Source organism: Canis lupus, chromosome 2 (assembly GCF_048164855.1).
Source record: "Canis lupus baileyi chromosome 2, mCanLup2.hap1, whole genome shotgun sequence".
In the NCBI taxonomy this organism is placed as follows: domain Eukaryota; kingdom Metazoa; phylum Chordata; class Mammalia; order Carnivora; family Canidae; genus Canis; species Canis lupus.
The window spans coordinates 85,032,054-85,316,454 of record NC_132839.1 but is presented as its reverse complement, the minus strand read 5'-3'; the positions used below and the strand labels follow the sequence as shown (position 1 = coordinate 85,316,454).

Genomic DNA, 284,401 nt, shown 5'->3' with positions numbered 1-284,401 from the left:
CGCCTCTTGCTTAAGAAGACTTGACACTGCCGAGGCCTGTTGCGAGTCTGTTACTTTGGAAGCATGCAAAGAGGACACCCAAGGATTCAATGAAGGGAATGAAAAATCAAAAGCTTATCCGCTTTTGCCGAATCTTGGTTTAACAAGATTTACTTCCAGGGCAGAGCAGCTGAGAAACCAGAAGTAGGTACCATATACATTCATTTTAGAACTGAAGACATTATGTGATGCCTCAGTCTCATTTGGGTCTTTATTGTAAGTGAAGGGTTTTATTTTATATCTCTTCCTAAAGACCTACCATTTCTGTAATTCGGAATAATATAATGTGAAAAAAAGTCCAAATTCAAGATACTGATCATTTCAACACAACTTTGAATCAAGAGATTGATACTCTTACTGAATGCCTGGAATTGTATTAAGTTTTGTCCAAATGTGTTTCCTGAATTTTTTATTTAAAGACTATATATAAATTAGGAAATGTCTGAGGTTTAACACAAGACTGCAAGTGTGATGAAATTTGACAGAATTAGTTCTTAATTTGCTAATCTTTATTATATGCTTTATTCATCAGGTACTTATTGAACACAAAATAATCATTTATTATTCAGTAATTGATTCTTAAGAAACCCCATTTCATTGCTTTTGAAAGTGATTCAGTTATGACCACATGCTTTGCCATTGGGTGTGTGCAAATGCACATTCATCACAAAGATAAGCACTACTATCTCCCGTTCTTCCCTGTTAGAGTTTTAAATGATTAAAGTCAACTGTGTACAGATACGCCCATTGTTGGCTTCCTTAAGAGAATACTCATCAGCCTTTTTAAAAGGCGATGTAGTGATCTAGTAGGAAAACTCTAGACTGAGAGTTCTTGTCCTAGCTGTGACTCCCTAGATGATTTAATCTCTCTTATCTGTAATTGAGGGGGTGGAGGGTGTGAGGACAGGCAATGGGAAATTATTGTATTTGTTTTTGTTTACCTTACCAGGTTGAATAAGACTAAATGAGAAAATATATTTGAAAGTGATTTAACTGCAAAGCACCAAGCAAATGTAAGATGTTGTTGGTAATTAATTTTAAATACGACATTTTAAGGCCAAGCGCTAGAAGATATATATGAAGAATGCCTAACTTCATTAGCATCTGTCCGACTTATTTGATAATTTGAGACAGTGACTATAAAAAAATGAAACATGGAACATGGCATAGCGGATCCTTTCATGAAACAGGTGGCTTCAGCCAGCAGTGCTGAATCTGAACCCCAAAGCCACTCCACAATGCTGCTGTCACAAACCCCTCCGGGCCATGTGCTGCTCTTAGCTGCTTGTTAAAATACTGCATCAAGGGCAGTCAGGCTGTCTTCCCTACATTGCCTCTTACTGCACTCCTCACACTGCCCCTCCCTGGCTTCCTCCCTCCTGTGGCCTCCTGTGCCGCCTCCTACCAACGCCTGAACCACATCCCCCATATGCCCTGCTAGTGGTCACAAGGACCTGAGTGTTACCTATAATCTTTCTGTCTGCAACTTATGGCGAAATAAGCTACAGGCAAATTGTATTCGGCTTTTCTGGATTTCAGTTCACCCACTAATGTAACATGTGTGACTTTATATGATGGAAGAGTTTATTGAACAGTCTTTCTGACAGCGTTTTGGTAATGCAGCTTTCTGGCTAATTGAAATTCCCAGCACCCCGGCTAACTGCATAGCACCCCCTTACACTCAGAAGGTACTCCCTTTTCCTATTCCATAGACAAGATAAAGAACATTAAGATTGAACCCCCTCAGCCTTCTGCTTTAAAACTTAGCTTTATCCCCCCCTCCCCCATACTTATCTCCTTCCTTATCTCCTTCCTCCTTCTCAGAAACTGTCTAACCTATTCCCGTAGCTCTCTAAATACAGGCTCGGTTTTGTCACTTCCATGCTTAAAAATTAAACAATACCTAATTGCTTGAAGGATAAAAGTCCGGGCTCTATAGCATAGCATGGTGGGAAAAATTCTCCACAGCTTGGTCTTTCCATTTCTAGGCCCCACTCTGACCCATTATCCTGTACCTCAGTTTCACCAGGTTACTTGCTCATCTTCAACCAGCTATGGCCATGCACTTGGTCTCTGCCAGAAGCACCTCCATATTTCAAGGCCCAACTAAAAAAAATCTCTACTGTGAAGACACCCTGGCATCTGTAAATTGGAATTAATTACGCCCTTCCTTTGTTCTCATAAAACTGCTGATCCACTAATATATGGGTGCTTAGAGTTTTGAGTGACCGTGTTTTGTATATATGTTGATTTTTAAATCTTTATTCCAAAGTCAGTTTTCATTGACTGGTCCTAAGTATGGAGGATGAAAGAATTTGTCCATTTGTGTTTTTGTCGTCTGACTTGTTCTAAAAATTGTTGGGATCTGTTTTCTTAAAACGTAATTCCTCCTAAGTATCTACTAGTATCCCTTCTTCCACAAAGGCTCTCATTTTTATTTGGAGATGCCCCCACCTCCACCCCAGCCCGCTATGTTCCAGATGAGGCTGACTCCACCCCAGGACCTCTGGATCCTGGTCAAGCCAGTCATTATGCACCATCTCTCTTGGCCACAGGGATTGCTTCAGAGATCTAAGACCAATGAGGACGAATGAAAATTCATTACAAGACTTTAGTTTAATCTTTCAGGAAACCGGAAAAAGAGGATATAGGCTCAGGAGCTGTAGTCTAGAAATGAAAAGTGTGAAAAGCTGCTCTGTCGATCTTGTTGATCCCCCGAGTCACATTCTACCAATCTGTCCCTGGACAGCATTGTTACATGAGCCAAAACATTCTCTCAGAAAGGATCCTCAGTGAAGATATAGTTATCTTACCTTGTAGGTCATCTACTACTACATGGGTATCCTTGGTACAGGACTCCTGTCTACACACAGCTTAAACTGGAGGAATCTTTTTGTCTTCAACTTTTTTTAAGATGCACCATGACCTTACAAGGACAAATTCTTTGTTCCAGACCTACTAAGCACCTGAAGTACCTTAAACACATAGTATGTCTCTCAACTTTGGCCCCTTGCCCATACAGCACCCTCTGCTTAGAATGCCTTCTCTTCCATCTTTATCAAACTCTTTCTTGTACCTCAAAACCCAACTCAGGTGTTGCATCATCAGGGAAGACTGCTTTCTTATGAATTCTCATACTCTAAGTATACATAAGCTATATCATAATCACATATTAGCTTGTCTTTCTTGCACTGTAACTCCTTAAGCGCCAAAATGGTTTCTTTTTCAGCTTTATATCTCTAGAACCTGGCAATGTGCTTGCCCCATAGCAGGCCTTAATAAATGTTTATTGAATGAACAGAAGAAATCATCTAACCTAATTCACTCATTTTACTGATAAGGAAACTTGCTCAGTACACAGTAATAACTTAACTTGTTCAGTGTCACATGACTATTTTACCCACTAAATTGCTTTGTGGAGTTGCCTCCGTAATTGAGACTATCTTCCCTTCCAAAACGGAAGAATATTCTTGAGTTAAAAAAAAAAAATACACTTCATAAACAACTTTATAAACACTTCACCTCACTCAGCTTTTTTCATTTAAATCTACTTTATTAAGGTATAATATATGTACAGTAAAATGTATGCATTTCATAGGGTTTCACAAGTGTATATCCCCACATCACCATCACCACACAGTCATTTGTAGTATGCAACATTTCTACATCTGTAACAATTCTCTTTAAGCCTCTCTCCATATGATCTCCCATATACACCTTCACTTCAAACAACCCCTCATCTGCTCTGTCCCTAAAGTTTACATTGATCTTTCTAGAGTTTCATGTAAATGGAATCTTATATATGTACTCTTTGGGTCTGGTTTCTTTTGCTCAGCATAATGTTTGAGATTCATCCATGTTGTGTGATTAGTTGTCCATTCCTTTTTATTACTGAGCAGTATTTCATTGTATGACTGTTTCATGCAGTTTGTTTATCCATCATTGTTAATGGTCATCCATGTTCTTATACTTCGATGAATTATGGATACAGCCACTATAAACATTTGTATGCAAGCCTTTATGTGGATCTTCCCATAGATCTTCCTTTCTTTTGAGTAAATACTTAGGAGTACAATTGCTGAATCATACATGAGCATAAATTTAACTTTCCAAGGAACCTCTCAACTCTTCTGAAGTGGTTCTACCATTTTACATTCCTACTAGCAGTGTGTAAGAGTTCTAATTGCTCCAAATCCTCACCAACACTTGGTATTATCATGTTGATCATTCTAATAAGTGGTTTTAACTTGCATTTCCCTAATTACTAATGATGTTGAGCATCTTTTCATGCTTTTTCGCCATTTATACATATTCTTTTGGAAAGTGTTCAAATATTTTGCCCATTTTTAATTATCTTAAGTTGTAAGAATTTCTTATTCTGAATACAATTATGGCTTGTAAAGTTTTTTCCCATGCTGTGGCTTACCTCTTAATTTTCTTGGCTATCTTTTAAAAAGCAGAAGTTTTAATTTTATTGAATCAATTTATCATTTTTCTTTTATAGCTCCTGTTTTTTGTGTCCTATCTAAGAAATCTTTCCATAACTTAAGATCACAAAGACTTTTTTTTCTATGTTTCTTTCTAGAAACTTTATAGATTTAGCTCTTACATTGAGGCCTGTAATACTTTTTTTAAAGTTAATTTGTGTATGATACAAGAGTTAAGGATTGAGGGTCATGTTTTTGCATATGGATATGCAATTGTCCCAGCACTGTTGGCTCAAAAAAAACTATCGCTTTTATGTCAACACCTCTGTATAAAGTCTATGGATCATATATATCTTTAGGCTTATTTCTGGATTCTCTTCTGTTCCTTGGGTTTATGTCTGTCCTTCTCCAATACCACACTGTGTTGATTTTGAAGCTCTAGAGAAAATCTTGAAATCAGGTAGTTTAAGTTGTCCGGTTTCTTTTCCTGTGTTAAAATTGTTTTGGCTACTCTAAGTTCTTTGCATTTCTAAATAACATTTAGAATTAGCTTTTCCACTTGTACCAAAATTGTTTTAAAAGGTGCTGGGATTTTTATTGAGAGACTATTGATACCTTAACAATATTGAGCCTACCAATCCATGAAAATGAGATACCTCTCCATTTAGTTATGTCTTCTTTAATTCCATTCCGTAATATTTTGTAGTCCTCGGTGTGGAGTTCTTGTACATATTTTGTTAAAATATCCCTAATTCTTTTGCATTTTTATGCTATTGTAAATGGTATTTTTAATTTCACTTTCCAGTGGTTTGTTAATACAGAGAAACAAAATTGATTTTTTAATAATGCCCTTGTATCCTGAGACCTTGCTAAACTTGCCATTCCTAATATCCCTTTTTGTAGCCTCCCTAAGATTTTCTACATATACAATATGTCATCTATAAATAAAGACAGTTTTACTTTTTTTTCCAATCTATACACTTTTTTTTATTCACTGACTAGAACGTGCAATAGAATACACAAGTGTTGTAGCTCACCTAATTTTAAATTAAATGTACTTCTTTCTTGAATAAGTCCCAATAAATATTTTCAGTATATACCAGTGTAATAGTTTGGTCAATTTAGGAATAAAACAGTGGGAGGAAATGAAACAGATTCTGAGGTGGGGAGACATATTGATACACAGTGAAGATAAATCTGGTCGGTTTTATGTTGCTGATCAACCAAATGGCTTCTTCAGATTATTCTTTCTACTTAAGGAATTGACCTCAGGTATTATCAGTGTCTTTCTTATGTTAATTAGGCGATTGTTTTTGTATTACTTCTTCAATTATTATTTATTCTTAAAACTTTGTTCTTAGATAATATATATATATTTATACATATATATATATATTTATTCAACAATCATTAAATGCTACTCAGATCAAGGTATTCTGCTGAGCATTCGGTGTTTATTTGTATGTTTGCTTTTTCAGTAACAAATGTGGTAAGAGACAGAACTTCTTATTTAAATAGAATACTAGCACCTCTTTTTGTAAGCACTGGTGCCATCCCCCCTGTGATAGGAAGAATAATGATCCAAAAAAAAAGGTCAGAATCCCAGTGGTGAATATGTGACATGACAAAAGGCACTTGCACTTTGCTTCTGTGATTAAGTTAGATTTTCAGATGGGGAGATTATTTTGGATTGTCAAGTGGGTCTAGAGTAATGACAAGGGTCCTTACAGGGGAAAGAGGGAGGCAGGCAGGAGTGTCAGAGTCTGGGAAGGACTGGAAGATGTGCTATTGGCTTTGAAAATGGAGGAAGGAATGCAGGTTGTTCTAGTAGCTGGAGAAGGCAAGGTAACAACAGATTCTCACCTATGGCCTTTAGGAGGAACCCAGCCCTGCTGATCCTTGATTTTAGGACTTCTGACCTCCAGAACTGTAAGATAATGATTTTGTGTTGTTTGAAGCAACTACGTGTGTGGTGATTTGTTGCAGCAACAGGAAATCAATACACCTCCTCTCAGATAAATTAGATTTCCTGCATCAACTGTGACATATGACAGTAAGTTCACATTGCTTCAGTTCTCTTATCTATAAAATAGATGATTCTATTTGCCCGTTGTCTCTCATGTGTCTTTTATAATGATCAAATAAGATAAAACGTATAAATGCATTTTGAAGACTACCTTCTGCTCCAGTCCTAACAGGGAAAAGACCCCACAAAGGTGGGCTCTTATCAGACAAGCATAACAGAGGAAGAGAGGTGTTGAGTAAAGTGTATTGCCAAGTCCTAACATTTCTTTCCATGTGGACATTGTTCACTGATGTAGTGTTCCTCACTCCCTCCTCCCATGGAGGGGAGTAAATTCTATTATTGATGAGGTTGGGATCAGTGAGTAGGCATATAAAGCCAATCCTTTTCTCTCATATTCTCTTGGGATCCAACAACCCAAGGCAAGCGTATGTTCTGTACTGCTCCTCTACACCCTGGCTTTAGAAAGTCTGGATGCCAACAGTATGGAGGGGGAGAGTGGGTGGAGGGGGTGGCGACAGTTGTTCAGTGCATCACTGAGTGCTTAAGTTTTGAAAAACCTGTCCTTGCTGCAACACTAAGTCACACTCCCTGAGATTAACTTTATGAGCAAGAAAGATGATATATCATCGTAATAAGCTTTCTTTTGCTAGGTTTTAATTTTATCTCCCAGATACTCAGAACTCAGGCAGGAAGACAGGTGCTATTTATTGGACCTCCAAATCAATATTCACCTGGGTGAGAAAGTTAAGGGTTGCAAGGAAGAAATTATAATGATGGGTCATGGAATATAAGCTAGAAAAGAAGAGAATGAAGGATAAATAGGGGGTGATGATAGAAATAGATAAAGAGGAGTGGGAGAATTAAAGGTAAAAGCAAAGATAAGCATTTTTGAAGGAAAGGTACTTCACCAAGTAACTTGGAAGGATAGTGTTTGTAACCAGAATGAGACATTTGCATTTGAAATTTTGAACTTGGTGCCATTTTTGTTGATGCCAAGAACTAAGGCATGGTGGATAGTGGAGGTAGAGTAGAGGAAAACATCACTGAAAATATGAGGAATCAAGAAACCAAGAGTCCATGGTGTTGGATGAATCATCAGTATAAATATTGAAGTCACCAAGGATGACAGAAGTAGAGAAGAAGAAGAAGAAAACAGACTTGCAAGTTAGTTTTACTGAGAATCAGAAGGAAAGACTCTGAAGCTACTAGTTAGTAACTGTAGCTTGGAGGAGGAAGAGTGGTGTGACCAGATGGTGTGAGCCTCAAAGGAGCAGAAGGAGTTTGCAAGAGGGAAGGGGGAGTAAAACTCAAATTGGCATTGCCAAGTAAGGCTGGTGCTGAATCACTTTAAATGTAAGAGAAAAGAAGGAATCCATTTGAGAGCACTGCAAAGAAACCATGTCCCCAGGAAACAGCCTGCTTCTAGGTAAGCAAAGATATGACTAGAACTTTCAGAGAGAAGGTTGGAAAATAGTTTATTGATCTCAAATTGGGGTTTGGGAACTCCAAGAGACAAAAGGAAATGCTCTACTAGGGAGGAGAATAGAAAGTGGAATGGGAATTAGGTCCAATTAAAGAAAGGAAGTTTAGATAACTGATGACTGTGAAGCCTGAAATTCCGAAGGGCTGGTCCTCTCAGAAGTGACTGAGCGATCAGTTCTACTGCTGTGGTCCAGACCAATTCCCCATAGCGGGGCAGCTGCTCCCTCAGGCAGCCTGAGGTTGGCACCATCTAATTACAATTAGCTGCCTTTTCAGACAGCAATTGTGGTTGTCTCTCATAGAGCACTGCACTCGTTTGGTGACTTAGCCTTTTTTTCCCCACCCAGTGAATTTGGTTCTCCTCTCCCTCTTTTGGCTTTTGCTTATTCATTGTTTCAACTTACTCATGGCTTAAGGAGAGACTATTTTCACTGCTTAAACAAAAGGATCCCTCCTTTGTAAATGGAATCACTGCAAAGTGTTCATGAAATACAGAAAGCTACAAATTATCTCTCATACACAACTTAATTTGCTCCAATAACACATACAGTAATGGACTGACACAGAGACAGAATGAATGAATGAATGAATGAATGAATGAATGAATGAAAGGATTAGAATGTCAATGGTAAAACTATGGAGAAATAGGCAGGTTTTTCTCTTTTTCTCTGTCACCTTTCAAAGGACCATGGGCCTTGCCTTCAAAAAAGGGCATACAATTTTTTGTGTTGCATGACCTCCCCTAGTTTAGAAGGAAAGTGACTGAATAATTTCATGTATGAGAACCTAAAGCAAATAAAATGACTTGGAACATGTATGGAAACAAAGATTTGGATCACTGGACAGGCTGATAGAACCCCAACTCTGTCAGAGGGCTGATACTGCCAAGCTGGTGGCAAAGTACAGAAATATAAGGGAGCAGTGAGTGTATAAGGAACAGGAACTCCCCTGTCAGAAGGCCAACCCCAGACTTCAGCCCTGGGATAAGGTCAGTAGCCTCATCTGGTGAGTAGGAAGGACACCAGACACAAAGTCCACGTGAGGGAGGTGGTTGAAAGAGATGGGGAGCCTTCCTATACCTGTGCTTTATCAGAACCATGCATCTTACTAAGTCCTGTGCTAGAAACAGAGGGAATAGTCACCACTGTTGAACGCAAATATTTTCACAATATCCCATATTTTGTTTATATTCTATTAGGCATAGACTTAAAACCCAGTTCCAAAATTTGCTAGCTGTGCAACCTTGGTAAAATTACCTAACCTTTATAAGCCTTAGTTTATTCATCTATAAAATGCTAAGCAGTACCAAATAGGGCATATAGTATAAATTTCCCACTAAGCACTGTTTTAGCTGCATTTCAAGAATTTCCAGATACTGTGTTTTCATTTAGTTTGAATACCGTCTGATTTCCCTTTCTGATTTATTCTTTGATTCATGGGTTATTTCACAGTAGGTTAGTTTCCAAATAGTTCAAGGTTTTGCTAGATATCTTTGCTATTGATTTCTATTATAATTCCACTGTCATCAGAGAATGTACTTTATATAGCTGGAGTCCTTTTAAATCTGTGGAGACTTGTTAGTCAGCCCAAGATATATTCTGTATTCATATGAATTCTGTGTGCACTTGAAATGAATGTGTATTTTCTTGTCGTTGGAGAAAGTGAAAGACACATCATAAATTTGGTTAAAACCAATGATAAAGAGAACATCTTAAAAGTAGCCCAAGAACCCCCATTCTGTGCAGAACAGCAAGGTTAATTAAGGATGGCAGCATATTTCTGTCAGAAACATGCAAAATAGAAGACATTGAACCAACATCTTTAATGCACTGCAAAAAACATATTGTCAATCTAGAATTCTTTACCTAGTGAAAATATCTCTCAAAAAATGAATGGGAAATAGACTCTTTCTTCACACATTGGAAAGATGAAAGTGCTCATTACCAAGCAGACATCCCTTAAGAGAAGTGGTAAAAGAAGTCTTCAAGCAGAAGAAAAATGGCATCTGGAGGAAATCTGGATCTACACCAAGGAATGAAGAGCATTGGAAATAATAATTATGTGAATAAATATGAAAACTTTTTTTTCTTAATATTTAAATTCATTTTAAAAATAAACCACATAGGGACACTTGGCTGGCTGAGTCAGAAGAGCCTGTGCCTCTTGACCTCAGGGTCATGAGCTCAAGTCCTATGGTGGGTATCTCTATATTACTTCAATCAATCAATCAATCAATCAACTTAAAAAAATAAACCATGTAAAGCAAATATAATGGTCACAAGGCTTAGATAGAAGTAGTAGTAAAATATGTGACAGCAGTAGCACAACAAGTAGGGTAGAAAAGTAAATATATATATATATACATATATATATATATTCTAAGGTTTTGTACATGAGTGGTATGTTATCGATTGAAGGGACATTGAGATAAGTTATAGGTGTATATAGGAACTCCTAAAGCAACCACTAGAATAAAACCCCTAAGGTATAATTAATAAGCTAAAGGAGATGAAATGGAATTATAAAAACATGCCGTTCAAAAGAAGGCAGAAAAGGAGTGAAAAGGAAACAAAATACAGATGGAGAAAGTAGAAAATAACAAAATATCCAACCGTATCAATAACCACATTAAATGTAAGATTTAAATGTAAAGATTTCAGTTAAAAAGCAGAGATTGACATGTTGAATAAAAACAAAAAATCCAATACCTAACTACATGTTCCCTGTAATAAACCAATTTTAATATGAATATACAATTAGATCAGAAGTAAAAGACTGAAAAAAAATAGAGCATGCTATCACTAGTCAGAAGTAAGCTGGAGTGGCTGTATCATAATAGACAAATCAGATTTCAAAGCAAAGAACATTACCATAATAAAAGGTGAAGTCATCAAGAAGACACAACAGTCTTAAATATACACCCAACAGAGTTTCTAAATATATGAAGCAAAATTGATAATGCTCAGAAAAATAGACAAATCTAAAATTATAGTCAGAGATTTCAACACTGCCCCTCTATCAATTATAGGAAAAGTGGGCAGAAAAATCAGTAAGGATCTAAAAGAACAACGTTATTAACAGACTTTATTTAATCACAGTTATAGAACACTTTATCCAATGACAGCAAAATACACATTCATTTCAAGTGCACACAGAATTCGTATGAATACAGAATATATCTTGGACTGACTAACAAGTCTCCACAGATTTAAAAGGACTCCAGCTATATAAAGTACATTCTCTGATGACAGTGGAATTATAATAGAAATCAATAGCAAAGATATCTAGCAAAAACTTGAACTATTTGGAAACTAACCTACTGCGAAATAACCCATGAATCAAAGAATCAATCAGAAAGGGAAATTAGACAGTATTCAAATTAAATGAAATCACAGTATCCGGAAATTTTTGGAATGCAGCGAAAACCATGTTTAGTGGGAAATTCATACTACAGAGGCCTATATTAGAAAAGTAAAAAGAGGGATGCCCGGGGGGCTCAGCGGTTGGGCGTCTGTTTTCAGCTCAGAGTGATCCTGAAGTCCTGGTATCGAGAACCACATCAGGCTCCCTGCATGGAGCCTGCTTCTCCCTCTGCCTGTGTCTCTCTGCCTCTCTGTCTCTCATGAATAAATAAATAAAAATCTTAAAAAAAAAAAAAAAGAAGAAAGATTCCAAGTCAATGATCTTACCTTCGATTAAAAAAGTAGGAAAAAAAATAACAATATTCAACCAAAAATAGGTAGAAAAGGGGAAATAGTAAACATCACAGCAGGAATCAATGAAATAGAAAACAAAAACAGTAGAGAAAATCAATAAAACAGAAGAAGCTGTTTCTTTGGCAAGATCAATAAAATTGACTAACCTCTGTCCTGACTGATTAGGGAAAGAAAAAAGTTGAAAATTACCAATATCAGAAATGAGGGATATGCTATAACTATGGGAAATATTATGAACAACTTAACAACTTATGCCTATAAACGTGATGTCAAGTAGTTTTAAATCCTCCAACTATGTTCTTTCTCAAAGTTGTTTTGGCTCCTGTACCTCTGCTTCTTTTATGCAGGGCTCTGGCTTCTGGCCAAACACCCATGTGTAATTTTTTTTTCCGTAGGCAATTGCAAAGGCTTCACATGGGAGGCCCCACAGGGTAGGAGCGAGAGCTGCCCCCCACACCAGACTTGGTGCCCGGCCAACGCGGTGCAGCCTCTAAAAGAAGTCACAGCTCGATCCGGGCTCCCCTGGCCGGCCATGCTCTTCAATATATCAGCATTCCCAGCCCAGGTGCCCTCTTCTGGAAGCCCCTTTATGAGAGGCCTTCTGCAGGGGCTCCCGCAGGGGCTCTAGCAAGGTCGTCTTGTCAGGGTGCTGGGGCTGAGGAGGACCTGAAGATATTTTCTTCCCCTCTGACCCAATACTTGGTACTTTTCCACTTTTCTCTCCCCCCTCCTCCTGGTCTCCTGCAGGAGCCTCCTGTTTGGGGTTCCCTGATCATGGAGACAATTCCCCACATCTGTGCTGATACACCTTACCTCCACCGGAGTTGTTTCATGGGGGCAAAATGGAAGAGGAGACGCTTTTGCCAGCTTAGTCTCTTGCTTATACTATTGCAGAAAAGATTGAAGGTTCAACAGATACATTCATCGGGCTTGTTCCCTTAACCAGCTATTCTGACACCTGGGAGCTCGGTCCCTGACACGTTTGGATTATAGTTTGCCAGTTTCTACAAAAAAGACCTCTGGGATTTTGACAGATTTTGTGGAATCCAAAGATCAATTTGCGTAGAACTGATACTTGACACTACCACGTCTTCCAATTTCATGAATATGGTATATGTACATTTATTTAGGTCTTTTATTATTTTTTAAAGATTTTATTTATTTATGAGAGACATAGAGAGAGAGAGAGAGAGAGAGGCAGAGACACAGACAGAGGGAGAAGCAGACTCCATGCAGGGAGCCCGACGTGGGATTTGATCCCAGGTCTCCAGGATCAGGTCCTGGGCTGAAGGTGACACTAAACCGCTGAGCCACCCCCCACCCCCGGCTGCCCTATTTAGGTCTTTTAAAATTCCACGCAGCAATTTTATCACATGATTTCTCTATATTTGTTGTCAGTCATCCTTTGTCAGAGCTTTCCCCAAGTTTCACTTTTTTTTTTTTTTTAAGATTTTATTTATTCAGGAGAGACACACACAGAGAGGCAGAGACATAGGAAGAGGGAAGAGAAGCAGGCTCCCTGCAGGGAGACTGATGTGGGACTCAATCCCGGGACTCCGGGATCACACCCTGAGCCGGGATCACACCCTGAGCCGAAGGCAGATACTCAGCCACTGAGCCACCCAGGGATTCCCAAGTTTCACATTTTTGATGCTATTGTTTGTCAGGTTAGGAAGTTACCTTCTAGTTCAAGTCTACAGATAGTTTTTCTTAGGAATAAATGCTGAATTTTATAAAATGCCTTCCTTGCATCTACTGAGATAATCATCCAGTTTGCTCTCTTAGTGTGTTAATATGATCAATTGTATTTGAATAATTTGGCACAGTACATATAGGAAAGCCTGGATAATGCTGGATCCTTTCCTCTCTCTCTCTTTTTTAAAATTTTATTTATTTATTCATGAAAGACAGAGAGAGAGAGAGAGAGAAAGAGAGAGGCAGAGACACAGGCAGAGGGAGAAGCAGGCTCCATATAGAGAGTCTGATGCAGAACTCAATCCCAGGACTCCAGATCACACCCTGGGCCGATGGGAGATGCTCAACCACTGGGCAACCCAGGAGTCCCTTGATTCTTTCTTTTTATCAGTTATCAAGGCCATGGGTTGGCTCCTTATTATTCTTCAAAGATTGTTTTTTAAGTATCATCATGAACATAGTGGATTTAAATATGATATTTTATGGATTTCAATCCATTGCAATTTTTGTCATGATTGAAGCTCAAATTACCCCATCTTTGGTCAGTGACAGCCCCTTCAAGGGGGCTCCCACATCCTTTTGGCACAACTCTAGTCATCGCTGAGAGCTAGGTTGCTGTCTGGTATGACAAAATGTTCCAGGTTCCTCCTGTACCTCTTCCACCCCAAACCTGAAAACAGCCACCTCTCCAGGAAGTTCTGGTCTCTTTTAGTGGCGCACAATATTTCAAAGCCACAACCTGGTTGTTAGGGCCATTCATTGCTTCCAGGTTAGTCATTGTTACCAGGCTTTTTCAAGTATTCAGAGGAAATTTCCAATTCAAATGCAGACTACAGAGGCTCAGTTGATTAAGTGTCTGCCTTTGGCTCAGGCCTTGACAACAGAGTTCCCAGATCAAGCCGAGTCCAGCTCCCTGCTCCCTCTCCCTCTGCTCCTCCCCCTCTCCCCCCACCCCATGTGCTTTCTATCTCTCAAATAAAGTCTTTTTTAAAAATACAGACTACAGTATTTTTATTCTAGCTCTTGTATATGTCTCCTTTCTTCAACATTGTTAATCATGGTTCTCAAGGACTCAAGAGATGATGGAATAAAATATCTGTAGCCACTTATTTATTTTATCCAACAATTCACATACCATAGCCTCAAAACAACAAAACTATCACCCCAACACAAAAGGGCTTTTAAATATCTTTGCTGGGGATCTCCGGGTGGCTCAGCGGTTTGGCACCTGCCTTCAGCCCAGGGTGTGATGCTGGAGACCCAGGATAGAATCCCAGGCTCCCTGCATGGAGCCTGCTTCTCCCTCTGCCTGTGTCTCTGCCTCTCTCTCTCACTCTTTCTGTCTCTCATGAATAATTTTTTTTAAATCTTTAAAAAAATAAAAATAAAAAAATATCTTTGTCATATGTTGTCCTCATTCTAATACTATTATTTATACTCATACCGCATCTATGATGTCAGAACATATAGTCAGAACATACCACACCCCCTTCCATATAACCTTTGTTTAGTCTTGGTCGTACAAGTAACTATATTGAATACTCACTGTCAGTACTTATGCCAATGTCTTGCTGATCGTTTTAACTGTCTAAAGCTTCGATTTCTTGTAGATTTCTCGAGAAGGACTCATGAGAGGGACAATAATCCCCAAAGCCCACATGTGGGTCACAGCTCGCGTGTATCCTTTTTGACGTGAAAGTAAGTTTGGCTGGATATAAAATCCTTGGCTCTCATTTTATTTCCTTGAATATCTTAAATATTTTACTCTCCTTTCTTCTGCCCCAGATTGGGATGATAATCTAATTCTCTTTTCCTTAAAAGTCACTTGCTGGTTTTTGCCTGCATTTTCAAAGGATTTTTTTCTCTTTCTTTAAAGCCAAGTAATTAAAATGTCTTGATGTTGGCTGTTTTGTGTTGTTCTGAGGTTTGTGGTGTGCTCTTTCAACGTGTCATTTCAAATCTTTTTTTAATTTCAAGAAAACTTTCTTGAAATATGATTTTTAGTGTTGGTTGCATTTCCTTATTTAAGGGTTTGTTTTTGGTTTTTTTTTTTTCCCATAGGAAACCCTGGGATAGTAGGACCCCTGACATCTTTACATAGTTCTTTAGATAGTCCTTCCCATCCCCATTTTTCAACTAAGGAAACTGATAATCAGGAAAATTACATAAGTAATTCAAATTTCCACAGCTGGTAGGGGGAGAGCTAGAATTCCAGTCTGCTTACCTCTGAATCCTGAGGGCTTGCTCCCACACTATGCAGCTGACGTCACACAGTTGGATTTTCCCCATTTTTCTCTTTCACTGCCCTTCTTTCCAGCAGTCACTCTTCCGTGTCTTAAAACCTTACTTCTCAAAGAAAGGCCCCTGGACCGGCAGCACTCACTAGCAGAATATCCTTTTCTTCAGGCCTGTGGCAGGAGAATCTGAGTTTTTACAAGATCCCCTGGCAATTTCTGTGCACATTAAATTCTGAGATGCAGGGATCTAGAAGGAAAATCTGAAGGTACTTCAGGCAGTGTTTCTCAAACTTTACTGCACAGAATAAATACCGTTAGAATAACTACGGGATGGGGACTCTTGCGGGGGCTCAGTCGGTTAAATGTCTGCCTTCAGCTCAGGTCATGACCCCAGGGTCCTGGGACTGGGCCTACCCCCATTGGGCTCCCTACACAGCAGAGGGCCTGCTTCCCTCTGCCCCTCCTCTCCCTCGTGCTCTCTCACAACCCTACCAAGGAAGTCAGAATCTCTGCAGAGGGAGCCCAGGCATCAATCAATATATTTTAAGATTCCCCAGATGTACAGCCAGGTTTGGGAATCCCTGCTTACGGCAGTTCTCTCCAGGCTCTGTGCTCCTGGGAGTCACCCGGGAGCGTCTAAGCATCTAAGCAACAGATGCTGATGCCCTAGTTAGAGGATGGGGGGAGCCTGGGGGTCTGCATTTCCACACGCTCCCAGGTGACACATGCTGCCGGTGGAGTTGTTGGTGTGAAGTGAAACTACCTGGGGTTTCCTCCAAGCACCTCAGTAGGTGCTGATAGTCCAGGATCGAGGGCAGCTCCAGCTCTGCCCTGGCCTGCCAACCTCCGTGGGAGGTAAAACAAGGAACTGGTGGGGAGGCAGGTGCTGCAGGCCCTTCTAGGCCTCCCAGGTTGCTTCTCCTGGGCTGGGCTGAGCAGCTGCACCTGGCAGCAGGCTCCTGAGCCTGGGGCGCCACACGGGCACTGCAGCCCCAGGGCAAGAGCTCCTGCAAGCACACCCCTGTTCTGGCTGCTTCGCCTTCCCTCCCTCCCTCCCTCCGCCCTGGACCCGCGGCCTGCCATCAGCGAGTTGTGCGGCCCGGGGTCCTGGCTGCAGGCCGCTGGCCTGCAGCAGCGGGGTGCTTGCCCAGGAAGGCTGGGGAGCCCCTGGCTGCCCCCACTGGCTGCTTCGGAGGTGCTGGAGCACTGACCCAGGAGCCCCACCCCCACCCCCTGGGCCAGAGCTCGCCTCCCCGGAGCAAACTAACCTCACTCTCTGTAGTTGGACAGAAGGCGGAGGACTGGGGCTGGGGAGGGAAAGTGAGACCCTCGGGCCCTGGCAAAGGCAGCCTCGGAGAGTCTTTAAACCTCAGTTTCTACACTCAGATCACCCTGTGTTTTTTTTGTCCCCGGGGGGGGGGGGGGGCGGGGGGTGTTCCCGACATTTTCCTGAGCACACTTAACACTTGCCACGTGCCAGGTCCCGCTAGTCACCAGGATGCAGCGTGTTTACCTTCTGGAATAACGCTCTTTTATTCTCCAGATCTGTAGACCCTATTTAGTTCCTTGCCAGTTTTTTTTTTTTTTTTTAAAGATTTTTATTTATTTATTCGTGAGACACAGAGAAAGAGAGAAAGGCAGAGGGAGAGGCAGGCTCCATGCAGGGAGCCCGACATGAGACTCGATCCCGGGTCCCCAGGATCAGGCCCTGGGCTGCAGGCGGCGCTGAACTCCTGGGCCACCCGGGCTGCCCTCCTTGCCGGTTTCTATGGGTTCAGAGAAAGCCCCCCGGGATCTAAGAGGCTCAGGTAGCCCGAAGGCTGAGCAGCTCTTTCCTCTCTGCTGATAACGTGAATCCTTCCGTTCCGAAAGAGCCGAAAGAGCCGAGGAAGGCGGCCCCCCAGGCCCTGTCCCGCCGAGCCACCCCAGGCCCGGTCTCAGTAGACGGAAGGCAGCCCTGTCTCCGCTTCCCCAACCCTAATAATGCCCCTCGGGAGTGCTACTTAAATGGAGCGGTTTGGGGAGCTCCAACAAAAGAAATCTGCTCCCTGAGTGGGTGGCCTCATGAGACCTCACCCAGGGGTGGCTACCTAAGGGAGAGAGAGCAGAGGAGGAAGCAACTCTGGGGGATCCCCGACACAGGGGGAACCGCCCCAGGGCGTGGGGAGAGGGCTGTCTCGGGGGGGCCTGGAGGTTTCAGCGTGACCGTGACCGTGACCCCTAAGAACCCTGGCAGCCTTCAGCATCCACGAATGAGAGGAGCTCCCCCAGGACTCGAAGATCCAGGCGGGCACCGGCGGCCCGAAAAGGCCGAGTTAGGGTACTGCTTTCACCTGCTGGTTTTCAGTGCGGTTGCTGGGAAACAGATCCCGGATCCACGGAGCCTGCACCTGGGCTGGTGGCGGGGCCCCCCGGGTGTGAGCAGGCCCTCCAGGGACTCCGGGGCAGGCTCGGGGGCGAGGACCACCCTCGGTGAAAAACGTCCCTGCTTGCTCAGCCCCCTTTATCTCTGATCATCCAGAGGGAAGGGGTGGGGATTTCAGATGGGTCCTGGTTCTGAGGACTAGCCCTGCTCCCCCCTGGTCCTGTGACCTTGGAGGTCGTCCCGAGCTCTAAGACCGGGCGAGGAGGTCACGCGTGTCGCCTCTTCCCCGCAGCAGCCCATCCAATAGGAAACTTACAGACCAAGGCCCACGGCGCCTACAGTGAAAATCTGCAAGACGAGCGGTGGCCACACACGCACCAGATGCTACGGTTAATACATTTTTAATTAACATTTTTAAATGGCTCTAGGTTTACAAGAGTTCACAGTTCAGCCTTTGAGTCCTGAGGATAAAGAATTGTTTTTAGCAGAAATATGTTTCCCCAGGCTGACTTTCATCCAAATAGTTTGAAAGATTAGATTAAAACTTTCCTAAAGAGTGAAACTTAACTTCATGCACTTATGCTTCTTTTTTCTTTTCTTTCTTTCTCTTTCTCTCTTTCTTTCTTTCTTTCTTTCTTTCTTTCTCTTTCTTTCTTTCTTTTTCTTTCTTTCTTTGTTTCTTATTTTTTTATTTTTTTATTTTATTTATTTATTTTTTTTGTTTCTTATTTTTTTAAAGAGGAAGAACAGATCATGTGAGGCTTGATTTTGGCTTTTTGTATACGTAATTCAGAATTAGGTAAAGTTAAAAAAATAATTAGGTAAGGTTAAAACTGGTCAAAATGATGTGACCATTTTCCTTCTCTCTTAAGGAAAACACTTTTGACTCTATATTGCATGCTGCATTGCTTTTTGCATCCATATAAAAAAGCGTATCTTTAGAGCAGGAATTTTAGAAAATACAGATAAATATGAGGAAGGAAGAAAACACCCCTATCCTACTGCTCAGGGATGACCACTGTTAATGTTTCAGTAGATTTCTCTGTGGGTTCTTTTTTTTTTTCTGCTAACAGATATGGTTTTTAATATGTGTATGTACATTAAAACTTTTTAATGGGATCATATCATATTGTGATCACCCTGCAGTGGTGGGATGGACTCCTCCTGCCCAAAATTTGGTTCAGGTGTTAAAACTGATGATGCAACATGCACACACCAAGAAGATATGACAAGGTTTATTACTTGCATTATGGGGCTTTCAGGAGGGGGGCGAGGGCTGCAGGGCAGGCTTCTTTTTTTTTTTTTAAAGATTTATTTATTTATTTATTTATTTATTTATTTATTTATTTATTTATTTATGATAGAGAGAGAGAGAGAGAGAGGCAGAGACACAGGAGGAGGGAGAAGCAGGCTCCATGCCAGGAGCCCAACGCGGGACTCGATCCCAGGATCGCGCCCTGAGCCAAAGGCAGGCGCCAAACCGCTGAGCCACCCAGGGATCCCCTGCAGGGCAGGCTTTTAACGAGGTCCAAGAGTGGCTCAAGAGAGCAAGGAAAAGCAAATGGCATTGGTTTTTGTTGCAGTTAGAAGAAGAGGCTGGGGTGAGGGCTTCTTCACACAGACCAGGCCTTGCATGGTTTGCTCCTCCCACTGGTGCAGAAGGAAAGGTGCACCTGCACTTTCTCATCAGCTCGCCCAGATGTGGGGCAGAAAGGGAAAGGGGAACAGTGAGCTCAAAAGCTGTCACCAAACACCAAAACTGGAGTTCGACTCTTCATTCCTTACACAGTTGTGCAACTTTGTCCTAAATTTACTATCATACGGTCTATGTTTAGGGGCGAGCAAAAGCTTCATTGTAGAGCTAAATTTCTTTTGACGTTGTCATCTTGCAGCAGTGCCAGTTTTCCCTGTAACTGATCATTTCTTTGTTCAAATTCCAGAATGATTTATGGTTAAAAAACAATGTTGATTCTTTTCTTATAAAACAAAACAAAAGGATCATGGAAGAATAAAACGTAGCATATATCCTGAAAGCAATGGATCACTAAGTTTCCCTTGAACATAAATAGTTTGCTGGGGAAAGAACACAGATAGTTTTCTTATTTGTGAACATATTTGCATTTGTAATGATCACACATGCCTCTCGCTATTCTGCAAAATATGACTGCAGAGTGCGTGAGTCACGCACCTAATCTGCTTTTAAATATTGGTTCTAAAGAACGTAGGTACTTCTAATCCTACAGTTGGAGTCCACACCTTGTCACAACAAAAGACAACTCAAGTCAGCTTTGCAAACAGGAATCTTAACTAACCGCAAGGCTATTTTTTCCATCTGTAATAAAGAATGTTCCAACATCTTTAATGACCGAAGATAATCCTCTGTCGTCATCTTGTGCATCTAGGTTATAAAAATATATACACTGCTTTGAAGAAAGGTTCTGGTCCACTGATGTCAAGTGAAGGTCAGATTATGGAAAACTGGCATTGTTACAGCAAGAAATGAGGCCTGCTTATGTTTTCTCTTGGTATTTTGAATAAAGGATCTCACTGCATAGTTTCCAACTAGAAGATTCAATTAAGGGCATGAGGAGTGATTGATTCTAGACACTGATCACTGATGATGACTTGAGTGCATTAGAGAAACACCTTCTATTGAAATAGATGAAGGGAAAAGTCTGGTTTCGGTCTGAAGGCCTCCCGAAGAACATTTTGAATAGACCAGAGAACAAATTGGAACATCTTCTCCCAAGACTTAAAAAAAAAAAAAAAAAAAAAACACTTAAAAAAAAAAAAGCTATTTGGATTTGGAAGAGACCTAGCGACCTTAGCCAATCCTATTTTTCACCTCTAATGCAAAAGAAGTTGTCATCTCTGAATAAAGTGGGCATGCTCTTCGAACTGAAGTGTGAAGACTGGCGATACAATGTCAAAATAGCAGCTAGACGAGGGAGACAGAGGCAGAAGGATGGAGGCAGAGTGAATACACTGAGAAAGCATGCTCCCCCACAGTATCTAATGTGGAGAAATGGGTGCTCCTCACACTTCCCCTGACAGGTATGGCCCCGGCCAGCCTCCTGGAGCATGCCTTCTGGTGGCTGCCGTCTCCAGGAAGCTTCCCCGAGCTTCTGCACCTGCCATCTGGGAGCCCAGTCAGAGGTGAGCGCACACTCCTTCCTCCTGGGAGCCCTGGGTGTGAACCTGACTGAGAGGTTTAGCCCCTCCATGGCTTTGGCTCCAAGCTGCCTCTCCCGTTTTCCACTGGCGGTAAGAACTCCTTCATGAACCTCACCAAGGAGGGAAAACAACCTGCATGAACTTGTTCACACTGGGGGGGAGTGGGGGGTACTGACCCTCCTCCTCTGTTGCCAGGCTGCGACCAACAGAACGAGGAAGCTGAGAGCAACAGAGCGAGGATCCCAAGGGTCCTGTAGCCCCAAGTGGTTCTCCCCATAAAGAATCCTGGAGGCTGTGTCTCCGTGAGCAGTTCTGTGCTCCATAAATCCAGAAGGGAGAAGCCGGGGAGATTTAAGACTGTTGCCTAAGCCTCTTATCTCCCAGGCTTAAAGTTGTCTAGTGACTGCCCAGGGCACTTGGCAGGAGCCCAGGAGCCCAGGCTGGAGCTGGCCTCACCACCACCTCGCCTCTGCAGGCTACTGGCAAATGCCCAGGCCAGGGACTGACTGCGCAAACCGCCCCACTGCAACCTAACACACAACAGAGGCCTTTGTGATGGGCAATTCCCAACGTTGTCTTTTGACGTACCCAAGACACATTCCCAGGGCCTCTCTTTCTGCCTCTGCTTCCCCCCAACTGCAGAGCTTCTGAGGCCTCCAGCTGCTGCCAACCGAGAGCTCTGCATGGTCACGTCAACTCTTGACCCAGAACAGGAATTTTTGTGGTGACCCCATTCTAAAATGAGTCCCATGAATCTTCTGAAGACATAAAAGATCTTAACTCTAAAACATAAAAAATAAAAAAATAAAAAAGATCTTAACTCTAGATCAGAAATAACATGTTTGAGTATCTTTAAATCTCTTGCATGGAAAATTCATATCCTTTTTTCTTTCTCTCTCTCTTTTTAAATTAGGCTTCACACCCAGAATGGAGCCCAGTGTGGGGCTTGGGTTCACGACCCTGAGATCATGACCTGAGCTGAGATCAAGAGTTGGACGCTTAACTGACTGAGCCACCGGGCACCCCGGCAAGTTCATGTTCCAATACTGAGCACTTTTTTAATTTGTGAAAGAAGTAGTAGTTCTTTGCCTTTGGGAACATTGGCTAATTATTTGTAGAGAGTTAAAAACTACCTTGATAGAAATTCAGGCTAAACCTCAGATTTTATTCCTCTGTGATGTCAAAGGGTGAGTGTGGATCATGAAAACAATGATAACGGCCACAATTTACGAAACATCAACTTCGTGTCCCCACCATGCTAGACACGGTGCCTACACTCCCCGTAGCTTTCCCAAGAACACCATGAGACACATTTTGTCACCCCCACTTCACCTGTGGTAAAGCTGAGGCTCTGGGTGGTGAGGGGACTTGCCCAAGGTCACACAGCCCGAGCCCGTTAGAGGCAGTTTCACACCCGGGCTGTCTCTTTTATCTCCCCCCTCCCTCCAGCTATTATTTTCACTTTGTATTGGCGATCTTGCCAATTCAGTTCAAAAAGTCTCTATTTCAGGGATGACAACTTCTTTTGCACTAGAGGGGGAAAAATATTTCTCCTGAATCTCTCTCTCTCTCTCTTTTTTTTTTTTTCTCTATCTTTTTAAAAAACTTTCACAACAAGATAAACTTCACCAAACTATACAGGCTGGGAGTGAAAAAACCCAAACCGGTCCCTGAGAATGCCAGGGGCACCTACCTCATAGGGTCGCTTGGGTTGGATTCCAGTAATGCATGTGGAGCCGTTACGACGACGCCTATCACACACTCAGCTTTGAGAATGTCGCCTATCACCATGATGACGATGGTGACAGTGATCGTGACGATGATGACACGGTTACTGCCCTCCAAAAGCTCACAGTCTAGTGGAGGAAGCCCTCGGGTACACAGGTGATCATCATTCGGTGCAGAGTGAGTAATGCGTGAAGGGGGACCAGGGCCCGGGAGGAGAAGCCGGGGGCAGGGGTGTGGTGGGACCATACAGTCAACACAGCGACGCGTGGCACGTCTGTGCCCGCATGACCATACATGACTTAGGACGACTGCCTGTCGGTTCATCTGTCTATATAAACAGGAACACAGTTAGGGGCAGACAACTGCTACTTTATCATTTCCTTTTCCTTGTGCTACGAGGCCCAGGATCTCTGGGAGCTTGAGAAGCACGGCCTGGCCCTCCGCAGAGCAGCGCGCGTGTGTTCCGGTTACCGGAGACCCCGTCGTCATGGAAAGGGGCAGGCGAGACGGAAAGCAAAGAATTATGGTTGCCCAGGAAACTGAACACCACATTTCCTGTGATTGTCGTCTCAAGGCTGAAGCTCCAGGCTCACTGCAGACTTTTTTTTTTTTTGAAGGAAGTGTGTCTGTCAGAAGCTTTTGAAAGAGTATAGACTGGGGTTCTTTTGGGTTCTCAGGACTCCCGCCAGAGGCCCTTCTTGAATGGCTTTCCCCCACCCCGGTCACCCGAAGACCTGGCCTCTGGCTCCTGGTCCTCTGGGAACAGGGCTATTCTGAGCCGCCCATAAAAGCAGAGTAAACGTTCAGTCATTAGCCAGTTGTCAGCAAGCATCCAGTCTGGCCAAAGGGCTACGGCAGATTTTCTGAGGGACATCTGGTCCCCGGCCTTAGCATTTCCAACCTCTACACTACACTAGGGAATGTCTACACTAGGAGAGAAGAAGCACCACACTGGGCTGCCATGGGGGGGGGGGGCGGTCAGACACTGAGCGCCACAGGACTCTGGGAGAGGGAGAGGCCTGCCTTGCTTCATGTAGGTACTTGAGGGAGGAACAAAAGGATGGGTCGGATGGATGGATGGACAGATGGACAGATGGATGGATGGATGGATGGATGGGGGCGGGGGGAATGGATAGATGAACACATGCGTGGGAACAGCAGCGCGACACCGTAACAGCGGCTTTGAAGCCAGTTGGACCAGACCCGCTGTTCTGTCATTTAGTAGCTGAATGACCTCGGGAGACTTACTTCACCCCCATCAAATCCAATTCCGTCCCCTCCAGAGAGATGATCAATAGAGACGACTTGCCTTGCAAGTTGATTGAAGGAACCGAATGGGATGCGGCTTCTGAAGCAAGTGGCATGTGGAGGTGCTCGATGAAGAGCCACCATGGTTATTTCTGGGGGTCTGGGCCTAGAAAGGTTTCCAGGTGGGCGTGGAATCAGAAACGGGCCCAAGGAAGGACAGAAAGGAGGGAAAGGACCATCTACCGGGAGAACGTGCTCCTCGGAGAGCTGGAGGCACAGGCAGTGCGGCGCAGGTCCGAGGCCTCAGAAAGTCAAACTGGGGCCTGAGTTGGGAGGCCTTGGGACGGCCAGGGGTTCCGGCTTGTCCCCAGAGGCGGGTGAGGAACCCGGAGGGCTCAGGAGGAAGCAGACAGGCTCCCTCTGGGCCCCCTTTCTTCCTCTTCCTCAGCCCGACCTTGACCACATCCGGACTCCTTTGAAGTTGGAGGCTCCTCTTTTACAGTATTTAGGGCCGGCCTCACCTCTGACAGCAGCCCCTGCGCTGCCTGTGCCCGCCACAGCTGCGGGGCAGCGGCTCCCCCTCCATCTCCAGGGGAGCTCTGCCAGCTCAGAAGCAGATGATGTTTAAAGAGGAGCTGGCACAAAGGGCCACACGGCCCCTGAGCCTCCTCTGGCTGAGGAACAACACCTGTGACTCAGAGGGGCGGTGGGCCGCGACTCTGCACCAGGGCGGTCGGCCAGCAGACGGGCGGGAGGGGGTGTCAAGGGGGCCCGAGGAGACCTGGTGGTAGGAGACCTGGGGGCCCGAGGAGACCTGGGGGCTGGAGGAGACCTGGGGGCCCGAGGAGACCTGGGGGTTGGAAGAGACCTGGGGGCCCGAGGAGACCTGGGGCCTGAGGAGACCTGGAGCCTGAGGAGACCTGGGGGTCGAGCAGACCTGGGGGTTGGAGGAGACCTGGGGGCCCGAGGAGACCTGGGGCCCGAGGAGACCTGGGGCCTGAGGAGACCTGGAGCCTGAGGAGACCTGGGGGTCGAGCAGACCTGGGGGCCCACAGAGCAGACCTGGAGGCCCGAGGAGACCTGGGGACCCGCTGGCAGCGACCAGCCCCCCCCCAAGGGTTGTAGGGACCCCGCTCCCACGGAGGCAGACACAGGAGCTTAGAAGGTCCTGGAAGGCTTCCTGCCCCAGGGAAACAGCGGAGGCGGAGGAGTGGCCCTGGTTCGCGGCCACAGGGAGCACGAGCCTGGGTGCCGGGACGCCTGGGGTCTGGCCGGTGCTCCCGGTGCTCTCGGTGCTCCCGATGCTCCCGGGGCTCGCCAGGCCTCACCAGGCCTTCGGGAGCCGCTGCAGGGAGGCGGGCCAGTCTGCACCACGGGGTGGCTGTGTGCCTTTGGTGAGGAGAGGCCCCGCTCTTGTGAGTTGCTTTTTTTTTTTTTTTTTAAAGATTTTATGTACGTATCCATGAGAGACACCAGGAGGCAGGGACACAGGCCGAGGGAGACGCAGGCTCCCCACAGGGAGCCCGACAAGGACTCGATCCCAGGATGCTCAACCCCAGGATCCCTGAGCCACCCAGGTGTCCCTCTGCTCTAAGACAAGGAGGGTACCAGTGAAATGATCACCACCATAAGTTTAGCTAGCATTCATCATTTCATATAGATATCAAAAAAAGGGGGAAATATTTTTTTTTTTTTCTTTGTGATGAGAACTCTTGGGATCTACTCTTTTAACGACTTTCAAATAGACTATGGTCACCATGCTGTACAGGACATCTCTGGTACTTACTTATCTTAAAACCAAAAGTTTTTACCTCTTGACCACCTTCATCCAATCCCCCCCCCCCCCAATCCTACTCCTTCCTGGTAACCACAGATCTGATCTCTTTCTATGAGTTTGGTTTCTTGTTTGATTTTCTTGTTGTTGTTGTTGGGGTTCTTTTTAGATTCCACATGTAAGTGAGATCACACAGCATTTGTCTTTCTTTGTCTGATTTCTTCCACTTAGGCCAGAGTCTTATTTCTTAGACTGTTATCGAGATAATATTAAAAATACATTTTTACTATATGGCTGTGGAGTTTGCATTTGGGGGTAGGGGCCAAAAACAGCTCCACAGAAAAATAAATTGAGACATTTATTAGTACATTTGTATGCTTCTTGAAGAAAAATAAAAGAAACTGCTTTTCTCAAAGACATAGAGTCTGGATGAAATAGTGTTTTAAACCAAATATGGTATTTGCACAAAAATAATATCTCCTCCTTCCCAGTCATATAATTGTTAAGATAATTTGCTTCTGGGCTCCTAGTGGCTCAATGGTTGAGCATCTGCCTTTGGCTCAGGTCCCCCGCAGGGAGCCTGCTTCTCCCTCTGCCTGTGTCTCTGCCTCTGTGTGTTTCTCATGAATAAATAAACAAAATCCTTTTTTTAAAAAAAATAGATAATTTGCTTCTATTAGGAATGGAAGGAAGAGAGGGAGGGAGGGAGGAAGGAAAGTCACAACTGAGCCCACCTGGGCAGTAGCCACCTCTGAGATGTTGATACTTCTCTTGTGCTGCTGTCTTTCTGTCCCAGTCACAAAGGCTTTTTTCTTTTTTTTTTTTTAGCTTTAGTTCCTTTTCATTTTTACTCTTTTAAAGATCAGCTTTAGTTCCTTTTCATTTTTACTCTTACAACAACCTCCTACTATCCAACCTGTTCCTTGTTTGATCCCCATGCCTCCTTGCCCACTCCCAAATCCATCTAGCACAGGGTCCTCTGGACAATTGCCTCAAAATCCTTCTTTGTAACCCTCTCTCTCCTGCTCCAAAATCCTGTGGGGGGGAGGGGGATCCCTGGGTGGCTCAGTGGTTTAGCATCTGCCTTTGGCCCAGGGCGCGATCCTGGAGTCCCGGGATCGAGTCCCACATAGGGCTCCCAGCATGGGCCTGCTTCTCCCTCCTCCCGTGTCTCTGCCTCTCTCTTCCTTTATGTCTGTCATAAATAAATAAATCTTTAAAAACAAAACAAAACAAAACAAAAAAATCCTGTGGGGTCCTTGGTTGTTTCTCACAGAGAATCTCAAATATGTTAGAGAAGAGCTATAAAGGGTAGAGAACAAACTGGTGTCATCTAGTCTTTAATCATTGATTGAATTCATTCAAATAACATTTTTTAAGGGATTTATTTATTTATTTATTTATTTATTTATTTATTTAAGAGAGAGAAAGTGTACCTGGGTGGGGGTAGGAGCAGAGGGGGAGGAAGAGAGAGAATTTCTCCATGTCCAATGAGGGGCTCAATCTCACGACCCTGAGATCATGACCTGAGCCAAAATCCGGAGTCGGATGTTGAACCAACAGAGCCACCCAGATACCCCTCAAATAACATTTTTGATTACCAGCTATCACCTAGGGGATGCAACAGTTAACAAAACAGGCAAAATAAATCTCTGGCCTTATGGAGCTTGCTCTAGAGTGTAGAAAGAAAAGAGAATAAATGAGTAAATAAGTTAAATCATGGTGCACTAAATGGTGATGAACAAGGAAAAAAATTTATGAAGGAAAACTAGTACCTATCAGGAGTGGCGTAGATGGATGCCATTTTAAATAAGGTGATCAGGGAAGGACCCAGTGAAAAGGGACATTGAGGCCAACACCTAAGAAGCTGAGGGAGGAAGGTATGTTCAGAGCTGAGAAACAGCATTCCAGAAGGAAGAATTTTGGACCAAGAGTAGGTTTGGTACATTTGAGGGGTAGCATGGCATCCAGTTTGGCTGGCATGCAATGAGTAAGAAGAAGAGTCCAGATTGAGTGAAGGCTAGAGGACACTCAGATGGAGTTTGGCTTTTATTCCGAGTGAACAGGGAAGCCACTGGAGGATTCCAAGCAAAGATATGTATTGAAATGATTGCTCCGGTTGCTGGGTGGTAAATGTCCTAGAGTGGGCAAAGACAGAAGCCAGGAGATCAGTAAGGAGCCTAAGATAGTAATATGAGTAAGAGGTGATGGATGATGGAAACTTAGACCACGGTGGTTCCAGTGGAAACTCTGGATATAGTCTGAACATAGATCCAAGATGGTTTTCTGATTGACTGGATGTGGAGTATAAAAGAAGAATCTACAGTTTGAAGCCTAAAAATATAAAAAATAGAGTTGTCAGTTAATGAGACAGGAGACAAACTGGTCTGTGGTGGGAAGATTAGGAGTTTCCTTTCTGGGTGTGTTAAGTCAGATGCATATTAGACATCCAAGCGTGGATGGAATTCAGGGGAAAGGTCCAGGCCGGAGGCATAAATTTGGAAGTTGTCAGCATATAGATGGCATTTAAAGCTGTGAGACTGGCTGAGATCACCGCTCAGGACACATGGATAGTAGAGACATCAAAGGGCCAAGACCAAGAGGCCCCCATTCTAAGTGGTTGGGAGATGAGAAGGACCAGCAAAAGGGACTGAAAAGGAGTGGCCACTCCGAGAGACAAGACTAGCAGAAAGTAGGTCCTAGAAGCCAAATAAAGAATGTTTCCAGGACAGGCTAATAAACTACATCAGATTCCGTAGCAGTTGTATAAGCGGACGGCACGTCATTGGATTGAGCCATTGGATTGAGCCTCATGGAAACTACTGGAGACTTGAGCAAAACAGGAGCAGAATACTGATAATGCCACCCCATCAGGAGAGACTGGGAGGAAGAGATGTAGAGACAGTAAGTGTAGACACCCTTTGAGTTTAGCTCTAAAGGAAGTCAAAAGGGCCATAGCTAGAGGCGATCATGGGGTCAGGGGAGGGTTTTCCTTAAGGTGGGAGAAATTATGTCATAATTGTATGTCGCCAGAAAATCGAGAGTTCTTTGGCTGAAGTGGCCTGCCACTAGCATTAAATTTTCTTCGGAATCTTAAGGATTCACATAAATTCTCCCTTTTACTCTGACCAGTATCTGTTTTAATGTACAAGTACCCATCTTCTCCATGATATTATGATTTACTATAAGGAATGGATGTATTTGGTCTTCATCCCCATTCCCAGCACAGAACCCCTGAAACCCTTGGAATTTCCTAAGTGATGAGAGGAACAAAGGTGGCTTTTGGAAAGTTCATAGGTAATCAAAGGATGAGGGCTGGTTATCAGGGGGCCCAAGCATGTGATTAGAGGGGTGATAACTTTCAGTCCCAGCCCCTGGTGTGTCTATCAGGATTCCTCCTCTTGTGCGTGACAGGAGCCCAATTCACACTCACTAAACACATGTGGAGTTTACTTGCTCACATAACTAGAATGTTCAAAGGAGATGAATCAGCTCCAGTGTAACCATCAAGGGTTTGACTAACGCCATCAAGAATCCGTCCCGTTGTCTCTGTTCTCCGCTGCCTCCTTTCTCAGGCACTTTCTAGTGGCCACAGAGACAGCCTCCAGCAGCTCCAGACTCCCCTACTTCACACCACCCGAAATCTCAAGATAGAATCTCTTCCCCACCCCACCCCGAAGTTCTAGCAAACCCTGGGAAGAAACTTGATTGGGCCATCTTGGGTCATGTGTCCATTCCTGGACCAATCACTGTGGCCAGGTACATGCAGATTTTGGATTAGCGAAGGCCTGAGTCCCATGGTCCACCTTGAACCTGGAGCAGAGGCCTCCCCTTCCAGTCTGAGGGTAAGGGAGAGACTTGTTTCCCAAGGGAAGTTGATGTCCTGCTGCCTAAAAGAAGGGGGATGCATATTAAGGAACAAAGAGTAATAGTAATGCCCGTTCTGTACCACTAATTTCAATTTATTTTTGAAGGGAAATTGCCCATTTTACTCAAGAATTATTGTTGCTTGGCTTTTCATATTTTGGGGGCTTATTTTGTTAATTCTTTGAAACTTACTTGAAATTAAGTTCTTAAAATATAAGAAAATAAGCCAAATGAAACTAGGAAAATGAAATTAATCCAGAAAAAAAATCTAACATTAAAATAGAAATCAAGAAAAGAGTGAAAGGATGAATAAATCAAAAATGGAATCACTTAAAAAGACTAATAAATAGGGACACCTGGGTGGCTCAGTGGTTGAGCATCTACCTTTGGCTCAGGGTCGTGATTCGGGCTCCGGGGATGGAGTCCCGCATCCGGCCCTGCAGGGAGCCTGCTTCTCCCTCTGCCTGTGTCTCTGCCTCTCTTTCTGTGTCTCTCATGAATAAATAAATAAAATCTAAAAAAAAAAAAAAGACTAATAAATAGATTGTATGAGCTTTATTAAGGATAAAAGAAAGGATAACAATATGCACATTTATAAATAAAAAAGAGGGGAACCTGGGTGGTTCAGTCAGTTAAGTGTCAGACTCTTGATTTTGGGTCAGGTCATGATCTCAGGGTCCTGGGATTGAGCCCTGAATCTGGCTCTGACAGGAGTCTGCTTGAGATTCTCTCTCTCCTTCTCTCTCTGCCCTTCCTCCTGCTAGAGCAGGCTCTCTAAATAAATAAATAAAGCCAACTTTAAAAAAAAATAAAAAGAAGAAGATACAACCACATATACAGAAGAGTTTAAAAGTCATAAATGGATGTACAATTGCAAAATATGAGAAATGTTTGATTTTTTTAAACAAAATACACATTGAAACTATAAAAGAACTAAAATAGATTTTTAAGTTTTAAAAATAGACAATGTCAGCTAATACTAAGGTAGTAATATATCAAATCAACATGTTGCACACTATATTTTTTATTTTTTTTAAAAGATTTTATTTATTTATTCATGACAGACAGAGAGAGAGGGAGAGGCAGAGACACAGGCAGCGGGAGAAGCAGGCTCCATGCAGGGAGCCCGATGTGGGACTCGATCCCAGGTCTCCAGGATCAGGCCCTGGGCTGAAGGTGGCACTAAACCGCTGAGCCACTGGGGCTGCCCTATTGCACACTTTAAACTTATATAATGTTACTTATCAAATTATATCTCAATCAAAATAAAAAAAATTAAAGGGATAATTAGATGTGACTTAAGTAATTCTAGACGATAGAAAAATGCAGTAAGTTCTCTAATTTGGTGTTAAAAGAGATAATCAACCAATCAATTAAGTATGCAAATTTTTAAAAATTAGCCAATAGAATCTAGCAATGAATCAATATAATATCTTCATGATTGAGTGGCATTTATTCTAATAATTCAGTAGTTTGCCATAAGAAAATCTGTCAACTGGGGTAACTGGGTGATGGGCATGGAGGAGGGCATGTGCTGTAATGAGCACTGGGTGTTATAAAGACTGATGAATCACTGACCTCTACCTCTGGAACCAATAATACATTGGATGTTAATTAATTGAATTTAAATAATTTTTTTTAATCTGTCAACATGATTCATTACTACATTTTCCCAATTATCTATTAATGCTTAGCAAATAAAAAAAAATGCTTAGCAAATGACAAAAACCTAGTGTCTTAAATAAATAACGATGTACTATTTCTTGTGATTCTGTGTTTGGCTGGTTTCAGCTGGGAAGTTCTGCTCCACGCAGTGTAACTGATTCGTGATTCTCTTCAGCCAAGAGTTCAGCTAGGGCCAGAACACCCAAGATAGCTTCTCATCATTTAGTGATTCAGCCCACGCTTCATTACCGTATAGTGTCTGGCTTCCAGGGAAGGGGGTGTCCTAAGAGGACCAATTTCATTGTTCCAGGACTTTTCAAGTTCTGATTGCATCATACTTGCTAATAATGTTCAATTGGCTGAAATCACATGAAAAACTACACAGAAGTAGGAATACTGGGGAGTGTAGTTCATTAGTGTCACCCATGTAACAGTCCACCACAATATTAAAAGAGAAAAAAATCAAAGGACCCTACCAACAAGAGCCCAAAACACAGTTGATAAAGTTTAGCAGCCATTTCTAATAGAAACTTCAGGCAAAAGAGGTGTGGAAGCCAAGAGCAAATATTCATATTGAGTCATATGAAATCACCAATGTCCAGCTCTTTTAGATCTATAAAACAACAATTGCATGTGGCTTAACCTAGAATTAACCTAAATGGCAAATGCTAAAACTATTTTTTTTTTAAGATTCCATTTACTTATTCATGAGACACACAGAGAGAAAGGCAGAGACACAGGCAGAGAGAGGAGAAGCAGGCTCCATGCAGGGAGCCCGACGTGGGACTTGATCCTGGGATTCCAGGATCACACCCTGGGCCAAAGGCAGACGCTCGACCACTGAGCCACCCAGGCGTCCCTGCTAAAACTATTTCCACTAAAATCAGGAACTTGAACAGAAGGCTATAGTCATTACTATCACTTAACATTGTCTTGGGATTCTAACAAATGCATTGAGATAGGAATATGAAATAACTAATGTAAATGTTGAAAGTACCTCACTACTGATGATATGGTCATATACCTAGAAAATCCAAGATAATCTTATAAAATATTACTATAATTAATAAAAGAGTTGAATGTTCTGTCTTCTGGCAATAAGCACCTGAAAAATAAACGGGAAAAAATGTTTCATTCACATTAAACTAAAAACTTTTCTAGAAATTAATTTAATAAGGACACCTAAATGAAATTGTAACATCTTATCAAGTGTCTAGCCCCAAATCTTAACAAATGGAAACCGTAACAGTCTTGGTTGATAAGACAATTATAATGTAAAAGTCCATTCTCTTAAAATTAAGATATAAATTTAATGCAGTTACAATTGGAAGGCCAGCAATGTTGAGAAGGTGAGAATTGGATACATTTGTTTTTTTTTAATTGGATACATTTGTATACAAAAGGATAAACACTTGAAAATAGCTAAGAAAAAATTTTGAATAGGCAAAAATTTAATATAAGTTAAAATTAAGGGAAAAAAGTATACAGGAAACCCCTCCTGTCCTTGTCCCCTATCTGTCCTGTTTCATCCAACCTCCCACCATATGTAGATCCTTTCAGAATTTACACAGATAGAAAGAAATATAGAATCTTGTTTATTCCATATTTTCTACATAAAGGGTATCCTATTATACACTCTTAATCATGTTTTGTACTCATTAAATCTTCAAGATTTTTGTAGTACTAAGAGTTTTCTTTGTTTTTTATTACTTAGATGCTTCATGTTCTGTTGTATAGATACACAATAAATTTATTTAACTAATTCCCTATTATTGAACATTGAGGTTGTTTCTAATGTTTTGTTACTATAAGCACTGTTACAATGTGAGTGTGTGAGTGTGTGTGTGTGTGTGTGTGTGTGTGTGTACCCACGTCTTTTCTCCTAAATATATCTGTAGAATAATTTCCCAAAAGTACCATCGCCGGAAATATGCATTTGAAATATTGCCAAATTGTCTTACGTAGGGGTTATGCCAAGGGGTTACGCTCTTACCAGAAATGAATAAGAATATGTTTGCCCGTAGCCTCACCAACGTAGTGCGTTACAAACTTTAGGATTATTGCCAACTTCAGAGGTGAAAAATGTTATCTCAGCATAATTTTCATTTGTATTTCTTTTTTCTTTCTTATTAGGAATGAGATTGAGCATCTTGAAAGAGTCATCTGTATTTCCTTTTCAAAAACTCTTCATATTCTTTGTCCATATTTCTGATGGGTTGAAGGATAAACAAACGAATCAATGGAACAAAACAGAGAGTCCGAACATATATTTATAGTTTTAAGTAGGACAAAAGTGATTCCTCTTGTCTAGAAAAGGCAAATTTATAGACATAAAAAACAGATTTGTGGTTGCCTAGGCTAGAGGGTAAACAGATACAAGAAAACTTTTCGGGGTGATGGAAATATTCTAAAACTGGATTGTGATGGTTGCGAAACTCTATCGACTTGTTCAAACCATTTAATGATGGAGGAATTGCATAGTGTGTAAATTATACTTCAATAAAATTGGGGTTTTTTGTGTTTTTAAATTTTAATTCCAGTATAGTTAACATACAGTATCATATGAGTTTCAGGTGTACAATACAGGGATTCAACAGTTTTATACACTACTCAGTGCTCATCGTGACAATGTCCTCTTTAACCCCCAACACCTATTTTACCCAACCCCTTACCCACCTCCCCTTTGGTAACCATCAGTGTGTTCCCTAGAGTTAAGAGTCTGTTTCTTAGTTAGTTTCTCTTTTTTTCCTTTGTTCCTCTATTTTGTTTCTTAAATTCCACGTATGAGTGAAATCGTATAGTATGGCTTTCTCGGACTCATTTGGCTTAGCATTATACAGTCTAGCTCCATCCATGTTGTTGAAAATCAATAAAACTATCTTTAAAAAGTGATTTTTCAATCCAGTGGGGAAGGATTAGGTATTAAATTATGATGAGGGGCGTCTGGGTGGCTCCGTCGGTTAAGCGTCCTACTCTTAGTTTCAGCTCAGGTCATGAGCTCAGAGTCCTGGGATCAAGCCCTCCATTGTCTCTGTGCACAGCAGCTGGAGGTTATCTCCCTCTCCCTCTGCTCTCCGCCCCCCCCCCACCCCGCTCACACTCTCTCTCTCAAATAAATAAATAAATTTTTAAAAATAAGTAAATAAGCATGGGAGAATGAGTGACTATCCAACCAGAAGCAAATAAAATGAGCCCCTCTCTTACCCCATACACAAAATAAATTCTAGGTAGATTGAAGTTCTAAGTGTAAAAAATCAAAACAACAATAATACTGGAGCAACATCACATGTAAAATGTAGGTGGGTGAGAGCTTTTTAATCAAGACTGGAAATTCAGAAGCTATAAAGCACATATATACATATTTGAGATAAAAATGAGAAGCTTTGGCTTGGAAAAGACACCATAAACTAAGTGAATAGATAAACACTAGCCTGGGGAGCAACCCAGAGCTCGAAGGGTGAACAGCTCTAATCTACAAAGAATTCTCACAAAACAAGTCAGGGATAAGCACCACAGCAGAAGACTGAGCAGGGATATGAATTGGTCATTCACAAAAAAGGCAATTCCAAGGGACCAACACATGTATGAAAAGAGGCTGAAACTCAGATGCAAGCAGGGAGATAGGAAGTAAAGTCACAACAAGATACCAGCTTACACTGATCGGATGGAAAAATCAGAAACCGATCATCCCTATTGCTGGAGGGGATGTGGGGGCCGCAGCCCATTTCTGGTTGGAAATATGTATTAATGCAATCTTTTTGGAAGGCAATACGGCAACACCTTTTATGATTAAAAAATACACACGTGTTCGACTCAGAAATTGCACTCCCAGGAATCTCTCCCTTAGGAATGAAAGCTTTAAGACCTAAAGGACATATTTTCAGAGAAATGGACTCCATTGTCGACAGTGATTACACAAGCAACTGGAAACTATTACCTACAGGAGAAGGGTTAGAGAAATTGTAGGACTGCTAGGCCACAGAGCTCAATGTGGCCATTAACAAGAATCAATTGGAGCTCGACTGAGTGAATTAAAAGGGATTCCAGTAGGTGCTAGAAGAAGAAGAAAAAAAGCAAGATCGAGAAAATTAGAAAAATAATAGAATATTGATAAACTCATATGCATTTGTACTGGCGTGGTTTGAAGTTTAGGGAGGATTCACTGAACGCGGAGGGAAAACAGTGAAAGGATAATGCCTTAGTGTCCTCCAGCTGCTGGAACGGAAGAGCACAGACGGGGCTGCTTCGTCAACAGGCATTTCTTGCCCACAGATCTGGAAGCTGAAGTCCCTGCTCAAGGTGTGAACGGATCTCATTCTCGGTAAAGGCCCTTTGCCTGGACTGCACCGGCACCGTGCCCTGAGGGGACGCTCCAAGGTCACAGGGCCCTGAGGGGACGCTCCAAGGTCACAGGGCCCTGAGGGGACGCTCCAAGGTCCCGGGGCCCTGAGGGGACTCTCCAAGGTCACGGGGCCCTGAGGGGACGCTCCAAGGTCACGGGCCCTGAGGGGACGCTCCAAGGTCACGGGGCCCTGAGGGGACGCTCCAAGGTCACGGGGCCCTGAGGGGACCCTCCAAGGTCACGGGGCCCTGAGGGGACGCTCCAAGGTCCTAGGGCCCTGAGGGGACGCTCCAAGGTCACAGGGCCCTGAGGGGACGCTCCAAGGTCACAGGGCCCTGAGGGGACGCTCCAAGGTCACGGGCCCTGAGGGGACGCTCCAAGGTCTCAGCCACTAAGCCCACCAGGGGGCCCTGCCCTCGGCAGCTCCCAAGGCCCCGCCTCCCCGCCCCCAAGGCCCCGCCTCCTCGCCCCCAAGGCCCCGCCTCCTCGTCCCTAAGGCCCCGCCCCTCACCCAAGACCCCGCCCTCTCGCCCCGAGGCCCCGCCTCCTCGTCCGCACCGCGTTTGGAGGCAGGACTTCAACGTGCGAGTTGGGGGGTCCCCAAGGGGTGACTAGGGAGGGAGGCTCTCTCCAGGTTGTCTGGGGGCACCAGTGATGCGGCGCCGAGGCTGCCGGACCACGAGAGAGGAAGGGGGGCGGGAAGAACATAAACCCGATTCATCTATTAAAATATTTCCCTTTTCTTAGCCGATTTCGGAGAAACGCCGGCTCAGGGGGCTCGCGGCCTCCGCCGCACCCCCGACCCCCGCAGCAGGGCGGGCGCTGGGACCGGGACCCTCAGCACCGCCCGGGCCGCCCGCCCTGGTGACCCCGCGGGGACCCCCTGGGGCCTGCGCTTGCGGAGCCGCAGAACCGAAGAGCCGGGGCCGCGTCTGCAGCGGTTTGCGGCCACGGGGCCTGGGACGGACGCACGGACGGACGGACGGACGCGGAGCAGGAGAGCGGCTCTGCCCGGGGGGCGGGGGTTCCCGGGGGGGTTCCCTGCACGGCTCCGCGGGCCTCGGAACCGCAGTCCCTCCGGCCCGCGGGGTCCTCGGGGGAGTGCAGGCGGCCCAGGGCCGCAGCGGGCGGGGCGGGCGGAACTTTCTGGAAGTCGGTGGATTCGCATGAATCCCGGTGGCGTTTCAGGGACTGCTGCGTCTTCGGCCTGCCCCCAAGGCCCCCTTATTTTATTCTGTTGCTTTTTATTGTCATTTTAACAAATAAAAAGCAAGCAGCGGATTTTTTTTTTTTTTCATCCTTGCCGAGTTTGATCCCCGGGTGGTGAGCGACACGCCCGCCCCAGGCAGTCTCAGGGGCGCCCAGGGCCCGGGAGCAGCCGAGCTTCGCTGGGGGGGGCCTGGCTGCGCCCTCCTGGCCGGGGGAGGGGGGAGGGGGCGTCCCGGGGGGGCAGAGCCCCCCCCTCGCCCTCGTGCTCAGCACCTGAACGGAGCCCTTCAGGAAACGCGACGCGCGGACACAGTCCAGAGGCCGAGGTGTATTTTTTTTTTTTTAATTTTTATTTATTTATGACAGTCATACACAGAGAGAGAGAGAGGCAGAGACACAGGCGGAGGGAGAAGCAGGCTCCATGCACCAGGAGCCCGACGTGGGATTCGATCCCGGGTCTCCAGGATCGTGCCCTGGGCCAAAGGCAGGCGCTAAACCGCTGCGCCACCCAGGGATCCCGAGATGTATTTTTATGGAGAAAGGTTGGAGGGGACACAGTTCAGTGCGATCTAAATATTTACGCAAAGAGGAGATCCGCGGACGGCCGCGTGCTCCCCGGGCCTGGGGCAAGGGGCCGAGGCCGCTCTTCTGGAAGTGGGACGGACCCGAGAAGCCCCTTGGGGGACAGGAAGCAGATGCAGGGGGGCCCGGTGCACCTGCTGGGGGCTCGCAGCCTCCTCCTCCGGGAGGGGCAGGAGGGGGCAGGAGGGGACAGGAGGGGCAGGAGGGGCAGGGAGCGCACGGAATTCTCAAGAGACTAAAAAACCAGGGACTGTAAAGTGTTGGCCCAGAGGAAGTGCTTCCTGAAAGCAAGTTTTACCACCTACGGACGATCAGGAGGCCTGCTAAGGCCTGGGCCCTTCCGGCAAGACCCAGTGGGTGTCGGAGAAGGCCCAGGACTGTGTTTCTAACATGCCCCCCAGAGTTTCCTTTCCTTTTTAAAAATTTTATTTATTTAGGGACTCCTGGGGGGTTCGACGATGGAGAGCCTGCCTTCTGCCCAGAGCATGACCCCCAGGGTCCTGGGATCGAGTCCTGAATCCAGCTCCCAGCGTGGAACCTGCTTCTCCCTCGGCCTGTGTCGCTGCCTCTCTCTCTCTCTCTCTCTCTCTCTCTGTGTCTCTCATGAGTAAAATAAATAAAGAAATAAAATAAAATAAAATAATATAAAATAAAATAAAATAAGAGGTAATAGTTGTACTTACCTCCTAGGGTTACCAGGACGAGTATATGAGTGTAGATGCACTTTTAAAAAAAATTTTTTTTTAATTTAAATTTTTTCTTTTATTGAGCTATAACTGACACGCAGCACTGTATTCGTTCCCGATGTACGCCTGATGATTGTGCGTGTGCTGCAGGCTGATGCCCACGGTAGGTTTAGTTACCATCCATCCCCTCGCATAGCTACAGACTTGGGTTACGGTGAGAACCTTTAAGCTCTCCTCCTAGCAACTGTCCAGTACACAATACACTGCTCTCCACTGTGGTCACCATGCTGTACGTCACTTCTGTCTCTTATGATTGGGAGTGTGTGCCTTTTGATCCCCTTCACCGATTTCCCCCACCCCCCACCTCTGCAAACCACAAATTTGTCCCCTGTGTTTATCAATTCATTTTTTTTTTAAGATGTCACATCTAAGTGGGGTCATGCAGTGTCTGTCCTCCCCTGTCTGACTCCGTTCACTCAGCGTAAGGCCCCCTGGTTCCGCATGCTGGCTCCCACGGCGGGATTTCCTTCTGTGGTCAGTAATGTTTCGCATACAAACCCCACATTTTCCTTACCTGTTTGTTCACTGATAGGAAAGGGCCATAGTTTAAAATAGGTCCAGGCCCTTAGGAGGTGCTCAGTGAACCTAAAGCATCAGCTGGTGTTCAGGCCAAGGTGTTACACTAATTTGCTTGTGTGTCCACCGCCCCTGTGGATGTGACACTGGGGTGGGGGGGGCGGTGGGACTTACTCATCTTTATATCCAGGCCACTCCACTGGGTTAAACAGTGTCTCCCCAAGCTCGTGGGCACACACAACCTCAGAATGGGATCTTATCAGCTGGGGCGACATCACACTGGGTTAGGAAGGGCCCCATGTCTGATGCTGGTGTCCTTGGAAGAGGCCATGAGAAGACAACAGGCAGGACACGGAGGGGACGAGGCCGTGGGCCACCAGAGGCCGCACTGGCACAGAGGCTTCTGGAACCCGAGCAAGTGCCCCGAGCTGGGACAGGACAGGCAGCCTGGATTGTCCCCTGGAGCTTCCGGAGAGGCCACGGGCCTGCCCACACCTGGACTTGGTCCTCCCAGCGCCGGGAGAGAGTGAATCCGTGTTGTTGCAGCCACCGAGGCTGCACTGGGAGGGCGCGGGGAGGGGAACACAACCCCGGGGACCGCTGGGCGGGTGAGTGGACAAGCCAGACGCCTCCTTCCCCGAACCCCGACTGCCATGACAAGGAGGCAAACGCTTCCAGGCTCTTCCTTATGACATCGCAGGGGGTTGTCAGGGGCTCGGGCAAACCCTCGCGGCCGAGCAGGGATGGCCTTGCAGGTGGAGAGCCGCTGCCCCCCAGACTAGGGCCTGGGGCTGGGGTGGAGGGTGCTGGGGGTGCACCCTGTCGAGGTGCGGGGCCCCTGCACCCCCGCAGGCACTGCTCTGCCCTCTCTTGGGAAACCTCTCACTTCCTCTCTCACATCCTGGCTATTTTTAGCCGTGGAGCTGCCTCATTGTCCCCAGGGGGTCATTTGGTAAAGATAAAAATGACTCGGAGAAACCACAGACCAAAATAGGTTCCTGATGAGCCCGGCCCACCGCCCTGTGCCCCTTGCTGGCGAGTCCCAGCACTCCCACCCGGGAGCTCTAAGCACCGGCCCCCCTGGGGAGGGGGCTCTCCGTCCCCGATCGCCGGCCCCTTCAGGTCCAGCCCCGCAGTCTCTGGACGGGTGGTGGGTTGAGAAACATGCTGATCTTCGCCAGGAGCTTCGCTTAACCGTTTGCCTCACCCCTAGCGACAGGACTCTCAGTGACCCCACGGCGATGGTGGGGAAACTGAGGCAGTCGGCGCTGGGATAGCTCGTCTAATGTTACACGGTGGATAAGGGATCAGTGCGAAGCCGGGCAGCCCGGGTGGCTCAGCCGTTTAGCGCGGCCTTCAGTCCAGGGCCTGGTCCTGGGGTCCCGGGATCGAGTCCCACGTCGGGCTCCCTGCATGGAGCCTGCTTCTCCCTCTGCCTGTGTCTCTGCCTCTCTCTCTCTCTCTCTCTGTCTCTGTCTCTCTCTCTGTCTCTCATGAATAAATAAATTTTAAAAAAGGGATCAATGACAAGCTGGAGGGGGACGATGGCGATGTGGCTCCAGAGCCCAGGCTCCCAGCCGCTGCTGAGGGTGCAGCTCACGCGCACGTCGCTGCAGGAGCCAGGTCATGTAGCATCGAGGACCCCATAACTGGCTGCTTACCTCGTTTGTTGTGTTTCTGAAAGTAGCATCGATTTTCTTAGCAACAGTCCCCTGGACACCTTGACTAAGGCACAGAAGGAGGTGAAGGGCAGTGGGACATAGATGCCCGCCCGGCCCTACCAGCTGGGGGACCTTGAACAACATACCCGGCCCCTCTGGGCCCTGGCTTCTCCCCCCGTAAAGTGGGGGGTGTCCAAGCCGTGTTCACACTCGGGCACTCAGCTGCCCTCTGCCGAAGCAGATGTTCCATGAAATTCCAGGTTAGAGAGAGAACCGTGGCACCTCCTGCCTTAGCCCCCTGGGCCGCCCACACAGAGTCCCACAGGTTAGGTGGCTTGATAACAACAGAAATGTATTTCTTTTCTTTTCTTTTCTTTCTTTTCTTTTCTTTTCTTTTCTTTTTCTTTTCTTTTCTTTTTCTTTTCTTTTCTTTTCTTTTCTTTCTTTTCTTTTCTAAGATTTTATTTATTTTACTTATTTATCCATTCATGCGAGACACACAGAGGCGGGGACACAGGCAGAGGGAGAAACAGGCTCCCCATGAGGGGCCTCATGGGGGGCTCGACCCCAGGACCCCGGGGTCACGGCCTGAGCCGAAGGCAGATGCTCAACCACTGGGCTACCCAGGCACCCCTCTTTTTTTTAAGATTTTATTTATTAAAAAAAAAGATTTTATTTATTTATTCACGTAAAAAAATATATTTATTCATGTAAGACACACACAGAGAGACAGGTAGAGACCCGCGTCCTCACAGGGTGGAAGGAAAACCCCAGGCCTCGCCAGCCCCTCCTCGTAGCACTCATCCCAGGCCGGGGCTCACTCGGGACCTCGGCCACCTCCTCATACCATCGCCCCCGGAGCCTAGGATCTCAGCACTTGGACTTGGTGGCAGGGGGGCACCACCGGTCCCTCTGTAGTGCCACCTAGGTCACGTCGACCCTCCGTCCCATCATTCTCAAACCAAGACCTCTGATGCTAACAGGGACCTTCAGGAATTGAGAAGTTGGGTCACTGACTCAGCCCCGACTGAGCGACCACGAAGACGGACGGTGAACACCCCGAGTGACCTCTCTGCTGAGCCCCGACAACCCTGCCCCTGGGAGGACGGAGTGTAGGGAAGGCATGCGGGCCTTTGAGGTGGGGGCTCCTGGATCAACAGGGGATGGGTACTAACACCGCCCTGCTCCGCCGACCCAGTTATTTTGAGGCAAAAGAAAGCAGTTTAGGCAGCGGCTCCTGCTGAACGGCGCTCCACGGGCAAGGCCTGGCCGCGTAAGGCCCGCTCCCCGCCAAATGAGCTTTGTGGCCACGGAGACACCCATCTGGGCGGTGCAGGTTGAAGACTGCGCCCCAGCGTGACGTGGAGTGGGTGCTCCTGACTTGCCCCCCTCCGTGCCCCTCTCAGGGGGATCCCATCACGGGTGCTGGGGCCTGGGCCATGAGGGGTCGCGGTGCTTCTGCCCTCGGGGCCTTGTCTGCCAAGCTGTCCCTGGGCAGGGCGGCAAGTTCCCAGCCAAGACCACACTGGGGCTGGGGGACCCCCTTCCCCGCTCCCGCTCTCACCGACCCCCACCCCGAGAAGGTAAGCTGGGGCAGGGAGGCCGGGCACAGGAAGGCAGCGACACAGGGAGCATCTGTGCTCTCGAGCGCCGGGCTCAGGCCTCCGGAAAACAGGGCTCAGGCCTCAGGGCTGTCCCCCCCGCCCGAGGGAGGAGGAGGCCGGGGTTCCCCCTTTGGGCCTCGGGTGCCTGGCACCCCTGGCACCCACCCCCCCGTGGCTGCCTCGCCCACCCCATCTCAGCTGGGCCCTGGCCCCACAACCCTCTTCCCCGTGGGTGGGCCGCCTCTGGCCTGCCCTGACCCCCAGCCTGCCGTGTCTGCCCACGTCATCCCACCTGCACAGCGACGCTCAGCAGAGCCGGTGGCCTGTCTGCCCCAGTGGCCTCCTCCTGGAGCGCCTGCGGGTTCCCTCCGGCTGAAGGCTCCGGGGGCCCCGTGCAGGGCGGGCCACGGTGCGGGAGACCTGATGCCCTTTGAGCAAAGGGGGTGATCCCTCCCCCCTCAAATGGAACGACCCCAAAACCATCCTAGAGCTTTCCAGAGGTGTGAGCAGAGCCGCCTGTGGCGACCACCTGCTGGCCCGCGCTCCCTGCGGTGGCCGCCTTCCCTTTCCTGGGCCCCCCACCCCCGCCCCTAACAGCTCCGGGGATCCCCTCCCAGCGCACCTGCCTGTGCTCGAATCCCGGTCTCGGCACCTGCTTGTGCGGGAAGTGGCCCTGAGACACCAGGTAATCACACTTCGGGTGCCGCATCCGCCCAGGCCGCGTGGAAGCCCCCTGGGATCCACGGCAGGGTGGCCGGGACCCTGCGCCATCAGGCCGGTGCCGCCCGGGCCTCCCCTGGCCCCGCTGCCGTCTCCACCCCCCAGCCCCGGCCTGACTTCCCCGAACCGCTCAGCTCGGGCCCTGCACTTCCCGGAACATGTCTCGGTCCATGGGCTCGGGCCTGGCGCTGCCTCTGTGCCGGCCACTTCTTCCCCTCACCCCTCGGTCACCCACTCGCCTGGGCGGCCGGGCCCCCTCGACTGCCCCCCGCGATCACACACCCCCGGCTGGGTCCCCGGTCCCCCTGACGTGTTCCCACCCGCCCTGGGCCCTCTTTGCCCACTGGGAGCCGCGGTGCAGGAAGCCCGAGAGGCCTGGCCCCGGAGCTGCCCGGACACATGAGGCTTCCAATAAATGCTTGACGGGCTAAAGGGGGGAGGCAGTGGGGCCGACAAAGCTGCTCACTCGGGGGATGGGACGAGACGGCCCCCCAACACCAGGTGAAGGAGGGTGAGCCTCATGAGCAAAGCCGAAACCACTTGGCGGGGCCACCAGAGTGGAGACAAGGCTGCGATCCCTTCCCACCAAAGAGGTGAGCTTTGGCTTTGAAGCCCTGGGGGGCCGGGGGAGCTGGGCAGGGGGGGCAGCCCAGGGTGGGGCAGCTGCTGAGTCAGCCTGTGAACCTTCCGGGCCAGCAGAGTGCAGGGCACCTAGAAGAGGGTTGGGGGCAGCAAGGAAGGCGCACATGGGCTGCTTCCTCTGACCGCATAGACACGGTCCCAAGGCACGTGACGTTGGTCATTGTTTGCTCTACCGGCCCCCCCACCCCCAGCACTGCCATCTTTCCTTCCTTCCTCCGCTTCCTCTGCTCAGGGGTGAGGCTTCCTGCTAAGTCGTTCTGAGAACCGTGTCTTTCAGGGCCTCCGAGGCCAGGAGCGCCTGCCAACGAAATCAGCACCAAGGAGCCCCAGTGAATTCCATGAACCCCTCCCTGGCTCTGCTAACCTGGGCGTCCCTGGGCACAGAGGCTGGGAGATGTTCCCCTGGCCCTGACACAGGACCCAGTGCCACCCAGTGGCACCCAGTGGCACCCAGCACCCAGTGCTGCGGCCCTCCCCTCCTTGTCGACAGAGCCAAACTGCAAGGATCCGGGGTGCTTGCTGTTTAAACTTGGATCCTGCCGTGAATCATTTCCAGGACAGAGACTTTTTTTTTTTTTGCACAGCAGCTCTCCATGTCCTTTTCATTTTAAATGAATGCTTTTTTTAAAGCCCCCCAAAAAATAATAATAAAAAAAAAGCCTACAGGAAGTCAGTTTGCATTTTTTTTTCTAGAATCCAGACAACTATCTGTAAATAACTTGGTAGTGAGAGGAAGACGGTAGAAAGACAATAAGGACAATAAAAAGCCACAAAACCCCAGGGTGCCTTCCGGAAATTAAAACACTAGCAAAATTCCTTGTCCACAAATTCCAAAATTCACTTGGTGGCAAAAAAATGAGCTGGCTCGGAGGAGAGAAGTTATTTGTCTTCCTTGGTCCCACCTAGAGCAGATAGTCAGACCTTTCGCCACAGGCAGAGGAATGGGTTGTAGAGGGTACCCCCCCCCGATTCGTCTTGGGGGACATTATGTGATATATAGTTCATGAGCACTTATTTGTCTACAATACGCAATATTGTGAATTCCAGAATGCATCTGACCCCAAAGAGCTTCAGGTAAGGGATGACAGGCCTAAGCCTGTATAAATCCTGTTCAACTTTTAGTGTGAGCATTTTTTTAGGGTCTTGCTTTATGAAGCTGGAGAGCCGGCAGTTCCCTATTCATTGGCTGCCTCCTTCCTGTCTCCTGTGGGATCCGTACTCCGCCATCCTGCCCGCTGCCCGGGGAGGCCTCTCCAGTGGATGACCTCATTCTGGCTGACTCACTCGATGGCCAGCGCGGGGACTGGCCGGGAGCTAGCTGAAGGCCGGGAGAGGGAGGTTGCAGTGTTTCTTCCCCCTGCCTCTGGCCTGAGTGTCCGTCACTGGCCCTTCCTGCCCAGCAGCCCAACTCCCATCCGCCGCTCCAACACCGTCAACTGGGGAGGACTGTGTCCTGCCTGTCTCCTTCAGCTCTCAGGGGTGGTAACTACTCCCCGCAGCTGCAGACCTCTGGATGCACCCCCTTCATGCTTGCTCTCTGCACCCTGCCCACACCTGGTGAGAACCCCTTTATTAGAGTCTCCCCATTTCCACCGTCTGGAGTGAACACTGGCTTCCTGTTACACACCGACCAATACGCTGGCAAATCGGAGTCCTTGCAGTGCCCTGTAATATGCACTGATTTGAAATCAAGGGGCCCTAGTTTACGGCTTGGCTAATCTGGGGTACTTGCCTCCGGTCCTTGGTTTTTGCCATCTGCAAAAAGGGGCTGGTGATGCCTATTTCAGGGTGTAAAACCCGTCACTGCATGTGAAAATGTCTAGGAAACTATAAAGAAAAGCAAAGAGGGACACTGGGGGACTCAGTGGTTGAGCGTCTGCCTTCGGCTCAGGGTGCAATCCCAGGGCTCTGGGATCGAGTCCCACATCAGGCTCCCCGCAGGGAGCTGCTTCTCCCTCTGCCTGTGTCTCTGCCTCTCTCATGAATAAATAAATAAAATCTTTTAAAAAATAAACAAATAAACAAATATAAAGGATTGTAAGAAATCTTAAGAAACTAGAATATTCAGTTATTCTAAATATTGTATCCACCCCCCCCCACTCTTTTGGATGAAAGAGTGTTTGCTTTGTGTCTTAGTCAGCTCAAGAGGCTATAACAAAAAAGCCCCAGACTGAGTGGCTTAAATAACATCTATTTCTCCCAGCTCTGGAGACTGGGAAGTTCAAGAGCAAGGTGTCGGCAGATGGGGTGTCTTGGTGAGAGCCTGCTTCTTGGTTAGCGGATGACCCTCGTCTTCTGCCTGCATCCTCACAGGGCAGAGAGAGAGAGATCCTGTAGCTCTTCCTCTTTTTATGAAGGCTTTAGTCCCATCAAGAGGACCCCACCATCATGGCCTCATCTAGCCAAAGTGTCTCCCAAAGGCCTCCCCTTCCTACTACCATCCCATTGGGGGTTAGGGTTTCAACATATGAATTTGGGGGGCAGGGGGTAAACATGCAATCCATAATAATTTGTTTAGAGCAAAGTATACCTATGTTCTGTCCTGAGACCAGAGGTGACCACAGGTGACTTGAAAAAGGAAGCCCATGGCCTTCCCCTTCTCTCCTTCCTAGATGTCTCTTTCAGGACTCAGCCGTTCTTTGCTGCCTAAACTTAATTTCTTCCTTCCTTCCTTCCTTCCTTTCTTTCTTTCTTTCTTTCTTTCTTTCTTTCTTTCTTTCTTTCTTTCTTTCTTTTCTTTCTTTCTTCTTCCTCTTCTACTTTTTTTTAGATTTTACTTATTTATTTGAGAAAGAGAGAGAGAATGAGTTCAGGGAAGGCCAGAGAGAGAAAAGAACCCCCCCGAGGAGCATGGAGCCTGACGTAGAACTCGATCCCAGGACCCTGGATCCTGACCTGAACTGAAGGCAGACACTTAACCGACTGAGCCACCCAGGCACCCTGAGCTTAATTTCTATGATCCACTTCAGTGAGTTTCTTGGGCAGAAGCTCATGTACTTTAGTCTTACGCTAATCAATCATCTTTTCCTTTTCTATCTTCTGCCATTTTGTGATTATACAGGGTTTCATTTTTATGTTTTTACAAGTCTTCAGCATCCTGTCCAGTTTTAGGGCCGCTTTATCTGCTTTAAAGCCACATTAATAATCTTTCGTAAGAATTCTAACAGTCATGAGAATTCTTTCTTTTTAAAAGATTTTATCTCTATGCTCAGCATGGGATTCAAACTCACAACCCCGAGATCAGCAGTCACACGCTCTACCAACTGAGCCAGCCAGGCGCCCCTAAAATTCTCTTTGCCTCCTTATCCCAACACTATCTCAAGCAACCATCTATGGATGGTTTTTACTAATATGAAACTGTTGCTTTGGATTTAGAAAAATCTAGATCGATTTGTGTCTGTGCGTGTGTGTGTGTGTGTGTGTGTGTGTGTTTGGACAAAATTCACCAGAAAGATATGCAACTCTCTGATCATATAGGCTTGGCCTAAAAAACACATCTTTTCGTGGAGCTGGTCTTTCCAGCGCTACATGGGTGTTCCCCATAAAAGGGAACAATCAACAAGATTAAGTTACTTTGAGTTCTTAATTGATTTTCCAGAACTTCCTCTTCCTATCACAAAACAGAGCCTTCGGAGCAACACATTCAGTTTAGCCTGGTCTTGCCTGGAGCTTTCATAAACAAGATACATTCTGGAAACAAAAGTGATTTCACATGTACATGACTAGCTAATGCTTTCAACCTCCCAATGACCCTTATTATTTATCTTTACCAAATCTAGTGCCAACACAGACTCTCTCTGCATTTATACACTTCTTTTTTCGAAGATTTATTTATTTATTTGAAAGAGAGAGAGCATGCGCACTGGGGGGACAGAGGGGGAGAGAGAGAGAATCTCAGGTAGACCCCCCACTGAGCACAGGCCCTGACTCGGAGCTCCATCTCACGACCCCGAGATGATGACCTGAGCCGAAATCAAGACTCTGTCACTTAGTCGACTGAGCCACCCTGATGCTTACGTTACACGCTTTGAGAGTTGTTCAAATTGTTTTGATCCCCGGAGTTCTGTTGCACCAAAGATTTGCTAGAAGTAAAGAGGACATTCTTATACGATTTCATGATGCTTTGATAAGCAAAGATTTTGGTCAGGCTAATCACAGGAATTGTATTTAATCACTATGTCTTGGTATAATTTTCCTTCTCAATAATTTATAGTTATACTTAAAAGAAAAACAGAGTCGATCCGTTGTAAGTAACACGGCAGGACACGTCTGTAGTATATGCGGTAACCCATGTGCGGAAGCCCTACGCATCACTAGGTTCTAGGGCAGGAGCGCACACCTTGCTGTTACCAGCCCTCAGGGCCTACAGAGCGGATGGACGCTCCTTCTGTCGAGCTAAACTGAGCTGAATGTTAATTCAGAGGAGGTTCTCCCCGCCCCCTTTTATGAGGGATCAGCCAACATTTTCTGTAAGGCCCCGGTAGTAAATATGTGAGGCTTTTCAAGCCATACAGTCTCTGTTACAGCCTCTCGCTTACCCCAGTGTAGTGTGAAAGCAGTCAGAGGCAGTAGGGAAGCAGATGGGCATGGCTGCGTTCCAATAAAACTTTATTTACAAAATGGGCGTTGGGCTAGATTTTACCCAGGGGCTTAGAGCTTGCCATCCCCTGCTACATTGTACAGCAGGTATCTCTAACTTGGCTCCTCCGTAAACCCATGCGCTTCTTCTAATGAAGATTCTCCACTGCTAATTTTTTCAAAAATCCAGTTCAGCCATTGGGCAACCCATCACAGAAATCATGGATTCGGGCAAGAATCATCAGTGGGTATTACAACCTGTGGGAGAGTCTGATGAGAAACAAGATGCGTACATCTGGTCTTCAAACACCTCCCTACAACACACTTACTGATTACAAAGGGGGAAACTAGTGGCTTTACAGGGGCGAAATCTGGCAGAGAGCCCCTCCATCAGGTGACCAAAGTCAAGTCAACACACCTGCTCATGGGATAAATCAACACCAGAGGCCTCACTTCTGTGGGATTCTCGTCAAAGACAAATAACCTGAATCTAATTGTGTGAAGGCATCAAACAAACCCACGTTGAGGGACATTCTACGTGCTTGGCCTGTACTCCTCACGAATATCAACGTCACAAAGGACGAAGACTGAGGGACTGGCCCAGAGGAAGGAATAGAGAAGAGATACGACAAGTGAATGTGATGCATGATCTGGGTTGTTCTTCTGACAAAAGGCATTATTGGGAAGATTGGCAACATCTGAAAACTTCGTGGTCTACAGCTCGAAGAGGCTTTCGTATCAAAGCTTATTCCCAGATCTACAGTGGTTATGTCCTTGTTTTTTTTTTTTTTTAATTTTTATTTATTTATGATAGTCACAGAGAGAGAGAGAGAGAGAGAGAGGCAGAGACACAGGCAGAGGGAGAAGCAGGCTCCATGCACCGGGAGCCTGATGTGGGATTCGATCCCGGGTCTCCAGGATCGTGCCCTGGGCCAAAGGCAGGCGCCAAACCGCTGCGCCACCCAGGGATCCCCTATGTCCTTGTTTTTAATTCGTACCTGCTGAGGAAGTTGCAGCCAAGTGGGCGTCATGGCTGTAGCGAGGGTGACCAGTTGTCTGAAGTTGCCTGGGTCTGAGGGATGCAGAGCTTTTAAGGTTAAAATCAGGAAAGTCCCAGGCAAAATGGGAGGAGTTGGTCACTCTTGCTGCAACTGACTCTCAAAAAGTTCCGGTGGAAAAAAAAATGCCCGTGTGTGCACACGTGTGTGTATCAAACAAAGGTAGTAAACGTTAACATTTGGGGGATATGAGAGACAAGTCTTTGTTGCATGCTTACAACTTTTCTGTCCAAAATTATAGCAAAAAAAAGTTGAGAGGGAAGAAACCCCAACACGGTTTGAAGAAACATCACCTAAAGCAGATCCAGATGCGTTCCGTGGGTCCTGGCAGGGAGGCTGCACGGCCCAGTGTGGAAGCCGCACTCCCCGAGTTGTGCCTGGGTCATCTGGGTTGTGCTCCCCAGATAACGGCTCCCTGCCCTGCAGCCTCCCCGCTGGAACCCTGGAAGCCTGCCTTCGAGTCCCCTATTTTGAGACCCGGGGGTCAGAAAATGCCAGGCGGTCAGTTATGATCTAACCACCCGTCCTATGTCGGGCACAATGTTCCACACCGGCCTTCGGGTAAACTCTTTTCGAGCCTCACAACAACCTTGGGGGATGCCCTTGGGAACCTTGTTTTATAGGTAAAGGGAAAAAGGGAGCCACAAGAGAGTTGAATACTCAACCAAGGGCACAGGCTGCAATGGCCAAGGAGGGTCCCAAGCCCAGCCCCCAAGTAACCAAGGCAGCGCAAACGCCTGGCCGGGGGGTTCAGCTCACCCTGCTGTGGATTCGGAAGCGTGACCCGAAAATAGGAGGTATGACCTACCACACAGAGTGACAGGACAGGGTGTCAGTGACGTGGTGGGGAGTCAGGTGGGCCCGGCCCATTCAGCTTGTGTTGCATGAATCCCTGTGGCATGAGTCTAACCTGTGTGTAGGGGTGGGTGTGTGGGTGTGTGTGAGTGTAAAGTTGCACCCAGGCACACACATTTCACGTTCATAGGAAGGTCAATGGCAACAGACCTCACAAACTTCAGAGGCCACAGGCTCGCCAGGTGAACTCGTTAAAGTGCACGTTCAGGCAGCGCTCTGCTCCCCCAAAGAATCAGTTGCAGAGACCCGAGAACCTTCCACCACCCACCCAGCCCCGGCTGTAGATGGAGCTGCTTCCAAGGGGTTCCCCGAGACAGCAGGAGTTTTTGCTTTTCATGTTTTATTTATTTATTTATTTATTTATTTATTTGTTTGTTTGTTTATTTATTTATTTTTTGCTTTTCATGTTTTAAAAAGTGGTGCCGTGTGAATATCTTGAAGCAAGCAGGTAACCACCTTCACATTTTATTTATTTTTAAGATTTTTATTTATTCACGAGAGACACAGAGATAGAGGCAGAGACACAGGCAGAGGGAGAAGCAGGCTCCCTATAGGGAGGCCCAGGCGGACTCGATCCCAGGACCCTGGGTCACGCCCTGAGCCCAAAGCAGACACCCACCCGCCGAGCCCCCCAGGCGGCCCTGTGGAGGTTCTTTTGAAGTGAAATCAAATCTAACCTTGCGTGGTGTTCAGAGGCAACGACCTTTTGATGAGTGATCGATTGGGCAGTTGAGGAAATCGGGGTAACCCTATGCTCCCCGGGGCATTCACGTGAGCCCTGGTGACTTCAGAGTCTGAAATGTGCCCTGGGAACGCGAGAGCTGGGAACTGTCTCCTTGGGGACTCAGCCATGTACTTATGGCCCCCCTGAAGTCTCACAGGACCCAAGTCTGGGAGTTAGAGAATCCAACAGATGAAATGGTTTGAGCAAGAATCGGGGTAGGGGGTGCGCCCGGGTGGCTCAGTGAATTGGGCGCCTGCCTTCGGCTCAGCTGGTGGCCCCCAGGTCCCGGGATCGAGTCCCGCCTCTGGCTCCCTGCCCAGGAAGGGAGTCTGCTTCTCCTTCTCGCTCTCCCCCTGCTTGTGCTCTCTCGCTCTCTGTCAAATAAATACATAAAATATCAAAAAAAAAAAAAAAAAAAAAGAATCAGGGGTCAGAAAAAGGAAGTGTCCCCTCACTGCCTGAGACTGTGGGTGCTGGGGCTGAGTGGGCCCTGCTCTGGGGGCTCCCGAGCCAGGAGGCCAGGCCGGGGCTCCCGGGGTCACGTCCCCATCCCCGTCTCCGTCCGGGTCTCAGGCTGCGGCTGTGCACCTGCAGCGGAGGAGCCCCCTTGGCGAGGGGCCGACCCTTCCCTTGGTGACCCTCCGGTCCCCACTTCTCGTGTCTCCTGGGTCCTGGCAGCAAAAGTGTTTCCACTGACATTTTATGACACTTTTGCAGGATCCCGTTGACTCATGCGAGACAAGCCGGGGGGAGGGGGGGGTTCTGCAGCAGTTGCCACCTAGGAAAGCAGCTCAGTGAGTCACGTCGTCTGCCAGGGCCTGCTGTCGTCTGCGCCGAGCGGTTGTGCGTGGCCTTCAGCGCTGTCCCTCACTTGCAGCGACGTTAGCCCCGGTGACTGTGCTTCTCTCTCAAGCTGTCAGCTGCTGAGGCCTCCTCGTTGCTTTTGCTCCGGCAGAGGCACATTTCGGCATCACAGGACAGGTGGGCCCTGAAGGGAGTCGTGCAAACTCTCTCCCGGGGGTGAAAACGTGTCATCCCTGGCCGGTGGCATCTACCGAAAACCCTTCAAAACCCGAAGCTAGTGATGGTCCTGGTGGACAGATGTCATCCCAGGCAGGGATCCTTGTGTTTGTTTTTCTCGCTAACCCCGCACGCCTTGGAACCCCCCCTCTGTAAATAAGAGAGACGCGAGCACAAAACTCCTGACACGTCCTGCCTTCCTCCCAGTGTGCTGACATTTCAGAGGCCCATATGTTTCCCTCAACAAAATCTCATGAAAATACATATTAAAAATAAAAACAACTGTTAGGTTATTTCAACCCAAGAGAAGGAAGGCTGCCTGGGGCCGAGAAGGGCAGTGTACAGGGTGCTGTGATTGTCTCTGCCCCCCTTTTGACGGCAGCGGGCCCCCCTGAAAGTGGAGATGTGCTCGAAGGTCTGGGGCAAACGTCCGCTTCTTCACTTAGCGTGTTAGAAATATGTTGGAAATATTCTGTGCTAAGCCACAAACAGGGTATGTTTTTTTTTTTTAATTTTTTATTTATTTATGATAGTCACACACAGAGAGAGAGAGAGAGAGGCAGAGACACACGCAGAGGGAGAAGCAGGCTCCATGCACCGGGAGCCCGACGTGGGATTCGATCCCGGGTCTCCAGGATCGCGCCCTGGGCCAAAGGCAGGTGCTAAACCGCTGCGCCACCCAGGGATCCCCAGGTATGGTTTTAATAAATATTCCCCATTCCAAAGTGATCAACTGGGGGGCCATTGGGTGGCTCAATGGTTGAGTGTCTGCCTTTGGCCCAGGGCATGATCCCAGGGTCCTGGGATCGAGTCCCGTGTAGGGCACCCTGCATGGAGCCTGCTGCTCCCTCTGCCTGTGTCTCTGCCTCTCTGTGTGTGTCTCTCATGAATAAATAAATAAAAATCTTTAATTGAAATAAATGAACAACTGGATAGAGTTTAAAATCCATCAGACTCCTAAAGAGTGGGACTAGACATTTGCCAGTTATGTCCCCAGCATCGGTTCTTCCCTGCCCCACTTGGATGTTCCTTGGGGATATGCCCCTCTTACCTTCTCACTGGCGGGCGAGATGGGATTGATCTGGTCCCCAGTTCCCAGAATGGACGATAATTGGCTCAAGCTAATCACGTTTCCCATTCCCCAGGCCATACAGATTGGTCAGGAATGAGCTCGTGATCCAGTTTGGGCCAATACTTCATAGCGATGAACGCCTACATTAGGAAAAAAAAAAAAAAAAGAAAGCTCATACACAACCTAACTTTCCACCTCAAGAAACCAGAAGAACAAATGAAGCCCCAGGTCAACAGAAGGAAGGAAATCATGAAGATCAGAATGGAAATTATAAATGAAACAGAGTTTAAAAAGCCAATAGGAAAAAAAAAATCCATGAAACCAAGAGCTGCTTTTTGAAAGGATAAACAAAATAGACAAATGTTAAGCTGGACTAAGAAAAAAAAGAAAAAGAGGACCCAAATGAATAAAATCAGAAATACAACAGGAGACATTACTACCAGTATCACAGACGTACAAAGAATCACGAGAGAAAACTCCAAACGATCGTGTGCCAGCGAACTGGACAATCTTGAAGAAATGAACAGACACTTAAAAGCAAACAAGTGACCAACTGAACCGTGAAGAAGCAGAAGATCTGAACAGATCCATCACTCGCAAGGAGATGGAATTAGAAACCAAAAAGCTGCCAACAGAGAAAAGCCCAGGACACGGTGGCTTCACTGGTCAATCCTACCGAACATCCAAAGAATTAGCACCAAGCCTCCTCACGCCCTTCCAGTTTGGGCCCGTCCCCGAGGTGACAGTCACGGGGCTTGTATGGAAAATGCTACAGACTCTCTGTCGCCGGGTCACACCTGGCGGGGTGTGAGGCCGTGTAGGGTGGAACCGCCGGAGCAGTTTGCCACCCTGGGGGGAGAGCGCCCAGAGGTGGGGGGAGCCTTTGGGTGGAATCCGGAGATACAAATCACCCCTTCGATGATTTCGAAGTTGTTTGTAAGATGTTGGAGAGATTTGGTAGGATCCTTGGGTGGCTTCGACTTACCCGAAGCCAGCCCTACCCCTGGACTTGTCATTTCTGTAAGTCAACCAATTCTTTTGCTGGTTCAAGGCGGGTCTAATTGGATCTCGGCCATGCACCAACACAAGAGACCTGAGTGACTCAAGGCTGCTGCTGCTGTTCCTCCCACGCATGGCCAGCATCTCAAGAAACTGAAATCTCGTGGTGAGTGGGTTTTTGATTCTTGATTATTATGGCTTTAGTTCACCAGCATCTCCACTCTTCCTTCCCTACAGGGAGCTCCATTGTCTGTTAGGAAAACACACCGTCCCCCCACTCTCACTCCCTGCCACCCTGGCTGAGCCCACCTCCCCGACATGTGACCCCGGCATAACCAATCAGGGCATTCCCTCTGTAGGACTGTTTGATGGCATCAGGGACAAGGGAACTATCCCACCATGGCTGATGAACAGAAGATCCAGGACTTTTATTTTAACTCTTATTAAAAAGGCAGTTGAAGAATTTGCGGAGGGAAGAGGATACAAACATCTTGGTGGACATACTTGTACCACTGTAGTTGTGCCATGAATGTTTATGGAGAGAACATTCCTGAAAATGAAGCAATAAAGAGAAGAGAAAGAGATGAAGAGATGGTGAGAGAAGGATCAAGTCGTGACAGCTTTGTCTGAGGCCTGGATCAAGCCGTGCCTGAAACATACTCATCAAGAACTTGTTTGATCTGGGTTTTCTGTCACTTGTAGTTTAGAATCTTGTATAATATGGCCCTGAATTTTTTTTTGCATTGAAATAAATATGTATTTCCATTTATTATAATACACTTATTTTTCCCTAGTATGGAAATACTCAGCACCGAAAGTCTGGAGAAAACAAAATAAAGCAAAATTCACTTCTAGTACTATGACTCTGAAATTACAACTGCAAACCTGTATTGTATGTTCTTCGAGTCTTTTCATAATGCATGTTTACAGCCTTCTGTAACATCATTTCCAAATCACATAGGTGCTTTGTGATTAAATTAAATATAATTCCTTCTTTTTAACAGCTGAAGTCATTTTTTTCCTCTTCTTTTTTTAATTTACTATTTGCTATCATGAACATCTATGTCAATAAATCTTTGCACACATCCATGGCCATTTCCTTAGAATAGATTTACATGGCCATATGCATAATAAATTCCTCATTAGGTTGTTTCCAAATTTTTATTACAGTGTCTGAATGAGCACATTTATGCATTTCTTTATATGAAATAAACTTCTAGAAGCAACATGCTTGCTTAAGGCTTTTGATACCCATTGCCAAATTGCCCTGCAGAAGGCTATTTGAATCCATCCCTCTGCTGCTCCGCCACACAATCACACATGCTGGAAATTACTATTGTCTCAATTACAATCAAGAGGAACATTTTTTTCTCATACTTTAGTTGGATATTTGTATTGATATCTTCTTTTTAAAAAAATCTGATCTTAAAAAAAAAACTGATCTTATGTGTTTTTTTTTTTTTTTTTTAACTCCAGTATCATTGACACACGCTGTTACATTAGTTTCAGGTGCACAAATTAGTAATTTGACAAGTTTATACACTATGCTCCGGTCACCACCAGAGTAGCTCCCATCTGTCCCTTTACACCACTCAGAGTATCATGACTGATTCCTTATGCTCTGCTTTTCACCCATGACTTACTCATTCCATTACCGGAGGCCTGTATCTATCTCCTGCCTCCACCCATTTTGCCCAACCTCCCACTCCTGGCAAACATCAATTTATTCTCTGAATAGGGATCCCTGGGTGGTGCAGCCGTTTGGCGCCTGCCTTTGGCCCAGGGCGCGATCCTGGAGACCCAGGATCGAATCCCACGTCGGGCTCCCGGTGCATGGAGCCTGCCTCTCCCTCTGCCTGTGTCTCTGCCCCTCTCTCTCTCTCTGTGTGTGACTATCATAAAAAAAAAAAAATGATTCTCTGAATGTATAGTTCCGATTCTGTGTTTTGCTTATTTTTCATTTTTTAAAGATTCCTTTTATGAGTGGAGTCCTATGGTATTTGTCTTTCTCAGTCTGACTTTTTTCAGCTAGCATAATACCCTCTAGGTCCATCCACGTTGTCCCAAATGGCATGATCTCATCCTTTTTATGGCTGTATAGTACTCCAGTGTGTGTGTGTGTGTGTGTGTGTGTGTGTGTGTGTGTGTGTGTACACATTTTCCTAATCCATTAGTCTATTGATGGACACTCTGGTTGGCTATTGTATACAATGCTGCAGTAAACATGGGGGGGGCATCCATCTTTTCAAGTTAGTGTTTTCATTTCCCCTGGGTAAATGCCCAGTAGTGCAATTATTGGGTCATATGGTACTTCTATTTTTGATTTTTTGAGGAACCTCCATACTGTTTTCCCCAGTGGCTGCACCAATTTACCTTCCTACCAACGGTGCATGAGGTAAACGAGGGATCCTTTTCCCTACACTTGTTCTCCAGCACTTGTTTCTTGTCTTTTTTTATTTCAGCCATTCTAACAGATGTGAGTTGATATCTCATTGTGGTTTTCATTTGCATTTTCCCGATGATTAATGATATTACGCATCTTTTCATGTGTCTGTCGGCCATCTGGATGTCTTCTTTGGAGAAATGTCTGCTCAGTTTCCTCTTCCTATTTTTTAATTGGATTGGGGTTTTTTGGTTGCTTTTCTTTTTTTTTTTTAGTGTTGAGTTGTACAAGTTCTTTATATTTAACCCCTTAGTGGATATATTGCTTACAAGTATGTATTGACATTTTCTATATTTTCTTGATCTGCCTCATTATCAGACACTTTAGTCATTTTTCCAATGACATTTTCTATATATGCAAAACTCCTCCAGGCCACATGTTGGTTGAAAATACCCATTGCCCATTGCCCTGAATTTTTTTTCTGATTTTCTGTACCACTGACCTGCCATGGATTAAGTAGGATGACCTGAGAGACACCATTATGTAGTTATACTAGTTAATTAAAATGGGTTTGGAGCCAGGCTTTCTGGGGTCAAAACCCAGTCCTATCACTTAGCAGTCGTATGACATTGGATAAACTGCTGAAAATCTCTGTGCATTCTCCTCATCTGTAAAATGGAGATAATAGTACCTATTTAATAGGGTTTTTACAATACCATTAAGATAAGATGAGTAAAGTACTTGTAAAAGGACCTCCTCGTACGAGTTAAGCCCTCAATAAATATCAATGATTAGTAACAGAATATGATAATAGCTAAGCCATATAGACTGTTTACTGAGTTACAAAGGACCTAAACAGCCCATTCGCTCTCCATCTGCTCTCTGAACCAATTCCTTTTGTTACGTCCATTTTATAAATGAAGAAAGGCAGATGCAGAGGGATTAAATAAACTAGCCAAAGTCTCCTTGTTGGCTATGGAACTGGGACTCCCACCCATCTGTATTGTCTCTGGAGAGAGAATATAGAGGACAGATTCTTTGCTTTTTTTTTTTTTCCTAAGATTTTTCATTGAAAACCATTCCCACAGCAGGCAAAATTTCACATCCTGCCTGCTTAGCCCTAAATTCTTGTATTAGAGCAGTTTTGTCCAGCATCCTAAAACACAGTTAACGATGACAACAATAGTAAAAAGCAGGATATTTGCAATTTAAAGTTGACCTATATTAGTACCCTGACTGCTGATAGTACTTGCAGCTGACTTTGGAGGGAAAAGAAAACCCTGCATGGCATTACTTCTGTGTTTTTAATTCTAAATCAGAAGACCTTTAAGATACCAGGGCTGTTCCAATCATAAATACTTCTTGTTGCTCCTCAGTACGCCTTACAAAAGGCTCACTTGGGAAATCGTTGTTTATATGTTGTTATATATGTTATGTGTTAAATCGTTGTTTATATGTTGGTGTCTGCATGCGTTTTGTTAGATGGGGGCTCAGCTAGATGCTCCACCGCCCTGACAACCAAATCCAGTGAAGCTTGGCATACTGACGTCTCTGGGTTTACAACCCCGTCGGTAGGCAGAAAAGCCCGGGCTGCTTCTACTCACTGCAGATCAGTGCCCGGCGCTGGGTGTTTGTAGTGGCTCTAGGTGTGGGTGGTGACGTCGACTGGGAGGACAGAGCAGGGAAAGCCGCTCAGAGAGAAGGGTTGTTAGCAATCAAAGATAAGCCCTTCCGAGAAATAATAATAGTTATGAAATAGGAATGAATCCCCCCCCCCCCGCCCCGCCAGTCGGGCAGTTCAGCCCCCTGCTGAGATGGGGTGGTGAGGACGTTTCTGCCCCAAACTGGTTATATAATATTTTTTTCCCCTGGCAGGTTTCACAACCTCTTTTATAAACTGGTAATGTGCTTATTCAATCGTATCGTGGGGAAAGGTAACTAATTTTTAACTGCGACCAGGATAGCCTGACCTTCCCATCACAAGCCCGTGAACCTCGTGAGCATACGGTCCCCACCACGAGGTCTGTCACAGTAAATGACCAACACAAAGACTGGAAACACTATTTGCACTTCTGTTTGATTAAAATACTCAGCTTTAGGTGTAGTGCCATTCAGAAGATGTCTCAGGGGGCAGCCCGGATGGCCCAGAGGTTTAACGCCGCCTTCGGCCCAGGGCCTGATCCTGGGGACCTAGGATCGAGTCCCACATTGGGCTCCCTGCATGGAGCCTGCTTCTCCCTCTGCCTCTCTCTTTCTCTCTGTCTCTCATTAATAAATAAATAAAATCTTAAAAACAAAAACCAAAAAAACAAAAGATGTCTCATCGCTTCTCAGACTTTTGGCTAAGATCAAGTGCAAAAGATCTCTCCTCTTAGTCACCAAATCCATTGTTTGGGTCAAAGACATTAGGCTGGCACCCACCTACCCACCCCCACATCCAAGCACGTGCTTTTAAGGATGGGATCGTTCCCCTGGGTTGAGATGGACGGAGGCCACTTACCTAGGCTGCAGATTCCTCAAAAAAAGAACTTGGACAACTTCCTCCAAGATCTGCTTTGGCACATATGTTGATGTCTGTGGGTTTAAGGGGTGGGATGGAGACTACCCAGGCCTGGTCCTCACTGGATGCGTGGAGCCCACGAGAACCAGCTCGTACTCCTAGGCTCAGTTTTGTCCTCCATAGATGGGGTCAAGAGGATCAGCGGGCTGTGTGCGTGAATGCAAGGGATGCCCATTATGATCACTGCGCCCAAATGGATTTAATGTACATCAACCAGGGATATTAATTTTTAGCCGCTTAAGCCGTAGCCTCATCTGCCTTAAGTGGAAGTGGCCTGATTTGTGGACTCTGGCTTGGTCTAAAGCAGACTTTACTGGCAGTTTCTCCAGAAAGTCACTATGGGGTGAAAACATCGTGGATTTTGTGGCTGTTGCTTTTTGGCCTAAACCATTGGAATCAGGGGGAAATCATTTTGTCATTCCAGATCATCTCTAGATTAGCCTTTGCTTGGACAGTAAAATACTTGATGCAACAACATTTTAAAAACTCCTCGTATAGAACATTGCTTCTTGAATCCCAAGATGCCCGAGTATAAAGCACTACAGTAAAGAGTGTGGGCTCTGGAGCCTGACCACCTTCAGATCCTGCTTTTGCCACTTACTAGCTGTGTGACCCTAGACAAGTCACCTAACCTCCCCGTGCTTTAGTTTCCTCGTTGGTAAATTAGGGTAATAAAAGTACCTGCCTTATAGCATTATAGGGAGAAATTGCTTCATCAACAAATGGAAAGGACCTAGAATTATGATGAGTTTTGTGTTTGGAGTTGGCTCTTCGAACAGTGTTTGGCAATTAGGCACTGAGTGAGTAACCGTTAGCTTTTACATGACTGTTTTAAAGATTGTGTTTATTTATTTGAGAGAATGTACCAGGGAGCACAAGCAGGGGCTGGGGGGAGGGAGAAGCAGCCGAGCAGACTCCCTGCGGAGCCCTCCCTGGGCTCGATCCCAGGACCCGGAGACCATGACCTGAGCCGAAGGCAGACACGTAACTGAGCCACCCAGGCGTCTCTCCATCACTGTTTTAAGTGGTCGAGGCTGTGATGCGGGAAAGTGGGAAGAAAGCACAGAACAGGGAGGGAGGATAAGAACCAAATCCATTTCGTTTACATCCCTTAATCAGTGTACCTACAACTTTGATCAAACCAATGATCTTTCTGGAGAGCGTGCACTTGGTCTGGACCTCCGCAGGAGCCCAGAACTCAAGGTTGCAAGGAAACATGAAGCTCAAATAACAGGTAATTAGAAGGAGCTCACTTGGAAAAATATGTTTGCTTTTTAATGGAGGTTTAAATGAGCTCCTGGGAAGATTATTATAAAGTACTTGCCTGCACCAATTGCCTTAATGGGAAAAGTCTTATTGCAATTCAGTTGTTTAAATAATACACAGGCCTTGTCCCTCCTGGGACTCAAGGGCCCACTGTGGGAGTTAAAGATCCTTGGACCGTCCTAAGCTTCACACAGTCACATTTTAGAGCGAGAAGTTTCTTTAGAAACCATCTCCCCCTAATGATCTTTTTAGGGCCTAGGAAACAAGCCCAAGGGGGGTTAAAGGATTTGCTTGAGGCCACTCGGCAGCCAGCGAGGAGCTAAAATCAACACCCGCTTTCTGAACTCCTCCCCAGTTCCTTGGTTCCTTGGGGTAACACATTTGCAATCTCACAGAGACAGGAAGGTGGGGTGGGGGTGAGGGTGCTCCATGCAGCTGGGAAATTCTCCAGCTTTCCCCTCCCTCACACAGAAGAAAAAAAAAAAAAAAACAATAAACCGATGACTTGCCTGTAGAGACAATTCCTATTTAGCAGAGGCATTATCTAGGCTCAGCAGTGACTCACCAAACGCTCCAGGTAAAGGTTTTATTGGAGGCAGGTAAGATTTTCTGTTTGTTTTTACGTCATCAGGACCCAGACGTGTTGCTGTGTCGGGCCGGGGCCGCACTGGGTGATGCCTGTGGACACAGGACGGGGCTGACTCCCAGTAGGTACTGCTGTGCCCCCCGGGAATTATTGCAGCAGCCCAGGGGACCTGACGCAGGGCCAGCCCCAGGGGTTTGCGTTGTGACCTGCTCAGGACCTCAGCACGCCTATCTGTAGCTGACCTTTGGGCAGTTCCTTCTGCACCCCTTGCACACCCCTCCACCCTGCAGGAGGCATCCAGCAGCCGGACTCGGGGATGGGGGGGGGGCTTCGGTGACTGGGGCGATGTCATCCAGTGATGCATCGGCCCCACCGTGGCCCTCGCCCACGAAAGACATTTCGGTAAGAAGCTGACCCCACCAGCGGAGCCCTTCATCTCACATCTGAATTTGGAGGGAAGATTACAGAACTGTTTGTTCAACTTGACAAGTGCTTGCAAGTCAGCGGCTCTGCTCCGTCTGTGAATAAACACTACTTATATGCAAATGAGAAACAGCTGCGTTTGGCCCGTTGGCCTGCACTTTTTTTTTTACATTTTTAAAAATTTAAATTCAATTTGCCAACACGGAGTATAACACCCAGTGCTCATCCCATCAAGTGCCCTCTTTAGCCCGTCACCCAGTCACCCCCCCACCCACCTCCCCTTCTGCACCCCTTTGTTGGTTCCCCAGAGTCAGGAGTCCCTCGTGATCTGTCTCCCTCTCTGATTTTTCCCACTCCCCCTCCTTCCCTCAAAGTCCCTTTCACTATTTCTTATAGTCCCCACATGAGTGAGACCGGGTGATGATCCTCCTTCTCCGAGGGGCTTCTGTCACTCAGCATCATACCCTCCGGTTCCATCCACGGCCAAGCAGGTGACGGGGCTTCTTCGTCCCTCCTGATGGCTCAGCGATCTGCAAGCGCCGCAGGGTCTTCGTGCCAGTGGAGACTTTGCTAGAGAGGCCTGCACTCCCATCCTTCACTTGGCCGGGTTATCCTGTCGTCCCTTCAGTTACAGGAAGCGGGTGTGACATCTGCCTCCGCAGAGCAGATGTTCCTGTGGGACTGCCTTGCACTACACACCGACGTGTAGACAAAACTGAGAGATCAGCACGGTGGAGTGTGGGGCCCTCCCGGAGCTCTCTGAGCTGTGCGGTGTCTGCATATTCCTGGGACGTGTACCCCTCTGACCCCGGCGGCTGTCCTCTATTCCTGGAGATCCCCTAAGCGCCCCATGACAGCTCCTGCAAGTCACATATGGACCCAAGTTTTTGTTTGTATCTGCGGCCACACAGAACCAGGGCCTAGATCTGCGTCTGTAGCCTGAACACCCTTTCCGACTTCAGTTTTGGAAACCAGAGCGACTGCCTGTGAGGTGGGATCTTTCACGGCTGCTGGGATCGCCCCAATAGCCTCCTCGGGCCCCTCCTAAAGTGGCTGGTGCCCCCAAGTCCTGCCTGCAGGGACTCATCCTTCCAGAAAGAAGGAACTCACCTGGACTGTCCACGGAGGCTTCAGACCTCTGAACTCTTGGAATCACACCCAGGGTTTGAGTAGATGGGCATCTGCCCATTTTTAGCGGTGAACAGAGGATCTTTATTTAGATCTTTGCTGGTAACCCCAAAATGTCAATGTCTTACACTACCAAGAGCATAAGAGTGATTGCTTTTTCTGATGTTTGAAGTGATTTACCATCAAAGGTGCGTGAAAACACATGGACACAAGGGGATGAATTTTATGTATCACAAAGAAGGCCGACTGAAAACCTTGCCTAAGATGTTTTCTAGGGGGAAAAAAAACCCCAATAATTTAATTAACCTTTTTCCTAGTTTTCATTCAAAACAAAACATCTGTCCTAGTGAGAGAGATTATCACAACCCAGATGCTACCTTTCCATGCTTAACTTCGAAAATTAGGTCTGAGCACAGGACTGATGAGGCTTCTGAAACTGATTCTGGAAACTGTTGTCTCTCAGAGCAAGAGTGGTCAACCTTCTGTAAAGGGTCAGGTAGTAAATATTTGTGGCTTTTCAGGCCACGTGATCTCTGCCAAACTCCACAGCTCAGCTCTTGTGGGGAAAGCAGCCACAGACAATATGTAAACAAATGGGGCTGGTGGTGTTTCAATAAAACTTTATTCACAAAAACAAGTGGTGGGCCAGATTTGGCCCCTGGGGCAGCAGGTTGCTGATGCCTGTCTTTACATTTATTTATTTATTTTTTCTGTCTTTCAATTTAAAGGTGCTATTGAATGACAATGAGAAGGCTCACACATCACAGGTGAAGAACCTATACCCACTTCAAGCTACTTAGCAAAAACAAAATGCCTGTTCTTATTATTCTGTTGGGCTTTGTGTTAGAATGAAGGGAATTTCTACAAGTATTTCTACGTGCTGGGCAAACCACGGTGATGTTAAACACCTAACAGTTAAAATCGAGACTTCCGCATGTCAGATTTTTCCAGGGCATAAGACAAAAATAAAAGTGATTTCTCTCTCTGTGCGACTCAAGGAAATCAGGTTTTTGGCAAATGACTATGGTAAAATAATCCTTTTACCCTAGGGCCTCACTCTGGGTGGGAAATCCTTCCTTGATCCTCCAAAGGTAGCCTTCTGTTTTTTTTCTGGAAATTGGATATCTTTTAGAATCACAGGCTTCTGACCTCGCAAACACAAGCAGGCAGGGCCTGCCAGGCTGCAGGCTGCGGCTCGGCCAGTGTAGAGCCGGAAGGATCCAGAAATCTGCAGCGGCCTTCACTTCCCAGGCAAAATATGGGAAGACTGGTGCTCTTTTTACTTTCCAGGTTTGAAATTATTAGTCATTTTCTCTTCCTGCTTAATGCCTAGTTTTGCACGCCGCCTGGTTAGAACCTTTCGCATCTGTACAATAGCACATGGGGAGGCTCGAGCAAAGGAACTATGAGGAAAGGAAAGGGTGGGGACGGGCACCGGACAAGCCAGAGGGAAGTCAGTCCGAAGGCTATGGAAGAGTCCATCAAAGCTGAGGTCACTTCTCTGGCTTGACCGATACTCCCTCAAAATGAGTGAGGGCTGAGTTACCTGCAGGAAAAACAATCCAAGTGTAAGGATGTTCCGCCCATCGTCCTCCAGGAGCTGAATCGTGGTTGCACACACACAGAGACAAGCAAGGAGAGGTTTTACTTGCTGGGGGACAGATTTCTTAAATTTGTTTAAGATTTAATTTAATGTCATTTAAATCCAATTAATTGGCATATAATGTATTACCAGTTTCAGAGGCAGACTTAGTGACTCATCAGTTGCATACAACACCCAGTGCCCACTGTGTCACGTGGCCTCCCTAGTGCCCATCCCCCAGTTACCCCATCCCCCTCCCACCTCCTCACCAGTGACCCTCAGTTTGCTTCCTATTCGTATATGGCTTTTTTTTTTTTATTTTATTCATTCATTCATGAGAGACACACAGAGAGGCGGAGACACAGGCAGAGGGAGAAGCAGGCTCCATGCAGGAGTCCCACGTGGGACTCGATCCTGGGACTCCAGCATCATGCCCCGGGCAGAAGGGAGGTGCTAAACCGCCGAGCCATCTCCAGGGATTCCCCGTATATGGCTTTTATGATATTGAGGAACACCACTCCATATCATACAAACCACACATGAAAAGCCCACAGAGAATATGGGGCTCCCTGCAGGGAGCCTGCTTCTCCCTCTGCCTGTGTCTCTGCTTCTCTCTGTGTCTCTCACGAATAAATAAATAAAATCTTTAAAAAAATAAATGTAAAAGAGTTCAAGAACTCTTAAGAAGTTAGAGAGGGAATGACAGTGATGCCCACTGTCGCCACTGCAGTTCAACACAGTACTAGAAGTCCTAGCCTCAGCCATCGGACAAGAAAAAAGAAATAGAAGGCATCCAAATCGGCAGAGAAGTCACACCCTCACTCCTCGCACACGACATAATACTCTACGTGGAAAACCCAGAAGATTCCACCCTCCCCAGATTGCCAGGACTCGGTACAGGAATCCAGCAAAGTGGCAGGACGTCACATCCATGCACAGATATCAGTGGCATTCCTACACACTAGCAACGAGCCAGAAGAGAGAGACTGAGGAACAGATAGCTTTAAATCAACATCGGTAATCAGTAAGGGTGCCTGGGTGGCTCAGTTGGCTAAGCATCTTGACTCCTGGTTGCGGCTCAGACCGTGATCTCAGGGTTGTGGGATCGAGCCCCGAGTGCAGCTCCACGCTGGGTGTGAAGCCCGCTTAAGATTCTCTGTCTCCCTCTCAAAAAAAAAAAAAAAAAATTGACACCAGTAATGAGACTTCACAAACGCCAAGGTAGGAGGTGGCGCCACCAGAGAAATCAGGGACGCGGTGCCTGTGCAAGATTCAGTGGGAAGGAAAGATATTCTCCTTTAAAGTCAGGCTTTTGAAGCATAATTTACAAGCAGGAAAATCTCCCTTGTCAGTGTTCAGTTCTGTGAGTTTTGCCACATAGAGTCACAAAACACTATTTCTATCGCCCCCTGAAATCCCCTGGCACCCCTCTGTAGGCGACCTCTGTGGCCCCTCCCGGGCCCTGGCAACCACTGCCTTGGGTCCTGTCCCTGTAGTTTTTTGCCTTTTTCGGAATGGGGGAAGAATGAAATCATCCAGTGGGTGGCAGGGGAAAAAAAATGAGATTCTAATCTTGAGAGCGAGGGGCTTTTCGGAGATCTAATGTGTCTAAAGCACCTTGGGACAGACGGGGAGCAGGTGTGTAAGAGCTGTCACGGATCGTGGGACTTCTGTGGTAGGTGATCTCCACGCAGGCGTCCGAGGAGGCACCCTAGTGACCAGGTCACATCCTGCCCGGGGCCCTTCAGTGGCCTCCCACAGCTGCCAGGATAAAGCACAGACCCCCAGATGGGGCCATGCAGGCCCGGCCCAGTGTGCCACCCACTGCTTCCTCCAGCCCCGTTTCTCCCCCTCCTGGCCCTCCCCTCCTCCACTTCCAGATGTGGGGGCCCGCAGCTGTGCCCACGCTCTGGCTCCTCCGCGTGGAGCCCACTGCTCGCCGCAGGGCCTTTGCATGACATTTTCTACCAAGAGCACTTCCCCTGACCCCTACCTCTTGGGCTTCAGACCCCGGCTTCCTCTGCAAGCCCTTCGTGACTCTCCCAGCTGGGTTTACACACCTTTCCCGTGGGCTCCCACACTTGTACCCCCTTGTCTCAGTTCCTCTCCAACGACGTCGCAGCCGCACCTTTCACTGTGTCTCCAACAGGGCTTTGCACGCGGGGAGGCTCCAGGGGGACAGAAGCCCAGCCTGCACCACTCGTGCTTGTGTTGCAGCACCTCGCGGAGCGCCCACCCCAGAATGGGTAGCCCTGACCTGAGCGGAGACCAGTACAGTTCCAGCAGAATCCAGGAGAGTGGAGAGGTTTGTTTCAGCTGGGGGTGGTGGCCCGGGTGGGGGGGTGCAGGGAAGGGGGTGACGAGTCATGGGATACTTGGGGAAACCCTGGGCATCTGAGCTGGGCCCCGGCCCAGGGACCCACCTGCTGTCTCGGAGAGCCACCTGCCCTTGTGTGTCGCGCTTCCAAGAGGCAGGGCCAGGCTCTCCGGCCATCCAGGCTCAGGGGACACCCGCAGGCGGCAGGAGAGACCTGCTTTGGCTCTGGGAGTCAGCTGGTTGCTGGAGTAGGGGTGGGGGGGATCGCACCCAGCACATCCAGAACCTACAAGCAACGAGAGGCAGGGGTGGATTCGGGGGCTTCAGACCAAAGGTGCTTAGCTGTGGCTCCTTTCTTGCTGCCTCAGCCCTCCTCCTCCTTCCTCTTGCTCTTCCAACCCTTCCAGCATCTTCGAAACGGATTCTCCCATCCTCCGATCCTCCGTATGGGGTTCCCTGTGGTTAAAACAGAGAAAGAAAGAGATCACAAGGGAGGGGAGGGGCCAAGGGAGAGGGAGCAGCAGACTCCTCACCGAGCAGGGCTCGATCCCAGGATCACGACCTGAGCCCAAGTCAGATGCTTGACCTCCTGAGCCACCCAGGTTCCCCCCCACCTTAGGGTGGTTTCTACCCTCCCGTCCAAACACAGACCAACATCGCCTTGAGGTCAGGCTAAGGGATGAAGGCGGAGGGCCGCTCTGTGGGGGGCACAAAGGCCCGGGTGGGAGAGCTTGCAGGGCTATTTGGAGAAATGGTCCAGTTTGACTGGGGCGCAGGGGTCAAACGGGAGAGTGGGGGGAAGAAAAGCCGTGGAGGCCTCGCGGGTACCTGTCCCGGAGGAGCTCAGATACTGGGCAGCGGGGCCGCCCTGGTTTTGATTAGCAGAGGAGACTCACCGAGGCCTGCAGTCGGGCGCTGTGACTGCAGCTTGCGGGAGAAGCTTGATGAGTGTAAGGAGTTGGGGGGGGGCGGGGGGCCAAGCTCTCGCAGAAATACAGTATTTAAAGGCTGTGGGGCTCGGTGGGATGAGACGAAAGGGGAGAGGAGAAATCGGAGACTGCAGCACGATGCTCCCCATTGTTTCAGGCACTAGGAGAAGTCGGGGAGGCAGAATTAAAGTGACTTGGGAGCTGTGGAAGGCAGAGAAGAATCGGCATCTGTCGCATTATGAATTTTCACCTGTCATTCGTTTGATTTCACTTCCAATTTTCTAGCTCTCTCCACTACCCTGCTCACTGGCATTGGCCTACAACTTGGCAAAGAAGCTGGGTTTATATAACATGATTCAGTAGTCATCTGCATAGGAGAGAGAACCAAAAGCATAATATGGGATGAGATCACCAAGGGTGAGGGGAAGGGAAGGAGGCCCACCAGGAGGCCTGTGCGCAGGTGGGTGGGAGGACGGAGCGTCGGAGAGGAGAGAGAGGAGCTGGAGAAGTAGCAGGGAAACCAAGACAGTTCTGGGCCTTGGAGGTCCGGGGAGAAGAAGGCTTCATGAAAAATGGGACCTGCCACGATGCTTAGCTCCTGCAGGGTGTCAAGGAGAATAAATGTTGACGAAAATCCCATGGGGTTTGCAGACATGCATTTCAGTGATGTACTGGGCACAGAATCTAGGTCTCTAATGGCTAAAGAGCAGCTGAATAATGAAGAAAAAAGTGAGAATGGCTGATTTTCCCATCGCCCTGGCCCCAACGCATCCATTTCCTATGCCTACCACAGAGCCCTTCCCTCCCTACACCTTCGGCGATGATCCCATCAGCTCCCCATACCATCTGCATCCGAGCCTAGGATGGGCCAGTTGTTGGGGTTGTGCACAGAACCAGCCCACTGACTTGCAAGTTTGCACTTCACGCAGATGGTTTCAGCTTCCTTGCAGGCTGAAGTTATTTATCGGCGTCGGAGAGTGATGCTTAAAGTGGTAGATTAAGGGGGTTTACAGTTAGGCTCTGGGCTTTTCTTAATGACATCTAGCAATTTATTAAATAAAGCCTAGGCGCCTTCCAGAACTGCATTAAAAACAAACAAGAATAACACAATCTCCCCCCCACACACACTTTTTCTTTCTTTTTTTTTTTTAATAAGGGTTGCCTGTCTCATGGACTTGACATGCACTCAAAGTCACAAAATCACATCCATGCACACAATTAGGTGTTGAAGGCTGCATCTCTCACAAGACCTTGGTGAACTCTACGTCGTTGGCAAGAGTAGGCCACGGAGGGAGCCACCAGGCTTCCTGTGCTTTGACAGGCTAGCGGAAGCCACGGTGAAAATCCGATTACTTTGCAAGGGTTCCAAACCTTGACCTAAATTGCCTCGCCGAAATCTGTTAACAAATCAGAACCGAGCATCGCCAGTAGTACCAAGCAGGAGGCATTCGGCTTTCAAAATTCTGGCGAGTTCCACTTTGGGGACAGGGTATGCTTGACCAAGTCAGACCTTTCGTAAAATGCGGAGCCTGCTGAATCTAAACCTAACTATGTTCATGATAAAATATCAGCCTTCTCCATTACATTCTGTATGAACAGACAAGTCTGTAAAACATCCAAACAACGGTGCAGTAGGTGGAAACAGATGTCTTCATTTATTTTAAGATTAGTTTATTCAACAATTGAAAGGAGGAATGTTGCTTATGCTACACAACAGCTTAGGATCTGAATAGTTTGTTATTTAAAAAAAAAACAACAACAACAACAACATAGGTCTGTCTAAACAGTTTGCTCGATTTTTAAAGTCGCTCCTGAATGTGTAATTCTGTGTTGTTCTGCGATACCAACATAACGGGTTTTTCCTGCAACTTGCTGTAAAACATCACGTTGCCCTAAAACAAAATATTTTAAGGTGGCTTACAACAAAACAAAACAAAAAGCCCCTCTGAGTGAGTCTGAAATGGCCTCATTTAATTTTCCCTAAGACCAATGCTGGCAGCCGTAAGGACTCATGATTGGGATCCTTGGGTATGACATGCTGACAGAGAACAGTAAAATCCCAGTTAATTTCCACTGCTGGTCTTGAACTGATTTTTTTTCCCCCTTGCAATGTAAAATTTTAAACAGAGATCTTCCTTCAAGTCATGTTGCTTTACTTCTTTCTTTAGTTATAAAGCATGTGGGAAGGAGGATGCGGGAGGAACGCGGATGGCGAGGTGGGTTCGAACTGCTTTTCCATCACCCTCCTTTATGACAAAATAAATCTGAGAAAAATGAGCCTCTCCCCTTGCAGGCTGCACTTCATCACCTCCCATTCACGTCCCAGCCCACTGCCATCTGGCTTCCATTCCATCGCTCCATTCAGGCCGCTCCGATTCAGATGTTACCAATGTTTCCCTACTTGCCAAATCCAGTGCCCTATTTTTAGGCCCCTCTTACTTGACCTTTCTGCGACATTGGACGCAGCAGCGCAGACCCGAGTTTCTCAACCCCTGTGCCTACGTGTAACGGGCCAAACATGTGAGTGGAGCTGCACGTGCAGGCCCCCGGGGAGCCATAGGTGGCCTGGCACTTGGGGGGGGCAGGTGCCCTTTCCAGGGGACCAGCTGTTGCTCATCCCTGGCTCCATTATGGCCATGGAGACGTGTAGAGCCAGCCTTGCTAAACCCCTTGATTTTGTTCTGCTTGTTTTGTTTCAAAGCTTGGTTTTTGTGAGTGTTTCCAATTTTTAGATGTTGGCTCAGATTTTTTACATGCTTGTGGGACGAGTAAACATCTCTGCAGACCTGCTAGGAGAAGCCTCTGCTGCAGAAGATCCTCTAGTTCCGTCGGCTTCTGGGCCTACCTCTCTCTCCTGCTTGTTCATCTCTGCCTTGCTTTCGCTTCCCACTGCCATCCCCACCCCCCTACTTCTCTCATGTGGGGGTTCTCTAGTCTTCCTGCTTGGCTCTCTTCTATTTTCTCAGCCTCTTGGGTGATGTCGTGAGCCTAGGGCTGGCTCCATGGGTGTGCAACCAATGTGGTTTCACAGGAGCCCACACTCGGAAGGCCTCCGTGCTTGGGGCTTAATGCTGTGCAGCTGCTGTCTTGAAGTTCTTAAAATATCTCTGGATGTGTGTTTTGTGGGTGAAGTCTGATGGGACAACGGAGCATGTCCTGGAGGCTTGGCCTCTCACTTCTGTGTAATCTCTCCTCCCCCTGCCTCCCTGGGAAGCGTTCTCGGCCTCCGTCTTTTCGACCTTTGCACACATGGGTCTTGCCTGTTCCCCTCCATGCCTCCTCCACCCCTGCCCAAACCGCTGCTCCTCACCCCGGCAGGGATCTGAGCGCAGGTGTGAGGAAAGCAGGGGTCACAATCAGTGGCATCTCGGGGCGAGGCTCAGCAGTGGGGGCTGTCCGCCCCCTGCCCCAGGTTGCCAGCAGCACAGCTCATTCAGCGGGTGAGCTGGCCAGGGCCAGCCTCTCACCACCCTTGATCCAAATACCCAGCACATCCTGGCACAGGGGTTGCGATACTGTTGGGGTCGCCCATCTGTTGTGGGTTGGGACAGCTGGCCTGTGTAAAGGGGAGATGCCTGACTTGACTTCCTGTCTCCCTGCTGAGGTGTGGTACGTTGGCCTGGGTGCTGGTGGGAGGGGGAACGTGGCAGCTGTCCCTTCCAACTGCATGGGAATGTGCCAATCCCAGGGTGGAATCCCGGACACCTGCAAGGCACTGGATTCACCCTACAAGTATCCTCAAGTCCTCTGGGCCCACACCATGCCCTGCGGGAGCCTCTTCTTCCTCCTTCTAACTTCCCCAAGTCCAGCTTGTGTTCGTTTCTTCTGACCAGCTTGACTCATCTTCCAAGGTCAAGCCGAGAAATAGGTCGCTTAACTTTAGCGATTTCAAGTTAAATGTTCTGGTATTTACATTGAGTGCTTGCATTGCACCATATAAAGATTCATGGTAAAGTTCATGCCAATAATTTTACATTTTTATTTATTGAGAACAACATTAAACAGCCCATAAAAACCTCCATGATATGTTGAGAGGTTGTAGAAGAAAGGAAAACACTCTTGTATTTTAGTACCTTAAGTGTGTTCAATGACTTTAACGGCACTTTTTTCCTGCTTTTTTGAACGAGGGGGCCCACATTTTTATTTTTCATCGGGCTCCACAAATTGTGTGTCTGGTCATGTCCAGGACCCCCTTTGCTGATGGTCCTACCTCTCATCTGCAGCCTGAACCTGCTCCTCCTCTCAGCAGTCCTGTTTCCCAGGGCAGGACAGGCCAGTAGAGCTGGAGGCTTTGCAGGAGACTGTTGGTCAACGTGTTCACATCTGACCTCATCCCTCAAATCAGCTTCTCCCCTTACACTATCCCTTCCACTTAATGCAATTCATCTCCTTCCTCTCTTGTCGCAGAGTATGTGCTAAATTGAATGAATGAAAGAAAGAAAGAAAGAAAGAAAGAAAGAAAGAAAGAAAGAAAGAAATTTTGGAAATAGCTTCATTTCTCTCCCTTCCCTCAACTTCCCATATCCAATTGTTCACCAAGTTCCATCATTTCTACCCAACCTGCCGTGCCCTCCCCTATCTCCATGTCTGCATAGGGTACACCCTGCCTAAATTATGTGTTTCACACCTGTTCAAATCCCAGATCATATATAAGAAGCCTCCAAGAAGCCCCTCCAAGAAGCTCTTTTTGTATTTGGCCGGGCGGAATTAGCCACTCTTTCTACTGTGATCCAGCAGCCTGTTTTTTACAATATTTATTGTGCCGTGTTGTAATCATTCACTTATATGTCCGTTTTCTCCCACTAGGCTGTCAGCAAATCAAAGATAGGGCATATTTACTTATCTGCATATTCTTAGGTCTGACGTCGTACGTTGGAGACTCTCAGCAAATGACGAAATGGTGCAGGAAAAATAAGATAGGATTTACAGGTACCAGAAAAAGCAGATTCTTACAGAGAGTAAACCTATTTTCTGTTTTTTTTTTTTTTAAGATTTTATTTATTTATTCATGAGAGACACAGAGAGACAGAGAGAGAGAGAGGCAGAGACACAGGCAGAGGGAGAAGCAGGCTCCAGGCAGGGAGCCCGATGTGGGACTGGATCCAGGGACTCCAGGACCACGCCCTGGGCCAAAGGCAGGCGCTAAACCGCTGAGCCACCCAGGGATCCCCTAAACCTATTTTCTAGGGATACCTGAGACCCAGGAGGCCAGGAAATGAAGGTAGACCCCATGTCTGGGTGTGTAGATGTTCATTTCAATCACAGACTTGTTGTGAAGAAGAAAAGGGATGAGAAAAAGCAGGAGAAAAATTCTTTGCCACTGGCAGAAATACCGTGTGATTACCGAGTTATGAAGTAATTCCTGTATTAAAAAAGTTTTGTGGAAAGTGTTTTCACGACCCTTTTCATTTCTAAAAGCGTTTTGACATGCAAATAGCTGTGCGTGATTAATACATATATCTTGATGGGCGTGGAAGTAAGTATGTATCCGCGAAAGCATCACCATCATCTATGCTGTAAACTTTTCCATCGCCCCCAAAAGTTTTCTCTTGCCCTTTTATTATTATTATTATGCGATAAAAACACTTCACCTGAGGTCTGCCTCCATTGCAAATCTTTAAGTACACAATACAGGACTGCTAACCACAGGCGCTATGCTGTACGGGGGGGATCTCTAGGACTTACTCATCTTGTAGAACTGAAACTTCATATCCTTTGACTAACACGTCCCTGCTTCCCCCTCCCCCAGCCCCTGGCAACCACCCTTCTACTCTACTCTCTGCTTCTAAGAGTCTGACTAATTCATATTCATCGTGTGAGTGGTATCATGACACTTTTTAAAGCCTCATGCTTATTTAAGAAAAATATATCAATGCCTCGTCCAAATAAATTCATGTCTCTCCAAACTTTTCAGCCATACCATACATTTGGTTGAAACTCCCCTATATTCATTACATGTTTTCCCCAGTGTCTTACGAATAACCCACCCTCCATGCAGGTTTCAGGTATTAAATATCTTGAGGATATTTAAGGATCAGATATCTTGAGGAGTCAGAAAAAGGAGGTGTGGTGCCGAAGCATTCTGGTGAAAATACAATGAAAAAATGTTGTACTGACACCACCGATTATTAATAACGTAGATTATGTTGTTATCAACATTGAATATGAAATGTGGGATAAGGTCTGTTGTTAACCCAAACTTTAAATATTAGTAATAGCGGAGCAGGAGTTCTTTAAGATTAAAAACGGAATGAGAAAAACATTCGCTAAAGTTAGGGCATGTATGGTTCACAACTCCCTTGAAAATGCAGCAGGTTATTTTAGGTAGGTTAGTACTTTCTTTTAATTTAAGAGGTGAGGCCATCTACTTCTTTTCGGGCGGAGTAAGAAGCATGGATATGGTCTGAGCTGGAGGCTTGGTAAAACAGAGAACTCTCTAACAATTCCTAAATAAAGTCTTTATAGCTCGATTCCACTGTTTTGGAATGTCTGGTTCAAATCATCTGGGTGTCTGCTAAAATGCCACTACGTAAGCCCCATTCCAGACCCACTAAATTAGAATCTTTGGAGGAAGGGCTGAGGAAACTACATTTTTAACAAGCTCTCCATCCCATCCCAAGGGATCATTAGGTACTCCGGATTTTCAAAAAATTGCAATAATGTTAGATTGTCATACAAAATGACTTTTTGTTTCTCTTTAACAATATTGGGAAAATGAGGAGTTCTGGCTAAGTGAGTTTTCCAGAAGAATTGCATTTCAGTATACCCCCGTAAGTCCTGGAACTTTTAAATGTTTTAAACATTTTAATGAGAATCCTTCCAAACTGTATTATATAATGCACCATCTTCTCAAACAGAATATATTGCACAAATGGGGCATCATTATTGGTGACTCAGGATCATTATTACAAATATCCATTATTATAAGAATATCTTAAAAAATTATGAAGCCTGTAAAACTGTCTGATCCTCTGCTAAATGCTCCAGCCGGCTGTATTTTTATGGTACTGCAAAAGCTTTTTTGTGTTTTGTTTAAAGCATTTTCCTGTTTTCTTCCTTGCTGTCAGGTAGCTTTTATTAATTGTACCATTACTTTTTTACTTTCTGCTTTTGTCTTTAGTAAGCTCGGGGAAAGCATTAGGAACTCCTTATGAGTGAAGTTTTTGTGTGGGTGCAAGGATCAGTTGGGATGCTTTCAGGTATAATAAAAAGCCACAATTCAGACTGGCTTAAACAATAAGGGAATTCATCATCCCACATGAAAAGCATCCTTGTTTTACACAGTTGAAATCAAACTGTATATACAAGTTTTATCCTGCTTTTTAAACTTATTATATCAAGCCACGTCCTATGTCATTAAACCGTTTGTAAATACTCTTATATATAACATTTCACCATATTAATTAATTCAGCAACTGTTTGTGAGGTATTTTCTCTGTGCCAAGCACAGGAAGGTGATGGAGATGGAGTGGAAAGCAAGAATAGGCAGGTAGCTGGTGTCCGGGAGCTTCCAGTTTAGAACTGTGCCATCACTTTTTGAATCATGATTTTGTTTCCAAAGAGTTGTTTTGCAATGATAAATAACATTCTCATAAACATGTTGCTTGATTTTGGGTTTATTTCTGCAAGACTATGTGTGTATGTATGTATTTATGGATGGATGGATGGATTTAGAGAAAGCTTGAATGAGAGGAGGGGCCGAGGCAGAGGAGAGAGAGAATCTCAAGTAGACTCCTCCATGAGTGGGGAACCTGCTGTGGGGCTTGATCCCACAACCCTGAGGTCATGACCTGAGCCCAAGCCAAGAGTTGGATGCTCAACCGAACGAGCCACCCAGGCACCCCACCACAAGAATAATTTCTAGAAGTGAATTATTGGGGGCACCTGGATGGCTCAGTTGGTTGAGCATCTGTCTTTGGCTCGGGTCATGATCCCAGAGTCCTGGGACTGAGCCCCACGTCGGACTCCCTGCTCAGTGCTTCTCCCTCTCCCTCTCTACTACTCCCCCATGGTGTGCTTGCTTGCTGTCTCTGTCAAATAAATAAATAAAATCTAAAAAAAATCTCATGAATAAATAAAATCTTTAAAAAAAAGTAACAAATAAGAGTGAATTATTGGTCACTTCCAGACTCTTGTTATATACATTTTTTGAGATTTTTTTGTGGTAAAATACATACAAATTAAATTTACCATTTTAACTATTTTAAATTTTATAATTCAGTGGCATTAGATACATTCACAATGTTGTGCAACTATCATCATTAACTGTCTCTGGAGCTTTTTGTCATCCCAGATGGAATTTTTTTTAATATTTTATTTATTTATTCATGAGAGACACACAGAGGGAGAGGCAGAGACACAGGCAGAGGGAGAAGCAGGCTCCACACAGGGAGCCCGACGTGGGACTCGATCCCAGGTCTCCAGGATCAGGCCCTCGGCTGAAGGCAGCGCTAAACCACTGAGCCACCTGGGCTGCCCCTAGATGGAATTTTTACCCATGGAACAGTACCTTCCCACTTCCCCCTCCCCAGACCCTGGCAACTACCATTCTACTTTTTTTCTCTATAAATCTGATTTTATTAGATACTTTATATAAATGGAGTTACACAGTATGTGTTCTTTTGTGTCTGGATTATTTCACGTAGAAAAATCTTTTAAAATTTCACCATATTGTAGCATGTGTCAAATTTCATTCCTTTTTAAAGGTGAATAATATTCCTTTAACATACATACCACATTTTCTTTTGTCTCTTCATCTGTTAATGGACATTTGGATTGCTTCCACCTTTTGGCTAATTGTGACTATCTTATTCTAGCCTTATTAAAAAAAAAAAAAAGATTTCATGTATTTATTTGAGAGGGAGAGAGAGGGACACCTGGGTGGCTCAGTGGTTGAGTGTCTGCCTTCAGCTCAGGTCGTAATTCCAAGTCCTGGGATTGAATCCTGCATCAGGCTCCCCATGGAGCCTACTTCTCCCTCTGCCTATGTCTCTGCCTCTCTCTGTGTCTCTCGTGAGTAAACAAATGAAATCTTAGAGAGAGAGAGAGAGAGAGAGAGAGAGAGAGAATGGTGGAGGGGAGGAGCAGAAGGAAAGGGCCAAGCAGAGCCTGACTAGGGGCTCGATCTCTGAGATCATGACCTGAACTGAAATCAAGAATCAGATTCTTAAACAACTGGGCCACCCAGGCGCCCCTTATTGTGTTTTTAAATAGATTTTTAAAAAGATTTTATTTACTTATTTGAGAGAGAGAGAGAAAGAGAGAGAGCGTGCATAGCAAGAGTGAGAGAGAGTATGAGCAGGGGGAGGTGCAGAAGGAGAAGCAGACTCTCTGCTGAGTAGGAGCCCTATGTGGGGCTCTATCCCAGTAAGCTGGGATCATGACCTGAGTCGAAGGCAGACGTTTAACCTTCTGAGCCACCCAGGCACCCTATTTTTACATAAATTTCTAAAATGGCCTGCACCTGGTTGGGTCCACTGGCAGTATTTAAGTAATTCTTTTTCACAGTTTGCTTGCCATAATTATATTTTTAAACTGTGTTAACAGTAGAAAAAACCTCAGCATTGTTTTAACTGGTGTTTCTTTGTTTATTAGTCATGTAGATCATTTCCAACTGTTTACATTTCCACTTTTATGAAATGTCTGTTTGTACTTTCACCCTTTTATGTATTAGAATCTGAAGGTTTTTCTTTCCAGCTTTTTTTTTTTTAATAGAAGGTAATTTTTCCATTGTCAAATTTCCTGCACATATTTTTACCAGTTTATTTTAGCCTCTTCATTTTGGTTCAGCTTCTTTGGGGATCCAAAGAATATTAGTCATTTTAATGGAGTCAAATTCATCAGTATGTTTGTAAAGTATATAATTTATTTTAAGCTTAGGAAATTCTTTCCTCTTAAGAGCATATTTCTTCACTGATGTTTTGCATTCAACACTTTGTCTGGAGTTGGACATATGGTGCAAGATGACCAGCAATTTATTTCCTCCTAAATAGCTGAGCAATTTCTATGGACACTTTCTATTGCTAGTCTTACTCCTTCTTTCTGCTACAGTAGACATTGTTAACCACTCCTTTTGAAAGTTCATCTACCTTTTTGTTGCTCACTCTCTCCTGGTTCTCCTTGTATGTTTTTGTTATTGGTTTTCGTCTCCTTCATTGCACCACTTCTTTCTCTACCTGTTCATAAGATTGATTTCAACTCTTTATCCTTTTCACGTTGCACATTCTCTCTAGGTAATCCACTTCTTGGATCTATATGCAAATGATACCCTGCCATTTTTAAAAAATCTTTGGCAGAAACTCCTACCTGGGTTCCAGATCTATGTGTTCAGTCATTGAGTCATTCAATATTCACCAAATAGTAATTGAACATCTACTCTACCAGGCACTTTTTCTGGGCTCAGAAGAAGATAAAATGCCTACTCTCATGGAACTTACATACTTGTTGGTGAGACTGACAACATGGTAAGTTTATATAATATATAGTATTTTTTAAGGTAAGGTAAGAGCTATGGGGAAAACAAATACAGGCAAGGAAGTTAAAAACTGTCTGTGGGTGGATATGCGAGTTGCAGTCTTAAACTGAGTGGTCAGGAAAGTCCCAAGGAGGAGGAGACATTTATGCAAAGAGTTGGGAGACAATGAGAGAGCAAGCCTGTGGTTATCTGTTGGAAGAACATTTCAGAAGGAAAAGTAAATGCAAAAACCTTGAGCCAATGGTGTATGTGGTTTGTTCCAGGAGTGAGGAGACCCCGGGACTCCCCCAGATTAAAGGAGAAAGAGAGCAATAAGATATGAGGTCAGAGATGTAATTGGAGCTAGATAACATGGGACCATGTCACCACTTTATGGCTTTACGTCCAAGAAAGATGGGCTGTTTGAGGATATTTCGAAGAGAAATGACATGGTCTCTGGCAGACGTGTTGAGAATAGAATTTGGAGGGCATGGACCAAATACGGAAGCCAGACAAGAGGCAACTGCAATAACCCAGGCAACTCAAGTTGCTTGGACCAGAGCAGTAGCTGTAGTGGTGGTGAAAATGGTCAGATTATTTTTCTATTTCAAAGAAATAGGATTTGCTGAGTGACTAGATGTGGGGATGAGAGGAAAGGGTTCAGTCACTGGCTGAGATGGGGACTGTAAAGAGTAGCTGGTTTTGGAGAACATCAGGGGCATGGTTGCATGATTTTTGGACAGGTGAATTTGAGATGTTAATTAGATATTCAAGTGGAGATGTCAATATGAGCCCAGAGTTGACAAGGTAGTTCTGAGCTGGAGAACTGTATTTGGGAGTCAACAAAAGATGATGGCATTGAAAGCCATGAGAGCAGATAAAAGTACCAGAGAGTCAGCGCAGGTAGAGAAGAGGTCTATGTCTACACCCTGTGCTCTGGGAGCTCTGTCATATACTGAAATTATTACTGTATTTTTGCATTGGCATGTACCAGAGACATTTCAAACTAACTCTATCTCAGATTCAACAGTCTCTCCTCATTCATTCTCCAGTTCTATATAGAGAATCACCATTTTGATAGAACAGAAGAATTTTAAAAAGGGAAAGAGAGTAAGCTGTATTTATATGGGCTTAAGTTCCTATGTCATTATTAAAATCTCACAGCGAATTTCACTTTGAGCTTCCTAGTAGCCAAAGACTGAATACCATTTATCCAATTTTCAGAAGCCTTGTTGCCATTGTTCCTTCTTTCTCTTACTTGAAAATAATAAGCCACTTGCTTTTCTAAAGATCCCTTCCCACCCATTTTTGCTCCTGTGCATGTACACCACTATGGCTTTCTTCCATCCGTCCAATCGCATTGCTTATTAGGTAGAATGTGCTTTTAGGTTTAGGTCTTTCAAGTTATAGTAGGGTATACTAAGAGCTTTTGAAGTGGTTTGTTATTAAAACGTGCACACACACACACACACACACACACACACCAATGAGTTTGAGGCCTTACAATGCCAAGCTTTATTATTCAATTATTACATGCTATTGTTTGTTTTTTTTTTGAAAATATTTTATTTATTTATTCATGAGAGACATAGCGAGAGAGAGAGAGAGAGAGGCAGGAACACAGGCAAAGGTAGAAGCAAAGTAGGCTCCATGCAGGGAGCCTGTCGTGGGACTCGATCCCTGGTCTCCAGGATCAAACCCTGGGCTGAAGGCGGCGCTAAACCTCTGAGCCACCGGGGCTGCCCTACATGCTATTGTTGAGCAAAAAATATGGTTGTTCTTCAGAGAGTGCATATTTACTCTTCTTTAAGAAAGATTTTACTTTATCCATTTAATAAAAGTTCAGATGATATTATTTTGATTAGAATGTCTTTCTCTTCCTCTTTGTCTAGTCTTTTTTTTAAGTTTTTTTTTTTTTTTTAAGAGAGAGGACACATGCATGAGCTAGGATGAGGGGCAGAGGGAGAAGCATACTCCCTGCTGGGCAGGAAGCCTGCAGTGGGAGCGGGGAGGCTCCATCCCAGGACCTTGGGGATCATGGCCTGAGCTGAAGGCAACTCAGTTCTCTAGTCAGTCTTTGACTTGGTAAGAGCTTCTTGTCCTTCAAAGCCATCTCAATTATTATTCCTCCAAGGAGTCTTCCCTAGCACCTCAGCAGGCTGTAGTTAGGAAGCATCCTATTTTCACCTCTATCATCACATTTTTTCTGTAAATCTTTATTCATATGTCTCCATCATTAGATGGAAAGCTGCTTGGGATCAGGCATTCTCTCTTTTTTAATCTCTGATGCCCAGCAAGTAGCACAGTGACCAGCATCAGTAATTAGTAACTTGATTGATCAGTTGACTAATAAACACTTAGTAATTGTGTAATTAGTAACACAAAGTATGTAAAACTGAGCAACTGAATGTCCTTTGCAAACAAGAGCTTTGATTAGCACATGGAAAAATTAAGACTTTCTTTTGTTGGGTGGGCCTCTGAATCTGATCATGTCAACTCTAAAACCTAAATCATTTTCCGGATTTTAGGATTACCCAACACACTTATATTTGCAATTTTTGGATGGCTCTGAGGGTAAGTGACATTTTCATTATTTTTATAGCCAACTCTTGTCTAGTGTCATGTTAGTGGAAGGCTCTTTCAGGGATTGTACTTAGATCACTATTGTTTTTTAAGCCATATTTTCTGCCTCTTTACAGTTGATTGCCTATCAGGTGCTAGGACTGTCCCAGATACTTATTCATTTAAGCTGCAAGAGAATCTTGAAATTTAGCTTTGTTATTTTATTTATGTATTTTTATTTTTATTTTTTATTTAAATCCAACTGACCAACAAATAGACCTTTGTTAATTTAATAGGACTTGTTATGAGCTGAATTGTGCGCCCCCACCCCAATTCATATGTTGAAGTCCTAACCCCCAAGTACTCTAGAATGAGACCTTATTTGGAGAGAGGATCTTTACAGACATAATCAAGTCAAAGTAAGGTCGTTCAATACAATTGATGTCCTTAAAAAATGGGGAAATTTGGAGACAGACCTGCATAGAGTGAAGATAGTGTGAAGAGACATAGGGAGAAGATATCCCTCTCCAAGCCAGGTGGAGAGACAGGGAACAGAGTCTTTTTCCACAGTCCTCAGAACACACTAGCCCTACTTGACACCTTGATCTTAGACTTCTGGCTTTCAGAATTGTATGACAAATTTTTGTTGTTTCAGCCACCTGGTCTGTGGTACTTTGTTATGACAGCCCTAGGAAACTAATACTGGCATATTTGGTTTCTCAATAGCAAAAAATGTAGACTGATATCAGGGTTGACAAGTTCCAAATACTTTTATTTTGAAGTACACTCTTTGAAATCCCAAACTTGGGTGAGGCGTGGAAAGTGTGTTAACCCAAACTACTGAATTTCCCTTAATGGAGTCACTTTGGATCATTTGATCATCAGTTTAACTAAATTCCTTCTTTGCAGTTATTTAAATATTTATTTTGGGGAAGCCCGGGTGGCTCAGCAGTTTAGTGCCACCTTCAGCCCAGGGCGTGATCCTAGAGACCCAGGATTGAGTCCCACTTGGTTTCCCCGCATGGAGCCTGCTTCTCCCTCTGCCTGTGTCTCTGCCTCTCTCTCTCTGTGTCTCTCATGAATAAATAAATACAATCTTTTAAAAATATATTTATTTTGTACTACTTCTACGGGTAGTGAAGTCTATAAATTTGTTCCTTGCTGTGTTAAGTACTCTTCCTTTAATTTGCAACTGTTTAGTACATGAAGAACACAACAGGAAGGGTGCATTTGGAGAACATGTGAATAATCTCATGGTGTCAAATTCAATCTAGATGCTGATGGCATGTAAACTGAAGTCTCCAACCTGGGCTTTTCCTCTGGACTCCAGGATTATATATCAAACTGTTCACCAATATTTTCACCCAATGCCTAATAGCATCTTCAGTGGAACCTACCTCAAAATGAGCTTCTAAACTTCTACCACCACCACCACCTGCCTCCAACCCAGTCTCTTCATAGTCTCCCCCACGGGAGGCACTTCTATTCTTCCAGTTGCTTCTGTCCAAAACTTTGGTATTATCCTTCATTTTGCTCTCAACATTGTACAATGCAACATTGTATTTTGTTGGTCTATGAAGCCTGTTGATTCTTCCTTTAATATTTACCAAGAATTCAACCACCTTCCACCATCACTTCTGCCACTATTCTGACCTACACTTCTGTTGTCTCTGGTCTGGACTGTCGCATGAGGCTCCAACTCTTGTTCCGGCTCCTGCTATGAAGCAACTAGAGTGATGCTAGAACACAAAAACAATCCCCTTGGAGGTAGGTGGGGGATGGGCTAAATAGGTGATGGGGATTAAGGAGGGCACTTGGGATGAGCACCAGGTGTTTTAGGAAGTGTTGAATCACTCTATTGTACACCTGAAACTAGTATTACCCTGTATGTGAACTAACTGGAATTTAAATAAGAAACTTTAAAGAAGTATGTCCGATGGCATTAACGCTATTCAAAAGCTTCCACTGGTTTCTGAACTCATCCAAAAGAAAAAGCTACAAAGTTCTTACCATGATCTGTAACACCTTGCATTTTCTGGCCCCATGACTTCTCTTATAGCTTTTTACTATTCCCTCCCTTGGTCTACGCTGGCCATGCTTACCTTCTTGCTATTCCCGGAACAAGCCATAAGGCCATTTCCCCCAAACCTCTCTGCTTGCAGGGATCCTCTCTCCTCAGATAACTGTAGAACTATTTCACTTTGTTCTAGTCTTTACTGGAGTCACCTCCACCCTCCTGGCCTTAACCCCTTTAGCACTCGGCAGTATTTAACACATGACATATTTTGCTCATTTATCTTACATATCACCCATCAGCTTCCCCAATTAGGATGTAATGCCATGGGATGTGTCTCCTTTTCTTTTTTTAAATTGTGGCATAGTAAAGGGCCCAATTTTGGCTAAATAACATGAATTTGTCCCAGTTTGAGAGACGACTTTAAAATCTCATCATCTTCTTCCTTCTGGATTGGCAGTAATGCTCTGAGACTATGCTCCTCCATGATTTGAAACTCCACATCTCCGGGCTTTCTGCTTTCCTTCCCTTCCATGTCAGAAGGCTTGTCCCCAGACTCTCCTGCAATAATTGCACCTCCCCATTGCAAACACATTTTGGAGCACCTTTGTGTCAATATTAACACATTTACCAGATCCTGGCAGCTATGTTAGGTGAAGTATCAAATTATTCATAAACTCACTTGATATTAATTTTTTGAGGCAAGACCTTTTTTTCTTTTTTAAAGATTTAAAAATTTTTAAGTAATCTCTACACCCAGCGTGGGGCTCCAACTCACAACTCTGAGATCAAGAGTCGCATCCTCTACCAACTGAGCCAGCCAGGCGCCCGAGGCAATAACTTCTTGAAAGAAACCTGTTTTCTTATGATTTAACCGCACCAGAGGTTGTAGAGCTAGCACTGCTGGTGACAGAAATTATTAAATAACAGAGCATGAATAAATGACTACCTTTTATTGCTATTGTATGACTGTGAGCCTGTCCTCAGGTCTTGGACAGAGGGATTATCTTATTTATTTTTGATCCTAGCATCTAACATTGTACCTGACCCCGAAAATGCATTTAGTATTTGAAAGCATGAAGGGCTTCTCTTAGTTCACAGTGCCTTTTATGCCTTGGTCCTCCCATATTTCTCCCATGATCATTATATTGAACCCAGTTTGTGTGCCTCCCTGGATTTGCTTTGTATAGTTGTCTGTTTAAAGCTCAGTTACCATCTAGAACATTATCTCACTGCAAAGGCATCCTCCTAGGTTGCAGAAGGAATATTTCAATCTTCACTGAAGGGAGGCTATTGAACTCCACAGCAGCCTTGGTGGTAGGAGCCTTCATGTTGTGAGGCTGTTTGCTCCAGGTCACTCATGCTGCTTTGGGACATAATTTAATAAAATCTCACTCAATGCCTTGAATCCCCAGCTTTTTTGAGGGGGCTTCCCTGTAGCTCCGGAGGCGGTAGACACTGCTGAGCTGCAGGCTGCAGGTGGACAGTTGGGAAGTGCTACTGGCTCCCATTCACTTGCCAGCTCAGCTCATGCAAGGATAATGCTAGTGCTGTTGAGGGATCTGGCTTTCCTGGCAGCTGCCTGGAGTAGCAGGAGGCAGGATTCAAAAAGTATGGGGGTGGTGGGTTGGGGGTGGTTCATGTCTCCTGCAATAACCTTTGACTGATGGGAACTGGGAACCATTGTTCTTCCTTCTGTTCCAAAACACTGGTCTCCCAAGTCCTCTAGGGAGACACGTGAGACAGAACAGCTCTTCCTTGCATAGCTGTGGCCAGCTCAGTATTTCCTCTTCTGGATTTTTTGCTATCTCCTTCCCTACTTCGTTTTCCTTTTCCCCCTCACTCTTCCTTCCCTGGAGTTATACTCTCTAAAGAATTGCTGTTATATAAGCCTTTACCTTGGGTCCCATTTTCTTGGAAACCTGTATTAAAATATCATCGACTGCACCCCCCCCCCAGGCATATGGTGCTGTAAAAAATTTTATGTGCCTAGTTTTGTTGTATGTGCTTTTATATTTTTTTCATGTGTCCCACTTTCCTCTTTTGCACAATTTAATTGAAAACAAGCTCTGTCCTTAACACCCTCAAGAGTTTAGATAATATCTAACTGTGCACCAGATACCCTTAAAGCTGTTTTTACTTCACAACAACCCTAGGTGGGTACCATTATTATTGCCTTTTTACAGAGGGGGAAACTAAGGCTAAGATGTTCAGTAACTTGGCCACAGGCACACAATTAGTAAGTAAATGGCTGTGTGAACACGAGGATCTGCATGGGGGGAGGGGCAGAGGGAGAGAGAATCCCAAGCAGGCTCCAGGGTCAGCACAAGCCTCACTAGGCACTAGATCTCCAAACCTCAAGGTCATGACCTGAGCCCAAGCTGAAATCAGGAGTTGGATGCTTAGCCGACTGAGCCACCCAGCCAGCTGCCCCCTCTCCTGACCCTAAGCTGTATTCGTAAAGACATCATACCTCAAATAAGCCTCTAGTAAAGACATGGCTTTCCTGGAACCAAGATACAGGAGCTCCTCTTCTCCTCATGAAGGGTTTAAATTCCAAACGGGTATACTTAAGGCCATGTTTATATACACTCAAAGTTAACAAGAAGTGGCTTAACCCCTCATTATCTGGATGAACTTTCCATAGAAAAGCGAGGTGGGTAACCCTTTTCAACTTTAAAATAAGTCTATCTCCCTCTTCCTTGCTTGGTCTGTTCCATGGCATCTTTTCCAAAAATAGCCACGTTTTGTATACTTTGAAATCGAGGGTAGGTAAATCCCTCTTAGATGATCTCAAGTGTTGTTAAGAGCACTTTAGCAACTTTGTGCTTCATAATTCACAGATGTCATAAACATTGGGTTAGTGCTGTGGGCCCTTGCATACTTTCCCTGAAACACATTTTTGTTTTTTTTTTGTTTTTTTTTACCATCCTTAGCTTTGCTTCTAGAACAAACACTCTTGGTCCTATGTGATTTAAGATTAGGTAAGTAGGCATCTGACTTAGAAGCATGGTCTCTTGCATCATGCTCCAAAGTCTTTCCATTCCATCAATCACTGTTCCAGTCCGTTGCTGTCAAAAGTGCAGGCATATCGTGTTTTACCTGTTGCACAATTTGCGTTTCATCTTCAGAATTAATACTACCCAAGGGCTCGTTTGTGCGCACCGTGAAGCAGCGCTCATTTTCTCGTCATTTTCAGTCACAAACGTCGCTACTTTGGTCTTCGTCACAGCTCCGCTGACCACTCCTACTACCGCCTTAGCCCTTATCAGATGTTCCGCGATCAACAGTATTCACGAAACCCCTCAAATTAAGCAGTTAACAGAGCAGACATCCTCTTGGAGAATACAAATGACTCCACATTGAGCCCGCTTGGGTTAGCCTTGGTGGGGGGAGGGGGTGCAAAACGGATTTGCTTTTTTTGCTCTGTTTTGCTTTTAGAAAACTATGCTAATACAGTTAAAATTCTCAAAAGAGCTTCTGGTTTCGTACCCTGGATGCAGGATACCTTTTCAAAGCCTGCCTTCCTCCAGGCCAGAAGGATGCAGCTGCGGAAGTTTACGCCCTTCAGTCGACCTTCACTCAACCAGCCGAAGGACCATTCCGCGCCTTACTGGCTTTAGGGTCACAGAATCTTGCTAGGGAGCTATTTGCACTTTTCTTCTTCTTTTTTTCTTTTTTTGCATTTCTTCTTCGTACTTCCGCGCGTCGTGCAACGGTTTGCGGCCCACAGTACCGCGCAGGGGCTTCGCCGCCGGGGTCCGGGGCCGGCGTGCGTGGGATCGCCTGCATCACCTTCCAGAGGTTTCTCGAGTTACCAGGCCCTCCCTTCCCCCGCGAGCCCGGGTGGGCTCCCGGCGACGCACCTGGCCGTGCACCCAAGGGCGCTCCCTCCGGGTGGGGGCGGGGCGGGGCTTCACCCCGCTTGGCAGACGAGGCCGAGTCACGGACGACGCCCCGCCGCGCGCCGATGCCCCAGGGCGGCGGACTCAACGCCCAGACCCACCGGCACATCCCTCCGTGGGCGAGTGGGCGGCGGGGACGCGGGGGGAGCCCCTCTCAGGGACCCGCCGAGCGGAATCCCCCGCCGCCGCGCCTCCGCCGCAGCCCGCCCGCGCGGTGACGTCAGCGCGCCGCCCACGGAGCGCGAGCCGGAAGCCGAGCTAGGGCGGCTCGCCGCGTCCCGGAACCGCGGAGCCCGCCAGCTCGCGCACCTGGGGAAAGGCGGTGGCGGCAGCGAGCATGCGCGAGGCGGCCCGGCTGCGCAGGCGCGCTGCTGGCCTCGCGCCCGGGGCGAGCTGGGCGGTCCTGGCTGCCCCCCATCCCCTCCCCGCCGCCGCCGCCGCCGCCGCCGGGGGAAGCGGGGAGAAGACGGGGACGCGGACGGAGCCCGACGCCCGGGCAGGGCTGCTTTGCTTCTGGGATGGGAGGGGCCGCGCGGACGGATCTTGCGTCTGTGCTGGCCGCGCCCTACGGAGTTCAGGAATGTTTGGTGGGAAGATGAGCTCGAACCACCGCGCAGGCGAAGAGCGGGGAGCCCAGGACACGCGCCCGGGTCTGTGCGGGGCCAGCTCTCCCCGCGGCATGAAGACCCGTGTGCCAGGCGGCGCGCGAGGCACACCTGTTAGTTCACGCTCCTGCAGCCGCCCGCAACCCTATGCGGCGGGGCAATTACGAGGTCCCTAAGCACCCCCGCCCCCCCCCCCAAAGCCAGGACAGATGCATTTTTCTCCAGGTTACACAGCTGAGAAATGGTGGAGTTGCAGTTTCCACCAGGTTTGTCTCATTCCAACGCTCCGTGCTCCCCCCCCCCCCCATCAGATGCTTGAAGTCACGAATGGGTGAAAAGTAGACGGTAAAGACATCACTCTGCAAATTAATGGAAAGTCGTAAGGTCCGGACGTTAAGAACGAGGTGGTAGGAGTCAGGCGGCAAAGAAAGGGGCTCAGGGTGGATTTTAATGGGATTTGGCAAGAGGGGAAAGAGGAGATGACAAGTTCCTGGGAATCCAGGAAAGGGAAGGCAAAGGCTTTGAAGAAGTCGGAAGAAAGGGAAGCGATCGCTGTAACGGGAACTTGGGTGTTTTCTGTGAGGCTTGCAGATGGGAGCGTCTGTAATTCTACAGGTCTGCTGGTCTTCCAAAGCAGCAAGAACTTTCTGCAAAGAAAGTTGAGAAAAGAAAGAAATAACTTTCTTTTTTCTGCACTTAGGTTTGTGCTAGATGCACAGTGACGTTATGCCTCTGTTCAACCAGAGGATGCTTTGGGGCCACCCTGATAGAAACTTTGGCACCCTTGGCAAAGATGATAGGAGATGAAGGATTCAGTGCTGAACTCTGGCCTGCTTGGGGCAGGTCTCTCAGTGTTCGCAGGTACCTCCCTATCTCCTTTCTGGCTCCAGTAGTGAGCGGCATAGACAGTTAATCTTAACCTCGAGTCCAGTGCCCTCTCCGTGCCAACCAACATCCTTATCTTTCACAGAAAGACGGAGGGGTGGGGTGTCTGGCCGGCTCAGTCAGTGGAGTATGCAACTCTTGTTCTCCAGGTGGTGAGTTCAAGCCCCAGGTCGGGTGTGGAGCCTTTTTAAAATAAAAGGAGGACGGGCGGGGGGGGGGGGAGGGGGGAAGATAAACCCCCATATAATCTTTGTTTAAAGAAGTTTGGCCTCGGTGATTTGACAATTTGTGGTTTTATACTGCAGTTATTGCCGTAATAGAGCTTGCCCTCCTCAATTTAACAACTAATTAACTACTTCCTTGTATTAGTGGCTAATTATTTAATGGGTGTACATTTTATCTCCTAAGCAAGATCATAAATTTCCCCAGGCAGAGACTGTGTTCTTATATCCCTGAGTACTGACTTGACTTTTTTGCCTCTCTTGTTCCCCCTGAATTCCCACTACTCCATACCTGCCTGGTACATACTAGGCATTCAGCGAATACTGAATGAATGAAATGTTGGAGAGCAGGAAACAAGCCTGTTATCTATATTTTTCCCAGTCTTATAGCAGAATGCTCTCCTTTTTGTAGACACTCAGCAAATGTGTGACTTGATTGCTGTGCCTTTCAGCAGGGGACGTATAATCTCCCTTTTGTCCTCTGAGGAATTGCCACCTAAAAAACACTATGTCCTCAAGAAGCCTGTCAAGAAACAATTGTAGATAGATTGATTAGCTTCGAGGAAACTCTCGATTCTTTTCTGAGGTGTGCATCTGCTCTTCCACGGTGAATGATAGTCATGGTTATGTTGGCCGGATCGACTAAGAAATTCTTTGGGAGATTGTGTAATTTGGGTATCTTCTTGACTTGAGAAAAGCCGCCCAAATCAAACCCCTAACCCAACAAAGAACACCTAATACCAAACAGGACCTTTATGCTTAGGAACCCTGTCTGCAAATCTTTTTTTTTTTTTTCTCCCCTCTTTTTCTTTAAAGAGTGGCAGAGACACAGGCAGAGGGAGAAGCAGGCTCCATGCAGGGAGCCCGACGTGGGACTGATCCCAGGTCTCCAGGATCACACCCCGGGCCGAAGGCAGGCGCTAAACCACTGAGCCACCCGGGCTGCCCCTGTCTGCAAATCTTAAAGGAACTTTGTGCTCCTGGGAGAGGGTGCACCGTGCTTCATTCCCGGTGGGTAAAGCCAAATCTGCACCAGCATTGGGAAAACTTCATAAACTGACAGCGAGGAAGCCTTATGATGGGGCGGTGGCCTGATGAGGTCAGGTGACGTTTGGACGTAGGCAAGTCAGGGGCAAGAGCAAATCCATTTTTTCAATATTTCCGTTCAGCGGTGCTCAATCTAGCCCTATCCTTTATTCGCTGTGGGACCTGGGGGTGGGGTGGGGGGTGGGCAAGGTACTCCTCATCTCTGGGCCTCAGTTTCCTCATTTGTAAAATGGGGATGATAACCATGCCAGTCCCTTTTTCACAGTCCCAATGCGTAAACCTGTAAAGCCTACAGAGCAGTAGCAGGCGCTTTAAGTAAAGAAGGCACTATGCTGGGCTGCTTCCACTTCCCCATCGCCGGCTCCTTGTAAGCCCCACCTATGTTGAAATTCTAGAGACGCCGCTGTTTCTGATTACACGGTTCTCCCCGATCCGTGCAATTATCCTGGTTGGCGCCTACACTCCTGTACCTTGCCGGGACAACCCGGGCAGTCCGCACTGCTTCGTGCCCCCCCCCCGACCCCCGGCCGTGCGGGCCGCGCCGCCTCCCCACGCCGCCGCCGGCTCCGCGCAGCCGCCCCCCGCGGGGCTCCCGGGCTCGCGGCCACGCCCTCGGGGCGGGGCTTGGGCTCCGCGCAGGCGCACTGCGGCGGCGCCGCGCCTGCGCCGTGGCGGGGCTGAAGGAGGCGGGGGATTGGTATGCTGCGTGCGAGTGTGTGAGGGCGGAGGCGGCGGCGAGCGTGGTACTACGGGCGCGGGCCGGAGGGGGCGGGGGGATGCGCCGCGGCGGCGGCGGCGGCGGCGGCGGCGGCGGCGGCGGCGGCGCGGGCGCTGGGCTGCGGAGCGGAGGCGCCAGAGCCGCGGGGCCCGGTCTCGCCGCCGCAGGAGCGCGGGGGTCGCGCGCGGCCTGAGGACGCCGCACCTTTCTGCCCCTCGCCTTTTTTTTTTTTTAAACAACCGGAACCAATGAACGCAGCCGGGGCCGGAGCTCCGGAGGCCGCCGGTGCCGAGGGGACCAGGCTGGCGCCCGGCAGGAGCGGGCGTCCGCGGCGGCGGGGGCGGCCCGCGGCGGGCGGGGCGGGCGGGGCGGGCGGGGGGCCGGCGGCCGGGGCTCCTCCGCGCCCTCGCCCCGCCGCCGCCCGCCCGGCCTGGGCTGCGGGGCTGCTGCTCGGGCTGCTGCTGCTCGGCGCGGCCGACGGATGCGACCTGGCGTCCCGGCAGCTCCGCGGGCGGCGGGCCTCGGGCGCGGCCGCCGCCTCCTCTCCCGCCGCGGTGGCGGCCGACAGTCCGGCGCTCATGACAGGTGAGGGCCCGGGGGGCGGCGGGGGCGGGGGCGGGCGGCGGGCGCGACGCCGGCGGCCGCGGGACCCCCGACCCGGGAGGGGCCCCTGCTCCAGCCCTGCTTCAGCCGCTGCTGCTGCTGCCCCTGCTCTGCCCCTGCTCCACCCCTGCCCCAGGTCCTGCCCCTGCCCCAGGTCCTGCCCCTGCCCCAGCCCCTGCCCCTGCCCCAGCCCCTGCCCCAGCCCCTGCCCCTGCCCCAGCCCCTGCTCCACTCCTGCCCCAGCTCCTGCCCCAGCTCCAGCCCGAGCCCCAGCCCCAGATCTAGCCTCTGCCCTTGCTCCAGTCCCTGCTCCAGTCCCTGCTCCAGCCCCTGCCCCTGCCCCAGCCCCTGCTCCACTCCTGCCCCAGCTCCTGCCCCGGCTCCAGCCCGAGCCCCAGCCCCAGATCCAGCCTCTGCCCCTGTCTCTGCCCTTGCTCCAGCCCCTGCTCCAGCCCCTGCCCCAGCTCCTGCCCCTGCCCCAGTCCCTGCTCCAGCCCCTGCCCCAGCTCCTGCCCCTGCCCCAGCCCCTGCTCCAGCCCCTGCTCCAGCCCCTGCCCCAGCCCCTGCCCCAGCCCCTGCTCCACCCCTGCCCCAGCTCCTGCCCCGGCTCCAGCCCGAGCCCCAGCCCCAGATCCAGCCTCTGCCCCTGTCTCTGCCCTTGCTCCAGCCCCTGCCCCAGCTCCTGCCCCTGCCCCAGCCCCTGCTCCACCTCCTGCCCCGGCTCCAGCCCGAGCCCCAGCCCCAGATCCAGCCTCTGCCCCTGTCTCTGCCCGTGCTCCAGCCCCTGCTCCAGCCTCCGCCCCTGCCCTTGCCCCAGCTCCTGTCCCTGCTCCAGCCCTTGCTCCTGTCCCAGCCCCTGCTCATGCTCCAGCCCCTGCCTCTGCTCCAGCTCCTGCTCCTGCGCCTGCCCCAGCCTCTATCCCAGCCCCCGTCCCTGCCCGACTCCCGCTGTACGACCTGCCACGGCCGGGGCGCGATGCGGAGCGGGGCGCCCCGACGCCAGCGCCCCGGCCGCTGCCTGGTCTGGGTCCCCTACGGCCGGGACGGCTTTCTCCTCCGCCCCCACCCCCGACACCCCGCCCTCCACTGAGCCTCTCGGCGGCGGCACTAGCTTCTCCGCCCTACGGTCGGGCTCCCCGGTGTTCCTCGCTGAGCAATGCAGTGGTTTCCCTTCCGTGCTGCAGAAGAGCCGAGCCAGCAGGGTCTGCAGGGTACTGGGCTGATTTTTTTTTTTTTCTTTTTTTTAAAGCTGCTGGAAAAAGTCAGCAGCAGCAATGCGGTATTTAGTCGGCCTGTGGTGCTGCTTTTGCAGAGGCAGCTGCCAGCGAGTCGTACAGGTTCAAAGCCCCGCTGAGCACGGTGTCCCAGGGGAGGCTGCTAAAGCGGATTCTTTGAGAGCCATAATACCTAGTGGTATTAGTGGTTCCGTATTAGTAGGCGGAAATCTCTAAGTCTAATGTGTATTTTTTGAAGGGTGGGAGGAAGGTTTTAAAGGATGGGAAGTATTTGCTGCTGGGAGCATCGCTGGGTGACAAAGGGTGCAGGAAAGCTCTTCAGGTAGCCAGAAATATGCCTTAAAACTTAGCAGGTGCAGGATATTCAGGGCTAGTATTTGAGCGGCACAGTTCTGATAGAATGCACCAGCACTTTTGTAATACAGAACGTTCTCGAAATTATCGAAACCTTGCGAACACGTTTGGTAAGGTTAGATAGAAAACCGAATCGCCTTAAAGCCTTCCAGTGTCACGTACAACTGATACGTGTGGTTTGAGTAATGATTTGGGAATCGAGACGATTTCTTTTGGAAAAGTAGTGGAGCTAAAGTAATGTTCATTTTTTTTTCTTCTTACTGTATTTTTAAGAGTAATCGGTAGATCTTCTACATTGCAAGATGAAAAAGGAAAACGTGAAGGGGAACAAGATGACCTGTCATTAACCTAACCGAAGTGATGATAGTGCAGCAGTCCTCCGAAAGTTACTAACAGCTGCTTTGAGAAGTGCTCGGGGAGCTGTATTCTTTGAAGCAAAGCAAATGCTCTGGGATTTATGACAGAGTGTTTACTATTTTAGAGAGTCGGTGGATTTTGTCAAGCTCTTTGAAAGTTGTGTAGAATATAATGATCAGAATATTTAACTTATTTTACCCTGAAGCATACCTAGCTCTTTTAAAATGAAACCTGAAACATCAAACCAGTCACTGGGCAATTAGGATACAGTGACTACAGAATGAGGAGTATTAGGAGCACAGTATAGTTTGAGAGAATAGCTGGAATGACTTTATGCTTTAGTAGTCTTTATTCTCCACTTACAAATGTGGCAGAGAAAAGTGAAGAACAGGGATCATTACAAAAGTAGCAAGATGAAAAACTATAATTGTGAAGTTTCAGGAAAATAGCAAGATAAACCTGACTCTAAAGGTTTAATGCCTCACACAGGAAGGGAGGGAGCAGAGATATTTGGGCTTCTGGGAGGTACAGAAGCATGATTATTGGTTTCTTGAGCAGAAGAGTTTGATTAATAAATAATTGGCTAATGCTTTATCAATATGTCATTGGTAGGGCATGCGATTCAGAAAATGTAGTGTTCTTTAACCAATAACAATACGGTGTATACTATGTCGATTATAGCAAGGAAATTGCTTCAGGTGAAATTTTTAGTTGACTTTATAATCCTCTTTGAAGATCTAAATTTCTCTGAGTTATGTATGGCGTCGTGAAAAAAGAAAGGTGATTGTGATTGGATAAAAAGTCTGATCACAAAAAATGAGTTTGTGCTGTAGTGCTTTAAAATAAGTGTACAAAAATAATATTAACTCTGGAATTTATTTTTAATGTTCTTATTCTTTCCCTTTGTTGGAATATTAATTTTTAACAAGTTAAATATTTCCATTTAGAATTTAAGATTATCAGACTACACATGTGCAAGTTAAATTGTGGTCATTTTTAAGAAGTTTATGTAAATACAGTCAATAGCACTGGTACCTGGGAAGTGGTAAATTGACGTCTGTAATAAAGGTGGAGCATGTTGAAAATTTCTGAGCAATATATATGCTTTCTATAAGGGCTCCTTCCTATTCCTCTGATGGTGTGAATAGTGTTCTTTAGTGATTTCCACCTGGAAATGTTGCGATCACCCGTGAACATAATATATTATTGCTATCGTACACTTTAGGAAGTAGATTGTACTTAGAAAATACTGCGTTTTCATATTTTGGGCAGTGTTAATGGAGAGAAATGGGATAGAGAGTGTTAGTAACAAAACAGCTATATGTGAATTTTGAAAGTGGAAAATTCTTGAATATTCTGAGAGAGGAATTGATCTATGGCTCTGTATTAAAGTTGTCACTTATCTGTGAGTATTCTTTTTTTTTTTTTTTAAGATTTTATTTATTTATTCATGAGAAAGAGAGGGAGAGGGAGAGAGAGGCAGAGGCAGAGACACAGGCAGAGGGAGAAGCAGGCTCCATGCAGGGAGCCCGATGTGGGACTAGATCCTGGGTTTCCAGGATCAGGCCCTGGGCTGAAGGTGGTGCTAAACTGATGAGCCACCTGGGCTGCCCATCTGTGAGTATTCTTAAGCGCTCTGAAAGTGACAGCCAAAATCACGTCTTCTCTTTTCCTCTACAGATTGGTATTTTTAATATTTCAGGGAACATCATGAGTCTGCCTCTTACTAATAAAATGTAGAAAGCATTCTTTTCCACTGAGGTTTGCCTCTCAAGAGTTTTACTTTCAAGGTTTAGTGTGTTTTAAGAATTAATTGCCTTTAAGTCATCTGTCACATGCTTAGTTTTGAGCAAGCAAGTGTTCTAAAGGGAGAATGAGATATCCTCAAAATAAACGGACTCACTGTCATAATGAGTATTGGTTTATGTTTTCCTTTTTTATATTACGTTTTCAGAATTGAGTGTGCAAAAGGTTGATAAGCTGAAACCAATATTTATAATGCTGTGTAGTAAAGGCTTAAATAATATGTTCATATATATATTTAGGGCTCTGGCTTTGAAAGCGATCAGAATTTAAAGCAAGTTAGGGCTTGGTGACTGAAAGTTTGCTGATTACAATCTAAGGCAGTAGTTTAATAATTCAAAGCATTAATTTCTTTTTTTGCCTAACAAATTTAGATTCAGTGACTTGCTCCTAGTGGAGAGTGATTGATCTCATCCGGATATGGTTTCTGAGAAATAGTTTATGAAAGGGCAAGGAAAGAGCAAAGAATATACACACACAAATATGTCGTGTGTATATGTATCTATATATATCACAGTTCTTTATTCTGGCAAAATGTGCAGAATACAGTTGATCTTTGAACTACAGGGTTGGGGTGCCAATGTGTGCAGTTAAAAATCCAAGTATAACTTTTGACTCCTCCAAACTAGATGCCCAAGGTAAACAATTGACACATATTTCGTATTTGTATTATATATTGTATTCTTAAAGTAAGCTAGAGTAAGGGAAACATTATTAATAAAGTCATGAGGGAGGGGCGGCCGGGTGGCTCAGCGGTGGAGTATCTGCCTTCAGCTCAGGTGGTGATCCCGGAGTCCCGGATCAGGTTCCACGTCGGGCTCCCTGCGTGGAGCTTGTTTCTCTCTGTGTGACTCATGAATAAATAAATGAAATCTTAAAAAAAAAAAAATTCATGAGGGAAAATACATTTATAGTATTGTACTGTATTTATAGAAAAAATATGTGTATAAAGCAAACCTTTACAAAGGTACAAAGTTTAAACCTACAGAGTCCAAGGGTCAACTGTAACTGAAACATTTAAAACATGTTTTCTTATATGTAGTGGTTTTCAGAATTTTTTAAAACAAGTTTTAGCATCGGAAATGTTTGCTTTATCTTTTTTTTTTTAAATGAATGCAACCTTCTTTAGTGCCTCTATAAATGTTTACTAAAATACTTTTTACTAGTTTGGTGTGTTATTAGGAATATAAAATATTTTAGAACGTGTCTTTTGGAAGTATTAAAATTTCAATGAAAACTTAAAATACGGAAACCCTGGGTGGCGCAGCGGTTTAGCGCCTGCCTTTGGCCCAGGGTGCGATCCTGGAGACCCGGGATTGAATCCCACTTTGGGCTCCAGGTGCATGGAGCCTGCTTCTCCCTCTGCCTATGTCTCTGCCTCTCTCTCTCTCTCTCTCTCTCTCTCTCTCATAAATAAATAAAAATTAAAAAAAAAAAGAAAACTTAAAATATTAATTTGAAGGTACACCATTTAGAAAGAGCCATTCCATTCATTAGTGTTAAACACCTCTATGTGGTGGGCGTTTGCTAATTTAGATGAAAATACTTCACACGAGCATGATTATCATTGTAAAAAGTCTTAAGATTGATTTGAAATATCTCCCTTTGCTTACCTACATTTACTTAGCAAATATTGTCACTTTTTTTTTTTAATTCTAACTGGTTTGGGTGTAGTTATTTTACAATGAATTATAGTGTTAATGTTTATATTGTGGCAATAGTTAAGCTCACAGTGTAGTTCACATAGTACCAGAAACCATTATTCCTCTTTTTTTAAAAAAAAAAAAAAAAGATTTTATTTATTTATGAGAGACACAGAGAAAAAGGCAGAGACACAGGCAGAGGGAGAAGCAGGCCCCACGCAGGGAGCCCGACGTGGAACCCGATCGATCCCAGGACTCCAGGATCACGCCCTGGGCTGAAGGCAGGCGCTAAATCGCTGAGCCACCCGGGCATCCCATTATTCCTCTTTTTGTGAAATTGCTCTTTCTGAATTTAGCTTCTGATTTCCTTTTGATGGCTAGGTCTTCTGCTGTATTCTCTTTTGCCTTCTCAGGTAGTTATCATTACTAGTTCTTTCCTTCATCAGTATTTGGCCATTGCTGTAGGGGTTTCTTTTTCTTTTCTTTTTTTTTCTTTCTTTTCTTTTCTTTTCTTTTCTTTTCTTTTCTTTTCTTTTCTTTTCTTTTTCTTTTCTTTCTTTCTTTCTTTCTTTCTTTCTTTCTTTCTTTCTCTGACTACAGGATTAAGAATCAACTCATACATGTTTTTGATCTAGTCTATTTTGAACATTTAAGAATTAGTAATTTTACTGGTCTGGAAACATTGCTTTTCTTGGGAATACCATGGTAGAACTGATTGGTCTCTGTTGGGAATCCCTGCATAGGAATAATTTAGAGGGTCACTTGGAAAAATGAGTTTGGGATTTAGCATAACTTTAGCAATAGGAGGAGCCACACAGGAATTCTTTAATTTGCTAAAGGCTTGCTTTGTGATTGAATGCATACTAATGTTTTCAGATTAATTTAGACTTCTGAGTAACTATGTCAAGCATTGTGGATATTGGCCTACTCATTGATAATCGGTGTAGGATACTCTTAAGATGATGCTTGGGGATCTATATCTATGTAAATGGTAGCTAAAGTATAAACTGGTTAAGCTAATGTTAAGATAAACAGTCAATAATATGATTAGTAAGCCCCTTTTGGTATTCACTAAAATTTGGACTTTATCTTATTAAGAACTAACAGATTTTATCAGCCTAACCATTTCCCCCCCAAGATTTATTTATTGATTTATTTGAGAGAGAGGGAGAGAAATAGACTCCCTTCTCAGCATGGAGCCCAACATGGGGCTCAATCCCATGACCCTGAGATCGACCTGAGCTGGAATCAAGAGTTGGATGCTTAACTGGCACTCCCAGGTGCCTTTCAGCCAAACAATTATTAAGCACATGCACAGTACCATACATATAGTAGGAATTGGAAAGTATACACAAAAGAGAAAGACCATGAGTGTGCCTATTGGGAATAGTAGATATATTTATTAAACTATTACTAGCTGTCAGTATTGTGCTAAGTGGTTTATATATCACTGTTTTTGATTCTGACATTAATACTATTAGAGATAACCCTACTGTAATCTTCATATAAATGTTGGGGAAACCAATGGAGTAACTTAAGTAACTTACTGAAGGTCATACTTAGTAATTAGAGTCAGAGATTGACCTGAGTTTCTCTGCTTACAGAGCTTTGATTCTTTACTGGTATGTTGTATGCATCTTTGCACACAACTAGGCATAATAGATGGATTGTATTAGTACCAAAATGGACTGCAAGATGTTGGAGAGAGGAAAGCTATTAGGGAATATTACTTAGAGGAGGTTCTAGGGTTTGAGTGGGATCTTGATGTTAGATAGGGACTTCTTGTGGAGATGAGTGAAAGATCTTTCTCGGAGAAGGCATGTGCAGGCGTAAGAAGTTAATAGTTTTCTTTATAGTTAAGCATAGGGTATATGTAGAGTAGCGGGAAATGCAAGGAGAAAGAAGGCTCAGGTCAAATTATCGAGGACTTTAATATTCCTTAGTTTGTATGCTTGGTATTGAAATGTCAACACATTTAACACTGGGGTACTCAGTCTTGTGCAGGAGACTATGGGAAATGATGGTACATTTTCTTGGTATATCCATTTTACTAGATCGGGAAACAAATGATTTATTTGATAGTAACAAAACATTTAACAGTACTGAATGTGCATGTGTTATGGAGAATGCAAATTTAATTGTTAAGGTAAAATAAAAGGCTTGAGGTATTTTGGCCTTTCAGAGTGTTCTGTTCATAAACTTAAAAGTAGTAAATCTGTTTTCTTGTTGGGTTGGGAATCACTGTAGTTTTTGAATATGGAAGTGACATGACTCTGTGAGAAAGTGAAGTCTGAGTGGTTAGAAGTGAGGAGATGATAGAAATGAAGAGGACAGTTAGGAAACTGAAGAGAAGTAAAGGTCTTGAGAATTTCAGTCATGAAATTATGGCTATGAAAATGTTTAGAGGAAATTTTATTAAATTTGCTTTATTAGGAATCTAGAGGGAAATCTAAGAAACAAAAATTACCTTTTAATATTAAACACCTAGTGTTTGTAGAATGACTTATTTAAATTGATGAAAGTCCTTGAAAATATGCAAGAGGAATGTAGTTTTAGTATTCCTTATTTTATTTTTATTTTAAAGATTTATTTTTTTATTCATGAGAGAACACAGACTGAGAGAGAGAGAGGCAGAGACATAGGCAGAGGGAGAAGCAGGCTCCTCTCAGGGAGCCCGATATGTGGGACTCAATCCCAGGACCCTGGGATCACGACCTGAGCTGAAGGTAGGTGCCTAACCGCTGAGCCACCCAGGCATCCCTATTTTTATTTTTTAAAATACTTTATCCATTTATTTAGAGAGAGCCAGAGAAAGCGAACGTGCAAGTAGGAGGAAGGGCAGAGAGAGAGAGAGAGAGAATCTCAAGCAGACTCCACAGAGTGAAGGGCTGGACACAGGGCTCTGTCCCAGGACCTTTAGACCATGACCCGAGCCAAAGTCAAGAATTGGGCACTCGACCAACTGAGCCACCCAGGCGCCCCTAGTATTCCGTGTGTTAAAGTGGATGTTTGTTCCTTAACAGTGGATAACTGTTTCTGGATTGACTTAATACTATATTGCATCAAAGTTGAATTTTCCCCACCCCAGCTCTCCTTTGAATAAGCAATGCCTAAAAGTATTGGCATATTATTTGTTTCAAAATTAACTTTTGAGTTTCACATGTGAATTTCAAACTTGATCCTTAGGTGATGATTTCAAATTTGTTCATTTCCTTATCCTTCTAGATCTTTATATTAGTAGGTATTAGATATTTAGTCCTTCTTGACAGTTTCTAATCCTACCTTCAGTTTTCCTTGACTGGCTTTATTATTGCTAATTTTAAGAGTAGTTCTCTCTTGTCTGTCCTCAGTCTTGTGTTCCTCTAGTCTAGCTGAACATTTCCTCCTCAGAGAACTTCATTACTAGGAAAGTTCTAAATTGGGGGTGGGGAACCCCAAGCCAATGATTGACTTAACTTTTGGCTTTATTTCATTTGGCCCTTGAGGTGATACTGCACAACCATCATGGCTGCAGTCCTGAGAGTAATTTCCTTTCTGTTAGGCTGCCCTCAGTCGCACAGTGTAAAGTGAAACAACTTTAGGAGAAAGGCTAAGATCAGTTGTAGAATGCTAAATAGTGGCTGTTCAGTGTTTTCTTTAGGCGGTGGTAATTCCCCTCACCCCAGAACCCACAGTGTATTAGAACAGTTAGTTAGACTAACATTCATCTCAGAACTCAAGCATCTGTCTCAGTGTTTCTTGCAAAACGAATTTGTCTTTATGTGTACTTAGGGATTTTGGCCTCTGTTTAACTTACTTTTACCTCTACTTCCCTACCTCTCTTTTTGATCTTCCTAAACTTGCCAGTATGTGGAACTGAAATACTTCAAAAATGATTTTACTGAATTAAGTACTGGGTTTTTAATTTTAGAAATAATGGAAGTGAATCTGATTTAAAAAATGTTAAACAACCTATTTCAAACCCCTACAGTAACAAAACTGATTTGTAGTTGTTGATTAAGTGATTCTCAATAAGTAAAAAAAGTTTTTTTTAAAACCTTCACTTGAAATATTTATCTGTTATATAACATATGGACATTTCACAGATCCATGTTATTGTGTTCATGTTTTCTTTCCTTTTTAGAAATGTCTAATGTTGAGTAAACAGATAATCTTATTCCTCCTCCTCTATTCCTATTCTCTAGCAATAAATCTCTAACTTTTCCATTAATGGTACGTATATAATTTTTCCTGTGTCTTTACTTTCATCTTCAGCGATTCTTTCTATTTTGTTACACACATTCAAACTGTGTTAATCCTTGATACTTATTTCTTCTGGATACCAAATTAAAAAAAAAATCTACTTTAAAGTTGAATAAAACTGGGGGTATAGGTACTCTGATATTTTTTGAGTTTTTTAAAAAAAAGTATACCCTGTGATGTGCAGCCAGTATTTGGTTCTGGGTCTGTTGAAATAGATCCTAAAAAGAAGTGTAGAGGGTAAAAGTCAGAAAGTCAGACTATGGTGACCATGTGTGCATGCATATACGTGTGCACATAAAGCTTTAAACGTTAAAGTAATTGTTTTGTGGCAGATATGTTGCAAGGAACTGGGGATATAAAGATGCTGAAATTGCATCATTACAAGAACAATATAAACTTGAAAATTGCCTGAGAGTGTACTGCATAATCTAAAAAAAAGAATTAATATGGTATTTATTTTTAAAAAGGGAACCTCTGTGGCAGCTTATCTAGTAGCAATTTTGCATTTACTAAAAATACCTATTAGAATATCTATTAGAAATTTTTAAAAAAAATTTATTCATGAGAGACAGAGAGAGTGAGAGCGAGAGAGGCAGAGACACAGGCAGAGGGAGAAGCAGGCTCCATGTAGGGAGTCTGACATGGGACTGGATCCCGGGCTTCTAGGATCATGCCCCAGGCTGAAGGCGGTGCTAAACCGCTAAGCCACCTGGACTGCCCTTATTAGAAATTTCTTGTTACACATTTGCAATTTTGAAAATAAGCCCCCTTCCCCTTCTTTGGAACAAGGTGTGATATAAATATAGTACTTTTTTACTTTTTGATATTATTTTTATTCTTCATTCAACATGGGGCTCAGACTCACAACCCTGATGTCAAGAGTTGCATGTTCTACCAACAGAGCCAGCCAGGTGCCCTGAAGTGGGCTATTTTTTCCACAGTAGAAGTATTCACTGAGAATGCATAAGAGTTTATCACATGGGGGGGGGGGGTGGGTGGGTACCTGGATGGCTCAGTTGGTTAAGCATCCAACTCTTAGTTTTGGCTCAGGTCACTCTCACAGAGTCATGAGATCAAGTCACATGTTGGGCTGGGCACTTAGCCTGGAGTCTGCTTTTCCTTCTCTCTCTCTGCTACCACCGCCCCCCCCGCCCATGCTCTCTTTGTAAATAAATAAAATATTTAAAAAGTGTTATAAAGAGTTTGTCACATAGGGAAAAGTGTAATTGTGAGAGGAAGAAGCTGAGTGGGGAATGACATGATAGACATTGCCATTTGAGAATGCTTAGTGGAAATTGTGAATTGTGGCAGAGTTAGTGGTCAGCCTGGTTGTAGTGTGCCACATCTGTGTCTACAAGTGGGATTCAAATATATGCCAGGCATTTGTATATTTTACCTCATTTAATCCTTTAGAATCCTAGTGAGGTTATCATTCCTGTATATTACTATATATGATGGAGATTTAGATTTGGGTCTCAAACAGTTTATTCCTTAAAAATCCTCCAGGGGGCTCTTGCGTGGCTCACTTGGTTAATTGCCTTTGGCTCAGGTGGTGATCTCAGGGTCTGGGTATCTAGCCTCTCATTGCATTGCATTGCATTGCAGTCCCGATCAGCAGGGGTCTGCTTCTTCCTCTCCCTCTGTGCTTGTGTGTGCACGTGCTCACTCCGCCTCAAATAAATAAAATCTTTAAAAAATCCTCTACAGCCAAAGATCTTTATGATAAATAAAATTTAAAAAACTAAATTTAAATGATATCCTCAGTAAGTAGGTAATTCCTATTTGTGGTTTGTTTTAATGTATATTCCTTAAGGATGGAATGTTATTTTTATGAAGCATAGCATTTTATATCTTGAACTTTTATCTGGGCCATAAGTCTGCTTCCACTTTTTGTACAGTGTGGTTAGGAGCATAGCCTCTAGACTAGAGTGAGATTTCTTGAGTTTGAGTCCCAGTCTGACAGTGGTTTTGTAATTTGGGTAGGTGATTTAATCTATTCATGCCTGCAAAGTGTTCCTGGACTCAATTCCAGTGTGTGTAGGGAGACTTGCCCATACCAGCAGGCAGTTTTTGGACATCATCTGAGTGTCTGAAAATGCAACACAATCCTGACACAATCTACCTGGAGATGGAATTGGATTCCACAGGTAGCTGTCCCACAAGACTACCCTCCATTTCAGAAGCCAGGTATAAACCCTGGTTGTGCTTCTGATCTATTAATCAGAGGTTCACATTGACCCCACTCCTTGGGTTTAATTTGCTGGAGTAGCTCACAGAACTCAGAAAAACTTGCTGACTTACTAGATTACCAGTTTATGACAAAGAATATTAAAGAATTCATATCAACAGCCCCATGAAGAGATACATAGGGCAAAATCCCAAACAAAGTAGCTTCTGTCTTCCTGGAGTTTGGGGGTCTGCATAATGGCACATGGAAGCTTTCTGTCCCCAGTGTGGAAGTAGTCTGGATGCCCTGTTTTTTTTTTTTTTTTTTTTTTAAATGGAGGCATTGGGTTTTCATTATATAGGCATGATTGATGAACTCATTGGCCATTGGTAATTGATTCAGCCTCTAGCCTTCCCAGAAATCTGGTTGGGATTGAAAGTTCCAACCCTCCATTCAAGCTTGGTTCCTCTGGCAACCAGCCCCCATTCCTTAGGTGTGTTTTGCATAAATCACCTTCATTAATGTAAGCCCAGTTGTGGTAGAAAGGGTTTGTTAGGAATACTAAGACAGTCATTTCACCTTTATGGCTCTGAAGCTTTTTCAGGAACTGAGGATAAGAGCCCAAATACAACAAAAGATACTCCCTTTGCTCTTATCCCTCAGGAAATTCCATGGGTTTTGGGAGCTGTGAGCCAGAGACTGTGGATGAAGACGAAATATATATGAGGTTTTTATTTTGGTTATCTCAGTGACCAAATACATGCAGTTGTTATAAATTTCAATATTGTGCCTAAATTTCCTTAACTCTAAAATAGGTTTGAATACATAAATTAATCTACGTAGAAAGCTTAGAACAGAGTCTGGCAAATACAAGTATTCAATTGTTGACTTACTATTTTTAATCTATACATAAAGGTGTACAGTAGTTGTAGAAATGTGATGTATCGAGTATTAAGATGTTTCATGTTGCGTTTTTAAAAAGTGTGAAGACATTTTGAGTCACTCCACGATCTAAATAACCATTAATGATCTGAGGTAAGTAAAAAATTTGTAATAATATGAAGCTAAGGGGATTGAGATTGAGGAGTACTATGGTATTTTTAAGAAGTTGTGTCATTAGCTTAAGTGATTTTGTACCTTTATTATTTTATAAGATTAAAAGACTTAAAGAATTTTGCAGTTGAAATATTAGACTTAAAAATCTTTTAGGTTTTTAATGCATGGAGCTTTCATTTCAGTTGGGAGGATAGGGGGAAAAATTATTTTTAACTTGTGAGAAATGCTATCAAGGAACAAAAGAGAGTTACAAGATAGAAAACACTGTGGCTCATATAGGGACACCTACTGATTTAGATAGGCTTGTTAAGAAAGCTTTCTGAGAAGATGACATTTAACAGGACATCTGCAGGATCAGGAGCCAAGTCTGTGAAGAGTTGGGTAATAGCATTCCACACAGTGGTAATAACATGGACAAAAGACTTCGAGGCAAAGTATTTGAATATTTGAAGAAGTGAAAGTATCATTTTGACTGAGCATCTTGAAGAAGGGGAAGAGTAGTGTTTGATCTGGCTGTACAAGAGGGAAGGGTCAGATGGTACAGAGCCACATAGACCATATCTGGGATTTATTCAGTGGGTGGTAGGAAGCCATTGAAGCATTTTCAGGAGTGTAGTTTTTAAAAATTATTATTTTATTATTATTTTATTTTTTTTCAGGAAGGTAGTTACAAAATTCCTTTTTTGGGGGGTGGGTTTGGTCCAGTGTTTTGTTTTTTTCCCCTAAATTATTATGGAAAGAACACATAATGTAAAATTTCCCATCTTAATCATTTTTAAGCATACAATTCAGTAGTGTTTAGTATATTCACATTGTTGTGAAACAGATCTCCAGAACTTTTTTCATGTTGCTGCAAGACTCAAACTCTACTAAATTTCAATCAAGAAGAAAAGGCAAACTGAACAAGAAACAAAGGCCTTTTATTTGGGGTCGCAGAACTGGCAATTCAGGGAGTGCAGATTCTGGTAGCAACTAGGAGGGTGTCTTACTCATGTGAAGAAAGCAGGGGATTTTTATGAGAAAGAAGAGGATAATCACGTGACTTAGATAAAGAAGAGGGGGAAATGTTTATGGGTGATAAACAGTTGAGCCGCTTTTGATTATTCTCTAATCAACTACTTTATTGATGTTACCAAATGAAACTATTCTTGGTATGCATTAGTTAATTGTTCTGTCTTCATAAAGTTCATACCAACAGTATTATGGTCCAAATGTCAGTTCTGTTGAATTTTACTAGCAACTGCTTGTTAAACAGGCCTGGTCTGGCACAGTTTAAGAGTTCATGAGTTAGAAAGGAAAATGGAGCTTCAAAATGGGGTCTCTCATTTGACACCATCAAACAGCGGCTCCCCACGCCCTCTGGGGACCTTCCTTCTGGTGTTTCCATGCATTTGACTACTTTACATATCTCAGTATAAGTGGAATCATACAGTATTTGTTTTATTGTGATTGGCTTCTTTGACTTAGCATAATGTCCTTCATGTTCATCCATGTTGTAGCATGTCGCAGGACTTTTCTTCCTTCTTAAGGCTGAATAACATTCCATTGTATGTATATACCACATTTTTTATATCCATTCATATCCAGGTGCCAGTGGACACTTGGGGTTGCTTCTACATTTTGGCTATTGTGAATAGTCCTATGAACATGGGTATGCAGATATCTCTCTGAGACTCTGCTTTCAGTTCTTTTGTGTGTGTATACACACACACACACACACACACACACATACACTATTAGGATTGCTGGGTCATATGGTAGTTCTGTGTTTAATTTTTTGAGGCACCTCATACTGTTTTCCAGTGGTTGTCCCCTTTTCCAACGCACCATCAGAGTACGTGTGTTTCCATTACTCTGTGATTTACATTTAAAATATTTCTTTGGCTGCTATTTGGGGGATGAATTGTTGGGCTCAAGAGTCACCACAGGGAGATTGCATTGGGAAGTAGTTATTAGTAGTCTAGTTGAGAATTAATAATGGCTTGGACTAGGATGGTAGGAGGAGGAAGGGTTAACAAGATATTTGGAATTAGCATTGATTTGATTTGCTGATGGTTTGGGAAACAGCAGTGAAAGAAAGGGGAGAATCAAGGACAGCACTTAGATTGGTAATTTCAAGGTCCCCAATGACCTCCATAATACTGATGCAGGTAGGAAGGTCTTTCCCAGAAGCTCTAAGTGTCTTTCTTTTCATGTCTGGTAGGTCAGGCTTGGATTGTTGGACGATTTCCCTTTTTAGAGCAATCATGTTTCATTCTCCTGGGAGAATGACTGGGAGAGTGGCCACCTTCCTGAGCACATTGCTACCCTATATTTGAACAAAATGGAGGTTCTCTTAGGAATCTTCCATCTGTGTAGCGATTAATGGTTGACAGGCAGAACTTTGTGTCTAATATGTCCAGTACTTTAAAATATATGGGTCATCTGTAATATGATTTAATCAATGGTGTTATTCTTATCTAAGATGTTTTTGTTGCTATTTGAAAAATATTATGAGTTAAATGTTTTTGTGAAAAACTAGCATACCTTTATTTGTGACTGCTAATAACTTCTAGTGGAAAAATGTTACAGGATAGCTTTCAGTTTTTCACTTATGTAAACTGAGTAATTATGATTAATACTTTATTCAGTTGGCTTGAGTCATGAACTTCTTTAGTTGATAATTTCACATCTTTTGAAAACGCTTAGGAAAATTAAAATGGATTATTAGAAAGGCTGGAAACTTTATTCAATTTGTAATCTCACGGACATTAAAAAAACATTTAGAAAGTGCTAGCTGATGTGAAATTAAGAGTGGTAAAGTTAGTATTAGGCATAGTCTATGAGGTTTATTCTACAAATGTTTGAATGCCTACTTTTAGACACTTTTTAGGTGCCGGAGAAGTAGTAGGAACTAAACAAACAAAGTCTCTGCTCTTAACGATTTCACTTTCAATGCTCCAGTTGTTTGTCCTGCAGTAATAGTTTTGGTATATATAGAATGTGATATTTGAACAAATTAGTAACTTCCTCATTTTGTGTTGCCTCATTTTGTTGCGCTTTCACTGGTTTCCAGAGGCCTTTATAATTGAAGCTGAGAGCTACATTGTTTATCTATTAATCCTTTTACTTGTTTATAATACCCGATCTACAAGTCGTGATAAATCTCTTTAAGTCTTACACAAAACATACTTAAATATATGTATTGTATTGTATTTTTGTAAAAAAAATATTTATTTATTTATTCATGAGAGACAGAGCGAGAGAGGCAGAGACAGGCTGAGGGAGAAACAGGCTCCCTGCAAGGAGCCCGATGTGGGACTTGATCCTGGATCCCGGGATCACACCCTGAGCCAAAGGCAGATGCTCAACTACTGAGCCACCCAGGCATCCCAAATATGTGTATTTTAAAACCAACTTTCATGCAGTGTAATAGGCCTAGAACTAGAATTCAATTCTATTAGCTCCTAGTCCTGTGTTGTTTTTGCCACAGGCTATATAGTATTCTTTATGGGATCTATTTTAGAATATTATAGAAACATGCAAATATGTTGGTTCTCTGAATTTAATTAAGTCCATGACAATTTATGATGAATTGTTTAAACTTGTTTATAAAATTACCATTTAGCTTTTATAGTATACTAAAAATTTAGTTTTGCATTTTGAAGTCTTAAAATTTTTTTCATGTACCTTGCTGGTAGTCATGTACATTATTCATCATAAATCTTGAGTATTGAACTGCTAATAATTAGGACTTTTTCTTTCATATTGTAGATTAGTAAAAGAGTAAAATATTGGGACGCCTGTGTGGCTCAGTGGTTGAGTGTCTGTCTGCCTTTGGCTCAAGGCGTGATGCCGGATTCTGGGATCGAGTCTCACATCAGGCTCCTTGTGGGGAGCCTGCTTCTTCCTCTAAGTCTTTGCCTTTCTCTCTGTGTCTCTTATGAATAAATAAAATGTTTGTTTATTTATTTATTTAATTTTTTAAAGATTTTATTTATTTATTCATGAGAAACATACACAGAGAGGCAGAGACACAGGCAGAGGGAGAAGCAGGCTCCATGCAGGGAGCCCGACGTGGGACTCAATCCCAGGACTCTAGGATTGTGCCCCGGGCCGAAGGCAGGCACTAAACCGCTAAGCCACCCAGGAATCCCCTGTTTATTAACTTTTTATTTTTTTTTTAAGGTTTTATTTATTTATTCATGAGAGACACAGAGAGAAACACAGAGAGAGACACAGGCAGAGGCAGAGGGAGATGCAGAGAGCCTGATGTGGGACTCCATCCAGGGACTCCAGGGTCACACCCTGAGCCAAAGGCAGATGCTCAACTGCTGAGCCACCCAGGCATCCCTAAATAAAATGTTTAAAAAAAGAGTACAAAATTGTTATATTCTAGGGCCTCTAACTTATAATTAAATAACATGAGAATAGATTCTGCTTAGAAATTAAAAGATAATAAGGTAAGTCAGGTTTTTTTGTTTTGTTTTTTGTCTTTTGTTTTTGGTCAGTTTTTTAAGATTTTAGAAAAACAGCAGCTGTTTTTAGTTAAGTAGAAATTTCAAAGCAAGATATGTTTGTAGGTAATTTCTTTCTACTCATGATGAAGATGTTCCTGAAAAATCTTACCCAGAAGAATTTGAGGTTGAAGAAGATCTTATGGGAAAAATAGGCTTAAAGTAAGGCATTAGTGGGGTAACCTGGGTGGCTCTGTCAGTTAAGTGTCTGATTCTCAATTTTGGTTCAAGTCATGATATCAGGGTTGTGAGATAGAGCCCTGCATCAGACTCCACACTGAGCGGAGCCTGCCTAAGAGTCTTTTCCTTTCCATCCCCACCTCCTCTTTGCAGCACATACCTGTATGCTTGCATGTGCATTCTCTTGTACATGTGTGCTTGGGCCCACACGCGCTCTCTTTCTGCTGCAAAAAATACTGAGATCAATAGCCGTATGACAGTCTTTATTAATATTTGCTAAAAGAAGATGCTGTAGTAAAGCATCATTTGCATATTCTGAATTAGTAATTCAGAAAAGTTAATTTCTATTTATCATCTTTTTATTATAATGAAAGTTTCAGAATTTCCTTTTGTAGTTTGTGAGATGCTTGAAACCCATCTTATGTTGTAGTAGATAGTATGTACACTAGGGAGCATATTTATATGCTACTCAGTATTTAGTCCATTGAAAAGTTATCTGTCCTTTTGCTATTACTAGGAATTGTTGATTCATATCTCTTAGGGTCCACAGTGGCTCCAGACATGCTGATTAACTTGGAAAACTAAAATGGGAAAATCTTTGAGTAAATTTATTTAACAATTCTTTGAATATTCCTACTATTTATCAATTCTTTGAATATTCCTACTACTTGACTCAGACATCTTTAGTAATTCATAGGGTATTGGTAAAATTTGAATTTTTTCCTGTAGGAACCTTTTATTTGGAAACATGAGGATTTTGAACATTCTGACTTGCCTGTTTCCCACCACTTATGTGGGTTTTTGGATCTTAGCACTTTTTCAGCTATGAGACAATAGAAGGCTACTCTAAAGGTAAATTTTCCTTTAACTTAAGATTGCATTTAAAAAGTCTCAATTCTGGGATCCCTGGGTGGCGTAGTGGTTTAGCGCCTGCCTTTGGCCCAGGGCGCGATCCTGGAGACCTGGGATCGAATCCCACGTTGGGCTCCCAGTGCATGGAGCCTGCTTCTCCCTCTGCCTGTGTCTCTGCCTCTCTCTCTCTCTCTCTCTCCCTCCCCCCCCCCCGTGTGACTATCATAAATTAAAAAAAAAAAAAAAAGTCTCAACTCTGACTTTTCTCTACTTTATGCTTATCAATCTCTAGATCCTTCTTTTTTCCAGTCATCTATAACACAGATTTTTACTAGAATGGACATGATAAACCATAATTAAATTTGTACAAGAGGGCTGAGTTGGTGGAGTAATTAAATTTGTACAACCTGGCTGAGTTGGTGGAGTGTGCAACTCGATTTTGAGCCCCACTGGGGTTGAGGGTTGGTTACTTAAAAATCTTAGAAATAAAAAAATTTGTAAAAGAATTTTTACAAAATAGAATTATCATCCCAGAGGATTTACTGAATTCATACACAATAACTGTTCTTACAACTCATAATGGAGTGCTTTTATTTAATGTCCTTGATGAAAATTAACAGTTTTTTCTTGTTGTTGAAATGATAATAGTCTAAATATATTTGTTTGGTGGCTATTGAAAGGAAACTATAATATATGTTTATTTGATTATACTTTATAATTCAGTTCAGGTATTTTTCCTCTCTTACCACCTTTTCTTCTGTTTCACCTATTTCTGTAGTTTCTTTTTATGTGGAGATGGGAAGAGTATGTTATTGTGTTTTTATAAGTAATTGAGCATGTTTTACAGTATCTGCTAACTACAAACTTTTGTAGTTAATTGCTATATCTTTTGTCTGAACCCTTTGCTTTAACTCACTTGATTTAAAGTAATGATAACTTCACAGTTTTAAGAGTTTTCTGAGCTCTTTTGGATCTGTATCTTGTTGTCTTCCATTTTGAAAAATCTCAACCATTATCTTTTTAGATAATTCTTTTGTCCTATTTTTCTTCCTTCTCCTTTTGGCACTCCAATTAAGTATATGTTGGACCATTTGATATTATCCCACAGTTATTGATTTTTATCCTTTTTATTTCAGTTTGGATAATTTCTGTTGATTTGTCATCTTAAATGCACTGGTAATTCTGTCAAAGGAATTTTCCAACTTTGAATTTGTGGGTTCTTTTTTTTTAAGTGTTATCATTGGGTTCACTTTTAGAGTTTTCATATCTGTTGAGATTCTCCAGCTTTTCATACATATTGTCCAGATCCTTTAACATATTAATCCTTTTCGTTAGATCTTTTAATATTAATCAGCTATTTTAGGCACTCTACCTGATAGTTCTAATATCTGGGTTATCTCTGTGTTTGGTTCTATTGTTTTATGTCTTGACAATGAGGATTTTTTTTTCCTTTTCCTTTTTAAAATGTGACTCATTTTTTTTAAATGGTTCAGAATTTTTGACTGAATGATAGCACAGTTGAGACTGATGTAAATATGGCCTATGTCCAGAAATGGGTGTCATACTATTAGTGTGGTAGGTAGCATCAGTTTTCTTAACGGTTGAGCTGGGTATGGCTCTGTTTTAACTGTTGTCACTTTTAGTGCACCACAGAACTTAAATTTCCTTGGTGGTTTGTGTTTTGTATGGTCAGAGTAGTGTTCCCCTTGCATTGGCAGCTGTCAGCAGTATGTCTGCACTGTGGAAAGGCTCTGTCTGCTAGGTTTGTGGTGGGAGTAGAGAGATTCTTGGTTGTGATCTACCCTAAGTCTTAGGTAGGGCTTGTGAGTCTGGGCTTTGGGGATTGAGCTTTTTCAGTCTTTTTCCTCTTCCCCTGGTGGCAGCCAGACTCTGCCTTGTACCTGGGTGAGGACTTAGGCTGGAGAGTTTCCTGTCCTGTGCCCAGTGGTAGCCTACTTTATTTGGTGTGGAATCCTCAGCCAGGAGGGGTTCTTTCCCTCTGCTGAAGTGGTGGGCTTTTACTTCTACCTCTTCCCTAGGAGCAATGGACCTTTCCTGGGCCCTGGGGTTGTGAGAGTCGCCTAACGCTGTCCTTGGTTCTCCTGGCCCGAGCTTGTCCCTCAGACTGACTAATCATGGTTTATAGTTTATGTCTTTTTGCCAGTCCTTTCTTTCCAGGCTGTGGATTAGGTCCTCTTATCCTGTCACTTACTTGTATTTCTTGTCTAGCTCTTGAGTTCTTGATAATTCTTTGCTCTTAGACTTCCATGGTCTAGCTACATTCCTAGTCTTGAGCTCCCTTTGCATTGCTAGCTGATTGAGTCATCAACCTTATTTACTAAGACACTTCCTAAAAAGTCAATAAACTTTTTGATTATTTTTGTGATTCAGAAATTCCCAATTATTCTAGTTTATCTACGTGACTGTGTATAATACTAAACCCTCCAGACTGTGGTTGTTGTGTAATTTGTATCAAAAAGTCTAATGAGGATTTGAGGATTTACTAGTTCTTAATGGTTCTTAAGTTTTCAGTCTTCATTGCTCACTCATGGTGAAGGGTGTGTGGTTCTCTGGAGATTGAGTTAGATGACTTGGGTATAAATTCCTGCTTCATCATTTCTCTTCTCTGCGTATTTATCCATAAAACATTTGTTGATTGCCTTTCCTATTCTGGCATTGAAGTCATTACTATGACTTCTGGCAGCTTTCATATATTGAGCACAGTCAAGTGTTAAGTGTTTTTCATAGGTTCGCATTTAATCCTCCCTGCAGCTCTGTCAGAGCCGTAGGTATTATTTATAGTAATTATTTGAAGGATTATTGAGTAATTATTTTAGGAAACTGGAGGCCTGGATACTTAGTATCATGTCCATTACCCCATAGATAGTAAGAGATGCAAACCTTTAAGAAACATGAGTAATGTTCCATCTGATGGATACTTCATAATATATTTAACTATTCCTTATTATTGGAAACACACTTTTTAAGTTTTAGTTTTGTAAATAATGATTCATTGAGACTCCCAGGAGCTATACTTAATTGTTCTGGGTCCTTATCTCCCACATCCTGACCATCTGTCAGTAAATGCTGTGGGTTTTAACCACCCACATATATTTTGAATTTCTCTACTTTTCTGTTTCCATTGCCATCACTGTAGTCCAGGCCACTGTTACCTCCCATTGGGATTCCTGCAGTGGCTTCCTAACTTCTTGTTATTGCCCTTAACCTTCTACGGTCTGTTTTCTCAGAAGCCTGTAAAAATACACATAAGATCATTTCCTTCCCCCTTCAGTGGCTTCCCTTTTTAATTACAATAAAATAGACATTTCTTCTGGCCTGCAAATCCTTGCATGGTCTGGCCCCTGCCTATCTCTCCAGGTTTAATCTCTTTTTACCATTTTCCCTTACCCTGAATTCTTTTCTTATGCTAGAATATGACAAACTCTTTCCTTGCTTCCGAATCTTGACACTTAAGGTTTCCTATGTTTTGACTATTCCTCTGTTCCTTATCAGCTTTTTGCCTGGTTGACTTTAGTTTTTGGTTTTGTATCTTTCTCAGAAAGACTCATTTTGGTGATCACCTATAGGAGCAGTCTCCTTCCTGCCTCTCCCCAACAAACACATAAAACACTTTTAGCACTTATATATACTTATAACTAGAAGTTATATTTTTATAGATTTATTAACTTGCTACCTGTACTTACCTATAGAAATCTAAGATCCTGAAGAATTGGATCCTGTTTCTTGTTCAGTATGTTCTCTAGATAGTTTCTAGTATGTCATAAAACTAAGGTCATCCATAGAACTTTTCAGATAGTGAATGTCTTGATTTATACTTTATGTGGATAAAGCTTTTTCTATATTTTAATGTTTTTTCCTCTGAGAATAAAAAGAGAATTAAGGGAAATGTCTAGTGTAGTTTTTAAACCATATATTCTAATTTAAACATTTCAAAAATGATCCCCTTTCTCCATTTTTTAGATCTTGTGATACTTAAAATTGGTGTTGTGCTATCTTAATTTTCATTCTTCTTTTACGTAGTTTTTCTTACTATGAGCTTTGAAAATACAGATACATGTAGCAAAGAGAAAACAAATTTCAAAAAAAAAACAAAAAAACAAAAAAACAAATTTCACTCCTTAGAACTACTTTGGTATTGTTCTTTTTTTATGTCCAGTAACTATTATCTTATATAGTTGCAGTCCTGTTTGATGCAGTTTTGCATCTTGCTTTTTTGAATCTATATATTCCGAGCTTTTTCTAAGCTAGTAAATGAAATAGAAGATATAAATTATTTATACTTGTTTTTATTGTTGGATAGATTCCCATCCCATAGATGTTTTCAGTTTTTCTGTTAAAAATATTGTTACAAATGTTTATGCACATAAACCTTTCTTTCATTCTGGATTTTAAGGGTAAATTCCCAAGATCATCGTATTAGAGTAAAAGATAGGAATATTTTAAGATTAAAACAAATATATGTACATTACCGGCAATAATAATAATTGCATTCTGAAAGGATTATGTTTTTGAGTGCCCATTGGTGTTTTTTTTTTCCCCCCATTGGTGTTTTAATTGAAAAAGAATCTTTGCAATTTTGGGTGAAATAGCATGTTTCATTTCTTAATTATTAGAGTTTGAATGTTTCCCCTTTTGTGTATTGTTAAACACATTGTCCTTGTGATCAAAGGTTGGAATGGTTCTGATAACAGATCTCTTCTGTCAGGCTAATGAGAGGATGAGGACTGATTTTTTTTTTTCCCTGACATTTCATTATGGTGACTCTTATTAAAAAAAAAAATGACATCATTAAAAGGGTTGAGCTTTCCAATAGGTAGTCATTCCTTTTTCTTAATTTTCTTAATTCTGACTTGATTGAGAAGCCTAGTTTCTTGAATTTCTTAACTTGACAACTCCAGTTTCTGAGGAGTAAGTTTCCATGAATGTTAAAAATGTTGGTTGCCAAGACACCTGGGTAGCTCAGCGGTGGAGCTTTGGCTCAGGGCATGATCCTGGAGTCCCAGGATGGAGTCCCGCATCAGGCCACCTGCATGGAGCCTGCTTCTCCCTCTGCCTTTGTCTCTGCCTCTCTCTCTCTGTTAATCATGAATAAATAAATAAAAAAATCTTTAAAAACATAAAAATGTTGGTTGCCTTTATTCCAGAAAAACTCGCAATAGAAAATATTGCCCCTTTTCTCTAAAAGGTGAGGTCTGTGGTAAATCCCTGTTTGCATAGTCAGTCTGAAGTTTGTGTCATTCTTCTTTTTAAGGCTGGAACTATAGTATGTAAATCCAGGGACTATCCGTGTACCTCTTCCACCATGAGGAATGATGATCAAAGAAAACTGCAGAGTTAGAAAGAGGGAGGTTCAGAAGGAGAAGATAGTATGGAATAGAGGAAAAACAAGGCAAGTTAACATAAATCTGCATCTTAATAGTATACCACTTACTAATTCCCAAGTTTCTTTCTGTGCTTCGGTTTCTTCCTTGAGGGAAAAGGAGCTAATCTCTATTTGTCTAGGTCATTGTAAGGATTAAATTATGCACACACATAGCACATACGTACACCTCTGCTAGATAATATATTATTTGCTGCTCAACAAATTAGGAAATTGTGTTTTTCCCCAGGGAAGTAAAAGGATTGTTGCAGTGTCTGGGAATACCATATTGGTAAACACAGGTAGGAATTGTAATAGTAGAAGCTCAGACATTGCCTGAATTTCATTGTGGTGGGCAAAGCAGTTTAACAGACTCATTCCTTGTGACCAAGTTGTAGTGGGAGTAGAATTGTTTAATTAATATAAAGTATGTAAAGACTCTATGAAGGTTAATTTAAAATGAAAACTTCCTGTTTCTTCAAAGGAGACTTAATGATGTATCAAATAGTGCTTTTGTAATGGAAGAAAAAAGCAGTAAGTGAGATACTGGAGTGTTTTTGCAGTACTGCAGGAGGCATGCAGATCTGCAAGATTGTGTCTTGATAGGACATTGATAAGTTAATTTCCTGTTAGATGCCCATCAAAGGGATTCTTAGCTTTTATCTTGTTCTTAGAAAAGTTATTGTTAACAACAGGATTATCAAGTTGTCCCCCAGATTAACACCTGACAAATAGAGGAATCTCAGCAAACCAAGAAAGTTATCTCAAGTAGGACTGAAGTAATGGAATTAGATGCTTGAGTTCTTTATGTTCCTCTGGAAGAGAAGGTACTTGCTCTTCAATTCACTCAAATGCATTTGGGTTTAAGAGTAACTACTTCTCATCTTTATGATGAATTAGTTCCTGTTGACCATTCCAGAGCCCCTTCTGTGTGCCATACTCTGTGCCACCTTTGGAGATGGGGAATTGAGACATTTATAATCTTTTTTTTTTTTTTTTTTAAGATTTATGTATTTGACAGAGAATGTGTGTGCATAAGCAGGGGTTGGGGTGGAGGGAGAGGGAGAAGCAGAGTCCCCGCTGACAGGGAACCTGGCATGGGGCTGGATCCTAGGACTCCCAGGATCATGACCGAAGCCAAAGGCAGACACTTAACTAACTGAGCCATCCAGGCACCCGAAGCATTTATAAGCTAATGAAGAATAGCAGGTATAACTACAAAACATTGTAATAAGAACATATAAATAGTTGTGAGGGAATAAGGTAAAGGAGATAAATGAAATAAAATGGGCTCAGAAGTAAAATGGACGTAGGCCATTTTAGTCAGGGTGAACAATACACCTATTTAGTTAGGCTGTTGCAAACAGTAAGGATCAACATAGGAAAATGTTTAGTGCAATGTTTGCCACATAGTAACTCTTATAAAGGATTGGCTATTAGTATTTTACATTCCTATAGTTTGTTTCTATGGTGATGGCAATGCTCTAAATGGTTATTTACTCCTTAAGGTCATTCGGCATAAAGAATTGAGAAAGAACTAGAGTGTGACTGAAGTGTAATTTATTTATTTTATTTTTTAAAAAAGATTTTATTTATTTATTTAGAGAGAGCACGTGCTTGGGCAGAGGGAGAGGGAGAAAGAATCTGAAGCCGACTCCATGCTAAGCATGGAGCTCAGTGCAGGGCTTGATCTCACGACCTTGATATCATGGCCTGAGCCAAAATTAGGAGACTGCTTAACCGACTAAGGCACCCAAGTGTCCCTGGAGTGTGATTTGTTGCTACTTTAGCACTTGCTTTGGGAAATTAAAATTTGAAGAAAGCTAGTTACTAGTTCATGATCCTGCTTTGTAGAAAAAGTACCATACAAGTTATTTTAGGAAGGGGCTCTGTTGCCTTTCAGTGCCCATCTGTTGGTTGGTTATGGTAGAAACGCTGTTTGTTTAGCATCACTGAGAGATTAAATATCCCATGTGAATGAAGAACCAACAGGTGCTGTTCTAAGTGCTTTACCTGAAATGATTGATTTAGTCCTCACAACAAGCTTATGAAGTACATTTTCATTTTATAGACAAGGTAACAGAGGCCCTGAAAATTAAAGTGCAAGTTTCTAGAACTGGTAAGTGGTAGACACAGGATGCTAAGAGTCACATCCTTAACCAGTGTTCTTTTGACAATTGAAAAATTGCAGCTTAACTCCTTTGAATTGTAAACTTGTTTTATTTCAAATTTACTGGAATCAGATTTTTGTTACAATTTGTTACTTCCCTGCCTTGTACTGAGTGCAGTTTAACAGGCACAGTGTTACCATTAATGCACAGGGCTGTTGGTTTTTGTAGAGCTGTTCATCCTTATCATTCAACGCCTTGAACTGCTATAATATTTACTATTTTGTAAGTTTTTTACTTAAGTATGACTGTACAGAAAAGGGCACAGAGTTAATATATCTGTTCATCTGTTTTTTCACAAAGTGAATCCATACATATTACCAGCACCCACATTATGAAACATAGTATTGTTTACATCCCTGAAGTTCCTCTCACCCCTTTTAATCACTGCCTGTCTCTGCACCAGTATCATAGAATAGCTTTCCTGTTTTTGAATGTAATGTAAATGTGGGATCATCAACATTTATAATTATATCACAATTAATTCATTGGACATCTAATTAAAAAAAATTTGGAGGGGTGCTTAGGTGGCTCAGTTGATTAAGCATCTGCCTTTGGCTCAGGACATGATCCCAGGGTCCTAGGATCAACCTTGTGTTGGGTTGCCAGCTCAGTAGGCAGACTGCTTCTCCCTCTCCCCTTACTCCTCTGCCTCTGCTCACACACACTCTCTGGCTTTCTCTCTCTCAGATAAATAAACTTAAAAAATATTTTTTTTTTTTTTTTTTTTTTTTTTTTTTGATATTTGCTAGTGCTGGAAGGTGGTATCAAAGCTTGAGCTCTAACTCTTGGTAGTGTGAAGGATCCTCCTTTGAGTAAAGCATGTAGTTTTAGTGTTTGGTATTTGTGACATCTTTTTCATTTCTGAGGATTTATTTGATTTTTTTTTTTCCAGATTTATCTGTGTTTTGCTTAGGTCAAATCAGAAGGAGCATTCAGATAAATTGTTTCCTGTGCTTATCAGACTAAAGAGTTTAGGAGCAGAGAAACTTAAAAATATTAAGGTCCAATGTTATTTGAATTGTGAGAACGAAGCTAAATTTATCCCCTTAGGCTATAGATAGGGTATCCATGCATGTAATTTATATATACATATACAGTGTTGATTTATCCTAAGTACTGAGAGATTCCATGAAGGCTTATTGAAAAATATAAACTTTGCTTCAAATCTGATTTTTAAATACTAGATTTTTAGAAGCTGATTGCCATGAGCCAGTTCCTCTTATTTGACAAATAAAGGAAATTGGGATTCTGGAATCTCATAACGTGTGCTCAAGTGGAAAAGAAGAAAAGTAGGACAGATTGAATATTCACTTTTATGTTTATTATAAAACTAAATTAGGGAGAAGAATGGAAGAACTAGGAAAGTATATCAGTTTTCCTGCTTAAAGCTTTTATTGTTTAATCGCATATCCACATAATTTAGAAGATTGAAATTGTAACTTAAGCCTAATGTATTATTAGTTTAGCGTGTATTTACTGAGCACTTACAGACATTGTTCTAGGCACCCGGGCAGTGAATAAAGCAATGCAGAACAACGAGCCTACATTTAAGTGAGCAAGACGATAAACAGTAGACAAGGAGCACCTGGGTGGCTCAGTCGGTTAAGCGTCTCACTCTTGGTTTTAGCACAGGGGCTCAGGTCATGATCTCAGGGTTGTGAGGTTGAGCCCCTTGTGGGGCTCTCCACTGAGAGTGGAGCCTGCTTAAGATTCTCTCTCCCTCTCCCTCTGCCCCTTCCCACAAGCTTGTGTCCATGCTTTTTAGAGAGAGCTTTCTCTCTCTCTCTCTCTAAAAAAAAAAAAAAAAAAAAAAAAAACCAAGAAGACAGGTAAATATATGTCAGGAGGTAATAAGTACTATGGAAGAAAATTATATAGGTGAGGGCAATAGAGAATGTCAGAGCAGAGTGTGTATGTGTGTTGGCTATTTTGTAGACAGTGGTCAGAGAAAGGATAGGTGACATTTGAGAAGAGAGAAGGAGGGGACAGAATGACGTGGTACCCCTTAGATGGAGGGAACTTGGCCTTGGGCATCATGATAGGGAGCATGCTCGGATTTGGGAGAAACTTAAGGAGACCACTGACCACTGGGTTGATACAGAGTAAGCAGTAGATCGGGGAGTAGGAGATTAAGTCAGAGAGGTAGCCCAGGCCAGAAGTCCAGGGTATTACAGACTGATATAAGGACATTGGCATTACTCTGAGTGAGATGCAGAGCCACCGCAGGGTTTTGAGAAAGTTGGGGTATGGTCTGACTTGTGTTTTAAAAGGTCATGTTGGGATCCCTGGGTGGCTCAGTGATTTAGCGCCTGCCTTTGGCCCAGGGCGTGATCCTAGAGTCCCAGGATCGAGTCCCACGTCAGGCTCCCTGCATGGAGCCTGCTTCTCCCTCTGCCTGTCTCTCTGCCTCTCTCTCTCTCTCTCTCTCTCTCTCTCTCTCTGTGTGTGTGTGTGTCTCTCATGAATGAATAAATAAATAAATAAAATAAAAAAAAATAAAAGGTCATGTTATTTCATTGAGATTGGATTGTGGGAGGGCTGGTCTCGAGGAGGGGCTACCAGTTAGGAGGCTCATGTCCTTGAGACAGGGAGTGGTAGAAAGCTCTGATGTTCTCTTTGGAAATGGTGGGTTACCATAGGTGATTCTGTATGCAGATACCAAACACAGTGAAAGGCTTTCTGTTCTCTTGTCCTGAAAGTTAGGTTTATTGTAATACAAATTGCATTGTGATGTAAAAACATAAGAACTTATGCCATATTATGTAATTTAAGGAGTTAAGACGTTGGAACAAATTTATTGTTGTTTTCAAATGCTGGATATTATGGGATAACATTAACATCAAACCAAATAGTTAAACCTTATTTGCTTCCCTCCATGTTGCCAATCCCTTTAAAGCATAGGGTTTATTTTAGTTTTTTTTCTTTTTTCTTAACTTTGGTCGATATTGCTTTCATTTCTCTTAACTTTCTTTGTTTTTGATTTTTAGCCTTCCTCTTATATGCTGATGTGATCACAATTACCTGATCTGGTTTTTGTCCGTACTTTTAATTAATTTTCCTTTAGTGTTTTATTAGGTTTTTGACCTTTTTTCCTGATTTTGTATAATCTGTTATATAATTCTCAAACTTACATCATTGCCATTTAACTTCAAGGCATTTTACTTTATTACATAATTAGAGCTTATTTCATTTTGCAGAGTCAGTAGAGAGAATGAATTATCATCAGTGTCCGGCAGATAAATACTTAGTAAATGCTTTTTTTTTTCTTTATTCACTGTGTATTAATTTCTTGTTACTCTATTCACTTACCTGCTGCAAATTGTATTCATTATGCCGTGTATATATTAAAAAATTCATACATAGGCATATCTCAGTTATAGTCTGGTAAGTATCCTGGCTTTGCAGTCAGACCCATATGAGTTATAATCTTGGTTCTGCTGCTTATTAGATTGGCTGGGTATTCTAAGCTTCCATTAACTTTCTGTAAAGTAGAAAACAGAGTGCCTGGCTTTCCAGGTTGTGAAGTGCCTAGTGCAGTGTCTGGTGGTAGTAGTACTTGTACCTCAAATAGTTGTTTTCTCTTTTTTCCTCACAAGTGATTAGGTTAAAATTTTAAGAGTTAACAGATAAAATATATGAAGTATTCCATTGAATTTTCTTTTAGTTGGCACTCCCTTTGCATTCATCTTTTTTTTTCCCCCTCCTCCTTTGTTCTGGTCCTTTTGGAAAGAACTACAGAAATACATATGCAGTCTTATCTGGACCTGTGTTAAGTGTAATATATCAAATAATGAAGCCCATTAGGAACTACTTGTGAGACAAGCAGAAGCTGATAACTGGTTTTAATAAATGAGACTTAGGAAAGGCAGTAAAAGTAGTTTCTACTTGGGTTGAGAGGTTTTTTTTTTTTTTTTAAATTTTGCTAATGTAAAATCTGAGTATGCTGTTACATACAACTATAGACATTCAGTTGGAAGAGATGGACATAATGCTCAAATTTTCTACTAATTACAGGAACCCCTATGGTGCATTCCCCCATCATTAGCTCCTCCCATGCTTTCAGTGCCTGGGAGCCCACTGGTTCCTGAACACCCTTGCCATTAGGAGATACTGTGGTTTATGAAAAGTTTTATATCTCGTTGAGCTGAAGTTATTCAGTACTTTCTATGGGTCCTACATCTATCTATTCTTTGAAGCAAAGAATGGCTACTGTTTTTCTTAATATTTTGAAGGATGCTATATCAGGGTTCTCTAGAGAGAGAGAGAGAGAGAGAGAGAGCAGAAGAAGAAAAAATATATCTATAAATAAATTATATTTTAATTAATAATTATTAAAAATTAAATAATAAAAAAATTATATTTAAAATTGTAAGTGAATAATTTCAAGGAAATGGCCTAGATGATTGTAGGAACAGCTAAGTCTAAAATCTGTAGAGCAGAAGTTGCTTCAGTCTTGAGGCAGATTTTTTTTCTTTTTTCAGGGAAACCTCAGTTTTGGTTTTAAGGGTTTCCAAATGATTGGATTAGACCCACACACATTATGGGGAATAATCTCCTTTGCTTCAAGTCATCTGATTGTAGATGTTAATAGTCTCTACAAAATACTTCCACAGCAATACCTGGACTAGTGTTTAAGTAATTGGATAGTAGCCAACTTGAAGTGTGAAGCTAATCATCATAGTATGTCCTTTTTAACCTGGCACTGATACCAATTTCCTAAAAATCACATTTATTTTTTTCTTTACTGCCATAGTATGACAGTCCAGTCTCCTCTTGGTAATCAGGTTCAATCACGAGTTGGTAAAGTAGCTCCCTCTGTTGCCTATTGGTGCAGAGAGGAAGAACACAGAAAGGCTGGATGGCAGATTTAACTTGCAGTGGAAGCATTCCTTCCTTTGGAAGTAAGACCTCTAGGTCAGAGGTCAGCAGGGCATAAGGTCATGGGGACAGGAAGCGAACATTTTGCTATTGGGTTACACTAGGGGTAATAATGAGCTGTGTTGCTCTCATTTCCACCCTTTGATTTCAGAATCTGTGAATCCTAGCTGTGGGAGAAACAACACTGTTTATTGGATGCTGATTTAAAGTATATACAGTCTCCTGGAGCACATTGCCCTAGCTCTGCAAGGTCTTGCCACCTTAACTAGCACTGTAACTGAGTCTTCAAAAGGCCATTCCACTGATCTCTGAGCCTGTCATTCCAGGATGATGGGGAACATAGTAAGACCACTGAATTCCATGAGCATGAGTCCATGGCGGCACTTCATGTGCTGTGACCTGAGTTCCTTGATTAGAGGCAGTGCTGTGCAGAGAGTATCATGATGATGGATGAGCATTCTGTAGTCAACAGATGGTAGATTTGGCAGAAATACTGGATGCAGTGAAGGATTCTGGATACAAATCTGTATCCAGAAAGTCTGTCCATTAAGAACAAAACTTTTCTCCTTCTGTGGTGGAAGCATTCCAATATAATTAGCTTGCTGCCACGTAGCTGGCTGATCATCCTGAGTAATGATGCCATTTTGGGGACTCAATGTTGATCTCCACTGTTGGCATATTGAGCACAGAGCAGTGGCTGTAGCAAGGTCAGCCATCATGGTTAGAGGTCCAGGTTGCCAAGCTCATGCATAACCGTTCTCCCTCCTATGACCATTTTGTTCAGGAGCCCACTGGGCAATGATAGGAGTGGCTAGGGAAAGAGACTCATGTATAGAACTGGTCATCCTGTCCACTTGATTGCTCAAATTCTTCCCTGCTGAGGTGACCCTTTGGTGAGCATTGACATGGGACACAGATATTTTCATATTTCTTGTCCATTCAGATATTTTCATATTTTTAATCCATTTTTTGATCTGTCTGCATATCTCTTCAGACTACCTTGTTACCAGTTTCTCACTTATGTCCTTCCAAGTTCCTGACCATCTAGATAAATCGTGTCCTGGAGAGGGCTTGTAGTGCTGCAGCCATCCACTTTTGAGTAGTGCTGCCTGCATATTGTACAGAATCATCTGTAAATGAGGCCCAGCATTTCTCTTTTTCATTCAGCTGGTGGTAGAGAACTTCCCATGTTGTTATAAGTGTAGGATGGGGACAGTGAAGATAATGTAGCAGGAATGGAGGCCATGGGCATTTGGGTACTTCTTCATATAACTTACTTGTGCCTTCAGAGCCTGTACCATCTCCATCTTGTATGTACGTCTTCCCTTTCATGATGGAGTACTGGTGTGCGCGTCCAAATTTATGACTTAGTGGGTCAGACAGTTGAGTTTATAACAGGCATCTCAGTTCACATGGTAACTTGGTAGCCCATCATTAAGGATTATTCTCTACTAAGTCCCAGCGGCAAGCCAAAATCTATTACTCAAAAAGAGAGTATTAGCCATAGAGGATGACTGGCTTTGCTTCAAAATTCTAAGGGTCTGTACTGTGATTAATCTATATGGGCCTGCCACGGGCTCCAAAGCATCTGTCTTTTCTGACACTTCAAGTACCACTGGGTATGCTGGATCATATGGCCCAAGTGGTAGAGCAACTTGCAGGGCAGCCTGACTTGATGAAGAGACATCTTTTCTTCTGGGTCATACTTAAAACTAGTAGCTTTTTGGATCATGTGGTGTGATGGATAATATGTTTTGTCAGCCTGGCTAGGGTATAGTGGCCAGCTGTTTGGTCAGTCACTAGTGTAGATGTTGGTGTGAAGGTAATTTGTAGATTTGACTCTCTAAAGAAGGTTAATGTGGATAATGTGGGTTGGCCTCAGTCCAATCGGTTGAAGGCCTTAACAGCAAAAAACAGATTTCCCAGAAAAGGAGTTCTGCCTCAAGAATGTATCTTAGAAATCTTGCCAGAGTTTCTAGTGTGCTGTCCTGTGCTACAGATTTGGGAGTCAAGACTTCAACATTAAATTCTGAGTGACTTTCCTGCCTAGTGGCCTATACTGTAGATTTCAGACTTGCCAGCTTATACAGTTGTATGAGCCAGTTTCTTATAACAAATCTTTTATTGTGTATTTCTCTTTTTTCCTGCCCCATATGTATATTATCTGTGTGTGTGTGTGTGTGTGTGTATCCTACTGATTCTGTATTTTTTAAAAACCCTGATTGATATACTTGGTAGATGAGCTGTTATAGCATGCTCAAATGAGGAATATGTTGTCTGTAAAATCTAAAGAGGCCCACTAGGTATTTTGTTTGTAGAAGGGGTCAGATGCAACAGCTTATCCTTTACCTTAGAAGGGATATCTTGACACACCCCATACCGCTGGATCCCTAGAAATTCCAGTTAGGTGGAAGGCCCTTGAATATTTGTCCAGTTTATTTCTCAGTCTTTGGCATGCAAATGTTTTACCAGTAAGTCTAGAGTAGTTGCTACTTCTTGCTTACCAGATCCAATTAGTATAATATTATGAATGTAATGGACCAGTGTGATATCTTGTGCAAGGGAAAGGCTGTCAAGTGCCCTGCAAGTTTAATTATGACTGAGATCGTAGAGCTGGAGAGTTGATATACTTTTGAGGTGGGACAATGAACGTATATTGCTGGACTTGTCAGCTGAAAACAAACTGCTTCTGGTAGTTTTTTAAATAGGTATTGAGAAAAAAGCACTTGCAAGATCCTTTATCTGCATACGAGGTACTAGGGGATGTGTTAATTTATTTAAGTGGTAAAACGACGTCGGGCACAGCAGCCTCAAGTAGAGCCATCACCCAGTCAAGTTTGTGATAATCCACCATTATTGTCCAAGATCTATCTGTTTTCTGCACTCAGAAGCTAGTTGAGTAAAACAGTGATGTGGGAATCACCAACTCTGCTTTCCTTACGTCCTTGATGGTGGCACTAATCTGCATTCCTTCCATGAATGCAGTATTGCTTTGGTTTACTCTTTCCCTAGATGGAGACAGTTCTAATGGCCCCCGTGTAGCCTTTCTTGTCCTAATAGCCCTTGCTTCACAGGTCTGCGAACCAGTGTGGGGATGCTGTCAGTTGCTGAGTATGTCTGTTCCAGTTATGGATTCTGGAACTGGGAATATAAACCATAGGGTGGATTCAGGGGACCCACTGGACCCATTGTGATATGGACCTGAGCTAAAACTCCGCTGGTTACCTGGCATTCATAATCCCCTACTCTGATACATGGACCACAGGGACATATTGGGTCTCTTGAAATTAGTTCAGAACCAGTATCCACTAATCCTTGAAAAGTCTAATTATTTTCTTTTCTCAATTCAGTCATCCTGGTAAAAGTCTGTACATATATTTGGGGAAGGCTGGTAGAAAGAGTAATTGAGTTTTTTTTTTTTTTTTTTTTTTTTTGCTGTATCACAGGGCCCTCTTCAAGGGACCCATCCTCCCCTTTATTACAAGCGGTTTTGAGTGTCTCTCTCTCTCTCTCTTTTGTTTTTAAAGATTTTATTTATTTATTAATGAGAGGCACAGTGAGAGACAGAAGCAGAGACATAGGCAGAGGGAGAAGCAGGCTCCATGTAGGGAGCCCAATGAGGGGCTGGATCCCGGGACTCCAGGATCACGCCCTAGGCCGAAGGCAGACGCTCAACCACTGAGCCACCCAGGCACCCCACAGATTTTGAGTCTCTAAACTGGCTCAAGTTTGGAACTTTTTGAGGGGCCTTGATTCTGTTTTGTTCAGGTTTACTGGATTTAGGACTTTTTTTTTTTTTTTTTTTTTTAGCAGATCAAGTAAGAATTTAATAGACAACCTATCTTTTTCTCTTCTAGAGTCACCATAATCAACTGCTGAATGTTGTAGGTCTCTGAGTAAGACTATTCTTATTATCATTTTCATTCTGTTGTCCTTTGTGGTAATCATGTCTACCTTTTATTTGGAGACACTGTCACTTGGCCCCTGACTCCCCAGGGTCCAGTTACCTCCAGTGCATTTAAGGATCTCACTTCAGTGGTAGCAGTTCCCACTATCGTTTCTGACCTGCTCAGAGACGAGCAGCCAGAGAGTTCTTCAACAATGCTTAGGCTCACCACATATATTTATTTATCACAGTTATGGTGAAAGGTATGTTCTCTAGACCCTTCTGGGGTGGGTGAGCAGGTTTAAATGAGAAAACCATTTTAACATTCTAATTTCTCCAAACCTGGATACATTCTTCTACATTATACCAAGGCAGCTCTGGCATTTCAACTTCACGTAATGTAGGGCACCTTATGGTCCATGTTTCAGCCAGCCAACCAATAAAAAAATCCAGAGCTACAACCCCTTGAACTGCAATATTGAATTTAGGATCTCTGTTTAGTGGCCTCTTACTAAGAAGTTTTACCTCATTCACCTTTATTTTTTCTATATTTTCCCACATCCTTAATATCAAATCCCAGTCATATTCCCCAGGTTTCCTATCTGTATAATATAGAGTGGAAACATTTTCAATTATAGTGTATCTCCTAGAGGATAGCATTTTATACCTCACGTTTTGGGACTAGGTGGGTTTGAGTCTAACTATAGGTCTAGAAGTAAAGGGTGAGAGTGTAGGCCCTGAGGAGAATCAGTTGTGTAACTCCCTCAGGTGTGGCTGTTAGAGATTCTTCATGCAAAATAGAGTTCACCTTAGGTGTAGAAGGTCTGATTCTACTAGCAAAGAAGACCCTGCAGAATTTAGAGGTTCAGTGTCCGCCACTCCACTGAGGTCTGCCCACATGTTTTCAGCATCTCATTTCTTCCTAACCAGTACCCTTTCTTTAACGGACAATATTGTATGAAGTGGGGAATTCAGTTTGTGTTGTAATTCAGCCATATACAGGAGGATGACAGTCTGGGTTTGATTTTCAGAAATCTCAGCTCTGAGGCTTTAGTAGATAAAGATTTCTCTCAGAGTGGATAGAGAAACTTTCAAGTAATTTCTGTGGCATTTGAACTGGGCATGCGAAGCACTGAGCTTATCTTTTTATTTCCCACTTTATCCAACACAGTTAGGAGTCACCGCTAATGTCGTTATTAGACAATAGTTCTAAGATATCAATTGCATGTTCACCCAGAACCATGCTTTTTATAAATATTTGTTTAAGAATTATCCAATGGTTATATTATATATATCTCTATTGCTATGTCATCCCATGTACTACCAGTGTTTTCTTTACATTGTTACTGGAAATGCAGTCATTAATGCCTTTAAATCTAATCAGAGTAGAGAACTAATTGCAGAAACTGCAGAACCAGTTCAGAAAAGTGATCATTAAGATCTTGATCCTCCAACTATTCTAGGTTTCTACATCATTGTTAGGGTTTGTAGGAGACAGAATGAGTATATATGTGTACACACACACACTATTTCTTTTAAGAAATTGCCTTATGAGGGATCCCTGGGTGGCGCAGCGGTTTGGCGCCTGCCTTTGGCCCAGGGCGCGATCCTGGAGACCCGGGATCGAATCCCACATCAGGCTCCCGGTGCATGGAGCCTGCTTCTCCCTCTGCCTGTGTCTCTGCTTCTCTCTCTCTCTCTCTCTGTGACTATCATAAATAAATAAAAATTAAAAATATTAAAAAAAAAGAAATTGCCTTATGAAATAGTGGGGCTAGCAAGTCTTAAATTTGTAGGGCAGGCTGAAATGTCACCCTGACCCACCCTCAGGTCAGGAAATAGAGTTCCACCAGCACCCCTAGAGACTTCCTTCTCCCATGTCCCTTCTTAATTACAATCTCTCCTCCTGCCAAGGGTAACATTAAATCTTCTTTGGTAATGATTTCCTTTCATTTTGCTTTTACCATTTGTGTATGTATGCTTAAAAACTATTTTTGTTTTGAACTATATATTAGGGTCATTGCAGTTTTTGTCTCTTGCTTTCAATCAAAAAAAATGAGAGTTTTGTTCATTTTGTTGTATGTAGCTGCAGTCATTGATTTTACAATAATATTCCAGTTTTAAATACTCCACAGTTTAACCACTTTTTCTAATGAACATTTTGTTTGTTTCTAGTTTTGGCCTTTTATGCACAATGCTTCTGTGAATGTCCCAGCATTACACATCTGTGTGAGTTTCTCAAGGGTATGTAACCAAGGAGGTTGCTTGGTCAGATGGTATCAACTTTACTTAGTAATGCTTAATTATTTGCTAAAGGAGATGTATCAGTTTACTTTCCCAGCATCAGCAGCATTGGTATTTGTATACTTAAAAAAAATTCTGTGGTAGATATGTAATGGTGTCTTCTTGTGAGTTTAATTTGCTCCTTACTATTGAAATTGAGCATCATTTCACATTATTAGTCATTTGGATTTTTTCTTTCACAGATTGTCTAAGTCTTCTGTCCATTTTTGTATGGTGTTGTTTCTTTATTTTTATAGTGGTATGGAATTCCTTATATTTCTATCCTTTGTTTATAAAATATTTTTGGAATTCTTTATTTCCATCCTTTGGCTACAATTATAATATCGCATCTTAACTTGTGGCTTGAGTTTTTCTTTACTTTATGGTGTGTTAATGAACAGAAGTTCTTAACGCTAGTATTATCAAATTAATCAGGCTTTTCCTTAATAAATACATACTTTTTATACCTTAGTTAAGAAATTTTTCCCTGTCCTCATGATATTATTATCCTACATTATTTTTTCAAAGTTGTATAGGTTGTATTTCAAATCTGAGTTTTTCATTTGATAAGAACTGAAGAATTGTAAGAATTGAGTTTGATTTCCATTTTTTTCTTTAATGTAGATACTCAGCCAATTCCAGAACCATTTATTTTAACAAGTTCCAGTTTTTCCCACCATTTTGCATTGCTAATTATGTTGTATAGCAAGTGTGTGTATATGTTTGGATCTGTTTCTGAGCTCTTTATTTCTTCCATGGATTTGTCTGTTGCTTTGACAATAGTCACAAAGTTTTTAAATTACAGACGTCTTATAAGTCTTGATATTTGATATAGTTTTCTTTGTGTGTGTGTTTTGCTTTTGTTTTTGTTTTTTTTTAATGGTCTGGCTATTCTTTTCCCTTTGTGTATTCTTACATGTTTTGCAATCAACTTGTCCAGCTCTAGGTGAAAAAACTTTTTGGGAATTTGACTGGAATTGAATAGATTCTTTCATACCGAGTTGGAGACAGTTGACATCTTTATAGCACTGAATCTTCCAATCTAAAAATTTGGTATAGATCTCTATTGGTTTACATCTACTTCAGTTATAAAGTTATATAATTTTTCCCCTAGAGGTCTTACATATTGTTGTATTTATTTCTATGTACTTTATGTTTTGATCCCCTCTTCTTTAAAAAAATTCAATCATCTTGTTTTTAAAATGGGATTGTGTTCCCTTTAGGATAACAATTATTATCATAGATTCATAACTGAGTTTTTTTGTGCTTCAGGTAGCAAGATCTTGTAAAAATTCCCTTTATTTCCTGCAGATTTCTAGTATGGCTAGGAAAAGGCAAGAGTTTGACCTTAAGTTGGGTTTTGAAAACCCAACTAGTGATGAGAAATGTAAAAAACCAGGAATTTTTCTCTAACCAAATGTCATCAGTTTTAAGTCTTTACCTTGCTCTGTCATTTATGAGGGCCAATTAAATTTGCAGTCTCCAAACCATGGCACTCTTTGGATAGTTTGTTCTTATAAAACTTTAGCCAGAACATGAGGGCCTAAGGTTTAGACGAGTTTTGAATTAGTTTGAAAAAGTAGCTGAATCTATTTTTGGTTTTATTTATTACCCCAAAGTCATTCTCTTTGTAAACATATTTAAGAAATAATCATCAGACACAGTGTATCTGTGCTTACTGCATAGTAAGTTATTACAAACTCAGCTGCTTAAAACAACATACCTTTATTATCTTAGGGTTTCTGTTGGTCAGGTGTCTTGGCACAGCTTTAACGGGTTCTCGGTGCCAAGTTTCATAAGGCTGAAATCAAAGTGTTAGTTGGGCTGCATTCTCATTTGGAGCTTGGATTCTTCTTCCAAGCTCATTCAGATTATGTAACTTTCTGATTTTCAGGTAAGCATAATGGCCTTAACATCCACTCAGATTGTTGAGTGTATCAGTAGTTTATTCCTTTTTACTGTTGGGTAGTATTCCGTTGTATGGATGCATCACAGTTTGTTTAGACGTTTACCTGTGGAAGAACATTTGGGTTGTTTTCATTTGGGCCAATTATAGATAAAATTCTTAGAAACATTCATGTTCAGGATGTGTGAATGTGTTTCTATTTCTCTAGAATTAATGCCTGGGAACACAATTGATGAGCCATATACATATAGTATAGTCTCTGTTTCATTTTTTAAGAAACCTCCAGACTGGTTTCCAATCTGTGGCTGTACCATTTTATATTCTCACCAGCCAAGTGTAAAAGATATAATTTCTCTGCATCTTTGACAGTATTTGGCTGTAGTGATGTATTTGTATTTTGTCCATTTTAATAGATGTGTGGTGGTATCTCACTGTGATTTTAATTTGCATTTTTCTGAAGGCTAGCGATGTTGAGCATCTTTTCATACATTTGTCCTCTCTCTGTCTTTGCCCATTTTCAAATTGAATTTTGACTGTTTTTTATGGGGACATATGCAAATAAATATAAAAGTTGACAGTAGCCTAATGAACCCCTATTATGGAGCTTCAGTGGCATATTTAGCCCTTTTTTACTTTGGAATATTTCAAAGCAAATCAGATACCTAGATTTCATGACATTTCACTTGTAAATAGTTTACTATGCATTTCTCTTATAAGGATCTTTGAAAAATACAACCACTAGGACATTACCGTACTTAAATTTAACAATAATTCCTTAATATCTAATACTAATAACTGACAGTGTATATTTAATATACATTAGTAGTGGCATATATTAGTAACTAGGACACACTACATATATATTAGTAATGGATAATAGATATCTAATGTCTAATACTGCATATTTTTTGTTTCAAAAATGTATTTTTAAAAATATGTCAGAATTAGAATTCAAACAAGATAATTTAGTTATATTCTCCTTTTTTTTCCTCGGGCAGTTGATTTGTTGGAGAAATTGAGTCATCTAGATTAATTTGGGTTTGGTTGATTCCTTTCTATCATTTAACTTGTTCTATCCCCTTATTTTATCCCCTAAACTGTAGTGGCTTGGTTAGATTAGGGTTCAGATTTTTAGAAAAGAATCTTCACAGGGGTACTGTGTACTCCCTTTTGCATTGTGTAAGGCACATGATGTTTGATTGTTCCACTCTTCAGACTGGAAAGTGAGATCATTTGGTTCAGGTATTGTCCCACCTATTTCTACATTTAATAATTCTCCATTCATTTTTTTTACCTCATGGTTTTATGGCTTCCATGACGTTTGTTACTGAGATTCAAATTTTTTTTTTTCTTAGATTTTAAAATTTATTTGAGAGGGGGCGAGCCACGATCTCTTTCACTATTTCTTATATTCCACATATGAGTGAAACCATATGATGATTGTCTTTCTCTGATTGAATTATTTCACTCAGCATAATAACCTCCAGTTCCATCCACGTTGAAGCAAATGGTACGTATTCATCTTTTCTGATGACTGAGTAATATTGCATTGCATGTATATATACACCACATCTTTATCCATCCATCTGTCTAAGGACATTGTGGCTCCTTCCACAGTTTGGCTGTTGTGGACATTTCTGCTATGAACATTGGGGTGCAGATGTCCCTTCATTTCACTACATATGAACATTGGAGTGCAGGTGTCCCTTCATTTCACTACATATGAACATTGGGGTGCAGGTGTCCCTTCATTTCACTACATCTGTATCTTTGAGGTAAATCCCCAGTAGTGCAATTCTTGAGTTGTAGGGTAGCTCTATTTTTAACTTCTTGAACCCTCCACACTGTTTTCCAGAGTGGCTGCACCAGCTTGCATTCCCACCAATGGTACAAGAGGGCTCCCCTTTCTCTGCATCCTCTCTAACATGTGTTGTTTCCTGTCTTGTTCATTTTAGCCATTCTCACTGGTGTGAGGTGGTATCTCATTGTGGTTTTGACTTGTATTTCCCTGATGGCAAGTGATTTGGAACATTTTTTCATGTGCTTGCTGGCCATATGTAGGTCGTCTTTGGAGAAATGTCTGTTCATTTCTTCTGCCCATTTCATAATTAGATTGTTTCTAGGGTGTTGGGTTTGATAAGTCCTTTATAGATCTTGGACACTAGCCCTTTATCTGATATGTCATTTGTAAATATCTTCTTCCATTCTGTAGGTTGTCTTTTAGTTTTGTTGATTGTTTCCTTCCTTTTTTTTTTTTTTTCCAATTATTTCTAGAACTTATTCATAAAACCATCTGGGCTTGGAATTTTCTTTGTGGGGACTATTCTCGTTAGTTTAGTTTTTAGTCCTTTGAAGAATGTAAGGTAAAAGTAGTATATTCCTGTGGTAACAGGCCAGTAGTTAAAAGTGAAAAATTCAGTTGCTGATTAATATTTTTTTATTATTTTGAGTTCAGCTGTTTATCTTCAGTTTTTGAGTTATAGTCTACATACTTTTTGTTTGTAAATAATTACATTTATTTTGACTATTACTACATTTTGAAAGATAGGTTATCCACTGTATTTCTTTAATACAGTTTAGGTTTGCATTTTAAGCTTATTAAGTTTGTAAGATTTCTAAATAATGAATCATTGAGGACTCGTTAGAGGACTTACAGCCAGGTACCTAAGTTCAACTTCTGACTCTGCCAGTTACTATCTTGGGTATATCTCTTACTTTCTGGGCTTCACATCCCTCATTTGTTAAACAAATAGCTACTTCACAAAGTTTTCATGAGGATAAACTGAGAAGTACTTTATACACCATCAACTGGATAAATGAAAGGTTTTAAAGATAGTGAATATAGGTGAAGAGTTCAAAGGTTAGAAAGTTGGAGGAACCCATGAGATTTAAGTCCCCTCATTTTATAGGAGGTAGAAGCTACAAGTGTGTGTGCTGACCTGAATGCACAGCCCAGACTTCCTGTTTCCCAAATCACTGAGCTTTTTCAAAGTATTTTGTCTTCATGCAAATTGAATACTTCAAAGAAACTTTGACTTCTTTAGGTACATGTTGAGTGTATCATTCCTAAGAGGTTGGGTAGAAAAATACATGTGACATTAGGGAGAAAAAGGAATTTTAAGACTTTAGGTTCTTAAGTTACCGGTAATTAAAAGTGCTGTCAAAGTAGTTATTGATTTTTTCCCCCCCCAGAATTTAGACAAAGAGAGCCTTGTTATACTTTTGAGGGATTAAAATTCATCTAATACAGTAAGAAGTAAGGCCCTTTGTGGTTGCCACATAACTTTGTACTTGAAATTTGGTTGAAATTTTATTTTAAAAACCATTGCTTCTGTGTAATTTAAATAAAATCTTACCTTACATTTAACATGAGAACTTTCAAACTAAATGTGCTTGCAAAAGGTGGTTCCTTGAAATCTAACTTGTCTATTTGATTCCTTATTCTCTCCATAGGCTCAAAAAAATTGTTTCCTTCTCATTCTTAAGTTGATGCTAATAATGAAGAGGTTTGTTATTATTTGAGCTTTGAAGATTTAATATATTATGTAGTATTTGTAGTGTCTAATACCCAGGAGAAGTCTTCCTTCCTCCCTCTTTCTCACTGTGGCAGTATATTGGAGATGCCAGGCCCCCTGCCCAGCCCTCCTGAAGGTGCAGCACACCTTTCACTGGGTGACCCTTACCTCCATTTCTCCCATCTCCTGTCATTTAAGAATTTCCTCTTTTCTTACCTTCCTTCCCTTTCTTTTCCCAGAAAATCTGTTCCCTGGGAAATGGTGAGACACTAGGGACATATTGAAGGGAGGAGCCCAGGTTTGACGGGGCACTTTTAATATCCCAAATGTCTTTGTAGAAAATATGTGTCCTATATTTTCACTGAGTTTTTATTTATTTAAAAATATTTTATTTATTTATTTGAGATAGAGCATGAGCGGTGGGGGGGAGGTGGGGAGGTGATACGGCCAGAGGGAGAAGCAGGCTTCCTGCTGAGCAAGGAGCCTGACCGGGGGCTCCATCCCAGGACCCTGGGATCATGACCTGAGCCGAAGGCTGTTGCTTAGCTGAGCCATCCAGGTGCCCCTCACAGAGTTTTTAAATATTTTACTTAAGTCATTGTGATCACATTTGTATTTTTTTCAGAGGTAATACTGTCAAATACTAGATTTGTCAATAGTTATTTTGAATAAAAAGTTTCTGGAAATTGAGGCTGTGTTTTTGGTTTTTTGTTTGTTTTTATTTTAGATTTTATTTATTTATTCAGGAGAGACACAGGCAGAGATGTAGGCAGAGGCAGAGGCAGAGGGAGAGACAGGCTCCATACAGGGAGCCCGATGTGGGACTCAATCCCGGGACCACGGGATCACGCCCTGAACCGAAGGCAGACACACAACCACTGAGCCACCCAGGTGTCCCGAGGCTGTGTTCTTCTTCTTGAAATACTAATTTCTATGAGATTTAATATGCATTTATATAAAATTATAGTTATGTTATCTTAAAGCCAAAGGTCAGATACTTAATGTTAGTTTAGTTGTTATAGGCTTGTGACTTTTTTTCCTCTTGAAAAACAGAACATTTTGTTTAAATAAAACTCATAACCTATATCCTTATCACAGAAGTAGAACTTGTACTTGACATAGAGAAGGTTTAATTTCTTTGTATAATAAATGTTAATTTCTTTTTTAGGATGCACTATGATTCTACAGATTTTCTAGAACTGTGTGTTATTCTTTATATTTTTTCATTGCTAGTGAATGAGGGTGAATATTTAATGTTAATTTTGCAGCTGAGATGGCAAAGAACCAAAGATGTTAAGAGGTTTTCTAAAGATTACATAGTTAATAAATAGTAGAATTGCGATTTGAGCTCAGGTCTGACTAGAATTGGTGGTGGTGTGATTACTTAGGGAGAATTTGGGTTGATAGGTTGTAATAGTTAGGCATAAACTGGAGTGGAGAATTGAAAATACCTGTTAGGAAGGTCAGGAAGGCTTTTCAGAGAGGATGAATCCCTAGTGAAATTGTAGGGATCAGATTATGTCTTGTGTTGCATGCTGTGAAGTTTGGGCTTTATTCTTTGGGGGGTTGGGAGGTCCTGAGGATTTCAGCAGGATGGGTGATGTGACTAGTGGCATATTCTGAAAAGATACAGTGGCCATAAAACACGGCACACTTGTAGAATGGTGGTACTAGAGGTAGGGACACCATTAGAGGAAGGCTGTGGGGGGAATGATGAAGTTACCTCTGATGGCAGTGGTGGAGAGATGGATGGGGGTGGGAGGACCTGGACTTGAGCTTTTAATAATCAAACAGTGTACAGATATTGTTCTCACACATTTGTCTTCCCTGTCAAAAATAGTGAGAATGAAAAGTCTGTATTTAGAAGACTGACCTAGTGCTGATCTGCAAAGAGCTTTGCTCTTGTTAAAAGTATAGCCACATTTAGTATAGAAATTATATGTTTCAATGACACAATTGTTTCTCTAGGTGGAATCTAAATTTATGCCTGAATTATGGTAATAATGTAAATATGACTTTTCAGTATAGGATCTACATGGTGACGTCATTTCAGGAAGCAAGTATTAGTATTACTTAAAATGATCACCATTTTATGAATGACTTCTTTCATTGCATTCTAGATCATTCTAAATCATTTCTTAGAAATGTCTGATTGAGTTCTGTATACAGAAAGAATGCAGTGATTGTCAGTCTTTTTGACAACATGTCCTCATTGGCCAATTTCTACCTATTTGATGCCACCTTGCCTCGTGTCTTTTCCTCATATCCTGAGGTGGAAAGGAGCTGTTGCATGTTCCAGTCTGTCCTATGGTAGGTGGAGTTTTCTTGGATTATCTATAAGAACAGTCTTCCCGTTGTTAATAGGGCCCCCCTAAAAATAGCTTATAATAATAAGTTTAGTTTTCAGTATCTAATCATCTAGAAATTTATGTATCTCTAGAGTATCTTTCTCTAAAATTACAAAATATAAAGGAAAATCGTAGTTACCTTTTTGCTTGATAATGAATAAGATCTTTTCCTGTTGATGACATCTCTATTTAATGGAGGCTGCAGACTGTGGTGGAAAGAGTGGAGAGTTCTAGGAATTAGTAAAATTTACTTTGTAATATTTATACAATCTGCCTCATTCTATCTCACCTCATTAGTACAGCCTTGGTTTAGACCTCATTGCTTGAGATAAAAAAAATTTTTTTTAAAGATTTTATTTATTCATGGGAGACAGAGAGAGAGAGAGAGAGAGAGGCAGAGACACAGGCAGAGGGAGAAGCAGGCTCCATGCAGGGATCCCGACGTGGGACTCGATCTTGGGTCTCCAGGATCCTGCCCTGGGCTGAAGGTGGCGCTAAACCGCTGTGCCACCAGGGCTGCCCATGCTTGAGATAAAATTACTAGATTCCCTGCCTCCAATCTGCTGTCCTTAAAACCACATTCTGCAGCTACTGCATATATACTTTACAATACTGCATATTCTGTACAAAATACAAATCTGACACTGCCCCAGCCATGTCTCCCTGAGTCTCTTACTGTTAATTAGTTCTGCTACATGCTTGGAGTTGTGACATAAATATAGTGGCTCCTTGAACAGTTAATTGCCACAAACTCTTGCTAGCTCAATATTTTACACACATACACCCCTTCTTCTCAACACATAGGTGTTTGATTTTTGTAAAATATTTTAATGGGTTTATTTCTTTATATGCCTCAAATACCATTTTATTTACTTAATTACTTCTAATTAATATTTACTAAAATACCTGATATAGGTAGATGTTAATTGAGACAGGGATGTAAAATTTTGAAAAGATAGAAGATAGGACATATAACTGCTAGTAAATAAGAAAGTGGCATGTTCATAGTTTTGAAGGCTAAACTTCACTGAGACTTGTAGAGAGGGCTAAAAATAAAAAAACATTTTGGAATGTTATGTTTGGAGAAAAAAACAAGGCAGCGATTATTTCTGATCCTGCAATGATAATAGATGACCATAGAAAGTCAAACTCTTTACCACCCATTGGATTCTCTCTTTTGTTAGGACAATAATTAATTGAAAATGGTAGATATAGGTTATTGAGAGAGAATAGGCTGAGAAAGGAATTAACTGTTCTCAGTGGCCAGGATATTTTCATTCTAAGGTTTAAATACAACTATCTTATTTTCATGATCTGTGAGTGATCATTGAAACTAGGAATGATATGTGAAAGCTGACAGGATTTTTTTTAAAGATTTTTTTGAGGTATAATTGGCATATAATAAATGGTTCTTATTTAAAGTGTACAATTTGGTGTTAACATGTATACACCTGTACAGCCATCACCACAGTCAAGGTAATGAATATAACCAAAATCCCCCACAATTTCCTCATACCCTTTGTTTTGTTTTTTTTGTTTTTTTGTTTTTTTTTCCTCATACCCTTTGGAAGAGAAAACTGAGAAGCTGCAGTGAGTGAGGAGGAGAGCAAGAATATTATGTTGTCCTGGAAACTGAATAAGGAAGAGAATGATCAGCTGTGGCAGATGGTTACTGACAGGCCAAGAAATAGGAGTGATGTGAATTGACCATTGGATTTAGTAAGGTAGAGATTACTGGTAGTTTTGACTAGGAGACTTTTAGTGGAGTGGTGAGTGCTCAAGCCTGATGGGAGTGTATATTAAGACAGAAAGAGGGGAGAGAAATTGGAGATGGTAAATTAGCAATGTTTTCAAGGAGATTTTCTGCAAAGGGGAACAAAGAAATGGAGTACTGATGCAGTGGAGTTGAGAATGTTTTGCCCCCCCCCTTTTTTTTTTAAAGCATGGGAGAAAAAATAATATTTATATTCTGATGGTAGTGATTCATTGAGAGCAAAATGTTAGGTGAATTTCTGGAAGAGTGCTCTTGAAGGGCCAAATGAGCTGAGATTTGGTTCATGAATGTAGGGATAGACATGTAGAAACTTCGATAATTCATCTGTGGCTACAGGCAAGAGACTCTGTATGAGGTGTAGATATTGGGAGGTTGTTCAGTGCATGATATGAGTTTATGGTTCTCTTTTGAATGCTTCGTGTAAATTTTTTTTCTTTTGGTGAAGTACAGAAAGCAGAGTCTTTGCTGTGAATGAGGATAAGGAGAAGATAGTAAGAGTGAGGATTAAGAAGGTGTGAAATAGAGTAGGAGTATGAATTGACCAGGGAGTTAGAGTGTGATTGCCTGGTCAAGTTGAGGGTGCAGTTGAGGTCTGTGGTTAGGGACTTAAGGCATCATGCTCAGCCATGTTTAGATGCATAGGGTAGGTACAGAGTAGGTGGAGAACTAGATTTTTACCATGGTTATGGCTTTGCTAACCAAGTATAATGAAGTGAGAAATGGGTCACGGTCTTAAGTGTGTTTGCAGGGGGGTAATTATAAGTGACCATGGATTTAGCTATGAAAGGAGGGGCAAGAAGACATTAAAGGATGAGGGACTAGTCTCCACAAGAGATGATGGTGACTCTGAATGGGGCAGAGTCTGGATAATATTTTGAAGGTAGAATCAACAGATTTTCTGTGGTTGGATATTATATGTTTGAGGGTTGTCATCAAGAATGACCTTAGGGGGGCCTGGGTGGCTCAATTGATTTTGGCTCAGGTCGTGATCTCTGGGGTCCTGAGATTGAGCCCCACATCAGGCTTGGTGCTCAGCAGGGACTCTACTTGAAATTCATTCCCTTTGTCCCTCTCCCTGCTCATGTGCACTTGCTCGCACGTGCGCGTGCTCTCTTCCTTTCACTCTCTCAAATAAATAGATAAATCTTAGGAAAAAAAAAAAAAGTGACCTTAGAGTTTCTGGTCCTGAGTGATTGATTATAAGAATGGCATTATTGTCAGCTGAAGTGAATGGTACTTTGTCACATTCAATGGCTTGGTTATATTTTGTTGATTTGATATATATGCAAAGAGAAAATTTTTTGGTATAAATAAATCTAAATCAGCTTAATCAATGATCACTCATTCAGTTTCTATGCTGATTCACTCATTCAGTAAATACTAAAGTGCTTGCTGTGTTCCCAGGTGGTATTCTAGTTGATGGGAATATGAACAAGACACATAATTAAATCAGTTATTGATACTGGTTTTAGTTCAAATTGAGAAATGAAAATTTGGAAAATTTATGAAATAAAATGAATTACGATCTCAAAAGAAATGAAAATCTGTATTATCTTTGTATTGAATTGCTAAATATCTGGCTCAGTTGACTATATTCAGGCCAATTTTTTATCTCTTAATACTCTCCCTCCAGGAACTTACATTATCATGCATTTATTGTTTAGATCACAGTTATTTAAAAATAAGGTATTAATGACATATTTTAAAAAATATAAAAATAAGTTTGAGGGTTAATGAATTGAAGTTTGGCCACATGAGAAAATCTTTTTCTTTACTGGTACCTGATACATTGTTTGGAGCAGAAATGATATTCTTCCAGTTGATTCCCCGAGCAGTTTCCAAAGTTTAAATCTACCCTAACTGGAAGAAATTAAACCATTTTAATAGAATATGCAGAAGACACTGCACATTCTTTGGGGGTAATTCTTTTAGCTGAGTCATGAGTACCCTGAATTCTAGACAGTGGAAGAATGGTTGGGGATAGTATATATTCTTTCCTGAGGGAGAAATATCTGAATAGGAAAGTCAGTATTAATCTGTGTGCATGTATTTTGATGTATTGATTAAATCATTTCATTACTTTCAGTGTTACCTTTAGTAAAACTGAGGTTTAGTGAGAACCCCTGAAAGTTGATTTGTTAGATGACAGCACACCATTACAACTGAAGAGCTGAGGTAGACACTTAGGGTACAGAGGTTCCTCTGGGAAGGATTTACATTTGCCAGGCCGATTAGGAGCAGTGTCCACTACATGTGAGGAATCTCCAGTAACCTCTGCAATTCTGAACTCACTGCCTTCTGCTTACGTATGTCAAGCAGAAATAGTTGTTAGAACTACGTGGTGCGAACAAATCATGTGCAAGGATAGATAGAAAAGACTATATTGGAGACTGAAATTAATGATCTTTAGAATTAGCTGCCAGTTCTCTCATAAACTACTAAACAGATGCTTTGCCTGAATCTGTTTTTTTTTTTTTTTTTTTTTTGTGTGTGTGTGTGAGGACCTTTGTAGGCTCCTTAACAAATGCTGATATCTCCAGTTTCTCTCTGCGGCTTTTCCATGTCTTTTGGTTGGAGGGCAGGGGGTGTGGAGACTTCCTTTTGGATGTCTTAAAGAGGCTATTTTGTCTGTAAATATCTTAGCATTAGAAAATGATCAGTGGAATTTTTAGAGTATACAAAAGCAGTGAGTGAAATGAAAGGTATGGGGATTGGCCATCTGACATGAAGGACAAAAGAAACAAATGTTGGCAAACACAAAAACAATTTTCTGGATAAAATTGACAACCCCCGATGTTGGGCTTTTTAATTGAATTATTCATAAGTTAGATAGAGGTGTAGATTAGATGATATAAATGTATATCTACGTCTCCAGGGCTTCAGTGGTGAATCAGGAGAGCCATTACCTTTGCTCTTAGGACTTTTATGATACCAGGTTTACTTTCATTGTGAGTTCATACTTAAAATGTTATTATGTACTCAATTATTTCAGGATTTCTTTGCACTGACACACTTAATCTCCATAGTTCATCCATGTATAACTGCCAGTTCTCACGAATATTATCTGCAACTCTAAGTAGATACACAGTGCAAGAAAACAGTGAATCTGACCAGATGAATAAATTTAAAATGCAGACTGTCTTTTGGTGATTTAACTATTTCAGTCTCAGTTTGCTTACTTTAAAAATACAGATAGTAATAATTATGTTTTTTATTAATGTAAAAATTAGAATTAACATGTTAAAAATGACCACAGAATCTGTTATATGGTAGGTGCTCAGTGTTTATTAGCAAATAAAAATTCACAAAACCTCAGGGGAAAAAGAGGCTTTAAAAAATTCTGGGAAGATAATTTCTTCAAAATTTAGAGATACCTTAATTCTGTTTTAATTACCATAAGGATTTCAATAAGCTTTGTGACTACACATTATTATTTAGGAGCTCTGTGTGTTAGAAGCTGAATTTGCAAACCCGTAATATGTGGAGCGTTTTACGAGACTTCCCCTTCCCAAAACAGAACAAAACCAGTGGCTGTTGGAGGTGATTTCCATAAGAGAAATGGTTGGCTGGTTATTTCTTTCTACATTGTATAGGCATTTCCCAACTTAGAAATATTTGATTTATAGATATCCTAATTTTCAAGTCTTTGGTTGTGGCCACATTTCTCTCCTGTGGCTACTATCATAAGCGCACATATGTCTGGTGCTCACCTCTTTCACTGAATGAAGTATAGCTTTGTAAATCTTTCTTCCATTATTATGGAACAGTATATGGAAGGGGAATTACCCATTTTTGTTGCTGAAACCAAATTGGTAGGGCAGTGAGTTCTGCTTCCCTGTTGGAAGTGTGAATTTGTTGTCACCTAGAAACAGTAAGAACTTTCTAAAATAATTATTTGCAGAAACAAACTAATCCTATAAGTACAGAGTAAGACCTATACCTAAATGAAGTGTTTTTCTTTTTCAATATAGTAATCTTTGGAGATTATATACTTGTAATAAGTACTGCTTTTAATGAACCTGCTTTTAGAATTCTTGTTTTGGAATTTGTTTTCAGAATATTATTCTTTCAGGGTATTTTTAGAAATAGGAGGTCTTTTTCTTTTGATGTATTATGGGAGATGGGGAAACATAAAGTTCTTTTGAATTTCAACCAAATAGATAACCAGCTCTTTGACTTTGGGCATATTGCTCTGCATATGAGAATTTGATTTATTCATCATAGAAAGAAGAAGCATGATCCCAACATTGCAGCGTTGTTGAGAGAAGTTGAATTAGATAACCAAGTAAAGCACCTGGCATATATTACCCAATAAGTGCTCAATTCCCTTTTTATCTTCTCTCCATATCTTTTAGGGTGTATTTGGTTTTAGAATCAACTAAAAGATATTAGAGTTAAGTATAATTGAGAAAAATGGTTTTTTATTTTATTTATTTTTTTTTGAGAAAAATGTTTTTGATATCTGTTAAGGTAATAGTAATATTATAGAAAGACTAAGATTGCAGGAGACTTGGTGTTGTGCCATTGATTAGCTAATGCCTTCACCTTTCTGGATAATAGTAATAGGTATCTACTGAGTGTTTGTTGTTTGCTGAGTTCCAAATATGTGCCACATACTGTACTAGGTGTTTTATCTGTAGATGTCTCATTTAATTCTAACATTGACTTTGCAAAAGTTGCTATTAATCCCTTTCTGCAGATCAGGAGTTACGGCAAAGAAGTTAAATAACTTTCCTGAGATTGTACAGTAAGTGGCAGGATGAGAAGGAATGAAAAGTTCTTTTCCTGGGGCCTAGGTGGTGAAGTCAGGTAAAGCTTCTGACTCTTTGTTTCAGCTCACGTCTCATCTCAGAGTCATGAGAGTGAGCCCAGTGTTGGCCTCTGTGCCGAGCGCGGAGTTGGCTTGATTCTTCCCCCACCTTCTCCCCTCTCTGTCTCTCTCAAATCTTTAAACAAAAAGTTCTTTACCTTGAGCAGACTCCTCAACTTTTCTTTCTGTAAAATTGGGATACTAATTTTTTACTTGGTTATCAAGTTCTTGCACTGTGAGAGAAGTGAAACAGTGTCTTGCTCTTGGATCAATGTTAGACAATAACAACAATATTCTCTTTCAAAATATTGATACCGGTAAGATAGTGTTAATGATCTTTGGTCTCTATAGCTTGTATTTGGGTATAGCCTTTTTTTCTTTATTGTGTAAAATATACATACAATGTAAAATGTAACCATTTTAAGTATACAAGTCAGTGTCCTTAGGTGCATGCATTCACAGTATTCTGGTTGTCATTTTGAATTATAGTCTTCCCTCACTAAATAAAAGTAAGCAAAGTTATTGCACTTTTCTGTGCACATAATATCGATATTTGAAATTTTAGTGTTTATAATACCCTGGGAAACTAGTAGTCAATAAATCAGTGCATTTGTTTACCTTTTTTTTCTTTTTTGCACCTAGTCAACATTATTTTCCCACATATGATAGATGCCGCTAATGTTATAAAAAGGTCTATTACTGCTTTCTAGGAACTTCTAAAACACAATGGAAATAGGCAGTTGTCAGTGAATGCAGAGAGAAATATAGCTGCATGAATACTCCTCATTTATTTAAATGCTTTGATGGGATGTATTGGTTAACCATGAATATAAATATAGATATTTTTTGGATTAGGGGTGTGTTGGTAAGTGAATTTCATATTATTGATAGTTTCAAGGCAGAGGCATTCTTTCCTCTCTCCTGCCTTTAGAGAGGCTCTTTGAGATTAGCAGGAACTGTTTGTTTGAGGTGGCAATGACAAGATGCTTTTTGTGGGTTGGGGAATAAGTGGAAGTGAAATAATCAGAAGATGATAAATAGAAAAATGTTCCTGGAAAAGATGAAGGGACCTCGGTAACTGAGTTTATATCAGATGGTCTATTTAAAACATTTGGAAGGTATAGTGCGAGGCTTTTTTTTTTTTTGGGTGGGTGGGGGCACTTTTTAGCTAATAATCGGGAAACTTCTTTCTTTTTTTTAAGAGTCGAGGCTAATTAATAGGTACTTTTTATACAAAGTCAGTGATGAAAGAGATTGCAAGCTCCAAGAGGCAGTCATCAGTCAGGAGTGGTTTAAAGTAAAGGCCTTTTATTTTCAGTTCAGTGAACACTTAAGGGCATAATTAGGTACATCTGCAGTGGTTTCTCAGCCCTCTATTGGTAAAGGCTTGTTTTCTTTAACTGGTGAACTTTAATTGTACGACTAAATATTAGAGATTCTAGAGTTCTTCCACTTGCATTTTTATAGCATCGATAAATAGCATTGTATATACTAGTTACAACTTTTTCTTATTTGTTCTGGTATTTAATATGCTTTTTAATAAATGTTGGCATATTTTGAATACCTGTATACCAGACAATATAACAGATAATGAATGGGTTGAAGCTAACTTCTCTCTATAAAGGTATACAGTGGCCTTTATTATTTATTTATTAGATTTTTTTGAGAAACATCCACTAACCCTACTATATGCTAGGTGTTGGTGGTATGTTAGACACTGGAAATATAAGGGGAATAAAACAGACTCTGCCCTAAAGAGGATATCAGAAGACAGAAGACATTATTTACTTTTGAGTTTGAATCATATCATTAGTTTATTGAAAAACGACACCAAAGAATTATCTCTCAGGATTTCAGAGAACATTTATTCTTAAAGTACTTGGATTTTGGAGTATTTGATTTGCTAAATGCTTGAACTATTAATGGAAGTACTAAATACAAACAATATTTATTTAAAGAATTTCTTTCAGTGGTGGTAATTAAGAAAATCCTAATCATGAGACGCATAAATAGTTGCCCGTATGGTAAGCCAAGTTCTTGGCAGTTTGTGATGTTGCACATGGTTAATGGGCTACAGTCATTGGTTTGTGATTAAGAGTTGGCTGGCTCCCCTTCTTAGTTCTTTTCTGCATGAAATTTGCCGACCTTAAGGGCATTATAGGAGGAACTAGCTCTAAAGACTGGATTTACTTTTTCAGCTGCAGTTACTTCTGAAGCTCTTGTTTTCTTAGTTTCTAAACCATATTCTCTACATACATCAATTGAACGGGACGAGAAAATAAAGGATATGGCATAAATATTTAATATTTATTCCTCTTAAATATGGAAGGCTGAATGGAATGTAATCCCATTTAACACATTTTGTAACTATGTTGTCTGGTTGGGCCGAGCATTTTTTTTTTTTTTTTTGGCCTGGACTTGTAGGTCTGAAAGGTCAATCATATTTGTCCCCTTTCTTTGATTACATTCAGTTGTTACTTCCCTATGACCTTTTCTTTCTATCTTCACTGCCATGATTGTGGCTTCTATTCTTTTACTTCCTGCCTGGACTGTTGGAACAGATACTCATTGGTAACAAGTATGTAAACTAAAGCTGTGGTTTCTTCTCTAGATTAAAATAAAACTGACTATATGGGAAAACATATTTTGACCTTGAAAGCACTACACAAAATAGAAGTTGTAATTTCTATTACATTTGTCGTTATGTTACAGTTCTACTTAAAAAATCAATGGCTTCTTTTAGACACCTCTTTCAGAGATTCGTTGTCCTTCACTGATAACTCCAGGCTGTCTTTGCAGATTCATATCCTGCTGCTCCTCCATCCATCAGTTGCCAGCCAGTGTTTTCTTTCTCTCTTTGGGGCAACTGTTGGCATAGCTGAGGACTAGGCGTTGTCTGTTCTGTGGAATTGGCCCCATGCATTCTAGTTGCTTAACGTTCTTGGTCTCCATACCCCTCCAACTGGCTGTCCATAGCAGCAGTGTAGAGAGGTGAGTGGGAGGGGGAAGGCAAAGCACTGAGTGGCGCTTTCAGTTGAGAATCCGTCAGTTAGTCAAACTACTCTTTGTGGGTCCCAGAGCTCTTCTTACTGCCTGTTTGAGTTCTTGTTTTTTTCTTTTTTCTAATCCCATTTATTAAAATCCAATTTCTCTTTCTTAATGCCACCAAAAATGTAATTGCTTACATTTAAAGTCAGGCATCATTATTTATTAGGTGTAATAATGTATAATAATAATAATATACATATAATATATATTAGTAATAATATATAGTAATCAACAAAATTTGCTTAGTCTTTTCCCCTATAAAGTCTCATCTTTATTGTGAGTGTAAAAGCCTTGAGAAAGATCATCTTAAATATTTTATTAAAGTTTCCCTTGATTATTATTGGATAATATGTTCTATATTTTGTTCAATAGATATTTAAACATTAATATTTTATGATGAGTAAATAGACTTTAGGTTCTAGGGGGCCATTGAATGATTTTAATTGAAGCAGTCAGTAATGTTAATAGATTTCTACTAAGTAGATTTAATATAGTGTCATAAAGGTAAAAAGTTTTGTCATTCTCTACATTTTAGTTTTCTCATCAGCCATGTAATTTCTTGAAAGGTTTCTGTCTTTCATACATTTATATTGAAAACCAACTGGGTTAGTGATTAAGTAAACAAATGTTTTTTGAGCACTTGCTGTGGGCCAGACACTGTTCTAGGCACTTAGGAAAGAGCAGTGATCAGAACAAAAGCCTATAATCTCGTGATTGCGTTACAGTGGGGGAGTTGGACAGTAAGCAAATACATAAATATATAATATAATGCACTGTGATACAGTCTCTGAAGAACAATACAGGAAGTAGAGGGAATCAAAGCAAAGGCTGTTTTAGATAAGGAAATAAGATAGCCTTTGAGGAGAAACAAATTTGACTTTGAATGAAAGCAGTTACCCAACTGGGTGGATTTGGGAGATGAACTTTGCAGGCCAAGGAAACTATAAGCAGGAGCTTTCAGTGAGTAATATTTATTATTAAGTGTGTATTAATAATTTTTCTCCTTTATTTTCACTTTGAGAATAATTCCTTTATAATCTGGCCCTCACTGATCTTGTCAGTTTTTTTCTCTTAGTTATTCAATTAAGTGAGAATAATAGTGCTTACTTTCTAGGAAAGTCAAATGTATAATATGTAATTTATATGTAGTTGGATATAATAGACACACTGTAATTAGTAATTATTGTCACCATTATTTTGTTAGTATAATAACTATTAGCAGATTATGTTCCTGCCTCTGCATGTCTTCCTAGAGAACACTTGCTCACTTTTAAGAATAAATATAAATATCACTTCTCCTTGAATTTTTTCTTGCTAGTCCTAGATAGTACTATTCCCTTAGTTTTGCAACCATTATATATTTATTATACATCTGTCATTGCACTTGCCATATTTAACTTTACTTGTTTTACTTTTTGTATATCTGGCTTCTAACCTAGAGTCTGGCATCTATATATTTGCTAGATAAATAATTTATATTCAGAAATTCATTTATTTGGCTTCTAATATTTATGCATATTTAAATCATTCAATAAATATGTCAGTCACTGTGGTAATAAACTTGCTATCAAGGTTTGTTCAAGAGGAGTGTGACTTGAAGTGGAGATGTTATGAAAAAGGTAATGTAGGAAGTATAGATATATATTCTAGATTCTCAATATTGTTCATGGACTGTCTAGTGATCCCTTTCTGTGGGACACATTTATGTTTCCTGGTATTCTCAGCTCCTCAGGTCCTGACAGTATCTGTGGTAGCAATATTTTATTCTCCTCTGATGTTGGGACACCGAACCATTTACTTTCATTATATTGACATTGAAGCATGGATTGGAGTCCCAAAGACTTCATTTGAATCCTCGCTCTGCTGTTTCTGGGGATGTGATCTTGAGCAGGTTACTCATGAATCTCCTTTCCTCTCTGAAAAATGGAGAAAATATGTGTCTTACACTGGGTTGTAGGAATTAAGTTATGAACATAAAATAGCATTGGTTCTAGAATGTAATAGGTGTTTCTTATTAGGTAAAATCATTTAAATTTTTTAAGATTTTATTTTAGAGAGAAAGAGTGGGGAGGGGCAGAGGGAGAGGGAGAATCTCAAGCAGACTCCACGTGGAGTGCAGACCCCAATTAACGGGCCCAGTCTCATGACTGTGAGATCATGACCTGAGCCGAAATCAAGATTCGGACACGACTGAGCCACACAGTCGGCCCGAGGTGAAATAATTTTAGTTCATTAAACTTTATTTTTGCAGAATCAGACCGAGCATTTGTTTGGCCTCGAGGAGAGGAAGACCAGCTGGAATTTAAGAGTGGTGTTGGTTGCTGACTTTGGTTGTTTTATTCTATTTCGGCTGATTTCTTTTTCTTTAGTAGAAAGTGCTGTTCTTGATTCAGAGAAAAGAAAGGAATGCTCATTGTACAATGCTAAAAAGATTGTCACACTATATTGCATTTAACACGAAGTGAGGGCATGGAGCAGAGGAAATTTGTCATGTGGCTGTCCAGCATCAAGCACTGGGTCTGGCACATTATTAGGAACTCCATATCATGTTTAACTGAACAAATAAATTCAGTTTAGATATCTGAAACATGTTTCTGGTTATGGAGTACATGATATGCACTGGTGCATTTTGGGTAGGTAATGTAGGTATCAATGAGATGTTGGCAAAGGAGAACCATTTTGGTATTTTGGCAGTTGTCTTTGAAACCATTATACCAGATTCATTATATACACAGATCTTTTGTAATAGATTGTGTATTTGAAAATAAATTTAGGTCAGCTAATTTGAGTTAAAATGATGACTTGTGCTGAATTAACCTAGAAGGGAAACAATTGAGAAAGAAGTGAAAAAGACTTTAGAACAGGTAATGGGGTTCAGAATTCTCAACTATTCTAAGTTAGATTTGTAGTCTTTACATCACTGTACCAAAAGGAGATAAGATTTTATTTAAGGAAATGGATCCTCTTGCCATAACTTCAACTCCTATCTTTCCTTTCCTTCTGCTCCAGCATGGCAAAACACCAAATCCTAGAGCAATGTTCATCATTTCCCTCCTCCATTCCTTGGAGGCAGGGAGTATTGCATGCTGCTAGGATTACAGTAGCACTTCCTGACAGCTGTGCCTCCTAGCCTTGCCTCCATTCTATTTTCCACTGTCACCAGAATGATCTTTCTATAGCGAATCTGCTTGTGTTAGGCTTCTTGAAAATCTATGGGCTTCTCATAGTTTTCAGTATAAAAATTCAAATTCCTTAGTTTGGAAAATGACTCTTAGAGATCTGGCCCCTTCTTACCAATCTTTTACTTGATCTCTTTTCTTTTTTCCATATATTCTTTGTACTCCAGACATACTAACCAGTGGCATTTCCTCCCTTCATCTCCTCTAACACCATGCAAGTAGTGTGTTCAGTCGTTCCTAACCTAATATAGTAGTCCACATGCTTCCCTTCTCACTAGACTGTGAGCTTTTTTGAGTATAGGATACTCTTAATATCTCTTTTAATTCCTCATGCCTGTCATTAGTTTGCACAGTATAGAAGCCTAGAAGTTTATAATTGAGTTACTGTATGAAGTAACAATTTATCAGAGACATAAAATTGCCTAGCTAAGTCCTGAGTATTATGAGCATGAGAAATAGTACATGGTTCCTGCTTTTTTCATAAGTTCAGTTGTGTAGGCAAAATGACCCATGAAGCAGTTAGAAATTGATAAAGTACAACATCAAAAGAGGACTTAGGTTGAATGATTTGAGAATAAAATATAATCAGATTTCAAGTTCCTTGGCATTTCAGATCTGCTCTTTATTTTTCTTCTTAATATTTACCACTGCTAACATGCTCTACCTTTTACTTATTTATCTTATTATACTCACCTTCCCCACTATGCTGCTAGTGAGGAATTTTTATTTCTTTTTTCATTATGGTATTTCCAATGCCTGACACATGTAGATGATCAATAGATGTTTGTTGAGTGGATGGACTAGTGTTTAGAGAAGGAACTAATCCCTAGAAGATAGTACAGGTATTGTACAGAAACTCTTCTGGAGAAGTTACATCCTGAAACAGACCTCCAAAGGTAGTGTTTTATTAAATAAATTAATTTTAAGTACAAAAATACCAATTTTATTTTTATATGAATTTTTTCAGATCATATGTTCCTCCTAATTTTCTTTTAAAGCTTTATAAAGTTTTTAGAGCCTTCATCATTCACTTCTTTTAGAGTTTGACACAGTTAACAACAAAGCCTATTTAATCAAATGCTAACCCTTGTATAATCATTGCAATAACATTTTCACTTCGTATATTTATTAGCAAAATGAAATATGTAAAAAAATAGGTCTGCTGGAGGCAGTAACATATTGTATTCAGGTCCTCTTTATTCCATGTATTATGGTAACGTGGGAGCTTATCTTTTACTTCACATCCATTCAAAATAAGTACAAATGAATGTGAACTTGTAGGAATATCAGGGTTCTGGTTGTTTTGTGAAGTAGGGATCATAATTGACCATTGTGCCTGTAAGTTCTTAGGTTTTAGCAAACCTTGATTAGAGTTTTAAATACACACACACACACACCACACACACATAGACACGCACCATATAATTTAGGATTGCGTTTCCCCTTTTAAAGTTTCCTTTTCTCTTTGCTTTTCTTCTAAGACTAAAGAAATTAAAATTAGATTTTGAATTGAAACTATTAAAAATGTTAACTTCCCAAAATGAGTTACAACTGGAACATGCAGGTAATACAGATTTGCATTATTTAAAAAAAACAAACAAACAAACAAACACCAAAAAACCATTAATTGGTTTCCAGTAGTGGCTTCTTGCAATTTTTTTTCCTAAGCACAGAATTAGATTATTTCTTAGGCCATTCTAACTGTAGTAGATCTTAGTACACTTCTTGACTACTTTATTTTAGAGGTGTGGTAACTAAGACACAAGGACAAGTGATTTATACAAAATCAGGCAGTTAATTTATAACAGGGCCAGAATGATAAAGTAGATTTTTAACTACTGTTGAGAAGACCAGGCTATGTCTATTTCTGGAATACATGTGGATCTGATGATGTTAAAAAGGGTATTTTAGTGACCTGGTAAAATAGTTAGAAGTCCTTGAACTTCATCAGTCCTCCAGTCGGTCAGATAGGGTGTAAGTGAAATTTTGGCAGAATTTTTTCATTTTAGTGTATAGGCTATTTGAGTCAACAGGTAACTTTTATTAATTCAATTTTAAGCTTCGAAAAGCCTTAAATTGTCTCTAAGTTAGTTGTTAGGTTTTGAAAGCCTGAATGTAGAAATTTATATATTTACCGTACAAACAGGTTTAACCAATAAATATATATTAAAAAAAATGAAGAATATGATTTTAAAAAATTCAGTCTTTTTCTTCAGTTTTGCCTTGTTAAATTTATGTATTTTACAAGGTATTCATATGGGTAGGCTCTGATTTTTAAATAGAAAAGTGAAAAAAAGTTTCTAAGTATCATGTGACTCTTCTGTATATCCCTTTCTCTGTATTCTCTGAGGTATTTTCCTAGGATTCACATTTTAATTAAACTGAATTCTTCAAAAATAGGGCTTTGTATTCTGTGGTTTTTAGTTTTTGTTTTTGTTTTTGTTTTTTAGGAAGGGGTTCTATTTTTGGTGAGGGGGAATAAGTGGGAATCCCTGGGTGGCTCAGCGGTTTAGCGCCTGCCTTTGGCCCAGGGCGTGATCCTGGAGTCCCAGGATCAAGTCCCACATCGGGCTTCCTGCATGAAGCCTGCTTCTCCCTCTGCCTGTGTCTCTGCCTCTCTCTCTCTCTCTCTGTCTCTCTCTCTCTCTGTGTGTCTCTCATGAATAAATAAATAAAATCTTAAAAAAAAAAAAAAAGAAAGTGGTTCAAGATGTGAAGAATGCAGGCAGCTTGAAGTCAGTACTGGAGTTACTTGTTGTAATTGCCTAATAATTCATTGAATTAAGTTACGTATTTTTAGTGAGTTGTGTTCATGTATTATACTTTCGGTGACTCTGCTAGACTTTTAAAAACCTTTTGATTTGACTTAGTCTGAAATTTAATTTGTTATTTTTCTTTTAAATTATATTCTCTTAACTATAGTCTGTGTTTTGGTATAGTGAGTTAGTGATGGCCCCTTTTATTCTGTTTCAGATCCCTGCCTGTCACTGAGTCCACCATGCTTCACAGAAGAAGACAGATTCAGTCTGGAAGCTCTTCAGACAATACATAAACAGATGGATGACGACAAAGATGGTGGAATTGAAGTAGATGAAAGTGATGAAGTAGGTGGAAAGCTTTCCCTGTTAATTCTCTTAAATTTTCCCATTATTCATCATGTGACTCCACTTCATCTTTAGTATCTTTAGTTTTTCTCTTTGCATTCTAATTTTACCAATTGTATTTACATGGTTTTCCTTTTTCTTCATGCATATACAAGTCTTCCCACTTTTATAAGAATCCTCAGTCTCATGTTCTTGCATTTATCAAGCATACATCCTGTTCTATTGGTTATTATCTGTCACTGCTTTACAAACCACCACAAAGCTTAGTGGCTTAGGATGACAACAGTCTTTTTTTAAATTTTTATTTATTTTTTAATCATTTCTCCTGATCCTCTAGGTTAACTGGGCTCGGCTGGGTACATTTTCCATTCCTCTCTTTTATGGGCTGAGGTTACTGTGGAGGTTGCATTCTGCTGGGGCTGGAATAATGGCCTCTCAGCCTTTGCAGTCTCTCCCCATGTGACCTCTCATCATTCAGAATCTAGCTCAAGCTTCCTTACAGCATGGCAGCTGGCTTCCAGGGGATAGTGTTCCAGGAAAACAAGTTCTTGTGTGAAAGTGCTTGTCATGCTTCTGCTTGCCAGTGCCTGTTAATATCAAATTGGCTTAAAACAAGTTATTCGGCTAGCTCACAGTCTGGGTGGGAGAAGATTATATAAGGGCATGAATGCCAGGAGATGTGATTTATTGGGGGTCATCCATGTAATCTGTACCTACTGTACAAATAAATCATGTTTTATTTCATAAGCATTATCATTTTCCCCTTCACATCTGTGTAGATCCCTCTTAGTTTCTCAATAGAAGTCTTTTTCTTTATTTGGTTGGAGTCTTACTCTAGCCAAGACCCTTGTTGGTTTTTTAGGCCTCTTCAATCTCTTTCTTAAATTTGTCATGATTGAGATGCTTCTCTTTTAGTTTATATGATACTAAATTACATTTTTCTTCATCATTATTTAAAGTTACGTAACAGTGACATTCTCTAATCACATTGTTAACTAATGGTAGCATTCTCTAAAGGTTAATTCTTGACCTCCTCTGTAACAGGTTTACCTTGGGAATGCTCATCCTTTGGTAGGCTGCAGTTGATTCTTGCATCACTAAGCCGGTGCAGATTCCTGACCTACATATATTGTTTTCTTCTTGATGTTTTTTGGGGGCTTGCTCTTTTGCTTTCAAGTTAGTTTGTCTAAAATAAAATCCCAGCTCCCCTCCTCAGTGAGAGAACAGTGAACAATCTCTCACTGTTCAGTAGCACTTCTAGACCTACTTCTCCCTAGTTTTAATTCTTTTCAATCAGGTGTCATCAGACTTTTTTTGTAAAGGTCCAAGTTACAGGTTAAAATGTATCCCCCACAAAAAATCATATTTTGAAGTCTTAACTTCCAGTAACTTAGATTGTGATCTTATTTGGAAGTAGGGTAATTTCAGATGTAATTAGTTATGATAGGGCTATACTGGAGTAGTGTAGACCCTTAATCCAATAGGACTGGTATCTGTGTAAGAGAGGAGAGTACCACATGGTGACACAGACACTGGGGAAAAGATGAACCTATGACAGTGGAGGCAGAGATTGGAGTTATGGAGCCACAAGTCAGGAAATGGCAAGGATTACTGGTGACACCAGAAGCTAAGAGGAAAAAGCATGGAATAGATTTCTCTGTTTTTATAGAACTCAATTTTCTCAGTGGTCAGGTGGGTGGGACTGAAAATCCTAACCCTCTAATCATTTGGTCTTTCTGCTGAGTAGCCCCATCCCAGGGTGATTGAGAGGCCCTGTTCCAAGTCCTCTTTTAGCATGAACTCAGGTGTGATCAAAAGGGGCAAAATACCCCCCTTACAGTCAGGAACTTCCAAGGATTTGAAGAGCTCTGTGCCAGGAACCAAGGACAAAGACCAAATATCACAATATCATATCACAATTACAGAAACATTTAAATCTAAAAAAAAAAGAGCAAAAATTCACATTTTTTTAATTATTAAAAATACCTTCCAAGGAAAGATCTGTTAAACTTGTGTATAATATATAGACAGAGAAGGATTAAGTAAGCTTATGCAGGTATTTGACAGCCTATTTAAATGTATCTGATTGCATAATAGTTCCTCGAATTACAAGTTATTTTAATCTTTTTAACCTCATCATCAGATATTAAATGCTCAAATGTGTGAAGTGTTATCATTATTACTGTGCCAAAGTAAGGAAGCATGGCTATATAATTTATACTTCAGTGGAATACACCTTGAGTCTTTTAAATTTCAGTGGAATTCTAAACATTTTATAATAAAAGTTAGAATTAAAAACCTTATATGTTAAAATGTAAAGTTTATGTTAAAAGAACTTAGAACTCTGTGAGTATGATAGGTGAGCTTTAATGTTTAGAAATAGGACATGTTATTCTTCTCTCTGTATTTCTTCTAATATTAATTTTCAAAAGCAAATAAGGTATGTCTTTATATTTTATTAGTACCTTACAGCATCCTGTATGGTAGCTACTAGCTATATTTGGCTGTTGGGCGCTTAAAATTGAGATAAGTGTAAAATACATTTCAAATTTTGAATATGAGAAAATTAAAATATTTAGACTTTAAAATATTGATTACCTGTTGGAAATGATAGTATTATGGACATACTGGATTACATAAAATATGATATAAAACTAAAGTCACATGTTTCTTTTTATTTTTTAATGTGACTTCTAAAAAATGTAACATCCCATGTATAGATTAAATTGATTTGTATTGGAGGTACTGATTTAGACTGTGGCATGTTGTAGGCTTTAAGGGATGAGTTGTTAATTCTGTGGTTCTTGGACTATTTCAGTGCCTTCTGTTCAGCATAGCTACATCTTGATTTGTGTTTCTTGTTGAAGTGTCTCTTCTTTAAAGAAGTAAATGGTAATATCATTATGGGCTTCTAGCAATCATCATTAGAAAACTTCATGAGTTTAATAGGAAACCTTAAAATTAAAAAAATTAAAGTACTTAATTTCTTGTGATTTTTGGCTTAAAATGTTACTTTTTTAAAATTTAGAAAAATATTGAGCATTTGAAAATGTTACTTGAAAACTTAATTTTTTCCTCTTTAGTGCTTCTGCTTCTGCTTTTGTTTTTGTTTTTGGTCATATAAGAAAGCATTTACTCTTCTAATTTATTCATGCACTTAATATTGAGTTTATAGTTGAAGATCTGTTTATGCTGGATACTCAAATACAAAACAGAGTCCCACATAAATCTTCAAGCCCTTAAGTGGACATTCTGTTGGATGCTTGTGAAAAGGCAGACAAACAAAAAACAAAATAAGCAGGAAAGAGGGGGATGAGGACAGATCGATGATGGGTAGCTGTAATTTTGAATAATATGCTCTCAGTAGGCCTCATTGGGAGGGTAACATTTAAAGTGTATATTGTATGCAGTACTTGGACAAGTAAGAGAGTAAATATTTGGCAGTTTTTCAGAGCTATTCTCAAATTGAAAATAGAGGACATGAGTGTATTAGACAGGATGTTAAGCTTTTGCTCTTCAGGTCATTGTCTTCTGGCCCACTATCAAAAAAGATTATATGTCAGTGTATGCTCAATCTGTGACCTGATTAGATTGAGTTTTTGATTACAGTCAAGTTCTGCCAATATTGAAGATATTTTTTTTGGAAGGTGTAGGTACTTGATTAAGAAATACTTTAAATAAGAGAAATGAATGGTTTCATTGGCCTGAACACAGTGTAGGAAGCAATGAGAATTTATATTGTTACTGTCTGCTTTGTGACTGAAAACTTTATTACAGTTTCTAGTGTGTATGAACTTCATTTGTTTTTACTTTTCCTCTTTTTAAAGAAAAATTTAAAAATCATTTTTTCCTAATTTTTCTTCCTTTTAATCTGCGCTTACCTTTTACTGATGTCATGTGGAATAAGTAGTTTTAATTTATGTTATCAGTTTGATATATATATATACACACACATATATAATTAATTAATTAATTAATTAATTAATTTTAAAACCAACTTACATTAAAAACCTGGTTGTACCTGGTATTTCAGTTTTTCTTACATTTAGCTAATATGCCTGAAAAGCACTTCTGTCATCATTTGTCTATACACTTCTTAGAAGACTTCATTAACAGCATAGATGGGTGTGTGTGAAACAAGGAGAATTGCTACAGTAGGCAAAAGTAGGGTTAGAAAAACCTCTTTAAAATAGTATCAATGAGTTTTGAATTATGTGGAGTACTATTTCCAAAGGAATAAATGCATGTATTTATTTATTTTTACTGAACATTTTAAGTTAAGATTTTAACTTACATAGTATCGTTTGCCAAGTAACAAATTCCCTCCCTGCCCCAAACTTGGTGGCTTACAGCAGCGTATGTTTATCATCTCAGTTTCTTTGGGTCTGAAATCTAAGTGCAGCTCAACTGAGTCTTCTGGCTATGGATCTTTCATTGAAGCTATTAAGATGTCAGCTGGTATTGTAATCTCCTCAAGACCTGATACGTGGTGGATCCACTTCAGCGCCTACTCATGTGGCTCTTGGCCCCACGGGTCTTCACTGGTTGTTGGTTGGAAGTAACAGTTAACCTGCCACATGGCTTTCTCCACAGGGCAGCTCGTAATATGGCAGTGAGCTTCCCTCAGAGTGGGAGGGAGCTCTCAGAGAGAGAGATTGCTAAAAATCAAAGTATGTTCCCTGGACAAAGCAGCAACTTTTGGAAATGCAAATTCTCAGGACCCATCCCACACCTACTGAATGAGAAATGTGGCAGTGGGGCCCAGAAATCTGTATCTTAACAAGTCTTCTGGTGATTCTGATGCCCACATTATCCTTTAATAAGTCTTAGAGTTGTTTTTGCACTATACTTTTCTTTTTTTAAAATTATTTTATTTATTTATTCATGAGAGATATGCAGAGAGAGAGGCAGAGACACAGGCAGAGGGAGAAGCAGGCTCCCTGCAGGAAGCCTGATGTGGGACTTGATCCCAGGATCATGACCTGAGCCAAAGGCAGATGCTCAACCACTGAGCCACCCATGTGTCCCTGGACTATACTTTTATAGCAGTTATTATAATTTCAGGCAAATTATTTATATTTGGCTATTGTAATGATCTTATAAAAGATTTTGTTTCCTGCCCCTGTACTTTGTGATTTCACTTTGCCCAAGTTCTACCTTAAAATTTTCTTAATATGCTCTACTGGAAGTTGTAAACGTGTGACACAGTAATTATTATAGTAATATATTAATTGTTACTGGAAAGCAGGGTGTGCATGTATTTTGGTGGGAGGAGGATTCTTTGCTTTCATTAAAAAGTAAAATGATTCTGTAACCTAGACTGGTTAAGAATCCTTGTTTAAATTATTGAGACAGATCTTGAGAAAGTGTCTTTATTATTTTATAGTTGTACTTAGGATATTTCTTGAGTTCTAAGTTTGTTTCCTTGCTTCAGCACTTGTTTAGTTGAATATCCAGGCTCTTTATGTCTTGTCTTGACAATTGTAGTGTCTCTTTACTGGGCTTCCTTCTCTGTGTCTTGCTTTTCCAGTTAATTTACCAACTGCTATTATTTTTCTGTTTATGATATTTGGTAAGAACGGATTCTCCCAGACTGACTCCTTCCTTCCTTCCTTCCTTCCTTCCTTCCTTCCTTCCTTCCTTCCTTCCATCCATCCATCCATCTATTTATATTTTTTATTAAAAATGTTTTTAAATCGGCTCCATGCCCAGCATGGAGCCAAATATGGGGCCTGAACTTGCAACCCTGAGATCAAGACCTGAGTTGAGATCAAGAGTTGGACGCCTAACTGACTGGGCCACGCAGGCACCCCTCTTCTAGCCTGTTTCTATTCATGTATTTTCTTGTTCCTCAAAGCAACCACCATAGAAACCAGAAGACTTACTCCTACCCTACCATGTCTTGCCATCCAGATGGTCTTGCCTCTCCCCCTCTGACTCTGATGTATTAAATGGATATACCCTCTTCTTGATGTGTCTTTAGTGGGATGTCATTTGAGAAACACCATGGGTATTATCTAGTTCAGTACATATGGATTAAGTGGGCTTTTGTACTGCAGTAAGTAGGTAGGTACTTAAAGTAAGTTTCTGTGGAAAGATGTGTTTCAAATGGCAAATACACACACTCTTAGATACTACCAGTTTATAAACTGAGAATGAATGATCTATAGCAAAAACTTTTGAAATCATCTTATGACCTTAAAACATTCAACCCAATACCTTTGGCCTCTTTTCTGGGAAGTTACTACAACCCCTGCTTCCACTAGTAAATCTTTTGCCCCTCTTCTCCAAATGATTTCCACTTTATTTAGTCAGAATATCAGAATATCTGAAACGTTTTCACTAAAAAAAGCCCTTTCCCATTCCTGTTAACATTAGTTTTTCATTTTCCTTAAAAGGAGTTTCGTATTAAATACTGTTACACACTGGAAGGGGGAAGAGCAGCAGGGGTGTGAATCAGGATCTGTGTCTGTACTGCTTCAGTTCAGCCTGACTGTACAGCCAGTCCTGCTCCTCTCCTCCCCCAGGCATTTTCGGATCACAGCATGGCATCGCATTTATGTAATATATTTTTTTGAGAGTTTAGCACACTTCGCATATTGTCTCATCTCCTAAAAAATCTGAGTTTCAGTGTACAAAACCTATCTATTCCTCTTTCACAAAGGAATTAAATAAAATTGTACCTTTACTGTAATATTAATTCTATCTGCCTTTTATAATTGTTGTTGTTTTGGATAAGGTGACATATAATTCATCATTCAAACTGGCATACTTTTGAAAGTAAAAGAGAGTATTTGTTTTTATTACTCCTCCTACCTGCCAGTCTTTTTACAGGGTTACTAGCCCTGGAGAACTATAAGGCTATTAAACTCCGTTGATAAAGAGAACCTATTTAAGATGAAGGAATATTTTGCCTTGATCCTGAAAATGTTTCAAATAATTGATAGAAAATATTTGAGAGCCTTTCACTTTAATAATTACACCAGGATGACAGGCATAAATGAGGAGTGTCCTAGGCAAATGGGGCCATATAATTAACTCACTCTATGTCTTACCACAGTCTACTTTCCACTGTAATGCCCTTTGTCTATGTCTTGCTCACTTCACTTAAGTGGCTATTAAATTGATCCAAGTATTGTGCCAAGGATTGTGCTATTAGTAAAGCTTTGATCTATTTCAATTCGGTTTATCATGCTAAGTCTTTATGTGTGGGGCACCTTGTTTTCTAGTAACATGACAGAGACTTTGACATAATTCTATTTTTCCTAGAGTTAAGTGATTTTTTTTGTCTTTTCTTTAGAAATAATAGTTTAACTATATATATATATATATACTTTTTTTTTTTTTTTTAATGATAGTCACACAGAGAGAGAGAGAGAGAGAGGCAGAGACATAGGCAGAGGGAGAAGCAGGCTCCATGCACCGCGAGCCTGACGTGGGATTTGATCCCGGGTCTCCAGGATCGCGCCCTGGGCCAAAGGCAGGCGCTAAACCGCTGCGCCACCCAGGGATCCCAGTTTAACAATATTTTTAAATTTTATTTTTATTTTATTTTAAAATAAAACTCATTGACTCTTTCCTTGATTTCTAGAATTTATTAATTTTTAAAATTTATTTATTTATTTAGCACAAGTGGGAGAACGGGCAGAGAGAGAGGAAAAGAGAAAATCTCAAGCAGACTCCATGCTGAGTGTGGAGCTTGATCCCACAATCTTAAGGTCATGACCTGAACTGAAGTCAAGAGTTAGAGCTTAACTGAGTTACCCAGATGCCCCTGGGTTTTTTTTTTTTTTTTTTGTTTGTTTTCTCTTTTCATTTTTAGTAGAAGTTCCTGGCTTTCCCAGTTACTCATATCTGAAGAATTGTATCCAATAGTCTAAATTTTCCTACTCACCTATCCAATGTTTGGCCTGTCAGAATATCTCCCAGAAGTAAATGCTGCAGTCACTCACCACATGGTGTTCAGAAGACTATTTTTCTCCAGAAAGCTGTTCTTGTGCCCTTAAGGTGGTAAAGTGCTATGCTACATCAGGGAGATGTAAGGTACAATGTTCTTATCCTCAGGATAACCCCACCATATGTTGATTGTAACATCATGTTTATAAAGCATTTATGGTGTCTCACATTATCTTCAGCAATGTTGTTTTGGGATAGGCAGGACAGGTGGTATTCCTGTTTTATACATGAGACGGCAGCTTTGATTATGTTACTTAGGTCCCACAGTGCAGCGGACTGGGCTAGAGCCCATCAGTCTCAACTCCCGTTCACTCCTGAGCATGTTTAGGCACAATTCTAAGTTGTTTTTGAACTCATGTTCAGTTTTGAGCCCTGGACTCTAAAAGAATCTCTTTGGTTACATTCTTGAACTGTGTTTCTGTGACTGACCTCAATTTTAGTTGTAATCCTTTGGGCATTGATGTCAGCTCTTTCATTAGGACTTCATACCTGCTTTTTTCCTGTATTTGTTCTGAATCATCTTGACTTCTGTTTTGAGTGTTATCTTAAGCATGGCTGGAGAACCTACCTTACTTAACTCACCCTAAAGACTACTTTTCACCCCCATATTTCCTTTGGGCTTTCTATCCTGGCTTTGCTGGGTCTGGCCTGGCTTGACTTTGCTCATGGCATTGACATAGTACTGGTACTAACAAGTGTTGATAACTTTCTTTTTATTACTCCTACCTGCCAGTCTTTTTACAGGGTTATTAGCCTTGGAGGACTGAAACTATAAGGCTATTAAACTCAGTTGATAAAGAGAACCTTTTTAAGATGAAGGAATATTTTGCCTTGATCCTGAAAATGTTTCAAATAATTGATAGAAAATATTTGAGAGCCTTTCACTTTAATTGCTAATCCTTGCCAACTGACCTTTATTTTTATATCTCCTAAGTTCCTAAAATTTCTTTGAAGTCTTAATTAGGGAAGTATAGGAATTTTTATGGAATTTAAAAACTATTTTTAAAATTAACTAGATGCTTTGTTTTGTTTTCATTTTTCTTTTATTTTCTTTTACTTGGTTCCTTCAAGGGCTTGGGAAATACGCCTAGGTTCCTAAGGGCGTTGTTGAGCATTCATTTAAAAACAAAACACACCTAAAAAACAACAAAAAAAAAAACCACCTAATGTTTTAAAGTTCCTATTTATATATAGAGCACTGTACTGAATATGGAGCAGAATGAAAAAACAAGCATAGACTTCCGTGAACTTACCATCTAGTAGGGCATATGCAGCTCTATGTGTCTAATACAAGGCATGTCATGGCATATTACACCGAATCATGGAACTGCTCTTGTGTTTCAGATGAGAAAGTGTATATTTTTTTGAGAAAAATCTGGAAAAGCATGGAGTAGAAGTCCTTGAGATGGGCCTTTGGAAGTGGGCATGGTTTTCACAGGTGGAGATGATGGGTGGGTCACACCAAGAAGAAGGGTGGGGGAGGGAAAAAGCATTAAAGCAAGAATATAATGTACTTATTTACATAACAGCTCTGTTTGGAGTATTGTGGCATGGGAGATAACATTGAAAAGAAATTGCTCGATTTTTTTTGTTCTCTTCCTGCTTCTGGCTACTTCTCCTCTGATATCTTCATTTATTCTTTCTTTTCTTGGACCCTAAAGTGTATGTGTTCCATAGGATTTTTTTTTTTTTTTTTAAATTTTAAGAGCAGTTTAGGTTTACAACAAAATTGAGAGGGAGACACAGAGATTTCCCATATCCAGTCCTACCCACACACACTGGGTGCATTCTCTTTCTTCGTTAGCATCACCCACCAGACTGGTACATTTTTTACCAAGGACTAACCTATGCTGATATGTTGTAATCACTCAAAGTCCAGGGTTGTCCTTAGGGTTTGGTCTTGGTGTTGCATATTCTCTGGGTTTGGACAAATATATAATGACATGCACTCACCATTAAAATACCATACTGGGTATCTTCACTACCCTAGACCTTCTCGGTCTTTATTGTTTCAGGCATTTCTTCTGTTCTTTCTCTGTTTCTTCTGGCACTCCCGTTACATGTATGTTATACTTTTTTGAAGTTGTTTCACAGTCCTCGGATCCTCTGTTCTGGTTTTTTTCAGTCTTCTGGCTTTTTGGTTTTCTGGGTTTCTATTGATATATCTATCTGCCGGGGCAGAGAGTTTTTCTCCAGCTGTGCCTAGTCTACTAATAGGCCCATCAAAGGAATTCTTAATTTGTGTTCCACTGCTCTGTAGTATCTCTTTCTGGTTCTTTCTTAGGATTTCCATCTCTGCTTATATTGCTTATCCATTCTTATATATGGTCTACTTTACTAGAATCCTCAGCGTATTAATCTTGATTGTTTTATTTTTTTTTCTTTTTTTAAATTTTTTTTTAATTTTTATTTATTTATGACAGTTACAGAGAGAGAGAGAGGCAGAGACACAGGCAGAGGGAGAAGCAGGCTCCATGCACTGGGAGCCCGATGTGGGACTCGATCCCAGGTCTCCAGGATCGCTCCCTGGGCCAAAGGCAGGCGCCAAACCGCTGTGCCACCCAGGGATCCAATCTTGATTGTTTTAAATACCTCATCTGATCAGTCCCTACTGTGTCTGGTTTTGATGCTTGTTCTGTCTCTTCGAATGGTGTCTTTTGCCTTCTGGTATGCCTTGTCATTTTTTCTCTAGAGCTAGAGCTAAACATGGTGTATGAGGTAAAAGAAACAGCTGTAAATTGGCCTGTAGTAAGATGGGGGGTGGGGGTTGTTCTGTAGTCTCATGATTACGTCCCAGTCTTTTAGTGAACCTATGGTTCTGGACTGTGACCTTCACAAGTATTTCTCAGTTTTGGTCTTTTTCTTTTCCCTTAGGTGAGACAGGATGGCTAGAGTGATTTGGAGTTGGGTATTACTCTTCTCCCTCTGGAGGGCTAGAGCCTGGTAGGATTGAGTTTTGAGCTTGGTCCGTTAGGCTCTGGTAATACCCCTGCAGGTTGGGCTCTGGTTAACTAGTTCCCCCTGAGGGTGGGCCTGGTTAAGAGGAACATAGAGTGTTCTGGAGAAAAATCTTACAATAGGATTATATCCCAATGAACCCATTCTAAGTTGAAAATATCATTAGTTGGGCAGCCTGGGTGGCTCAGCGGTTTAACACCTTCTTCACCCCGGAGCTGATCCTGGAGACCCGGGATCGAGTCCCACGTCGGGCTCCCTGCAGGGAGCCTGCTTCTCCCTCTGCCTGTGTCTCTGCCTCTCTCTCTCTCTCTCTCTCTGTCTCTCTGTCTCTCATGAATAAATAAATAAAATCTTTAAAACAAAATCATAAGTTGAACATGCCTTTAATAGACTTAACTAACTTCAGCTGTGTTCAGAACACTGATGTTAGCATGGAGTTGATCACACCTTGAGAAGTACTTGAGAAGTACTACTATAGTCTACAACATATAGTCTAACTTTTTTTTTTTAAGATTTTATTTATTTATTCATGAAAGACAGAGAGAGAAAGAGAGAGGCAGAGACACAGGCAGAGGGAGAAGCAGGCTCCCTGCAGGAAGCCTGATGTAGGACTCGATCTCAGGACCCTGGGATCAAGCCCTGAGCCAAAGGCAGACGCTTAACCGCTGAGCCACCCAGGTGTCCAGCCTAGACTTCTTAATTTGCCATTTAAGTCCTTTTATAGTCTGGGCATAATCTATCCTTCTAGCCATTATCATTTACTCTGCAGCTGCTTGATGCACTCTTTACTCTTCCCAAAGTGAACTGCTGACAGATTGCTCTTTGTACATATCTGTATTCTCATGCCCGGAGAGGCCTTTCACTCATGATTTCTCTCATTCTCTTCCTTTCCCATTTTGCATGTTCTATCTATCTTACAAGATTAATTTTAATATTTAGCTGAAATGTAACTTCATCCATATAAAGCTTCCCTGTTTATTTTTGTGTTTTCTTCCATCATTCTTCAAAGCCAGAGAAATCCCTTGCTTTGTACTATGGTCTTCGTTGCTTTCTAGTTTAGCTTGATCCTATTTCCATTTCATTTCCTCTGTCAGCCAGCTCTGTGTTTTACCTGTCTCACCTTACTTATATAGCATATGTGTGTGGTGATAGAGGGAACTTGAACTCCTTCAGTAGGCTATCACTAGGAGGCCCAGCAAGCCAGCATTCCTGGAATACCAATATAGGATTGTCCTATTCAGAGAAGTGGGTTACAGGGATTCTAGCCACTAGCGGGGGCAGAAGGAGTGACAGTGGCCAGGCATTTCAGCTTTGTGAAGGCATTTGGCACGCCAGGGGCTACACGCACCTGCCCATGCCTGCCCCACCACCACCACTGTGGTGCCCAAGAGGAAGGTCAGCTCTGCTGAGGGGGCAGTAAAGGAGGAGCCAAGAGGAGCAAGGTTGTCATCTAAACCTGCTTCTGCAGAAGTGGAAGCCAATCCAAAAATGGCAGCAGGAAAGGATAAATCTTCAGATAAAAAAGTGCAAATAAAAGGGAAAATGGACACAAAGAGGAAAAAGGCTGAAGAGACTCATGAAGAAACAAGACTTACCTACAGAAAACAGAGAAACTAAAAATGAGGAGAGTCTGCCTGTGATGCAACAGGAGAGAAAGAAGCCAAGTTTGCTTAATATCATATGCCATGTCTTATCAGTAGTCTCTCTCTCTCCCTTCTTATACAATCCAGAGGAATATTTTTATCAGCTGTTTTGTAAATAAATTTTTTTCATAGCTCTAGAAATATTTTTAAGGAGAGACTCCCACCTTATCCCATTTTTTATGAGTAAGTGCTTTTTTAAGAAGTAAAATCATTTCTTAGTTGTTCATTTTTTGGTACAGCAAGAAAATACTGGGATATTGGGTATGGGAGGCTTTGATTGTCTTGGGTGTCAGCCTGGCATTCTGTAGATAGGGGTAGTCTTTATATCCTAGAACACAAAGCATGCTAAGTGGCAGTTTGAAGTCTGCTGTGAGTGTAATGTATCTTGAACATTTTAAATTACTTCTGTTCCTGTGTTGCTTTTGGTAAAATTGTTTCCTCAAGAAAGCTGCTCCTTGATCTTGGCTCTCCCTGTCTGAATTTTGTATACTCTGTAACATCTTTGGTTGTAGTAGTACAGTTTTCCTAGTAATTTTGTTAATGTGCTGTGATAGATTAAAATTCCCGTATGTAGTGTGTATGATACTAAATTGTGAATTTGTGGGACTTAACTGTGTAACATCATACAATATTTGAAGATATTTGTGCTTGATATCCTGTTAAGGAAAGTTTACAGATTTTAAGCTGGAAAGTCACTGGAATAACTGCTTAGAAAAGAATTGCAAGGCGTGATTTTTTTTTTTAGGAATTTTGGTACATACATGAAGTGTGTAGAAATGGAAATGCCTTTACTAACAAAAAATGAGCAACTAATAAAATCTCAATTGTGACAAAACTAAACCACCAAAAAACACAAAGAAATTGGTTATAGTAATTTTTTTAAAGATTTATTTATTCATTCATTCATTCATTCATTCATTCATGATAGACATAGAGAGGGAGAGAGAGGCAGAGACACAGGCAAAGGGAGAAGCAGGCTCCATGCTGGGAGCCCAACGTGGGACTCGATTCCGGGACTCTAGGATCCCACCATGGGCCAAAGGCAGGCGCTGAACTGCTGAGCCACCCAGGGATCCCTGGTTATAGTTATAACCTTGAGTTTCAGTAATGGAAGTATTTTAAATCTTCTACCCTGAAAAACCAAAAAAAAATGATAAAAAGTCATTTGCAAAGTATAATATGTGGCAAATTAATGTAATCTCTTAGAGGTTGGCTTAGTGAACATAAGAGATGAGCAGTATTAGAATAAATAATATCTTTTTAATGAATAAAATTGTGCCCATAAAAGGTCATGAGTTTTTTGAAATTCTTGATGGTTTAAATATTTGAGGTATATTTTACATTCAATTCAGTGCAGAAGTTTTAGCTATACAGTTTCATGAATTTTGACAAAGGTACATACCCATATATCTTCCACCTGCCTCAATTGTGATATAGGACATTTTGGTCTTCAGATTTTGAAACTCTTACTTTCTTTTGTAGAAGACAATGAAGAGAAATCTTTGTGTTGTATAAAATCTATTAAGTATAATTGGTCAGTATTTTTCCTTTACTTTCCCATTGCTAGTTAATTTCCCATACTTTGTGGTATGCTTAACATCTTATCCAATGATGTGATAACTAACCAGAGATCTTAGGATTGGGGTGAGGAAGTTTTTCCTCTCTCCTTGTCAGAGGTCGTATAGGGCCCCTGGGGATGTGCATCTACCTTCAGTTTTGGCTATAAACTATATATTCTCTCCTGTTACTGTTGATTTGTGCTCCTTTATTAGTTGGTTTGTGCTCCTTGCAAAAGTGAATTCTTCTACTTGAGCCCTCCACCTCGTCTCTCATCTCCCCTTGGCAACTCTAGGACAATACTTCAGCAATTTTCCATTTTCTACTGGATTTTTCCCATCTGATGCAAACCTGCCATTGTTTTCCCACATCATAAACACAATAGTATAAAAACTTCTCCTGACTCTTTCTCCCTTTGGTTATGGTGCCATTCCTTTGTCCTTTTCCAACAAGTTCCCTCCAAAGGATTTGTATACTGTTTTTCTCATCTCGTTCTTTCTTGAACTCCCTTAAGCTTTTGCCTCTGTTATTTCTCCAAAATTGTTCTTACCCTGCTCAGATTTCCATCTGGTATTATCTTCCTTCTGCTTACAGGGTTTTTAAAAACATTTCTGGCAGTACAGGACTTCCTGTGATAAACTCTTACTGTTTGTATGTCCAAAAAAGTTTTTCTTTTGCCTTCATTTTTGGAGGATGTTTTTTGCTGGGTAAGAATTGTAGGGTTAATGGTTTTTTACTTTCATGTTTTAATATGCTTCCCTCGTGAGTGGTCTCTGGATTGTATTGTTGTCTGACAAAAATTCTGCTGTCCCTTATATCTGTTCCTCTGTATCTTTTGTGTCTTTTATCTCCCCTCCTTCACCCAGTTGCTTTTAGATGACTCTCTTTATCCCTGGTCTTAAGCCATTTGATTCTGATGTATATTGGTGCAGTGTTAAAGAACACTGTTTGTTTCTTATCTTGAGGTATATTGATCTTCTGGGATCTGTGGGTTTATAATCTTAATAAAATTTGGAAAAATTTTGGTCATCATTCTTCAAGTATATATTTTTTGTCACTCCCTCTTGGGCTCCTTATGTACACCAATTACACTTATGTTAGGCTACTTGACATTGTACCACAGTTCACTCTCTGATTTGATCTTATGCTTATTGTATTTAAGTTTGCTGATATTTCCATCTGTCATGTTTATTATTAATCTCATTTAGTGTATTTTTCATCTCAGTCATTGCAGTTTTAATGTTTAGAATTTTGATTTGGGTCTTTAGAAAAAAAACCACTTCAGTCCTTCATGTCTCCATTAACATGCTCCGTATTTATTCTGACTTCTTAAATAGGTAGAATATAGCTATGATAACTTTTAATGCCTTTGTTCATTAATTCTCTCACCTTTTCAATTTTTGAATTGGTTTTGATTGACTTTTCTCTTAGTTGTTGGTTGTTGTTTCTATATCTTCACATACCTGGCAATTTTTCATTGGGTGTCAGACATTGTGGGTTTTACCTTGTTGGGTACTGAGTATTTTGTATACATTGTATTCTTAAGCTTTATTCTAGGGAATGGTTAAGTTATGTGGAAACCGTTTAATTCCATTGGCTTGTATTTATAAGCTTTTTGGGGGGCAGAATCAATGTATAGTCTGGTGTTAGTATTCCTCAGTATTTCCTAGGGCAAAACCCTTCTTAGTATTTTACTTGAGGATCTACAAATTAGGAGGTTTTCCATTCTGTCTTGTTGGAGCAAGCACTATTCCCTGTTCTGTGTAATCTTCAGGGATTTTTTTCCTCTCAGTTTTTTGTGTGTCTTTTTTTCCTTGGCTCTTGTGGCTTCCTTCCATGCAAGGGCTGATCGGTAGTCACTAAAGACTACCGAACAGAGCAGGACCCTAAGGAGGTCATTATTACATTTATTGTGGGTAAATGGGGATTGACTAATGGGTTTTTGATGTTGGAAGCTTAGGGAATGGGTTAAGGTCTGATATAGAACTGTAGGAACTGGGCAAAAGTGTAAAGTTATGCCGTGTTAAGGTGAAGAGACTGTTCAAATCAGTTTGGAGTTTTCTTTAGTGTAGAATTTTAATGTTTGAAAAATAAAATACTTGAATTTAGGATTTGAAGAACTTTTTCTCAGATGTTAAATGATTTACCTTTTTCATTCTTAATTCCATAAAAACATATTCCAGTTTGCCTGTGTTCTCTTATGTTTTTGTGTGTCATCATCCATCGTAGATGATAAGATCAGAGTTATTAAGACAAATATCTTAGTAGTAGCCTGTATCTCTGCATTGTTACAGCATTTTATGTGATGGGTGTCAAGCAAGATTTGATATTATTGCAGTTAGATAAGTGATTATCAGTGGTGTTTTGTCGTGCCTCAAAGTTCTCGTCCACCACTTCAAGAAATGATACAGTGTTCATGTAAAGGCAAAGATTTAACTCCTTATTTAAAAAAAAGAAACAATTTACACAAAATAGCTGATGTTATTGAGTGTTTACTACATACCAAGCACTCTTCTTTACACTTCATGTGAAATAAGTCACTTAATCTTCACAATGATTATTACCATTTGCTGTTCAGAAAACTGAAGCAGAGAGGAAAGTAGTTTATTAAGGTCATACAGCAAATAGAACATTTGAAATATTCATGGTCTGAAGGTTGAGTCTGTACTTTCCACCACTATGCTCAGTTTTGGGATGAAGAAACATGGGCAATTCATGCTTTATTATTAGCATGGTGTCGTTTCTGAGAATTTGGGAATCAGTGCATTTTTCAAGACATCCAGGTTAGGATAGTGCTGTGAATAGTGGTGAAGGACTTAAATTTTGGAATTCTTTAAAATTTACTTTGGTATTTTGTTCCTAAATCACTATATCAAGTCGAAGAAATTGTCAACCCTCCCTTAGCCTTAGCTTTTTCATCTGTACAAGTGTGGATAATAGTACTCCTTTCTGGTTATGCATTCTTTCCCCTGAGACATTATACTAAGCTATTTTAGTATTATTTTCAAGACAGGAAGACCCTGCAGTTTTTTTCCAGGAACCGATTTGCTTTAGCTGACTCACATATCAGACCTTGGACACTGTTGTTTTGATGACAGGTGTCCTTTGGGAAAATCTCTGCTTACATTGTCAGTGAAAAGGTTGTGGTTTTCTTTTTTCATCTCTGTGTTATGTATTTTGTTTCACAATGTCTAAAACGGTAGTTTTAAAAGTATTGGAAAATTGTAGCTCTGTAAATGTCTGATATTTTCCAAAATGTATATTAACTTACCAGTCTAGTCAGGGTGAAACTAATTTACTCAGGCTTTAAAGTTCAACTGCAATAACAACTGAAATTATTTTTATTGTCTAGCACTTCTGTGTACTAAGTATGAATTTTTAGTTTAATCTTCTTCATAACCATATGTGGTGGGTAATTTTATTTTCCTGCCTGTACAAAGGAGAAATGTGAGGCTAAAAAGAATACAAGTAGGGGAGTCAGATTTTGAGTATAGTCTCTCACACTCCACCATCTGAATGCTTATTAACTCTGATGATAAATCACTTCTCCTTGGGTATTGAGATCTTAAAATTGTATATTTAAAAATAAAAGGGGAAACACCTATGTATCATTGTTATGTCATGGAAATCAGGACAAGAATTGTGTAGCTTAGGCCTCCGGAGGAACTGAAACTGGAAGTCACCAAGAATCTAGACACTTCCTGGTACCATTTCTTTCTCTCTCTGTTCTCTTTCATTATTTTCTGTCTCTGTGTTTTGGCTTCCTCTGTACGTGGTCTTGACTGTTCATAAAATGGTACCTTCAATACCAGCTTCCTTATCACCTTGAACCATCACCAAGTGACCCAGCCTTTCTTTTATGGTCTGAATTGCATTTTCTTGTGAAATAGAATCCTCTCATCCTGGTCATGATCTGGATTGTTTTCTTTTGGGTCAAGTGTCCATCCTTTAGTCACATAGCTGTGGCAATGGTGATAAATTGAGCAAGGATGATTGAACACATTCAGAGATGTACACTAACGTTGGTAGGGAGAGAACCCTAAAATGTGCCTGTGTCAGTTTCTATTAAACACTGTCATAAAAATAACACAAACACAAAATACAAATATAAATGCAGAAATAAAAAATGAAAGAAGAAATATATAGCATCACAAATATAAAATATAAATACAGAATACAAAATAATATATATGTTAGAGATACAAGGAATTGAAATCAGCTTGTCATCTAAAAGCTAACTTCCTGAAACTAGGTATATATATTTAAAAGAACCATCTGTGTGATTGTTTTTGAGAAGAATAGTCAGTAGTCATTTATTTGAGTACTTCTGTATTTGTATTGTCATTCAGCCTTTCCTATAGTAGGTATAACTAGGTACATATTTGGACATGTTTACCAAGGAACTCTACGTTATTTGTAGTACATTACTTGAGGATTTACCTCCTAGAATTTCACATTCTGTTTTCCAATTCACTGATTCCAACAAGAAGGATTTGTCATTTTCTCATGCATTTTCAATTACTGGTGACTTTTTAAAATTTCTATAGATAGCCTGCCTCATTTCTATAATTTGCAGTTTCCTGTGAAGTTTTAGAAAAGTCTGAACAGTCAGAATAGTCAGTAGGAAACACTGGAAAGAGGGTTAAATGGAAGCTGATGAGTTTTAGTGTATCTGGTTCAGTTAAAATTTTTCCAACCTAGTTTCTTTCTTTTCTTTTAAGATTTTATTTATTTGGCAGAAAGAGAGCACAAGCAGAGGGAGCAACAGGCACAGAGATAGGAAGAAGCAGACTCTCCACTGAGCAGGGAACCTGATGTGGGGCTGTCCAGGACCTGGGATCATACCCTGAGCCAAAGGCAGAGAGGCTTAACCAGCTGAGCCACCCAGGCGTTCCTTCTAACTTAGTTTCAACATAGAGTAATTCTCGTGCTTTCTAGTCACATTTGTGATCAAAATGTTGAAGATGTATGAGATACAGAATATGCTTCAATGTGGTTTGTTATGAATTGTGTTATCTTGGGATCATGTTTTAAAACAGAAGCATATATTATTTTTAAAGGTAATTTCAGGGAAAATACAATTCTGTGCTTTTGTTTTGACCCAACCTTCTTGGGACCCAGGTAATTCTTTTATATTAAATGAGTTATAGGTAATCTTCCTGAGCTTTTTTCTTAATTGCCTTTTTTTGATATCTTAATTCTTTTATTTTGTTAAGCATATATTTGGGCAGATATCTACACGCTCATCCTAGACTTTCTAAAATAGCTCAGTAGCTAGAATGCCTCATCTAGGCTATATATGGAAATTAACTTTATTTTCTGAAATACATTGATCCTAAAGTCACAAAACTCTACTTTTAGGTTCTTTGTGTTCATGTAGTGAAGAGAATTTCCTAGGACTTTTCTTTCTTTTCTCATGTATCACAAATATGAAACAGTTGCCATTTGTTCCAACTGACTGGACCATTTCCAAGGCAGGCTTCCTCCCTGCTTTTTTCGTCATCCTGCTTTTCATTCTAGAATTTCTCTCTAGCTCTTGAATCTTTTCCAAGCTAAGGGGCAGTTTCTGAACATCTCAATGACAGTGATTTTTCCAGGTATATCTACTGGATTCTGAAGGTATCAGAAAGAACAAAGAGGAATGGACAGAAATAGGAAATCAGAAAAGTATGAAATAGAGAGGAGTCGGAGCAATGAAGCAGGCCACTTTAAAAATAACTATTAAGAAGGGTATTTAGAAAAAAAGAGTGAGGCACTATTTAGAATAGCAAAATAAAAAAAAATAGAATAGCAAAATATATGAACACTAGAATAGACCTTGTTATTGCTTTTCAAAGTGTCTATGGTGAAGGATCAGTTTTCATTTCCAGTTCATTATAGATGGGGCCTACATATAGTAAGTACATTTATCACATGCTTGGGTCAGATTCTTTAAAAATCTCTAATTGCTATAAAGGTTTCTAAATGGCTTCTCTCCATTTCTATCCATATTGTAGGCTGGTATCAGTTTGCTGACCAACACCAGTGACCATGTATTGAGAAGTGTGTTAATCCTAAAACATCGTTTTTTCATTTTGTGGCTAAGGTTATTAAATCTCAGAAAAGTGAAGTGATTTCTCAATATTGTACAGCTATTTAAAAAAATTTTTTTAGCAGAAAATGACAGCAAAATTTAGCCTTTGAAAATGATGTTCATTGTCAGTATATTAAAGTCAGAAAAACATGCCTCTGGTGTTCAGAACTGTAGGCAATATTCACTTTCTGCATTATGGATTTCTGAAATACTCTTGTGTGATCTTATATTTTTGAAATCAGAAAAAAATCAATAAAGATATTAAGTAAACTAATAGCAAAACAAAAATCAGAGATGAGATAGAAAAAGCATAATAATTTAAAAACCTATTTGTTTTATAGAATTAGAGTAATGAGTTTATATGGGGAAAGTGTCAAGAGATCAGCCTGAATAGACTGCTGGGGATAGGATTGGAAAATGGTATATAAACCATAAAAGGAGTTTACTTCTCCTTCTTCCAAATAAAAAGCAAGCTACTTTTTATTTGTGAGACAGTGGGGAGCATCAGAAGGAAGGATTTTATATAATGAATACAGAGCAGGTTGGTTTTTAGGAAAGAAAATTTTAGTCCATTTTCTCTATTTTAAAGTAATAATAGTAGAGGATCTACTTGAGTTTCACAAAATACTTTAGTTCTGAACACTGTAGTCAAAAGCCTCTCAACTGTAATAGCTTCTCAGGTAGAAGAACACAAATAATGAGGAAGTGATTGAGGTTAGTATTTATTGTATTTTTGAGACACCTCTGTCCCTAAGTGCAAGTATTATATGTGTTATATATAATATGCAGTTAATTATAATATACTTAGCTCTGCTTTTGTTATTTTTTCAACCTTGGGCAAATTATTTTACTTCTTTGGGTCTTGGTTTTCTCATCTATAAAATGGAGATAGATAATATAGAACTCTCATGAAGTTAAGAATGTATGTGTGTGTGTAGATATAGATATTGTAATGTAGGATAGAACCTGGTAAATAATGAGCATTAAATAGATACTTTTATTGTCGTTGTTATGGTTAGTAGTAGAAGACATTTTATTAAATAAATTTTATAAACATGTAAGGATAATGTGAGTATAAAATCCCAAAAATGTACCAATAATTATCTGAAAATTACCATCCATTGGATTTCAAAATTTTGTTTCTGAGTTTACAGAGATTGTAAAATGATGAATTTAAGTTTAGTTAACTTAGTGTTTTCTCTTTCATAGTTTATCAGAGAAGATATGAAATATAAAGATGCTACTAATAAACACAGCCATCTGCACAGAGAAGATAAGCATATAACTGTTGAGGATTTATGGAAACGATGGAAAACATCAGAAGGTAAGACTGTGAACCAAATCCTTCCCCTGCTCAAATCCTTCCCCTGCTCGTCTGCCCTGCTTAGCCACTGTTAACTTACTAATTGCATATGATTTTGTGAAAAAATCAAAATAACATTTTTGTTGAGGATATTTATATTTTGGTAAATAATTTTTTCACTTTTGATTTTGAAAAATGATTTTTATCTTTCTTAACAATTCATTAAAGGTCAGCCTGTTTTCAGATAATTTGATACCATATACTGTAAGAAGTAAGATCATGCATGTTGTGGAGCTTGAGGTTGTGGAGCTTTGCTTCAGCTGTTAAGTAACATTATTATAAAGGATTTATCAAATAAACATGGATACCAAAGTTGTTTTGTCAGTTATTGCGAATAGTCCTAAAGTCTTCAGAAGGCAAAGAACTTTTAAGCTTTTCCTGAAATAAATTTATGAAGTCTTCTATTAGTTGCATGATAAAGTTCTATAATTTATATTTTACCACTTTTCTGCCCTCACATCCTCAAGCTGTCTCACAGTAATTGCTTAAGGCAGGAAAAGTGTGTGACCTAAAATCTCAACTTGATCCCTAATACTAGAAAGCTTAAAAAAAAAAAAAAAAAAAAAAGGAAGTCTATTAAGCTGCTTCTTATTTTATTTTCGAGTAACAAAGTCAACCAAATGTCGTTTTCGTATTTTTATGTTTCTGTTCTTTTACCAGTCAAACATTTATGTTGTATATTTTTTCCTCTGCAACTTTGATAATGAAAGGAGAGGAAGATGGGACAGACTACCGCGTAGGAGGATAAAGACATCATAAAGTTTACTAGACTGGCTATGGTAAAATTTGGAAATGGGAAAATACAGAAAACTATCCCATCAATACTCAGTATTTTTATTAATGTACAAGAAAGTTTATAGCTTGCTTACATTTTTCTTCTTACTTTTTAACAGAGGCATGTGTTAAAATGCACTGGAAAGAAGAAAAAAGGAAAAAAATACTGACTTAAATGAAAGATACATACACTTAAAAATCTGTCTCTCCATTTCCCTGCCCCATACCATTTTTAAGTAATAGGAATTTGGGTAGTACTAGGAATGAAAGAACATAAATTTCATTTGGGAGAAAGTGCTAGTGGTGGAAAACTGAGAAAAACTTAATCCACTTACAGGTATGCCTTGGAGATACTGCACATACCACCACAATAAATCAGATATCGCAGTGAAGCAGGTCAAAGAAGTTTTCTGGTTTCCCAGTGCATCTAAAAGTTCTGTTTATGTTATACTGTATTCTATGAAGTGTGCGATAGCGTAATGTCTAAAAAAATGATGTGTCTACCTTAATTATAAAATACCTCATTGCTAAAAAATGCTAATCATCATCTGAGCTTTCAGCAAGTTGTAATTTTTCTGCGGTGGAGGTCTTGCCCTGTGTTGTGGCTGCTGGCTGATCAGGGTGCTGCTTGCTGAAGGTTGGGGTGGCTGTGGCAAGTTCTTAAAATAGGACAGTGAGGTTTGTTTGCCACATTGATTGACTCTTCCTTTTGTGAGCAATTTCTCTGTAGCCTGCAGTGCTTTTAGATAGCATTTTACACATTGGAGAACTTTTGTCATAATTGCAAACCCTGCCCCTGCTTTATCAACCAGGTGTATGTAATATTCTAAATCCTTTGTTGTCATTTCAATAGTCCTCACCGTGTTTTTACCAAGAGTAGATTCCATCTCGGGAAACCACTTTTTCTGGTCATGTGTAAGAGGTAATTCCTCATCCTTTCAAGTTTTATCGTGAAGCAGCAGCAGTCCAGTCCCTTCTTCAGGCCCCACGTCTCATCCTCATTCTCTTGGCTGTTTCTACCACATCTGCAGCTACTTCTCCACTGAAGTCTTGAACCCCTCAATGTCATCCATGAGGGTCAGAATCACCTTCTTCCAAACTCCTGTTAATGTAGAACCTTCTTCCCATGAATCACAAATGTTCTTAATGGCGTTTAGAGTGGTGAATCCTTTCCAGAAGGGTTTTAATTTACTTCCCCAGATCCATCAGAGGCATCACTATCTATGGCAGCTCTAGCCTTATAAAATGTATTTCTTAAACAATAAAACTTGAAAGCAGAAATTATTCCTTGATTCATGGGCTGTTGAATGGATGTTTTGTTAGTTAGCAGGCATGAAAACTACATTAATCTCATGGTTCAATCTCCGTCAGAGCTCTTGGGTGACCAGGTGCATCGTGAGTGAGTGGTAATATTTTGAAAGGAATCTTTTTTTTTTTTTTTCTGAGCAGCAGAACAGTGGGCTTAAAATATTCAGTGAACTATGTTGTAAACAGATGTGTTGTCATCAAGGGTTTGTTGTTCCATTTATAGATCACAGGCAGGGTACATTTAGCATAATTCTTCAGGGCCCGGGGATTTTCATAATGGTAAATGAGCATTGCCTTTAGTTTAAATTCACCAGTTTCATTAGCCCCTAACAAAAGAATCAGCCTGTTCTTTGAAGCTTTGAAGCCAGGCATTGATTTCTCTTCTCTAGCTGCAAAAGTCCCAGATGGCATCTTCCAATATAAGGCTGTTTCGTCTGCACTGAATATCTGTTGTTTAGTGGAGCCACTTTTATTACTTATATTCTGGATAACTTGCGGCTTCTGTTATTAGCACTTGCTGCTCTACCTTGTGCTTTTATGTTATGGAGATGATTTCTTTTCTTAAACCGCATGACCTAACCTCTGTTAGCTTCAGGTTTTCCTTCTGGGACTTCCTTACCTCTTAGTCTTCACAGCATTGAAGAGAGTTAAGGTCTTGTTCCAAGTTAGGCTTTGGCTTAAGGGAACATCGTGGTTGGTTTGATTTTCTATCCGGACCACTAAAACTTACCTCATATCAGTAATAAGACTGTTTCTTTTTCTGATCATTTGTGTGTTCACTGGAGTAGCATTTTTAATTTTTTTCAAGAGCTTTTTTTCCATTGACCGCTTGGCCGACTGGCGCAAGAGACCTAGCTTTCGGCCTGTCTCGGCTTTTGACATGCCTTCCTCTCTAGGCTTGATCATTTTTAGCTTTCGATTTCAAGTGAGAGCCTTATCATTCTTCCTTTCACTTGAACACTCAGAGGCTATATTGTAGGGTCATTAATTGACCTAATATCAGTATTGTTGCATCTCGGGAATAGGCCCCAGGAGAGGGAGAGTGGGGGGAGTAGCCAGTTGATGGAGCAGTCAGAACACACACAACAATTATTAATTAAGTTTGTCATTGTAAAAAGATTAGCAATTGCCAGGGGTTAGGGTGGATGGAGGGGTGAAAAGGCAGAGCACAGAGGATTTTTAGGGCAGTGAAACTATTCTTATGAAACTCTTATGGTAGATCCATGTCATTATGTGTTTGTCCAAGCCATAGAACGTATAGCACGGAGTAAACCCCGGCATAAACTGTGCATATTGGATGGTGATGTGTGAGCATAGGTTCATCAGCTGTAAGAAATGTACCACTCTGGTGCGGGATGTTGATAATTAAGGAGGTCATGTAGGTGTGGGGTAGGGGGCATATGGGAAATCTCCCTACTTTCCATTCAGTTTTGCTGTGAACTAAAACTCTCAAAAACAAAATTGAGTAGAAAATATTTTAAAATCACAGAGTAAAAATAAAGAAAATCAAGTTTGTCCTCCTCCATGGGTGCTGTTTGGCACCCCAGAATAGTGACTATAATAACAGAGAGATCACTAATCACCATAACAAATATAATAATCATGAGAAAGTTTGAAACATTTTGAGAAGTAGGAAAATGTGGCACAGAGACATCAAGCGAACAAATGCTATTGGACACATGGCACTGTTGACTTTTTGGTGCAGGGTTGCCACAGACCTTCAGTGTGTAGAAGGCAGCGTCTGCGCTGTATTAGTGAAGTGCAGTAAATAGAAGTGAGCTCAAACAAGCTATGGCTGCGTATGAAATCTCTCTGCAGTGTGGAGGCATTGCTAAAGCCATTAGAGAGCTGTTACAGTGTCTGTTGCTACTAGTGTATTTTAGATTTTGGATATGTGATAATTTGAGTGGAACCCACTTAACTGTGTTTGAATGAAGGAAAAAAGACCTGATCACTTGTTATCTACCACCTGTTGTGCTTCCACCCTGGTTCAGCTCCCATCTCTTGCCTGGGTAATTGTAGTAGCTGCCTCATGGTCTCCCTGTGTATGCTTGTGCTCCGCTGCATTCGGGACTTCACTTAGCAGAGTAATCTTTTAAAATACAAATCAGATTTTCTCCCTGCCCTGTGGTGGCTCAGAGTAAAAGCTAAAATCTTTATAGAGATCTCTAAGCCTCTACATGATCCGCCTCCCCTACTGCCTCTTCTCTTCCCTGTTGGGTGCTGCCAGTCTCTGTCACTCACGGTGCTCTATCCTAGCTGGACTCCTTGCTGTGCCACAACTGCAGGACCACAGATGTTCCCATGGACCCTCTGTGAGGCCCACCCTCACTATTCTATTTAAGACCAACCACAGATCACACTCCTCTCTCCCCACTTGTACCTTTATATTTTGGCAGTCCTCCCTCACTTACTCAGCTTCACATTTTCTTTTTCCCATATCATGTGTCATCTTCTAAGATATCATATAATTGACTTATTTGTTATGTTGGTCTCCTTGCTTACTCCTGCTTCTGAGAAAGGCAGCCTCGGAGAGCAGGGGTTCTTTGTTTATTTTATTTATGTATCCAAACTCGATGGGGACTCTGTCCTTAAACTCAGTTTTGGTTTCTGACCCTAGGGATTTTGGTGAGATCTTTTGTGGTCTGTGAGCATGTTTTGTGTTGTTTTGTTTTGGCTTAAAGCCTTTCCAAGTTAGGGTAACCTCTTAAATTTCTTTTTCCCTGGGCTTTCACCTTAATTTTCACCCCCTAAGATTTTGCCATCATGATGGTGAGATTTCCCCGAGTCACCAGAGTTGGCCTAAATTACATACTGTAGGCTTTTTTCCCTCCAAACCCTGGTGTCTCACATCACCTCCTAGGGGAGTAGCACGTGGGAGGAGTAGCTTTAGGGTTCCTACTAACACAGCTGCATGGGAAGAGAGAGAAACGAGTAAAATCTCTCCTAGCTGGTTTAGAGTGACCTAATTGATTTTCTCAGTCCATGTGAGACATTTATTATTTATAAACGGTCATGTAAAGACAAGGTATTGTTGCTAGATCAGTGGTTTTTAAATCATAGCCTGACAAGCCCCAGGTACCCGGGAGGTATCTCAGGGACAGGGCATGCTGAATATGCAGGAATCTGCTTTTATCTGGTGTATTTTGTTTCTGTTTAAGATTTTTGTTAGGAAACAAAAAGCGATTCCTCTGAAAAGGTTTGGAAACTGCTGGTATAGAGATTAGAATGTATCTCTATCAATAATATGTAATTCAAGGTTGTTTACTTGAATGTCCTACAAACTCACACACTGGTATGCATGCACGCCTGCATACACTTACAAACATGCAGAATTACACTGTGCCCATTGTCACTGTGTCTCCAGTGCCTAGCACAGTGCCTTATTTACTTTGATATTCCGTAAATATTGTTGAATGAATGAATGTATCATACTTGGTAGGCATTGGCTACTCAGTAATTGAGTTCATGTAATACTTTTCAGTTCATCTCATCTAATACAATGAGATATATGCATTCTTGAAAAAGCTATGTTTTGTAAAATTAGAGTTTATGGGAAAAATGGGATTGAAGCAGGCTACTCAAAACCTATGCAGCTTTGTAACCAATGGACTAATAGTACTAATAAAAATACTAGCACAAGTTCTGAAGATGTGTTAAATTCCTAGTAAGTTAATACAGTAGTGGGTATGGGCCTTTACCTTAAACAAGTAGGTCAAGATACCTTCATGGAAGGAGAGGTTATATAGGGTTGAGGTTGCTAAATTATGCAGAGGCGGAGCACACAAATTTGAGAACTGAGCCACAAGCTTTGCCAAGACAGACAGTGGCCAAGTTGGGCTGAGAGGAAGGAGCGTGAGCAGACAGCATGTTCATAGTCTGCTGTTTTGGATGTTTTTGCAGCCATTTGCTGTTACTTGGTGGTATAAAATGATGACATGTGGGGAAAAATCACACTTGAAATGACAGACTTTTAGATTTTATTGTTATGATCCTTGTTTACCAGTCGCACATAAGGTAATTCATGACACAGAAGCACCTATAGCAGACCAGGTTGTATCTATGTTGCAGTGTGTAGGCTATTGGATGGTGGGTATTCATGAAGAATTAAATGTATCTGTAGGCTCTAAGGAGTAAATAGCTGAGTAGGAAAGACTAAAATACTTGGAATAAATGTGAAGTGTACAATAATAGGAGTAAGTGTAAGATATGGAGGAAGCTCACTGGAAGGAGTAGTTAACACTCTGGTAGGATTATACACAGACCGTGGTGTTTGTGATAGGCTGTGAGGGTTGACCAGGAGTTCTGGAAGGGGATGAGGAGAGGGACCATAAATGGTGGCCCCTCATGGCTCTTTCAGGTACCTGAATTTGCTGGAAGTGGAAGTGGCGTGCTATAGGAAGTATGTGTAGGCTTTCAAGCTGTACAAATTTAAGTCCCAGTCCTTGGGCAGCCCCGGTGGCCCAGCGGTTTAACGCTTCCTTCAGCCCAGGGTGTGATCCTGGAGACCCGGGATCGAGTCCCATGTTGGGCTCCCTGCACGGAGCCTGTTTCTCCCTCTGCCTGTGTCTCTGCCTCCCTCTCCCTCTCCCTCTCTCTCTCTCTGCCCCCCCCCCCCCCGGTGTCTCTCATGATTAAATATCTTTTTAAAAAAATAAATAAATCCCAGTCCTTCTATTTATGAGCATTAAGACATTGGGCACATTTTGAAATTCCCTTATAGAGTGCAGTTTTTATGTGACATAAATAAGTAATGTAGTAAAAGTGCTTGGCACAATTCCTGGCATCATCTGGTGGGCACTTGGTAAACGTTGACTTGTCCTTGTAATAATGCTGAGTAAACTACAAAGCTTTGCTGTACTGAAGGTTTTTGATTCAGTCTCAATTTTTATAAGTAAAATGAGCAGATATACCAGGCTAAATACTTACCATTGTAGTATCGGATTCTCTGAAGGATGAAATGGACCTAAGATTTTTTTTTATGGAGTTGTCAACTGGGGAAAAGTTAAATTGTGTTATACAGAAATTGATCCTGATCTCACTTAGAAGCGTTTTAGTGTCACCTGAAATGTACTATTTTTGTTTGTGTGGAGAATACTTGGTCAGTTTGCATGTGGCAGCGGTCCAATGCAAATGAAAGCCATTTTATAAACTAGTACTGGATTTCAGATAGATTTTAATAAACTGGATAAATTGTTAGAGTTACTGAATGTAGTTAACGAGTAGCCTAATGAAAATGTAGGTAGAAAATTATTGGTTATGTATAAGTTTTAAGCACCATAATAGATTAAAAAAAAAAAAACTAAGTAATGTACTGTTTTTAAAAATGGTAGCTCATTGGGTTAAATAGTTATTATAACATGACAATCATGAGGTAATTTTTCCATCCTGTTCGGCATGGGTCTTACCTTACCTAAGGTCACTGTGTAATTTTGGGCTTTACAAATTGAATAGACATTTGGAAATTTTGCAGAAGGTTTAATTTAATTTAATTTTTTTGGGGGGTGATTAGAAATTTAAAGGAACTGAAACTGTCTGAGGGAAGTATAGGCATTTAAATAGGCATTTAAATAATGATTGTTTTCAAGTATATGTAAATCCTAGCTGGAGAGAAATGACCAAAAGTATTTTCTTTCTGTTTAGGAAAGCAAAAATGTAAATTGACATAAAAGGATTTATAAAGGAAAAAGATTCCTTACCTTGAATGTTAAAGTTCTAAAAGGAAGGAAGGAGGATTATAAATATTTCCTTTATTTAGATCCTTGGTACTTATTAGATTATTGATATTTATTCATAAGGATATTCTTCTGGGTGTGGAAGTGTAACTGCATCTCTACATGCTGTATATTTAGCATTGTCAGAGAGTAGCTAAAGATGTAGGCCTTGCACATAAGAAGGTGGCTTAGCTTTGTGGTATCACCTTTCACAATATTTATATGTATAGTATGCATAGGAATCACTGTGGTCGAGCACAAAGTATAAGATAAGGCCTTTCTCTTCAAGGGGTTGTTGGTATTGTTACATGTACATACGTTAAATAACAACTGAAGAAGGTGTTATTAAATACTAGGAAAGGGCTACTATTATAAGAGTTTAAGGAAATGTACAGATTTATTATGAGGAAGTCTTCATAGGGAGATGATTCTTCATCAGGATTTTGAAAGATATAAAATGTTCTTAGAAATGATAAAGATAGCAATATACAAGTTAGCACATTAAAATGAGTAAATGAGGGATCCCTGGGTGGCTCAGTGGTTTAGCGCCTGCCTTTGGCCCAGAGCACGATCCTGGGGTCCCGGGATCGAGTCCCGCGTCGGGCTCCCGGCATGAAGCCTGCTTCTCCCTCCTCCTGTGTCTCTGCCTCTCCCTCACCCTTCCCCCCCCAAATAAATAAATAAATAAATAAATAAATAAATAAATAAATAAATAATAAATCTTTAAAAAAATAAATAAAATGAGTAAATGAATACATGTAATTCCAGACTTAAATTCTGAATCCCTTAAGCACAGTTTATAAATCAGAAATACAATATTTTTTTGGTCTATATAAGATAAGACTATTACTGTTTTAATATTTGTCTTTTGCTATTACATGTAATGCTTAACCTTTCTATGTCTTAGTTTTGTCATCTGCTAAATGAGGGTAAAAATTGTGTACTGCATCAGATTGTTGAAGATGAAATGAATTTGTATAACTAAAGTGCTTAGAACAGCACCTGGCACATAACAAGTGCTTATTGACCATTCATTGTTACCGTTTTTGTAAGATGGATGTGAATGTGGCACATGTGGGGATTTGGAGACTGATACAGTTGGAAGAGGTGTCTGAATTGGGGAATCATAGAAAATAAGGTCAATCAGAGGGAGACCAGCTTGGTGAGCCTTGAAGTTTAAACCTGATGAGCTGCTCTAGGAGTGTTAAGATCCCACTCATGAACCAGTGCTTAACCATTTGGTGGTTCTGTATTAAGGAAGCTTGATCTGTGTCTGATCTCAGTAATAAAGAAGGATATTATCGTAGAAATTTGTAGTTACCAATATTCACTAAGTCTGTGGGAGGTGGTAGCGTATTTTAGCATTTTTACCATCATCGCATTAAATATTAGGAGCTGGAGATTTCCAGCTACAGCTACAGCTTCTTGTTTTGGAAAGCCTTATAATATAGAACAGTTAAGGAAGATGAATTCACTTAGGAAGACCAGCTTTAAGTTTAATATAATGTGTAATTCTGAGAAATATTTTAAAGGAAGACTTGAATGAACTTTTTTCCTTTTTTCCGAATGAATCCAATTTTCTTTTTCTTCCTTGGAATTTAGACTCATTGGGCTTGGGGAGAATCATTTAACTGATTCATATAGGGCACATATTTTAGTAAATATTTATTATGACCAAAACATCATTGTAGTTACAGAAGATACACAGATGAAGAATAGGTTTTCTGTCTTCCGCCTGTCTATAGTCTATTATCGGAGAAAGATCTATTAGCATGTAATTAAAGAATGTGACATGGTCAGGTATGTAGTAGGCACTGTGGGGTAAGAGGATAAGACGTATGTTGGTCTCCCTGCAGAGGGCAGGTGAGGCCAGAGGACTTAGTTACATGAAGGGACATTTATTTACCTTTCATCTCTTGCCGCTCCTTCACTGGGAGGCAGTCTGCTGGAGTAATTGCTTTCAAGATATTTGTAGTCAATATAGCACATTTTAAAAACACAGGCTCTTGATATGCTTCAAATGCTTGTGCTATTTTATTAACTCAGATTTTTAACACTTTTCAACTTTTATATGATACTTTTGGTTCCAGGAGAAGCTGTTGTTAGCTATCTAGAAAGGTACTGGGTTTTCATTGTCTTCAAGAAAGCAATTTATAACAAGGGAATGCCTGTTCTTCAGGTGGAGTCCAGTTTCAGAATGACAAATGTCATCATTTGTACTACTAACAAAAGTCTTTTGTACTCATAGTGTCTTGTATGTGGAGACTAGGTGACACAAACATATTGCCATTTACTCTATCAACCAACTTTTAAGTGTGCTTATTAACATGGGTTTTTGTTAGAGGAGTAGCATGAATATTACTTGATCAGTTTGCAGAATACTGTTCTGTGTTAATAGAATTGATTTTCGTACTTTGCATAAGGGGTCCTTTTTAAAATAATCAAATAGCCTTCTTTTATAAAATTATCTACAGGAGTTCAGAGCACTCGCAGTAAGTTTCTGATCTTATTTCATCAGTATCTTATGTTAGCATTTCAGTCTCCCTGTTTCCTTCATTTCATATCTAATTATTGGGGCTGTTTCATTGTTTATTATTTTCATTATCTTTTTTCCTGCTTCTCTTCCTCTTTTACTTCAAGATAGGTATTTAGGACCATTGTATATACTGATTTGCTAGGATTAATTATGCCTTTTTAACCTCCAGAAGATACTTCACTTTGAGACAGCTGTGTCTTTTATACTTCTGTTGATTTTATTCCGAAATAGAGACCACCTCTTAGAATAGGATGCAGAGACCAATTGCCTGTCACATCTCTCTGTACTTTGGGTTCTAGAAATTTGGCAATTTCTATTCTTTGGGAACTCATGAAATAGATATGTTGTGAGCCTAATTTTTTCTCAGATAACAAATTTTCCAGTATGTAATTCATCATATGAAATTTAAGGAAGTGCTATTCTAAAATTGTTTGTAAATTTGCCTTATTATGGTTTTTTATGCACGTGAATTATTCTACATTTCTCCTCTGCTATGTTCACAGACTCAAGGGATACCTCAAGTTTGGAGTACAGTAGCAGAACCTTCTGCAGAAGGTAAAAATGAGGGCTGTCCACTTTTCACTGTGATGGACTATTTAGAAAACAGTAGCCTTTCTTAAACATCTCACTGTTTTTTTATTCCTTTTTCCCAACAGTTGGGAATCAATTTTATATAGATTTGTGTTAAATTTTGCTTTACCATTCCTTGGTTTGGGAAGTGGGTGGGTAGGATGGACTCTGGTTACAGCTTTGTTTGTTAAGATGTATATTATTGCAGGAGAGTAACTGTATTAAATTCTACTTTAGGTGGAACAAAAGTATTTATTCTGGTTCTTTTGGATAAGGGACTTGTTTGTTGATAGTAGTATTCTCCTCTTCAGAGATGGTCAATTGTACAAAAATCATTTCCTTTCTTTTCTTTTCTTTTCTTTTCTTTTCTTTTCTTTTCTTTTCTTTTCTTTTCTTTTCTTTTCAAACAAGTCTCTGTTTACTTGGGTCTTCTTTGCTATTCTACTGAATATTAGCAATTTAGAAGCAGTTATAGAAATAATGCAAATTACAAATACAATGAAAATAAAAATTTCAAATATATTAAATAACCATTTCAATTGAAATATGAACATGACTTATTTCTGAGAACTAAGCTAAACATTTTTTTTTGGAAAGCTAAACATTTTTTATAATTCTGGATCATATATGTATGTATATTATATTACATATATAAATATATGGCTCAGAGAGAATGAATGATAAAAAATAGGGTAAATCAAATAGTATGTGTGTCATACTTAAATACTTCTCACTATGTGGATGGTTACTCTATCTAAATAGAGTATGAGTACAAATAAAGCTTATTTTCTGATTGTCTCATCTGGTTAAGATGCTCTTCAGTAAGAGAGCCTTCATGAGCATGCTTCTGCCATCTGACCAGTCTTGTTTCTGTTTCTGTTAGTGTGAATTCTTCCAGGATGTTGAAAATGGTGGACCATTTGATACTTCTGCTTTAGAGTACTTAAAATCAACTGCTTACTTAAGATATTAGTTTAAAATTAAGAGTCTCAATCAATCTGACAAAATGAAATAATAAATGTCAGTCCCATTGAAATAAATTAAGTTTTTACTTCTATCATCAATTCTTTTCCTTACCATGTAATCAGGTAAAAACAAAGTATAAAACAAGTGTATATCAGTAGGAGCTTATGCTTGCTTAAGGGTTGTGTTCTTAAAATTAAGAACAGAGAGTTGGTCATTCACTCTCATAAAGGTGTAATAGTTAAAGTCATATGACTTGAGAGCTCAGTAAGAGAAGGGAAAGAGAACAGTCCCTTGGGAATACTACTAATAAGGCAAAAGCAGAAGATTAGCTAATGAAATAAGTAATGGCCGTCAGAAACCTGGTAGATGAATCAGGAAGGAACAATGTCTTGAAAGTCTAGAAAGGAAAGTTTTCAGTTTTCTATAATTGAGGACATAGTCTATTGCAAAGTATTTGTTGAAAGCCCTCACAAAGAATGTTTTTTTTTTTTTTTTTATTTTAAGGTCTCTGTAATAGGAACAGATGTACTCTTGAGGAGATAATTTATGCTTATTTTGTGAACCTTGTGACTGATTTTGTTTTGTCCTTTGCTTTTTGTAGCTGTTTTTAAGGGTCTCATTTATATTTTGTATACACTCTTAATTTTATTTCCCTGTTCCATTGCCATCTTTTATGTTACTCTTTTTACATTACGTGAATCTTTGTAAATCATTTCTTCTCCCTCCCTTCCTTCCTTAGTAGAGAGTAGAGAGAGATGAAAAGTGGCTAATAGTTCTGACATAGAAAAATATGATGTATTGGGAAAAACCCGTTAGAGTTGGTGAGAAGAAAATCATTAACCTTCAAGAATCAGTTTAAACATTGATATGGGGAATTGAATCCCATACACACACAAAATAAGTGTTAAAAAAGATTTAAGTGGAAGTCACCTGAATGTGCATCAGTGGGTAAATGGACAAAGAAAATGGGACATATATATTCAGTGGAATATTATTCAGCCTTAAAAAGAAGGAAATTCTTTTAAAAGATTTATTCATGAGAGACACACACACACACACACAGAGGCACAGACACAGGCAGAGGGAGAAGCAGGCTTCATGCAGGGAGCCCGATGCGGGACTTGATCCCAGGTCTCCAGGATCACACCCTGGGCTGAAGGCGGTGCTAAATCATTGAGTCACCGGGGCTGCCCAGGAAATTCTGATACATGTTACAACATGAATGAAACTTGAGGACATTGTGATGAGTGAAATAAGCCAGTCACAAAAGGACATATCCTGTATGATTCCATTTATATGAGTTGCCTAGAGTGGTCAGGGTTATAGGACATAACCTAGAATGGTGGTTGCCAGGAGCTAGGGAGAGGTGAATGGGGCGTTAACTTCAGTGGGTACAAAGTTTCAGTTTTGTAAGATGAGAAGAGTTCTGCAGTTGGATGATGGTGATGGTTGCAGGACAATATGAATACTTAGTACTATTGAACTGTACACTTAAAAATGGTTAAGATGGTAGCTTTTATGTTATATGTATTTTTACCTCAATAAAAAATTATCTAAGAGAGTGAGTAGATTAGAAGTAGAGAAATGGTGGGCAACCTTCTATTTAAGGTATAGGCAAGAAAATGGAGGGAAATTGAATAGCAGTTACAAATGGCTAGTATGATCAAGTGAAAGATTTTCTTAACTGGTAGATTTGACTGTGCTCAAATAAACAGGGAAGCTACTCTACCGATATTTTTAAAAGTTAGGCATTTTTTAAAAGTTTCAATTCAGGAAGTACTTTGTTCAAAAATACTATGTATAAGGGTTGGTAATTGAGATTACACCTTATTACATTATTTAATGTTAACATTTATTTTCTCCATAAATAATTGTGTTGTTTTATGGATTAAAAAGATATTGTTAGCTAATAAAAGATGAATTTAAGCTCAGACAGGCTTGTTAACAGAATTGCTTGCTGATACTCAAAGTCATGTCACTAAACATTTTCAAATCCTTTGTAGAATTTATTTCCTGTGAAGAATTTGAATGACAATTTAAAAACAATGTCTTGAACTTTTGGGGAAGGGTTAGGGTGGGCTGGGAAAAGGGGAATTGGAAAGTTGAGTAATTAGAGAGAGGAGACCCCAAGAAAGATTGCTTATGCATTTGTTTGGTTTCTGAATTATATGTCATAAGAATATAGAATTCTAACGTCATTATTTTCCATGTTTTGACCAGTACCAAATATTCTGTGGCAGAATTTTAATGATAGTGCTACAGCTCTACTACTACAATGAATAATAATAGGTTTCTGTGTACTAGCTGCATACCCACTGATCCAGAGCCTGTGACCTTAGCAAAGGTAAGCATGTCCCAGATTGCAGTGTGAGATAGTTGAAGATTGATCTGCTTTGGTAGTTGTCTAAATTTTTCTCCTCTGTTTTTAATGAGCATGCTTGGTTGCATGAATCTGACCATGACACTAGATTGCATTCTCTTTTAGATGTGTAATTGGAAGCTTTTGGATGTGTAATTGAAAAAAGGGGAGGCCAAGTTTTAAGTTAGTGGATTTATGTGTTAGGGCTTTGTCCAGATTCTTTGAATGGTTTTCAGGAATGCCCAAAAAAGTAATCACTCTAGTTTCTAATGGAACCTGCACTATCTTAAGTACTGGAGGCTGAATTTATCATAAAACTAAACACTTAATAAATTCTTGTGCATAACTGATTGTTCAACATGGTTTGTTGAATGGCTTGAAATTATAGTATACTATGTCTTTTTTTACTACAGAGCTTTATTTTCAAGTTTGAGCAGTTTATGTATTATTAGTAAGTCTGCAGTGGCAGAAGATAGGGACTCATTACCTCAAATATTGGGATATTTGTTGTAAGGATACTTTATCTTCAATGATTTTATTAATCACAAGTGATAAAAATCACACACATTTCCATTCATTCATTAAGTCATCAAACTTGTATTTAGTTCTTCCTGTGAGACAGGCATTATTCTGGGTTTTAGGGATAGAGCATTGAGCAAATTAAATATCCTGCCCTCATGGAGTTAATACTCTTTTAAGGAGGAGGATAGTAAACAAGTTTGCATGTGTGCATGTAGATATATATACTTGTAAGACTGCTGGAACAGATGAGTGATATAAAAGTAAAGCAGGTTAACACATAGTCATTGACCAGGTAGGGTGAAGGCTTTTTAAATAATGTCATTTAGGAAGAACTCTGCAGAGAAGTGATATTTGGTTATAGATGTGAGTGTTGAATGAGCCAAAGGCGGGAGGTCTAGGTGAAGTACATCCCAGGTTTAAGGATCAGCCAGGCTAAGACCCTGAGGCTGATGGACCTCAAAGTATTTAGAGGATTATGAGAAGGCTAGCATAGCTAGAAGGTCATAAGGGATGGGGAGAGTGGTAGGAGACAGGTAAGATCTGTGAGGTAGACAGGGGCCAGATGTCGTAGGACCTTGTAGGACCTAATAAAGAGTTTGGGATTTGTTGTAAGTATAATATAGTATATTGTACATCTAGCTTCATTTAGGAGTTTTGAACGAAGTAGTGATGTGATTCATCTTTTGAAAAGATTACTAACTTGTGTGGGTATTAGACTCTTGGAGAAAAGGGGCAAGAGTAGAAGTTCAAGGCTGTGAGGCCTTGAGGCTCTTGCAGTGACCTGGTAAGAGAGGGGTAGCAGAGAGGTCTGATGAGTAATGTAGTTTGAAGGAATAGTTGACTGGGTGACAGGTACTGAGGGCGGCACTCGACAGGATGAGCACTGGGTGTTACACTATATGTTGGGAAGTTGATGAATGACTTTTTTCACTCCAATTAAAAAATATACCAAAAGAATGAAGGAATAGCTGACAGGATTTGCTGTTAGATTGGATCCAGGAAGTTGATGGGGGGGTGGGGTTGGGAATTAAGGATGATTCCTAGGTGTTATGTACCTGTGGTATTAAAATTTCTTGGAGATGGAGGCAATTAGAAAAAAGTCCAAAAAGCCCAATTAGGGGACTAATAATGGGAAAAGAAAGTTGATAAACACTGAGATAATGATACAGAGAGGTGAAGGACCGTGCCAGGAAGTCAAGAAGCAGAGGGAGGAGCCAGGAAAGAAGAGCAGCAGCCAGTGAGATGCGATATGAAAAACCAGGAGAACGTAGGGTCCTGGATGCCTAGGAACTAGGAAATGTTTTGAGAAAAGAGCACAGTCATATCAGATACTTTAGAAGTTCAAATAAGAAGGTGACAGAGATTGGTTTGGCAAAGTGGTAGATGGTGATCTTGACAAAAGCAGTTGCCTGTAGTGGTGAAAGCGAAAGTCTCATTGGAGTGGGTTAAAGAGGAAGTAAAGACAGTAAATACTGTTGACTTTCAAACTAGACTTTGAGAACAGGAGGTGGAAGAAAAGCTTAACAGGGGTGGGTGGGTAGGTAGGGCCTGGCAGAATGTGTCCCATGATATAAAATGTAGCTACCCCTTTCAGAAGCATCTGGTATGTTCTTGATATTTGCAGCCTAAAACTTGGACAATACATGGATTTTCTTATGGGCCTCTCTTGGTCTCATGGTCTTACTCAATCTTAGGATAATTAAGTGTATCATTTCCCAAAAACAGTTGCTTTATTAAATCCCATTTTGGTGTTTTAATGAAACGAGCCAGTATAACTCTCAACACTGAGTTATATCAGTACGTTATCAGTACCAGTCCCTATTGCACAGCACTGCTTACTTGATGATGTGAAACCCTGTCACTGTGTTTACTTAGGATCTCTAGACATATCTGCACTATGTAAGAGGAAGAATCGGTGGTTTTAAAAGCATCATTGGAGGCCAAGCAGAAAAGTGAATTTGAGATGGCAGAAACCAGGCGCTGCCTGCCCATTCTGAGTTACTTTGGAAATCTTGAGAAAGGGATGCTCTCCAAATACGTGTAAATTCAGAGGAAAAAATGATCCTTGGTACATCACTGGAACACCCCCAAGAGGCAAATAGTATTCATCAACTTAAGTAATATATGAGAATATCAACTACTGTTATATTTATAAAGAAACAATGTGGAAAGTTTTTGCAGGTTGTGTCTTCATGATGTCGTGGAGTTCCTATTTGAGTTATGCATAAATTTTTGCCAAATTCTCAATAGGGAAAAAGAACAAATGTAACATCAGAGAGCCAATGAGTATAAAGTTTATTAAGGCAGTCAGAGAATGAATTGTCTAGGAGGATATGCCTTTATGAAATTACAAAAAGTTTTATTAAATTATAAGTAGTTATAGGTAAGAGTTTTATTAAATTATAAGTAGTTATAGGCAATATCTTGTTATCAATTCTAGGAAAAGCAATACTTCTTTGTGACTTAGTCTACTATCAGAAATGGTAGTTTTATAGTTTACAGTGCTGTCTTTTCCATATTTTTAAAATTTAATTTTATTAAAATTCAATTAACATATAGTGTATTATTAGTTTCAGAGATAGAGGTCAGTGATTCATCAGTTGCACATAACTCCCAGTGCTCATTACATCATGTGTCCTTAATGTTTATCACCTAGTTACCCCATAACCCACCCCCGGCCCCTCCAATGACCCTCAAGTTGTTTCCTATAAGGTTAAGAGTCTCTTATGGATTGCTTCCCTCTCTGTTTCCTTCTTACTTTATTTTTTCCTCCATTCCCCCGTGATCCATATTTTTTAATGAAAAATTTGGGTAATATTTTTTCAAAAATGAATTTCATGTCATTGTTGAATGTCTTCGCTTTTTCTATTACTAGGAAGCAAGGAGCAGAATTCTCTGAGATATTAAATGGATGAAATATTTTTATTAGTATGTGTGTAGATTGAAAACATGTAGAAACTACAGGTAAATATGGAGTTTTTCTTTTAGAATATAGGGATATGTTTATTTTGCAAGTAAATTGGTCAGACCGGATTTAGAAGTGATCATTTCTGGTTTGTTAACATTTTCATTAAAAAAATTATTACTTAATAAAGTATAGTGTTTTCATGGAATAACAAATATAAGAAAGGGCAATTTATAGTTTAAAGAAGAACTCTGATTTAATATTTCATAACAGCTTGTTGGTTTTTCTCCCAACAGTTTTCACCAAAATAAGCAGAATTACTTTCTTCCCCTTTGGCACAGCTGGGGCCCAAGGAAAAAAAAAGTTAAAATAGGAAAGCATTTAGGGATCTGAGAAACAAGTCAGTTATAAGAGAACAAAGAAATATATGGGAATTATTGAACAGACGATTAGAAAAGGCAAAAAAAATCTGAAAGGTTATTTCAACTCTAGCCCATAAAAATGGTGAAATAGTAAAGTTTACATATTTTAGTAATTTAAACAGTGTGATCACCATATTCCTAAAACTACTAAAATTTCAGATTATTCCTGAATGTAACCTAAGTCAAAGGAATTGGTTTTCTTCTAAAGTCTTGGTTTTCAAAAGGTATCATAAATACTTTTTTGTAGTAGTTTATTAATTTTTTGCTGGATAAACATCCTAAATTCACACTACAAACTTTCTAATAGTGCAAATTTAGTATCTTAATCTTTTCAACCTGGTAGTAAATGAATAAAGAACAGAAAGTAAACTTTATGGGTTCTGAGGCTTCATAATTACTGAGGCCTCTCATCTTTTAGACACTAATTTCTTGAGAAACCTCAAAGGACAGCCATCCTTTCTTGGAGAGACTGAATCCCAAAGTCATGTGGAACTTGACCGCCTGTATTCGGTTCTCTATATAACACTTAACTAGATTTATGACCTTGGGCAAGGACCTTAATCTCTGTGTTTCTAACTTGCTCCATTTGTAAAATGTGTAGCCAATCGTAGAACTACCACTTTAGGGGATTGTGTTGAGGATTAAATGAGTTAATGAATATATAGGGTTTAGTACAATACTTGATAGCTAATAAGGGCCTAGTGTTTGCAATGATCACTAAGGTTAAAAGGTTACTATATTGATGAAAAATACAAGCTACGCAGTGCTAGAGAAGTCAGCAATTATTAGAACTCTACCTACATAGTTGAAAAAGAATAGAAAGATTTCTTTTTAAAAATTTAATGTCTCAAATGAAAAGTTTCAAATTTAGTAAAAAGTTGCAGGATCAGAACAAAGAGCTCTCACATATACTTTGTCCAGAGACCTTCATTCCAATTTTGCCATTTGTCCTAATAAGACCTTTATAGCCAAAGGATCCAAGAGTATGCATTTTACCCAAATGCCCTGTCATCTTTAATTTGGAACAATTCCATAGTATTTCCTGGACTTTCATGTCTTTTGGCTTGAAATTTACAATTTCACAGATTGTATCTAAGTTAGGATTTGTTTGAGGTTTTCATATGATTAGATCCAGGTTATGCATTTTGGGCCAGACTGTTACAGAAATGATCCTTTTCGTTGCATCTTTTTAAGTAGCAAATGGTATCAACTTATTTGGTTACTAATGGTATTATCTTTGATCACTTAAGATAGTGTCTGCTATATTTTTTAACTGTAAAGTTACTTTTTTCTCCTTGTAATTAATAAATATTTTTTTGTGGAGAGACACTTGGAGACTTTGTAAAACCATATTCCTCACATCACTTACACCCACTAGGTTTAGCATCTATAGATGTTTCTTGCCTGAATTAACTCTGATGGTTGCCAAATTGTAATTTCTTGAGATCCATTATTCCTTTTATTTATTAGTTGCATTCTACTGTAAGGAAGAGATTTAAACAGTGTATTATCAACATTTTATCCTATGAATATGGTAGGGGAGATGACAAATGTATCTTGAAAGTAGAAATTGGAGAAAGAGTGAATCTCAATCTTATGACCTGAAGATTGATCTTCTTCACTTATTCATTTATATCAGTGTGGACTCTTGGAATTCTGCTTTATTCAGTGGGTTATAGTTTGCTGCAGTCATTTTGATGGTCAAGTTGTTCCAGATTTGGCTAGGGGAAAGCCTTTCAAGCTGAGTGACTTCTATATTCTTTTATATGTCTAGGTATGTCTCTACCACCTTTTGAGCTCTTCTTTACTTTCTGGCACAGAAAAAGAAGTTCCAGGCTCATTTTCTTGTTTCTCAGCCCTAGCCCTGGAAACAACAGTTTCTTCAAGGATTCCCCTTTACATATAGTTGAGACTATATTTAGAGATCTTGATATGTACACTAAGTATGCTCTTGCTACTGAGGTGTTGTTGCCAGGCTTTCTCAGTGAACAGATAAGAAACACAGACCTTTATTTCTCTATATATATTAAAAAGTCTTGAGTATCACTGATATCTGAACCAGTTTATACTGCTACCAGTATAACACTAATGGTTTAATTCTAGCTTAATCTCTTTCCTTACTTGTACCTGCTTTTACTCATGAAAAACCTAGCTCTGTTATCTTCAATATATTTTCTTATTTGCCAGTCCCTCTGTACATAACCAATCTCTTGACCCTGTTGGGCTGCTACGTTACCCAGGAACCTACCATGCATAGCCCCCACAGAGCTGCCACTCTACCCAGTGTCCTCATTATATAGACTCTGATCACCACTAGCCTGTCTTCCCAACTTCATATGGAATCTAGCCACTTCTGGGCAACTGAAAGATTTTGAAATGAATTCGAGAATTAGAAAAAAACTTGGGATGAGAGTCTGAGCATTCTCCAATGACACTCTGCCAATGACTCTATCTTTATTTTTATTATTGAAGCACATTATTCACATTTTTCCTTCTTCATAACTCTAGCTATTGACAAGGGTCCCTGTGAATGGCGAAGTTATTTAGCATTTTATTGTTTTAACCATTGTGTCAGTACTCACAAAATAAGAGAACTTTTCTTAAAAGCCATTTTGTCATTAATAACTAGTTCAGCCAGCACTGTATATAGTAAATAAAACCAAAGTTGGAAAATGTTATCTGACAAGTAAATGTAGCTAATGTATTTGTGAACTGTTATATTTCTAAATGCTATAAATGTACTAGAAAAAGGCATATGTATTTGCAGTCAAATAGAAACCGCCTGAGTCTTGGGACACCTGGGTGGCTCAGTGGTTAAGCGCCTGCCTTTGGCTCTGGGTGTGATCCTGGGGTCTGGGGATCAGGTCCCCACATTGGGCTCCTTGAAGGGGAGCCTGTTTCTTCCTGTCTGTGTCTCTGCCTCTTTCTCTATGTGTCTCATGAATAAATAAATAAAATCTTAAAAAAAAAAACAACTGCCTGAGTCTTAAAAATGCTTCTATCACTGAAATTGGTGAATTTTTCTGTTCTAGAAGGAACTAGGATTAAAAAGTTGTGAATATAATGTCTTTTCCTACCTGGATATTGTGTGACAAGCTGTGAAAGCTCAGTTTTTAGCTGGCCTTTAGTTTAATACCCTTTAGAAAGAAAGTATTTATTAGCTGGGCTTTTGTGTTCATTTTTTTGTTGAACTCCCTCTGGCAGTCAGTACATTTTCTTTGAGCTTTCTAGGTAGTCTTGGTAATAATTTCTTGACTCTGATGTTTTACATTTATTTTATCCAGTGTCCAATAGTAATTACTGTGAACTCAGTAAATACTTGCTGAAGAAAAGAATCTCAAGTTGTATGTAGAAAAAACCTTTTGAAGAAACTTTCAAATTCCAAGAGAAAAAAAATTGAGCATTTTAATAACTTTAATAGCAGAAAATGAAAGCAAACATTTGTAAATCTATTTAAAAATAGAATTTCTATTGTTGTTAAACATATTCTTTGAAAAGCAGCATCCGCTCCATTTTATGAAACATAGTCATAAATCTGAAAATGTTTGTTGCTTTCTCTAGAAATGCCACTAAAAAGTAAATAAATGAAGGTGACATTTTCCTGGCAGCCTTGGTTGATTGAATCACTTTGTCATCTACTCATCCAACAAGCATTGAGTTTCTGACATATCTGCCATTCCATATTTATTTAATAGTAGCTATACTTTTGACATTGTATAACATGTTGGGAATATAAAAATGAGTAATAAGTATTGTCTGCCCTTAAAGAACTTACCTTCACTTGGTGTGAAATACTCTTTTAGATCTCAGTTTGGTATCTAAAAGTAAATAAAAGATGAAGAAGAAGGGCAGCTGAGGGCTGAATGTAATATGAAAGAGCACATAATCAGAGACAGAGCCACTGTGTCCCTAAGGCAATATCTTTAATGATATAATAATGAGGTATTTAGGAAAACTTGATTAATCATTTAGTCTTTAAATGGCCCTCGAATCCACCAATTTGACTCAAGAAAGTACATTCCTTGCTTTTCGTTAATTACAAAAAATTTCTGATCCGTTGTTATTTATTTTATTATGATAATGATTTACATTGTAGAGTAGTTTCACCATTGCTCAGAGTCATCTCCACATGCATTTTGTTAATCTTCAGAATAGTCATGTAATTTTAAGACTCAGTGTTTTTCCAGCTTTTTTTTTTTTTTAAGATAGGTCTTCATTATTCCTCACCATCTTCATGAATTAGGGGTTGATACTGCACTCTGTTTAAATTATAATAAGATTGCAATTTACAAAAGAAAAAGTAATAAAGCCTTTCCTTAGTATCGGTGGTACAACTCTTGGGAAGAGAACACCCTGGTAATTTTTATGTTCTGAGTGTTCAGACATTTGCCAACACTGATGCAGTATGCCTAAACATTACATGTAGTTCTTGCGTGGTGAAAGGTAAGGAGCTCATGAGGGGAAAGTGTGTGCATTTATCCCTCTTTGGTCGAATTAGTAATATCTGGACTTCCCAAGTTCAGGGTGTGGCTTTTAGGTGTCCAAATATAGCATGTTGTAGGAATTTAGTTCATGGTACAGAGACATGCCCTGCTGAGCAGTGTGCAAATGAGGAGCTCACATTCTGGTACTGTTCTAAAGATAAGCCTGTCTGGACCATGCGAGCAGCTGATCATCTAGCCTTGCTCAGAAGTCCACCACAAAGATCTATAAACCAGCTGAGTTAAGATGAAAGGTGGAAGGCTTTAAACTTCTTTTTATCTTTTATATTCTAAAAAGTAATTTTGAAATATTCCTATTACATTCAGTTGAAGTTGCTTTTCATCAAAGCCCTGCTCTGCTGTATTGTACCTTAGGTTAACTGCATTTTCCTGCGACAAGTTAATGTCTGTCACTGTAAGTACAGAGACTAGTTCTGAGGCTTTAGTTGTTTGAAATTTCATAGTGAAATTGAATTTAGAGAAGTGGTCAGTATTGGTATGCACCTATATTTTGGGATACAGAACTTCATGTAAATATGCCAATGATTCAGATGTTTTTTAAACCAAATAGTTTTTTAAGCTTCTTTATCAGAGAAGCGGTAAAATAGAGGCCTTCTTTCAATAATTGTTTTACATGGCCAACTTTAAATGTACTTGCTTTTGTTAACAATGTTTATTCTTTCTCCTCCCTGACCTTTTAACCAAACCCTTTGGTACTTACAAAGATGTTTTCATGCTTTAGAGAAGGTAGTGAGTGTGTATTGAATTGTACTGTATTTAGCTCTAAGGTACTGTATTATGAGATCAGAAGTTGATTTTTCTAAAATATATTAGTTTTCCAAAAGAAACTGCTATGCCATTTGCTTTCTTAACATTAAGAATATTACAAGTGTGCGTGTGTTTTGTTTCATGGTTTTTTGTTTTTGTTTTTTTTTAAGGGAGGGAGAGAGAGGGGGGTAGGGGTAGGAAGAGAGAATCGCAGGCAGACTCCACCCCCAGCACAGAGCCTGACACAGACCTCCATCTCACAACCCTGAGATCATTACCTGAGCTGAAATCAGGAGTTGGATGCTCAACCAACAGCCACCCAGGTGCCCCAACAAGCGTTTTTTACCATAAATTTAGAATATTGCAGTTTTTAAAAAATAGTAGGAGAGCTATTAAGACATGAAATACAGAATAAATGTAACTAATGTATTATATCCAAGTTCTGACATGGTTGATGGTGACTTTAGCTATATTTTGAGATGTTTTCATCATGCAGAGGAGGGAGAGGAAGAGGAGCGTAATGGTTAGAAGTTGGGGCTTTGAAGTCAATAGACATAGTTTTGAATCCTATCTCTACTACTTACTTGTGTGAATTTAGGCAAGTTACTCATACTCTCTGAGCCTTAGCTTCCTGATTTGTGGATCAGGATTATAATATTACCTGTAAGACCTACTTCATAGGGTTGTTGAAAGAATTTCATGAAATACTTCATGTAAACCCTTTAGCCTAGCTGTTGGAAATTGCCAAGTGTTCACATAATGTTAGCTACTGCTATTATTAACATATTCTATGTGCTCACTAATGCCTTATAATTAGAAATCAGTTTTTTTCCTCACAGTCTTTAGGTGATTTCACAAATTATCTTTGAAGGTTTTTAGGACAGCATGTGCTTATATTAAATGTAACAGGTGAAAACTTATATGGTGGTACTTCACTAAGCTATTTTGTATTTTTAGACCTGTAACTTAATACAAGTATATGGCTAAGTACATGGGTGCATCGGTTTTATAAGATGCCTTTTATAGATGAAAGGAGCAAGTAAATATGTATATCTTAATCTTCTGAAGTGTACCTTCCACACTGGTTTGTGTATATCATACTTGCTTAAGGCAGGGTGGACTGGAATCACAGAGATTCTCATCTCATCCTTCTATCAAACACACAACTGTAAAATGGCACCTTCTAACTTCTTGTATTTTATAGGTCTCTGTGATTCTGATTTGGAGTCAGAGATTCTCCAGTGCTGCTTTGAAATATATCATGGAAACAGCCTTTCTTGTCTTTTGTACAACTATAGGTATGATATAGCCAGTAGACCCAATTAAAAACAAAACATAACAGGTTTGGTTCTTGCCTTTAGGGAAGAAAAACATCAGTTATACATAGAGCTAATACTTAAAAGGCATCTCTAACCTGGGCTGTGTAGTTCCTGCCTTATGGAAGCTTATAGCACGTAGGGATGTAAGATGTAGTTAAGCAGATAGAAAATAAGGCAACACAAAGAACGTGCTATATGGTAGAAATAGTATTATAGAAATACAGGAGAGGGAGAGATCACTTTCAGTTGCAGTGTTTCTTCTACTTATAACCAGTTTGTACATGAGGATGTACCTATGCATGATTCATGTGTTTCTTTTAGAAGGCTGCTTCAGCTGGGTGGCCACAGGAATGCTAGCTTCTCTCTCTGTTGCTGGCTATTTCTAGCCCTTCCCATCTCGTCATTCTCCCCATTACTACACATCCTCCTGCTGTCTGAAAGCTTTTCTCCTCTTAAGTCCAGTTATCATTTTTCAAGTGCTGATCCAAAATAATTACATGGTGATGGGACTGGCACTTGCAAGGAGGAAGGGGAGAGAGGGAAACTGTTTTGGTGTGGAATCGGGAACTTCATTCCATATTACAGAAATAGCCCTGTTGAGAACTGCAAGGGGGAGGGATAATGAAAAGGAGAATCCTTATCTTGCCTCTGTTCCTGTGAAAAATCCATAAACGTGTGCCCCCACACATCCTACATCTCCACACCCACTCATCTCCTGAAGATTTGGTTCTACTCACCATCCTGTCCCCACTCTTTCCTGTTCCCCACCACCTCCTTTGTGTTAGAGCCCTGCCCCAGCTCTGAATCCCCTGACTCCTTGAAATCTTGTCATTTGGGTTTTTCCAAGTCCCAGGAGTCACCCCATGAAGAACTGGCATAGCTCCCTTGAGCTGTTGTGTTACTACCAGGCCCTCAGTAGACCACAGTGAAGTCTCTAGTGGAATCCTAAATCCATTAATGCGATTATATGGCAGATTGTTCATGTATGATGTTTAATTCTTGTATTACTATTAGTATTATGAAGGTTAGTTTCTAAGAGAAATGTGTTTTAAGTTTTAAACAGTGATCTATTCCAAATCAGGAGACACTTATATTGGCAGTGAACTTGCATTCTGAAGAAGAAGGCTCAAATTCTAGCTCTTTCAGTTAATAGACATGTGTAATTACTTGGCCTCTTTGGACCAAGGTTCTCTATATAGACTGTAGCAAGAATAGTGATCTTAAATGTGGCTATGGGGTTAAATGAGAATATATGTGAAAGTGTATAATGTAAAATCCTGTATCAAAGGAATGTGGCTTTTTGATGTTAACAGTAACTGTTAGGTTAAACAACAACAACAAACGAATTCCTGCCTTGTAAGAACTCCTCACCCAAGGGATAAGACAGGCCTGGGCGATTACACGAGAGTATGTGATACATCCTATGACAGATATGTGCACATGTGATCAGGGGCACAGAGGAAAGCAACTATATTCTGAAAATGGGTGAATAGGGGAAACTTCGTGGGGGAGGGACTTCCTGATCTGAGTCTTAAAGGCTAAGAAAGAAACATGCCTGGTAAAGAAAGAAGAAGGGAAGGAAGCCCTTTCAGGTTGAAGGAGCGTCATGGGGGAATATGGCACATTCAGAAAGCTGTAGATACGGCTGCAAGTATGACCAGAGAATAAACTGTGTACTTGTGCTTAATTTGATTGTTGCGACCACATACCTGACTCTAAAAAGGCAATTTATTACACAGTGGTTAACAACTCTAGAAATAAACGTGGTCTGAAACCTGGTGTGATCGCTCACTAATCTATTATGTCTTACTAAGAACCTTCATAGACTTTTTAAGTTCAGTGGGGTGATCAAGGTTCCTATTTCAAAGGGTTGTTGCAATGAGTATTTGAAATTATGTTTGCAAATCTCCTGGAGTTTAATACACACATAATAAACATTAGCAGCAGTTTTTGTTTCTGTCCTGAAACTTTTAAGAGTTACTTTTCCTCCATCAGTATTTTAATAATCTACCTTCTGGGCTACCAGTTTAGCAATATTTTAAACACCAACTTTTGTTTGTTATAATAGAATCAGAATTTGAATGGATTTTAAAAGATGGTCTAGCCTGATTTTATCATTCTGTATGTTAAGAAACTGAGTCACAGTTAATTACCTGGCTGTCATGTCCTAGTGAATCCATGGCACAGCTGGGACAAAAATCAGTCTCTTTGTATTCCAGAGTTCTCTCTCCTAGCCTTTGGAATAAATGTCAGAAATCATTCAGACACACAATATCTAGCAGAAAGAATATAAATTAGCAGTATAGAAATCAGCATTTCCAAAGCTTTGCAGATGGGAAGTCTAGGTTTTATAGAAATACAGTATCCTTCTCTGGCTGCCCTCTGGTGGAAGTGGTACTTAGCAACAGCACATGTGAAAGGGAATGAGAGGCGGGTGATAAGGAACCAGGTAGTTCTTAAATGAGTAACTCCTTTGCCATCAGGGTTTTCTTACATGGATAAATTCCTATTTCTATTTATTTGGGTTTCCTCACTGAAGTGTGAGATTAGATTTTCACAATACCTGCCCATTAAACATGTTCTACTTCATTTATTCAAGAGGACCCAACAGATAATTTGTTGAATGTCTTTTGTGTACCAAATGCTAAGAATAGAATGATGAGCAAGAAACGTGTGCATTAGTGGAATAAACAGGTGTTCAAATAATAATCATACAAATTAATAATAATTAAGTGCTATGCCTAAAAAAGTACAGAATGCTTTATGACCATTAGCAATGTTTGAGAAGCCTCCCTTGAGGAATTAAAGTTTTAACTGAGATAGGGAGTCTCTGTAAATAGACAAAGATGAGTCAGAGCAACAGAGAAAAGAATCTCATGTTGAGGAAACAGCATATGCAAAGGCCCTGAGGAAGGACACAGTATGATCTCTCCTAAGAATTGAAAGACAACTAGTATATTTGGAGCAGAGAAAGTAAATATAAACTACAAGTCCTGGTCATGAGAAGTGAAAGTATTTACTAGGCATCACCAAAGAAACACAAAGGCACAGGAGGAAGTGAACCTCCTCTCAAAGCAAACTGTGTGCTCTTTGTTAGAATTTTGTTGTTTTAAAGATTCATTGTAGAGAAAATTACTTTAGAACGACTGTGATGTTCCATGTACAGAGTAATCTTAGGATTTGGGCACTTTAATAAATAACATATTTTTTCATTTGATTTTTCTTCCTTTCTCTCCTGGCTCATTGGGAACTGAGGGAATATTCTGATGTGCTGGAGTTTTGAGATCAGGGACTTCAGTTGTTGATCAGTTGAACAGCCATAGAAATGACAGAGAGAATCTTATCCTGTTTCCTTGGCTGAGATTTTTGTGTGGGTGTGTGAGGTGCAGCTGCACTGTTGGTTTCTTGGCAATCAAGACAAGCAATTCTCAGTGCAGTTCATGTTGAATGGGAAGAAACTTAAGAGAAAAAAAGGCTACTTTGAATATATTAAGTTCATCGGAAAGCACCGAGGGCCTGAACTTTCGGCTGGTAATAGAAGTTATGTGGCTAAATGGATACAGCAGCCTCGGGCGCATGTCCAAGCCTATGGCAGGAACACATGAAGGAGAGAAGATTTTTAAAATAGTCAAAGCTTTGTCTCAATATAAAATTATTAATTACCATGTGTGATTTTTAAGTGAATTTTTGCTAGTTAATTTTTCATTTGTGATTTACTTAAGCTTTTCCTCCGACGAGCACTTAATGAAAAAAAAGGCAGATTGTGAGAAATTGGTGTTGCTTGCAAAATGAACTCAGAATTTTCTGTCGTTTGTCGGAAAGATATTTCTCAGATTTGTATATACATAGAGGGATTCCCAGGTTTGCTTTTTATCGCTCCCTTGTTCTCTTCAGTCTCCTTTGACCTTCCTGTGGCCTGTAAGCACTTTGTGTTCCCAAACCCTCAAATTAATTGCAGACAATATGACGCTCTTAAGTTTTTAAGATCACCTGCACCCTCTCCTTTGGATAATCTCGTCAAATATGATCTTGTCATTGCCCTTCATACTCTTCAAGCAGAAATGTCTTGAGTTGCTTCCAGGCTTTAACTGCTTGTTTATATCTCTACTGCTATTTAATATTCATGCTGCCTTCAGAGTAACATAGTTGTGTCCTGCTGTCAGTTGGCCTGGGTTCATATCCAGTCCTGCTACCAACTACCTTGGTCCTCTTGTTAGTTTCTCATCTTAGTGCTTCATGGGGTTTGTTTGTTTTTAAATACGGCTTAAAGGAAAAAGTGACTATAACGGGCTCGATTCAAAATAAGTGTCCAAGAGAAGAGTTGTTCTAGCTGGTCATTTTCTTCATAATTTAGGGCCCCTTTCCCAGAATCCGTTGTCCTGGGTTATCTCATTCAGTCTAAAGACTCTCCAAATGCTGATGACTCTAAATTGTTACACCCTGTTTCTGATCTCACTCTTCCCTAAGTTCCAGACTTGTGTAATTGGCTGCGACTGTGTATCTACACTTAAATATCTAAAAACAGAACTTTTTTTTTTTTTTTTTTAAACAGAACTTTTGATGTCATCAGCTCCTACTTGCCTCTGGAGTCTGTTCCTCCCCAGTCTTTCCTATCACAGTTAATGGTACCTCCTTTCTACTTTTTTTTTTTTTTTTTTTTAACTTTCCTGTAACTACCAACCTCCATCTCTTTCATGACCACATCTAACAGCATTATCCCCAGAACATATTCTAAATCTGACCACTTGTCACCATATCCTCTGCTAACACAATAGTCCAAGGCATTAACCTCTCTTATTTGGACAGCTATATAAAGGAATGGCCTTCTTATTGCTCTTTGTTTTCATTTTTGTCTCCTGCAGTCTGTTCACATCGAAGAGTATACATAGATTTAAAAATATTATTTACCCCCAACCTTCCTTATTGAAATTAGGGAAATATCCAGAATTTTTAAAAGTCATGACCTGCCCCTCTGATTGCTTGCTTTCTCGCTTTCAAACATGGCTAGTTCATCCTATCGAAAGGCCTTTATACTAGCTTTTCCTTTTGTTTGGAATATTTTTTCCCCAGATCATCACAGTATTGGCTCCTTGTAAATTTTGGTTCTCAATTCAGATAATAGCGCCTCAGAGGCTTATCCTGACCTCTTTCCTTTCTTTCTTAATAGCTGATTACTGTCTGAAATTCCTCATACTTTTCTTCCTCATCTTGTAAATTTTCCCTCCTCTCCCATAAGGGCACAGACTATGTATCTTGTTTACTACCATAGTCCCAGTGTTTAGAATAGTACCTGATACTCAGAAGGTTTACAGTATTACATGGATGGGATGACTAAATGAAAGAATGATGGTTAGATTCATGTCCTGTGTTTCTACAACCAGGGAAATGATGAATTATTTCATCCTGAATGAATTTTACATAAATGCTTATTTTAGAATTAACCATGCTAAATTTGTATTCTTTTTCTTTCATGTTTTCTCTGTCATAGATTGTAAGTTCTTAATTGTAGGAGGTATGTCTCCATTGTTTTCAGCTTCTGATGGAATGCCAAATACCATTGTAGTACTTATTGTCAATTGAATTAAAAATTCACTTAACATCCTCTGAAGTTATAGTAATTTTATATATGTGTGAATGTGTGTATATATATATGTATATAAATACATATGTAAATTATGTAAGTTTAAAAGCAGATGTGTTTAAAATATGCCTTCCACTTTTATTTCTTGCAGTTCATAATTGGACCCTTGAGGACACACTTCAGTGGTTGATAGAATTTGTTGAACTACCCCAATATGAGAAGAATTTTAGAGACAATAATGTCAAAGGAACAACGCTTCCCAGGTGAGTCTTTTTTCACTCAAGGAGAATCACATACTAGATGTTATTTTCAATGCCAAATCATAAGTTACCTCTGTGGCTAAGGGCTCAAAGGAAATATTATAAATATATTTATTCTTTAATTTTTTTAAGGTGTGAATTTGCAAGTTTTTTTTTTTTAATTTTACCTATTTGTTCATGAGAAACACAGAGAGAGAGAGAGAGAGAGAGAAGGAGGGGAGAGGGAGAGGCAGAGACATAGGCAGAGGGAGAAGCAGGCTCCATGCAGGGAGCCCGACTCAGGACTCAATCCCGGTCTCCAGGATCACACCCTGGGCCGAAGGTGGCGCTAAACCGCTGAGCCACCCGGGCTTCCCTGAATTTGCAAGTTTTAATTAATTTTTCTTGTTTAAATAATCAGTCTTTTTAAAATTTATTTCCAGAGAAAGTGATTTTGGGAATTAGACAATAGGCCAACTGCATTCTTTTTAGATAACATCAAAGGGCCAACCTCTGACCATGTGGTAAATATAACAAAAACATATTCATTTGATATGAATCCACCTTTAATGAAAAACCTGTTTGAATGGGTTAGTGTACAGATCCTTAATTGTATTCCTTTAATAACAATAACCACTCAATATTAGCATCTGTAAGTTAAACCCTAAAAAAAAAATGTAATGAACAAAATATAAATAATAGCAAAATTTTAAAATGTATATTATGTAGAAGTACTCTATATTTTCTCATTTAAGCTTCATGGTTAATGTTAAGATGTATTATTATCATTCCCATTTTGCAGATTAAAAAAAAAAAAACCCAAATCACAGAGAAGTTAAGTATTTTGCCTAATTCAACACTTGAACCCAATACCAAAGTCTGGGAAGCCAGTTTATCCCTTAGATTTCTGGAATTATTTGTTACTAGTTTTCTAAATTTTATTTTCTAAATCTCCTTTAGTGGGCAGCCCAGGTGGCTCAGCGGTTTAGCGCCACCTTCAGCCCAGGGTGTGATCCTGGAGACCTGGGATCAAGTCCCACATTGGGCTCCCCGCAGGGAGCCTGCTTCTCCCTCTGCCTGTGTCTCTGCCTCTCTCTCTCCCTCTGTGTCTCTCATGAATAAATAAATAAAATCTTTAAAAATAAAAAATAAATTTCCATTAGTAAACCTAATAATTTTTAAAGGTTTTTGTTTTTAAAGATTTTATGTATTTGAGAGAGAGAGAACGCAAGCAGTGACAGGGGCAGACAGAGAAGGAGAAGCAGACTCTTCACTGAGCAGGGTCCCAACTCAACTCCAGCTCCACTCTGGGCACAGGGTTCTACCCCAGGACCCCTGGATCACAACCTCTGAGCCACCCAGACACCCCATTATTTTTTAAAGATCTAAATGTTAAAATTGGCAGTGGTTCTGCCAGAACCTGGCCCTTAGAAGATTGCTTATTTCCCATTCTTCTCTCAAATATTTCTTGTATCAAAGAAGAGTAATCCCTTATTATTGTTTAACTATTATATGTGATGAGATGTGCCTATTGTATTTCTTCTAATCAATTTTACGTACTATAAATACTTTAAATAAGTGGCTGTTGTTGCTTTGGACTTTGGATTTTGGGTGGAGTTGAAAATTTCCGTATCTCCTGTAAATATGTTCTGAGTATCAACATCAGTATTTCTGATTTTACTGTGCACATGACCATAATGATGAAATTATGGGAATAAAAGTGAATTCAACAAGTGTGTATTGAGTATCTTTAATGTTCATGGTGTAACTAGATGGTGGAAAGAAGACAAAAATAAGATACAGTTTTTGCTTTAATTAATTTTTTTGGAGAACAAAAGTGGGAGTGTGGGGAGAGGGGCAGAGAGAGAATCTTAAGCAGGCTCTACATTCAGCACAGAGCTGGACGTGGGGCTCGATCCCACATCCCTGAGATCATGACCTGAGCCAAAATCTAGAGTTGGATGCTTAATTGAGCCATCCAGGTGCCCCCAGTTTTTGCTTTTAAATATGATAAGTTTCTAAGTTAAAACAGGATAGTAGAGCATTAAAATGGGATTGGGAGTTTTTGAGTTATATGTTACCCTCAATATGAGGAACTCAGTATTTTTATGTTGTCTTTTGGGAAATCTCTTTATATAACAACATGAAATAAAATAGGTTGCTTGGTGTTTTGGCAGTAAAAGTTACAGCCACTTTTTTCTTTTAGTTGTAAAGGTTATCAGCAGTAACTCAAATTCTAGAAGTGTTAAAATAACATCACAATAAAGATTGGTTTTTTAACAGTGAGCATGTTAGTAGGAAAGACAGGTTATAAATACAGAAGTTCAACTTTCAGGTAAGCCCACTGGAACCTTTTTGAGTAGAGGAGAAAGGAAAACTGGAATGCCTTTCATCAAGCCCCTTTTATATGGTAATGGCAGTTAAGAGAGTCCACTTAAAGGAGCACTATCAATTAACTGTAATGCTGTGAGTTACAGAACTTTTTGTAGGGTAACTGTAGATATGAGAGCTATTTATAAGAATATATAAGAAAATGTATTACACATTACAGATGTACACATGCCTACAATTCATTATGTTTCCTTTCTGTGACATTAAAATATTGTCACATCTGCAATAGGTAGCCAAAATTATGTTAATATTATGTTAGTTATCATGGTTATCATAAGCCTTTTACTGATTTTCTATACTCTGAAATTCTTATTACCAGAGCTTAAACTAAGGCTCTCTTCGCCTGACACATGCCTCCTCATTCCTTTCAGACCTGTGTGAACTTCCCTGACATCCTCACCCACTCAGGTAGAATCACTTCCACCTCTGGGCTCATACTGAACTTTGTTTAAAACTGTTATTTGGTATCCTTTATTACTACATCTCATTGTCTTTCTTAAATTTAGTCTATTGATATTGTTGCTCTTAATTCATTCATGCATCCATCCATGCATTCATCCATGTATTATACAAACATTTATCAAGCATTTACTTTTGCCAAGCGTAATGCTAGGTGTGGGGATACCGAGACAAGACATAGCATTGCCTTCAAGCAGTTTGTTAAGTGTCACATTAAAGGTGTAACTGGAGCATACACAAAAGGTACCTGCGAGATGAAGGAAGGCATTTTGTGATGGGAAAGGTCTTTATAAAGTTTTATAAAAGCCTATAGCAGTTACAGGAGTTTTTTTTAACTTCTCCATTCTTAGAGGTTCTGATACCTTCCAAAATAAAATGTAGTGGTTCAGAGTACAGTCATTGGAACATACATATTTGGATTTGAATCCCTGCCCTACCTGTATTTATGCAACCTTGGGCAAGTTACTCGGTCTCTTCCTATATTAGTTTCCTCATTTGTGAAATGGGCATTTTATATATATTAGAGGTTTTCTTGAATTTTGATAAAGCCCTTGACACAGTACCCGGCATATAGTACATGCTTGTTTTTATTGTCATTGTTATTAACAATTTTACTAGTATTATTAGACTTTGTGTTATAGTATCTTTATTGGCATCATATTTGGTTATTAAGAAATCTTAGTTAATAACTGGGCGACTTGGATTTGAAGTTCAAGACACAGTGATTTTATTTCCTTATTTCAGTTGTGCCTTTTGGCCCCCTACATACGGTTTCTTCATTGCTGGTGAAATGGTTCAGTACTTCCTATTAAATAAATGCCTTGGTTTTCTCTTCCAACCATGATGACTTCTTACCCTTACGACTTCAGTGGAATTTGTTTAATTAATTTTTAAATAGCTTACGTATTAAAGTGTAAAAGGTATAGGTTTTTTAGATACTTTTAAAGAAAAGTGATATGATCCAAATGAAGAACTGTATTTTATTTTAAAGTCTGCTACTGATATTAAGTAAATCACTTACAATTTTCTTGTTTGTTGTGAAATGATAATAAAATGCCATCGGTAACTAATGGTTGTAAAATACTTTTGTGTTTGATAAATTTCTGTGTCCTAGTAAATTATGGCATAAAGTAACCCTAGAAAACAAAAACATCAACATAACAATAATTGATACGGAGTGTTTGCACAACTGAGTTTGCACTGAAGGATTTTGATACATGTTAATAAAGTCTTTAATCACAGGGATGAGCTCTTACAGCAGTCAGCACAAATATGTAAAGTATTAAATATATTGTTAAAATATTTAAGTTTACATACTAGAAATATTTTCATTTAATATGTGTGTATTTTTTAAATGAACAGGATAGCAGTGCATGAACCTTCATTTATGAGCTCCCAGTTGAAAATCAGTGATCGGAGTCACAGACAAAAACTTCAGCTGAAGGCACTGGATGTGGTTTTGTTTGGACCTTTAACACGTTAGTATTCTCTCTCAGAGTATGATGTAAAAGAATAATCTGATCATACATTTGTTATTTAAAGAAGGAAAAAGTAAGAAAGAACACTAAGAGAAAAACTATTTATTAGCTATAAAGACAATGTAATGTATCTTAAAAAAATGTATAGGGTGAGATTTTTGGTCATTGAAATGTGGAGTGTGAAATTTCCAAGCTGGTTACTGATGTAAAAAATTGTAAAAACTATGTCAGTTGATAATTTAGAATCAAATTTCTAGATTTAAAACTTTGGATCTTTGTAACAGTTTTAATGTTGATATTATTGTAGCCAGATATTCACTGAGGAATCCCTTTCAAAAATGGTACAATGTAATCATTCCTATGGCATGGAGTAATATATCCTGAAGTGATTTCATTTATAACCAGGAAAATGATTTTTTAGATCCAAATCAAAAGCACAGATCCACTTGAAATTTTACATGGTAACAGACTATCCTGACAGAAGCACAAGGTGGAGAATGTTATTTGATTGTATTGAAGAAGAACATTTGAGAAATTATGTCCTATTTGTAGAAAAATAAGGCTTGTATTTCTTTACTTTTGACAAGAACACTTATTGCAGAAAAGTTTAATATATTTATTTAATTTCAAATGCTAAAAAGCTTTGGAGGAAAGTGTTTTAAGATTACATTTTGGAGGAATTATGTTCTGTTTTTCAGAAGCCAAAAAGGAATAACAAAATTAATACAAGAAAAATGGCTTCCACAGATGACAGCTTAGGAAACTAATGTTTATTTTACCTCAATTTTTGGAGTTAGACTTGCAGCTTTCTGTGATAGGGTTTTGGGGGTGGCCCTGCTGAAGAAGGGTTCCTGGAGCTATTGGATGGATTCCCTGACTGTGCTGGTGGTTCTTTTTTGGCTCAGGCTGAGAACAGCTGGTGAAACAGCTGGAACTCTGCTTGTTGGTGAGAGGTGGTGGAAATGCACTGTTGGAAATTACAAACCCTAGGAAGCACAACCCTCCTGAAATGCCAGCCATTCCACACAGATGACACCCTGAGTTTCCTACTGAATCCCTCTTGGGGGTTGTCTTCCATGAGATTCTGATTTTTTCTTGGGAATGATTGGTGAAAATAGGAATTTAGCTTGATAACTTGCCTCTCTATGCAACTTGGTCAGGGATATTTATATTTTATTAATTCAGGAACAAACCACCCTCTAAGCCAAAACAGTATTATATTATCATTTGAAAAGAAACCAAACTAGTCTCAAAGACTGTTAGAAACAAATATTTTAATAGACAAACTAGTAAAGAAGTTAATGATGCATTACCTTTTTAATGTGTTTGTTTTAGAATTATTATTTGAATGAATAAGCCCTGCAGTGGGAACACGGGCATTAGATTTATAACAAACATTGTCAAATGAACAGAGATACATTTGAAAGGAGTTTTCACTGAAATCCTTTTCACTTTGTGGTAATTATAGAGTTTAGCCTGGTGATTATATTTTGGCCTGAACAGGGCTCATTTGAACTAGAACTTGAGCTAAATTCCTCAGTCTGAAGCAGAAATAAAAATAAACCCTTTTGAGCCTTTAGCCTTCTGCAGTACATCTGTTTCACTGTAGGTGTGTGCTCTGGAAATATGCAGCCCCGAGGGTCTCTGGCCTAGAGCATGTTGTTTATCACACTGTGTAAACATATAGGAACCCGAGTAAGGCAGGATCTTGTCATGTCTGGAGAGCTCCTTATTTCATCACACGTGCCGCATGTCTTCCTGCTGGAGGCCTGGGCAGTTAGGTAGTTTCCCACTGTAAACTATGTCTCTTTGGAACAACTAATACATTATACTGTGTTAGTTATCTTTGTGTATCCTTCCAGAGAGCCCTCTGAAGATTAGTGTGTATTATTAAGAGTCAAGGATAAACTAAAATTATTTGACTAGTGATTTCTGTGTTTGGTATCACTGAAGACACTAGGCCCTGCCTGGCTCCTTACTCCTTACTTTAGAAACAGTGCTGGAAATTACTGACATGCCTAGGGGTAGAGAAGGTGATCTGTTCTTTTCTTCTAGTAACCTGGCTATCTCTGGCAAATAACCCCCTAAAACACTACTTGTTATGATCATTTAACTCCTGCTTTCTCAACCTTGGCACTTTACATTTTAGGCTAGATAATTGCTGGATAATCCTTGATTACTGGCAGAAGCAGGGCTGGATAGTGATTGTCTTATGCATCATTGGCTATTTAACAACATCCCTGGCCTCTACCCACTAGACACCAGTAACAACTCTCCCATCCACTTTCTACCCTCCCAACTGTGACAAGCAAAAATAGTCAAATGCCCACGGTAAGGGGGATATTGCCCTCAGTTGAAAATCGTTGACTAATCTTAGTTACATGACTACTTGCTTGGGGAAGATGCTCTTTTGGTGAATGATTAGGCTTCCATTGTATATATCAAAGCATGACAGTTCCCTAACTTGGCTGAAGGAAAGCAGTTGGGATGATAGTGTTGGTACTTTTTATGCCTCCTTTCATCCCACAGAGGACATGATTGGAGATGCCGTTGCTTTTTCACGGCTCCCCAGGACTTCTCTCACTATTTCCTGTACCAGCGGCAGTGGTACATCCTTGTGCGTTTATCTGTGCCCTCTGGTAGGTCTAGGGTATCAGGGTGTTGTAATAAATAAGCACTTTGATTATTTGAAGAAAGGATTTTTAAAAGGCTAGAGCTTGTTTATGGAAGGGACATTTTCACATTTGTTTTCAGATACCTACTACTTTAAAAAAATGCCTCTGTGTATCAAGATTTTGTTATACTCAAAGATTAATTATCTATAACTTTCCTCATAGGCCCACCTCATAACTGGATGAAGGATTTTATTCTCACAGTTTCTATAGTAATTGGTGTTGGAGGGTGCTGGTTTGCGTACACACAGAATAAGACATCAAAAGAACATGTTGCAAAAATGATGAAAGACTTAGAGAGTCTACAAACTGCAGAGCAAAGTCTAATGGACTTACAAGAGAGGTAAGTTTAAAAAGCTACAAGTCTTATTTATGCAGCAAACATAATTCGTGAAAATGAAATATGGGCATGGGCTTATACACTGGTATTTAGTTGGTCACACACATCACTAATGCATGTACACTTTTTTTTTTTTTAGAAAAGTTATATTCTTGTTGCAGATTTATATTAAGGGTATGCACTAGGGAATAAATGGGCAGATTAGTGAAAATTACTATAGGTGGAATGATATATGTAGTTGAATTTTATTTTTAGCATGATGTAGATAACAATGAATTTCTTAAAAGTCTCTGTTGAAGAGTGATTCCCTGCTGTCACTGTGTTTTGAGCTCAAGATTACCCATATAGCTGTATAGTGGGCCACCTGCTATTTTTGGTATTCAAATGTAAGATTAAGAAAATACTGTGATTTTGGATTGAAACATGTATTCGGGATCCCTAGGTGGCGCAGCGGTTTGGCGCCTGCCTTTGGCCCAGGGCGCGATCCTGGAGACCCGGGATCGAATCCCACATCGGGCTCCCGGTGCATGGAGCCTGCTTCTCCCTCTGCCTGTGTTTCTGCCTCTCTCTCTGTCTATGACTATCATAAATAAATAAAAAATTAAAAAAAAAAAAGAAAAAAAGAAACATGTATTCTACTGCTTGATATGTATTTATTCTTCATTAAAAAAAATAAAACTGGAAATTTTGGTGAAGAATTTTCATTTTTTTTTTTTTTTATCATTCTGTAAGGCTTGAAAAGGCACAGGAAGAAAACAGGAATGTTGCTGTAGAAAAGCAAAATCTAGAGCGCAAAATGATGGATGAAATCAATTATGCAAAAGAAGAGGCCTGTCGGCTCAGAGAGCTAAGGGAAGGAGCTGAATGTGAACTGAGTAGACGTCAATACGCAGAGCAGGAATTGGAACAGGTATTTATGTTCTAAAAAAAGTATTTGTTAGGGCATTTGTAGCGCCACTCTAAGGAGTTTTTGTTTGTTTTTGTTTAGGCTTCTACATTTAGTGGCATTGTGTATTCTTCCTTAGTTAATAAAAGAATTATTTGTTCTGTTGTTAGCATAGCTCAAAGCCCATATAGTAAAATGACAAAGTAATAATTTAAAAATAAGGTTACCGTTGTGTTCACCAACTCATGAAATCTTATCCCAGGCCATGTTAATTATCTCCAGTGAACTTAAGGTGTTTATTTAACATCTGTGGTATGTTTCAGTTTCCAACCATAACCTATTAAAGTATATCTAATGTTAAAACTTCTCTGCAAAGGTAGAGAATCTCTATTATACATCCATTTGAATCCCATTAAATGGCTTTAGAACATAATCTGCTAAAAACTCTGAAGTCGTCTACAGGTACTTTTCCAGGATCTCCTGTTATCATACTTTTGCTCAAGATGGAATGTCAGCCTTCAGGCAAGGGCAGGGGGGGAGGGGTCCAGCAGAGTTTAATTATAGGTAGATTGTTTGGTCTTGTATTCTTCCTATAAAAACTTCCTCCTAATTTAGTGGCTTAAAACAACACACATTTATTATCTTACAGTTCTTAAGACAGAGTTTAAAATAGGTTCACAGGGCTACATTCCTCTGGAGGCTCTAGGGAGGATCTGTTTCCTTGCTTTTTCCAGCTTCCAGAGGCTGCCTGCATTTCTTGGCTCATGGCCCCTTCCTTCATCCTCAAAACACGTCACTCCAACCTCTGTTTCTGTAGTCTCATCTCCTTCTTCTGACTTTGACCCTTTCTTTGGTGATAAACTGCGGGTGAGAAGGCTTGCCCAAACTCAGAGAGTGCCCCAATTGAAGAGCAAGGCCAAGAGCCTCGGAGCTCTGCCTCCCACTCTGCTTTGTGCACTGCTGCCTTCTCAGCCAGATGCTAAATAAGGAATATGAATTATGTGACGAATGAGTTTCAGTTTCAACTCATGAGAAAATGTTCAGTGTGCATTATTGTTTCTTTCAGGATTATCATTTTTGGTAGGATGTCTGCCTGAACACAGCCATCTCTTTTATTAACGGCTAGCTATTGTTTCCCTCATTCCCCAGGCATCTTTTCATTGGGTCTTTTCCCTGTAAGGAGTTTGTTCTCTTAGGTTAACTCCCATACGTATTTTATGGTCAGGTCCTATTTACCTGACAAACCTTATCTGTACAGAATGTAATACAGAACCAAGGAGTTAACAAAAAGAAAAAAAAATAGAAAAGAAAGAAAAAGGCTTTGCCAAAATTATACTGTGTCCAAGAATTAGATATTACACCTTTTATGTCTGTGGGAACTCACTGCCTTTTCCCACCAAGACTTTTATCTCTTGGCTTGTTCCCAGCACTAAACTAAAAAGCTTGTTAGCTATTTTTCTGTACCTTACAGGTAAGAGTACATGAGCAAGAAGCAGTGGTGCACAGATAGTAATATTTTATTGGTGACTGCCTCATAGTGAGGGAGAAGGCACCCTACAAAAGTAGACACACACATCACGAGTATTCGGATTTGAAGTTTTTGGCAGAGAGGCATTGCATACCTCAGTAGACCTTAGGCTCACCATGATATGTCCCAGTACAGATGTAATAATGTTAATGAGATCCTGAGTCAGTAAGGGGGTGGTTTAAGGGAGAGTATTTAAAGGAACTCTATCCTACATGATCATAGTAGTGGGGAACACAGTATTACGATTACATACTATGTGCCAGAAATCTATGCCATGCACATTACAGGTGGTTTGCTCATAAAGTTTAATCCTCACGATAAATAGATGTTATCCCCCTTTGCAGATGCCTTGTGTGGAGAGGTTAAATAAGTTGCCTGAAGTCACACAGCTCTTACATGGCAAAGGCAAAATTTCATGTGTCTTATTCCAAAGTCCACGTTTTCCCATACTGCTATTAAAAGTTTTGTTTATAGAAGTAGATTTCACTGAAATGTTTATTTATGGATAATATCATATAATCTCAGTCCCATATAGTTTTAGGTATTACTGGATCTTGTCTGGGAGGTAATGAACTTCTCAGAATTATAAGTCACGAGTGTCTGGCACATATATCATATCATATAGTGGTGCTATTTTTCCCCAAAGCAAAAACTTTGGGGTCAATAATAGTACCACTTCATATTTTGTGTGGTTTAAATACTTTTCACATAAATTACTTTGTTCTTAAAGTTTTGAGAAGACCAGAGTCAGGACAAGTCATAGTTGTAGTGACAAGAAATCTCAGATCAGAGAATACAGAACTTGCTGAAGGTCATAAGGGTAATAATCAGGAAATTGGGTCTAGAGCTATATTTTCAGATATAGGGTGTTTCTTTCCGTGATATCGTGTTTTTACATATTGCTGTTTTATTCCTGAGATACAATAATTGTGTAAGTAATCACTGTATTTGTAAACAATTTAATAATTCATCATTTGTAAAAGTTTTATTTAATTACTCTTTTTTTTTTCTGTACCCATACCCCTGTAAATAACAATGGAATTCAAATTAAAGATTGGAATTTAGGTAAATGATTAACTTAGGAATAGTAGCAGGGAAAATAGCTAAAATAGTTGCTATTATTGGAAGGTCAGGATTTCCAAAATTTTGAAACATTGTTTGACAGTCAAGGGAAACATTGTTTGGCCTCATTTTGAAATAGGTCCTCTGTGTACTTCCTCGGCAATGAGAACTGTATAGCAATTTCAGCTTTAAAATCTTGTGAGAAAGAGGGCCTGCTGACTTACACTTTGTAGTGTTATATGGAGCTCCATGTCACAGGACCTGACCGCAGATTCTCTCTTCCTGAAAGATTAGCTGGGACACCACACAGCTTAGCCAGCCATTTTACTAAACACAGTATTGTCCCAAGCGCATTGCACAGTGAGATGTGTCGGGCACATGTTGTTTAGGATTTGTTTTCAGTAAGTGGAGTAAGTGCTATCTTACCCTTACTTGTAAAGTCTGTACTTATTGTTCCATTCTGATTTTTATTCCCTAATTTTGGAGTTTAAAAAAATACTTCTCTACATAATTTTCTTTCTGCACTGACAGCTGTTCTGTTTATCAGAAGAAACTTGTGTATAGTACTCCTAGTTTATTCTGGCATACAGTAACGTTTATTTAAGTAAATTGTGTTTGTTCAGGTCAAACATTTCTTCACATTAAGTTTAGGAGTGGAGTTATTAGTTACCTTACATAGCTTTGAGGAAAATAATTTGTAGGTATAGTGCTCCAGAGGCAGGATGCTCCACAGTTCATTGTGACTTTGTCTGAAGGTGTTGAGTGTGGTATTCACAATTCCTTATGTTCCATCATGTACCTTTACACATCTTTAGCTTGAGCTCTTGCTAGTTTTTAAGTGAATCATATCAAGAATGAATTGTCTCTTCTTTCTGTGTTAAGTTTTCTTTAAGAGTTTTTTTCCCGTACAGTTTAATACCAACGGATGCGCTGAGCATTTTAGTTTTCTAACTATTTATTGTCTGGCTCCCCTAAAGGGCAGCTTGAAGGAAGACTTTGACCTCCTGACACTGAAGCCCATGCATAGTTTCTCATGGAAAAATCAAGTAGAGTCTCACTCAGAATCTATTTTCTTGAAATTTACACTTGGTCTGCAAATGCTGATTTATCCACTTTCTGGTATGTTAGAAGCAGTGAATTGAGTAGAAGTGGGTGAAACGGACTGTAACAGATAGATATGCTTATAAAGTGAGAAATAACTAACCATAAAGAAGATGTCATGAAAACCTTCAAAATATGGTATCATTATGTTAAAAAGTGAATATATAGTTAAAATGGCATACAGTGGTGTCTCCTGGGAACATTGGACAGAATAGTAGGACAGGCATTCATCATATTTTGGATACTTCTTTATATTCTACTCCATAAACAAAAAATACATAATGAGAAGAATGTAACCAGTTTCAGTTTGTATGTGCTTGGAATTTTCTTCTGTCCATAGAATCTAGCTGTTATAAAATATAAAAACTAAATAATGCAACTTAAGATCCATGCAAGCCCTTTCTACCCTTTGGCTTCACAGCTTTGCTTAGTGAGTTAAGATGCACTTAAAAACTTCAGCTCTAGTTTTAATGTTAGAAATACATTGTTTTTAGACTTTGTGATTTAAAAAAAAATGTTTATGTAGAGTATAACTAAACTTGGCTTTTCTCTTAATTTTGGTAAAAATCTTAATTTCTTAAAATGCATCTTTATTTAAATATTTTTTAAAAAAACAAATTTCTTTTTCTCTCTCCGTCTCCCAACTTCCCCCCACCTTCTCTTCCTCTTTCTTTTCTCATCCCTTCTGTTCCTTTCTCCCCCTCCTCTTTCCCTTCCTCCCTCTCTTCCAGGTTCGAATGGCTCTAAAAAAGGCTGAAAAAGAATTTGAACTCAGAAGCAGCTGGTCTGTTCCAGATGCACTTCAAAAATGGCTTCAGTTAACACATGAAGTAGAAGTACAGTACTACAATATTAAAAGACAAAATGCTGAAATGCAATTAGCTATTGCTAAGGATGAGGTACTCTATTATATTTCGAAACTTAATAAATTTTTGAAGCGATTAACCAATCGGGATACAAAGATCTGAATAAAAATTTTATTATTGTAGCTTCTTTTTGTGAATTGGAACTTACTTCGTAAATTGACTCTCGTAGTCATAGGCCGTAGAGTAAAATTAGTTTATTTACACAAGTATATACCTTTCAGAATGACCTTAGTGTCATTTAAAAATCATCCCTGTTATCATTATCATAAATGTTTTATACAGAGCTTTTCTCCTCTAGGTTGCTGCTTCATATCTGATTCAGGTTAGTAGTTACTAGAAATTAATGTCTGACTCTTATTAAATTGTGTGAAATGAGATTAAGTTTTAATCTGATTTCCAGCAAAAAAAAAAAAAAAAAAAAAAAACCTCAGTTCACTCACTAACACTTCATTGCAGTAGGATATGATTAATGTTATTTTGTTAGTTAATGGAAGATTGAGGTCTTTCTGAACCATCAAAATAAGAGAAAAATTCTCCAGAACAAAGTTTTGAATTTTGTTGATTGGCTTAGGAAAGCATGCTTTCTTCCTCATCTGTTTTCTTTTTTTGGAAATTAGGGCTTTATTTTGGCTAATATAATTCTCTACTGATTTTCTGATTATTAATATATTCAGAACAAACTTCATTAATATGTGTGTATTTTTTTTCCAAACCTACCCTTATTTTTTCTCTCCTTGGGTTTCTAGGCAGAGAAAATTAAAAAGAAAAGAAGCACAGTCTTTGGGACTCTGCATGTTGCACATAGCTCCTCCCTTGATGAGGTAGATCACAAAATTCTGGAAGCAAAGTAAGAATGTTATTTTAGCTATGTGTTTATCTGTATTATGTTGAAATGTGTAATTTACAAAGAGTTCATATATTACTTTATCAGTTAAGCTTTTGTAATTCCATAATCTATACTAATTTTAAAGAGGAGTGATTCCTTCTTGCAATTAGTTTATTGCCTCCGTATGTTCACGTAGTTACCTGTTTTAGTGCCATATTGAAGATTCTTTGACGCAACAAGTAATTCCTACCTTGGCTTTTTTAGGAAAGCACTCTCTGAACTGACAACTTGTTTACGAGAACGACTTTTTCGCTGGCAGCAGATTGAGAAGATCTGTGGCTTTCAGATAGCCCACAACTCGGGACTCCCCAGCTTGACCTCTTCCCTATATTCTGATCACAGTTGGGTGGTGATGCCCAGAGTCTCCATTCCACCCTATCCAATTGCTGGAGGAGTTGATGATTTAGATGAAGATACGCCCCCAATAGTGTCACAGTTTCCTGGTAAGTTGGGAGTCCAAAAAACAGAGTTGGTACAGTTTTTAAGGTAACTTTCTACCTTGCCTTTTATGAATCATTGACTTTGAAATCTATGATAAAAATTTTGCTCTTTCTTCTTTTTGTCTTTTTTCCTTTTGTGGTTAATAATTTGTCTTTACCATGTGAGAGAATAATATATCAGGTGTGTGTCTCTATACATACAAACACACACACATATAGTCATGCTTCCTACCTGCTAAATATTGTAGGAACAAAGTGCTGAACTTTGAGGGTAAATATCCTTTCAAATGGCAGCTTAATCTATAGTAGAAAGTAAAAATTAGGAGAAGATCTTGGTGCCACTGACTAACCAACTGTGTGACTTTGTGTCAGTCTTTTATTTGAAATTGAGTTGCCATTCCCAATAGGCATGGTGTTTTGTTTTGTTTTGTTTTGTTTTGTTTTGCTTTTCCAGTTCTGTCCTCTTATTGAAAGACCATTATCTTGCTGTATTTTAACTCATGAAACTGTGCTTATGTTTACAAAAACATTTTTTCATTGCTAGAAAGTGGAGCTCCTCCCAAAGGTAGTTTTAACAGGTATACAAATTTCATATATAGCCTTGTTATGCTGTATTCTTTGAGTTTTTACATTGTAAGGAATACATTTTGGTAGGAAGGTAAAATTTAAGTGTTTTAGATTTTAATTATTTTTAGAATTTATTAGTATTTGGACTTTTTGCAAAATTATAGACAGTTTGAATTTAAAATGGTATATTCTTATATTAGAAATTCTTTGAAAAACTTTTCATCTTTGTTATTGCCTGACTGATGCACTTTCCCAATCTGTGTGACCTTTTTGAAACTGTAGGTACAACAAGATTCCAAAGAATGAAAAGCAGAGTTTAATCTTTGATGGGTTGAAAACTTAGAGATTTTAGTTTTAAGACAAATCGTGATATATAAACATTTTCCAGTTTGAATGTTTTTAATCCAATTGTTACCTTTTTCCTGACATTATGATTGACAGAGGGTTCTAATTATTAGAACAGTTTCATGAAGTAAAGCCCTAAATTTGCAAATAAATAGTAAATGACTATGCCCTTGTGTTCATTTCTGTGGCCTTAATTTTCTGGTTTAAGGACAGACAGATGATGCACGTCAGTTGGGTAGGCACACTAAACTTTTAAAACAGTAGGGAAGAAAGGAGATTATAAATGCAGTGAATCCTGGAATGTGTGACTTTACTCATCTTACTTGTCCTATGATGCAAAATAGTTACAGATGCAACGTTGTATGTAGATCTGGGCCAGGTCTGCTGTTCGAATGTTGTCAGCTTGTGTTTATTTGAATTATATGCCCTTAAGCTTGCCAGATGCAACACTGATTCATAAGTGTATGGGTTTGTTTGAAAACTGTAACTTTTTATAGTCACGGTTCCTCCTTAGAATTCATAATTATTCTGTATCAGAAGTATGCATAATAATGTATTCCCTAAAGTTAACTAGTTTTTTTTCCTGTTGCTGCCTTTTTTTTTTTTTTTTTTAAGTTCTTGATAGGGCAAAATGTCTGTGTGTCAATAATTATCTTAAGTTTTCAGTGATTGTGATATACAGAGGAATTTGAAATGTGAAAGCAGTATAGGAGTTGATTTTAAATTTAGTATGATGATTTAGAAATTCAGTGATGAAATTTGTTATCTGAAAAATAACTGCTGCCAAAGATTACAATTTGAGAGCTCTGCCTCCACCCAGTGGCATAACAGTGATACTCCACTCTGCTTAGTATGAAAGCATGATTTCTAGACCTGATAAATAAGAAACTCTTGGCAGTTGGACTAGAGTCTAGGGTACGATAAAGGCCTCTTTATTAATCTTGCCTCTGAGAAGTTTTAAATTTGTACCATGGGTATGTGTGAATTGTGTAAGTGTGGAATAGTGACAAGGAAACATGCCCTTGGTATGGTAAGAGGAAAGTAAAAGATTGTAAAACTATATACAGAGTAATATTGTCTGTATTTAATGATGTGTAAAGAAAAAGGACAGACAAAATATTATCAAAGGTTAGCTCTTTGTGGTAGAAGAGATGATAGTTTTTTCCTATTGCTTTTATAGTATGTGCTAAATATTCATAGTGGGAATGTGGTAGAAATTTATTTAAAATTCCTTATTACAGGGACGCCTGGGTGGCTCAATGCTTGACTGTCTGCCTTTGGTTCAAGTTGTAATCCCAGGGTCCTGGGATCGAGTCCCGCATCAGGCTTCGTACAAGAAGCCTGTTTCTCCCTCTACCTATGTCAGTGCCTCTCTCTGGGCTCTCGTGGATAAATAAAATCTTTAAAATAAAATAAAATTCCTTATTATAAATTCCTTCAGGTGTACTTAAAAGCACTGAAAATAAAATGTTCACCTATTACAAAGATAAACAAATTTTAACATTTTGCTCTATTCATCCCTTTTTCTGACATAAACTGTTATACATATAGCTAAACCACATGGCATCCCTCTTCTACTCTTCTGAAGTTGTATATCACTCTAAAGCCTGTTGTACTTATTTACTTGCAGATGTATCTATAAACAATAGACATAATTGTTTAAAAATTTACATTACTGTTATCAAATTGTAGGTAATGTTTTACAACTCTTTTTGCTTGCAAGTATATTAAATTTTCTGTGTTCATATACAGCTTCATTAAATTCACTGTAATGGTTTAGTATGAGTTAACCACAGTGTATCTATTTATTCATTATAATAATAAACTAGTTTATTAATCCATTTTTCTATCGAAAGAGGTTCTTTGTACTTTTTGTGCCTTTACAGACAGTACTGCAGTGAGCGTCCTTATCTTACCTTTATCTCTTTATGCATAATTTTTGAGAGTTTCTCTGGGTGGACACCTAGAAAATGGTGTTGGGAGGGCAGCTGTTACTGGTGATTGCAGGGTGCTCTCAAAAGGGTTCTGTCCCCCATACACCCACCATTGGTAGGAGTGCTTATCTGTCCGTATCCTCACCAGTACTTGGAATGATCTTATTTATTTGTTTTGTCACTTGAATGGGTGTGATATGATACCATAGGGTTATTAAAATTTTTGTTTCCTTGATGATACTGAGATTGAGTTCCAGTTCATCTACTGGTGTTTGTCATTCAGATTTCTTTCTCTCTGAGTTGCTTGTTCCTACTGTGGAATCTCTCGCAAGATTCCTTACTGATCTGAGAGAGTTTTAAAAATATTTTCTGGTTATTTGATGCTTGCAGATAGCTTTTACCAGGCTTTGACTTCTTTTTTTACTGAACTATGTTATTTGTTTTCTTTTTTAATCATACGGGTTTTTGAAAAAACATTTCTAATGACAAATTTATGGATCTGATTTTTGTTTTTTATGTATTTTTCAGAAGATGATAGATTGTTGTTTGCTCTCCTAAAAGCATTTTAGATTTGCTTTAATCCCTTAGTCTTTTAATCTACCTGGAAGTTATTTTTGTTCCTGTTGTGAGATAGGACTCTAAATATATCTCCTGATGTATGGATAAGCAGTTGTCCCAGCCTCATTCCCGCTCTGTCCCTGCCGGTTTGTAATCCCCTGTCTCTACATTGGTGCACAGGTGCTTCCAGGCACTCTGTCCTGTTCCATTGGTTCCATTCTGCTTTAGTTGCTATTTATAGTTTTGTTGTAACTGTTGAGGTTTGAAAGGCCTAAATCTTCCTTATTATTCAAATTCAGAATTGCTATTCTTGGCCAATTAGAATTTTAGGATTAGTTTATGAAATTCCATGAGAAGCTCCATTGAGTTTTTACTGGAATTTCTTTGAATTTATTCATGTTTTTGGGAAGCATTATTATTCATCAATTTCATTTATTCGGATCTGCTTCTATGTCTTTAAGTAACATTTAAATTTTTCTTTGTACTGGGACACCTGGGTGGCTCAGTGGTTGAGCATCTTCTGCCTTTGGCTCAGGGCATGATCGAGTCCCACATCAGGCTCCCTGCATGGAGCCTGCTTCTCCCCCTGCCTCTGTCTCTGCCTCTCTCTCTGTGTCTCTCATGAATAAATAAATAAAATCTTAAAAAATTTTTTTTTCTTTGTTCAATTCTTGCACATTTTTTTTAAAAAAGATAAATTTCTGGATACCGCATAGGATTGTTTCTGTAGTTAACATGTTAACTTTCTTTAAAAAAAATTATGCTTCAAATTGCTTTGTTGCCAATGTAAAGGGAACTGCTATTGACTTTTCTAAGCTGATCTTACATGTAGAAATACTGAATTCTTGTAAGAATCTTTTGGATTTGTGTGTGTGTGTGTGTGTTTGTGTGTGTAATAATAAAAAGTTGTTTTTCCTTTTCAGTCCGTATGCCTCCCCCTATCTTTTTTCTGGGCTAATAAGACTTCCAGTAAAATATTGAGTAAAAGTGGTGATTGCAGGCAATAACAATTGCTATTAAAGAGAATGCTCCCAATATTTCACCATGAAATATATATATTTTTGTGTTTTTGGTAGATTGCTTTTAAGTTAAGGAAATTAATTTTATTCCTATTCTACTAAGAATGATTTTTCTTTTAAATCAGTGGCTGCTAAAATTTTGCCAAACTCTTTCCTGCCTAATTTGAGGAGATCACTTATATTATTTGTCTTTATTTTGTTGTATAAAAGCAGGCCAGTGTGTGAATGTGTTTAGAGAAGTCAAGGGAAGGACACAGTAATAATCAATGTCAGGTGCTGGTCAAATGTCAGGGAAAGAATCAGCCATCTGTTGAATTTAGCAACAAGGAAGTAGATTGTGACTTTGTTGAGAACAGTTGCAACACTATGTGAGCACTTTACACTTTTCTTTGATGAATGAGTTAAGATGAAGTAGTGGAGAAAGTAACAGATAAAATTCTTCATAAAAGGGAAGAGAGGTAACAGTCTGAGGCTAGAAGAGGGTTTTTTGTTGCTGCTGCTGTTTATCCATTTGTTTTTTAGGTTTATTGTTTCAGCATTGATTTTTAAATGCTGTTGGGAAATAGAAGATGAACATAAAGGCAACAGAAGGGCTGATCAGTAGAGTAAGGTGCTTGAGCTTGGGGTAGAGAGTGGAACAGACAAGTGGAAGGAGCAGAATGTGTGAACTAGAAAGGTAGAAACGTGGTCAGAATCTCAGTTGTGTGTCTTGATTTATAATATCAAAAATGGAGCAATGCTGAATGACAGCAAGAGAAAGTTTTAGAGTGAGTGGAGGCATAGATGCCTCAAGAAGAGGGGAAACCATGATTGGTTAAGGTGTTGGAAGGTCTTATTTGTAAAAGAGATTGCTCAAGTTTGATGATCGGTTGGGTGGGTTGGATGGGGAATGCCTGGGAAGTGACAGGTGGAGTAGAGGTGGCAATTTCACGTGCTTAATAGCGTGAACTTCAAAAGGAATACATTTTTATAAAAGGGTGTAGGAATGAGGGTTTACAGAATGTTAGGGAGTGAGAAGGATCCTAAGAGTTTTACCAGAACGAGTGGTTTCAGCCTGCAAAGGCTGTTCTAACTTAGGAGAGCTGTTTCAACAAAGTCAGGGAAATGTAGTGTAGGGGATATGAAGCATGTAGGGGAAGTTTTCTACCTGCATGGGTCTAGGCTGAGAGTGGCAGCAGAAACAAGTTGATCTAAGGCTTCTGGTTAGTTCCATAGTAATCCACATTCAGGAAACAAGTTTTAGTCTGACCTCTGCCTAACTGGCTCCGAGACAGTATTTAAATAACTTGATTTAAAACTTCTTAGAAGAAGGCAAACCATAAGTTTGCCTCATAAACAGTGAGGGCTGATGGATGGAGGGAGGTGGGGGGGGGATGGACTAACTGGGTGATGGGGATTAAGGAGGGCACTTGTGATGAGCACAGGGTGTTATATGTAAGTGATGCATCACTAAATTCTACTCCTGAAACCAGTACTATGTGTTAACTAGTTAGAAATTTAAATTAAATTTAAAATTTTAATTAAAACTTGAAATAGAAGAAAAATAAAACTTCAAGTTCAGACAAGTCATGTTATCTCAAGAGATATCACCTATTATTGAAAAATTCTACCTTTTTTTTTTTACACTGATAGTTTTCTTAACAGTAAAATTCATAAAAGGTTTTGCTAAGTACAGATTCCTTAAAACTATGGTATAATGATTTTTGAATTTAAAGATTTATCATCCTGGGTAAATTTTCAAGCCTGTGTGGTTGGTAATGTCACATTTTACGTTAGGGCCTCATGGGTTTATGTTCTCTTCTGTTTATTTTCTAGCCCTGTTTTCATTTTTATCCCATTTTAATTTTGTATTTCTTCACTTTCCTGGGAAGCAGTCCTGGTGACGGAGGACGGTGACGATGGTGGGGTGACTGTGGTGCGGGCGGGTTGGTGTGAGGAAGGGCAGGTCGCAGGCCTGTGTGTCTGCGCTGGGCCGAGGCGGCATTGGTTTCATAGCATGTGTGTGTGTTTCTGCTTGGTTCCAGGGACCATGGCCAAGCCCGCGGGGTCACTAGCCAGAAGCAGCAGCCTGTGCCGCTCCCGTCGCAGCATCGTGCCGGCCTCGCCGCAGTGCCCGCGCGCCCAGCTTCCTCCGCACGCGCCCCACCAGGCCCACGCTCGGCACCCCCAGCACCCGCAGCACCCGCAGCACTCCCTGCCTTCCCCTGACCCCGACATCCTCTCAGTGTCAAGTTGTCCTGTCCTTTATCGAAACGAGGAGGAGGAGGAGGCCATTTACTTCTCTGCTGAAAAGCAATGGTATTGGCAGCGAACCACCTGCAGTCTCTGTTGGGCTGGGTGGGTGGGAGGGGGGCCCGGGGTGGGGAGGAGCGCCACAGTGGATTCGTTTTCTGTTGCTGCATAACCAGTTACCACAAACTTAGTGGCTTCAAGCGACATCCCCTTACTAGCTCTCATTCTGTTTGCACAAGTCCAAGCTTGATGTGGCTGGGTTTTCTGCACAGGGTCTCACAAGGCTAGCCTCAAGGTGTTTGCGAGGCTTGTTCTTCTCTGGAGCGTGAGGGCCACTTCAAACCTCATTCGATTCTGTTCCTGTGGTTATAGCACTGAGGTCGCGGTTTCCATGTTTGCTCTCAGCCGGGGGGCTGCTCCCAGTTCTTAGCAGCTGCACAAGAGGCCCCATCTTCAAAGCCCCCTGCAGAAACTGGCCTTCCGTCAAGTCCCTTTTTTCATTGGAACCTCTGACTTGCTGTGTCTCTAATCTCTGGGCCCAATTTAAAAGGCTCACTTGGACAATGCTCTCTATTAAGATAGACTAGTTTGGGGCCCTAATGACATCTGTAGAATCCCTCCATAGCAGCAGCTCTGTTAGCGCCCGATGGAGTAACTGGGAGAGGAAATGTGTGTCCACTGAGGCTAGAAGTTTAGGGACCATCTTAGAGTTCTGTCCACCACGGGCACTGGTAGATACTTGGACGAATAGCTGCTTTGAGACCACTGCACACAATTGACTCCAGTCTCAGAACGCACACTTGTCTTACAAACAGTTTTATATGTAAAATACAAAGGCAGGAACTTAAATATACTTGAACACAAAGATACATTAAATATGACTGAGTTTTTAAAATACTTGTTGCCACTTAATGATTTTTTTTCTGTTATGTGCTAGTACTTGCTGTGCTAGCAAACAGAAAATATCAAATGCCAAAGGTGTAAGAAAATGTAAGAATTTGTATAAAATGGGTATAGCAGCACTGTGTCCTAGTCCAGCTTGCAGAGCACCGTGCTCCAGGAGACCCTTTGCAGCTGAGGATCCCTCCTTCCAAACCACATTCCTTGTTAGGAGCAGTGTGATAGTACGTGACAGGGAACCCGATGCTGGTTTCTGACTTTGCTCACCCTTAGCAGCCCTGGAGCCCTGAGGTCTTACTGTCCTCACACGAGAACAAAACCAGAGGGAACGGGCTGGGTGCTCTCAGTGACCTTTTATGTCTCTTCTCTATCATATGATTCTTCAGTGGGCATCACCATCAGATAATAATTTTCATACATAATTGTTTTATTTCCTAGTGAAAGTAGATTTTTATGCATAGCCAAGATCATTATGGCGTATTCCTGAGGAGATAATCCAAAGTTTGTGTCCTCATTACGGTTGGAGAATTTGAGGCAGCTTTGCTCAGGGAGCACTTTCTGAGTAGATTTTTTGTACAACAGTTGCAATATAACTATAGTCCCCTGCAAGATGGTTTTAGTGATGGAACTAATTTTGTGTGGCTCATGGAAATAGGAAGACTCTAGAACTTTGCTGTCCAATTGAATTTTTGCATTTATGGAAACCTTTAGTCATCATTTCAAATAATAGTGTCAGAAATTCACAACTAGCCCATAAATATGAGAATTTACATTCAGAAGACTTTTCCTCCTCTTCATTTAGTCTTTTTTTTTTTTTTTTTAAAGATTTTTATTTATTTATTCATGATAGTCACAGAGAGAGAGAGAGAGGCAGAGACACAGGCAGAGGGAGAAGCAGGCTCCATGCACCGGGGGCCCGACGTGGGACTCGATCCCGGGTCTCCAGGATCGCGCCCTGGGCCAAAGGCAGGCGCCAAACCGCTGCGCCACCCAGGGATCCCTTCATTTAGTCTTTTATGTGATAAACCACTAGAATCCTTACAAAATAGTAATAACATTTACTATTTACTGATCTTTTATGTTCTATGCATTATGTACATGTGATCATTTCAATCGTACCTTGGGTTGAGTCTTGTTATATAGGCATTAAACCGACATGAATTCATCTATACCTCACAGTAAGAAAAAATGAAAAGCATAAATAATATACATAATTAACTTCAGCATTCTAAAGGGTATATACTCTAGAAAAAGTGGGACATTTTAAAGAGTCTGAGATTGATTATACTATACCTGAATTCCACATCTAACTGATTATGCGGAAGAAGCAACACTTCAGATTATTATTTGTTTTGGAATTAGGATGTTAGAATGTGGAGTAGTTTTAGAGATTACTCAGATTCTCTTACTTTGACAGGGAAATTGAGACCTGATTAATTTAAGTGATTTGCTCAAAGTTGTGCAGCTGCTTGAGGGCAGGACCAGGACAGGAATCTAGGTCTCCTAACTTAGATCATTTTTTTTTCACATTATTATTTAGATTTTAGAGACTAGTTTTTGAAATATTTTTAACCTAGTTTAGAATTTCACACACAAAGCATTCAAACCACATAGCAGAGTAGAAAGTAAATTTATAAAATTGTAACCAAATCAGCATCTGGCTCTGGAAGCCAGATATATGCTGTATACTTAATGGATATCCACTCCAAAAAGAAGCTAACAGAAAAGTCCCTCCCAGTGACCCATTTCTGAGTCATTTCTTATCTGAACTTCCTCTTGCCCTCTGTTAGCACTCCCCGTTATCATATTGTAAAAGCACTTGAAAATTATGCAGCACATGTAACTGTATTATATGAAAGCATCATTTAAGTCTTTATTTGCCCAGGGGATTTTGTACCTTCTGAGAGCTTGTAGTGTAGTAGAAACAATCTGCACAAAGGTGTGCGAGTGAAGTACATAGGAATGATCAAAAACATTGAGCAATGAAGATACAGATCTAAAATGCGATATTAACACGAAATACATGTCAGAAGTAATATCACTGTGGGAATAATGACAGTAATCACAGGTCATCCAGGGTGACAGAGCATGTAGTTCATTTATTCTATAAATATGAACTTAGTTCCCTGCTGTATGCTGTGCACTTGCTAATAACTTGAGCTGCCAGGACAAGTGAGACAAGGTTCTGGCCTCGTGCTAGCTGGTGGATTATGATCGTATGTGTCCTTGCCTTTCTATTCTGTCTTCAGCTCTCTTCCTTCTCCCACCTTATTTCTTCAGCTGGTTGCTTTTTACCTTGACTCTACTATTTATTTCTTAATCATTTCTCTCATAGAGTGAACAATATTTGTATCCCATATGGTACATACAAAAATAAGACATGATCCCTATGATCCAAGATCTTTTCTCTTTTTCTTTTCTTTCATTTGTTTCTCCCTCATTCACTTATTTATCACATATTTATTAAATACCCACTGTGAGCGCACCACTCACTCTTCTAGTGCAGAGAATACAGAATTTAGTAAGACTCCCTGTCCTCATTAAGTCTTCTGTCTTCTGGAGACACTGACCCTGAAGAGTTAATGTAAAATATCGTTTTAGGTAGTGGGATGTTATGGAGTGCTAAATAAAGTCAGGTAAAAGGAGAATACTGTTATGGATAGAGTGGCTGAGGAGGCATCCCTGGAGAGGCACAGTTGAGCAGTGTGACCTGAATGACATGGGGGAAGTAAGCCATGTAGAGATGGAGGGAAAGAAAATAGGCGGAGGGAAAGGCAAGTGCGAGAGCAAGTGCGAGAGCCCCAGGGAGTCACAGGACCGGCGTGTCGGGAGGAGGAGGCCATAGGCCATAGTGTAATGAGACAGAAAATGGTGGGGTGGGGCCTGCAGCTGGAGCCTCATCCTACTGGGCTTTGTGGACTTTGGCAAGGTCTTTGGATTTTAGCCTCACTACGGGAGGAAACATTGGAAAGTTTTGAGCAAGTAAATGATGCGCTCTGAGTTTTTAAAAACCCCTTTGCATCCTTGTAGAGAAGTAACTAGGAGACAGGAACATGAAGGGAAGCAGGGAGATCAGTTAGGAAGCCCTGGAAATCATTGAGGTGACTGCTTGGTATTTTAGGAAGGACGGTAGCAGTGGGGGAGTGACAAGTGTTGGATTCGAGGGATATTGTGCCTGAATGGCTGATAGCATCTACTGTGTGTCGGCCTTATGGTTGTGAACTTTATTTTTCTTATCCTTTTTATTTCTCTTCTCTCTTTATTGTGGAGAAAGGTGGGGGGATCACAAAGGAATAAACCTATGAGAATTTGTTGAATGTCTACTTTTTTAAGAACAGCGTTACGTTGCTGACTTTGCCTCCCATTTCTCCCCCTCCCCCACCCCACTCACATGTACCTCAGCTTCCTTCCTCTGTTTCTAAACTTGGGAGAACTTATATTTTAGCTTAATGTACTCTACTCCTTCCTTCCTTAGGAAGTTAAATTTCATCAATTTAATAACTAAAGAAATAAAGGGAGTGAATGATTAAAGTTCACCTTTTAAAATACATAATGTCAACTATGTGATTTAGAAAGAAAAATACTCAGTATTGAAAGAAAACACCCAAATAGCTGAGATGAAAAAAAAAATCTGTAAACCTGAAACATTTTCATTTCTCTGACAAGTGAAGAAAGGTGTACTTGGGTTATGTTTCTTAGGTTGCAAGATTTCATTATTATAGTTTATGCTAAATATTAAACATTGAGTTTTGATATGCCATTTAAAAGTAGTTTTCTAATTTCGTCTGAATGTGTGTAGAATTTTACTATTTTTCCCTTTTACATTTTGATAGATTAAAAAAATGGTTTTTAGTTAGAATTGGTTAGCATATCTGCCAGTCGTCTTAGAAAATATCGATTTAAAATTTTACCTTTGTCTCTGTCTCATCCAGGGAAGTGCCAGACACAGCCTCAGAATGTGACTCCTTAAATTCTTCCATTGGAAGGAAACAGTCTCCTCCTTCGAGCCTTGAGATATACCAAACATTGTCTCCTCGAAAGATCTCGAGAGATGAGCTCTCCCTAGAGGATTCATCCCGAGGAGATTCACCCATAACTGCAGATATCTCGCGGGGTTCTCCTGATTGTGTAGGTCTGACAGAAACGAAGAGTATGATCTTCAGTCCTGCCAGCAAAGTGTACAATGGCATCTTGGAGAAATCCTGTAGCATGAACCAGCTTTCTAGTGGCATCCCGGTGCCTAAACCTCGCCACACATCCTGCTCCTCGGCCGGCAACGACAGTAAAGCAGTTCAGGAAGCCCCACACGTCACCAGGATAAGCAGCATCCCGCATGATCTTTGTCATAATGGAGAGAAAAGCAAAAAGCCATCAAAAATTAAAAGCCTTTTTAAGAAGAAATCTAAGTGAACTGGCTGACTTGATGGAATTCATTCAAGTGGCATCTTTAAACTTTAATCTCCCATCCTCCAATTCCCCTTTTTTGTTTTAATTTTAGGAATGTAACTCCATTGGGGCTTTCCAGACTGGATGCCATAGTGGAATGTCCTAAGGGCAACTGTCTACTGTCTGCTTATTTAAATGACTATATAATCAATTCGTCAAGCCAGTTATTGCTGAAAAATCATTAAGTGATGAGACAGTTTACAGTCATTTCTGCCTATTTATTTCTGCTTTGTTACTCGTGATGTATATACAACATTTTGTTGAAAGCCACTATGGACTTACAAGCTTTAATGGACTAGTAAGCCAGCATGGGCTTGCAAAAATTTCTTGTTTACCACACCATCTTCTTATCTTTCCACAGAGCTATTTACATCCTGGACTAAATGACTTAAAGTAAAATTAATTGCACTACCGTTTTCCAGACTGGAAAAAAAAATCTCTGCAAGTGAAACTGTATAGAGTTTATAAAATGACTATGGATAGGGGACTGTTTTCACTTTTAGATCAAATGGGTTTTTAAGTAGAACCTAGGGTTTCTAATTGACTTGATTTCTGGAAATGAAAACCCACGCTTTTATTATGGGAAGCTTCTTTAAATGCATTTAATATTATAAAGTTCCAAGTCCTGCTGTAAAGATCATGTTGTTTCGTTTTTCCCAGGGCTTTCACTGTGATTTACTGCATTGCAGGCTGTATGATAAAATATAAATAATTTAAGGAGAGAAGGCTCTTGATTCCTTACGCACGTGGAAGAGTTAAAACTTGATCGAAGGACTTACATTCACAAGCTTAACCTGAGGTCGGGGACGTGGGGATTCAGGCACTTGTTTACAGACTTTGAATAACAGCAAAGAAGTTATGGTTTGTGAAGAATTTGTACTGTGGAAAAGATAATAAATTGGAGACATTATTGTGTGGGACTGTGTTGATTTTTGTTGATGACACTCCACTAAAAACACTATACATTTTCTGGAGAGCTGATAAGCTGTTCTATTGCTTAATTGCACTATAAGAAATAGTGATGTTTTGGAAGTTGTCAACAAATTTCTTTCCATTTTATATTGTTTGTCATATTTTTATGTAGTTTGAAATGTTTAAATGTTCTAATATCAAGATTAACAAATATAAATTTATGGTGCATTTAGATTGTGTTGTATTAATTTGTAAAGCCTGGGGTTCCTTAAACCGCTAGGTTATAAGGGTAGCTTTAACTGTGAAGATTGTCACATAGAGCGCCAAAGTACATTAACACGGGGAGTTTTTGCCTAAACTACTTCTAAAAATTCAGTCGTAAGTGCTCTGGTTAATGCAGTGTGGATGGACAGCTGGGTGAACAGTGGATACATACGTATTAGCTAGAGTGGTTTTTCAGCAGTATGGCTAAAATCCGTAATGTCCAACCGTGTCCTGCTTAGATGAAAATGCTGATTGGTAGGAAGTTTATTTTGAGGTATGCTTCAAAGAAATATTTTTATGAAGAATATGAACCATTTCCTGAAGTCTTCTGAAAATTGTGGTGGTTTATTCTCTTTAGTACTGTTGTTAAAAACCGAAGGTCTTGAATGATACTTATATACACAGATATTTATATATTTAAGAGACAGTGCTATAAAGGCAGACATTGATTAACTGAAGCACACATAGTGTTTTGGACTAATCAGAAGGTAAGATTATCCGAAAGGTCAGGAGTTGAGGAATAATGGCACTGAAGCTGTTTGGGGAAGTGGCGGGGGGGTGGTCATGTGCCTAAAGCATTGAAAAGCATTCTGGAAAGTTTCTTCAGGGTGAAGGTAATATCTTTATCTTCTTTCTCCTTCTTACAACCAGACAGTTCTTTCCTTTGGAAATTGCAGAAAGGGTGAGAACCGTGTAGTTCCATAGGTAGGAGAGGTAAAAGCTGCTGGGGCAGGGAGTGGGGTGAGAAGAGGAATGGCCCTACGCCACCCCCAGCAAAGCCCCGCTCCCTTTTGAAGGTTAGAAGGAAATTCTGGGTCAGAACCTCTGATCCTGGCCCGTGGGCTCTGGGGTGGAAGAGGCTGGCCTAAGTACAGTGTGGGTTGTCTTAGGGAACGCGTGATTTGTGCGAAATTTCGTGTTCTTCTTTATAAACAAATTCAAGCAAGGGATTTTTACTGCTTCCATGTTGCCTGCAGTACTTGCTTGGTGTTAGTACAGTGCTCCCCTCTTTGTAAATTCAACAGAATAATCGAGTTGTAGAAAGCCACAATCATTTCTATATTACTTCATTTACACGTGAAGAGTTGGGCATTAGTGTCAGTTTTTCAAATTACCCATTTGTTACCGTATTAATCTTATAAAACTGGTGTTTTTCTGGTTTAGAAAAGTAGTAATACCCTCCTTGCACAAAACAATTCATGATACAAAAATATAAAGAGGAAAAACAACAGCAAGCGGGTTAAATTCTACTGCCCCAAATAACTTTTTGATATTTTGGTTTGTTTCCTGCTAGATCATTTTCTCTATGTTGATATATATATATATATATGTTACATGATTGAAAACATGCTATATGTATTTAATTTTACATCATGCTTTTCTCTTAATATAAGCATTTCTCAAACATCATTAAAAACTCTTCATGAACATTTTAGTGACTCTAATATGCCATTGCATGGCATTACCAAAGTCTTTTAAATCATTCTTTTATTATTAATCATTAGGCTGTTTCTGATTTCTGATATGTAAAATACTAGGATCTAACAATTATTGAGCACTTTGTATGTACTAGGCACAGTTCTAAACTCGAATATATATTCTCATATAATCTTTACACCCACCTTCTAAGGTTGGTACTGGTTTTTGTTTTGTTTTGTTTTTTAATCATCTTAACTGATGAGGAAACTGAGCCCAGAAAATTAATAATTTGTTGATGGTCACATAGCTAGTAAGTGGTAGTGTCAACTTCTAAGTCATACCTACCACATATATTCTAATCAACATTTTGATTCCTTAGAATATCTATTTTTAGAAGTATATAGGAAAGCCTAAAGACAATTTATATGTATGTATATACACACCCCTAGTTTTATGTATATACCTTGAGTGTAACTATTTTTAAGGTTTCTTATGCATATAGTCATGTTTATAACCCACCAATACTGGAGTGTATGAATGCCCTTTTACTTCACACTGTCACTCTGAACTACCATTTGGTTAAAACTTTGCTAATTTAATTGGTGAATAATGTCTAGTATGGTTGGAAAGTTTTTTCATATTATGTATTTTTCATTTCAGTGAATTGTCTGTTTATGTCTTTTGCCCATTAAGTTCCTGGGGTCCTAGTGTTTTTTGTCTTTCAAATGTAGCTATTCTTGTATTCTTCAATTACCAACTAAAACAGTGATTTTTAAAAATTATATTTGTATTTTCCATGTTTATTTTTAAAAGCAAGCAAAAGGAAACCTACATATAAGGTTTAGTCTTACTGATCTCCTGTTTTTAGATCTTGAATGTTTTTTCCCAAAAAAATCACAGGTAAGAGATAATATTAGAATCTCATCCAGCAGTTATTTAATAGCCTATCATGTAGCAAGCATCACGATCATCAGCTCTGCAGGTGCAGAGAACTGATGTCACCAGTACCTCCCGTAAAGGAACTCCTCAGTATCTAACAGGGGAGACAGATCCAACAAAAATCCTTGTAATTAAGGGCAATGATAGAACTGTAAACCGTATGTTGGGTAGATGGGAGCTAATGGGGAAGGAGTTCTATAGCCCAAGAGTGTTAAATCAAGGACAATGTAGTGGTGCTAATTGGCCGAGGACGTGGAGAGGTTTGCTATGGCTGAAACATACAGGCCCAAAGGCAAGTCAGTTTTAGGACTTCTACTAACTAGTAGTCTAGTTCCAGCAAATGAGCTTGCAGTTGCTGAGGTCCAGCCAGACACTTTATAATAGCTGGGAGGGTGCGCGTCCTGGGGTCCGTTTATCAGAGAGAAACACAGCATTTGAGCAATCTCGTGTAAGCCCTGATCGTGCTGATAAGTTTCCTTCCGCACATCCCAGCCCTAAAACAAGGTAGTCTTTGTTGAAAGACGTTCTCCTTCAGATTTACCCAGGTAGGCCAGATCCTATCTTGAGCCCATTGGCTCCAGACCAACCTTCAGGGTTCTACCTCAGCCCCGTGATTGGGCTTTCCTGAGGTTATTTACAGGTCTCTGCGGTGGCTCTCAAAGGAGCCGGTCTCTGGCAAGGTTTGTTGTAGGCCCGGGTAGGACATGGCTGGGAGGCCTCAGTCCAGATCTTGATTGCTTACCAGGGTGAAGGCAGTGAGACCATGCCCAGGATCATTGCAGGAGTTAAAGAATTTTATCTGCCAGATTCTCCATTGTCCCGACGTTCCCGTTTTTTGCTGGATATGCTGCGATGACTGCGTCAGCCTCCAAAAGCGGTAGAGAGCAACGAGTTCCAGGTAAAGCAGACCGTTTGGCTCCCCCTCGTGAGAGCAGTGCTGCACTTTGTCCCAGGGACACACCATTCCACATCTCCAGCCCTCGGAGCAGCAGCACAGCTTCCCTTTCTGCTTCCCACTCTTTTCCCGGGTTGCCCTGGCAGTTTCCAGGTCCCTGCAAAAGTCAGGCTCTAGGAGGTCTTAAGGTCAAAATGGTTCTTTATCTCTTGCTTCAGATTGCCACATTTTAGGGTCTTTTTTCTTAATGGAAGTGTAACTGGAATACAATGTCCTGTTAGTTCCAGGTTGTATGGGATAGTGATTCAGTGTTTGTATACATCACAAAGTGGGCCCCACGATAAATAGAGTAACCATCTGTCATCATACAAAGTTATTACAGTATTATTGACTATTTTTGTCACACGGTCCATTACATCCCATGACTTTATAACTGGAAGTCTTTACCCCTTAATAACCTTCATCTATTTAGCCTACCCCCTAAGTCCTCTTTACTTATGATAACGGACGGTTTGTTTTCTGTATCCGTGAGTTTGAGTCTGGTTTTTGTTGTTGTTGTTCATTTGTTTTTTAGATTCCTTTTTTTTTTTCTTTTTTAAAAATTTTTTAAAATTTATTATTTATGATAGTCACACAGAGAGAGAGAGAGAGGCAGAGACACAGGCAGAGGGAGAAGCAGGCTCCATGCACCGGGAGCCCGACGTGGGATTCGATCCTGGGCCTCCAGGATCACGCCCCGGGCCAAAGGCAGGTGCTAAACCGCTGCGCCACCCAGGGATCCCTGTTTTTTCGATTCCACGTATGAGTGAAATTGTAGGTTACTTGTCTTTCTCTGGCATATTTCACTTAACATAATGCCCTCTAGGTTCATTCATGTTGCAAATGGAGAGTTTTTTTTTTTTTAATGGCTAAGATTTTGTTGTTATATACACACACACATATATGTATATATATACACACCACATCTTTATTCACTTTTTCGTTAGGCACTTGAGCTGCTTCCGTATACTGGTTATTGTAAATAGTGTTGCGGTGACCATAGGGGTGCATGTAGCTCTTTGGATTAGTGCTTTGTTGTCTTTGGAAATACTCAGAAGTAGAATTGCTGGACTGAATGATGTAATTTTAATTTTTTTGAGGAATTTTTACCAATTTCCGTTTTCACCAACAGTGCTATGGGGGTTCCCTTTTCTCCCCACATCCTCGCCAATACTTGTTATTTCTTTTTAAAATAGTTAATCTGACAGGTATGAGTTGATAGCTCCTTGCAGTTTTATTTCGCATTTCTCTAATGATTTCATGGAGCATCTTTTCGAATACCTGTTGGCCATCTGTGTGTCTTCTTTGGAAAAGATGTCTATTCAGCTCATTTTTTAATGGAGTTATTTGATAGTATGTAGTGTAAGTTCCTTATATAGTTTGGATATTAATCCCTTATGGGATATATGATTTGCAAATAACTTCTCCCACTTAGTAGAGTGCCTTTTGTTTTGCTCATAGTTTCCTCTGCTGTGCTAAAGCTTCCACATTTTAGTTGCAAATAATTGTGGGACATAGCAGCCACCCTAATACTGCTATTCTGTTAGGATTATCGTGTGTTGATTTCTTAAGTATAACCTCTATAATCGAAGCATCGTGGTTCCAAAAAATCCACATGAGCTAATTCCCCATTTGTGAGAATGTCAACTGCTGAAATACTCATTAAGACCTCTGGTCCCTGAGTGGCGGTAGCACCAGATTCTAGGGAGATTGGATGCCACCACTCAGGAAAAGGAAAGGAAAAAGTAAGAATATGGCTTGGTTTGGTTTTGAAATACCAGCTATTCAAGTTTGACTCTCCTTGAAAAGACTCTATTGATGCTCAAGATGTACATCTGTAGCCAGAAAGCAGCATGATAAGAAGTTAAAAGAAAGGCAGGTTGGATTGGAGAGGATAAAATGAAGCCTGGATGTCACCAGAGGTTGCATTTTACCTTTCAAGGTCAGAAAAAACCTGGAAATAGGACTGAGCATAGGACCTCAGGAAAGGAGGGTTCGTCGGGAGGGAAAGGATGCATTTACCGTCAAATCCCCAAATCTTGTTCGTTTCATCCCTGAGCATCTCTGCTGATGCCCCTGTCTACCGCCCTGGGGCCTTGCGTCCTTCGTTTCTAAGCCTATTCGCTCGCACAAGCTAACTGAGCCAGCCTCACCCTCTTTCATCCTCCTGTTGGTGAGCTAAGGCATACAAAGGATTTTCTCTGATTACAATCTTTCTCTGCCTTTCCATCGCCTGTAGGATAAAATACAAACTTAGCAGACTAGCGAAAGACCTTGATGTTCCGGGTCCCGCTTATCCTGCCAGCCTCGGGGCTTGCCATCGTGCACACAACCTAACCAGTTATGCAGAACTGCATGCGGTTTCCAGAAAGAGGCTGCTTCCCCACCCACCTCCCTGACCGTGCACCTGCTGCTGCTATTGCCTGCAGTGTGTCCTCTCCTTGGGCCACTAACTCTGCACCTTTAACTCAGCTCGGATATCTCCAGGAAGTCTCTTCCATTCGTGTCCTCAGTCTGAACGATGTACCACTTGTGTGAATGTCCAGAGCTTTATTGCACACTTGCCATGTCCTATCACTACCACCTCTTGCCTTGTTTGCCCAATCAACCTCACTGCTTCAGTGCAGGCAGTCGGCCTTCTCCAGCTCTGACTCTCAAGCACTGGCCCTGTAAGGCACTAAATACATGATGTGCCCGATGAACGAACATACAACAGACATCACTGCTGCCTTCAAGCTTCAGACTGCTAAGGGTATCCGTACATTTAATGATTAGAAAACAGTTGCAGACTATTCCCCATCACAAATCAGCATTGTGTGTTGCATCTCCATCGTCCTATATGGAGATTCCAGGGAAGGAAGAGAACAAAATGGCACAGAATAACTAGTACTCTTTCTTTTGAAAAAACCTATTTATACAGCTGGGTCCTGAATGATGAGTGAGGTCTGAACAAGCCTGATAGGAGAATCCGATCCTTTTCCTTCCAGGCTCCGTTCAGGTGTGTGCTTTGTACGGGTAGCCTGTCCTATTTGGAGCGCAGTTCCTCTCCTGAGCCCAGCATTTAATGGCTATGCTACCTATCTGGTAATTAATGTGATTTCTTGTATGGTTAGATCTTATTCTTTCAATAATCATGGAGTCGTCTATGATGCACTGAATGCCGGGCACTCGGCAATAACTAGGATAAACATACCCCTTACCTTGTGGCGCAAACCCATAAATAATCGTTTACATTGCTAGGTCTGTTATTAGCGCTACCAGGGAACAGTTCGCGGGGCTGTGTAATTACTGAATGAAGGTCTAACTTAACTTGAAAGTCAGGAAGGGTCCTGCTGAGTGAGTGACATTTGCACTTAACCCTGCAGATTCGGTCGGAAACAGGCAAGGAGGAGACGAGGTTTCGAGGTTTCGGAGTGGCCCAGGTGGTGGTGGTGGTCACAGCGTGTGTAGGAACACTCCAGGAGGGAGGAAGCAGGTGTGTTCGGGAAGCAGAGAGGAGGTTAGTATGGCTGGATGGTAGCAAGAGAGCCAGAGAGGGGCAAGACCTTGCAGGGCCTCGCCAGCCGTACTGAAGATTTTCGTCTTAATTCCGAGATCAGTGGGAAGTCCTTGAAAGGGTTAAGCATGGGAAAAATCATTCTCTTGTATTTATTTTATCTCCGATGCTTCCAGATAGTTTGAAGGGCAAACACACTAGTTTATATAGCCTGAAATTCCCTCTGAGCACCTGCCACTGAATTAGATACTCAGTAAATATTTAGCAATTTGGGTTCCAAATGGAGGGAGGCAAGTATAAGGGTGAGAGTGAGGAGGGTCTTTCAGGGAACCAGTAGGACTCTTGACAGAACATGGGGAGCAGTGGGGAGTAAAATTAGCAGAGTGGTCACCACCCTTCGTTAGAGGCTTTGTAGTCGCCACCTACGATGGCTGCAACTAAACGCCGTAGACTGGGGGGCTGGAACCGCAGAAGCCCGTTTTCTCAGTTTGAGAGTCCACCGTGCCAGAAAGGTTGGTTCTGATAAGAGTCCTCCTCTTGGCTTGCAGACAGCTGCCGTCTTGCTGTGTCTTCACACAGGGCGCACGTGTGCGTGTACGTACCCACACACACCCAGAAAGCGTGCCGGTCCTATCGGATTAGGAACCCACCCTATGACCTAACTTACCTCCTTGTAGGTTCTGTCTCCAAATACACTGACATTAGGAGTTAGACCTTCAACATATGAATTTGCCGGGGGGAGGGGGGGTTGTTGGACGCAACTAAACGTGTAATGGATTTTGTATCGTGAAACCACTCAGGCGGTGGTTCCCAGCCAAGGTGTGACTCCGTGGAACTAAGGAGCTTTCTCAAACGTGGAATGTAAGGGGCCTATCTTGGTAATTGCTGTTTTGTGTAATACTAAGCTAGAGACTTCAAATCTACATTTTTCGAAAATCTCCCTGGGACAATTCTGATTGATTCGGGGAACACTTACTATATCTCTGCATTTTAGTCCTAGCTCATAGACCAAAGGACTCCTCTCATCTCCTCCACATTTGGGAAATCTCTCATTCCCTCTTTCCACTCTCTCTGGGACGTCCCCCGCTCCCACCCCCCACTAGAGAAATTCAAGGGAACCCAACATTTTCTAGGCCTGCACAGGAAAACACGACTGGCCTTTCACTCTCTTGTCCGTGGTACTTGCCCTGCCCCGACCCACTGGGCTGCTAAACAAGCCACGGGCTACCACGCAGTTGGCCGGGTGAGCGCCAAGCACATCGGACTCTCCCACAAGTGGATGGCGAGGCCCAGATTTGAAGGAGAGGAAAGGGGGGAGGCACAATTTTGACTTCAGAAATTTGAGGAGGGTGGCTCTCCCTGGCAAGTCCCAGCAAACACAACGAGGCAGGGGCTCGAAAGGTCCAGGATTCGGTTTTCCTCATATGCCTGGAAGGCCAGAGGTAGCACGGTGGCTCCGTGATGCCCTCAGACGCCGGGCGCCCACCCCGGGTCAGCTCGTGCTGCCTCTGGGTCCCAGTCACGTGCTAGGCAGGAAGAAGGGCAGAGGCAGCACGGCGGAGGGGGGGAGGGTGCCAGTGGACACGACTCCCTTGGGAAGAGCTTGCAGGAAGCCTCAGCCAGCAACCGTCTTTCTTGGCTCCTCCACCAGTGCTCCTGCCACAGGGCCCCCCCCAAGCTGGGGAAGCTGGGGCGCAGGATGATTCCACATTGATGCACATGTGCCTGTCTGGGCGGAACATGCTGCTGCCCCCAAACACAACCGGGGTTCTGCTGAGAAGACAGAGGATGAAACAGATTTTGAGTGATTAGGAACGTCTGCCCCAGGGACCAGGTGAGCTCTCGCGTCTAACCGGGCAACTCTGATCTCCAGGGCAGGGGTGTGTGTGGAGGCAGAGGGGTGTCGTTGGGCACGTGCCTGACCCCGAGATGAATCTTAAAATATCCTGAGTTTCTACCATGTGCCAGAAACCATTCTGGACGGTGGGAATGCAATAGGCAGCAAAACAGACAAAAGACCCACCCCCGAGGGGCCTACGTCCTGGGAAGGAGGGGAGGGGGGTGTCCAGTAAGTAAATAGAAACAAGTGGCTGGGGCAGGGGCTGCACCATGGGCCAGTGCGGTGTTCCTCAACCTCATCTTCTGGGGGGCACCTGGCATTTTATGTTATGTGGGAGCCTATGTCTTTATCACTTACGAGGACTATGACCACTTCTTTGAAGATGTGCGTACTCTCCTTCCCGCTGTAGTGACCATAGCTGTAGGAGCCCCGCTTTTCATTATTGGCCTAATTGGCTGCTGTGCCACAGTCCGAGAAAGCCGCTGTGGACTTGCCACGTTTGTCATCATCCTACTCTTGGTTTTTGTCACAGAAGTTGTTGTTGTGGTTTTGGGATACGTTTACAGAGCAAAGGTGGAAACTGAGGTCGATCGCAGCATTCAGAAAGTGTATAAGACCTACAATGGAACCAACCCTGATGCTGCTAGCCGGGCTGTTGATTATGTACAGAGACAGCTGCATTGTTGTGGAATTCACAACTATTCAGACTGGGAAAATACAGACTGGTTCAAAGAAACCAAAAACCAGAGTGTCCCTCTTAGCTGCTGCACAGAGACCGCCAGCAGCTGTAATGGCAGCCTGGCCCACCCCTCCAACCTCTATGCCGAGGGATGTGAGGCTCTAGTTGTAAAGAAGCTACAGGAAATCATGATGCATGTTATCTGGGCAGCGCTGGCATTTGCAGCTATTCAGCTGCTGGGCATGTTATGTGCATGCATCGTATTGTGCAGAAGGAATAGAGACCCTGCTTATGAGCTCCTCATCACCGGTGGAACGTACGCATGTGAGAAAACGCAAGCCTCAGCTTTTTAGTCTCGTTCTGATTTGGAAGGTGAATTGAACAGGTCTACGCTATTGGCGGCCTGAGTTCATCTAGTTAAAGCACACGGGTGTTGGACAAAGCAGCTTGGCTCTTCATATGCCCACCTATTTCCCTGCCCACCTAGGAGTTTCTTTTTCTGTGTTCTAGCGGACTCTCCGTGTTCCTAAGTTCTTAAGTATGGCAGTTTATGTTCTAATTTCAGAACCATTTGCAGGTTGCATAGTGTGAGAGAATCAAAAGGGGGCCTAGGCCTGCTTCTGTTAGGTCCCTGCAGTAACGGGGCTGCTGCCGGAGTATCTCTAGGCCCTTCCAGTCTGCATGGTGGAGAACTCTGGGCCAAAGGTGCTTGGGGGGAGAGGGAGGAAACCAGCTGCAGTGAAAGTTAACACCAGATGGTGCCCCTTGTCAGTGTCCTTTAAAAATATATATATATATACTGTAGTTCAGTAAGATAGCAACTGTATAAAATTGCTAAAATAGATTTTAGAATCATACAGTGTGTCTCTTGGTTCATCTTCAAAATCAGACTGATCTTTGAAACTAGCAGTTTTTAATCAAAGCTGGCTTTTAGGAGGAGTATAATGTATGCACTACTGTTTTAAAACAATTAGTGTGTGTGTGTGTTTGTGTGTGTGTGTGTGTTTGTATGATTGAGCCCATTCATCGTAAGTCTAAACTCGTTAGCATTAATGTACCCATGTAGACTAGCAAAATAGTATGTAGATGTGATCTCCGTTGTAAATAGAAAAATCTATTTTATTGGCAAATTGAACACCAATAAAAAATAAATTTATTATAAAAAAAAAGTAAATAGAAAAATCTAATTCAATAAACTCTGTATCACCCCTGAAAAAAAAAAAAAAAGAAGAAAAGAAAAGAAACAAGAGGCGTGTTGGCTGAAGGCAATAGGGAATGTCCAGGCAGCAGGGGCTGGGGGGCTGGCGGTCTGCAGGTGAGCTCAGCCGGCGTTCCAGAGACAACTTGAAGGACGAGAGTGACCGAGTTGTGCAAACACTCCGAAAGCAGCATCTGAGCCCGAGCAATCAGGTGCAACAGATAGATACAAAGGCCCCGGCTTCTTCGTCTTATTTCTGAGATTCGTTTCTTTTTATGGATTCTGCTATTCGTATCTTAATTTCTTCATACGGACATACAGTTTTGCTGCCTGTAAAAGGGCAATTCTCACAGGGCAACCGGGTGCTTTCCTTCCCCCCTGGAAAAAACAAGATGCCTGAATGCACATCTTTTTTTCTTTTTTTTTTTTTTAAGATTTTATTTATTGGGAATCCCTGGGTGGCTCAGCAGTTTAGCGCCTGCCTTTGGCCCAGGGCACGATCCTGGAGACCCGGGATCAAGTCCCACATCGAGTTCCCGGCATGGAGCCTGCTTCTTCCTCTGCCTGTGTCTCTGCCTCTCTCTCTCTCTCTCTCTCTCTCTCTCTCTGTCTATCATGAATAAATAAATAAATAAATCTTAAAAAAAAAAGATTTTATTTATTTGTTTAGGAGAGAGCGAGTGAGCACACAAGCTGGGGGAGAGGCAGAGGGAGGCAAAGACTTCCCACTCGGCGGGGCTTGATCCAGGCCCTGAGCCGCAGGGACGCCCAACCGACTGAGCCACCCAGGCGTCCCCTGAATGTACATCTTGGGGGAAATTAAGTGCCTTTTCCACATCGCTCTACCTCCTGAGTTCTGTCTTCTTTCTTTGCTCTTTAGGAGACTACGTGCTGTTGTATTTAAGAAAATGGACCATGGGGTCCTGATAGCTCTGAGCGTGAGCCCCGATATTTCCTGCCTCTGGTATTGAGCCAATAACCCAGAGCCCGTTTGCTCAGCTGTGACGTTGGGATGCGAATGCCTCCCTTCTTCTGTTGTGAGAATTAAATGAGAGGATGTGCGGGTGCTGGGCACCTCTTGGGTCTCTCCAGACCTGGCCTGCTTCCTTGTGATCGTCAGCCCCCAGGCACGTGGAGTTTCTGGGAGAGGTCAGGTGCTGCCCTTATGGAAAAGAGCCTGCTCTTTACCAGCGTGTGACAGCCTCGTGTCACATTTACCTCCTTCCATGAAGTCGCATTTACCAGCCTAACCCCGTGCCCCACCTCAAAGTCTTTTGAGAGGTAGGACCAAGACCCTTGGTTACTTGAATGGCAGCAATGCTGCTCACACTGTGAAATCTTGTCATGATCAGGGACTGTCCATTGTAGACTCCATCCCTGCCCTCTCCCTGTGCCTCCTTGGTGCTGGCTCCTTGTCAGGGAGCCTCGTCTCTGGTGCCATCCCCTTTCTCTGTGTTCATCAACCACATCCTGGCTTTCTTCCAGAATTTCACAACTCATCACGGCAGTCGCCTGGAACTTGCTCCTACGTGTCCCAGATTTCCCCACCAGAAGTCCCACAGAGGGATTAGCAGAGCCGACTAACTTCCTTTTCAACTCGGGCTTCCAGGTTCTTCCAAACAGGCCCCCTTTTCCACTTCTACTGGTGGACACTCAAGTCCTTACGCGGCCTTCATGTCACCACCGCGCCTCCAAGCCCTCGGGCTCAGTAACAGATGGCTTGTTTGGTATGAACATCTTCATCTTTTCATCCCTGAAGCTACAAAATTATGTATGTCTACAACTACCCTTTCCTCTTTTTTACAGGAGAAGATGGTTAATTTTCTAACCAAGAGTCATCCAGCCATTCCTGTTTTTGAATTTTGTGCTTTCCTGCCTTTCTTGGGACTTGACTCCTTGCCTCCTCTTTACTGTATCTTGAATCTCTCTCTTGCCATGGCATTTTTAACAATTGTGAAACAGGCTCAAATCTTTATTATCTTAAGAGAAAAAAAAAAAACCACCACATGATCTCTCTAGCTTTCATATATATCTTACCCAAGCATGTAGGAAGGTAGTGAACGATTATATACCTAATTTTTTAAATGGGTTTATGTCAAAGATTTGTTAAATTGATTAATGAAGGATTCAGTAGAATGGTAAAGCTAGTTCAAAGAAAATTGAAGAGACTGGGTGCATAAAGTCATTAAAAGCATGCTAGAAAGAGATTGCTAAATTATATATAAAATAAAATATAACTTCTGGGTTATTATATTTTCATTTGTACCTCTCCAGGGACAAATTTCGTTTTCATTCACATTGAACAAAAATAATGTGCAAGCTTATCTATCTGTGTTTTACGAGTTAGCACCTACACTTACAGAGTTAAAAATATCCTAAATAGTAAGTAAGAGTAAATAAAAGTAAATAGTAAAAAAAAAAAAAAAAAGTAGATAGTAAATAAATAAGACAATTCCAGAAAATCAGAATAACTCTAGACAGGCCTGTTGGACAATGTTCAACACAACACTGAAATGATAGGCAGAAATCCCTTTGCCCACTTCCAGGTTTTTGGACACTTTTCCTAACAGCTATTCCTTTTGATCATAAATAATCCCTGAGGATTATTCTTGATCTTTAGAGCTGGTCTCATTGTATTTTGTTCTGATTCATTAACTCATTAACATTGATGAAGCAAGAAGTGTTAATATGGACATGAATTTCCTTGAAGTATGGTCAACATCCAGTGCCATGTGGTATTAAACAACTACTGTGGCCAAAAAAAAAAAAAAGTACCCTCTGTCTGATTCCATGGAATCCAGTATCTTCTTTTCTTTTTTTAAAGATTTTATTTATTTGAGAGAAATAATTTTATTTACATTGAGCATGAGCAGGAGAAGGAGCAGAGGGAGAGGGAGAAATGGACTCCCCACGGAACAGAGACCCCGATGCGGGGCTTGATCCTAAGACTCCAGGATCATGACCTGAGTTGAAGGCAGGTCCTTAACCGACTGAGCCGCCCAGGTGCCCCTCCAGTATTGTATTTTCAATAGGCTCTGTTATTCCAAAGAGGTTTTTATTGCTCTTATTTGCATTCATGTTCTGTGGCTAGAAAACCAAACCCGTGAAATTTATTTCTACCAGTTTTGCCTGGAGTACCTGTAAATGTGAATGAATCTCTCTCATTCCTTGAGGTCCCCTAAATCTGCTTGGTACCCAGTTTGCCTGGAAATTATTTTCTTTTCTATATATGATTCCAGGACCTCCAAAACCACGGAAGAGGTGCTAGAATGGTCTCCTGGGAAGGTTTTATGAGCCCTGATTCCACATATGAAGCATAACCTCCATTCCCCAATGAGGGGCTTATCATACATGATTAAATGAGATTTATTTCTGTATGATTCTTTAAGTATAGTTTTGGTTACCCAGGTCATTTTTGTAACTGTACCTTGCTTTAAAAAAACAACCAAAAGAACCTCTTACTGAACTCTTGGTAAACTATTCTGTTTTTAAAAGCAAAGAGACTTAGTAAAAGATGTTTGTCTCTGAATTTTGAGGTGTCAGTGAGAACAAAACATAATTTAAATGTTTTATTTAGTTTTCCAAAGCATAGCCTAAAACAGGGATCAGCAAACCTTTCTATACAGGACATTTCTCTAAATGTTCTCCATCCTGTGGGCTGTGGATCTCTGTAGCATGATTTGTGCCAAATCTACCACTGTGGCATGAAGAAACCATAGACAACATGTAAACGATGAGCCTTCATTGACTAAATTTGACCTACGGTGAGCTGGATTGGGTTCATGGACCACAGTTTGCTGACACCTAGTTTAAAATAAAGGTTAGGGATAGATCAAGAAAATCTAAGGGGTTTATCAAGAAAGATCAAGATCAAGAGAGAGAAGGGCTTTATCATATGCCCAGAAGAAAATAGAACATTAAAAACAATACTGAGATAGGGGCACCTGGGTGGCTGGGTCAGTTAAGCATCTGCCTTCAGCTCGGGTCATGATCTCAGGGTTCTGGGATCAAGCCCTGCATCGGGTTCCCTGTTTAATAGGAGTCTGCTTCTCCCTCTCCCTCCGTCCCTCCCAACTGCTCGTGCTCTCTTTCACACACAAATGATTAAGTAAAAAATCTTAAAAAAAATAATGCCAATTTACAATAAGGTAAATATCACAAAACAACCACAATTATAGACACCTCATCCATTTCAGCTCATGTAATTAATACTTTTTGCACAGGATTTTGGCCCTGCAGTCTGCTTTTACAAAGCTAATGCTTCTAGGGACACCTGGGTGGCTTGGTGGTTGAGTGTCTGCCTTTGGCTCTGGGCGTGACTCTGGGGTCCTGGGTTCGAGTCCCACATTGGGATCTCTGCAGGGATCCCTCTGCCTATGTCTCAGCCTCTATGTGTCTCTCATGAATAAATAAATAAAATCTTAAAAAAAAAAAAAAGGTGATGCTTCTGGGCTAAGAGTCCTGGAAATCATGACTCAGTCCCCTGCCATATTCGGCAGTTATCCAGATGGTGTCAGCTTAGAAATCTGTACCAATGAATCCATTACTTAAAGTATCAACAGGGAAGAGTAACTTGTCCTTTTCATTGAGGTTCTGAGGATGTGTGTCTTTGTTAACCACCTACTTTTAGCCTGTAGCTTATTGTAAAGTCTTCAGCTAAACATGACAGGAAAGCCAGAAGTTGATGACCAGATTGCAGTGGTGGTGGCTTTTTAAAAAATTTTTTTAATAGGACTCAATGATATTAGAATAGAGGAGAGCAAAATCATCTATGAGAGTAATGGGAGTAACAATAAGATTTGGATCAATGTTTCCCTTGAGGATAAGAACATATTATAGACAATGAGGACATTGACCTTTGGGACATTCCTGACGTGTATAATCTTGGAGGAAAAAATTAGTTTAGGGAAGGCTGAACTTCGCCTTTTGCTCGACAGATCTTTCCATTTTAGCTCTCAGGTAGCTCTCACCTTTATTTTTTCCCCTTGACTCAATCCTTTGCCCTTTTCTCTTATCCATTGTGATGTTTTCTCTGAGAAATCTCTTGACTTGCTATCAAGTGTCCTATATTAACAAACTGTATTTTTGTAAATCTTGCCCATTCTCATCATCTGCCCCTGGGCATCTCCACCCATGGATCTCAGAATCATTGAAAAGGGGACTCAGTCTATTTTAATTGGAACTTACTGGGACATTCATTATGATCCTGATGGAGTAACTTATCTGCCCTAAACAATGTGAAGTACGTCAATATATATGAGGAAGTTAGTTTCAGGCATTAAAAAACAAGTAATACCAATGTTCTTTGAGAGAAAGAAAGCACGTCAGGTGAACTACACAATCATCCAGCTGCCTTTTTGGGGCATTTTTTGAGCTGTAGTGTGGTGTGATGGCACATAAACTCCTCTTAAGGATTCTTAACCGAGAGCTGGCTTGTACATACTCAGGGTGAGGAAAGAGTGGCTACTGATGGGCCAGCAGTTGTGCAGCGCTGCAAGACATTGAATTATGGCCAATCCAGAATGGAATGTGTTCAGTGAACACTGGGCATCCAGTTGAGATTTCATAAAGGCCACATCTGGGAGCAGGAACTGTGCCCTAGATCAGGGGTTGGGAAATTATGGCCAAATCTGGCTTATGGCCTGTTTTTTGTGTAGCCCATGAGCTAAGAATGTGTGTGTGTGTTTTTTTTTCCACATTTTTAAGAAAACTTTGTTTAAAAGGAGCAGCAGGGGGAGGAGGTGGAAGAAGAAAAGAAGGAGAAAGAAAAGAAAGAAGAAAAAGAGAGGCCATGTATTGCTCACAAGGCTAAAATATTTATTACCTGGTCTTTTACAGACGACATTTTCCATCCCCCTCTGATAAAGGCCTCATCTCGCAATGAAGAATAAATATGAAACAGAACCATGCCAACAAGGAAAAAACACAAGCCAGAGTAAGGAAATTTGCCAATAATTAGCTGCTTTGCAGAACAAAACAAACCTTTTTTAAAGAAAACAACATAAACCAGACTCCTTATATCACCCACAATGTTTAGCATACAATGAAACCTTGCCAGACACATGAGAAATTAGGATTCTGCTGACTGTAATCAAGGAAACAATAACCAGTCAATAGAAGTAGACTTTGATAGGACCCAGAATTATACTTAGTAGACTACTACTACCATTGTATGTATGTTCAGAAAGAAAAAGGAAAAGATGCACACAATAAATCAACAGATGGGAGATCTCAGTAGAGAAATGGACACTATAAAAAGGAGCCAACTGGAAATTCTAAAACTAAGTCATGATACTGGAAATGAAAAGTTTACTGGATGAATTTAGCAGTAGATTGGAGAGTTCAAAACAATAAGATAATGAGCTTGAAGAGAGAGCAATAGAATTGTCCTGAGGAAGAAAGATAAAAAAGATGAAAACAAAAAACAGACCCCTCAGTGACCTATGGGAGATTGTTAGACTGTCTATGAAGAGTCCAAGAAAGAGAAGGAATAGGGGAGAGAAGTATTTGAGGAAATAATATCTGACAATTCCCCAAGTTTGGTAGAAAACGAATTACTCATCTAAGAGCTCAGCAATCTTAAATGAGTACAAGGAAAACCACGCTTAGACACATTATAGTTATTCTTCTGAAAACCAAAGATAAAGATAAAATCTTAAAGGCAGCCAGGAGAAAAAGGCCCAATATTTACAGAGGCACATATATCCGACAAATAATTCTTACAGGAAACAATGAAAGCCAGAAGACAGTGGAGCAACATCTTTAACATTTTGGAAGAAGAGGGGAAACCTGTTAACCAAGAATTCTCTATCTAGCATGAATACCCTTCAAAAATTAGGATGAAATAAAGAGATTTTCAGATAAAAACAGAAAATTTATGGCAAGCAGACCTGCACTACAAGAAATGATAAAGGAGTTTTTTAGCTTCTAATGACATCATTGGAAACTTGGATAGAGAGCAAGTCATGAAAAGCCCTAGAAATGGTGAATAAATGGATAAATATAAAATACTTATTTTTTTTAACTTTGAAAAACACATGGCACTTTAAAGAACGTTGTGTTTTGGAACTTATTTTTTTTGAAAGATTTTATTTATTCATGACAGATACAGAGAGAGAGAGGCAGAGACATAGACAAAGGGAGAAGCAGGCTCCTTGTGGGGAGTCTGATGTGGGACTTGATCCCAGGACCCCAGGATCATGACCTGAGCTGAAGGCAGATGCTCAACCACTGAGGCACCCAGGTGTCCCATGTTTTGGAACTTATTAAATGTAAAATAAAATATATGACACTAATAGCACAGAAGACAGGAGTGGAACCATCCTCCTGAAAGCATCCTACGTTTCACACGAAGAGGCCGATGATTAACTCTATGTAGTATGTGAGAAGTGAGGATGAGTATTGTAATCCCTAGAGCAAGCACTACAAGGAATATGGTAGCTAAAACCTCAATGGAAGTAATAAATAACATACATGGAATTTGATTAACTTAAAAGAAGCAAAGAGAAATGGAGGAACGATGAAAACAAATAAGAAATATGGGAAAAACAGAAAACAAATACTAAGAAGAATTAAACGCCTGGTGCAGCCACTCTGGAAAACTGTGTGGAGGTTCCTCAAACAGTTAAAAATATACCTGCCCTACGACCCAGCAATTGCACTGTTGGGGATTTACCCCAAAGATACAAATGCAATGAAACGCCGGGACACCTGCACCCTGATGTTTATAGCAGCAATGGCCACGATAGCCAAACTGTGGAAGGAGCCTCGGTGTCCAACGAAAGATGAATGGATAAAGAAGATGTGGTTTATGTATACAATGGAATATTACTCAGCTATTAGAAATGACAAATACCCACCATTTGCTTCAACGTGGATGGAACTGGAGGGTATTATGCTGAGTGAAGTAAGTCAGTCGGAGAAGGACAAACATTATATGTTCTCATTCATTTGGGGAATATAAATAATAGTGAAAGGGAAAATAAGGGAAGGGAGAAGAAATGTGTGGGAAATATCAGAAAGGGAGACAGAACGTAAAGACTGCTAACTCTGGGAAACGAACTAGGGGTGGTAGAAGGGGAGGAGGGCGGGGGGTGGGAGTGAATGGGTGACGGGCACTGGGTGTTATTCTGTATGTTAGTAAATTGAACACCAATAAAATATAAAAAAAAAAAAAGAAGAAGAATTAAACGCAATCATATTAATCACTTAATGTGAATTGACTAAACTCTTCATTTAAGAGGCAGAGATTGGATAAAAATGTCAGACTCAACAAGATGCTATTTATAAATGATGTGATTTAAGCACATGTAGGTATACATACATTTTGCATGAAAGGAGGGAAACTGATATACAGTGAAACAGAAAGCATGAGAAAGCTGCTGTGCTTATATCAATTTCGCACAAAGTTGACCTCGAGACGAAGGCTGCTATTGCATATAAATAGGGACATTTCATAATGATGAATTAATTCACCAAGAAGGCTCAGGAGCTCTAATTCTGTATGTACGCACACGATAATAGAGCTTTAAAATACGTGAAACGGGGCACCTCGCTGGCTCAGCTGCAAAAGCATGCGACTCTTGATCTCTTGGCCATGAGTTCAAGTCCCATGTTGGGTGTAGACATTACCTATATGTATATACACACAATGTATACATTGCCTAAATTCACGCACACACACACACACACACGAAACAAAACCCCACAGAATTAAAGCGAGAACTAGAAGATCCACAGTTACAATGGGCGATTTTGATACCTTGTTTTCATACGTTGGTGGAGCAAGAAGACAAAAATGGATCAATAAAGAAAGAAGAGAGGGACGCACCCCCTTCCCCTACACTCATCACTTGCGCTCCCGGTCTCTTGTACACGTATTTGAGAGGTCCCTCCTTTACTTCTCTGTTTATCGAAAGCCTATGAGATCAGCTAAATCAACTTTGAAACATATGTCAGGGTCCTCTTTGTTCTGGAATAGCGTAGGTCTGCGATGATTTCATCAAGAGGGGAGGCCCAGCACACTCAGCGCCTTGGTCCAAGTCAGCTGAAGGGTGCACATCGTCCCAGCCTGCCTGGTATTGTGCTCGCCACCTGCAAGCATGCATTTGCTCAGTAGAGACACATGCAGAGCTTGGCATCACTTTGGGGATTTTTTGGTTTGTTTAACTCTCTTGTGTGATGTGACATTGTGGCTGTATTGCTTATTTTCAACTTGTGTATTGCAATTCTTTGAAAACAGTATCAGAACAAAAGGCCCTGCTTTCTTTGTCCGTTTCTGCCTTGGACACTTTTTTCTAAGCTCTCTTCTCCTTCCTTTCTTTTCATTGGGTCTTCCATTCCCTGGTTCACGATTCCTGGGGGAGATTTCTCCGCTCTAACCCAGGCTAGGAGAAAGGACTGGCCTAACACCCTCGGGAGTCAGCATTGCGGACACTTTGGCTTGTGTGAGGAGGAGGGGGAAGTAGCTAATTGCATTTGCACATGGAAAACTGTGCGTAGTTCATTCAGTTCTACATCACACAAGACTATGAGTTCTAGAGCTGAGAAGGTAAAGCTAATGTTAGGTTAGAATCTTGTCTTCCCACTTGACTGGAGAGGCATTTCTGGGCAAGGCACAGAATCGCACTTGACAGATTTCCAAGCTGATGACAACCTTGTAGGCTTTCTCTTCCTTTCTCGTGTGGTCAGCAGTCACCAGCAACACTTTCTCTTCCTTTCCAAGTGTCACAAACTGGCTGCCCTTTGAGCCAAAGTTGGCCCTCAGATGTGTTTTATTCAGACTGCACTGGTAATTTTCTAAAAGTCGCCAAATTAAAGCATCTGGAGATCTCACAAACAAATACAAATCTTTAAGCTTTCCTTAAACAGACAAATACGAAGAGAAAGGAAGGCCGGGCACGACTAAGCCCGGGCCTGCTCACTCCCTCAGGGGGCCCTCTGAGCCTGTGATTCCTCCTCCTGGTCAGCACTCCCACTCCTCTCTTCAACCTCCCAAATACCCCAGGGTCTTGAGAAGTAAAAACAGGTTTGGAGAGCTCTGATTTAAGGCATGTAAGTAAAGGTGTTCAGAGCAAATCTCCCCAAAATGTGTCACTTTGGCATGTGAACTATTTTGAACTGATGGCGATTGAGACCCTGTGAGCTAAAAGTGACTTGTGCCCCCTCTTTTATCTACCTAGATGAATCTACTAAACTGGGGTCTTTCCCAGAATCAGAGTTATTAGCAGAGATCAATTTTATTTGAGTGACCCATCTGCCTGCCTGCCATCTATATGGCAGGGCCAATATCTAATTATGAAGCATCTCTCTTCTCCTTTTTTTTTTTTTAAATTAAGATTTTATTTATTTATTTGAGAGCAATGAGAAAGCATGAACGGCGGGGAGGGGCAGAGATAAAGGGAGACAACCAGACTGTAAGCTGAGCGGGGAGTCTGAAGCGGGGCTCCATCCCAGGACCCTGAGATCATGACCTGAGCCAAAGGCAGATGCTTAACCGACTGAGCCACTCAGGTGCCCCAAAGCATCTTCCCTTCTTATCGTCCTGTGAATTATCCTCTTCCGCTTTGAAGCCCCAGACCTCTATCCCATTCCTCAACTCAGGATGGCATATATACATCATCTTACCTTCCTGCCTTTGAAACTCTCATGTATGAGGAGTCCCTATACATAGAAAATTAAATTTGATTTTCTTCTGCTAATCCTTGTCATGCCAATTTAATTCTTAGACCAGCCAGAGGAACCTTTGAAGGGTAAACAAAAATTTCTCCTCTCCAGCAGTTTTAGCAAACCAGTCAGGTAGACCTAAAGCTGCTGTGCTAGAAAGATCCTGGGACGTCTGATAAGAGCTGGCCAAAGGGAAGAATTCTTACCACATTAGTCTCCAGGATTACAGTGGCAGCAGAGAGGTGAAAGTCCTCTTTTCCTTTTCTAAATTTAGATTAGCGGGAGAAAGTATTTGCAGAGCTACTTCCTTGGGTCTTCGTGACCCCGGTGATCCCTGTTCTCCCAGAGACGGTCACCGTATTTCTTTGCCTCTGTCTCTTGTGTGGTTTGTCATAAGGAAGGAAACCCTAGGGCACAACACGGGCATGGGCCCTCTGTGACTGCTGTTCCAGCGGGCCTCATGGACTGGTGAGTTCCGAGTCCTCACCTGGCGTCTATTATGGGTTAAGGTGAACATGAGGTCAAGGCTGTCGCTAAGGCACATCTTGGAAGCCAAAGCTGCAAAATCGGTGGGCACAGGTTGAGAGGTTTTAGTTTGCCTCTGAGAGCCTCAAGGCCTAGTCAAAGCTCTCATGTACACATCAGAAAACCAAATGAGGCTTTTTTTTTTTTTTTTCCATCTCATTCTATGACCTGAGAGCTTGGTTTTTGTGACCAGTGGAAATATTCCCTCTGTTCTCTCCCATCCAAAAGGGGACTTCCTGAGGTACAGCCTGGTGGCCAAAGACTGGAGTTCCAAGCAGCGTTGTCTTTGGCCATGTCTGCTCTCTGGGGAGTTTGTTATAAGTGGTCTCAGTCCTTAAGGGGCCTTTGCTGTTTCAACCTTCTGGAAATGTCCCAATTCTGCAGTGCCTGCCTGGTGTCATGGATTAATGGGATTGTGGCTGGAGGCATCTCTCGTGGTCATGGGAAACAGCACTACACCCCCTTTACCACCTGGGCCACGAAGGCCTTTGTTTCCTTAGACCGTCTTTGAGAGTGAACTTCCTGGGTCTCGGGAGGGTCAGGTATCTTGCATTCTTTTATGGGAGGCCTCTTGGGGTTTGGGTTAAGCCATAAAAAGGCTTACTGGTTTGAGTCCTTGTTGAGATCCTACTTGTCCTGGCTGCAGGATGGACCCTTTGAATTGGCTACACTTGAGAGGAAAATAGATTTAGAGGGCTGTCGTCCTAACTGATTTATTGGCACCTGTGGGGAGACAAATTAAAAAGAGGAATCAAAGAAATACAATGACTAGCCTTAGGGACTTCTCTAAGATGAAAAAAGAGAAATTAGAATAAAAATTAAATCCAAACTAAATTCCCCTTCTCAAAATCCAGCCCTGTCTGCCTGTTTTAACTTCCTGTTTTTCCTGCAGGATTTACAGAGAACACTGAGGCCCAATCTCTAGGCCTAGAGTGTACAGGTGACCCCTGTAAAGGCTGAAAGTCAGGAAGTGAATCTTGCAGAGAAGCCTGGGACCGGCAGGAGAGCTTATTTTGCTGGGCTCGGTAATGGGCTCAGCCAGCTTCGAGCCTTCCTATGCGGGCGTATCCTAGACCCTCACCAAAGGGTCATGTCCCCTCTATAGCAGCAGAACTTTGCAGACGATTCTACCAAATTTAGAGAATATTAGAAAGATCAGTGGCCATGCATAAATCAGGCATCATCCTCCCACCCCACAGGGGAAATGGATGACCAGAATTGCTGTGAGGCCTTTCTCCTCCAAACAGTTAGCTGAAAGCCTGTGTTCAGGGACTGATAGAAAAAGAGAATAAAATTTCACGATGCCCTTTCCTTTCCAAATCCAGACCCATTGGTGCCTCATCCATTCTGTCCCTGGAGAGCTATGGCCTTCTTGCTTGTGTCATTTTGCCTGCCTGGAATTGCCTGGTGCCAATAAATCAGTTAGGACAACAGCTCTCTGAATCTATTTTCCTCTCAAGTGTAGCCAATTCAAAGGGTCCATCCTGCGGCCAGGACAAGTAGGATCTCTCAACAAGGACTCAAACCAGTAAGCCTTTTTATGGCTTAACCCAAACCCCAAGAGGCCTCCCATAAGAGAATGCAAGATACCTGGCCCTCCCGAGACCCAGGAAGTTCACTCTCAATTCTTTCTTTGGGCTCTCTTTGGACGGACTGGATCTTGGAAAGGTAGCATCCTTTGTTCCCTCTTTGAGGACTCCTCTTAAAAGGGGGGTTATTTAATACTGCCAGAAATACTTCCTGTTTGTCCTGGCTGAAAACTGAGAAGACATTTAAAAGAACTTTTCTTCTTTTTTAAGAGTAGGTCTGTAATCAAAAGTTGGCCAGATTGGAAGCTAATATTTAGAACATGATAGAAAATTTTAGTTTTTTTAAAAAAGATTTTATCTATCTATCTATCTATCTATCTATCATCTATCTATTTATTTGAGAAAGAGCGTGAGCACAAGTGGGAGGGGCAGAGGGAGAGGGAGAGAGAATCTCAAGCAGACTCCATGCTGAGCAGAGCCTGACATGGGGCTTGAGCCCAGAACCCTGAGATCATAACCTGAGCCGAAATCAAGATTTGAATGCCTGACTGAGCCACCAGGCTCCCCAAGCATTAATATAATTTTTTTTAAAGATTTTATTTATTTATTCATGAAAGACACACGGAGAGAGAGGCAGAGACACAGGCAGAGGGAGAAGCAGGCTCCATGCAGGGAGCCTGACGTGGGACTTGATCCCAGATCCCAGGATCACGCGCTGAGCAGAAGGCAGGCACTCAACCACTGAGCCACTCAGGTGCCCCTAATAGAATTTTTAATAGCCTTTTCCCCCAGAAGTTAGAATAAAACTATGTACCCAGAGGGAAAGAAACCCCCAATTCCTTGAGAGATTAAAAATAATTGGCCTTATCTCACAAATCTTTGCAGCACTAGAAATATGGCTGTGAAAAATTTCAGTGTCCTTTTCACCAATCCCAGAACCTCCCCTCTATATCTTAAAAGGCTTGTAAGTATTGTCCCTAGGAAACCAAAGTCTTCTAGAAGAAACTTGGATACTTCCTCTGTGACTTTGTAGTGTAGATTTTCTATCCCTACTTCCCTGGGACCTAAGAGCCATTATTTGAAATGCAAACTGTAGAGAGAGGTTTCCTCTCAGAAAGAAAAAAAAAAAAAAAAAAAAAAAAAGGAGAGAGGAAGTATTTGGAATTTGGACCAAAGAAAAATCTTCTCCACAAATATTAGTAACTGTAAGACACTCTGCATCTGTTCATGTCTATCCATATGTATTATGAATATGTGATATTTTTCTATCTCCAAAATTAATTTGTAAAGACTTCTATGTAGTTGGTTTGAAAGCAAGTACTTACAAGGATTGAGTCTCTGAAAACTCCTGGAAGTATGAAAACCAAGATGTTTTCCAGGTTTGTGTAATCTAGGATTAATCGTTGATAAGTAAAAGCTAATTGAAGTTTGTTGGTTTAATTAAAATAGGTATGTCTTTAGAGTGATCAGCATTAAATCTAATGCCTTTATTCAACCTAGGTTTACTAAAAGCCAAATAAACTTCCTGTTTATCTCTGTTACAGACTTTGTCAGCAAGAAAGAGCCTAAAGATGGTGCCTAGCTGTTGAACATCTTATGAAATTTTCGTGACTAATCCAAGCATAATTATTAAAAACCAATGAACTAAGTCGATGTAAGATAAAAGTTTATAAGTGAACCTTTTGGGCAGTATTTATGTTTTATGGATGATATGTCTACTTAAGAATTCCTCGACTCTCTTTGATAACTTCTTAGAATTTTGCTAAATTAAATGATGAAAATTCTTCGTATGTCTAGGTCCTTCCCAAATAAGACCAAGTACCGAAACATTAATTGCTAAAGAAATCTAAGTTTGCTAACTTTTGTCTTCTTATTACAGAGAAGCTGAAGATATATTTGGGCCTATTGGTAAACATGTTTTGAGCTTTATTGAAAGTGCTATGAGACAGCACACATTTCTAGAAATTATGAAACATATTCATAAATTTGCCAATCTAAAGAATGCTGGTCTAACAGCTCCCAATTGCTTACATGTTGGTTTCTGCTAGAAATTAAGATTTTTAGAAGTGAGAATTCTAATTAACATATATAATTAAAGCTACTAGAAATAATAAGGAAACAACCCTGCAGGGAGGAAAAGCAGACTTTTTTTTTTTTTTTTTTTTTTTTTTTTTGGGTACAAAAAGAGATGAGGAATGGAGATGCATTTTTGTTTAGGGAAAACAAAATAATTTTGTCTTAAAGTTGATTATTTCAAAATGGCAAAGAGAACCAGGGATGAACTAGAAGGGACATAGAAAGTTGTAGAAGAAGTCTTGGGAAAGCCTTGGGAAAGGAATTTGATGTGTGATCAAACTGAATAGGAATGAGTGAGTCTGTTATAAGGGTTTTATTTTTTTATTTTTATTTTTTTTAAAGACTTTTTTATTTATTCATAGAGACACACACAGAGAGAGAGGCAGAGACACAGGCAGAGGGAGAAGCAGGCTCCATGCAGGGAGCCTGACTTGGGACTCAATTCAGGGTCTCCAGGATGAGGCCCTGGGCTGAAGGCGGCGCTAAACCGCTGCACCATCGCCATCGGGGCTGCCCTGTTATAAGGGTTTTAAAAATAAGCCTTTTTTTTTTCTTAGAGATTTTACTTATTCACTTGAGAGAAAGAAAGTAGGGGGAAGGGCAGAGGGAGAAGCAGACTCCCCACTATGTTTTGCTAAAATAATTTCCTGTGTTTATCAGGTTTTTGTTTACTTAAGAACACTAAATCCTTTCATAACTAAAAGAGCTAAGTTTTGCTTAACAAGTATGTAACATTATTTGCTTTTAAAATCTTTTATTGTCATTTTGGCTAAATGGGTAAGCATTATTTCACAATGACCTATAATCCTATGTAACCAAGTGCTTTAAAATCTTTGAAAAATTTTTTTTAAAATAAACTTCCCAAAATCTAATTCTAAATAAAGTCTTTTGACCTAGAAGAAACATTTCAAATTTTTCCAGAAGGGCCCCTGGAACATTCCAAAGGATTCGTTAAACTAATTAGGTTTATTTGATATGTTAAAATTATGTGGGAAACATTGTCAAATAAGAAATAATACTAAGTCTTCATGATGTTGTATTTGTGTAGGTAGATATTATAAGTATTGTAAAAACTGTATAAAATTCTTAAACTTCTGAGATGTACTGGTATTTAGTCTATCACTTGTGATTCAAATTTTTAAAATGTGTGTGTCACAGAAATAACCAGATTTCCCAGTTGGTTCTGTTACAATGACTTCTCCTCCAATCTCTAATGATGGATGTTTTTAAAAAAGTCTTTTGTCATTTACAGTTATTGTTTTAACTCAGATGCTTTTACAGAAGGGTCCCTGCAAAAGTGGCTCATCTTCAAAGAGATTCATGGAAGGGACTTTTGACAAGTACAGCTTTCTCATAACCTTAAGATCATAAAACTGAACTGGGTAAGAATTTCCAGAATTAGTAAGAAAACTGGATTTAAGCAGAACAGGAATTAATAATATGGGAATGAATGAATTGAGGAAGGTGGTGAAAATTTTCATAACTCTTGTTTGAAACATTCCTGGTTCTCTAATGTTTGCTTTTCCAGATTTAAGGAAACTTCTCTTCAGCTGTCTATGACTTAGAACAATTGATGAAATACACCTTTGTAAACAAATACGAAAAAATTTTTTTCTTCCTACCTGATTCCCCCAGAATTCAAAACTCTCAGCATTCTTATTTGCATGGTAATATAGTTATTTCAGTAAGTTCAACAGTCCAATAAGAATCTGTTTTTCTTGTAACAAGGCATAATCAGAAACACTGTATTACCAAGGCTTTGACTGGAATGTCATATTTGAGGGACATGCTTAGATGCAGAAAAGACCGGAGAGCTTTAAAGAACTAAGGTCAACTCTACAGAGCCAATAGATCTCCTTCGAAAACCAGCCTGGTACCTTGTTAATAGGGTTCCTGGCAGTCTGACTGGGTGAGGAAAGTGCAGGAATCTCAGATATTTGGGGACCTCCAGAAGAGAGGAATTCGCCAAAATCTATAGGGTTTTGCAGGTGAAATCTGATGGCTACTCCTTGACTTGGATTTCCTGGCCCCGAGGAGCCTTTAAAAGTTCAATCTCAAATTCCTTATGAAAAATGGTTCAAGCTCAAATTCTTTATGAAAAATGGCAATAAAGCAGATTTAAAAGAGCCTGTATGTAACTCGTAGCCCTTCTACCATCAGGCCAAGTCTGTTGAGACTGGACTTACTTTACAAATAAATTAGTCTTAACTTGGCTATCTTTGGTGGAAATGAGAGTGGCTGTAGAGAGAAAACTTATGTCATAGCGACACGCTTCTGCGGACGTTAGATTCGAGTTCTGAAGAACTTTCCTCGAGAATTTGTTGTTTACCTACAACCTGGACTGGACCCAGAGTTCTTCTGGTTTCCTCAAATGCCTGGTGACAGCTCTCAAAACTAATGGTTCTAATTCTCTCCTATTTTTGTGACTTGGAGTCACTGAGCCATGCACACTGGAGGTGGACAACTTGATAGAAACTTCAGAGGAGTCACCCCAACAGCCTCTTTACACAGTCTTTGCACCTGTTGCTGTGTCGGCCGCTCACCAGGTGCTCACACTGCAAACCATGCATCGCCACCATCTGCCCTCACTCACCCTGAGGACTCTTCAACCTTGACACCGAGAAATCTTCTCATTGGCAGCACCCGGGACCTAGACACTGGGTTTATAATTTGTTCTGACCATTGACCTTTTTTCCCCTTTTCTTTCCATAAAAATGCCTCTCCTGCATTGCCTGATTGCTGGCACCACGTAGACCTAACTTCGGGAGCCCATCTGCAAGAGCACCTCCTACAATGCGACCACGCCTTAGCCGAACTGGCCTATACTTGAGACCGGTTCATTGAGATACGGAGCAGTCCACCAACTCGGTTTCCGGATTGTGAAACTTCTTTATTTTTATTTATTTATTTTTTAAGATTTTATTTTTTTTTAATTTTTATTTATTTATGATAGTCACAGAGAGAGAGAGAGAGAGAGAGAGAGAGAGAGGCAGGGACATAGGCAGAGGGAGAAGCAGGCTCCATGCACCAGGACCCCGACGTGGGATTCGATCCCGGGACCCCAGGATCGCGCCCTGGGCCAAAGGCAGGCACCAAACCGCTGCGCCACCCAGGGATCCCTGTGAAACTTCTTTAAAGCGTCCAAGGCAAGACTACAGGGGTTCGGAGTAAGTGTCCCCAAAATGTGCCACTTTGGCATGTGACTATTCGTGAGCTGAAGGCGATTGAGACCCTAGAATCTCAGAGAAGCTGTGCCCCTCCCTTACTTTACCTAGAAGAATCTAAATTGGGTGTCTTTCCCAGAATGGGAGTGATTAGCAGAGAAGTGTTTTTTGTTTTTTTTTAAGATTTTATTTATTTATTCATGAGAGAGACAGAGAGAGAAGCAGGCTCCATGCAGGGAGCTCGATGCGGGACTCGATCCCGGGACTCTAAGATCACGCCCTGAGTAGAAGGCAGGTGCCAAACCGCTGAGCCACCCAGGAGTCCCCAGCAGAGAAGTTTTATCTGCGCCACCCACCTGTATGGTTGTGCGCCTATCTAATCATCTAATTATCTAATTATCTAATTATCATCTATGCATCTGACTGGCCTGTGAATTGCCCTCTCCCCTTTGAAGCCCCAGACCCCATCCCATTCCTTAGCTCAGGACGGCGTATCCCCATCACTTTACCTTTCTGTCTTTGAACGTCTCCTGTATGTGGGGTTCCGGTACATACAACATTAATGTGCTTTTCCCCTGTTACTCTGTCTCAGGCCAACTGAATTCTTAGGCCAGCTGGGAGAGCTTAGTGAAAGATAAACGCTTTTCCTCCCCCGTGTAGGAATAGTAGGGATCTCATTAGCTAACAACCCGAGTCTCCTCTTCCCGTCATTATCAGCTACCAAAGCCAACCCTTTTATTTTGTTTATTTTCCATGCCTGGGGAAAAAAAAATAGAAAAAATCAGAAAAATAAAAAGGCCGTAGCTCTGCAGAGTGTCCTCTAGATGACAGTATTGTACCGCTCTTGCCGCACATTGGCCTCCTCTCTCTGCCTTCAAAATGCTGCGCCCCTGACGTTTCAGTGGGAAGAATTTTTGCCTCTGAGTGTATTACAGTGTTTCTTCAATAAGGTCAAATTTACCAGTAAAGCAGGGAGGGCTCATAAGCTGCAATATCTTAAAAGAACAAAACGACAATTTTTAAAAATTTTAATTTTAATCAATTTTAATTTTAATTTTTGGCCCCCTTTCTGGAGCCTCCTGACTCGATGATTTGAAACAGGGCGTATTGCAAGGGATAATTGTCACGATTGCACGGGCCGTTCATCGACGCTCGCGTGTGCACCTGCAGGCCGCTGCCGCCTGGGCCTGGGCCGTGCGGGCTGGAGAAGCAGCCCCTTGTCCCTGCACTTTGAAACGGCAGAGGTTTCCCACTGGGAGCAATTTCTTTATTTTGTTTTGTGGATGATGAGTGTCCCCCACGAATATGCGAGGCAAGGGAGCGGAAAACAGTCTGTGCAGTAGGGGAGGCTCTTGGAGATGCGCAGACACAAGGAAGTAGACAAATGAGAGCTGGGGGCTGGCCTCAAGGGCCGCCCAGGAGGACGCGTACGGGTTAATTAGATTAATGGCTTGGGCACAAATCCATTTCAGAGCAGCTAATTAAATATTTCGTTTTGAGTTATTTTGTGTAATTTGCTTTGGTATGCGACAGACAAATACTAAGCATCCAATTTTACCTTCGGGCGCAGGCCGCTAATATTTCACTGACTTAATTCCTTGGTGTGGGTGCTTTGGGTTTTGAAAGCGCTGCCTTTTGAGTCTGGTTAATCCACTGGCCAGCAGGCTGTGAAACAGGGACCCTGTGGTTCCCTCCTCTACAAGCTTGGTCTTACCTCTTGGACCCACCGAGTAGGACTGACGCTTTCTTGCTGTCACCTTGGTTGTGTCCTGAAGTGTTAGGTTTGGACAAGCTCCAGGAGGGCTTCGGTCACCCAGAGTTCAAATAATTAGTTTCGCTGACAGATGGGTCTTCCAGGCCTTGTCTTGTCTGAGCTTCTCTGGGATGGGATGTCAGGGGTGACACGGCCCCAATGGTGGCTTGGGTAAGGGACAGGGCTAACTGTGATGTGCTTCCTCACACCAAGCCAGGGGAGAGCGGGGGGTGGGGGGAATGCAGACGGACAGGTGAGCGGAATTGCAGCCTGGACGGCCCTGTAGGTGACAGCGAGGAGTCTGGGTCCTCGACACAGCCCTCCAGGCGATTACTGTGATTTCGATGGAAATGGCACATGAAATGGAGGCCGCCTGCCTTTCGAGGCTTATCCACACCACAGGACGCAGCACCCAGCACGCAGCATCCTCTGGGACCTGGGCCTGCTCTGATGAGCGAGGCAGCCTTACCTCTGTGGTCCTGATCCTCCCCACCCCTGCACCGAGTGTCTTCAGGGTTAGAGCCAAGTGATGGGTTTTGGCGATGGCTTTTACCACTGTTCTGCAGCGGGCTCCCCCCTTTTCCACACCCTACGTGGAGTCTGGCCTGTGAGTCAAGCTCGGCGGCACCAGGCGAGACGCCTGGAGAACAGGTCATCGGTAGCCTTTGCTCTCCGGCGTTGCCCCCTGTTCCCATGAGCTCGGTGCTACCCTGCAAAGTCCGAGCATCGGCCAACCGCCTCCCCGCAGCTCTTAGCCCTGCCTGGCCAGGGATCAACCCGGGCCCCCCCAAGCCCCTTCCTGCCTCCTCTGCACCTCTTTCTCCTGGGTCGGTCAGGACCTACAACTACACATCTTTCGCCTTCCTGGACTCACCTCCGTCCGCACAACAGACTCTCTTCCTTCTCTAAAGGCCTCCAGGCCCTCAGTGGACCCACTTCGAGGTACCCTGAAAGACTCCCCCAGGCAGGTACGAAGCCTGATATCCATATGGCCGGGTGGTCAGTGGCTCTAACCCCTGGTAAATGAAAATCCAACTCAGGGACAATAAATAGCCACCTTCTCCGGAGCATCTGAAATTCTGACCATCTTTCTAGTTTCAAGAAAACTTTCAAGGCAAGTCACCTCTTATACACGGCAGGTGTTTTCAACACTATAGCCTTCGGCCGGTGGGGCCTTGTTACAGGAAGCATGAGGCCCCCCCTTGCCACCCCAGGACCCGCGTGTCTGGCCTCGGGTCTGGAAGCCCCGGGTTAAGCCCAGCTCTGCTGTCAGAATGCTCCCGGGTATTTGCAGAGGCTGAACGGCTTGAAGGAGCAGGAAGGGAAGAGGGGGGCAGCTCCGGGGGCGGGAGGGGGGGGCAGACGCTCTGACTCCTGACTCGGAGAGTCTGCGGGGAAGAGCAGAACAGGTGTCTTTGGAGCGGATGAAAGGAGCAGCGGCCTTGCAGGTAGAGGGGGTGTGTGTGCGCCCAGGCAGGGAGATCCCAAAGAGCCCCCCACCTACCCCCCAGCAAGAACCATCTCAGGCCACTCTTCACTGGGGTTGCTTGCCTTGTCCTTACAGAGCGAGCCTGGGAGCCCAGGAGCCCAGTTCCATCCTTTGCTGCAGCCGCCCCATCCCCAGGACCCTGCTCTGTCGCCGCTGTCTGGAGGCTGATCCCCTGCAGCGGGGTGGGGGCGGGTAGGGGGGTAGGGGGTCCAGGCTGGATGAAATGAAACCTTCCAGGTTGCTGGCTTCTCACTGACCCTGCGCCAAGGAAAAGAGCCTCCTTCCTGGAATGTGAAAGGGGAAAGAAAAGTGCTGGGGTTGCTCTTGGTGGTGGGGGGACACGTGGGCTGAAGTGTGACTCCCCCGCGGCCTGTAATTGCTGCTTCCCTGCAAGCTGATTTTTAGCATCTGCTACGTTTTTGAGGAGCGCTGCACGGTGGCAGCTCTGGATGGGGGGCTCAGGTCTCGGATGGGTGTTTCTCCAAGAGGCCCCCGTGCAAGGGTCTGCGTTCCCGGTTGGGGCATTGGTGCATTTACACGTGACTCTTCAGCACAGCTCCTCTTCCCACCCCCCACTGCTCCAGCCCTCCGTGCTGACCCGTCAGGGACCAGAAATCTGGCCAGCCGGCCTTCCTGCGGTGGCCGCCGCGGGGAGCCCCCCGGGCCCTGAATTCAGCCTGCACCTGTCTCCCCACGGGGCAGGTGATGCGCACGGTTGTCCTACTCCATTACAATCGGGGAGAGATGCGAGGGGCTTGGGGGCTTGGGGACCCTGTCTGGGGCTGACCACCCTGGGCACGCTGGCACAGCGGCATCCAGGCCCTGCCTGAGGTTCTGGGGCCCGCGAGGTGCGCCGGGCTGGCAGTTACTGGGTGAGGTGCTGGCTTGCAGGGGGGTCCCTCCTCCCACCGAACCTTCCAGGCCGGACCTTGCAGAGGGCTGACTCGGCTGAGAAAAGTCAGAGGTTTTCATCTGCGGACAGTCCTTTGAAGGAAGGGTTCCCAATGCGTGGAGCGTCCTCCCCGCCATGCACCTGCTGCGCGGGGCAACGTCGCAGTGAGCGCGGCTCCGTGTGTCCCGCTGGGTCCCGGGCACACCCAGCTCAGCCCTGGAAATATCCCGAGGAGCGGGGCTCAAAGCAGGAGGCTGTTTGAAAACTTGCCTTTGGTTTTGCTCCAGAGATGGGGGGACGGATGGTTTAGGTGTGGCTGGCCCTGGGTGGCGCCTCTGTGGGTGGCCTCGGTGTGGCCTGGCGGTGCACAGACCAGGGACTAGGCCATCTTGGTTAAGAGCTGGAGTTTCTCCTTGCTTCTTGTAGGATCTTCTTCTTCTTCTTCTTTTTTTTAAATATTTTATTTATTTATTCATGAGAGACACACAGAGAGAGAGAGAGAGAGAGCGAGGCAGAGACACAGGCAGAGGGAGAAGCAGGCTCCATGCAGGGAGCCTGACATGGGATTTGATCCCGGGTCTCCAGGGCCACATCCTGGGCCGAAGGCAGGTGCTAAACCGCTGAGCCACCCGGGATGCCCAGGATCTTCTCTTTTATCCTTCATTTCCAAATAGGCCGTGGCAAGTGGTGCTGCCTCCAGCATAGTACGGGTTGTTGACTCCTCTGCCGGTTGAGGTTTCTCAGATGTCTGCCAAACTTTACACTTCGTGTGGTACATATTTTATTGATTTATGGATAAACTGATGCTGGCAGTTACTCAGCGATCCCCCCAAAGCAGGCAAATCCTTTACCAACGTCACCTGTTTATTCTCTCTTGGGCCATTTCTTTCTCTCTCTCTCTCTCTCTTTTTTTTTTTTTTTTTAAGATTTTATTTATTTATGAGAGACACACAGGGAGAGGCAAAGACACAGGCAGAGGGAGAAGCAGGCTCCATGCAGGGTCCCTGATGTGGGACTGGATCCCGGGACCCTGGGGTCATGGCCTGAGCCAAAGGGAGACGCTCAACCTCTGAGCCCCCGCACCCCCCAGGTGTCCCTCTTGGGCCCTTTCTTATTGTACTTATTTCCCCTTTGGTAGCAACTTGTTTTATTGCCATTTATCATCCTTTTATCTCTTTAAATATAGAGTGAATTTCTTGTGTGGTAAACTCTGGAAGAGCACCCTCTAAAACGTGGTTGTGTTGATTTGATAAATGCTTTGTAAATATTTGTGATGATAGGATTTGATAATAAACCCCTGGTCTCTAACTCCCTGGTGAGTGTGCACATGCAAGTAAATGGTGGTTCTTGTCTTATCGTCCACTCTCCTGGTCCCCCAAGGCTGTTTCTCTTATTTCTATCTTGTCGTCTTTGTCAGTCAGTATAGATTCTGCTTCTCTCTCTTTTTAAATTATTCATCATCAACTTGAAGGGCTCGTTGGCCCTAATTTTTAGACAAAGTGGCCCACCACCTACGTCACATATAGTTGTGTGAGCAAGATGGGAACACAGGTGAAAACAGTTGGAAGGGGAATAAAAGGAATTAGCGTGTGCTGAGTGATTACACGGGTCATTTCGTTTCTTTTTCTTGATGACCCTGGAGAACAGAAAACAGGTGCACGCGATGCCACTTAGAGGTTAAATTTCTCAGTCCAGGCCGTGCAGGAGTAGAGCTGAGATCTGAACCAGCCCCATGTGGCTTTGGAATGCAACGGAGAGGCTTAAGCAGGTGAGGGCAGGAGGGAGGGAGAAGGGTGGGTGGGCGACCACAAATTCACTCAGTAACCAGCACTCGTTACAACACGTAAGGACAGACACTCACCTGTCATACACAGACCTGTAAGATCAATCTCGGGGCCCAGGAGCAGAAAGGGAAGTACTGTGGCCCCCCAGTGAGAGAAGGCAGGAAGGTGTGTGGCTGTGGTTCCCCAGGAGCCGGGAGCTGCAGGTCCCCAGTGGGCCAGCCCTGGGCACGATGACCTGGTTCCCCGGGAGCCGGGAGCTGCAGGTCCCCAGCGGGCCAGCCCTGGGCACGATGACCTGGTTCCCCGGGAGCCGGGAGCTGCAGGTCCCCAGGGGCCAGCCCTGGGCACGATGACCCGCTGTGCCTGGGACCCAGGCCTGAGGTGCTCCTACAACGGGCCGTGAGCTGGACACTCGGGGGACGTCACTTCTGTCCCACATGAGGCAACTCCACCGTCCCCATATGGCCTCATTTCTGGGAGGCCTAGGGTATCTGATTATCCCAGGAAGTCCTGTTAGATTGTTTCCTAGGACAGAGCTCAGCTTTACAGCCCCCTCTGCTAGCGTGAGGACTCAGGCCACACGCCGGGAGGGAGAGGGGACTAGCCAGGGAGGTTAACTCATTGGATGTTTTACCGGGGGGTTCCTGGGTACCTCCCTCCCGAGCCCCCGAACCGGGACGTCCATGAAGCAAGTGCTCAATAAACAGTTGATGAAAGTTGGAGAAAGAAAGGAGGGAGGGAGGGAAAGAAGGAAGCGTCCTATCACTTAGTATCATAATGTTCACGGTCTAAACACCCTAAGAGCATTTCTCCAAGTTCCAGACGATACAGAGCTTTCTTCCATGACAGGGACCTTGGGAGTCACCACGCTGAAGCACTCCTTAGTGGCGCCTCGATTTTTTTTTTTAGTGCCTTCCAGAGTGTCTATTCTCCTTTGCCAGCGGTGCCTGCAGCTGGCTTGCATGGCTCCGAAGGCTGGCCTTGGCCCTCGGTGCCTCAGCCCTGGGTTATTTATTTTCTGGTTTCAGAGGCGTGAAGGTACAATGCGGCTCTTCTTTTGATGTGACAGGTGGTCGCTTCCCCCAGACAAAGGCAAAGCCACTCTGCTGGCTTCAGGTGTATGTGCGCGAGGACACACACTTAGGCCACAGCAGCTCCTTTTGAAAATAAATTGGAAGAAAAAAAAAGAAAAAAAGAAAATAAATTGGAAGGGATTCTGAAAAGTCACCTCGAGGACTCCTCTGTCGTGTGTACCTTCTTCTCAGAACCGGCTCAGCTGCCAAGGGAAGTGGACTCCAGTTTCCTGAGCGTTGGTGGAAGTGCCTTCTGTTTAGAAAAGCAAATCTGCATTTACCTCCTAATTGGCTGTTGCTGTGAAAATACAAGTGCTGGGGGAGGCAGCGCGGGCTCCGGGAGGAAGGGACGCGTCTGGACAAAGTGACGAAGTCGGGCGATTAGAGCCAGCTCCTCCGGGACACCCCCATGCCCGATGCTAGAGCTGGGCCCCCAGCGCCAAAGCCAAAACCAGAACGCTCAGCACACGGAAACCCCCTGGAAGTGGAGCAGCAAGACCCTCACCTTTGATCTGAAGAACTCAGGCCTCCCTGAAAGGGCCGGACCCCTGGCCCGCGGAGCCCCCCCAAGGCCGGAGGCCAGGGAGGCCCGGGCAGCTGGGGAGCGGCCGGTGAGTGGACACTGTGCTGACCTTGGGCCGGAGCTTAATGTCACTTTGCCTCCATCGGCCTCATCTCACGTGGGGGCTGAGGATTCATTAATAAGCAATTAATTAATAAGTGATTGCAAATTACTTGGCACTCCTCGGGGGAAAGGCATTCGGGAAGCTCTACGCGTCGCGATTCTCAAGCAATCCGCGGCCTCTGAGGCAGGAGGGGCCTCGAGGAGGCCGTGGGGACCCGCGTGGTGGCCCCTCCAGGTTGGAGACCGAAGGCCCAGGGGCTCTAGGGCCCTTGGTTCCCCCTGTCTGCCCTCCTGTAAAACAGACCGCTCGCCCCCCGCAGCCACGGCTGCCCCATCGATGGCGTTTCGGCCCCTACGTGATGAAAACCCGTAGCTCCCTTGATCCTGGCTGGGAATTCACAGGGGGCAGAGTGGCGTTTCCCAAGGATGTGTCCCAGAGCACCAGTGCCCACCCCCACGTTGCATGAACCCCAAAGGGCCTTGCGGGGGAACCCCAGGTGTTATATCCTCCTGGAGAGGACGGATAGAGTGTTAGAGTCCTGCAAGGGGATCCTAAGAGCATGTTTAATAGTATTTGCCTCACTCTTTCCCCAAATTATTTGATGTCTTGTGGAGGTTGGTAGAAGCTGCACATTCTGCTCAGTGGATGGGACCCCCCTCACCCCCCAGCCCCAGCCCATGGGAATGTGATTACATTTGCCCCACTCATCATAGCTCGGTCTCTTTCTTTCTTTCTTCTTTTTTTTTTTTTTTAGATTTTATTTCTTTATCTATGAGAGACACAGAGAGAGAGGGGCAGAGACCCAGGCAGAGGGAGAAGCAGGCCCCACCCAGGGAGCCCGACGTGGGACTCAATTCTGGGTCTCCAGGATCACGCCCTGGGCTGAAGGTGGCGCTAACCCACTGAGCCACCTGGGTGTCCCAGCTGGGTCTCCTCCTCGACACATTGAACCTGGGCAGGCTTCGTGACTTGCTGTGGCCCATAGCAAGTGGCTGGAATGACTCTGTCCCACTTCTAAGCCTGGTGTCTAGAGGTTTGAGGCCTCTGTTCACACCCAGGGAACCCCGCCCGCCTCTCCAGGGACAGGCCTGGGCATCGGTGGGGGGCAGGTGGTGTGGCTCCGTTAGCCCCGCTTGCCAGGCCAACAACCAGCCCTGCCTCCCGCCCCCCACCTGACTTGTTGGAAGGGAGATGACCACAGACACGTGCGTCCCCCAAACTGTGGCCCCAGAGAATTCTGAGCCAGAGAAGTGGCTATTGGTCATGGTTCTACACTGCCAGGTTTCGGGTGGTTTGCTATGCAGCGACAGATTAATAACACAATGATGACATTTGTCTGAAAAAAATTCTTCCTAGTAGTCCTAGGTATGTAAGTCGGGTCTGAACTGGCCGTGCACAGACTGTTGAGCGTTTTGGCCCAGTCGGTCGAGGTCAGCTCAGCATCTCCGCTGTGTCCTGGTCTATTGTCTTCTGGGTTGTGGGGGAAGAGGCAGGAACTTCCGTGCCCCACGGTTCTTGTTCTCCTATGCTTCTGGCTCCCCTTCAGCTAGAGACACTCGAGGGAGATTCGGAAGATAGAAGAGAAGGCGAAACTACCATCCCTCAGGGTAATTGTGGGTGGAAGTGTGGACAGATGCTGGCCTGAGGTCTGTAGCAGCCTCTGGGTGGACTCTTAGGCATCACCCTCCCTGGGGCTGCCTGTGGCTCCCCAGGGCCTTGGCACCTCCTGGGTTTATGAACCTTGCAAGGGCACGCAACGCTCTGGGGAGGGCGATTCCCAGTTGCATCAGAAGCCAGAATGTGATGAGTGTCGTAGTAAGGGGGGCTATGACTGCTGGCCCTGCAGAGCCAGACTCCAGTCGGGAGCTTCACTTGGCTACTTATTTTTTTTGCGGGGTGGGTGGGGGAGGATGTTTTCTGATGTGTTGTAAGGGTGACTATGTAGGAACAGCCAAATGGAAGAGATGTGTAAGGCAAGGCACGGGAGGAGGAGGGGGGGTGGGGGGCCGCCTCTCAGCACCCGGATGTGCCCACCCACCTGCAAGGCCTGTCTTCCTACCTTTGAGCTCAGTGACTCCGGGAAGCTCCTGGACCTTTTGTCTCATTTTGCTCCTGTGTAAGATGGGAACAACAGTTGTCACCCCAAGGGGTGGTTGTGAGGAACGGGTGAGCGCCCCATGTACAGAGTTCATCCCACGTCGCCCCTGGACGTGGCACGTGTCTATGAGTGCAGGCCGGGTCCGAATTTTCAGTGCCTGGCATCTGGGTGATGGAGTTGTGCTCTTCCAAATGGCCCCACGTCGCTCCCATCATTTTCTCTCAAATATGACACATTGGCGCATCCTAAGAAACAATCAACAGCTCTCGGGGCGGCCCTGTTTGGGTCCTCTCAGCCCCGGGTCTCCACATCTTGTGCGCACTTGGCTCCCGTGGCGAACCCTGCTTTCTAATAAGCAGAACCAGGTTCCTCGGGTGATGGTGATCACCACCGCAGCGCTCTTTCCCACGGATCGCCGTGGCAATCAGCCAACATCAGCACATCTCATTCCCCTGCAAGGATTTCAGGAGGATGGCATCAGAATTCCGGGGTGAGGGGAGGGGAGACAGGAATGGCAAAGACCAATCATCCACCTTCGCCTCCACGGTGGTCGCTGTGTTGAGAGTCCCACCAGGAATCAAGAGTGTGTTAAAATTAAAAAAAAAAAAAAAATCGAAAAGCCTTATCTCACGTCTTGCTCTTCTTAGCCTGTTGGCTTATTTGTGGGAAGACAAGGGGTGTTGGGCCTCCTGAGGTTATTTATTTATTTATTTTTTACAGGGGAATCTTCCAGTATCACCAAGAGGAAACCCACCTTCCCGGAGATCTTGATGTGTGATCCATACCCACGCACCAAAAGCATGGCCTTCACTTGATCACAACCATGCATATTCATTTTTCCTATGCATATTCATGTTTATTTTAATATGGAAATTATAGTTCCACCTAAGTCCTTCTGGATAAGGGGTGCTCCCGGAAGCCGTGTGCACAGGTTTATTCCTTGAATGGTAATATAATAAGGAGAAGGGGCTCAGGACTCACGCAGGTACGGGTTCGGATTCTGCCTTCCCATTTTCTAGCCGTGAGACCTCGGAATGTGAATTAGGTTCTCTGAGCCTGTTACTTCATCTGAAAAAGAAGAGATGCCATTTTTCTGGCAGGGTTGTCGTGAAGATGGTAACTCAGTGAGATCATGTGCGTGAAGTGCCTAATGACGTGATAATCCGCACACAGGAACCAGTAGCTGCGATTTCTCTTGTCCCTTATTCTGACATGGGTCCTCCATCAGTGGTAAACAGACTCTTGGGATCTACGTTTGTATCAGTTACAGAGTTAATGACAAAGGGGACATTTTTGCACACCTGTAACATTTGTGCCTGCTGTATGCGTACAAGTAGTTATGAACAATAATATTGGGGAGATCCAGATTTTGGAGTCGGGGAACAGCCAAAAATTCAGAGCACCTGGGTAGAAATATCATTTCCTGAAGCTCTTGGCTGATTCGAGAACTGGGCCATCTACAGGATCCGCAGGGCCCAGTGCAAGGTGCAAATGCTGATCTTTCCCTTTGAAAAGCAGAAAGACAGGTGTCGTTAAAGGTTGTCCAGTGCAAGGCTTTTTCCTTTCTCCCGTGGTCTCTTTTTCGACTTGTCATGGAGTTTCATATTTGCTCTTTGATGTTGTTCTCAGTAAAGAAAAATTAAAAATTTAATTATTAATACGAATTTTACTGTTCATCTTTATATTACGCAAGGTCTCCTTTTAAAAGCAAATATAAGATCATCTAACTCATACAATCAGCAAAATCACGTAACTCCTATTTTGTAGCTTGTACACGTGTACACGCTTGGCTCTTAGTGCCAAGAGTATGGCTTGGCTCAAAGCTGCCAAGAAACTCAGCTTTGTCTTAAATTTCACCTCCTGATGGGTGCACGTCCTACCAACACGTCTCTCCCGTTGGCTTCTGCTGAGCGCGGAAGGACAGAAAGGAAGAGGGTCTGTGAGTTGCTCTCTCTTTCTCTTCCCTCCTCTGTCCTCATTCTCTGCGTAGGTGATTGAGCCACACAGGAAAGCAGTAGGAGGGAGAGGACCATGAGGGGGTCTCGGGGCTCGGGGTGCCTTTGCTAGGGCCTCCAGGACACAGCACCCCACACCAGGCCGAGGGGCTGAAACAGCAGAGAGGGAGTGGCTATAGCTGGGGAGGGAGAAGTCTGAGATCACAGTGTCAGCAGCGTCCTGTGGGCTCTGAAGGCTCTGGGGGCAACATCTTCCTGGCCCCTCTCCTGGCTTCTGGTCATTCCTTGGCTGCCGCGGCCTTACTCCAATTTCCGCACACCGTGTGTTCTGTGGGTGCAGTTAGTGTCCAGGTTTCCCCTTTTCATAGAGACACTAGTCCTACTGGATTTGGGGCTCACCCCACGCCAGGATGACCTCATTTGAACTAGTTACAACTGCAACAATCCTATGTCCACATAAGGTCACGTTCTGAGGTGCTGGGGGTGAGGCGAGGAAGCGCGACTTCACCCGTTAACGGTTTCCTTGATCACGCTGCTGAGAACTCATTGCTTTCTTTCTGTATTTGAAACAGAAAGCACGACCCCTTGGGGGGGTCAGTTTCCCCTTGTGCAGTTGCAGGTGTGAGCCTTGCTGAAGTCCCCACATCTTGGGTCCACCGGGGTTCTGTGCTCCCGGAGAACCATGAACACTACATGTGAATACGGCAGCAAGGGACGGAGGTACTGTGTGTCATGTGCATGCTCCATTGTCCCATTGGACTCTACTTACAAAGCCCAAATTCAAAGAGAAATATTGGAGAGCCTAGGGGGCTCAGTGGGTTGAGTGTCCGACCCTTGGTTTCAGCTCAGGTCATGATCTCAAGGACGTGGAGTGGAGCCCCGTGCCTGGCTCCGTGCTCAGCGGGGAGTCTGCTTGGGATTCTCTCTCTCCCTCTACCCTTCATGCTCGTGCTCTCTGTCTCTCTCCAAAAATAAATAATACATCTTTAAAAACAAGATACAATTATTGAGAATGTCAAGATGGCAACAGCTGAGCATTAAAGCATGCGTGTGACTCTTCTGAGCCTGGCGCCCTGTGCCTAGACCTGGCTCGCACACCCATGAGGCCAGGTGTCTCCAGAGCCACAGCTGCCCTCTCTTACCTGACTTCATACCCTGTGCTACGGATCCCTAGGGACTTACTGGTGCTCCAGTCCAACCACTGTAGACCAGGGGTCCAGGGATAAGTGCCTGTCCCAAGATTCCTGAAGAGAAGAGGCATGCCTGGAGCCCTGGCTTCCGGAGCCCTGGTCCATCCACTGCTCACTGCCTCCCATCACCTGGCCGCCGGCTGCCTCAGCTGTCCCACTGACTGAGCGCTGGCTCAGTGTGAATGCCTGCTGCACGGGGACTTCTTTATGGTCAGTGATCCACGGGGTGTTGCAGGACGCTCCGTAGATGTGTGTGCGTAGGGGACTGGCCTGCTTTGCCTTCTCAGATGGCAGCTGAGGCAAGTGGTCACATGGTGGCTGTTTCCCATCTAAACTGAATCTTAGGGTTCGGTTCAGGGTGATGGGACGAGGAGCAAGGCTGTGATGTTAGAAGGATCAGAAGGTTCCTGTTCACAACTCAGTGAAGAGATGGGGGTAGGGGAGGGAAAGGGCCGGAGAAGCCAGAGGTAGCCTCACACAGTAGGGCCATGATGCTTAGATCTGGCCCGAGGCAAAATGTTCCAAGGATGGGGTCGGTTTTCAGGGTTCCCCTGACATTTCTGGCCTCCTTCCTGTCTCGGCCAACTTTGTCTATGGAACCAACACCCCAAAACATAGTGGCTTCAAACAACAGCCACCCTCCCCCTGCCACCGGCCCCCTGATGTAGCTTGTGATTCTGTGGTCATGAGGAGTGGGCTCAGGGGCCAGTCCTGCTCCGGCCCATCTTGCTCCGGCACCAGTGGTCCATGGCTGCGGCTGGCCGGCTTAGGGAGGATGCGAGTAGCTCTTGACCGGGGCTTCGTCCTGTGATCCCTCGTGGGCCGGCAGGCTAGCTGGGCTCGTTCTCAGGGTGACAGCAGGGTTCCAAGAACAGCCAAAAAAGAAGCTTTCAGGCCCGTTGAGACCTAGGATTTGAATCTGTGCACCGGCCCTTTGGCTCTGGTCTATGGATCACCGCAGGTCACAGGCCAGCTCGGATGCAAGAGGCGGAGAAAGAGATCCCACTTCTTTTCGGGAAGAGCTACGAAGTACGGTGGCTGTTTTGCAACCCATGACATGACCTCTGGACACGTCTCCTGGGTCCTGCCTTCCATCTGGCGCCACTGAAACTTACCTGTCCTGGTCTCATCCCCCAACCCCCTTTTTATTTTATTTTATTTTTATTTTTATTTTTAAAAGATTTTATTTATATATTCATGAGACAGAGAGAGAGAGAGAGAGAGGCAGAGACACAGGCAGAGGGAGAAGCAGGCTCCATGCAGGGAGCCCAACATGGGACTCGATCCTGGGTCTCCAGGATCAGGCCCTGGGCTAAAGGTGGCACTAAACCGCTGAGCCACCTGGGCTGCCCCTTTTTAAAAAAATCTTCCCCCTTGTTATTCCAGGGCTTTCCATTTGGGATCCTTTGAGAGAAGGAACCAGCTTCTCTTAGAATAATTTGTGCCACGTGATAGATAACAGAAGTGGGGGAGGCGTCATAATCGATGGACTCATGGGTCACTGGGAGAGCTTCCTGGGGGTAGAGCTTCTGGGCTTTTTGAAAAAAAAAAAAAACAACCCACACCTTAAATCAGGTGGGTCTAAAATTCCACAATCCAAAGAATTTGGGGGGGGAGTTTGTTGAAAATACTGATTCCTGAGTCGGTCAGGGAGGCGCCAGTTCTGCGTTTTCGGGGAGGAAGCTGGGTGTCTGCGCGTTGTCGGGTTTCCTGGGGGGTCCTCTTGATGAACTGGCCGTGGATACCAGCATCTGATCTTAGAGCCCAAGAAGCATCGTGGCGGGAGGCAGGGAAGGGGTTGGCCCCGAGATCCCCGTGGGGATCCACTGGGTCCCGTTTCTACCCCTGTCCCCGCAGAGCCTGGCGCCTGCAGGTGTCTGAGATCCTCACCGTGGTTGGCGGAGCCGAGTGGCACCGCGGTTCCCTCGTGTGGCTTGTGACCTACTGGCGTCTCTTTCTGAGATGGCCTTTGGAATGCAGGTTCCTGGGCCCCATCCCAGGCCACCTGCGCCAGCCCTGGGGGTGGGGGCACAGGCTACTTTAACGAGCCCCCCAGGTGAGTCTGATGCCCACTCACGTGTGCGAGTCCCTGGGTCAGCGCCATGCACACGTGCGAGGGAGTTGGGACCACCGGGCCCCGGGCGAGTGACTGTCCCAGTCGGGCTCAAGGCCAGCGCCCTTGGGCCGATTCCTCCTTGGCCTCTGCTCCCCGGGACTGACCCCCCTGCAGTTTTCTTTCTCCTGCCTTCTGGACTGGCATGGTGTCGGGGCTGGGACAGAAGGGTGGCTCCTGCTGGAGGGGAGTCAAGCTCTTAAATCTGTCCCCCTTTCCTGAGTGGCTTTTAACACCCTCTGCCTTAGGCCCAGAACTGAGGATTTAGGAATTAAAAAAGGGATTGGCCTGAAGGAGGGGGGTCCACTATTCCTGCAGTGTTTCTGATGAGCACTTTATTAAAGTGGGCACACACGCACATGCACACGCACATGCACACGCACATGCACACGCACACAGTGGCCAGGGGACCAGGTGCCTCGAGGTCGTGTTGTATGTTCGGACAGCCTGGACAGCCAGCCCTGGGCAAGAAGGTTGCGGGAGTTGTCCTCAGCCACATTGCCCCCCTGGATTTAGTTCCCGGGTTGAGACACTCCCCCCCGCCCCCCCCCCCCCCCCCCCAGCAAAGAAGGACACCTAAGAAGCCGTGGGCCCGGGTGTCCCGAGCGTGGCATTGTAGCAGCAGATCCGCCACGGATTCGTGGACACATTGCTTCGTCTCCCCGAGGCTCAGCTCCTTGTGCAAACGGCACCTACCCTGGGTGCGTCCCCTTCCCCTAACGCACCCTCGGAAATTCGCAATTCCGTAGGCGAACCCAGCGGAGGTTAGTGGAACCCGGGATCGGAGAATCTGCACATCAGAGCAGATCCCGAGAGCTTCGCGAGCCAGGGGAGGCCTGCAAGAGGTAGGGGCCGAAGTTTTTCTTGCCTTCTCAGGTTAGGAGAAGGAAGTGGACGGGCACGGGGGGCGTGCAGGGCGTGGGTGTGCAGGGGGGCCTGGGGCCGCCCGTGAATCCAGGAGGCAGGGGCCAAGTTAGAAATCCTCCTCTCCAAGCCCCATCCCTGCTGGCTGTTCACCTGACGCCTGAGGTTGCCTGGAGTCGCAGGCTTCGTGGCTTTCCTGGGTTTTGTGCGGCTTCTGTTTACTGGGGGCATCAGCAGCTGAGCAGACCCCCCTCCCTTACACGCCCGCGTGCTCACTAATGTGGTCAGCCGATGTTTAATCCCAACAGAGCGAGTGTCCTGGGAATGCAGTTTTGGGGAAGGGCGTCGATGGCAGATGGGGCATTGAGTGGGAAGCGGATCTTTGAGCCTGTGGACGTCCCAAACATCCCACCCTCTGCTGAATGAGCAGATGAAAGGATGCTCTTAGCGGGTTAGAGTAACACCAGCAGCCGGGGGTGCGTAGACTGGATGGAAGGAGCCAGTGGGAAGAGGGGTGCCTCCACACTTAGGCCAAGCCCATAGACACCTCTGCAGGGGAGAAACGAGGCGGGGCCTCTCCCCACCGGCTCCCGAGACCCCTCGTGAAGCTCCAGTAAACCCAGCAGGCAGGCAAACGGCACAGGGTTGAGAAGCCAGGCACACGCCGTCCGCATCTGGCTGGCCCCGCGGCTCGGTGAGGACAGCGCTCTGTTCAAGGGATGGTTTGTATTTACTGGTCACTAGTGACTAATGTGGAGAAAAATAGAGCAGCATTCCTAGCATCCTGTGGGGTGCTTATGGAATTTAAGTCTTATGGAAAGACTTAAATATCAGACTTCTCTAAGAAAGTCAAACACCTTTCTGAACCTGGTGGAGGAAAGAATTCCTTAATGTTCCAAACTCAGAAGCTGTTAGCACAAATCAGCACATTCAATTTGTGTTAAAACGAAACCATTTTTTGTTCTTCAAAAGATGGCTTTAAGAAAGGGAAAAGATGGGGATCCCTGGGTGGCTCAGCGGTCTAGCGCCTGCCTTCAGCCCAGGCCGTGATCCTGGAGTCCCGGGATCGAGTCCCGCGTCGGGCTCCCTGCATGGGGCCTGCTTCTTCCTCTGCCTGTGTCTCTGCCTCTCTCTCTCTCTCTGTGTGTCTCTCATGAATAAATAAATAAAATCTTAAAAAAAAAAAAAGAAAGGGAAAAGATAACCCACGGCTGGGAAGAAACAAAGTACTAATTTCCAGAATACGTAAGGAACTGCACAAAATCAGAGAGCAAAAGACAAACAGGTTAGTGAAACTGGGCCAAGTGGTCAAGATGGAATTTACTAATGTGGAAGCATCAATTGCCAATAAACAGGATGACACTTAACCTCGTTATTAAGTAGGGGAAATACAAATTCAAACTAAAATTAAATGCCATTTAGCGCCATCAGATTGGCAAAAACGAAAACCACTGACAGTACCAGGTTTTGCTTAGGGTGCAGAGCAATGGCACCTTTTATCCAGTGCTGTTGGATGGAAATAAAAATTGGTCCAACCCCTTAGGAGAAAAATTGGGCAACATCTGGTAAGATGGAGATGCATATGCGCTATTACTCAGAATTGCACTTCTAGACGTACCTCCTGGCTGAATTCATAGATCCACACATGTGCATGCATACATGTGCACACACATACATCTCTATGTGCACACACGTGTGTCAGGAGCCATGAGCCATAGCAATCACAGAAGTATCACTTATAAGTAAAATCTTGGAAGCTTCCCAAAGTCCATTCGGAGGAGAAATGAATTGTTATATCTGTAATGGAATTCCACACAGCAGTGAAAAGAAATCAGCTAGAAATACATGAATCACTATGGATTAATTCCACAAATACAATATTGATCAAAAGAACACAATTTGCTAAGGAATATTTGCAGTATGGTATCTACAGGCAACAATCCTATAAATTAAATAGGGATATATATGTGGAGAAGGGAAAAAGAAAAGCAAGTAAATGAAAAACCTCTAAGATCAGGACAGAATTTCCTCCTGGGTGGAAAGAAGGGACAAGGAGGAGTCCCAGAGGTCCCAGAAGGGGGATTTAACTATGTCGGCGATGGATTATTTTGTAAGCTGGCGAGGGTCATCATTCTTCGTGCTGTTTTACGGGTCTCAAATATTAATAAAAGCAAGTTGCAGCACTATTAGTTATGGACCCAACCCGAGGCATGGGGTCTTTCCTCGGGGGATGGATCAGGATTGATCCAATCCAGGCATGGAGGTCCCCGTTCCCTTTGCCAGATGCTCACTTTTCCCACCCAAATGGGATTTGATGGGAAAACATAACCTATTCTCCTACGACCTAAGAGGAAGTCAGCTGGGCGGAGTGGTGGGGCGTGGTTTTGGAAAGTTTTTCTTTTCTTTCTTTTTTTTAAAAAATTTTATTAAATTTTATTTTTAAGTTTTTATTTTCTGATAAAGGAGGCCTTTGGCCCCAACTCTTTTCCTTCTTGAGACTGTAGATGGTGATGTGACGTCTGTACCTTTGGTAGCCACCGTCTGGAGGTGACAAGCACCAGGGCAGGAGGCCAATGGTTCGAGGAGGGTAGAGGAGAGACACGGTCAGAGCTGGAGTACCTGTGGATGCAGCTGAGCTACAGAATGAGCTCTGGAACTCCCGAGAACCTGCGGATTGTTTATTACGTAAACAATTATTGGGTTGATGGCTCAAGCTACGGGTGGTCTGCCTTTCTGTTACTTACGGGAAAACCAATCCTGATACAAAACCCAACAAATCATTTTCCTTTTAACCCAAGAGTTGGGTTCACCATTCCATGAAAACCTGAAGCACTTTCTCCTCCTTTGAATCTCTACTCTTCATATAGGGCCCCTTCTTTCTTGGTGAACTCGTTGGCCCTAAAAGCTCTACTGAAACGTGTCCTCTGTAACACTTTCTCAGAGATCCCAAGTTACCAGCACTCTTCCTTCTCTGGGGCCCCCACCGTCCTCTCTGTGCCCATTACAGCCCTTCCCACATGTAGCAACACATCCCACCGTGAGTCCCTTTGAGGCAGGACCATGACATCTTCATCTCTGTGTCTCCTGTGGTTGACAAAGCTCCGGGTACATCATAGGGACCTACAAGAAGCTGGATAGAAGGAAAGATGCCTACCTCGTCTCTCTGTCTCAGACGGAAAGCAAATCCCGACAGAAAGTCCTGAACTTAATACCTGCGGCCCAGAGGTGTGGAGGAAGAGAGATTTGGACGACTTTCCCATAAATGCACATTGCAAAGCCAACCCTTTTCTCAAGAGCTCTTGATGGAATATCCCATCAGTCCCTTCATGTTTGCTAATGATTTTGTGTGTTCGACAGAATCACGTTTAAGCTCATCGGCCTATTTAAATCCTGGTTTCCTTTCATTTCCCCATCATAATCAGGTTTAAGTGACAATTGCTTAAGGACTTATTTTCTAGCAGATAAATGAATGCACAGGTGATGCTGGGCACTTACAGAGCGATTGCTTTCCCGGGACTTGAACTACGAAAAGTGTGGGCAACCTTTATTGCCAGACGGGGAGCCCCGTGTGCTAGAGAATACAGAGACGTGGCCAACGCCTTATTTAGTTCTAATGGGTTTGCACATTTGCTCCAGTGCACGTCTCTGTACCAGTAATCATGATAATCGAACAGAGATTACATTAAATATTTTTTTCCTCTCTTCTGAAAGCCTGTTTTTACTTTTTTAAAAATTATTATTACTTTAGATTTTATTTATTTATTCATGAGAGAGAGAGGCAGAGACACAGGCAGGGAGAAGCAGGCTCCATGCAGGGAGCCTGATGTGGGACTCGATCCCAGGTCTCCAGGATCACACCCTGGGCTGAAGGCGGCGCTAAACCGCTGAGCCACCCGGGCTGCCCTTGTTTTTACTTTTTAAGGTGTGTGTGTGTGTGTGTGTGTGTGTGTGTGTGTGTGTGTGGAAGGGAGTCAGAGAGAAATAAAAGACAAGGCGTGTCAATACGTAGAATAACTTTGAGACCGAAATGCATTGAAAGGTTGGCAGCAGCTCTTTATGTAGTCAGGGCACTGGACCGTGAACTGGTGCATATGTAGAGGAGGGCAGGCTTCAGTTGAGAGAAGGTTCCAGCTGCAACAGGAGTAGGCTGAGACAGAGGGTTTGAAGCGGATCTTCATTCTGCAGAAGGTCACTTGAAAAACCTTGTTTATGCAAATGTGGGTGAATGATACTTTACATGTGTTATCTCATTTAAATTCACAAAGTCCTATGAGGTCGTACTATTGATATTTTGCAGAAACCAGACTTAGAAAACTTGTCCGGGGAATCACAGAACCAGTAAGGCAAAGAGGTTCCCATCTTCCTGGGAGTAGGGTGTAACTATTGTTTTGTGGGTTTGGCAAATGTTGTCTCTCCCTTTGGGTTCTTGGAGGGTGGGGTCCTATATGGGTTAGGAGCTCAGGAGCATTTAGGGCATAAGAGACCCCATGCCTCAACTTACAAAGCACAAAAGTTGACATTAGGGGAGGATGACTCCAATGAACACCCAGGACAGTGAGTCCTTGGAAGATTTACGATCAGACTGGAGTTATGGGACAACTGGACTGGCCTAGTACCTGGTCAGAGAGGAAGAAGTTGGTTTCATGGTCCTGGATTGTGGCTGCTGGGACCTGGCCTAGAGTTTTTATGACACTTCCAAGCATCTTCTATCTTCTCATTGGGATGGCAAGACAGTAATTTCTCCCCCTCCCAAACCAGAAACTTGGCCACGTGCAATCCACAAGATTGCAAACTATAAAGCTCTTCTATAAATGAAGATGACACCATCTTCATTCTCTAGAGTGAGGGCAGCAGAAGCCCCGCTCACTGGATTTCAGGGAGAACAGAATGAGGAGATGTATGGATATCACCAAGCAGTGGCAACCACTGCCATGCTTCCTTGTCACAGAGATGCTGTGCAGATCCCATAGGTTAAGGGCTCAGTCCAACAAGACTGCCTCCCCTCCCAACCTTCCCTTAAGTTCAGATGCCAGTCTCAAGTCCAGGTTGTCACCTGTGCTTCTGACCCACGGGCTATAGATTGGAGGTGCCAGTGACCCCCTCCTAGGGTTCAATTAATTTGCTAGAGTGGCTCACAGGATCTAGAGAAACAGTTTCCTTAGCAGATTCCCAGGTTATCAGATCATTAGAGAAGGATTTAACTCAGGAACAGCCAGATGGAAGAGATGCACAGGGATAAGGTATGGGGAAAGGTGTGGAGCTTCCATGTCCTCTCCAGGCATGCTACTCTCCCAATCTCCACATGTTTACTAACCCAGAAGCTTTTTGAAGTCCATCTTTGTGTGTGTGTGTGTTTTAAAGATTTTTAAAAATTTATTCTTGAGAGACACACACAGAGAGAGGTAGAGACACAGGCAGAGGGAGAAGCAGGCTCCATGCAGGGAGCCCAATGTGGGACTTGATTCCGGGACCCCAGGATCATACCCTGAGCCCAAGGCAGATGCCCAACCGCTGAGCCACCCAGGCTTCCCTCTTTTTGTGTTTTTATGGAGTCTTCAGTACCTATGCATGATTGATATAGTCATTGGCTATTGGTAATTGATTCAACTTCCAGCCCCTATCTCCTGTTTGGAGGTCAGGAGCTGGACTGAAAATTCCAACCCTCCCAGCAACCAGCCTCCACCTGCTGGTTCTTTCTAAAGTCACCTCACGAACATAACAAAAGACACCTTCATGGTTGTCAGCACTCTTGTTACCAGGAGTTTTAGGAGCTCTGTACCAAGAATGAGACAAGAACCAAATACATATTTCTTATGAATCACAATATCACAGTCCCCAAGATTCAAGATTCAGGGTCTCAGGAGGACTTGGGTACTCTTCTCCATTGGCCAATGGGGCTCGAATACCGGAGATGTTGGTGGAGAGATCATAAACTTCCCACAGAAGTTTTGCTAAATCACTGTGATGAAGTTTTGGAATATAGGTGAGGTCCGGAGCCGATGCCCAAGGAAGAATTCTTGAGACGTCTTTGGTGCAAAATGGTGGTTTTATTAAAGCCCAGGGACAGGACCCATGGGCAGGAGGAGCTGCTGCCCCGGGCCTGTGAGGGGTGGCTGATTATATACCTGGGAGTTGGGAGGGGTTTGAGGATAGCTGCTCTCTAAGGGATTTTGGAAGCAAGGTTTCCAGGACCTTGAGGGGGCTAGCTGTTGTTGGGAAAAGGTCCCCTATGACAGTCTAATAAAACCTTAGTCATGAGACCCTTCAGATGTCTATCAGTGGGACATATGCTTGGAGGATGATCACCAACATGTACCTTGGGGGTTTAGAGATAAAAGGAAATTTCTAAAGGAATTTTTACATGTTAAAGTAGACTTACAGGCTCCTGGGGGTCGGGCTAAGATTGCCTTTTGCCCAACGCAAAGTAGTAACATCAAGGCAGTTGAGTCTGTAGAGGAAGGTCCCTCTGCCTGTTTCAAGGACTTGTCGATGTGCTTTGTCCTCAGCTAGTCCTCTGCTCCCCTATCTGCTGGGCATTCCAGAACTGTGTGGGGATTAGGATTAGAAGTCTCACCCCATTCCCCATGAAGGGTTGATTCATCTTTGTCTTTATTCACAAAGGAACACAATTGTTCTGTGAAAGAAGTAGAGAAAATAGCCTCATGAACTATTCCTGTAACTGGCTGTTGTTCTTTCAAGAGAGACTGTTACCATTTATAAATAATGAGCTTTACTCTATACCAGCAATTAGCAATTGTTTAAATGCGATTCCCTGAGCACTTACTATATCCCAGGCTGATTTCAGAGACAGGGACTATGTTGTTCTTTCACTACCACATTCTTGTTTGGATGAGTTTATTTTCCTTTCCCTGGACCTCTGCCTTTCCCTTGACCCTCTGTAATTACCCCCTCTCATGGTTTTACTTATAAGGCAAGGGGGCAATAACAGCACAGAAAGGGAGCAGAATTTGCCACCCAATATATGCCTCTTTGGCATATGCATTATTTTAGGCTGATTATTTTTAAAAAACCCCAGACATAGAAAAAGCCCTGAAAACTGAGTGTTAAGTTTTCCTTGTGTAAGAGATCTTTCCATGTATAAGGGAAACCTCCGTTTATTAGAATGTCTCCCTGTCTGTATCCTGAAGACAAGAGTTCCTACAAATCTCTAAAAACTCTTATCAGTGGAGAAAGCAGGAACTTAAACCTGCATAACAAGCTGACCTGTGTATACTGTGCTTTCCCTGGTAACCTCCCATAACTGGCCTCTCCATCCCCCCAACATCTTTTATCTTTAGTTGGAGATATTATTTAGGGTGGTGGCTTAGGTCATTTTGGAGAGGTACTCAGTTTTTCCTCCCCCCCCCACATGTATACAGGAGGCATACATGTTATTAAGCTTCTGTTAGTTGTTTTCCTATCAATCTGTCTTTTATTACAGGGGGATCTCAGCCATGAATCTAGAAAGATAGAAGGAAAATTATTTTTCCTCCCCCAAAACACTACCAGGGACTTGGGAGAGCTAACTTCTAATCTGGATTTTCTTGTTGGCTGATAGTGAGATGGAGCATCCCCTGGAGGTTGGTTCCCCAACAGTCAAGTGAAGTCATTAACTTAGATTATTGTAACTGTTGGGGAGGAAAAAAGTTTAGTCTACTTTTCAAGATTCTTCTAGCTGGCCTAAGAATTAAATTGACATCAGATTAATAAGGGAAGAAACCAAAGTTTAATTACATGCACATGGAGGCCCTAAAATAAAATTGAGACCTAAAGAAATGACCAAGTCATTTTTATGCAGCTTTTATACACTTTACACAAAGAGACGTAAATCTGCGAGGAATTGACAGGACAAAGAAAACTTATGTTCAGGAGCTTTAATTATTAGGGAATTCTAAACAGAATTTGGGCTGGAGCAGTAAATTAGTCAAAGCAACAAGGTTTGTTCATACAGCCTTCTCAACTCTGAATTCCCTGTCTCTTGTGATAAGGATGTCTCTTTCCCTCCTGGATTTGTCCAGAAAGAAGTAGAGACAACGGCACCACATGAGAGAAGGAAGAAGCAGTGGTGGAAGCTTCTGTGTGTGTGCACCTGGGATGAGAGGCGGAGCAATGATGCTGAAGACTTCCCAGTTCCTCTACTTGGGCCCTCTGAGGCCTGGCCACATTTCCATCCTCTAGACACAGGCACAAAGCTCCGGCAAGTTTGCATCACTTGCAAACAAAAGAGTACGGGTTGCCTAGGTACAGGCTGAAGGCCTATACTGCAAATAACATTTCTTCCTATATTACTGTGCACTTTACCACTTGTCTGTTCATTCATTCATTCATTCATTCATTCATTCAAATGAGCATTTATTGAGCTCTACCATGTGCTGGACACTGTGGTCCACTTTCTGGCAAGACTGGTGAGTGATACAGATGCAGTGCCTGTTTCTCAGGGAGTTTGCAGTCTGTTGCTGTGGCTGCCATAACAAATTACCACAAACTTGCAGGCTTCAAACAACAGAAATTTATTCTCGCACAGTTCTGGAGGCCATACACTTGAAATCAAGGTATCAGCAGGCTGTATTCTCTCCAAAGGCTCTAAGGGGAAAATCCTTTCTTGCCTTTTCCAGCTTGTGGGGGCTCCAGATGTTCCTTGACTAGTGGTCGTGTCACTCAGATCTCTGCCTCTGACTTTCCCATGGCCTTCTCTTCTCCCTGTGTCTTTCCTTTGGGTGTCTCTTATAAGGACAGTTGTCACAGAGTTTAGGGTCCACCTGGGTGATCCAGGACCTCATCTCAAGTTCCTTAACTTTTTTATACCTGCAAAAACCCTTCTTTCAAATAAGGTCACATGCATAGATTCTGGAGATTGGGACATGGTCATGTCTTTTTAGGGACCACGACTCAACCTATTGTAGATAGTGAGCAATCGTTGGACATGTGGAGAGTGTTACAAAGGGGGCTGGAAGGGTGTTCAAGAAAATGGCACAACAACCTCTCTTTGGGAGTTAGGGAAGGTTTGTTGGAGGAAGTCACATCATCTGAAACCAGAAGGAAGAGCATTGCAGAGGAGGGGGATATTATAAAGGAAGGAAGACGAAGATCTAAGAGAAGAGGCACCTGCCAGGGGAAGAAGAGGCAAGCAGGACTGGGCCAGCCAGTGTGGAGGAGGGGAGGGCAGAGCTCAGAGCGATGGCCTGGTGAGGCAGGTGGGTTCCACTGGCACATCCACACAGCTTTGTGCTTTTGAGTGGCCTACAGTGATCTGATTTGCATTTTTAACAGATCTCCTTAGCTGCCCTTTTCTCCTCCCCACCCCAGCCTCCAACTCTATAATTTTCTGACGCTCTCCACCAATAGGGTCAGTGGGAAATCCCTGACAATCCCTAGGGGCTTAGGCAGGGGAGGTAGGTAGGTTGGAACTCGGGTCAGAAGCCCCCTCATTAGCATCTGGTTTGCACTCTCCTGCACCCCATCCACTGCTGCCTTCCTTTTGCTTTTGCAGATTGTAGATCAGTAAAATATTACCTTAAGGCCTTAGGATACCAAAGGCAATTTAATATGGTAAAAAATAAGAGGCGTCTCGGCCGTTCTGACATTTATTCTTGCCGGGCTCGTTGCTTTTCCTAATGAACGTTTCCGTCTCTCCTCTCAGTTTTCACACATGCCATTTACCACCTCCGACCTGCCTATGAGAGGGGAGAGGGCCGGGCTGGCATCACTGTCAGAGGAGGAGGGGAAAACTGCACTATGAATGGAGGAGAGGGAAATGTGCGCGCTGGGGAGCGTGCGGGGGCCCAAATGAGACCCCCCCCCACCCAGGCTGAGCCCTTGGTGGCACCAGGGACCACAAGGCTTGATTATTCAAATAGACAAGTGATAAACCCCATTTACACTGATGGAAATAATCCACGCCGGAGCCCCACAAGGGCTGGTGCATTCTGGAGCAGTGGGTCTTCTGTCGATAGCACAAAATAGTATAGACGAAAGCCATTTTCATAATATGAATAAAGGAGTTACAGAATCAGGTCCCTTAAAGGACAGGGCGCTGAGTCCGCGACAGCAGTGTCCACTTGAAGGCAAGCAGAGCAAAGGCCATCGCAGGGCATAAAACACACACCCCCTGGCCGTTTTCTTCTTTGAAAGGAGAAAGAGCTTTATTTTTATTTTATTATTTTTAAAGATTTTAT

The 284,401-nt window shown here is 41.9% G+C and overlaps 1 protein-coding gene, 3 long non-coding RNA genes, 1 other non-coding gene and 2 pseudogenes across 9 annotated transcripts; 4 read left to right on the top strand and 3 right to left on the bottom strand.

Annotated features, from left to right (window-relative positions):
- Window positions 1-46,670: 46,670 nt before the first annotated feature.
- TRNAS-GCU (transfer RNA serine (anticodon GCU)) lies at window positions 46,671-46,743 on the bottom strand. Its single transcript has one exon. It is a non-coding gene; the product is annotated as a tRNA-Ser (tRNA).
- Window positions 46,744-59,530: 12,787 nt separating this feature from the next.
- LOC140622754 (uncharacterized) lies at window positions 59,531-62,535 on the bottom strand. The gene is made up of 3 exons (XR_012022440.1): window positions 61,454-62,535; window positions 60,546-60,658; window positions 59,531-59,748 (listed from the first exon to the last, which is right to left on the bottom strand). It is a non-coding gene; the product is annotated as an uncharacterized lncRNA (long non-coding RNA).
- Window positions 62,536-62,720: 185 nt separating this feature from the next.
- Window positions 62,721-67,737, bottom strand: LOC140622750 (uncharacterized). Its single transcript, XR_012022438.1, has 3 exons — window positions 66,913-67,737; window positions 66,123-66,472; window positions 62,721-65,460 (listed from the first exon to the last, which is right to left on the bottom strand). It is a non-coding gene; the product is annotated as an uncharacterized lncRNA (long non-coding RNA).
- A 21,545-nt stretch (window positions 67,738-89,282) lies between these two features.
- STIM2 (stromal interaction molecule 2) lies at window positions 89,283-229,893 on the top strand. Of its 5 annotated transcripts, none has more exons than XM_072808444.1 (13): window positions 89,283-89,380; window positions 150,495-150,625; window positions 172,022-172,136; window positions 202,552-202,663; window positions 206,852-206,967; window positions 209,805-209,982; window positions 210,712-210,889; window positions 215,288-215,455; window positions 215,721-215,744; window positions 216,169-216,269; window positions 216,513-216,751; window positions 223,196-223,469; window positions 228,236-229,893. In XM_072808444.1, the coding sequence occupies exons 2-13, from the start codon at window positions 150,578-150,580 to the stop codon at window positions 228,711-228,713; spliced, it is 2,031 nt and encodes a 676-aa protein (XP_072664545.1). In that variant the 5' UTR covers window positions 89,283-89,380; window positions 150,495-150,577; the 3' UTR covers window positions 228,714-229,893. The 5 variants fall into 5 exon arrangements, with proteins under 5 accessions (XP_072664545.1, XP_072664555.1, XP_072664524.1 ...); XM_072808454.1 differs by having other exon boundaries at window positions 89,313-89,334; XM_072808423.1 differs by lacking the exon at window positions 89,283-89,380 and adding an exon at window positions 89,469-89,940.
- LOC140610897 (non-histone chromosomal protein HMG-14 pseudogene) lies at window positions 161,288-163,213 on the top strand (annotated as a pseudogene).
- Window positions 185,377-189,698, top strand: LOC140622741 (uncharacterized). Its single transcript, XR_012022435.1, has 3 exons — window positions 185,377-185,409; window positions 186,264-186,387; window positions 188,800-189,698. It is a non-coding gene; the product is annotated as an uncharacterized lncRNA (long non-coding RNA).
- Window positions 229,894-238,672: 8,779 nt separating the features above from the next.
- LOC140610889 (tetraspanin-3 pseudogene) lies at window positions 238,673-240,017 on the top strand (annotated as a pseudogene).
- Window positions 240,018-284,401: the final 44,384 nt, after the last annotated feature.

Coding starts and splice junctions, on each gene's coding strand:
- STIM2 (XM_072808423.1), top strand. CDS start 89,604: ATGAACGCAGCCGGGGCCGGAGCTCCGGAGGCCGCCGGTGCCGAGGGG. Junction 215,745..216,168: donor CTGCTTCATATCTGATTCAG/GTTAGTAGTTAC, acceptor TTGGGTTTCTAG/GCAGAGAAAATTAAAAAGAA. Junction 223,470..228,235: donor TTCTCTGCTGAAAAGCAATG/GTATTGGCAGCG, acceptor TGTCTCATCCAG/GGAAGTGCCAGACACAGCCT.